Source organism: Curcuma longa, chromosome 9 (genome assembly GCF_044706935.1).
Source record: "Curcuma longa cultivar G26 ecotype Majalengka, Jawa Barat chromosome 9, ITB_CL_G26_1.1, whole genome shotgun sequence".
Classification (NCBI taxonomy): Eukaryota; Viridiplantae; Streptophyta; class Magnoliopsida; order Zingiberales; family Zingiberaceae; genus Curcuma; species Curcuma longa.
This window is the reverse complement of record NC_133869.1, coordinates 10,815,115-11,062,283: the sequence shown is the minus strand read 5'-3', so window position 1 is coordinate 11,062,283 and position 247,169 is coordinate 10,815,115. Positions and strand designations below refer to the sequence as shown.

The 247,169-nt window shown below is 36.9% G+C and overlaps 25 protein-coding genes, 2 non-coding genes and 4 pseudogenes across 37 annotated transcripts; 10 read left to right on the top strand and 21 right to left on the bottom strand.

The window, feature by feature from the left end:
• Nucleotides 1-3,151: 3,151 nt before the first annotated feature.
• Nucleotides 3,152-18,494, top strand: LOC141834671 (E3 SUMO-protein ligase SIZ1-like). Of its 7 annotated transcripts, none has more exons than XR_012602343.1 (17): nt 3,152-3,507; nt 5,582-5,662; nt 6,193-6,235; nt 6,936-7,008; nt 7,084-7,243; nt 8,389-8,519; nt 8,932-9,000; nt 10,162-10,249; nt 12,529-12,604; nt 13,795-13,868; nt 14,246-14,353; nt 14,834-14,995; nt 15,131-15,235; nt 15,316-15,396; nt 15,480-16,650; nt 17,551-17,786; nt 18,139-18,494. XR_012602343.1 is itself a non-coding variant. In XM_074722002.1 (16 exons), exons 1-16 carry the CDS (start codon nt 3,484-3,486, stop codon nt 17,682-17,684), a joined length of 2,580 nt encoding a protein of 859 aa, XP_074578103.1. In that variant the 5' UTR covers nt 3,152-3,483; the 3' UTR covers nt 17,685-18,125. The 7 variants fall into 7 exon arrangements, 4 of the variants coding, with proteins under 4 accessions (XP_074578103.1, XP_074578104.1, XP_074578105.1 ...); XR_012602341.1 differs by having other exon boundaries at nt 17,551-17,959; XR_012602342.1 differs by lacking the exon at nt 18,139-18,494 and adding an exon at nt 17,869-18,125.
• A 1,085-nt stretch (nt 18,495-19,579) lies between these two features.
• On the bottom strand, nt 19,580-28,145 carry LOC141835180 (importin subunit alpha-9-like; annotated as a pseudogene).
• Nucleotides 28,146-29,025: 880 nt separating this feature from the next.
• Nucleotides 29,026-30,946, top strand: LOC141835255 (large ribosomal subunit protein uL13w). Its single transcript, XM_074722691.1, has 4 exons — nt 29,026-29,329; nt 29,439-29,555; nt 29,636-29,723; nt 30,617-30,946. The coding sequence occupies exons 1-4, from the start codon at nt 29,058-29,060 to the stop codon at nt 30,758-30,760; spliced, it is 621 nt and encodes a 206-aa protein (XP_074578792.1). The 5' UTR covers nt 29,026-29,057; the 3' UTR covers nt 30,761-30,946.
• An 892-nt stretch (nt 30,947-31,838) lies between these two features.
• LOC141834624 (aspartic proteinase oryzasin-1-like) lies at nt 31,839-38,014 on the top strand. 2 transcript variants are annotated; one of them, XM_074721947.1, is made up of 14 exons: nt 31,839-31,931; nt 32,062-32,484; nt 32,626-32,686; nt 33,999-34,093; nt 34,181-34,293; nt 35,111-35,279; nt 35,368-35,407; nt 35,500-35,564; nt 36,832-36,945; nt 37,047-37,111; nt 37,206-37,362; nt 37,442-37,561; nt 37,647-37,735; nt 37,813-38,014. In XM_074721947.1, exons 2-14 carry the CDS (start codon nt 32,110-32,112, stop codon nt 37,895-37,897), a joined length of 1,548 nt encoding a protein of 515 aa, XP_074578048.1. In that variant the 5' UTR covers nt 31,839-31,931; nt 32,062-32,109; the 3' UTR covers nt 37,898-38,014. The 2 variants fall into 2 exon arrangements, with proteins under 2 accessions (XP_074578048.1, XP_074578049.1); XM_074721948.1 differs by having other exon boundaries at nt 31,871-31,931; nt 32,100-32,484.
• A 2,142-nt stretch (nt 38,015-40,156) lies between these two features.
• On the bottom strand, nt 40,157-40,906 carry LOC141835201 (large ribosomal subunit protein bL31c). Its single transcript, XM_074722632.1, has 2 exons — nt 40,752-40,906; nt 40,157-40,664 (listed from the first exon to the last, which is right to left on the bottom strand). The coding sequence occupies exons 1-2, from the start codon at nt 40,833-40,835 to the stop codon at nt 40,341-40,343; spliced, it is 408 nt and encodes a 135-aa protein (XP_074578733.1). The 5' UTR covers nt 40,836-40,906; the 3' UTR covers nt 40,157-40,340.
• A 1,071-nt stretch (nt 40,907-41,977) lies between these two features.
• On the bottom strand, nt 41,978-50,650 carry LOC141834972 (uncharacterized). Its single transcript, XM_074722377.1, has 8 exons — nt 50,449-50,650; nt 49,163-49,354; nt 48,897-49,019; nt 47,291-47,328; nt 47,044-47,206; nt 43,046-45,871; nt 42,874-42,959; nt 41,978-42,319 (listed from the first exon to the last, which is right to left on the bottom strand). The coding sequence occupies exons 1-8, from the start codon at nt 50,527-50,529 to the stop codon at nt 42,106-42,108; spliced, it is 3,723 nt and encodes a 1,240-aa protein (XP_074578478.1). The 5' UTR covers nt 50,530-50,650; the 3' UTR covers nt 41,978-42,105.
• A 331-nt stretch (nt 50,651-50,981) lies between these two features.
• On the bottom strand, nt 50,982-53,001 carry LOC141835283 (subtilisin-like protease 4). The gene has a single exon (XM_074722721.1). It carries the CDS (start codon nt 52,987-52,989, stop codon nt 51,031-51,033), a length of 1,959 nt encoding a protein of 652 aa, XP_074578822.1. The 5' UTR covers nt 52,990-53,001; the 3' UTR covers nt 50,982-51,030.
• Nucleotides 53,002-54,334: 1,333 nt separating this feature from the next.
• On the bottom strand, nt 54,335-56,465 carry LOC141834956 (uncharacterized). Its single transcript, XM_074722358.1, has 4 exons — nt 56,291-56,465; nt 55,338-55,412; nt 54,938-55,039; nt 54,335-54,865 (listed from the first exon to the last, which is right to left on the bottom strand). The coding sequence occupies exons 2-4, from the start codon at nt 55,404-55,406 to the stop codon at nt 54,596-54,598; spliced, it is 441 nt and encodes a 146-aa protein (XP_074578459.1). The 5' UTR covers nt 55,407-55,412; nt 56,291-56,465; the 3' UTR covers nt 54,335-54,595.
• Nucleotides 56,466-59,488: 3,023 nt separating this feature from the next.
• LOC141834666 (AT-hook motif nuclear-localized protein 11-like) lies at nt 59,489-63,599 on the bottom strand. Its single transcript, XM_074721996.1, has 6 exons — nt 63,136-63,599; nt 62,525-62,959; nt 61,829-61,896; nt 60,888-61,019; nt 60,018-60,179; nt 59,489-59,943 (listed from the first exon to the last, which is right to left on the bottom strand). Exons 2-6 carry the CDS (start codon nt 62,955-62,957, stop codon nt 59,725-59,727), a joined length of 1,014 nt encoding a protein of 337 aa, XP_074578097.1. The 5' UTR covers nt 62,958-62,959; nt 63,136-63,599; the 3' UTR covers nt 59,489-59,724.
• A 1,796-nt stretch (nt 63,600-65,395) lies between these two features.
• TRNAL-UAA (transfer RNA leucine (anticodon UAA)) lies at nt 65,396-65,478 on the top strand. The gene has a single exon. It is a non-coding gene; the product is annotated as a tRNA-Leu (tRNA).
• A 5,498-nt stretch (nt 65,479-70,976) lies between these two features.
• Nucleotides 70,977-73,119, bottom strand: LOC141834807 (membrane steroid-binding protein 1-like; annotated as a pseudogene).
• An 829-nt stretch (nt 73,120-73,948) lies between these two features.
• LOC141834681 (uncharacterized) lies at nt 73,949-108,831 on the top strand. Of its 3 annotated transcripts, none has more exons than XM_074722017.1 (51): nt 73,949-74,138; nt 74,650-74,944; nt 75,060-75,288; nt 75,383-75,722; nt 75,807-75,920; nt 75,989-76,117; nt 76,201-76,377; nt 76,464-76,655; nt 79,471-79,608; nt 79,689-79,814; nt 79,912-80,156; nt 83,127-83,230; nt 84,327-84,421; nt 84,493-84,729; nt 85,018-85,230; nt 85,409-85,493; nt 85,687-85,754; nt 85,926-86,071; nt 86,172-86,280; nt 86,358-86,504; nt 88,345-88,392; nt 88,489-88,617; nt 88,720-88,956; nt 89,048-89,200; nt 89,645-89,730; nt 89,819-89,924; nt 90,007-90,102; nt 90,347-90,499; nt 91,371-91,553; nt 91,635-91,873; nt 91,953-92,073; nt 92,150-92,272; nt 94,095-94,139; nt 94,249-94,326; nt 94,398-94,514; nt 95,038-95,164; nt 96,139-96,242; nt 96,318-96,443; nt 96,556-96,642; nt 98,224-98,370; nt 98,445-98,546; nt 98,673-98,720; nt 98,815-98,958; nt 99,051-99,112; nt 105,120-105,273; nt 105,350-105,541; nt 105,650-105,754; nt 105,926-106,057; nt 106,938-107,177; nt 108,242-108,346; nt 108,448-108,831. In XM_074722017.1, the coding sequence occupies exons 1-51, from the start codon at nt 74,043-74,045 to the stop codon at nt 108,580-108,582; spliced, it is 7,209 nt and encodes a 2,402-aa protein (XP_074578118.1). In that variant the 5' UTR covers nt 73,949-74,042; the 3' UTR covers nt 108,583-108,831. The 3 variants fall into 3 exon arrangements, with proteins under 3 accessions (XP_074578118.1, XP_074578119.1, XP_074578117.1); XM_074722018.1 differs by having other exon boundaries at nt 85,657-85,754; nt 91,953-92,016; XM_074722016.1 differs by having other exon boundaries at nt 85,657-85,754.
• A 353-nt stretch (nt 108,832-109,184) lies between these two features.
• Nucleotides 109,185-110,169, bottom strand: LOC141834333 (acyl-acyl carrier protein thioesterase TE3, chloroplastic-like). The gene is made up of 5 exons (XM_074721710.1): nt 109,955-110,169; nt 109,783-109,883; nt 109,585-109,694; nt 109,334-109,429; nt 109,185-109,232 (listed from the first exon to the last, which is right to left on the bottom strand). Exons 1-5 carry the CDS (start codon nt 110,167-110,169, stop codon nt 109,185-109,187), a joined length of 570 nt encoding a protein of 189 aa, XP_074577811.1.
• Nucleotides 110,170-129,635: 19,466 nt separating this feature from the next.
• LOC141834318 (acyl-acyl carrier protein thioesterase ATL4, chloroplastic-like) lies at nt 129,636-130,651 on the bottom strand. Its single transcript, XM_074721692.1, has 5 exons — nt 130,437-130,651; nt 130,265-130,365; nt 130,067-130,176; nt 129,864-129,959; nt 129,636-129,755 (listed from the first exon to the last, which is right to left on the bottom strand). The coding sequence occupies exons 1-5, from the start codon at nt 130,649-130,651 to the stop codon at nt 129,636-129,638; spliced, it is 642 nt and encodes a 213-aa protein (XP_074577793.1).
• A 3,566-nt stretch (nt 130,652-134,217) lies between these two features.
• Nucleotides 134,218-137,816, bottom strand: LOC141834858 (acyl-acyl carrier protein thioesterase ATL3, chloroplastic-like). Its single transcript, XM_074722239.1, has 5 exons — nt 137,548-137,816; nt 136,536-136,636; nt 135,432-135,541; nt 135,166-135,261; nt 134,218-135,082 (listed from the first exon to the last, which is right to left on the bottom strand). Exons 1-5 carry the CDS (start codon nt 137,799-137,801, stop codon nt 134,921-134,923), a joined length of 723 nt encoding a protein of 240 aa, XP_074578340.1. The 5' UTR covers nt 137,802-137,816; the 3' UTR covers nt 134,218-134,920.
• Nucleotides 137,817-139,409: 1,593 nt separating this feature from the next.
• Nucleotides 139,410-146,852, bottom strand: LOC141834989 (carotene epsilon-monooxygenase, chloroplastic). Its single transcript, XM_074722406.1, has 10 exons — nt 146,284-146,852; nt 145,354-145,650; nt 143,529-143,726; nt 142,879-142,980; nt 141,882-142,022; nt 141,705-141,812; nt 140,678-140,760; nt 140,369-140,531; nt 140,075-140,133; nt 139,410-139,644 (listed from the first exon to the last, which is right to left on the bottom strand). Exons 1-10 carry the CDS (start codon nt 146,812-146,814, stop codon nt 139,629-139,631), a joined length of 1,698 nt encoding a protein of 565 aa, XP_074578507.1. The 5' UTR covers nt 146,815-146,852; the 3' UTR covers nt 139,410-139,628.
• Nucleotides 146,853-151,896: 5,044 nt separating this feature from the next.
• Nucleotides 151,897-154,439, bottom strand: LOC141834903 (fatty acyl-CoA reductase 3-like). 2 transcript variants are annotated; one of them, XM_074722296.1, is made up of 10 exons: nt 154,321-154,439; nt 154,135-154,241; nt 153,858-154,060; nt 153,692-153,792; nt 153,404-153,605; nt 153,165-153,329; nt 152,998-153,079; nt 152,656-152,922; nt 152,254-152,384; nt 151,897-152,161 (listed from the first exon to the last, which is right to left on the bottom strand). In XM_074722296.1, the coding sequence occupies exons 1-10, from the start codon at nt 154,409-154,411 to the stop codon at nt 152,002-152,004; spliced, it is 1,509 nt and encodes a 502-aa protein (XP_074578397.1). In that variant the 5' UTR covers nt 154,412-154,439; the 3' UTR covers nt 151,897-152,001. The 2 variants fall into 2 exon arrangements, with proteins under 2 accessions (XP_074578397.1, XP_074578396.1); XM_074722295.1 differs by having other exon boundaries at nt 152,656-153,079.
• Nucleotides 154,440-160,512: 6,073 nt separating this feature from the next.
• LOC141835344 (uncharacterized) lies at nt 160,513-164,196 on the bottom strand. Its single transcript, XM_074722792.1, has 4 exons — nt 164,025-164,196; nt 162,949-163,019; nt 161,859-161,945; nt 160,513-160,758 (listed from the first exon to the last, which is right to left on the bottom strand). The coding sequence occupies exons 1-4, from the start codon at nt 164,131-164,133 to the stop codon at nt 160,732-160,734; spliced, it is 294 nt and encodes a 97-aa protein (XP_074578893.1). The 5' UTR covers nt 164,134-164,196; the 3' UTR covers nt 160,513-160,731.
• Nucleotides 164,197-165,374: 1,178 nt separating this feature from the next.
• Nucleotides 165,375-170,479, top strand: LOC141835060 (methionine aminopeptidase 2B-like). Its single transcript, XM_074722489.1, has 12 exons — nt 165,375-165,488; nt 166,251-166,344; nt 167,024-167,060; nt 167,138-167,245; nt 168,228-168,327; nt 168,450-168,595; nt 168,669-168,760; nt 168,893-168,987; nt 169,193-169,289; nt 169,363-169,506; nt 169,716-169,933; nt 170,139-170,479. Exons 1-12 carry the CDS (start codon nt 165,405-165,407, stop codon nt 170,247-170,249), a joined length of 1,326 nt encoding a protein of 441 aa, XP_074578590.1. The 5' UTR covers nt 165,375-165,404; the 3' UTR covers nt 170,250-170,479.
• A 2,709-nt stretch (nt 170,480-173,188) lies between these two features.
• On the top strand, nt 173,189-174,623 carry LOC141835390 (U-box domain-containing protein 8-like). The gene has a single exon (XM_074722849.1). It carries the CDS (start codon nt 173,287-173,289, stop codon nt 174,430-174,432), a length of 1,146 nt encoding a protein of 381 aa, XP_074578950.1. The 5' UTR covers nt 173,189-173,286; the 3' UTR covers nt 174,433-174,623.
• Nucleotides 174,624-181,072: 6,449 nt separating this feature from the next.
• Nucleotides 181,073-196,428, top strand: LOC141835127 (histone-lysine N-methyltransferase ATXR3). The gene is made up of 21 exons (XM_074722554.1): nt 181,073-181,233; nt 181,418-183,520; nt 183,755-183,811; nt 184,282-185,526; nt 187,714-188,090; nt 188,167-188,736; nt 188,859-188,959; nt 189,161-190,007; nt 190,101-190,304; nt 190,400-190,471; nt 190,973-191,083; nt 191,171-191,271; nt 192,658-192,757; nt 192,831-192,926; nt 193,268-193,435; nt 193,515-193,640; nt 193,725-193,778; nt 194,994-195,241; nt 195,325-195,433; nt 195,506-195,805; nt 195,908-196,428. The coding sequence occupies exons 2-21, from the start codon at nt 181,555-181,557 to the stop codon at nt 196,070-196,072; spliced, it is 7,017 nt and encodes a 2,338-aa protein (XP_074578655.1). The 5' UTR covers nt 181,073-181,233; nt 181,418-181,554; the 3' UTR covers nt 196,073-196,428.
• A 36-nt stretch (nt 196,429-196,464) lies between these two features.
• Nucleotides 196,465-198,266, bottom strand: LOC141835128 (pentatricopeptide repeat-containing protein At1g08070, chloroplastic-like; annotated as a pseudogene).
• A 1,630-nt stretch (nt 198,267-199,896) lies between these two features.
• On the top strand, nt 199,897-204,457 carry LOC141835129 (kinesin-like protein KIN-14H). The gene is made up of 16 exons (XM_074722555.1): nt 199,897-200,111; nt 200,195-200,339; nt 200,449-200,558; nt 200,637-200,756; nt 200,834-201,037; nt 201,596-201,805; nt 201,878-201,952; nt 202,065-202,211; nt 202,308-202,449; nt 202,568-202,677; nt 202,871-203,032; nt 203,117-203,319; nt 203,569-203,650; nt 203,732-203,836; nt 203,915-204,019; nt 204,126-204,457. Exons 1-16 carry the CDS (start codon nt 199,902-199,904, stop codon nt 204,279-204,281), a joined length of 2,286 nt encoding a protein of 761 aa, XP_074578656.1. The 5' UTR covers nt 199,897-199,901; the 3' UTR covers nt 204,282-204,457.
• Nucleotides 204,458-204,667: 210 nt separating this feature from the next.
• Nucleotides 204,668-206,575, bottom strand: LOC141835130 (peroxidase 3-like). Its single transcript, XM_074722557.1, has 4 exons — nt 206,375-206,575; nt 206,100-206,291; nt 205,819-205,981; nt 204,668-205,086 (listed from the first exon to the last, which is right to left on the bottom strand). The coding sequence occupies exons 1-4, from the start codon at nt 206,573-206,575 to the stop codon at nt 204,668-204,670; spliced, it is 975 nt and encodes a 324-aa protein (XP_074578658.1).
• Nucleotides 206,576-207,961: 1,386 nt separating this feature from the next.
• LOC141834883 (ubiquitin-ribosomal protein eL40 fusion protein) lies at nt 207,962-209,858 on the bottom strand. Its single transcript, XM_074722272.1, has 5 exons — nt 209,720-209,858; nt 209,556-209,642; nt 209,370-209,472; nt 208,266-208,332; nt 207,962-208,176 (listed from the first exon to the last, which is right to left on the bottom strand). Exons 1-5 carry the CDS (start codon nt 209,820-209,822, stop codon nt 208,150-208,152), a joined length of 387 nt encoding a protein of 128 aa, XP_074578373.1. The 5' UTR covers nt 209,823-209,858; the 3' UTR covers nt 207,962-208,149.
• On the bottom strand, nt 208,617-208,712 carry LOC141835450 (small nucleolar RNA Z266). Its single transcript, XR_012602391.1, has one exon. It is a non-coding gene; the product is annotated as a small nucleolar RNA Z266 (small nucleolar RNA).
• Nucleotides 209,859-210,428: 570 nt separating the features above from the next.
• On the bottom strand, nt 210,429-214,409 carry LOC141834684 (glutamate receptor 3.4-like). Its single transcript, XM_074722019.1, has 7 exons — nt 214,380-214,409; nt 214,005-214,293; nt 212,632-213,932; nt 212,265-212,542; nt 211,838-211,869; nt 211,345-211,751; nt 210,429-211,151 (listed from the first exon to the last, which is right to left on the bottom strand). The coding sequence occupies exons 2-7, from the start codon at nt 214,282-214,284 to the stop codon at nt 210,693-210,695; spliced, it is 2,757 nt and encodes a 918-aa protein (XP_074578120.1). The 5' UTR covers nt 214,285-214,293; nt 214,380-214,409; the 3' UTR covers nt 210,429-210,692.
• A 5,386-nt stretch (nt 214,410-219,795) lies between these two features.
• LOC141834388 (aminomethyltransferase, mitochondrial-like) lies at nt 219,796-222,951 on the bottom strand. The gene is made up of 3 exons (XM_074721742.1): nt 222,273-222,951; nt 221,212-221,330; nt 219,796-220,484 (listed from the first exon to the last, which is right to left on the bottom strand). Exons 1-3 carry the CDS (start codon nt 222,849-222,851, stop codon nt 219,941-219,943), a joined length of 1,242 nt encoding a protein of 413 aa, XP_074577843.1. The 5' UTR covers nt 222,852-222,951; the 3' UTR covers nt 219,796-219,940.
• A 2,758-nt stretch (nt 222,952-225,709) lies between these two features.
• On the bottom strand, nt 225,710-228,956 carry LOC141834389 (glycolate oxidase 3-like). Its single transcript, XM_074721744.1, has 12 exons — nt 228,847-228,956; nt 228,529-228,695; nt 227,959-228,083; nt 227,695-227,741; nt 227,395-227,472; nt 227,183-227,307; nt 226,906-226,972; nt 226,764-226,826; nt 226,590-226,659; nt 226,407-226,507; nt 226,214-226,318; nt 225,710-226,021 (listed from the first exon to the last, which is right to left on the bottom strand). The coding sequence occupies exons 2-12, from the start codon at nt 228,669-228,671 to the stop codon at nt 225,836-225,838; spliced, it is 1,110 nt and encodes a 369-aa protein (XP_074577845.1). The 5' UTR covers nt 228,672-228,695; nt 228,847-228,956; the 3' UTR covers nt 225,710-225,835.
• A 2,692-nt stretch (nt 228,957-231,648) lies between these two features.
• LOC141834881 (SART-1 family protein DOT2) lies at nt 231,649-240,824 on the bottom strand. The gene is made up of 14 exons (XM_074722269.1): nt 240,701-240,824; nt 239,201-240,350; nt 238,127-238,265; nt 237,979-238,030; nt 237,708-237,818; nt 237,521-237,617; nt 237,376-237,442; nt 237,223-237,282; nt 235,984-236,599; nt 235,468-235,829; nt 233,399-233,619; nt 232,233-232,317; nt 232,071-232,161; nt 231,649-231,866 (listed from the first exon to the last, which is right to left on the bottom strand). The coding sequence occupies exons 2-13, from the start codon at nt 240,259-240,261 to the stop codon at nt 232,081-232,083; spliced, it is 2,952 nt and encodes a 983-aa protein (XP_074578370.1). The 5' UTR covers nt 240,262-240,350; nt 240,701-240,824; the 3' UTR covers nt 231,649-231,866; nt 232,071-232,080.
• Nucleotides 240,825-242,547: 1,723 nt separating this feature from the next.
• Nucleotides 242,548-243,744, top strand: LOC141835394 (uncharacterized; annotated as a pseudogene).
• Nucleotides 243,745-247,169: the final 3,425 nt, after the last annotated feature.

Sequence of the window (247,169 nt, the reverse complement as noted above, 5' to 3'; positions counted from 1 at the left end):
AAATATCTCTATGGGATGCCCTAATATTATTTATTATTTTAATAGATGAGATACATAAAATAATTAAATATTAAATTTAAATTTAATAGAGTATATATAGAATATATAAAATTTAAATTTAATAATATTCAACCTAATTAGATAATTATTAATATAAAAATGATAAATTACAAATTTTAAGTATTTTGGATTATTTTTTAAAAAAGATTGAGAGATATTTTATATAAAATACAAATAAAATAGTTGAAATAGAGATGAACGTTGATGTTTTTTTTATCATAAAATACTTCTAAATTTTAAAATAAAATTTTATAAAATGATAATTAAACTTGCTATATTATATGGAGTTGAATATTGAACTATGATTCGAACATATGAGCAGAAAATAAAAATTGCAAAGATATAAAGATGAGAATATTAAAATAGATGTGCGAATATACAAAGATAGATAAAATAAGAACTAAAAATATTATTTAGAAAACGCGATCGGGATACGGGGATAACGCGATCGGGATTGCGGCGGAAAACATGAAGCGGGTTTTTATTCTCCTCTTAATGGATCAAGACCCGAAATCCAAAGCCCTTAATCAATCGAACCCAACCAAATGAACCGGCCCAAATAACCTCTGGTCCGAACCGGCTGAACCGAACCAACTTCTTTTTTGGTTCACTTGGTTCAGTAGACAAACGACCTCCGATTTGGTCCAAACAAGTTTCGTTTGGTTCGTCTTCACGAGACGATTCTTTTCGTATTTATTTTGAAATTTTTCGGTATCTTACATATTTTATATAAAATACAAATAAAATAGTTGAAATAGAGATGAATGTTGGTGTTTTTTATGATCATAAAATACTTTCAAATTTTAAAAGAAAATGTTATAAAATGATAATTAAACTTGCTATGTTATATGGAGTTGAATATTGAACTACGATTCGAATATATGAGCAGAAAATAAAAATTACAAAGATATAAAGATAAGAATATTAAAATAGATATGTGAATATATAAAGATATATAAGATAACAACTAAAAATATTAAAAAAAAATCGAGATTAGACTTATTACAAAAATTTAGGAAGACATATTTATGATGGTATAAATATGTACATAACGACCAATAAATACTGTAGTTAGATAATATAAAATTATGATAAATATACATATTAAATGATAAAGAGGAAGACTTACCAAAGACTTACTTAGTAATAATAAAATAATATAAATGTGATTAGAGAGGGAGCTCACTGTGAATTCGTGAATGAATTAAAGTAAATGACTTCTTGAAAATGTTTTCTCTTTGAATGCCAATAATTTTCGTGGACTATGAACTTTTTTTCGATGTTAATGATTTTTCATCATCTTGAACACAAATTTGTTTTAAAAGCTTTAATATTCCAAAAATTTTATAGCAAAATGGATTTTGATAAAAAAAATAAATAAAATCTTCTCTCCATGTATATATTGGAAGTATTTTTCTCTCTCTATTATTTATATGATTTTTTAAATCTATAAATAAATAAATAAAATAAAGGTAAAAAGGAAGAGGATATTTTTTTTATAAATTATCAAAGAGCATAACTCACTAATTATTATAATAATCTACGAAATCATAATTATTATAATATATATAATAGTTAAGATATCATAACTACTATAATTGCAACAATGCGTAGCTTGTAGTTATAGTTATGATTTCATAGCTGTTACAACTACAATAGTTGTAATATTTATGAAACTGTAACGGTTATAATATGAAAAATAATCTTAATAAAAAAGATTAAAATTTTTTGAAACCTTCGAAAAACTTTTAAATTATATTTTTTAACCTAAAACTAGATCATTATGAATTACACCCGGTAACAAATGTAGATTTCTAAATGAGTTTCGATTTGATATATTGTGCATCCCATATTTCAATCCGAGATAAAAAAATTATGATCTCTCAAAACTCATCTAATATTCATAATTATAACAATTACAAAATTATAGCTACTATAACTATGTAACAATTATAATTTTATATTTGCTATAACACACCTTGAGTTTATGAAAAATATAAAAGAGGGATAATAATAAAAATAATATAATAGAAGATAGTTGGGTAATTATATATAGGGTAAGATATTTTGATAAAAAAAATATAAGTGGACCGTTATCTCCCTAATTTAAAAAATAAAGGGAGTCCTTTCTTATCTTTGCCCAATATTTAATTCATTTTATGATATGAACTAAGGATCCATCGTATATATATATTTTTAAAACAAGATGGTTGGCCAAATACACTAGTCAAGACTTTTACAACAAATCCCTCGTGGCAACCATGTGACTACCTTTTAAAGTTAAGAATTACGTGTCCCAACCTCGTGGCGTGCTTGTCCCGGCTCGAGTCGGGGATGTTGCTCGGTCGGGCCATCTGTGAGTCGGTGAGTCGAGTATGCCAGCCACTCGGCGTATCTGGGAGTCGGCCTGGTGAGATTATTCGTCTTCTCGGCGGGCCTAACTGCCGGGCTCGTATTCTGGGCTGGTACCCGGGAACCTGGATCCGGGTCTCAGCGCTTCAGCCGACTATCAAAGTTGACTCGACTCGGTCATCTCTAGGTCGGGTCCCGACCCGTATCTGTGGGACCGTAACATATATATTTAAAACAACCAAACACACTAGAAGACTTTTACAACTAATCCCTTGTGGCAACCATGTGACTACCTTTTATTGTAAGAATTCTCTAAATTATGGGTGTAAACTGAAAACCTAAAATATGTAATATCTTAAGGTCTAAAATGAAATTACACCGGAAGCTTCTCGTCTGACGTGGCGATCCCATCGGGACCGTACGTTAAGGCCCCATTTTCCACGCTTAAATAAATAAAATAAATTGACCCACGAAAGGACAAATACGGCCCAATACATTACTATTCATACTTCCTATTCGACACCCGATCGTATACCGGCGCCCTATCCGTTGTTATCAGTTTGGCTCCATTGCCTTCTCTTATTAGGCCGCGGGTATAGTATTCCGTAGGTTGTTGTATAGTACGTCTTCTGGTGGAGACGTAAGCGTCGAGGGGACTTGTCCAGCGTAATAAACCCGATTTGAATCCGGCGCATAAGTCCGCCACCATAACAGACCCACTTCTCCACCTTCCCTTCATCGAATTCGACGGAGCTCGCCCAATCCACACGGCGGACGGCGACGAATCGCCGGCGATCTGGTACCTCCGTGCTCGCATCGATCATCCTGAATCTGTACAGATTGATCGGTTCCCTCCTATCTCCGAATTCGGTAGAAGATATTGGGCCGTGATGTCTCGCGGCTATGTTGATGCCTGGGATTCCACGTTACCGTGAATCGATCCGGTGATCCGCGAATATGGTTCCTATTTGATCGAATTTTGTGTTGTTTCCGGGTTCGGCATCGGGGAGGTTGGTCAATTGCGATAAAAGCCGAGGAGTTCCGGGAATTCGCCGTGAAGAGCTGGATTTGATGGATTCGGCGTTGAGTTGTCGAGTATCTCCCTTTCCCGTCGTTCTTTCTGAAGTTATTTGTTTTGTTTTAATTACCTTTGGGCGACAGGTGGTATCGTCGAGTGTTGGTTGTTAGATCGATAATGGGAGCAATGCTTCGTTTGCAGTCGAATTGGAGTGAATTTGGTGTTTTGGCAGAACTTCATTTTTCTAAGGACTGATAGAGAGACTTCCACTTTATCTTTTTGCTAATTCAATGATAGCGCAGTTTTTTAACGCCAAATTGTGATCATGAAAAATATTAACCACATAAGTCTCTAGAGTTTATTTTGGTTGTGATGCTAACATTCATTTTCTCTAACGATTATAGATTGAATTGCTTATTGTGTTCAATTCTGATGGAGTCCTAACTTTTCTTCTTCTTACTTTGAGCAAGTAGAAGTTGATTAACCTATCCTTAATTCTTTCGTAATCACTAGTGTTGTGACTCATTATTTCCGCATGAAAATTTTACACCTCTTACTGCTTTAAGGATGGAGTGACATCTTGAGATTCTTGCAACTGGTCTTTCTACTAGGAAATCTTAGATTAGTAGCAGTAGCTTTGGCCTAGTTTTTTCTATAACCAGCCATCCTTTTGGGTTAAATGACACTAAGCCCTTTGGAAATGGTTCCTGGTAATTCAGGTTTAAGTTCTTGGAAATGCTACATGCGAGCATCAGAACTATTGATCATTAAAAGGTTTTTTATGAAGAAATTGAACAATGATTATTTTTCCAAAGTGCTTATTCAATTTCAGTTTTTGAATCTTATTACTTTTCTGGCTAGATGATCAAATTACTGTTCCATTAACAGGAAGTGTTATTGATGCAGACACTTTCATGATTTAGACTATATTACGTTTACTATTTTATTTAGCATAATATAGATAATGGATTTGTTACATATGTCAATATTTTACAGTGATAACTATAAGGAATTTTAGTATGTCATGGATTATGAACTAGGTTACTGTTTGGTACCTGCTTGATATATTCCCATTTTATTCTCATGTTTTTACTCTCTCCTGTAAGAGTGCCAATTGTAGCATGTCTTCTAAGTTGCATCAAATGATATCATAACCACACTTGGCCTTCTACATGATGGTGCAGGAAGGCACAAGATTTGTTAAGAGAGCTATGTGTCCTAATTGTTAATATTTGTTGGTTGTGGTTGAAGGAGCTCTATTTATCTATTGCATGCCCTATACATCATATATTGAATGCCTTTTCTCCACATTTTACTTCTATGTGAATGATGCATACCCTTTCAATATTTAGACTTTTCTAGATTTAATATTTTATGCATGGCAATAAAGATACAAGGAGTCTATTAGCTTAGTAACAATTATTTCCCTCATACATATAGCAATGCCTACATAAAGGCATAATCATAAGTAGTTTAGTATGCCATGATTTATGAATCAAATTACTATTGGTATCACCTTGTGGTCCGCCCCTTATCCTCTCTTCTGTCAATTTCCTGGGATAGAGTATACACTGCAAACATTTTGTATAACATTTAAGTTTACTCACCTCAGCCACCACAATAAAAAGTATAAACAGAATTGGGTATCAAGATATTTGGGTTTATGAATATGGTTAATCCTGTCACAAGCTTATTTTTAAATAGGACTGTGAAACACCCATTTCAAAATATGCACAATAATATATGTGAGTCATGTGGCTAATACAAAGAGAGAAAAAACCAAACAGGTTCTCATCAACATGTGAACTCTCTAATGACGAGGTTAAGTTGTAGAAAATAATAATCAGGAATGCTATTGAGACCAACATAATCTCATCAAAAGAATGCGGACTGACTTAAAGTCTGATTTCCTTTATTTTACTTATTGTTCTATTATATTTAACTGAGTTTGTTTGATAAACCTAATACATCATTTCCAATGGTTCTATATGTGCATGTATAATCATGCAAATGGAACAGTATAAATTTGGGGATGTATGAGTTGAACGTGCTACTTCTTTACCTCTATGTAATTATACACTCTGAGTAGTTTGCAGTAGAATGGATGCTTTCTTGGCAGATTGTAATGCCTTTGTCATTTTATCTCATCAGGATAAGTTAACATACTTCAGAATAAAAGAGCTTAAAGATGTCCTGTCCCAACTTGGTCTGGCCAAGCATGGGAAGAAGCAGGTTAGTCAGTTTTTTCTATTATATGTATGTTTGCAACAAAGTTATTTCAATCCAAATGACAGAATTGCTGCAATTGCAATTTGGTCGCTGTTGAAATAACTACCTCACACGTCATAGTAGCAACAAAAGGGCTAGTACATGTTTTTGTTGTTCACCTATTTTGGCATGTTCACCTCTCTTCCTCACTTGACATTCTCTCTCAATCTGTTGATAATTTGTTATTTGAGAATATTTTTATTTACAGATTTCAATTTCAAGCAGAAGAATAAATTTGCATTTGAACTTTGAATGCTCTTTGTGGAATTATGTGATATTTCTCACTAAAATTGTGTACCATACTCATATTTGAACATATCATATTCAAATGGTTAGCCTGAAAATGGTTATTGGTCTATGATCAGCCATTCTGCAATTGAATTGAGTTTTTATCCAGCTTACAGTCTTTTTATCAGTAGTTTTCATTGGCTGCTCTAGATGGCTTTGCCTGATCTTTGATCTACTTATAATAGTCATGTTATCATATTATGCAGGAATTAATGAACAAAATTTTGGCTCTCCTCGGAGATGATCAAGGTATTGAATTGCTTAAATTTTAATTTGCTATTTCATCCTACCTCATTTTGGAAGCATCATTAGAGTCACTTCCTATGGTTTCACTTTAACATGTAGACCTCTTTCGAAAATAAAATGTAATTTGTCACTCTCACTTTACCTATACTTTCATGTATGCTTTGTTTCACTAAATTCATTTATTTTTTCTAGTTAGTTGACATTGATTATTCACAATTTTGTATTTATTTCCCTGTTCATCATTTCTTTTTGTTAAACCATACTTTGCAGTTTGCAACAGCCAACGAGAGTATAGTTTACTTTATCCTCTCAACATGGATTTCAAATGTTTTTTCTCTGTCTTATTATTTTTCTAGAAAAGCTTAATGCTAGCATCCTGGCTATTACTTGTACTTGTGTAGTGTTGACTGTTGAGAATTTTGAGTGGTTTAGTCCAACATCATGAGTTTAGATGCTTGATAAGATCTCATGCATTTGCTCCTTTCAATATTTAAAAATGGCTTAAAGTTTTTTTAATACATTTGTGCTTAACACAATGTGGAATGATGGGACTTCTAATTGGTTTTCCTCTATCTTGTGTTAGGTGTTTTTGCAGCTGAACCCCATATTCTCCATTTTACTTATGCACTTATTCTTCTCCATTCATTTGCAGTTTCTTTGATATACATCCTGACTAAGAGTGGATTTGATTCTTTCTGTGCAGTTCCCAAACCAGTTTGGGCGAGGAGAAATATGGGGAGAGAAGTAGTAGTTAAAATAATTGATGATACTTATAGGTGATTAGTTCTTTGCTATTCTTGCCCTTTCATCTCTACATTATAGTGAACTGTATTCTGGCATGCCTTTTGCAGAAAAATGCAAATTCCTGGAGCCATAGACTTAGCATCTAAAGTGCAAAATGGCTCGGAATTCAGTCATGCAAAATCTAAGGAAGTGTTTGATTCATATAAGCAAGAAACAAAAGTTTGCTGCCCCTGTGGGAAATCATTAATTACTGAATCAATGATTCAGGTAATGCTGCTGCTCTAATTTTTATAGGCTGTAAAACAATCTCCTAGAACATATATGATAATATAGTTTCTAGTGTTCTTACTAGGAGCATGATAAATGATTTTCATATAACCCTAGTTTACATCAAGGGCCAATCTGAAGTCTGTATCCTTTTTACGTTAGTACCACAAGAGCTCACCAAACTTATTCAACATAAACCTCCTTGGTATAGAATATTTATAGACAAGATTGTGTTAATTGATGAACACATTAATAAATTAAATTCAAAACTTGAATTATGGAGAAAAGTTTTAGAAATAACAATTTTAAGTAGAACTGCAATTGGATATATCTAAATTTAGCTTTAGTAACAATAAAAGAATTGAGTGCATAGTTAAGATTAATAAACTTTAAATTATTATAAGAATTTTAGTTATCTTGGATTTATTATTTAACAGGAGAGAGAGACAATGAAGATATCATTAATATGTTAAAAAATGGATTATTTAAATGGAGAGGAGCTATGGAGTAATGTGCCATCATGTGTCCCTTTTAGGATAAAAGAAAAAGATTTATATGGTCATGGTACAATCCTTTATGAATCAATGTGATGCATTGTAAGGAAGTAACATGTATAAAAAATTAACATTGCAAAGATGAGGATGCATGGGTGTGTAAAGGTACTAGAAAGGATAAATCTTATAAAAGAAAAATATTTATATCTGAGAGCAATTAGGTGTAGCTTATTCTTCAAAGATGGTCGTTAAATTTTATATGTAATTAGAAGAATTTAGTTGATTAAAGTGAAGGTGTAAGGGGCTTAAAAGCAAAAAAGTAGTTGTGTAATAAAGAGTAATTTCATTGATATATACTTTTCATAGTTGGAACACACACGACTTGCTGATGATGTTAATGATTGTGATGATGGTGAAGATGATATAACCTTGCATAGTGCTCATTGGAGGAATAAGATCCGTGTAACCAACCTAAAATGGTTGCCATAACACAACTTGATTATAATGTTGATGATTCTTTGTTTCTGTATCTGATATGTTTTTTTTTCCAGCGATAGCAATCTGCTTTTTTTTAATTGCTTGAATTATTGTTAATATTAGTCACACTTTCTTATTACAGAATGATTTTTTTCCCTTTTTTTTTTTTTGCAGTGCGAAGATATTCAATGTCGAATTTGGCAACATATAGGTTGTGTTATTATACCTGAAAATCCTGGGGATTGTACTCCTGCAATTCCGTCTCAATTCTATTGTGAAATATGCAGAGTAAATCGAGCGGACCCGTATGCCCTATAAACCCTTCTAGTTCTCATAAGCATGTTTTATTAAAGATATCTTACTAATTCATAAGGGATGCTCCAAAAATAGTCCCTGTTCATCTCTAACACTTTAACTTGTAATTATTGACAAACCAGTATTCACCATCCACAAGTTGCATGCTATTTCTTTAACATTTTTTTACAGACTTTAGATATGTTAGACAATTCAATGATTCTTGTCAAGCTCAGGTTTATTTTATTATTTAGCACATCTGAGTTGAAGCTTGTTTCTACCTAGTTTGAGATTCCTTGTTTTCTTCTTGCACAAAATTAGCTCAGAAAGGTTTCTGTTATAGTTTAATCTTTTTCAGTATATCCATCTTTACCGTTATTTCTAGAATAAGTTGATCAGCATAGCAGGTCTTGTGAAATGCAGATTCTGGATAACAGTGAAACATGTTTTGTTCCCAGTGAAGTTGCCTCCTTGTGGCCTAGCAGATGACAGGTAAGTGACCATCTTGTCTTTGATTTGTTGAAGTGTCATGCCTGCTTCTGATGTTGTGATTCATTGATGGTCTGGCAAAACTGTTTGCTTATAACTCAAAACTTCCTATACCTGTTCTTACTACAAAGTTGGAAGTTAGAATTAGTCTAAATTGAGCGTGTCTACTTACATTACCTAAGTTGAATCTTGAGATCTGCCTAACAATATGGAGGCAGGCAGTTGGATCTCAAGTTTTAAATAATGTAATGTCTGGCATGAAGATATCAGCTGTATCTGCCATACTAAATTCTTCATAGAATTTTATACAGAGAAAAGTCTTTAAAACTGTATTCAAGCAGTAGTAATCAAACTCCATAGTGAATATCTTTCTGGAGCATATATGCGGACCTTATGTGGTCACTCCTTTGAATTATATTACTTTTGATCTTAAAAATATAATTTAACTGATTGAACTTGAACCAAATTTGACTATTCATTAAATGATAGTTTGCCCTTACCCCATGATGAATAATAATAATATCAAATTTTTAGCTCTTAAATTGACAGAAGTTACAAAAATATGTAGCACTTATGCAAATTAACTTTTAAAATTGGTTGAAATTGGATAATCTTCTTTAGTAAGCATAAGTATCGATAAAATGCCTCATAATAATAACATTACTTGCTCTGTTCTTGTGACCACATTGTGATATATTTATTTTTATATGAATTATAAGAGAATCTGAATATTCTCAGTTGATATAGATCCACATTCTTTACAACTAAACCTGACATCAAGCCTTATCCAAGTGTATGTCATTTTCCAAATTGCAACAACTTTTTTTATTATCACATTTTTTCACTGAGAGATATCTTCCCTTCTCATTTATTGATTTGTTTCATTATGATTAAATTAAAGATAATCTAGATAGTTTTTCTAGTTAACCTAATGACGTAATTAGGTATGCATGAACCTATTGAAACTGCATTTTGGATGCAGTGCAGCATTGCATATGTTTCCTTTTTAAGTGAGTTGTGGAGTTTCTGCAAGTTCATTGATATATTGGATATTTTGTTCATTGCAGATTCTCTTCTCATTAATAACATGGCTATATGTTTTGTGCTTCAACATTTCTTTTTCTGCATCCTTAAGATGTGTTGCCTATGCTTCTGTCTTTCCAGCACCATTACAGTGCTGAATGAAGAGAGGACATTTCAGTTGCCAAGATCAGATAAGGATCTGTTACAAAGACATGATTACAGTCTCCAGGTTTACTATGATTCTCTTGTTTTCTTTTTCTTTTTAATGGATTTTGGATGAACAATTGTTGTGCATCCAGTATTGGATTAACTAAATAAAGAGTTTAATACAAGATGGTATAGCTCAGAGTCCAGTACAGTCTTCAGAAAAAAAGAGAACTAGATAAAAGGAAGATTCTCTTGTTTGCTTTTACTACAAATTATGTGTAGATGCTTCCGTGTGTTTTTCTCATTCACATCTTTTATAAAGCTACTGGCAAAGTATCTTAATTGCCATTTGGTTGTTTTTCTTGATAGCCTATGCATATTATTGCTTGTGTAATTTCATCTCTTAGTAAGGATTGAATTGTCAACTGCTGTTGAAGCTAATGGAATAATACAAATGATGAATTGGATTGCTATTCCATTTGCATCTAAAATCGTGGTCCAATACCAACCTGACTTCTGGTCAGACCCATGGACCATACTGTACCTGCATTGCTGCATTCACTTGCTTCCCATTGACATGGTATAGGAAGGATACAAGAAGAGGTACAGCAGAAGGAAGAAGAGAAATAAAAAGCTGCTGCCATCACCTACTAAAGCCACTTGTGAGAAGAACATGGACTAAGACAATCTCAGTATAATGGATTTTTAATTAAAAATCCATTAATACTCAACAACATTAACACAGTATCTTATAAACTAATTGTCCCATTAAAAAATCATTATCAAGGTCACTCTTCTTTCTGTGGTTGTCTCTACCAAAGCACAATGCATATCAATTGGTATGTTGTGTGCCACCCAATACGAGTGACCCACTCAGAACAAGATGGTATATTGACCAGTATACATAGTTTCATACCACTTCAGTTAGGAATTAGGCAGTTCACAACCAAACAAGCGAAAAATGGTGGTTCATCTATTGATGTTCTGGAGCGGGTAATTCTTGAACTTACCAAAATAGCACATGATTTTAAACATTGTATCCGTGATACTTATGATCTTTTGCTTATTCCTTTCATAGTATGCATATACATCTGAATTAAATTGTAACTCTCTCCTATGTATACACTTATCTTTCTCGGTTCAAATTGTTAATTATTTATGCTCCTTCTGTACAACTGTGGTAGAAATCTTATTGGTCATTCTCTTACTTCCTGGTTGTGTGGATCAAAAAGTGAGATGATAGGAAGAAAGGGGATGAATGGGATAAGGGAAGACCCTATGCGATGTTCGCTTGGGAGGATGAAGAGGGGATATAAAGGAACTATGGATAAGAGGGAAGGGAGGGAACGGAGAAGGGAGAGATGATCTGCTGTTTTGTTTACTTGAAAAGAAAGAATGGAATAAATGAAGGAAAGAGATTTGATGAATTCCACCATGCAATGCTTGTTGCACTCTTCAGCTTCCTAACTGGACAATACCACATGCCTCGTTGGTTCATGGCATGTGGTATATACAACCATGATGACTCCCAGGGAAACAAGCTCACCAACTACACTGCTCTCAGCCCACATGCCGATCATGAATAAAATATGTAATGAGGCGAATTGAGCTGGGAGGCATGGGGCATGGGGCATGGCAAGACTGTATTGTCAGTTCATGGCATTATCTTTAATTGTGATGATGACTGCTCCAGATCTATAGGCTAGTAGAGCATGAAATTGGGAGAGGAATAAAGTTGGCAAAATTTTCTTTTTTTATTCCGCCTAGTAAGCAACAAGAAGGAACATCCCTGTTCTCACCTTGGCTTTTTCATCCTTCCCCTTTTTAGTACATACTAATATACATATACATTATACACACACATATTGTTTGGTTGCTAATGATACAGTTGAATAGAAATCCATATTTTTATTATGGTAATCAAAGAAGGATTTTTGTGTAACTACAGCTACAATTATCTCGTCTTAATTTACATGTCAAGAGTTAAAAGGATTATAGATCAGAATAGAACAACGATTAAGCTTACGACGGTACATTCATGTTGTTGCTAAATTATTGCAAATTATAAATTGTGAAACTGAATTAACCCTTTCCTCCTTTTAATATTCTTTCTACTTCAAACTCATATTTAGGATAAGTGATTTTATCTTTATTATTTATCTTCCCCATGAGTTTTATGCCATGGTATCATAAGTGATTTTATCTTTATTATTTATCTTCCCCATGAGTTTTATGCCATGGTATCATCTACTATTGCATATGATATACAGAGCAAGTTTTCATTTGGCTGTGTTTTACTATTTTAGTGGAGCAAGATGTTAATTACTGAATATCTATCATAACAGCATGCCCTCTATGTAGGTTTGGTGTCTTCTACTCAATGATAAAGTTCTATTTAGAATGCATTGGCCCCAATCTGCTGAGTTGCAGGTCAATGGTATGGAACTACAATTCTAGTTGTTTATGATTGACATGTGACATTAACTTTCTCTCCCAGTTTTTATTAATTATGGTTATGCCATGTGTTGAATATTTCTTCAGGACTTAATTTATAAGGCCATAATTAGTGAAACAAAGGCATAGTATTTCAGATTAATAATTGCATGTGACCAAAATTTAAAATTGGAGGTATGTGAAAGTTCCAATGGCTTTCCATCACACAGTTTTTTTAGCTAGCAACTAGCAATTACTTATTCGTTTAACTTGGTTTCCCACTGATTGTTTAAATTTTGAGATGTCTTTTCTTTTTTTGTCATTATCCATAGAATATTGATATTTGTAAAACACACTTTGTATGAAGTGATGGGAGGATTCCTATAACATTCCTGAGAAAAGTTGATAGAGATAACTTTAGTGTGTATCTTGGACTTTTTTCCATGAAGCTTCACATTCTTCTTTTTTTTTTTTTAGTTTCTGTGTCTGAAAATTTTCTATTTGGTTTAAGGGCACATGAGGATCAGACAACACTTTTTCATTTTAAGCATCTAATCTTTATCCTATTAATGTTACCTTCATCATTATATCCTTTTTGATAATTGATCCAGCATATCTAAAACTTTTATTAATATCGAGATCATGACCATCCATTTTGGCATTCTCTTGATTCTATTTTGTATTACTAAAACTACATTTCATTTCATATGTTCACTTTTGCTTCTACTTAACTTAGATCCTTCAGTTTCTTAAGGTTTTCTCCAAAATTCACAACTCATTCTTATGTTAGTTGTCAAAAAAGGCCAAACCAAACACATCCTAAAAATGGTTTGGATACTTTATCAATATACATAAAACTAAACGACACTGTAACATCTATCTGGTGATCCGTCTTTATTGGGGACAGTTTGTTGTGGTTAGTTTAATGAATGCTACAAATTGCTGGCATGGATGCAGGACTGGCATCTTATGATTAGCAAGTGACCTAAGTGATCTCATGCATAACCACATCCAAAGAGAATATAATCGGCTGATAAACTTCCAGCATTCTAAGATACAATCCACTAAGGTGGAAATTAGCAATATTATGCTGCAGTTCAATGCGAAGTTATATCATTTTCAGGGAGATTATTAATTAATGGGCAAGAGATTTTGTCAATTATTTATGCATTCTTTATCTTCCTTTGTTAACAGGTGTTTCAGTCAGAGTGGTTGCTAGACCAGGCTCACAGTTATTGGGAATAAATGGCCGGGATGATGGTTCAGTGGTTAGTTCTTTGCTTCCCTTACATTGACATGACTATGCCCGCATAAACAAACCTAGGTTGTTCCATCTTGGTGGTGTTGTCAATGCATTTTACTTGAATTTTTTTTTTGATTGAAAAACATTCTCTGTGAAATCTTAGTGTGTCACTGCAATCCACTTTGATCGTTGATTTACTTTTGCCTGAGTAGTTACTATTAGCAAACATTAAATCATGAAGCTTGTAGAATAGAAGCTTTCCATAGACCAAAATAAAAGGTATATATATATATATATTAAAAGATTTTTTTTATAAATCTCCAAGTTGTGAGGGTACTTTTGTTCATTTAGCTATTCCATTTTTTCCTTTTTTGGTTATTATTATCTAATTTATGATTTCAGATCAGCACATTTAGCGTGGAAGGAGTTAACAAAATTGTTTTATCAAGGCGTGATGCTCGTGTGTTCTGCTTTGGAATCAGACTTGTCAAGAGGCTTACAGTTCAACAAGTAATGTAACTATGTTTTTATTGAATTAGCAACATGGATTTCAACTGAATTCAAATTGTTCATTGATGATAATGGACCTTTTGTACTACCTGAAGTTAGATGATTCATTGGACAAAACTTAAACCTCAAAAATTGGCTTTTCTTTCATCTTAGTTTCTATTATCTGGTTCATTTGTTTGGTAGCTACACAGGCATCGAGCCTCATCCAGATTGTTGGGAGCCTTGTGTATGCTTTCCTTGCCCCTTTCATTTCTGTTTTGGATTTGTTATATCTCCTAACAATTATCTACCTCCAGATTGCTGTATGTATAATTTAACATACAGCAAAGCTTTTTGAGTAAGATGTTATAATAGCTAAACCATGAAATAACTTTGATGGATACTTCTTTAGTTCCTATATTCTTTTGTTTCAACCTTTAGTAGAGATTAACGTTGAAATGAGTGAATATTATTTTAACCAACTTGTTTTTCACCATGTAGGTTCTTAGTCTGGTACCAAAGGAAGCAGATGGTGAGCATTTTCAGGAAGCTCTTGCTCGTGTTCGGCGCTGTGTTGGTGGTGGAGCTGATACTGAAAATGCAGACAGTGATAGTGATATCGAACTAGTAGCTGATTCTGTTACAGTGAATCTCCGTTGCCCAGTAAGTGAAAGTGTACAATTCCATACTAAAATATTGAATCAATCTTGGGTTGATGAATTTAAGTATCCTGGTTGTTGACCTCTATTCCTTCATGACCTGGATGCTAACTGAAATATTTTCTTAATATACCTTCAGATGACTGGTTCTCGGATTAGAATAGCAGGCAGGTTCAAGCCTTGTGTTCATCTAAAAGGTTTTGATCTGGAAGCTTTTGTAGAGCTTTGTCAGAGATCTCGGAAGGTTATGCTGTTCTTAGAACCTTTTCCCCTCACCTTTCTCTTTATTTTCCTTGTTTCCTCATAAAGATTTCTCTCTCACAGTGGCAATGTCCAATATGCCTTAAGAACTATGCACATGAGAACATTATTATTGATCCATATTTCAATCGCATCACTTCCATGGTAGGTCTATGAGGAACTTCAGTTTAATACAACTTTACTTTTTTTGTTGATTTATCATTCCACTTTCGTTATGGTGCTAACAGCTTCAAAATTGCGGAGAAGATGTAACTGAGGTCAATTTAAAGGCTGATGGTTCTTGGTGTGTAAAGGGTGAAGTAGAATATCGAGATCTTTCCAAATGGCATTTGCCTGATGGTACCCTCTCAGATATTGTAGATGGACAAGAAAAATCTGATTTTGGCAATCTAACACATGCAAAGCAGAAAAGTCCTTCAGAAAGGGCATTCACTCAAAATTTAGGAATAAAACTCGATGCAAATGGAGGACCTGAAGATAATGGGTTCTCATCATCTCGGAGTCCTATTCTCAGGCTTGAAAATCATAGTCAGAACATAATAAATATGAGCAGCAGTGCAACTGGAAGCTATAGAGAAGGAGAAGACCAAAGCATAAATCAAGAATTTGAGGGGCCTTTTAATTTGTCATTGAACAACAACAATGAGTTTGATTCTTTTAATATTCGTTATGGAACATACAATATTGAGGATGGACCTCCTGTACCCTTGGAACCAGATGTGATTTGCTTGAGCGACTCTGATGAAGATAACATTGCATTAATTTCTCATGAGCCTGCAAATGGAGTTCATGCAGATGATAGTGATTTGGTTCCTTTTCCAACTCATCCCAAGATTTCAGAAAGATACTCTGAGAACCCTGGTCCAGAGACAAGTGGAACATCATTCCTCGAACTATTTAACAATACTGATGATTTTGGGATGCCCATGCCCATGCCCATGTGGTCAATGCAAACTGGCCCTCCGCCAGCATCAAACTTCCAACTTTTTCGTACAGAGGTCCTAGATGCCTTGGATGATCCGCATGCTACTCTTGACTGTCCACCCTTCGATGGCTATGATTTGACACCAAGTAATGGCGAAGAAACTTCTCAAGTCTTAGATTTTTCAAATTTGCTTCCCAGTACTGCAATGCAAGAAAGCTTCATCAATAATCCCCTTGCCTTTACAAATGATGATCCTTCTCTACAAATTTTTCTTCCTAACCAGCCAATTAGTGTAGACCTTCAGGATGACATGATTATCCAAACTGATGCAACTAACGGAATGAACTCGGATGATTGGGTATCTCTTAGACTCACTGCTGGTGGTGGTCACAGTGAGTCTGCCCCTTCAAATGGATCAATAAGGAAGCCAGAGCCACCAAATGAGACTCAGATGGATCCATTAAGTGCTGCTGGTAAGCACCTTTAAGCAGAGACGCTAATTCTCATCTCATTCATGGTCACCTGTAGCTTACGGTCACATATACAAATACACCACTTTGCTATCGAGATTTTGCAATTAGTAGTCCCTATTATATCTTGGAATTAATGCAAATTAAGAATTTAATTTTTGAAGCTTTTGGATTTGTAATAGTTTATTTTTATAAGATTTCCCCTTTAGCAGAATAAGTCTTTAAACAAAGTCTCAAGTTGGTAATTGCGTTATCTAGTATTGTAGAGAAGTTTTGGTAATACTTTAATTTAATTTGGTACATTTCTTTTTATGTATATGTATAGGGTTATCACTTTCCTTGAATACTTTTATTGATTTTCTTTTGTTTTGTTTGGTCTTTAAATTTTAAAAGGGACACCAACCCTCAATTTTAATCATCTTTTTGCATGATAATATTTCCAGTTCCTGAGATTTCGTTCCTTATATGAGATTGTTCATCCCTTGCGATGCATCAAGCAGTATCAAGCATCAGCGATCTCTGAGTTAGTTTTGGTTCATTTCTTATTCACATATGAAATCAGTTTTCATATCAGTCTCAGTGCCGAAGACCTTTGCAAGAAAGCAGAGATGCTAAAATGGAAGTCATGGAACAAAGAGTCGGTTCCTCCCCCAAAGAATGGGGAACTCCTAAAAGAGACAAAAGATTTATTAGTGTGACTGCAGATTTATTAGTGTGTTTTGTTAATTACCATTGGGATTTCGAAATGCTTTCTCATTCTAATGAGTTCTATGAAGTAACTTGGCCTTCAACTTTGCTTTGCATGCCTAGACAATACCTTTTAATTCTTTTCACATTCCTGATCATCTTTGGTGTATGTTTTGCTTCTCATTTCTGCATTTGATTCTTAGTTTGTGCACACAGCCCCGTTGTTACTAAGCATAAACCACAGCGAAAGCAATAGGCCATCTCCGAGAACTCTACGGTCGGATTCTTCCCCTGGGCAACAACGGGCAGTAAGGCGTCGGTGTCTGTCAATAGACATCGATTCCGATTAGTCGTCAAGTGGCAACTCAATTTGGATTTGGAACCAAGAGGTGGCTTCATGTCAGAAGACAAGCCAATTTGCAAGGATAGCTGGATCTTCCAACTGCCCAAAGGTATCTATCTATCTTTCTTTCTTTCTTTCTATCGCATATACTGTCACAAACCAGTGATGAGGTGATCTCGAGTGTTTTCCAGTTTTCTAATATGAGCCAAAGCCACTCTTGCGCCGCGGAAAATTGTACAATTAGATTCTATAGGAAAGAAAGTCGATAATATGCCTGATTAGGTAAGATAAGTTATTGTTCATGTACTAAAATTGTTTCATTAGTTAAGTTTATACATGTTGATAGCCTAATACCCGATATTGGTGGCTGTTGAAGAGAGTATTTGTCCAGTGGTTACAGTTTGATGATTGCTTTGGATTGAGAGAATTCTGTTAATTAACTACACTCGGTGTTTATGCAGGGATGTTCTTTTGAGTTCAAGCTCTTCTGCTCAAAAATGTCGAAATCAGTCTCCTTTCCTGTCTATGGTACCAAAATATCCTCTTCACGTTCTATTAAGCTATTTCACCAAATAGACTGATGGACTATACCATAGTTTGTAGAATCGCGATCTAGATCGTATGATTCGGAAGTACCAAATCGTTCTTGGATCGCATAGGATCATTTTTTTGTGGTGGGATCGGAACAAGATCAGTGGAATCAGTGTGATCCTACATTGTAACAATTTTTGTTGACCTTTAAATTGGGTCATCTTATGATTTTTTTTTGACCTAGAAACCCCAATCCTACTAATCCTGACCGATCCAATATTATCGATCTGATTCTGATTCCACATCGATCCTATATAGGATCATGATCCTACAAACTATGAACTATACGTTTGGTGAAACAGACTTATCTTATATCAGAATTTTATGAAAATAATTTATTTTAGTTCTTGAGTTGTTTTGCCAAATAGTTGGGGAAACAACTTGGACTGAGGGTATTTTGGTGCATGGGCTGGGAGGAGGCATGCATTTTTGAATAGGAAGGTTAGAAAAGAATTACACATTTTTTGTTGGATTATGTTAAAATAACATTTTTATATTTGATTTTTTTCCAAAACAAAAAAAATATTTTGTATATATATATTTGCTCAGTTAGATAATATAAAATTAGGATAAATATGCATATTAAATTAAATGAGGACAAGATTTTCTATTAGGTAGATTGGCTTATGGTAGGCTGGATTGGTCCATCAAAAATTCATCATTTGATTGCAATTTAAGTCCTACGAGTCCATTTAATTTATTAACCCGCAGATCAATCTGGACCAGTAACAAATCAATCTATCTAGATTTGTAATTCACATGAGCCAGCTCATTCACACTTATCAGATGATAAATTGATAAAATTTCAACTATAATTATTTAAATTGTTTAACAAAGTAAGTTAATTGGCACATCTAATCTAAATTGGCGACTCTAAATTTTGAGAGAAATGGATGCATATAAGGTGCCAAGTTTTGCATTTTGCTTAATAAATTCAGTAAGAACCACTAGAAATGTGGGGATTTCGATATCGAAATAGCGTGTCACTGTCGGCTCGATATTTATCATCGTTGTTATAAATTAAGTCCCTTTAAGACAAGAAATGGTATATAAATGATAGAATTCATAAATTTGTAAAAAAAAATTCTTCTTTCCTTCTTCATTTCCATCCAAATATATAAACTATAAAATCTGCACTGAACAAAACATTACAGGTAATCTCATCATTCACCCCCAACAAAAAATGATAAATCTCAATCAGTCTCATAGACTCAATCCTGGCCATCATACCGACTACAGAAATCGAGAAACGCATACAGCGGTCAATCCAGATACCCAGCATCCTTTGACATTTCCTACAACCAAATTTAGACATATTGAAGGACCGAAGAACAAGTCAGTGAAGGTGTAGTTGTAGTTCTTACTCTTGGAGCCAATAGTCCTCCCCAAAATACTTGTATACCAAAATATTAACCGTGATCCTGATCACATCGTTCTCGTGGAACCGGAATCGTTCCATCGCATCGATACCACCCTCCTCCTCAACCAGCTTTGGGCCTTTGCCGTTCGGCATTCCCCTCATAACCTGCAAGTGTGCAGGCAGTGAATAATGAAAATGGTCATGAATGGAATGGAAGAAGTATTCCTTTCCTTGTTTGGTTCAAGAACTGGAATAGAGACATAAAATAATTATATGTTTCGATTCAAAACTATTATAAGGAATAAACAAGAAATTATTTTCACGACAACAATATACCCTATGTGAAAAATTTTGTCCAACTTGTCTAGTTCGCACGGTTTATCCAGTGCGACACGACTTGTCTAGTTCGCACGATTTGTCAGTCTGATGCAACTGACCTACCTTACCCAACTAGCCAGCTTGATATCGGCACATTGATCCACTCTCTGTTTGCCTAACCCATTTGGCTTAATCAATCCTATCAATTCACTAAGCTCGCCCTGCCCAATTTGCCCGACCGAGAGATAAGTTAGATCATGGAGACAAATTAAGAGAAAGACAAATACTAATTAGTACTTGGTGATTATAAAATAAAGAACAACTTATTCTCTTCGCTTACAATAGTCGATCGTTCGATCTTTTCTTATCGCGCTTACAATTTATGATCTCTCCGAGGACACCAGACCTTGAAGAAAATAACTTAACATGATCTAGGAAAGATGAGGCAGCAGCAAACTTCTTAAAAGTCCCTTACAGTTAGTTCATCACTCTGTTCGATCACCAGAAGAGTTAATCCTATAACATGACTCTTGATCTTTTCTAGGTTATCTAATGTTGACATTGATATGGAAATATATTGTACATGAATACCAAAAAACAATCTCGATCATCCTTTTCATGAACAAACAGCTTATTCTAGAATAACTTTAAAATTAATATTCAAGAAAACTGATGAATAAGAAGGCGGCGAAAATGAAAACATAAAAAGAATTAGTAGTAAGACTTCCTCACCAGTTCCAAAAACTGGAGCCCGAGTCTTGCACTTTGAATATCTGCAGATCGAACCAAATGCACAAAGACAGGAAGGCATCCATGCTCGATGACCGAAATCAGGTGATGCACAATTATACTCGGCTGTCCAGCATCAATCGATGAGTCAACACACAGGTTTGCGAGAGTACATGCAGCTTCCTTTCTGATACCAAATGGTGCATTTGACAGAAGATGAATCAACAAAGGTGTTGCCGCACTGGAATAGATCAACTCCTTGAGCTTGATAGTAGATCCAGCTGCTAAGTTAGATAGAACCCATGCAGCTTCCTAAATCATCAATAAGATCTTATAGGAAAGAAAGAAAAAGAGATAATACCTCGTACTAGAAATGAAAACTTTTATCAGGGTTAATTGAATTTTCGTATCCATCACAACCTTTATGTTTTAGTGTAAAATCTATTATTTGTCTATTTTCTGTCAAGCAGATGTTAACTCGATGACATGGAAAAATGTCAGATCACTCATTTGATCCACATCAGCACCAAGTCAACATTGATCCCTTTCTTTTTCGCAAAGGTAGTAGGGCACGAAGTGGTCTCCTTCTCCTGCCCTTTGCGGAAAAGAAAAAGAAATGTAAAACCATGGTCAAAGCTAATGTTTATCGAATGGGCGATTTGGTGTTCCATCATGTGAGCACCATGTCGTCCCTGGGGCATGATTGAGTTGGTTATTACGGGGCAGACTTGTTGAAGTGGACAAGGGTCGAATCTCGGTGAAGCCGAAGCAATGTCCTCCCCGTAGTGGTCAGCTATAGCTTTCCGATTTACCTCCTCATAGATGGTCGTAGGACCGACCGTGTGGGGCCATTAGGGTGGCGGATTCCATCTTTTGCTGAAATGTTAGCGCCATGTCAAAATTAAAATAAAAAAAAACATAGACGGGTGGTAGATTTTATACTAAAATATAAATGTTGAGATAGATATGAAACCACTACAAAGGTTGGTTGTGATAGATTTATCAATTAACCCATTTTATCATTGTTGCAAACCTTTTTCAGGACCCAATGTTCACTTTTCAAACATTTTATCAACCCCGATAATGCTTGATCTGGAAAAGAAATGACGATAAGTTATGTCGAGCTTCAGAATAAGGGCATCAAGCATACATTTACTCGTAAAAGGAAACTAGAAACAAACCAGTGATGTTATGTCTATGTCCAGCAATTTAGGACCTTGCCTAAACCGATTTTTTTCAAACAAACCGAACCGACCGAATCATCACCCCACTTAGTGGGATAAGACTTGGTTGTTGGTTGGTATATAAAAATACTAATAAATTAGAGATTTATATATTTATTTACATCTCCAGCTACAAGATTACCCACACTGCGAAGCACCTAAATGAATGCAATATCATGGATCATCAGGAAAATCTACATTATCAGCAACTTTAGACTTTTTAAAATGTCATCGCTGACCAGACCAGGTTAGTCTAGCAAACTTGTTTTTAATAACATCCGACGTCTAAGGAAAAGGTTGTATTCATGGGGGAAGGAGAACGAGAATGAACTAGGACACAAAATAACAACGAGAATCAACTACAAAAGCAAGTCAAGTTCATGTATATCGCACTTGAGTTATCGGGCTTTTACTCATTTCTCAACTTAGCAGAATAAAGATGTACGACAAGATGGTGCCTAGCAAGGAACATACATACTAACTATAAGAAAAGAATTTAATTTATTGCAAGATTAAATTTCACGGAATTGCATTTTACCGGAATAAGCAACCGCAAAGTCTCAGATGCAGCTAACTTTACGACTAGAAGTTGAAGAACATCACTCTTCAACATTAAATAAATAGCAGTTTTTGAAAGTGCTGACAGATAGACAACCACCCATGCTACTTCAGTCGCTAACTCGTCATCCCTGCCAATTGGCCAACAAAGTTAGCACCACCGAAAAGTGGAGATGTTAAGTAAGCATTGAGCATGTTGTAGCATCAGGTTAGAGGAATCTTAATCAAATTTGAAAGGATTTTCCCAAAACCAACAATAAAATTGCAAGTTATACAAAGGCTACTCTAAACAAAGAATAAAAAAAAATTAATTTAGGAAGGGGCCGAGCTCCAAGATTTAAAACCTCGATACAATTTTTAATAAATTTGATGGCCAAATGCCCCAAAAGAAAGATACCTATAGAATCTACATCAAAAAGTTAAAATGCAATTCACTAAGCACTTCATCCTTCTAAAAAGAGCGGTGCACGAAGCTCCCACCAATGCGGAGTCCCGGGCAGCTTTACCCTGCATTGTAAGAGGTTGTTTCCGCGACTTGAACCCGTGACTTCCATGTCACATGGTAGCAACTTAAACGTTGTGCCAAGGCTCCCCTTCTAGAATCTTAAAAAGTCAGAGTTGAAAATATTTGCATGGAGGATTACCATGCAGATGCACAAGCATTCAAGAATGATTCCAACATGATTAGTTTCTTAAGTTAAAAGTGAAATCGCTTCCAAAAGCCTAAGCTACTACGAAATGAACCAATCCATAGACTATGGTTTAATCTCCTTGTGGTAAGTCAAACCAAGGACTGAATTACAAGAAAGTGCAAACCAAGCACACAGGTTTTACATGAATTAAGCATGTGACAGTTGATTGAAGAACATATCTAAGAATAGAAGCATGGACCAGGATTTGAATACATAAATTGAGCTCTAGTATGATTGTACCAAGATAAAATTTTAACTTTAACTGTCTGCCTTAAGAGGTTAAGCTATTGTGAAAGGATCTTATGATTCTTATCTATAGATTAGAAAAGGTAACAAAATTCGCTCAAACCTAAAAGTAAGGAATACATAAAAAGCCAAGCAAAAATTTACGGTTTCCTCAGGTGCCGCACAATTGCATCCAACACTCCCTTGATTTCTATCAGTTCTGTTGCAGCATTAGGATTGGGTCCCTGTATGAAAACACAGAACAGTACAAAGCATAAAGATCAAGGAAGGTTCTGAAGAAAATTAAAAGTAAACGGCAACCTTGAGATGATACTGAAATGTGGATTAACACATCAATAAACGCCTGTAAGGGTAACTATAATACTCTCCAGGGATACACAAATAAAACTAAAAGTTCAATTTTACAAGAATCATCTTTTCTGCGAGACACTAAATTTGTTAAAATTCACTTGGAGAACAAAAAATATATATTTTTATGTGCAATTGTTAACAAAACATTTTAACCTACAAGAATTAATTGAGTGCATACCTTAATGAGATTCGATAATGCCCAAGCTGCTGTCCTTGCAGCGGAACCTTTATTAGATAACATTAAACGTGCAAGAGGAAATAAAGCGTCCTTGTGCAAGTAAAATATTCCTCAGCTCTTCTCCTTCCCCGGCAACCTTTCCCAATGCCCAAGCACACTGCTCAGCAATAAGCACTGAACGCTTCTCTACCAGATAAATAGTTAGGTGATATTAATTAGATTTTTGACATTCAAAAAAAAAATCCCCAGAGCAAGAACATAAATTGCTTTTTTCCACTGAAAAGATATATCAAAAGTCAACCTGGTTCACTAAATCATGGATTTATCTGCTACATATTAAATGTCAATGAACTTATTTTTCAGTTGTATAAATGACAACCTATAAAAGCTTATTATTATTTTGAACCTGATCCTGTACTCTCTGTTTATACATCTAATGTGGTTGAAGTACATTAATAGGAAACATGTAAAATGCAGATATATGGTGCATGTTAGCTATATTACATCATTAAACATACTGCATTTTATGGTACTGTAGTGTATAAATTTTGAAAGTGAACTTTGGAATTTTGTTTTCAATTGAATAAAAAACCAGTAAAACCATTTAAAAGAAGATCTTGTTGGTCTGTTTAGACCATAGGTTTTGTCAAATACAAGTTTGGGTATATAAGGATTTATCCATGAAAGATAAGCATTTGAATCCTCCATGGGCAAAAAAACAAAGTTCACCTAATCAATTTAGATAGCAAGATGGCTTTAAAAAGAATCTTTATAATATAGCAGAGCAGATGTGATTCATGCATATGCCATGTAGTCTGACATAAAAATGCAAGATGGCTTTACCATTTCAAGCACTTGTTCTCAATAAAGCTTGTATGCTCTGAAATCTGGTCCATGAGACAAAAGTAGACAGATTGATGCAATATGAGGATGCTCTGATACTAAAGAGGAAATAAAGAATGATCTGTTATATGAGATTCTAACTTCTTTATAAACTCAGAATAAGCCCAAATCATTAAAAAGAACACTAACCTATCTCACTAAAAATTGTAGAAAACTTCTAAAATGTCTAATTTATCTCAAAAAAGAACAACAAACATCGACAAGTTTTAAAAATTTAAAAATTATACGATTTTTAAACTCTAAAATTTTTAAAGGGATTTCTAAATTGATCCCCATTTTTCAAACTATGTCACTGCTAGACAATCACAAAGACTAAGGCTAATTTAAATAAGAAACTAGACACCATGTCACTAGGGTGTTAGTTAGAAGACATGAATTTAAACTAAGTGAGAAATGAACCAATAGCAGAAAATAAATCACAATCCATAACTTTATAGGTTTATATAGCTAGAATTGCTCAGATCAGTACGAACCAATTTAGAGCATCTCAAGTTAAACAGAAAATTGACTGAAAAAAAAACTATACTTAGACAACTATAAGATTCCAACAAACCTATAATGTGAGCAACAAGCAAAGGAAGTGCAGGCATTAATGACTTTGTTTCTTCAGGCTCCCCAGCAGCTATATTAGTATGGCACCAAGCTGCCTCAAGCAACTGTATATAGGTTAAGAAACAGTTATAATAGCTTGACTGAACATTCAGAAGGAATCAATTCAGGCAGTTGGATTGTTATGATCTGCTTTGGCATTGCCAGAGCTCAGAAGACTACATCCTCTTTCTAAACTGTTGATAACAGGTAAGTTGGTCAAGTAACTAGAATGCCCGACATACTTCGGAATTATTTTCCAGATACAAAAAAATAATAATAATAGGAATTGCTAGAAATGCAAACCTGCTCATCTGGTGATCCTAAAGCTAAACACTCCATCAGGAGAGGAATAACCCCAGCTTGGAGAGCTGCTCTAAAAGGAGGAAACTCAGATCTTGATAACAACCACCTTAGCTCACGTAGTGTCTCCTCCTTTGTTAGTGCAGCCCCTTTTCCACTGAAGTTCCAATTAAAAGTTAAAACACACAGGCCAGTAAGAAAGAAAGCTAACTTTGAGGAACACATATTCTAACTGGAGGGAAGAAAGTATGGAAGGGCTAAGGTGAGAAAAGAAACTTTCAAAAATTTGGCTGCCTAGACCTTGATCCCCCCATTCCCTCTAATTCCTGTTGAACTCATAAGTCTCTTTGCGAGATTATTTACAGATGTTAAATGACCTTTTGAGCTTATATACCTGCATTAATGTTTCTCCTTTTGTCTGCACTTGAACCAATGATCAGCAGTTGAAATTTAATATAAGTTCTCTATTTAGACAATCACTGTGAACAAATAATTCCATGACAAAATATCTAACAATCTATCACAAGTAAGATTGAATAAGTGTGATCAGAGCCTCAGCTTATTGGTTTCACCACTTCCATCTGAACACCAGAAGAAATTACATGAGTAAATTTGAACATTGTTACTTAAATTTCATCAAAAAAAGAATATGCATCACTACAAATATTAAGGCTAGACTGCATGAAATCAGAGAATGACACAAAATTTCAAAGTACCATATCAAACAATAGTCTTATAACTATCCAATATTTAAAAAAAATTGTAAAAAAAAATAATAAAACATAAAATACGCACAGAGTATGATATAAAATTTTTAAAATTTGAAAGTAAATGCTATCATGTGAGCCTACTCATTAGCAAAACTACATACTGATGTGTCAGTGCAGATTTTAGATCATCCACAGTTTGAGAAGTTTGAGCATCCAAAACTGTTTTCTCCTCATCAATGTTCATGTCACCTTCTGGTGAAAGTTTATTATCTTCAAATAATGCTTCTCGGCACAAGCGCTTTGTCCGTATTAAGGCTTCTCGCTTTTCTTTTCTCACTGCAACTGCAAGTTGCCGCCTCCGCTGTGCAGAAGTATTATGAACTGCTGTCCAAGATTTTATCATCATTAGTGCAACAAGAACTAGGATTGAAGATATTTCCATCAGATTTCTCTTATCCAGATGAAGTTGTTAATCAATAATTCAACAAGAGAAAACAAACAATTCTAACATGTCCTCATTTGGAAATTATTACCTTTTTACTTCAATTGGTCTAGACTCACAAACGTAATGCAGGTATGTGAGATTCAATAAAATAGACTGAGCAATTTTTAAATAGCACAATAGCCCATTTCATTGCATAAAGATGGCATGTACACTAGAAATTCTAACAAGTAACATGCTGAACCTTTTAGTTCCTGACTTGGTTATTTAAGTAGAAATTTCTAGTAATGTAATTTAATTTTCATTTGTCTAATCTTGCATCAGTAAAAGATTCCATTTATACATGTCGGAAAAAGTGAAAAGTACCATGTGACTTAAAAGCACTTGGTTAAAAGGACATGTGTTCAGACTTCAGAAACAAAGGAATGATGGTGTTTAACAAAGTATAAGTTGAGTTGGTTGCATAAACCATGGAATGATAAAAAATTTGTCATGCACCAGTATCAATATACTAATATAGACACTTCATTACAAAACATTAAGGATATTGAATAATGAGCAAGAAGATACTTAGAAATCCATCATAAGAGCAACTGAAAAATCAAAGTTCTGTTGTAAAGTTAGTGGGCAATGACTCGTGTTCCGGTCCTCTCTAGTACCCTAACAGATGCACATTTTTCAGGAAAAACATATTCATGCAATTGTCAAAGTTCTTCAATTAATCTATGTACTTGTTTTGAAGGATATAAATTAGTCGGTGCATTGCAAACAGTTAGTCTCCATGTAACAAGATGAGACCTTTTTATCCCCCCGCCAAATCAAGTTGAGAATCAAAAACCTGAAATGGATCTAAGTCCATAGTCCACCTTTCTTTCAATCAAGCAAATGATATCCTAAGTAGCGTAATTTGACTCCATCTTATCACAGGATAAACTATCCAAGCACTAGCTTGCATAAGTAGAAATCCGATGCATTATCTAACAGTAAAGCAGCGTCCCTGAGCCAAACAGCCTGGGCGATGGATCCATGTAGATCAGTTATTTTCTTTCTGCGATTAGGGTTTCAACTCCTCCAGAGCATGCGAAATCAGTTGCGCATTTCGACCATCCAGCGACTCAAGTGGCGGAGATAAAGAAGGAATCGAAAGAGAAGAAGAAAGTAGGGAAGTAATCGGACCTGAGGCCTTGAATGCATCTCGACGGTAGTGGGAAAATGGGTTGGAGGCATCGTCGTCGGCCATTTCTCCGGCTTCTCCGTCTGCTCCGCCGCCGCCTCTCCGCTCTTTCTCGCCCTTGCTCCATCTTACTTTTGCACTATAAATTTCACTATTTATAGGCATCAGTCTCTGAGGGAGTAATCAAACCGAGCCGAGTCAAACAGTAACAAGACTCGAGTCGAATTTGATTCATTTTTCATAAATTCGAGTTTGATTCAAACTTTAATTTTTAAAGTCGAGCTTGACTCGTAATGAAATTAAATAGTTCATGAACGGCTCGAACTCGGTTCAAAAATAGCTCGTTTAAAAGTTAAATGGACTTAGTTCGAGCTTGGCTCGTTAATATATAATATTTATAATTCTTTTGTAAAAGGTGGAATCCACCACCTTAGCGGCCCCACATGGTCGGTCCCACAACCATCTGTAAGGAGGTAAATCGAGAAACTGCAGTTGGTCACGACGCAGGAGGGTATTGCCTGGATTCACATGATATATATACACGTTCATGAGCCTTTAAATGAACATATTCGTGAGCCTTTAAATAAATATATTCGCGAGTTCACGAATCAAATACGGTTAAATTCAAACTTGGTTCAATAATATTTTTGAGCTCAAAATCAGACTCAAATTCGGCTTGTTAATTTAATCGAACGAACTCAAACTAATTTTTTTCGAACCAAGAATTAAATAGCTCGTGAACAGCTTTGGCTCGTTTACACTTGATATCTGGACAAATTTACAAATTGATCCAAACTTTTATCGAACGTTTCATCATATTCAAGGAGTTCCAAAATTGGCAAAGGCACCCATAAGTTTACTAGACGGGTCGGGCCAAACTAAACCTGATCCGAACCCATTAACAAGGGAGAGCAAAACCCTAGCTCCCGATCTCTATAAAAGGAGAGCGAGCGCGCACCATTCCGCAATTCCAAGCGTAGCCGCCGGCGAAGTGAGGGGTCGAGGAAGAGGAAGATGGTGTCTGGGTCGGGGCTGTGCACGGGGCGGGTGGTAGTCGACGCCCGCCACCACATGCTGGGGCGACTGGCGTCGATCCTGGCGAAGGAGCTGCTCAACGGGCAGCGTGTCGTCGTCGTTCGCTGCGAGGAGATCTGCCTCTCCGGCGGTCTGGTGCGCCAGAAGATGAAGTACCTCCGCTTCCTCCGCAAGCGCATGAACACCAAGCCATCCCACGGTCCCATCCACTTCCGCGCCCCATCCAAGATCCTTTGGCGCACTATCCGTGGGTAATTGATCACCTTCACTTCGCTGTTTGCTCTTGCTACTTTTTTTTGTTAATCGAGTGGGGATTTAAGAGGTCTGCTTGAAGTCCTGTTTTTTATTCTTATTTTTAAGGATGATTCCTCACAAGACCAAGCGCGGGGCTGCAGCACTGGCAAGGCTCAAGGCATATGAGGGGGTGCCGCCACCATACGACAAAACGAAGAGGAAGGTTGTTCCAGACGCCCTCAAGTAAGCACATTGTCGACAATATCTGTCAATATTTGTAAAATGTCACGTCTTGCTGATTATATGGTGGATTTTGTTCTTAGGGTATTGAGGCTTCGGCCTGGGCATAGGTACTGCTTGCTTGGCCATCTCTCATCTGAGGTTGGATGGAATCACTACGACACTATTAAGGTAGGGAATTTTCGGTCTTAAACATTTGTGTTTCATCCATAACTGAACTATTACATATATTTTACTAAATTTCTGAGCATCGTCCTGCTACTCCTTTATGTTCAATAACTCCATTATCATCATTGCCAAACTATATGTTCTCCAATTAGTTAGAATCAGATACATGAATGCTATCTTTCATTCAACTTTAACTACATATATTTAGTTAGGGTTTTCTTGAGGTCCATGTTACCTAAAATTTCTTATATTAGAGATGAGTAGGATCAAGAAGTTGAAGTATTTCATTTGCTACATCAGTAGTTAGAAATTTGGTCCTTCTAACACATGATAACTCAGATGCAATCTGAAGTTCCATCTCAAAAAAAAGTTTGAAGTTTTATGTTATATCTTTAGCTAAATCATGGCATAACCTGTCTATCATAATTTGAAACCTTTTTATTTAGCCTGGTCCAATGATATTTTGTCCCATTAGGATGTGTGTGTGTTATTTAGCCTGGCCCAATGCTTTCTTTTAGTTTGAGAATAGTCCTATGAATTTCTTGTGTCCTGAAATATTCATGCAACATTTGTATATGCCTCATTACATCCATCATGATGATTTCTTCTTCCTGTTGAAATATAGAAGATGGAGAAAAAAAGAGCCACTTAGATGAATGAATGGCAAATGCTTAAGAAAGGCTAATAGCTCACTCTGTCTTTATTAGTTCATAACTTTGTGATTAAACTAGTGTGTAAGGTTTGAAAATGCAAAGTTCAACTCATAGCTTAGAATTACACCTAACATTTCCTAGGCTTTGGTAAAATACATCTTTTCCCTATGACGGTATACAGAAATGATTGCTTGCCAGATATACAAGAATATTTCTCAGGCAAAATTTAACGTTTCCTTACAGGAATTGGAGGAGAAGAGGAAGGAAAGGGCCAAGGTGTCCTACGAAAGGCGGAAGCAGCTTCAGAAGCTCCGTGCCAAGGCGGAGAAGGCAACCGACGAGAAGCTTGGTTCTCAGCTCGACATCCTTTCTCCATTGAAGTACTGAGTTGCACTGTGCATCATCTTCACTTCAAGATCTATTCAGTCTGATAACTAGTAGCTCTTTTGCCATCTTTTGTGTTTCTTCAGACTATAGTGTCAGTGTGCTTCCCATAACTTCGCTGCAATGCAACAGTAGTTGTTTTTGAAATTTCATTAATATGATAAACTGTGATTCCTAGTCTTTCTTGAATTTGCACAAGAACCAAATAGCTTTCTTTTCCTCTTATTTTATCCATGTTGATTATTAAAAAAATATGGATTGTTGTCGTTCACTGATTTGAATTCTAGAAATATAGCTTTTTTCTCAATAGGATTTCTCATTGGTCTGGAATTGTTTATGTTTGTTCAAATTATAACAGCTTATTAAATTAAATAAGTTTAAATATATACTTATTTTGTTAATTTTTGTAAATAAACATTGTGAATTATAATTATTAAAATTAATAAATAAGCTTGTTAATGACTGCTAGTTCATTTTAGCATGTGGGGTCCACCAGTGATTTGGGCCTCGCCTCATTACAGCCCGAACCCAAATTGGTTCGGTCCGGATAAGCAGGGGCACATATGGGCCGTTCGATCTGAGGTCCAAGCACGCGTCGTCATCTCGTGGAACAAGTCGTTTGTTCCTTCCCCTCTATTTCTGCTTTCGAGGTGTTCCTTAGCGAAGTGGGCAAAGCATCTCATCCAACGACTGGAATTCATTCGACGGAAGCATCGGACGGCAGATAGCGACGCATACCACTCCTTCAATTGTTTAAATGAGAACTTTTCGCTTTGCCCCCCCTTTCTTTTATATTACCTTTACTTTAACGAATATGATATTTTTCTATTAGGGCTCTAAGTAAATAATAAACATAGTATTTGATTTATTTAATATGTACAAATTCAACTTATTAATATCCATAAATAAAGATGATAAATTATTTATAAATAATATTCCTGAATAAAATTTATAAATTAAAATTTTAAAAATATAAAGTATTTGTAATTTTCGTCAATTTATGCAGTAAAATGGAAAATTGCTGGTCCTCTACCAAAGAACGGTAGTTCGGTGAAAGCTGCGCTGTATTGAACGGCTGTTGCGCTCTTCTCCGCTTTATAAAAGGAAACCGCCGACGTTCTTCCATTGACCATCGCCTCTCTCTCTTCCATCTTCGCCTTCTCCGCCGTCGTTGGTTTGTTTCAATCTCTCCTTTCTCCTTTTTCTTTGGGTTGTTGTTCTTTTTGTAGATCGAGCAAGGCGCAACTGGTTTCTTCGTGCAAGCTTTGTGATCGATGCGCTAGCTTCTTTTGTTTTCTGTTTAGGGTTTCTGCATCGCGATCGTTGTTTCTTTTTCGGATAGGTAGCTGGTCATGGCGTCTGTGCGCGGGGGCTGCGTGATTCCCCTCTTGCTTGCGATCCTCGTGCTTCCGCTGGCCTTCCCGGCCTTCGCTGCTGCGGATCGGCTGGTCCGTGTGGGTTTGAGGAAGAAAGCTATGGACGAGAGCAGCCGCCTTGCCGCCCGACTTTTGGAGAAGGAAAGGAAGGGGTGGATGGGACGGAGGTATGGTTTAGGAGCGGGCGTTGTGAATGACGGCGAAGACGCGGACGTTGTTTCGCTCAAGAACTATATGAACGCGCAGTACTTTGGGGAGATCGGCATTGGCACCCCTGCTCAGAATTTCACCGTCATTTTTGATACGGGTAGTTCGAATCTTTGGGTTCCTTCTTCAAAATGCTACTTTTCGGTAAGCTTTCTTGCTATCTGTTTCGGAAATGAAAGATTATTAGACTTTAGTTAATAGATCTAGTATTATACAGACTAGGGTGGAATTTAAGTTTGTTTAGTTCGTAGTTTTGTAACGCTTTCTCTCAATTTTTATTTGTAGGTTTCTTGTTTTTTCCACTCGAAATACAAGTCAAGCAAATCGAGCACATACCAGAAAAATGGTTCGTCTCTGGCATGAAAGTCATTATTATTTCTGTTTCCATTGTTAATTTTTTATTTTCCAATGCCGTTCCTTTTCCACGCCAAATGTTTATTACTTCCACCATGCAACTTTAATGGTCTTTTTTGGTAGGATCTTTTTATTTTTGTCGATGGAGTTGATTCTAATGTTAATAACATTGATAAAAAGAATGCAAGTTCTTGTAGCTCACGAAAAAGGTTGCAAAAGAACTATTATTTAGGCTTTCTCAAAAAAGCATGTTTACTTCTTCTCATCTTGGATGAGAAACAGAAAGCTTTGTTAAAACCCGATCCGTGGAAAAACCTGTCAGTGGTCTACTTTTTCTGCAGTTAACAAGGTCTTTTTGGCTTTGAGGTTAACTTCTTATATTTGTCGGTATCACTTGGATGCAACTGCTAATTGTGATCTTTTGTTGTTTATCATTTTCTATAAGGAAACATTTATGACTATTTTCCTTTATGTGGAATTTCATGATTGTATCTTCCATGTGAGACTAATCGATCAGGTTCAACTTCATGGTTCCTATCCAACTATTTTACTTAGCCTTTGTGGTTAGGTTGACAAATTCTGTAGAAGATTTTTTTCCTCACTACTTCTCTTTGTGTTAGCCTTTTATTTGTATTTTCCCATAAGAGAATTTAAGTTGCAAGTATATTCTCTTTTACAAGTAAGATTCCATGTTCATGCTTGTTTGGATTACCATTTTTGATTTTTAACTAATGTGATACTTCAGTGAAACCAACTCTACTCTATGCCAATTTTAGTGATGCCTTAGTTCTATATGAAGTCCATTCCTTTAAAAGAAAAAATTGTTTTGATTAAAAAATGAACACACATGAATTGTCATGCATGTCCTGTTGCATCAACTTTTCTAGGGGCATTGTTCATTTAGTTTGTGCTATCCAATTTTTCACATCTACCATTCATTTTATATATGCTCCTACTGATCAAGTATTGGCAGATAATCACATGAGATCAGACTATCCTCTTAGATTCTTTGTTATATGGGTTACTAAAGCTTTATTTATGTCAGTGTGATCCTTCAAGAACTGGTTTCATCCATCCATGGTATCAACCTTCAGATTTTGCTTGTCTATCTTGCTGAAGCATTATTAGATTTCTGAAAGTCTTTTTACAAATAAAATCAATAAAATGTGGATCTACCAAGTGTCCTTTCCACCATATTCTTCCTTGGCTAGTGTACCTTATCATGAATGTTGAAGTTTGTGTCATGGATTCTATAGTATACCCGAAAAAAAGATTCTTACTATTTGCTGTTTTCTCTTGAGCAGGGAAGACTGCAGAAATCCATTATGGTACTGGATCAATTTCTGGTTTCTTTAGCGATGATCATGTTTCTTTAGGCGACCTAGTTGTAAAAAAGCAGGTTAAAATTGCTTCTGAACTTTTTATCTAGTGCTCTATATATTAGCTTTAAGATTTTATGGACTAATAGAATATATAATCGATTCAGGATTTCATAGAAGCCACCAGAGAACCAGGTGTCACATTCCTGGTTGCAAAATTTGATGGCATCCTTGGACTTGGATTTAAGGAAATATCGGTTGGCAATGCTGTACCTGTTTGGTAATTCATTATTATTATTCTTATTTCTTAATTGGTCATGGTTTTTCTTGTCTTGAGTAGCATTTTCTTTTTCTACTAGATATTTCATTCTCGTTCTGTTTGTTCTATATATTGCTTGAGTTTTTCCAATGAATTGGTGAAGAGGTGGGTGGGGTTAACATACTATAGTAGAAAAAAAAAGAAAAAGCCAGAAGAATGTCATAGAGAAAATCAATATCTTTGCAATACTAAGGTAATCTGTTGGCGGAGCGTTGATTTTTCTAATAATCTTAGTTTGTTGCACACAGCTATATATAGATAATGTATTTACCATTAATTTCTTTCACGAGATAGTAAATAATGATGAAAAATGTACTAGTTTTGAAAACTACCACAGTCATTCAAAATCTTACAATTCTGATATATTTGGACAAAATAATGTCAGTTTTCTTGATGTTTGTAGAGTGTAGCATGTCTGTATCTTACTGGTGCATGCATTGAAATAGCTTAAAAACCAACTGGCATGGTGACATATAATTCCTTTTTGTCTACATATAATTCAGGTTGTAAGCACACATTTATTCTGCTTGTCTACATATAATTCCTTCAGTTGTTTTAATTTCGAACACAAGTCTGCCTTCCCATATTCGTATTCAAATAAAATTAATCATTTTTTGAACTAGTAGTACATGCTGCTTTTTCAGATAGTGATTTTGTTATAATTATCATTGAGAAAATTCTTAATTAAATAGGAATTAGGAACTATTCATTAGTTGTCATTGATCATCAATCTAGTCAGTTTAATTTGGTAAGGTCTTTTTAAAAATTTTACTGGCAGGTATAATATGGTTGAGCAAGGTCTTATCAAAGATCCTATTTTCTCATTCTGGTTGAACCGAAATGATGAGGAAGGAGATGGAGGTGAAATTGTCTTTGGAGGAGTTGATCCAAATCATTACAAGGGTGATCATGTATATGTCCCAGTCACTCAGAAAGGATATTGGCAGGTTCGTGTCTTGAGTTTTTTGTCTTGACTAATCAACTACTGTTTCATATAAATGGGTTCACGACATTATACGAAAATTAAATTGGCAGTTTAACATGGGAGATGTGCTCATTGGTGGTGAATCTACTGGTATTGCATGCAGACTGATTTATTTTGTTCTCATTCTTCCATTCATGTCTTCTGTATCACAATTTAATTATCCCTCTTAATTTCTTTATCAGGCTTTTGTGGTGGAGGTTGTGCTGCAATAGCAGATTCAGGAACTTCCTTGATTGCCGGGCCAACGGTATGCATATGATACCATGACCTTTTCATCATAGTGTCCATTGATTGTTTTGATCATTCTCTATGGAAACAACAGATCATATATTAGTTACAACTCACAAGTGATAACCACTGCTTTACCAAGTTTTGCATTTTTACATGGTTAGTAGTAATACCTTGTCGATCCAATTTTTTATTAGGACCTCAATCCTTTTGGGTCTTCACACATGGATGTCAATCCTTTTGAATCCTATCTTGAATTTATTTGTCAAAATAAGATGACTTTCGTTTACCAGTGTACTTTCACCAGTGGCACATATCTTATTCCTGTATTAACGAGGTTCCTAAAGGATCCATCTCATAAACGTAGTCCCAGTTTCAGAATAACTGTAGTTCTCAAATTGGGTTTTTAGGGAGTTGTAATAGGGCTCTTGCTCAACATATTTTTGTTTTTTTTGTTAACATGGCCTATAACTAACGAGAAAGTTGTAATGGGAATATTAGAGAGAAAGTCGGAGTTGCATCTATTTAGGGAAAATATTGAGAGATGTGTTTAAGATGATACAAATATATACTTAAACGATCAATTAATGTTATAGTTAGGTGATACAATACTATGACAAATACGTATATTAAATAAGGAAGAAAAAGACCAAATAAGACTTAATTAGTAATAATAAAATAAAATAAATTTATTTAAATATAATATGATAATAAAGTAGGGGATACAGTCCAATGACGTGAGAGGATTTTATCTAGTGGGATAAGGTTTGATTGTTGTTGTATGACCTATTAACTGACACATCATTTAGCTCACTTAGATATGATTTCTAGAATATCATTATTCAGTAGAATTTTATTCTAAATATTTCAATAGTCGTCACTTTGTTTAACATCACGTCTTAGAATATTTCTTTTAGGAATTTAAAAGTATAACCTACATGTAATGTTATGTAATAATAAAATTCTTGTATTAGTTTCTCGTAAGATAATAGATTAGCCATGAACTCTTATCCTCTGATACATGCTTGCTTCTATTACAAGGATGGATAAATATATTTTCTTTCTCCCGTGCGTGTGCCTAATGTAGCTATAGTAATAATGTGATAAGATGTCTTCCCCATGAATGTGTTTTGATATATGTCTTCAAATCACTATAATGGTTAAAGAAAGTGCAGTGAAATATCAATTGATTGCAACTAATCATAATGGCAAAGTTTGTTGAAATTATGAACTACTACTGTGGCATAGCCAACAAAATTAATATCAATCCTACATTCTTTTGCCAGACGGTTATTGCAGAAATTAACCAAAAGATCGGAGCTTCCGGTGTTGTTTCCCAAGAGTGCAAGGCGGTAGTTGCTCAATATGGGCAACAAATTCTAGACATGTTAGCATCACAGGTTTGAAGCATTGAATTACCCTAAACTTTAATATTTGCTGTTGTGCGGATCAATTTTTGTCCAAAAATAGAAAAGTATGTTAATATCGGCCTATTCAACAGACACAACCGTCCAAGATTTGCTCCCAAATTGGTCTGTGCACATTTGATGGAACTCATGGAGTCAGGTGAATTCTCGTTCTCAGACATTTGTTCCTTCAGCGAATCCTCCATTGGCTCAGTCATATATTTTTTGCATTTACTTGTACCATATTTGTGCAGCATTGGCATTGAGAGTGTAGTAGACGAGAATACGGCCGCCTCAGCGGGTTTGCACAGCGACGCAAAGTGCAACGCTTGTGAGATGGCAGTGGTATGGATGCAAAATCAACTGACACAAAACCAAACAGCAGAACACATACTGAACTACATCGATCAGGTTAGATTAATCGAATCATATACCTTTCTCATTGTTTTGTTAATCAGTTCTATTTACTCATCCCTCGAGCCACACGCAGCTATGCGAGCGACTACCAAGTCCCATGGGAGAATCATCTGTAGACTGTGCTGCGATAGCATCTTTGCCAAATGTATCGTTCGTCATCGGTGACAAGGTGTTCGAACTTAAACCAGAAGAGGTACTACCATCCTAGATGTTTGCATAAAACTATTTTCAAATGTTAATACCCACGATGATCTTGGCCTGCTCGTCTCCACCTGCAGTATATTCTCAAGGTTGGCGAGGGAGCTGCAGCACAGTGCATCAGTGGATTCACTGCCTTGGATGTGCCTCCCCCACGGGGACCCCTCTGGTTAGTATCCATCTCTTTGCTTCGTAAGGTTAAGTCACTTTCGTGCCTGCCACTTCCTCTGAAACATAAATCCACAGGATACTCGGCGATATCTTCATGGGAGTCTACCATACGGTGTTCGACTACGGCCAGTCGAGAGTTGGCTTTGCTCAAGCAGCTTAAGGATACTACAGTACTATCCTCATCTCTAATTCAATCACATCAGACATTAGTGTATATATAGAACAACCATGCATGTTACTGTCTTGCTCAAATCCTTAATAAGTTGTGTTTCGTTTACTCAGTTTCTTAAATTGGTGAGTAACTAAATTCTAGAAGTGTGTTTCTCAGATTTGTGTAATTTTATGATGCTAAGATCGTATCCAGGTGAGGATGAATCAATTGAGCAAGCTCGCAGACTGACTGTGTATTGAGTGGTCTGAGCGAGTCACCTTATTGGGTGTGTCAAGAAAATTGAATGGAGTATGTATACTAGATTAAAAAAATGTATTATATAAATAAAAATCCTTAAAGATTATTTATTGTCTCTGACAGTATTATTTACAGCAAAATATTAGGTATTAGTATTTTAGTATTCTTGAAACTAATCGAGATCTTTATTACTTACGATACTCTTGCAACCTACAAATAGATTTAACGAACGAGCCATCTACTCTGGATTTCTATTTCAAAACCCCCAATTAAAAATCTATATCTTTTATTCCATTCCATCAAGGGTAGTTTGATGTACAAAGTTCATATCAATATGGAATTCTAGGAAAGTGTTGGGTCAATTGTGGCAATTTTATTTTGCATTTTTATAAGATATTGTTTTTATGATTTGAATTAAAATGACGTGGCAGAAATTTTATCTCCTGTCAAATATTATTTTAGTAAACAATGATTATGCTCACCACCTCATATATCCCTCACAATCCGTTCCTAAATTATATGAAGAAAAATAAATCACATAATCATTTTATAGCCAACTGTCAAATAAGCGGAAGGGATCATATATCAAACTGCAATTTCTTGATTTATTTTTTTATAGATAATTATGGAACCGACCGTATGGGACAAGATGATCCCTTATTTCATTGTAATAAATCTATCACTATCTGATCAACTAAGCACCCCGTCAAATATTAAATTCTAGAGAAATGTTGAGCTAATGGTAACCAATCTTATTTTATGATTTTACTGTTGTACCAAGCTCCCCTCTTAGAAATAATCATTCATTGCAAATCCATTTCATGGTAACATTACTATTCCGCCTCGATGTTGTGGGCGATCAAGCCACTAGTTAACAAATCTCCAACTCACACACTGCTACTCCTGCCGATGAAGGAATTTGAGAAGAAACTGAATGAACAGATTAGTAGGATGCCTAGGATTCCCGACAGGTCACTCCGACGTTCAAATCAACATTGGTAGAAGAAGAAGTATGTGAAGTTGCTAAATTTATGAAGGAGAGAGTTTTCATACCTGTGGAAGGGGTTTATATACTTACAAAGAATATCCATGTTAGTCTAGGAGTAAACCTCTATCGAGGCCGAGGAGATCAGTTTTGACGATTGTTGACAGGGGACCTGACAAAAGACATTTGGGGGACCAAGTCTACCAACTTTGTAACTACCTTGTGGCTCAACAGTACTGATTATTCTTATATTTTAACTATATATGCAGACACAAGGGGATCCAGGAAACCAGACTTGACAATCTCGTAATCGCCCTAACCCTTTAGCAGGACTCACACGCTTGGAGGATTTTGATAATTTCTGTGGTAGGCGAAGGCGGTAGCCGAGATGAGGCGTGGAGACCGAGCGGGCCGAGGGGTCGTTGAATCGAGAGATTCGTAGAGGATGAGTAGTGGAGGAGCAGAGTCATCCGAGAGCCGGATTGCCAAGTTGTGGAATGGTTGAGTGACCGAGAGGACCGAGATGGTCCAAGTCGGGATAGCCGAGCGGTCGAACTGATTCATGTTGAGATGGCCAAGTGACCGAGAGACCGAGATGCTCCAAGTCGGAATGGCCGAGAGATCGAGATAGTCAAGATCGAAATGACTGAAAGAGAGTGTATGATTGAGGCGGCTGAGCTCAAGATGACTGAAACCAAGAGAAATGGCTGAGAGACCGAGATGGTTCAAGTTGAAATAGGTAAAAGACCCATCTCAAGTCGGGACGACTAAGAGACCAAGATTGGTTAGTTTGGGACGACCCAGAGGTCGAGATTACTAAGATGAGATGGAAGCACTAGTCCAAAATTGACTATTGACTTTCTGATTTGATACGGCTCATATCTTGACCGTCCCTACCACATAAAACTAATCTGGATCCGCCACGTCAATTACTATTCCAACCAATCTCTAATCACTTCAAGTTCAACTGATCATTCGATTCAAAACCATCAAATTTGTTCGGTTGAAGAGAAAATCGAAGCTCATAATAGCAAGCTACAATTTGTTTTAATAGAAGCGAAATCTTTTCCACCATTTTTTGGCAAACAAGCAGAGAGGAGATCTATCAATAGTTACGATGATAATCGATCAAGAACAAGGTCAAAAGCAAGTGAAAGGCGGCAGCTTTGTTGGTCGGAGGCCACGAATTGGGGGAAAGCGAACGATGGGTCACTTCTTGCCCTTGCCCTTGCCGCCGGCCTTCTTCCTCTGGGGCAGCACGATCTCTCCGTGCTTGAGGACGGGGATCTCCATGAGGGACGACAGCTGGCCGTACTTCTTGCGGAACTTCTCCACCTGGTCGTCCTCCACCGCCAGGGCGGAGCGGTTGCCGAGGTAGAACGGGTGGTTGCCGGACCAGACGTCGACCGAGTACTCCCGCTGCGTCCCGCCCGTCGTCATCACCAGCACCCCGTTGCAGTACACCTTCGCGTCCTCGTAGAACTCCGGGTGCACCCCGCCCTTCTTCCGGCAACTCCACCGCCCACCGCCCGCCTGCGCGATTAGCCCCCCACCGAACCGCAAATCAAATCGCGGGGACGTCGACGAGAGAGAAGAGGAGGAAGAGGATTGTATTGATACCTGGGAGGGGAGGAGGAGCTTCGGGGCCGGCGTCTTCGGGGAGGAGAGCGACGGGAGGAAACGGGTGCTCAGGGACACGGCCATGTGGAGCTACTCCGATCTACTGCGGCGCCGACGGCGGTGGATTTGGCCTTGGAGCTGGAGGAGGAGGAACTTTATCCCCTCATTTTGTGTCTCTTATTATCTCGTCCGGATGGTGGGTTGGAATGGGCTGGGCTGGGCCCACTAGATGGCTTGTTAGGTGGTATTTTTTGGGTCAAAAAAATTGTGGAGAACACTTAACGAGCAAATACAAAGGGATGGATAATCATATAGATAAAAAATCACTGTAAAAAGAAAAAATCAAATTACTTTGCCTATAGTGTTGGGATACAATCAAGTCGACATCTCGATGAAACCAAGCAATACCTTTCTCCGTCGTAATCAACAATAGTTTTTCGATTTACCTCTTCACAGATGGTCATCGAGACCGACCATGTAAGACCACTGGAACGGACCGACTACCTTTTTACAAAAATGAGATACAATCAAATCTCACATTAGAAATACATGACATTAAAAATACATGAAAAATAATATGAGACCTTTTAAGTAGAGCCTAAAAATAAAATCATGAAGATGTAAGTCAAAAGTGGACAATATCATACCATTTTAGAGAATATATATGAATTCCATCAAATTTAACAGTGGTATCAGAACAAATCTGTCATGTGAGGACCCTCACAAAGGAATGATTAGAAGCTCCTAGTAAGGGATTTGTTAGGATCAAATTGTTGAGATACAATCAAAGTTTTACATTAAAAATACATGAAAAAGATCTTGAAATTATAAGATGAAGATATTTATATTACTATGAAACATTTTGAGTAAAACTCAAAAATAAAATCGTAAAAATATATGCCCAAAATGGACAAATATCATACCGAATACACTCTTGGTCACTAAAGTCATAGTCAATCGCGAGGTTGTGGTCACGATCAACGGCTCACAAACAAGCTATGAGCTTGCGAAAGACGAAGTTGAGATTTTACGATGTCATTGTATCAAAATTAAAGATTCTATGGATAGATTGTAAATCTTCTAGAGTAAAATGAGTATACATTTGTTAACTATGATGAACACTTTGCAATGGAGAAACAAGGAGACAAGACTTGCATTGTACAAATTATGGCAATTCAAGTATAATTTTTTTTTTTTTTTTGCAGTAAACAGAAAGACTATTTATTTTTCTCCCAGATACTACTCGCATTCTTGTGATAGTTTGACGAAGAAATGATCGAATTTTCCTGCCAATGAATGATAGCAAAAATATATATATATAAACTACAAGGAAAAGAATTTGAACCAGCCAGTTTCATGAGAACCACCTCTTCTCCCTCTTCACAGATTTAAGCTGCATTACTAGCTCTTCGCGCTGAGCTTCCACTTGAGCGTATTGGAGGCTAACGTGAAGGTACCGCTCTCTCATCTCCCTCAGCTCCGTCTCTAAAGATGATATTCTTTCGGAGTCGGCATTTACATTTTTGTCAGGAACGTCGGGTTGGCCAGCTTGCTTCTCTGCGACAGCCCTGTAAACGGTGAACCTAAAATTAGGAATAATCTCAATTGAAGAAGTCAAATTGTAGCTTGCCATCAAATGACTGTGGTTCCAATGGAGAATGCACAATAAGGCGAGCCGTGAAGGGCTCCGTTCATTGGGGAATAGAGTCATTCATGGATAGAACACAGACTTGAACTTGGTCCCCATTATTTTCCTCCCTAGATCCAATACCTTACTTACCCGAGGATACGAGGGAACTGAAATCCAAAAAGGGTCTTGCCCGAGCATCAGAGGGGCCATACTTCAGTCCCTCTATCTCGATGGCAAGCTGGATAAGGTGTCTGGACTGATAATAGTGTGCACTTCTGTGTTTTATTTACTCATGTAGATGATAGGAGGGAAGAGGTTAGAATGAAAGAAACTCTATAGCACATGGACAGATTTTTTTTTTTTTTTTTTGGTTGGTAAAATTTGTTTCTTTCATCCATTTAGGTAAACAAGTTGTAGGAGATAAATTGAAACGGAGACTTCAAAAAGAAACTTATCAGAGATGAGGAAATCCTTCTGAAGTTCAAATATTACCTTTTAAGTTGTATTTGGTCCATTCTATTTGCCTCCGCATCCTGAGTTTCAGCTTCAGTTGAAATCTCGGGACCATGATTAACTTCCTGGTAAATCAAAATGACTTTATAATGTCTCTCGTTAAAATTGCAAATGTAGGATGGAAGAAGAAAAATGGTTAACAACTGCTCACTTTCTCCTGCTGGAGGGATGTTCTTGGCAGCATGAGTTCCTTCTCCACTGTCTGCATTTTATTCATCAGCTCATGATTCTCCTGCTCAAGACTTTCAATCTTTCTTTCGTATTCACTATTTGTCTGTTTCAACAGATTAAGTTCGTTCTTCAACTCTGCCTCCTGAGTGCATGATGCTTCTTTTAGCGACAAATCATTTTCTAATAGCAAAATTTTTTCTTCCAAGACCATCCTGTTGTGCCTATCCTCTTCACTGTTAGATGTAGCCTTTAGCATATTAGCCACTCTCTCAGTCAAGGACTCTTTCTCTCCCTTCAGTTCTTCATATTCTTCAGATAATGACTTCAACAGACCTACCAACTTCTGCTTTTCAGAGTTGGCATCATCAAAAGAGTTTTTAAGGCCCAATATTGAATTCTGAAGATGAATTAATTTTTTCACTTGAACAGTTGATGTGGGAATCACTTCAACTGCTTGAGAAGCTTTAATATTCAATTCTCTTTCATTCTCCATATTTATATATTTCTCTTCACTGTACTTAACACTGTCAATTGCCTGATGAATGTGCCCTATATCAGCCATTAGCATTTCCTCATTCTGTTTGGAAGCATTAAGTAAATCTAGTAATCCTGCTATCTTATTCTCAGAATCTTGATGGAGATTCTGCAAGTCAGCCTCATAAAGCTTTATTTTTGAATTGGCTTCTTGAAGATTCCATTCAAGTTTAGCTTTATCAGAACGGAGGACAGACACTTCATGCACTGCGTCTGATGCCATTTTTTCTAAGTAGCCAAAATTTGAGGACTTTTGCATGGTAAGGTTAGCTATCTCTTTCTCAAGATTTTCTATTTCAATTGCTTTCTCTAATTCAATCTTATTTAACAAAATGTGTGCTTTCGCTATTCTTTCTCCATGCTCCTTGTGTTCTTCCAAAATTTGGTCGAGTTGGGACAGCAGTGATTTCTCCTTTGATTCAGTGCCTGTTTGAATCGAAGCAAGCTTCAGTTCTAATAGTTCAACTTGCTTACAGAAATCATTTCTCTTTTCATCCAATTCAACCTCGAGAAGTGTAACCTGTCGATGCAACTCTAGCTCCTGCCTCTTTAACTTTTCAGTTAGCTTGTGCAGAGAACTGCACTCTTCAGTAAGACTTTCAATGGTAGCCTGCAGTTTTGAGTTTGATCGACTTAAAAGATCAGATCCCTCTAACACTTCTGATAGGCGGTTCTCTGTCTCTTGTAGTTTCTGTTTTAGTTCTGCTTTCTTCATCTCCATTTCCGCTGTTTGATGTTTAACTTCATTCTTCAAATCAGCAGCAAGTGAGCTTGTATCTTCTAGTTCCAATCGGATAGATTCTTTCTCATTCGTTAGGTATCTTAGCTGGGCTTCTAAACCAGAGACAATTTCTGATAGCTCAACATTTTCTTGTTCTATCCGAGTTATGTACAACTCTAACTCATTTTTGTTTCTTTCGAGCTCTGCCAACCTTCTTTCAAGAGTTTTATCAGCAGAAGAATGCAATTCCATGCTACCTGTAAGCACTTCCAAATCATGCTCCACATCTTGCAAGTGTTTTATAGAATCTATACATTCTTTACGCACAGAAGCCAACTCTTCTTCCATTTGGGATTTCTCCTTTTGAATAGTGGAAATAAGATCTTCTAATACCCAGTTAGACTGTTGGAGTCTATCCATCTCTTGTTCCCTTAGCAACAATTGAGACTGAAGTTCATCTACATTAATACCGTTGGGTTTGGTTTTCTTTTCCATATTTTGAGGCTCCTTTGAAGTATCCTTGCTTAATTCCTTCAACTTAAAAATAAGATCTAGGTTTTCATCAGTAAGCTCAGTGCAATCCCTTTCTAGATCATTTATTTTAGCTTTAAGGACCTCAATTTCTCGTATTTCATCAGAATAGATTCCATTGTGCCCCTGATTCTTCATGATGTTGGATAACCTTTCCTCCAGCATAAGAATTTGATCTTCTTTCTGTGCTAGTTTTCTCTCCCATTCAACCTGATTATCTGGAGAATTTGTATTCTTGGGTTGTTCATCTTCATCTATTTGGTTTTTTCGTGACAGGTCAGCTATCTCCAACCTCTGTTTCTCTACAATCTCTTCTAATTCCTGAAGGATGGAAAGAAGCTCAATGTTTGATTCTTGTGTTTTCCTCAACTGTTGAGTTAAATCAGAATTGGCATCTTTCTGAAATTTCAGCTCATCCTCCAGCTCCTTCTGTACATAATGCATACCTTCACCCTTCACAACTCCAACATCTGAATCTTTCAACGTCAACTTCTGTAGTGCAGCTTTCAGTTGTTCAACTTCTAACCTCAAAGAATCACATTCACTATATGCAGCTGAAAGATCCCTATCCAGGTTTGTTTGATGCTTAGATTTCTCAGATATTTCCTTCTTTAAATTCTCAAGATCAAGCTTCAATTGCCTAGAATGTCTCTCCCACATCTTAACTTCATCATGGAGTTCCTCTATTTCTTCTTCAGCAGCTTCAACAAGATCTTTTGAAGCATCAGATTGCTTCAGTGATGGTGCTGTAAATCTATCATTCGACGTCCGTGAGGTCATACTATTGTGTACTGAGGAACCTGAGGACCTAGAGTTGAATGACGATGGGTTTGATCCTATAAGTTCTCGCATAGGACTTGCACCATTAGTTGCATTAATGTGGGAACCTGTTGAACCTTGCATTCCGGCACATTTCCCCCCATTCCCATTTAAGCTGTTTTTAGGGGAAGAATCTGTCCTGCCAAAGCTATCCCCTGAATCAGTACTACAATGCGACCCTGATGCTGAGAAGTAGGTATCCTATAAAATACATTGATTATGCAAAAAAAAAAAAAAACAACCAAAGAGAGAAAAAAATTCATTAACCAAAGTGAAAGTAGTAGGATAATATAACAGTAGCCTCAGTTGAAATCCATCGAGGGTCAGTCAAGATCCCATTTTTGCAGGGTGAAGAAAGGTGCTCACAAGAAGATACAGATGATATGGCAGGGAGTGAGAAACCATCACATAGGGAACAATGTACATAGAACTCAAGTGAAGAAAACTGATACACATGTAAGGAGACCAAAGTTCTAGTGTTGAAGAGCCAACTGTAAAATGTTATCTGATATGTTTCTTTTCCTTTATATATATATATATATATATAATTAGTCCATTTGCAAGACCACAGACACAGCTGAGGAAGTTGTTGGCTCTTGAAACTGAATACAGCAGTTATTCTAGCTGAATAAAATAACATATAGATGGCGGTACCACAAGAAATGAGGACCATTTTTAAACCAAGAAGTTAACCTAATTTCCTGCTATCAAGATTGGTGAGTTTCCTGAGAGAAATGATCTCACATCTAACCTCATTCATAGGGCAGCAATGGGCACTGAACAGGTCACCTTCCAGTCATATCAATGCTATTTCACTAGAAGGATGAAATTGAAAGACACTATGAGCTGTGTTGAAAATACCGTCCTCCACATATGTATTTTTTGTCAAAAAGCATGATTACTCTTGCAAGTTCTGCACTAAATGCAGTCACCAAAGAAAGATAAGTTCATAGTCCTGACTGTGATGAATTATTCGAGGAATTGGGTTAAGCCAAACTCTTTAACAAGTTTTTGGACAAGTCTACTCTAGATCTAAACTCAATTTCTAGTAAGAAACCAAATATATACAATCTGGTCAAAGTTTTTTCTTATGATGGAAGTCGAACAAATTAAATGAACATTATTTTCATAAATTGAGCCAACTATTGAAGATTTGGAGGGACAAAAGGATGGTAGAAGTTCCGTTCTTTATAATGTAGATATATCAAAGAATTCATATGAATAATAAATAATAGTAACTAGCACCTACAGACAAAGATGCATCAATCTCCTAGTATTGTCCAATGTTGCCAAATAAAAAAAAGTAAATGGAAACTTGTAGCAGAAAGCTAATGTTTGTAAGACAATAGTAACTATGTGCACGAGAAGCATACCATATCTGCAGGTTCCTCTGGATAAGTATTGCTCAATTGATTACTTGGATCCCTAACACTACTATTGAATCTATGGTCAGATCCATGTGACTTGCCATCCAAATCATCAGTATTACTTCGATGTTTGGGATATAAATCCATTTCTTTCCAAGATTGCCTGACTCTGAAGAAAATAAACAGTTAGCAATATCTATAGGAACAAAATACTTAACATAATCTGGATTTGCAAGCCAAAGAGCCATTGAACCTTAATTTTGATTTTGGGGAAGAATAATGAATCTTAACCTGCAGAAATATAGGAAAAAAGAACAGTATTGTCATTGTCAATAATTCACAGACAAACAAACATTGTGGCTTCAGACATCACAGCTGGGTACATGTTGTGTGGTTTGAAGAAGGGAAGAAAGGAAAATAAGTGGTCAATAAAAAAATCAGAAACACAAAGTGGGTGCAACCGTTTGAGCATACAAATGACATCTATTAGTTCCAGACAACTAAAATACTGCTATAAATATATATAGCACTCCTTTTTCTGAAAAATAACAAGAGTGCTATAAACAACTAAAATAGTGCAATAAATATATATAGCACTCCTTTTCTGAAAAATAACAACAGTGCTATAAACAAACACATGAACAAGTTTCTTGTCGTTTGAGTGAAAAATAAGACTAATGTTATAGTTAGTTGGAAGGTCAAAATATCAAATAATAGGCATTAATCAATTTTTCTCATAGTATGAGTTTATGGAGTGGACCTGAAAGCTCTTGGAGTTTTTAAGTGCTCATGCATCATAAAGATATAATATCTCATTGCACACATTTACTCTAAAAGGTGCATCACATGCACTTTATAGCATCCTTCTTGAGATCAGCTAAACTCTCACTTTAGAAGAAACAGACAGGCAACAAAATAAAATTAGTAGACCACCAAGCTTAAGATCCATAGGTGACTTAAAACGACACATACTAGTGCATGTGTAAATAGAATTATTACAAGCATTATGTCATTTAGAAAAAGGAGTCTCAATACTTCTTGATTCTTCATGTTTATTTAGTTCAGTTTGTTTTAAGGTTCATTCATTGCACGAGCTAAGATTAGTAGCAATTGCAAGATTGGGTTGTGTTCAGTGATATTTGAATGTTCCCCAAAGGTATAAGGTGGTTGCTGATTAGGAATTGTCTTTGGCATAATTTGAAAGTTCTTGGAAAGGTAAGTAAATGAAACGAGGGGTACAAGTATTATCTCTAGGTTATCGGACTAGCATCACTTATGGATCTTTCATTCTTGTATTAATCTTATGATCAATATTTTTGTCCATTTATATTGTTTTACAATAACTAAATTGTATATTTTTTCCATTTTATTATTTTATTTGCTACTTTTTAGAATGCATTTGATTTTAGGTGCAATGCTTTAAGAATGTACATTGTTTTGGATGATTTCTGAAATAGCATGAAGTAGCTCTTAAGAATATAAAATAATAGTGAGGAGTTGAACTTTAAAGAAAGATCAGTTCCTGTAACAATATTATTTACACAGAACTTTGACAAGTGAACTACTCAGTTAATGCTTAAACCAACAAATATTGGAGATCAACATACATCCAGTTCTTAAGTTTTGCCTTGGATCTGACAGTTGAGTAGCCAAAAATCAGTCAACCACCCTCAGCATAGTATGATATCAGCACATTTGTCAATTCATTCAAAAGTGTTGTTATGTTTCCATGATACAAAACAGTAAATTTTCAATAAAGTTTAGGATCTATGAATGTTCTTGCATTCTCAAGGGAAACAAAAATTCTGCAGTGTTTGTAACATAATAAGATCATATAATTTAGGCTTAGTAGCTTTTACCTGTAAAGTAGTGCCAGCATCACACTTCTTTAAGGGAAGGAAGAGAAGACCAGAATCTTCTTTGCCCATATAGTCTGCTAGTCTTAAGATAACCTCGCCAAGAATAGCAGGTCGAGAAGAAGCCTGCACAAGAAGTTAATCTATCTGAGTTTTTAAACTTGACCACTTAAGGCAGAGTGCAGAATTCAATAGAGATCTTAAAATCATTTGCACATATTGACAAAACAAACTGTGTAGAGAAACACTATAAAAGTAGCAAGTCAGACCAGGGAAACAACGATCTTAAATTGGCATTTTTCAAGATCTTGGGATGCATCTTCTTGAGAAACCCATAGAGTCTCTGCATCAGTCCACTGACAATTCCCACTTCTTACGGTAGCTTTGCCAGTTTTAGCAAGAACTTTCCCAGACTCCATTGAAACTATGGAGAACACGAGTCGGTCCCATCCTCTAGGTACCTGTATGATTAAAATGCAACAATATAAATGATTTTCACAAATCTAAAATGGTATTGATAATAAATGAACATATATACAGATTTTTCTTCCAATTAGTAAGCATCTTAATGGAAATTCCCACAGCTTATATAATGAAGGATAGATTAAAAAAAAAGAGTATAGATGAGGAAGACTTGCATATTAGAACTAACATCTTTGTGCAATTACTTAATTATTCCAGTTCAAAATATTGCTGGTTTCATGATATAGATGCTCAAGTTTCTTAAACTTTAAGACAAAAAGTATACCTTCACACAGAATGATGGCAATATCATTGTTTTCTCAGTAACCTGATTTTTTGTTTGCATAATTAAGAATATAATTGAGTTTAGCTAATTAGGTTTTAAAAAGTACTATATGGACACAATGAAAGAGAAAAACGAATGGTCAAGAAGAAAATCAAAAGAGTTCAAATGTTAAAACTAGCAGAAATCAACTTCAATTGCCTACTAATAAATCCGCTTATCCACTAGCCTTTTTGAATAAAAGGACACGGGCAACTCAAAGTTTGAACATTGAAGTACTCAATACTAACTACTGCTAGTCTATTCATATAACAGGAAACAGTAATTACACAAGATGATCCTTCAACTATTGTCCAAGACTCATCTAGGTTCCTAGACTTTTGTTTCAATTGAATCCCTACACTTACGATGATCTACCGTACACTAGTCCATCCCTCTAGTACACTTAACATAGGAAACCGGTACACTTAATTATCTCGTTAGCATGAAAAAACCCACATAACTAACGAAGTGACTATTGACTAGGATGATTATACTGACATGGGTATTTGGAGAACAGACCTACACTCGCTGTACGTGCATATGCATTACTTTCATGATCAAACCAATTTGAACTGTGGATGAGAGTTCAAGGACGTTTTTGTAAGAAAATTTAAAGAAACAAGATCTGAGCTAACTTTCAAGAGCAAGGCAGCGCCTTCCCAATTTGATTACTTTAGTCGAATCAGTTGTGTTTATTTACGGGTTTCTCTAGTAGCATTAAGCAAAGATGGTGCCGATCAAGAACCGAGAGGTGGACAGGAAGAGGACCTTGATAGCCTGCAGGCTGGAGAACTTGAACTGGGCCTTCTCCTCGAGTCGGTCGGACCTGTGGCGATGCAGCTTGAACATCTCCCTCCGCCTTCTCTTTACGTATTCCACCTCAAGATCGCACCCAACAATGCCCTCCGACCGATCAAGGAAGAGATCTAGATCGGGGAAGGAAGCAGGGGCAGATCGCGCTAGCCCGCTCGCGTCGCGTGGTGGAGGATCTGGCCGGCGAGAACCTCTTCTACCTCCATAACCGAACATTCGCTGCCATAACTCGATTGAATTAACTAATTGCGGAAGTCTCGAAGCTAATGACTCCTGCTGCTCCGCGGATCCGCTCCAAGAACGCTTCTATTTGGCTTCGTGTCTTGCTACGGATCAACGCTGAGAGATAAACGTCCAGCGGAACAACGGTGGGACCGGCGGTTGGCTGGCCGCGTTGGCAGCTTCTAATTGGAATTTTAAATTAAATTAATTTTTGAATTTTCTTTAATGATTGACACAATTGGAAATGGAAATTCTTTATTGGTCAACAAAATATAAATTTTCTAAAAAAGGAAACACACATAGATAATCGATGGATCACTGCAGGAAGATGGAGATTGGGCTCCTCACCACACGCCTCGCCGGAGAAACCCACCTGAGTTGCCCCTCGATCACCGGCGGCGTCCGTGCGCCCTGGCGGCCGCGTCGCCGGAAGCTGATCTTGAAGCTCTTCTTCTCATTCAACCGCTCGAACGTCAAGCTTCTCGGCGCCACATGCGCCGATACGAGATTGGGCACCTCCACCTTCGCGTAGTACGTCGCCGGGGACTCGCCGACGTTGGTCACCGTCCTCGTGAAACTCACAGTCCTTTTCTGGTTCGCTGGCAATCGGACGGTGATGGAGGGATAGTTCAGGTCTCCTTCTCGGATGCTTTTGATCGACGAGCAGTTGATTTTTCGGTTGACGATGGCTTGAATGTCGGAGTCGGCGTAGCCGAGGCCGCAGAGGTAGGGATAGTAGTCCTCCGGCGAGGTGTCGTAGACGAGCCCCGGGTCGAGGACCTTCAGCGGTTTGACGTGGCCGGCGCCGAGGGCGAAGAGATCGGCCGGGCGGTTGGTCTCGTCGGAGATGGGTTTGTTGGTGTTGTCCTTCACGTAGGCGGTGGTCATTATGGCGGATTTGATGGCGGCGGGCGACCAATCGGGGTGGGCTTTCTTGATCAGGGCGGCGACGCCGGAGAGGTGCGGGCAGGACATGGAGGTGCCAGAGATGACGTTGAATTTTTCCGTGTTCCAGGCGGCGAGGACGTTGACTCCGGGGCCGGTGATGTCGGGCTTGAGGATTCCCGGCGTGATTTGGCTGGGCCCGCGCGAGGAGAAGGCGGTGATCGCCGGCGAGCGGGGCACGTGCGTGACGGCGCCGTCGAACACGATGGCGGCCGTCGGGCGGGCAGTGGAGTTGATGTAGGCCTTGATCTTAAGTCCGTCGGCGTACGGAATGTGAGACGCCGGGACGGCGTGGAGGCTGGCGTAAGTGCTGTAGCCGCTTTCCAGATCGTTGGCCAGCACCATGCCGGCGCCGCCCGCTTGCTTGACGACTTGCCCCCTTGGGATGGTGGGGCTACCGCCGCGGTCGCAGAACACGATCTTCCCCTTCACGTCGACGCGGTCCAGGGAACCGTCGAGGCAAAAGCTGGCGTTGCCGCCGAGAAACACGAGAGGGTGCTTCTTCTTCGGCGAGAAGCTCCGCGGCTGGTACAAGCTCTGGCCGCGGAACTGGCGGCCGTCGCCGAGCTTGACGGTGGCCGAAAACGAGCGGTCCATGGTGCTCGCCGCCACCGTGAGCAACCAGGGCGCGTCGTTGGATACGGTGGAAGGGGATGGTCCTGAGTTGCCAGCAGCGCAGCTGACGAAGATTCCTCTGCTCATGGCGTGGAACCCTCCGATGGAGATCGGTTCCTCGTAGAAGGGAGTAGGGTCGCCGCCGAGAGAGAGGGAGAGCACGTCGACGCCGTCCTCCACCGCGGCGTCCATGCCGGCGAGTATGTCGTACGCCTGACACCCGTCATCCGTGCACACCTTGTACATGGCGACGTGAGCGCGCGGCGCCACCCCGGCGGCGAGGCCCCTGGCGAGCCCGTACGCGTGGGCTCGCTTCACGAACGCGCCGCCGGCGGTGCTCGCTGTGTGAGTGCCGTGGCCGTCGTTATCGATCGGCGAGTCCGTCGACCGGCGCCGGGACCGGTCGTAATTGACGAAGGACCGAGCGCCGATGAGCTTGTTGTTGCAGAACTGCTTCGTCAACGACGCGTTGCCGAAGTCGCACCGGCCCTTCCACTTGGCAGGCGGCGGCGGAATGCCGCGGTCATCAAACGATGGATGGCCGGGGGTGACGCCGGTGTCTAGGAGGCCGATGATGACGCCTTTGCCCATGTCGGTGATATTCCACACGCTGTGGGTGCGGTGGCGCAGCCCCAGGAACCGCGGCGTGTGGGTGATCAACGGACGGTAAACAGAGCTCCGAATGGCGCGCACGAACCAATCCACCTTCGACATGGCCGCCACCTCCCGCTCCGTCAACATCGCCGAGAAGCCAGTCATAACATTCCGGTAGGAGTGTATGACCCTCGACGCCGCATCATCTTCTTCGATCTCCAAAGTCCCGGCGACGCTCTTCAAAAGGGAAGAGTAGTGGCCGGAATCATGCTCGGAAACCAGCGGTGGGGCATCAACGTAAACGATGTAGGCTTTGAGCTCTTCGTCGGAGGCGGCGGCGCCGCCGCCGGCGAGGAGAAATGATACACAGAGGAAGAAGAAAAGAATCGTCATTAATGCAGCTATTCGATATTCTTTACAAAAGAATTTATACAAGAGATGATTTAATAATTATGGAATTTTTATGGAATTTGGCAACAAAAAAAGCTTTAATTTGCAATAATGATTTGCCAATTCAATACATTTGAATTAATTTTGGAATATGGAAGGGCAAAAATTTACATTTATAATTGTATAAACTAAAAAGGTTTTTTATAAAAAAAATCTTATATTTATAATTGCTAATTAACTATTTTTAGGTAGTTTACTTATTTTTGATAATATAAGCTTATATTAGTACTAAATAATTGTGTAATGATACCATTTGCATTCATGGAAAAGTGGGGAAAGGCCAAAAAAGAAAGATTTGCATCTTAAATATATATCAAGCAATTTTGCACTTTATATTTATAGCTTAGAAAGGAAAAGGAAATAAAAGAAATTGTTTTTAATTAAAAAAATATAAGTATAAATAATTATATACTAGAATAATAGTAATCTACCTATTTAACATTTTTATCTTTAAAAAAATCTCACATTTAATACACTGTATTTCAAAGAAAAAACATACATATAATGAAATGTGCAAAAACATAAATCGAAATTTAAATTTATGAAGACAAAATAATACCTTAGTGGTAACCTTCATAAGGGAATGAATTCAGTTATCTTGTCATCTTTTTTCTAAATGAAGTAGTTTGTTTGATCTACAAGAGTAACTATTCCTTAATCATTCATTCTTTAATGCATTCATTTTGTTGTTTTGCAGGATAAGCTACTTAGACAGTATGATGAACATAATTACCTTAAGACTGATCAAGCAAACTGACCGAATCAATCGGGCAACGATAGACCGATAAGTCAAATGGGTTCGAAAGAGTTGCACGGTGCAACCGAGCCAAATGAGTCGAAAGAGCCACACAAATCAACCTAGACAAGCAAATTCAAGGGGTCAAGTGAGTCAGGCAGTTGAAAGAGTTGCACAAACCAAGAGGCTCGAAATGAACTAAAGATCAGAGTGGTCATAGAGGATTTTAACAACTTAGATCAATAAGAAAACCTATAGTGATGTTAACAACTTTCTCACTGACAAAACAAAATAAACATTTGATCACTCAGAGAACTATGTATGTTTAAGAAAGAGTGCATCAAAATTAGAGGTGGAATCAAACTGGATGCTTTAGAAGGAAATCGAAACTAGTATCGCTTATATGCATATTTTGGGCATCCTAAGTGAAATAGCCTTACATAGAGGTCGTAGAGTGGCGATATTCATGTAGCTGGCCGCAAATAGTTGGTACGAATAAAATATGATCTGATGATAATGATGACTGGTATCGAGCATTCTTCAACTCCGTTGTCGTCGTCTTTTATGTATCTTCTTGATGAGACGCTTTACGCAAGTCTTACTGTCCCAACTGGACTTCACAAGCCTCTGGTACCGACGAATCACTCTCCTCGCAATCAAGGTTCCTTTCTTTTTCCTCTGCCTTGGCGCTGCGGGTGGTGAAGTTAGGGTTGCAGGTTGATTAGGAGACTCAGTTGGCACATCCCATGATATATGTTGTGACCAGCTTCTATGCAAGGCATTATATCCATCCATCCTTCTCATTAGTTCCTATCAAACAAATAAATATATTGAGCCACCAGGAATGGTTCAGTCTCGGCACATAAAAGAGATGAAACCCACCACCACCCTCTCCTCCATCGCAGAAAGCCGGGTCCTCATATTATCCTCTAGATAGCGCACTGAGTGTTCAAGGGCCTCCAACCGTCGTGAAAGGTTGTTAAACTGCAAGCATGAGGATAAGAATGGGCATACAAAGTTTACAATGGGAAAGCCATATTAACACTGCATTCAAAAATTTAAACATTGATGTAAGAATCGTTACTGATTCTAAGCCTTCAATTGATTTTGTTAAGGGAACTAATGATCTTGTTCAGCCCGTAAGTAAGATGTACTAATCACTAACTCAGTACTTAGAAAGAGTGTGGAGTGTTTGTGGTTGGTGATGAGAACTGTTGTAACTTTTTGGATGGTTTAATGCATTAGTTCAATAAATTGTTGCAAAAAGAAAAAATAACAGCACCTCTGAAGCTGAAACTTCACTCGGTTGCATCGTTTCCTCTGGCCTTGAGCTTGCATTAGCATCCTCCATGATTACCTTTTAAAAGATAAAGGATTAGAATTATCACAGAGGAAGGAGGATTAGAAAAGAGCACAATTCAACCAAACAAGACGGAATTATCATCTAAATTTTGTGCTTTCACCTAGATCATTTTCAATCCTAAGTTTCAAGCTAATTGTCTAGACACATAGCTGATAATTAGAAAATCTAGTTCACATCGAATGCAAATACACAAACTAAACAAAGCACAAACAAACAACATTGTAGTCTTTCCTTTGGGAAAAACAATAACAATTCTCACAGCCAAAATTACAAGCTGATAAAGCCAAGGAGACTATGAAGAAAAGGCATCAGAGTGAGACATGAAGACATAGAAATCAACAAAATCATTGAAAATGTCTCACAAGATCACTATGATGCAAGAAAAAATCAATACTTCTGCTACAGAAATAACTCTGATTCCAACAGATAATCACGACGAAAATCTGTAGAAATGCGGAGATGGGAAATCACACCTTCCACCGCACGTCAATTATCATGGACGTCGGCTACGTTACAGAAGGAAACCAAATCCTCAAATCTACACTGACGCAACTCAAATAGGGGGGAAGGAAAAACTCGACCTAGAGCCATAAATCATAATCCACTTTAAAAGCAACAAAAAGGCAGACTCGGGGGCGTCCAAATCCACGGACACAGAAGATCGAGAAACTCTTTCCATTTTCTCAAACTAGGGTTTCGAGCCAAAACACGGCAGGAAATCTACCATCGGAGCAAGAAAGCATTTTTCTACTTTAAAACCCCGGCGCAGACGAAACGAAACCACAGAAAGCAAGCGACGGCTGTGAAATATGCAGGAAGCTCATGATTTCGCTTGTCTGCGAGAAGGAAACACCGATCGGAGGAGAAATCACCGAGTGAGGAGGCAGAGATCGAAGCTCGGCGGCGGCGATCGCGTGCGGAGGAGGTGGAATCGCGCCGGCGTCGAGGAAGGATCGAGGGCGGGCTCTGGAGTGAAAGGTCGACGAGGGTTCGTTTCTCTCCCTTCTCTCGTCGGCCTCCGCGGAGAATGGGAATGAGTTGTAGGTCACAAGCACACATGGCCAGTGGGAGCCACTTGATATTGCCGACGTCGATAAATATATATATAATTTATAAGAATAAACAATAAATAGCTGTTAATATACGAAAAATGTTAGACGACCATAAAAAAATGTGTAAAAAATATTTTTTATTAAAAGTTAACTTATTTTTTTATTTAAAAAATATTTTATTAAATTTAGTATAATATAAATTAAATTTATTTTCACTTAATTGAAATTATTATAGAACATTAATGTTATAATAACTGCTTGATATAACAACGAAATAAAAAATATAAAATAGAGTGCCCTATTAATATTTTTCTAAAATAAATCATTCTTTAAAAATAAAATAAAATATATCTTTTAATTTTTTTCTCAATTAATTTGGACATTTTATTGAACTATGTAAAAAAGTTCCAATATTATTGAAATCACATATCATATTTTTAAAATATCTATCCTCTTTCTCTATAAGTCAATTAATTAATTTTATTTGAAATTAATTAATAAATTAAAAAACTCTAAACCATTCCAAATCAAAATCAATATATTTTTAAAAATTTTCTCTCGAATCTAAATTAATAGCATAAATTGAAATTAATAAATTAAATTGAGAGTGCATCTTCAAATATTTACTCTTTCAATTCAAAATTTTATAGTTCTAAATTTAGGTTATCAAATTCAAATGTGAGAGCATAGATATATTAAGAAAGTTTTCAGAAGTACGTTGATTTTGATTTTAAATTATTCAGAATTTTTTAGGCTTGAAATTAACTGATAGACCTACGTTATTAAAAAATTTTAAAATTTAATATTTTTCGAAGAGAATCTTAAAAAGTCATTAGTAGGGTTGGTTAGTGAATATCTTCCTAAGCCTTATAATACATTTGTGATAAATTTTATCGAATCTTTATAAATTTAAAATTTTACTCCTCTAAATTTAGACTATCAAATTTAAATTCAATGATTTCGAATAGTACTCTCACTTAAAAGTAATTTTCACTTTTAATATTTTTCTATCAAAACTTCTCTCATTCCTTTTATAGAGCATAATGATGTGAATGGAACTTCAATAAGTTCTAATCCTTCTCAATCCAAGAGGTGTAATGTCAAATAGCTGGATTCAAATGTCAAATAGCTCTAAATTATTTATACTGATCCTCATAAAAATTAAGGTCCATCAATCAATCAATCAGTTTTAAGTAAAATTGAATGATAAACCTATAAAAAAATATTTCAGAAGTATAATACGTGATTTAAGTATTATAAAAATTAAATAGGTAATACTAATGCTTCATTAAATTGCTAAATTAATTTTGTCCATTTTTTACACAAATAATTTTCTTATAAAAATATTCTTTAAAAAATTAATTAATTCAATATCAATTATAACAATATCAAAACATCTATTAGGCTACGTTTGGTACGACGTAATGTAATCACGCTTGTAATGTAATCAAGTTTGTAATGTAATGTAATGTAATCTTGATTACATTACTATGTTTGGTTGAAGGAATGCATGTAATCTTTGATTACAAGAATGATTACATTACAGTGTTTGATGTACATTATTTTCAGTAAGGAATCTAATTTTTATTATTATAAAATACCAATAATACCCTCCTAATTTTTAAAATAAAATAAAAATAAATGTAATAATAAAGATTATTTTTATTATCTTTAAAATAAATTATTTTATTAATAATTAATAATTATTAATTATTAATAATTACTAATTAAAATAAATTATTAATTATTAATAATTACTAATTAAAATAAATTATTAATTATTAATAATTAATAATTACTAATTAAAATTAATTAATAATTTTTAATAATTAATAATTTATTATTAACTATTAATTTTTAAAATTAATTATTAATAATTAATTAATTATTTTTATTTTTAAAATAATTAATTAGTTTAAATAATAATTAATTAAAATTATAAAATAAAAATTATTAAAATAATTAATAAATATTTTATTAATTAATAATAATAATAAATAATTTTTATTTAAATTATTAATAATTATTATTAATAATTATTATTATTTTAATTATTTTATTAATTATAATTATTAATACTTATTTTAATAATTAATAATTATTATTTTATTATTATTAATAATTTTATTATTTTATTAATTATAATTATTAATACTTATTTGAATAATTAATAATAATTATTTTATTAATACTTTTATTAATTATTTTAATTAATTTTATTAATAATTAATTATTAATTAAAATTATAAAATAAAAATTATTAAAATAATTAATAAATATTTTATTAATTAATAATAATAGTAAATAATTTTTATTTAAATTATTAATAATAATTATTAATAATTTTATTATTTTAATTATTTTATTAATTATAATTATTAATACTTATTTTAATAATTAATAATTATTATTTTATTAATACTTTTATTAATTATTTTAATTAAGTTTATTAATTATTAATTATTAATTATAATTAATAAATTATTGATTTTTTAAAATTATTAATTTTATTAATAAAGTGGAAGGGTATATTTGGTACGATAAAAATAGAATCTGTAATGTAATCGGATTACATACTATTTCCTTTGTAATCCAGATTACATATCTTGGCTCCTCTTTTGTAATCCAATTACATTACATTACAAGCCTAATTACATTACCAAACAAAGTAAATCATCTTGTAATGTAATCCTGATTACATTACAAGCCTGATTACCCCTTACCAAACATGCCCTTAAAATTTTGGAAACTATCAGATTATCATTTTACTCTTAACATAATATCGTTAACAATTTCAAATTTCTAATAAAACAAGAATACACGTTAATGGGCCTCCAAGCTATAATGTGATGACCTTCTTAGACAATGAGAATTCAAATTTCACTAGAACACATTATATCGAAAGAGTTTGAAAAACTTATGACGCTGAACCGTCCGTCAAAACTCATCTACGCTTCCTTCCTGATTTACCCTAATGACAGTAGTGATGATGTTAGTCTTCTAGGTGCAAAACCTTCCTTCAACATAAATAAGGAACATCTAAACTAACAATGCAACTCGATACAAGGAACCCTATATAGCCAGTTCTTCAATACAACTCCAAAGGCAAAACAATCATTCGATTTGCGATCGCTCGCTCGAACTGAAGACATGATGTTAGCAAGCCCTACATATCTCTTTACATGTTGAAATGAACTTCTAAGTCATTGTTTGACGATAAATATGAACACTTCGTCACCGATGATCACGATAATCTACCCTCGAGTCAAGTTGATATCAATGTGAGCATTCACATTCATCAAATCCAATTGCCTTGACCCAGGCCACCCCCCGATGATCGGAGAAGCTGTGAGGTTTCGGTTAGGAAGACTAGCATACGATGTAGTTTGCTCGACATCATGATTTGTTTCACCGCTAGCCTTTGCTTTGTTTTTCTCCTTAGGTTCTCTGTAAATGAAGCTTCCTATGATTACCTGCAGAAGGGAAAAGTTATACATCATGTGCCGAAAGAAAAGTGTATGAGTCAAGTTTTTATCGAAGAAAAGACCTGAACGGGGGTGGCAGCTATAAGTACTCCGGCGACACCCCCACCGATGACTCGACCATCGGTATTTGATAGAGAGATGCTCAATCCTCCAGTTCTGCTCCGTGATCCACCATTGTTGGTCATCATGTATGAACCAGACAAACAGAGTATCTCAAATCGGCCCTGATCATGTTCAAACCATCGCGTAAATTTTGCTTCGGTAACAAAGTGTCCAAGTAATATACAGGCAATATAAGCTATAAAACATCCTGTTTTGAGGTGAACATAATAATCATCAATTGGTTTGACAATCGATAAAGATCATCAACTTGGGATAGAATTTAGCAAAGATGAGATTGAAATGCCAAGTTTTTTTGGTTCGATCTTAGTTCTCGCATTAACAAATCGAAAGTAGTGAATTCGGAGGAAAGGTAACACACAGGACATGCTTATGCAGTTTATAATGAACTTACCTTGTTTATGGTACGATAACCTACTTCAAAAGCCTATTTTAAAGACGAGATACTGGATCTACCTCAGCTGATAGCTCCGGAGCAAGAAGTTTTTGAAAGGAAAAGTTACACCGACACATGAAGTATATAGTCTTTCATGTCAAAACGATCTTTGGTCCTTAACAAACCATGAGTGTACTATAGCTATATGTAGTTTTCAGACACTACTAAGTAAGGACTTTGGTTACGTTTGATAAGGTTGTCGGTATCATCCCGTCTTCATCAGCCGTGCGGTTTGGAATACCATATAATTTCATTATTTCTACTTTGAACCAAAAACAAAGTACATATTTGAAAAAGACATGTCAAATACATATTTTAGTTTGAATCACAGTAGGGAAAGTAGCTAAAAGACCCATAAGAGAATATTTTTTCGAACCTCGTAAGTGACTGTGCCACCAGAAGTTGCAAACTGCCGAAGGGTCACAGTGGAGACAGCACCATTTGCTGAGAGGACGCAGACAGCCCTCGGTCCCTGCTGTGAAAATGACATGATCTTCGTTGCAATGTCCTGCATAGTGTAACATCCAGTAAGTTGGCACGGAGAAGAGTTTCACCCAAACCAAGCCATCTTTATAATGCCGTAACATACGAGTTTTTCCTTAACATAAGTAGTGAGACACCTATACTAGAAGCGATACATTTGTACCGAAAGTGCTTGATTTTCATGCATTCAAATGTCTCCGGATAAGTTTCATATTTCAGAATTGATCTTCAATGCTAGTTTTCAAAAGGATGTGGTTTGCTCGTGAAAAGCTGAATTGAGTCAGTGAAAAAGAGAACATTCACAGTCCTCCTATATGGTCAAAGTAATATGTCGAAAATAAGGTAGTATGCTGTCTATAGCGTCGAAGATGCACAAATTGTAACATATACGATAGGTGATTCCTCGAAAGAAACCAAATTCTGAATTCCATACCTCACCGACTGCAATTGTTACAAGGCAGTATGTCGTTTATGGCATCAAAGAAGTGCAAAAACAACATATAACTTCACAGAAAAACCTAAATTCCAAATTATATACCTCTTCAACTGTGAATGTTATAAGGCAGTAGATCGTTTATGGATGATAGAGCGCGGCCTATTCCAAATCCTAGACCTTTCCAACGGTGATAGTAATGGCATGCGGCATATAATGCATTGTTCAAGTGAAAAAGAGAACATTCACGGTTACCTTTCGTAGCATTTCAAATTAGAAACAACAAGTGGCATTGTTAAGGGGGGAAAAACTAGTATGTCATTTATAACATCATAGATGTGCAAATAACAACATATACTATAGGTGACTCCTCGAAAGAAACTGAATTCCAAACTCTATACCTCTCCAACTGCGATCGTTATGACATGTGGAGTAAACCTCATTCCAGCTGAACCAGCAACCCATTCACCTGTTGCAAGCCAAGTATATAACTCCTCAGATGGATGACATTGCAGGAAATTCCAACAAAATAAATTTACCAAATGAATGAAACTAAAGCACAAGTGAATAACACAGCGAGAGAACAAATCGAACATGTATACTATTAGTGAAGAACAAGCTTGTGTTCTAAACATAATCAAATAGTAATTTCGATTCCCAGCCGTAGTTTAGTGAAACAACTACTAAAATAATGAGCCTTTCAAGCCCTTTAAATAAATTAAGTAGCTACTCTTCCACTTTGCGAAAAGTTGTCTATGCTTCAACTTTCTTTTTTTCTTTTGTTTTTTGGGTAATCTAAAGGTGTAAGAGTTTCAACCGACTAATCGTGGAGGCAAACAACAATCTGCCCCCTAATTCGCCTAATGAGTAAATCCAGAGAATAACTTATGCACACTTAGAAGTCGACCTCCAAGATATTCATCCTATTTAGAATTCGAACTCTGGTCATCTTATTGTTTGTCTAAGTGTTTTACCACCGCACCACACCGATGGAGGCACACCTCGAGTTTCTTTGATCATGAATCTCATAAACATCAAGACAAACTGAAGTAAGTTTTCTATCATTTAGGAATGGCAAGTTTGGATTTTTAGCCCACCAAGTGAGGCTAGCTGCTGCTTCCTCCCGGTGCCTGCCGGCCGCCCTCTCCCTCGCTTCTGCGCCGGAGTACCAGCCCCAGGAGCCGACCCAGACTCGGTCCCGGCGGTGCCAGAGGGGGCAGACAACGAACTAGGCGAGAGCGCCAATGCTACGGCCCCATCCGGTCCATACTTCCTCGGCCGTCCTCTCTTCCTCTTCACTGGTTCCACCAGGTTGACACCTTCGCCGAGCCCACTGCCACCGTGGGCTGAGGCCGCGGGCGGCGAGTCCACCTGAAACGCCCCCGAACCAACGCCGGCGGATTGGATGCTCAGACTTTGCGCCGCCAGGTGCAACCCAGGCTGCGAAGCGGCGATCGAGCCAGGAATTCCTCTATGAGCAATGTAGTACGGCACCACGCCGGGCATCGCCATGGCGTCTCTCCCATCCATAGCTGAACCAGAAAAAGAGAGGAAAAAAAAAGGAAGCTTTTACAGAACACCACGGAGACCAAATCTACTGGTTCTAATCGACCTAGCAAGCAGCAACAAAGGCGAGCCGTAAACTGGAACCCTTCTTCAATGCCATGTCGCCCTCGTCCGGATTACTAAAAACAAGGAAAAACTTTACCTTTCTCAAACTTTGTGAATCCTCTTTAACAGCCTGAGGGGGGAAAGCATCCAAATTTGCTTTTTTGTGGCCAATGGCAAGAACCAGCCCAGCTAAACGCCGCAAGAGATCGGTGAAAGCTTCAGACTCCAGCAGTACCCGAAATGCCTTATCTTCGTGTCTTCGCCTTCCCTCGCTCTCTCCCTCCAACTTCTTTCTCTCTCTCTGCGCTCCAAACGCAAAAGGGTGGCAGTCGATGGCGCGAAGCAGTGGGCGCAGTGGCCACAGATGGCAGAGCTCGACTCAGTCATAAATGAGGCGATCAAAATCACAAATCACAGCGAAGCTCCGTTGAAACGAGGAGCCGAAAGACGAAGACGAAGAAAAAGTCGCCATTTTTATCATCCTTGCTCACTGATCTGGTTCGATTTCTTCACTTCGACTGCTTCTCCAAGGGAGCAGTGGGAGAGGGAGACAACACGGCACGGTGGCCACAGCGATGATCAGATAATTACAAAACTTCTTTTCCTGCAAAAACAATTAATAAATAAATAAATAAAATGATAGGAAAAAATGTATATTAATATTTATCTAAAAAAAGAATCATTGGTTGTCATCGTCTTTCCTGTCTGATTTGATACAGCTGATATCCGACGTACGGAAACGCAATAATAGAGCTGGCTACGACTGCGCGTGGTCATCTGCCACGTCACCCAAATGATTTGGGCTAAAATTGGCATCCCAAATTTTAGTAATCGTTAAATGGATAAATTGGATTTTAGAATTTGGATAGTATTAATTTTATATTTAAGTAGATGTCATGAAATTTATTTTATTCATATGTTTATTTTTTTTTTTAAAGGTAGAATCTGTTACCCCAGTAGCTCTATACGGTAGGTTTCATGATCATTTGTGAGGAGGTAAATCAAAAAATTACAATTGATCATGACGGATAAAGATATTGCTCGACTTCGTTGAAATTCTAACTCTTACCTTCTTCTACAAGTTTAGGGACATATGTTTGTATTCATTTTATATCTAATGGGTTCATGAGTTCTCATTTATTTTATAATTTAAAAGTATAATATTATTCAAGTTTTCATTCTCAATTAATAAAAATAATATATTGTAATACTAGCAAGTAGTTGTTATATAGGAGCCTTTTAACTTGGATGAATTAGATGGTCGAATCGGATTGGAACAATAATATTATAAAAAAAATTAATTTTAATGAAAATTATAAATTTGAATTTGAATAATTCAATCAATTCAGTCGATCCGATCTAATTTAATAAACTAATTAAATAAATATTTAAAATATATAATAATAATATTTTAATCTAAATACGTAATAACACTTTATATTTAATAAATTTAAATATTTAATTTTAAAGTTTAATTGTTTAAATTGTACTTTAAAATTGTAATTCGGATCCATCAGCATTCATTCTTACCTAACATGATATTTTTTGAATCAACTCGAATCGAATTGATGAGTCGAGTTCACTTTTAACATCTCTCCTGTTACATATTATAGTATATAATAAATATCTTTTGATTATTATACATTGTAGTAGTTACCTAATAAAGAATTTGGACCGCTCGAATAATTTAAAGATATGCTATTCATTAAAGTCTCATTTTTATTCAATATATTGATAATTAATCAATAATGAGTTTTAAAAAATAAAATAAATAACAAGTGTGCCTTGTGTGTTTTTTTTAATATTTCATTCTAAATTTTTTCCTTTAATTATCTCTCTTTATTTGTCATAGTTGAACACCTAACAATTCAAAACGTCTATATTATAAGACTTGGTCATAATACTAACTAACAACATCACTAATGGGTTCTTAATTTTTTACTTATTCAAAAATATCAAACTTTTTAAATTTTCGAATAATGTAGGTCTTTAAAACTGACTGATAGACTTACAAATTTTCAAATAACTTCAAATCAAAATTTATTTTTAAAATTTTCCTTAATATATTTATGCTTTCAAATCTATATTTAATAGTGTAATTTAAAAACAATGAATTTTTGAATTGGTAAAATAAAAATTTACAAATATAATCTCAATTTAATCTACATCTATTAATTAAAGTTATTATATTTAGATCCGAGAACATAAATATATTAAGAAAGATTTCTCCTTTTCTATTAATAGGGTTGGCGGGCAATGAAGGCAATGTGACATCGAGCGATGGACACATAATGGTAATGAGGTGAGAATCATGTTATTTATTATATTTACACTGACTCGGCAATTAGTGCAATATAGCTGGTTTGCCCGAGTGGTTAAGGGGGAAGACTTAAGATCTTCTGCACATAAGTGCGCATGGGTTCGAACCCCATAGCCAGCAATTTTTTTATTACTTTTGGTTTTTTTTATATTTCTACTATTTTGAAAATAAATACATATCAGAAAGCTATAAATATCTCTCTATGTATAAAATCTTAGGCAAATTCCTTCCCAAATTCAATGAGATTATAATTAATATAAATTTTGTTGGCTAAATTCATAAGTCTGCAAACCTAATCATGTCATATTACTACTCGTATGTAGATATTGTCGGAAAATATATCAGATTATTTCCTCTCCGATTGGCAATTACTAAGTCGATAATGCAAGGACTCCGGTGAAAATCTTTGACAACGACGATATGATAAAAAAAACTAAAAGGACCAAAAGGATTAGAAGGGGTGTCAAAATGGATCTAGACGAGACTCTTTGACATTCAAATCAAATTCTAAAAATAAAAATAGTAATTTTTCATTCCTTCTCGATATTATCACTATTATCTTATATAGGAAGTGAAAAACAATCAAAATTTTTAAAAAATATATCTCTTTTTTCTTCCCTAAAGGACAAGGCACATCCTTTTGTAATCGGTATTATTATAATCGCCATATCGTATCCGAGCACGGAAGCGATTTAATCAAAGCCCAATCTCGAGTCTGATTTGTGGGATTTGACTAATGTGATTATTCAGATTGACTCAAGTGAAACTCGATCAGAGTCAATTCCCAAATTCAACCATGAGTTGACTAACTCGATCCTAATATATTGATAAGTCCTGAGCTATCATGTGACCTCTGTTGTTCCTATATAATATGATTCATTGGAACATAAAATGATCCATAATATTTATTTAAAAATTTTAAAATTCATAACTTAATAATTATTTTGTTAGGTGGGTCCCATAAAAAATTATAACTTAATTAATGTTTTGTTTGGGAGAAAGTGAGGGAAGGAAAGGGATGAGTAAATAAGGGGAAGAAGAATTTTATCTTTATTTAGGATGGAGTGAGTTAAGGAGGAGAAGGGGAGAGAATGATAAGTTTTATTTTTACATGCTCATGAATCATTATAATTTCTTATACTCTGATTTGGAGTGTAAGGAAGGAAAAATAAAACTCAAAAATATTTTATTTTAATTTTATCTTTATTTTAAAATATTAATTTTCAAATCAACTTATCTGTTTAGATATCTCGTCTTTGCGTCGTCGCTCTTCATACAACACACGTCATCACCGTCTAATGTTCAATCGCTTGCACTTTACGATGTCGATGTTGGCCCTTGCTGCCAATCTCTTCGAGGACAAAATTCAAGAGGATAGAAACAGGTAACCCTAATATTCTTCTTCTCCTTTAAGGACAGAAACTTATCCAAAGAGCATGCGTTGTTTATTTTAGGACTTTTCATACCCTAACTTCTAATATAGTACTGATAAAATTTTACAGTTTTTCATCCGTCCTCTACATGCGTTGTCTTTTTTAAGAAGTGAGAATATTTTTGTAACTTTATATATTTAACCTTCATTCCCCTTTTTTTCCTTCCAAATAAAGTAACACATGTTACGTTAATGAACCTTCCATCCCTTCCAAATAAAGAGAACATAAATACTTTACATCCTCTTCCTTTCTCTTCCCTTCTCTTATTTTCCCATTTGTTAATGAATCTTCTCTCACTCCATCCAAACAAAGCATAAGTTTCCTCTGCCTTCCTCCACACATCCATTGAGGTAAAAGGTCATACATTGATCTCAGGCGTCCCACATAATTAATCCCATAACTATCTATAGAGAGGTTGAAGTTGAAAACTTATTGGATTGATTTCGAGATGTATCATTTTTATTATATGTTATGTTGTTTGTGTATACGTGGATTTATGAATGAGTTGTGGATGTGTGAGTTGTGGATATATATGGTTTCTTGTAAATTGGATAGAGCCTTGGTGAATTCACATTGGTTGATGACATATTTTGATACTTATGCGGAGTTCACGACTCCTGCATGCCTCTCAGATCACTCTTGTGACATCATGCACACTCTAGCGAAAGACTGGCCCTCCAATTGATCTTTAAGTTTCTCAATATGTGGTCGTTGCATGAGAATTTCAAAAGGATTGTGGAGGACTCTTGGGCAGCCCCGGCTATGGGGAACGCTCATTTGTGCTCAAGTTGAAATTGAATCAGTTGAAGAGCCGATTAAGAGAGTTAAGCAAGGAAAAGTTTGGCCACATTTCGGAAAAGGCAAGAAGGGCAAACACAGACTTAGAAATGGTACAAAAAGTATTCTAGAGAGTGTGGTTGCTCCCATAGACTATGGATGTATACAAAAGCAAGTCATTCTTCTTGTGGAGGCAGAAAATCAATTTTATCAACAAAGGACGAAGAATATTTACCTAAGGAGCTTGGACAAGTGCACTAAATTTTTTCATGATGTGGTGAAGAGAAATAACAAGAGGAACGTTATTATTACACTCACGAAACAAAATGGGGATCTAACAACAAGCATCAGTAAAGTGACAGAGGAGTTTGTGGACTTCTTTCATGATCTACTTGGGCAAACAGTAACATGCAACCCTAGAGACAATGATGATTTTCTGAAGAAACTAACTAATACCCAATTTGAGGGTTTGATTAGGTCGATGGGGGTGGAGGAGATCAAGGCAGCCCTATACAACATTGGAAATGGTAAGGCGTCGGATCCGAATGGTTATGGGTAGAAGTTCTTTATCTTATCATGGGATGTTGTCTGTCTGGGATTTATTGCAGCAGTCCAAGAGTTCTTCCAAGGGGGAAAGTGTTAAAATAGTGGAATCACTCATTAATCTTTTTGGTACTAAAGGTGGTGTTAGTGTTAGCCCTAAAGCTAATCATGAGATGATTGACCAGGGAACTTTTTATATCATATTTTATTAATAAAGGTAAAATTTTAGTTATTATATTACTTCATGTGTTGTGCAAAATGAATAAGTATAATAATGTTCTTGGGTAATAGGTTCTAATCTATATTATATCAATTAGTTGAATTTATAGTAAGATGTCGTAGAGAACACTACTCTTAACTATTCTTAGTCAAACATTAATATACAAGGACAATATTAATGCGTTAAGACTAGCGTATATGTCAATTGATGACTTGATCTCACAAGTCATGGATATGAGATATCACATTGACACATGAGTATATATTGGATAATATATACTGAATTAATCCGTCATGAGAAAGTTTCATGGATCGTTATATGAGTGTCATAAACTTTCTCATAGTGACTATTGGTATGAATAATCCTTAGACCTGAAGTCACTATGGTTCCCTACATAAGGAGTTGTATACTTTGGAATCGTTAAACGTTACCTGTAACAGGGTGGACTATAAAGTCAATCATTGGGTATACAATGAATTATACGGAGGGATATGAGTGATATAGATGAGATTTATCTCTCCCATATGACGGGAGTGATATCTGTGGATCCCCTGATCGAGTAAGGACTACTAGAACGCATGATCATGCTCAAATGAATCGATATGAGATATTGAACTCATTTACTTAAGTGAGTTGATCGGAGATTAAGAAACACAAAGATTGATAAGAAGATGACACAGTTTATGCCTTATTGATCAATCTCGATATCGATAATAGAAGAACAAAGTCATATATTATAATAGATATGGAAAGGTTAGGTCGGATTTCGACTTTCTTGTCACTTGGGTAGCAACGATGCATTGCTAGATGTTGCTCATTGTTTATGTGTCTATAGCGGTTTAAATACATTGTCAACGTTACTAACCTATTGGGTCACACACAAAGAACACAATGTTTCGGAGATAAGTTAATTTTAGTTTAACTAGAATGTGATATGAAATTGGATTAATTGAGTTAAACTTAAATGAATCCAATTGGATTATAAGATTAAGTCTAATTTAAGTTAGACTCATTTAGATTAGACTCAACTACTTAATAATGGATAATGTTCATTAAATGTTTAATGAAACATTATTAAAGAGGAAGGCCAAGAGATATTTTATTCATTAGATGAATAGAAGATGAAAAGTCAAAAAGAATATCAAAAAAATTTTGTATTCATTGTGATTTATGAACATTAAGAGGAAGAGAAGCTCAAGGGATAAAGATCCTTTGTATTCATTAGATGAATACAAAAAGACTTTTTGCAAATTTGAAATTAAAAGAGTGTTTATCATCCTTCTTCTTTCTCCTCTCCTTCTTCTTGGTCAAAACACACAAGGTATGTTTTTAATTTTCTTGTCTTGTAAACTATTCTAAGTTACTAACACAATTAAGATGGTTCATCTCCGAGATCGAGATTGTGTTTATATGAATACTATTAAAGGCACGACCATTCTGATCATGTAGAGATCTAATAAATCAAGGACTAATGAGATACACTAAAGACACGCAATAAAAATATAGTTCATAGTTAGAACTTTATCTGAAATTTTTACATGAATCATTTAAAAAGTTATTTTTTATTACATATATTATTATTATTTTTGTATAACAGATTCCAACACATGCACTCTTCTTCAGCCCGGACTTATCTCAGCAGGGAGCCCTTCCCATTATAGATGTTTAATAGAATGATTTTTGTTTAAAAAATAAAGAAAAAGAATGCTCTATCTACTCATATGGCATTAAAGTGTCAGCCCTTTCCATCAACGGAGAAAGAAGTGATATTTAACATGATTTGTCATTAGCGAGGCAATATTTGATTCTCGGTAGGTGTAAATATTACTTCGGATTATATCCTGTCACTATCTAGGAATGTATTGAATAAGTTCTAGTGATTTATTCCTCTTTCAAGAGTGTGAGATAGAAAGAATTAATTATGATGAAACAATATGGTTGAAATAGATAAAAATTGAATTTCGATAAAGTCGAAATAATATCCTCTTTTATCGTGATCAACTTCGACAGTATGAAATTATTAAAATGATGAATTTTATTTTTTTACTGAAGAGAGAGACTACTTCAACTTTTGCCATAAAAAAAATAGCTCTCTGATTCATTGTCGACAGTCGATCCCTATAAGATCTTTTTAATGCTGAAACAGATACTCTACTTACGAAGGGAAAATCTCAATGTTTTTTCTCACAGTTAGATACTTTAATCAAGATCGCCCAGCATAATTTTTTCTAAATTCAACATCAAATAACGCCCCAACAAAAAGATCGAACCATAACCTTTCACGTGCATCCGAATGTCTCTGAGGGAGAGAGATCGGATGATGAGTTTGAGCGCTGCATGCGCCCTGGCGTGAAAGGAAAGGGACAAATAAATGCAGGGCAACAGCGACAAAGAGAAGTCATTGCCTGGACTCACTGATAATTAATAACAAACACAGGAAAGGACCATTTAGTTACTTGTATCTGAAAGGTTTAGTGACGTGCATACCTGTAGCTCATCTAACTCCGCAAATCAAAGTTTTTTTTTTCTTTTATTTGTTTAGCTCAGTGTTGGCCGTAGCAAATATCCAGGCTTCTCCAGGGCAGTGCAAGGTGCCCTCTTTGATCTGCCAGAGCAAAACAGAGCCACAACGTTCAAAGACCATGTAACAGAGGAAAACACAAACGACGTTTATTTGCAAATGCGAGTCGACAAGGGAAAGGAACTGCCTAGATGTATGGAATCAACTATCAAGCACCACGCTTGCTCTCTTAAAAACATGCCAGTTTCTGTAATAAGAAGAACTGCTTGGCTAAGAAATACGGTAACGACGATGAACCGAGTCACTCTTTTGTGTCCTTGCTGCAACCAACTTCTTTCGACTATGCCTTACCGACGTCTGGAGAATTCTCGTTTGCTTCTGCTGGTTGCTCGACGGCTCCATGGTTATGAGCTGATTTCACATCCTTCTTTGTTGGCTTGGTCTTGATCATCGCCGGTGTTATCATCATCGTTGGTTTTGGCATGGAGCTCTCGACTCCCAGCAGTTTCGGCGGTAGATTCATCCTCCAGGGTGCTGTTTTCTGTTACTTCAGAAGGACCACAGCCTGAGGAATCAGTCACAAGGACTGTCTTCTTGACTGACCCAACTTTTGCATATTTACTCATGAACTTATATTCCCAATCCTGCAAGGCCTCGAGCTCGCAAGGGCCGAGGCCAGAGAGATCGCCGGTTAGATCTTTTGGTTCGAAAGACATTTTTGCCAATGCTCGGCTTGCATCTTTGCCTGCAAACAAAGCATAAGGTCCACCAGGTCCATAGAAAATCCTGAAGAAGAGAACATAAAAGTAATCAAAATTTTCTTCTAAAGGTGTTAGTTCATGCAAAACATGCAACAAAGAAAATCCAAATGTAATTTTCTACCATCTGAAGGAACAGTTCATGAGAAAGTAAAGTTGAATATCATGCCAATGGCAGAGTTTATCTTTAGATCAGCCATATAGACAACTTGGGTAATTAATAGAACAGTAAGCACTTGTAGTCATTACAAAGAAATACCACATAGACACAACTTGAATAATTAGTGAGAACGGTAGTAAGAACTTGCCAATCATATTATGGAAGTAAATACCAGTGTCTATTAGCCTCTAAGTGGAGATCACAGTATTCACAAAGAAATATTTGTGACAAGCTACATATTTACAAACATAATTGTCAATGCCATGCACTTGTTAGCCTATAGAACTGAATTAAAGCATTTCATTGAAGTACGAAAGAATATCAAATGAATCAGGTAAATCATTTCCCAGTGTTCTTGACAGCTAAAAACTAACAAGATGAGTAACTTTTGGGTGGAAGAATCATTCATCTTTTTGCATAACAAATACGAGAAGATATATTTTTCATGTAATTACTTCCATAACAAAAGTTCCCAATTTTAGGAACCACATAAAGATGCAGGGAGATTGCATAGTTAATCTAGAGGGGGCTAACTGTGCAATCCACCTGTGGTTTACCTCAAAAAATGGAATGTATTCTGCTAATTGGTCTAATATACCATGAAATGACTCGGTGCAATGGAAAATCCACATAATGAGGACGAATATGGGAGTAGAAGATCCTCGTCGAAGATTGTTTTGTTCAGATTGTCCACTTCAGTGCACAATTAAAACCTCTTGCTGAAGATCTAAATCGATTGAATGATACTCCCTGTGATTTGTGCCAAAAGTTCCTAACGAGACAAACACACTGAAATCGCCATTGCTTTGATTCCTTTCCAGTGTTTACCATAGGCACAGCAGGAGTAAACATGATCATATACATTTAGGATTCAAATTTTACATCAACCATTTGATCCAACATCGAGTGATGAAATTAATAGTTATGCAGATATAACTTACAAAGCATCGGGCAACCGTCCAGATCGAAACATAATCCACCAAAATCTGATCAAACACACCCACAAATCGAGAAAGCGACGAACCTGCTCTGGGTGACGTCATAGATCTGGCCCTTGATGGCCATGAGGAGCGGCTTCTTGGGATCGGATCCGTCGTAGTCGCGGAGCTCCTCCTCGGTCATCTCCCCGAGCTGGAGGAGCGGCGGCAGGGTCTCCTCTCCCCGCTTCCTCGACGGAGGCGGCTGCGGCCGCGCCAGGAACCCCGCCACCAAGTGGTAAAGCGCCCAGGCTATCGCCAGCGCCGTGAAGAACATCGTCGGCGACAGGCCTGTGTACGCCTCGATCGCCTTCGTCGCCGTCTCCCAAGCCTCCGCCATCGCCATCTGCTCTCTCTCTCTCGGAGCGGATATCCCGATGCGAAGTTAGAAAGGGAGAAGCAAAACGTGAACTGTATTTATAGAGGAAAGGATGTGGTCCCTTAACTCCACTGTTGGATGCATCCATTTAGTCGGTTTTTCACCGTTGAAAACAAACATAATTTAATTCTTATAATAATAATTATTAGGGATGTAAAAATAATATAATAATAATAATAATATAAAAAATTAAAAAATTACCTTCAATAGATTAATCTAATAAACTAAAAAAAAAAAACTCAAATAGTTAGCTTATTAGTAAGATAATATTTTGATACATTTTTGAAATATATGGTGGTGTAATTTGATAAAATTAAGTACTCCTTTGAAATATTATATTTTCAAGGTGGAATATTTTTGATTAAAACTACTAAAAAATGATATAATTTTTAATCATAATATAACTTTCTCAAATCTGTTCTATAAAAAATATCGTAAATATTAAAATATGAGTAAGATGTTATTTTAATATTTTAAAAAAAGATGAATATTAACATTATTATTTGGCTTATTTATATCATTATATAATGGTATAAAAAGTATTTAAGATTATTATTTAATAAAATACATATTTAAAATTAAAAATGTTTAATTTTACTTTTTCCCTTAAATTATCACTCAAAATTAATCAAGGCATTTTTTAACAGTAAATGCAAGGGCTATTTTAATATTAACAAACTATTGTGGCGTGATGAAAAAATAGTGTAACTTTGGGGTGTCTTTTAGAAAATGACCTTCTATTGAGTTTAATGATATCCATATCCTATGACTTTAAATATGGTCGTCTCTAGCCAAAGCCTCTTCCTCGTGTTTGTTCCAAAACCGATTCCCCCTCTCTCTCTGGCTTCTTCCGTTAGCTTGGAAACCCTAGCGCTGCCGGCCATCCTCCGCTTCCACCGTTGCCGTCACTGCCGCGATGCTTTCCTCCTCCGTCATCGCCGGCCAGATCCGGTTCCTGCTGCAGAGCGTGAACGATTTCAACTTCGACTCCACCCGCCGGGAACTCTTCCAGGTAACCGGACCCGTATCTTGCTCATTTGTCTCATTGTTTTCTCGATTATATGAACGTCGTAGACAGCGAGTAGCGACTGCCTCGCGTGGGCGAGGGTTCATTCTATATGCATGGCGAACTGATCGGCGTCACAGGGATTAGGCTTTGGTGTGTTTTCGATTATTCGTGCTGTTTCGCACTCGACTGGGGGAGGGTGTAACTCGAAAACCCTAATATTGTTCGCACTGTTAAAATGAAACTTCTTGATTCCGGCTTCGCAGATGTGCATTCTTTGTACCCGGCAAATAAAACTATGCCGGTTAATTCTTTGGTTTTTTTTCTGGACATTAAGGTCCCGATGGAAGATTTGAAATGGAATACCATGCTAGAGTCTTGTATGTATATATTTGCTGCTCTTTATTCTTATCAATCCTGGACGCTGTTATCTACTAAAAAAGAATATTGAAAATGTTTTTGCTGACGAACTCAGATGATCTCTTATGTCATGTATCCTTATCAATTTTTTTTCCAGCTCGTGGAGTGTGGAAGTGAAGTCAGCACCTTCTTGCTTCAGACGTGTTTGGATCAAATTTTAGTTAAAGATGGAGATATTCCTCCATTGAAAAAAGATTTGGTTTCTGCTGTTGTGAGATATTTGCTAGACAAACCACATTTCAGTACAAACCTTTCTGGAGCTTTGAGTAGCATTTCGATAAATGAAAGTTTCCTTGAAGATATTTCAAACACATTGGGTATGTCAGTGGCTGAGAAAATAGGCGTTGGGCTTGGTTTATTGGACTCTAATAATCCAGATTTAAAGATGAGAGGTTAGCTTGTTTACTCGGATCTAACAATACTACCTTTTCTTTTTCTCTCATATATTTCAAAAGTGTATTTTCTCAATTTTCTATTTCGTGATTGAACTTCATCTTTGATTGTTAGGTCAAAATTTTTGCATTGCTCAAATTGAGGAATTATGTGCAAATCCTTCCTCCACTTTGCACACTGAGCAAATTCATGATATTGTCATGTTTCTCTACCGAACTGAAGGCCTTTCAAAGCACATGGATTCTTTTACTAGAATTCTATCTCTTCTTCAACTGAAAGGGAGATCTTTTTTCTTGTCAGCCCCGTTGCTGACAAATGAGAGCAAGGTCGTCAACAATTTCAGGTTGTTTGAATGGATCTAGTGAAAATTGTAAGTTTGAGCATCCTGAGCAATTCAAATTTAAAGTTTTTCATCCATACTTTCTGTTATATCACAGGCATTTGGAGCTATTCTCTGGATGTTTTGACAATGATTTTGATGCTGCATTAGCTGAAATTGAAAAGGAGATTAGCATGGCTGACATAGTGGCAGAATTGGGCTATGGATGCACAATTGATATTTCTCATTGTAAAGAGATACTATCTCAATTCCAACCACTCAATGAAGAGACAATTTCAAAGTTAATAGGGATAATTGCCTGCAATCATTCCAATCTTGAAGATCCTCTAAATGTTACTGCAACTTTCTGTTCAGCTCTTGGTAGCTGCTTAGCTAGTGATTCTTCACTGTTGAACACATGGAATGTTAATGTTCTTGTTGAAACAATTAAGGAACTTGTGAGTTTAATTTTTGTATAGTGCTGCGAAGGTAAAAATTTATCATATATAAGAAACATTTTCTTAATCCTAACTTGTATGCAGGCTCCAAAGACAAATTGGGCACTTGTCTTGGAAAAACTTGATCACGAGGGCTTTGTGATTCCAGATGAAACTGCATTTTCACTTTTAATGTCCATATATAAAAGTGCATGTCAGGTACTCTATGCTTGCGGATGTAAAATAAACTTTTCACTAGCACGCTAAAGGTTAAGTTCATTTGCTAGGATCCTTTCCCACTCCATGCTATTTGTGGCTCTGCGTGGAAGAATGCTGAAGGCCAGCTTTCTTTTTTGAGATATGCTGTGTCAGCTCCTCCTGAAGTTTTCACGTTTGAACACTGTTCAAGGCAGCTGGTATTTGCTATTGCTATTGTTGTTCTGTATTTGCATATTCATTAGTTACTTCATGCAAAACTGTTGTTCTGATATTTTTTCAGATAAATTCTGATCTAGAGCATCTCAAGAATGGAAATCAGGCTTGGTTTTGTCTAGATCTGTTGGAGATTTTATGCCAGCTTGCCGAAAGTGGCCATGCTAGTTTGGTCAGGGTCATATTAGATTATCCTCTTAGTCAGTATCCTGAGGTTTTACTTATTGGAGTTGCTCACATTAGTGTATGATATCCTTTCACTTCCTGAGTTTCTGTGAAGGTGTTTTTGACTGAATAATGAAATTGGTTATTTTTTATTGTTCCAAACAGACTTCTTACAATCTCATCCAGTATGAAGTATCTTCTACATTATTTCATGTGATTCTAAAAGATCCCTCAAAAAGCAGCACACTTGCTCATCTATGGAACATAAATCCCAACCTAGTTCTTCGAGGATTCATAGAAAGCTCGACTGATCCCAAGATTTTATTTAGGATTGTGGATCTATGTGATGATCTGAAGGTAATTGCTGTTGATTTAGCAATATTATATTGTTCCAGCCATGATATTTACCTTTTGTATTGTGCAATTTTCTTAGCTTTTGCAAGCAAGGTATTAAATATTATCCTGAAACATTTTTTTTCCATAAGATATACAGCTACTGACTATGTGAGGTGGGACTTTAACATGTCATTCTTATTATCTTGTTCTATAGAATTTTAATTTGATCTCGCTCAAATATCTTCATTTTCATTGACCAATGGAGCATTGTTTATTGTTCTTACGGACAATCTCATCTAATATGAAGTATCTTCTACATTATTTTATGTGATTCTAAAAGATCCCTCAAGAAGCTGCACGCTTGCTCATATATGGTACATAAATCCCAACCTAGTTCTTCGAGGATTCATAGAAAACTTGTCTGACCAATGGAGTGGTTTGCTTCTGCAATTGCTGGCAATAGATCAGTACTTTTTGTCCACCATAATTTTATCTTTTATGAGTGCACCAAACATATAGAGACATATTAGCACTCTATCTGTCAATGATGATTGTGATTTCTCATGTATTTACTAAATAACAATTTGTCAGGAGTGTAACTTGCCTTGCCTGTACTTTTATTTTCATGTTGCTATTTGCCTGTTAATTTAATAAGATGATTTATCTTACATTTTACTTTTTCTCTTCTGCGAAGAGGGACTCTATTCAATAAAAGGGCAAACAATTATCTTCTCTACTACGACGGGAATAGAAGTCATGTTTAAACTTCAACTTAAATTGATTAACAATGCTTTTAAAATATTGAAACAACTAGAACCCAGTCAAATTGGTTGGTGTTTTATTATTATACTCTTGTTTTATGCTACCTGCTAAATGATGCATATTGTTTGGGGTTAATAATCCAAGTAATTTCCAAAAAATAGAGAAATTACCTATATTTTTAGGATTTCGGTGTATCTTCTCTATTATTAGATGCTTTCTCTTCTGTTTTTGTTCCTGCATTTTTTTTGAATTATGATTTTATCCAATTTCAGTTTGTCTGATCCAATTAGTCAACTGTTATCATTATTCCAATTCCAGTTTTCATATAAGTATCAATATTCATTGGATTTGATTTCTAATTATATTCCTTATGGTACAGAAGAATGCTAAACCTTTATTATCCTCACGTAATTGCTAATGTAGATATTGTATGAATAATAATTGGAAACTTTTTAATAAGTATGTAAGATTCATAAATAACTCATAAGCTTCCAGAAAAAACTGCTTCAATTGATGCCATGCAATTTTTTAAAAAAGGTTTTATATTTTATTTAGATAAGCCTATGAATATGTAACCTTTTTGTATGCCAAACATCTAAAACAAAAGTAGCCCGGTGCATGAATCTCTCGCTAATGCGGGGTCCTGGGAAATGGTCGAGCCATATTGAGTTTATTGTATGTAATCTTATCTTGCATTACAAGAGGTTGTTTCCGTGACTCGAATCCACGGCAGCAACTTTACCATTGTGTCAAGGCTATATGCCAAACATCTGATTCTAACTATTTGTTTAGTGAAACATTATCCATAATGTTGCATGGTTACTATTTGAAAGTTCCTGCAACCTGAATTAGTCTTTGATATATGATTTACCATTTGCATCTTAGAAGGTTGGTGTATAGGAGGCTTGCCTTGGTTGTTAATGCAGATGCATTGCATTTTCTAGGCAACATTGTTGACATGGGGTGGTTCAATAATAGGTTCATATGCTAGGATGATACTGCATTTATTTCTTTTGTCATATAGCTTAATTGAAGAACTGGTAGGTTCAATAATTGAGTCATATGCTAGCAAATACAATATTCATTGCCCTTGCGCACAACTTTGATGGGTCTAACAGCTGATCCTTAGTAATTTTAAAATACATTAGATGATGTCATGAAAGATGGGATGATTTTGGGAATTGAAAAATATTGAAATAAAATATGTGATGTTCTTAAATATGGTAATTTAATTGCCAATTTGAGCCAGACGTAAAATTCTCAGGTTAAGATTCACTTGCTTGTTCTGCAATTTCATATTATTGTCAGTATATGAACATAATGTGCCATGAGTCTTTTTATGGACGTTCCTATTGGAGATCATTGATGAGACATGTAGGTCCCAGCTGGATTTCAGACTGTGGATCCAGTGACTGAGAATTCTGATACTTGGATTTCTTTGTAGGACTGTAAATATGAAGTGTGTTACTGAAAGTAGTCTCCTTGAACCTGCTTGCTTTTCTGATAGCATCACCTTTAAAAATGACATTAACAGAAGAATCTCAATTTGGATGGAAATGAGGCAATATGATCAATAATGCTTGAGTCTGATTTGATTAGGACAGTCTCTAGCAGCCAGTAAGAGAGGTAATGGAAGAGTTGAATTGAGGAATGTGTAAGGTGTTTATGGGATAGAGCAAGACGATTAAATAATCTCCTTTTTTTTTATGATGGGCATGGTCCGTTGCCTACTGTGATTCAGGCTGCAAAATCCTTATCCATGCTTGACAAAAGTCAACTGCAGCTGAAGGAAATAGGTTGAGATAGGTTTATCCGTCCATAATTGCACATACAACATTCCACTTTGGTAAGCTTTAAATCTCGCATTAGTAATCTGCAATAGGATGGCCTATTCTTAATCTGTGAACTGCTAATTGCTAAAGGCCTTAACAAATCCACAATCTTTTTGTATCACTATTCGTGTACTTTATATCGAGCAAGTAAACATTTCATTTGTATTAGTTGTTGTCGTTGATGGATGTGTAGCTCTCATTTAGACGTGCTTAATTACATGCCCAACTTTTTTTTGTTGCAGATTTTATCATTGGTTCTAGCGGCAACTCCTTTTCCATTTAGCATTAGATTGGCTGCTGTTGCTTCGAGGAAAGATCACATTAATCTTGAGAATTGGTTGAATGAATATTTGACTGCATATAAAGATGCTTTCTTTGAGGTAATGTTATGATAATATAAATATACTTTGAATAATTAGTTCCATTGGTTTTCTTGTTTCAAGAAGTTCTATGACCCCAGGATTGTCTGAGGTTTCTAAAAGAAGCACTCGGTGATGCAACAGCTGATATCCCAGATGTCTCTCTTCCACAGTCTCAATCAACTATTTTGAATGAGTATCGTGAAACATGTTCAATATTCTTCAAGGTCATTTCATAGTTCCTGTTTCTATTACTGTTGATGCATATAATACATTTCATGACATTGCATAACAACATCACAAATATAAAATTCAAATGTTCAGGTTCTCCAGGCACATTCGGGACAGTTTATTTCTAACCAGCATTTTGAGGAAATAAAGAAACTGCATATATCATCTAATCCAAGGATTCCAACTGTTGAACCATTGGTTCCAACAGTTTCAGAGGGTGTTTCAGATGATATAGATGCAGAGGTGAATACCTATTTCCATCAGATGTTCTCTGGACAGTTGACCATTGATGCTATGATTCAGATGCTTGCACATTTCAAAGAATCTTCTGATCCAAGGTCTGTTAAGTTAGTGATTCTTAGTTGAATTTCCATGTAATTCAGGAGCATTCCTTTTCCATTCTACTTCTCTGCATTGTCAAACTGAGCGATTGTTTAAATTTTGAGTATTGGTCAAATATCATGATTTATTATGGTTACGTTTCTGTTCTATAGTCAGAACTTTGAATATGGACTTTATGGGTAACATCTCATGACCTGGTTCATCTAGCAGTTGGACTCAATATGTATCTTTGTGCTTCTAGTTTGCCTATTTGCCATCAATTGCAGGTGACTACTTAGACGTGGACTCTTTCAACAAGATGATACCATTTGAACAAACTCCACTCTCTGACATCTTGCTTGTGATGATACACTCTCTCTTGACATTCCTGCTTATTGGCATGTTATGCTTTGTTGTTCAAGGGGGTAGGTTGCAAATTTGAACTTAAAACCATGTTGAAATTGCAGGGTATGAAAAAGGGTAATACAGTAAGCAAAAACATTTAATTAGAGGATAGCTAATTAGGTAAGCAAGATATGATAAAATAGCTCTGCCATCTTATCTATTTTTGAATAACTCATTATGCATAGGTTTGCTCTAATACTACCTACCGCAACTTGAGATGAGGAAACCAACAAATTTGTTAGAACCAGCCACTAGGTTATAATGCTGGTACTACCTACCACAACTTGAGACATGGAAATTAACCCATTTAATTTGTTACAACCAGCAACTAAGTTAAAATGCTTAAACCTTAGTTAGCAATGTTAGAACCAACCAGGGATTAAAATTTCGAGCCATATCGCGCGATACAGACGAAATTTTTTGTTCCGTCGCGGTACCAGCACCGGCACCGCGGTTCCGGCCGAGAAACGCTGCCGGAGACGTCGCCCGGGCGCGGCGACGCCACCGGAGGCGTCACCGGGGCCCGGCGACGCCACCGGTGGTGGCGTGCGGGCCGCGCGCGACGTGTGATTTTTAGGTTTTTTTTTAATTTTTTAACTTAGGGTTTAATTAAGTTTTAATAATCAACTTCTAGCTATAGTTCGGGATAATTTAAATAGACTTTAATAAAATTCACAAAATTAACTTATTATTTTTAAAAAATATTTTATTTTTTATTTTTAAATATTTAGATTAAATTTTTTATTTTAGTTAATATATTTTATATTTTAAAAATACCGACACTGTACCGGCATGGTACGATACGGTACCGAAACTGTATCGTTCCGGTCCGGGACCAAAACCTCGGCACGGCTCGATATTATAAACCTTGGAACCAACTACTAAGTTAGAATGCTTAAACTGAAGTAAGATGGCTCATCTAATTTATAAACGTTTTTTACCCATTATTCCTGATGTGAGACTTGGATGTTGGCAGTGGAACATATCATATGCTTATACAATGAATCTGTGTAAAAAATTTCCATGAACATGCCCATTAATATCGTTCATGTGTTGCTAGTTTTATGTGTATTTAGCAATGTTTGTTTTCAATTTGGAAATGATAAATTCAAATTTTAGTTAAGAAGTTCAGCAATTGTTTTTGAGGAGTTGAAACATGCTCAAAGTACTATATGCCTATGATTAGTGATTTTAACACACTTGTGTTATCTTGTCTACATGAACTAATGCTTTTCAAGAAAGAAATGCTTATGTTGATGCCAAATCAAAAGGATGTAGCTAGAGGTGTCGATACACCTTGGCTGTGCCTAGGCCTGTTTCAACCCTTTTTTTTGTGTCAAGCTATGTGCAGCTTGTCCACTAATGGTGTAGTTATGGCTAAGACGATGACCCTGTGTGGATTAGTTAGGACTATATATAGTAAATAATAATAAAACAATAATAATAATAATAATAATAATAATAATAATAATAATAATAATAATAATAATAATAATAATAATGATAATAATAATAAATTAGAGAGGTTAGTAGAGAAATTAACGACATTAAGAGAATGAGGATTGGGAATGGGAATTTTGAGATTAAGAGAATGATAGTTTGGTGAAATATTTGGATGAGGGGCGGGGTCAGTGGCATTTATAAGAAAATTCTAGAATTATTTTGTAATTATATGCTTATTGGACCAAAATACCCTTAAACTAATTCTTTTTTGAATGCTGGGTGTGTTTTGGTGAAACTACCCATTCAAAGGGCGTTCAACCATTAAAATAGGCAGGTCAGGCACATTGGGATGAGCCTGGCATGTGGACTTTGCTAAGTTCAACATTATTTGGCCCAGTCACGTGCTATGCCGGTGGTCCAGACAGGTGTCGTGCTCAGCACAAGCCCACAAGCCGAGAAACTCTGCCCCAGTCTGGCTCATGGGGAAAGTCAGGCCCAGTCTGGCATGGCCCAACTCTCACAGTCTGGCCCATGTAATGCCTCTAGATGTGTCATTGTTTATGAAGTCACTGTGCTTCACATTTTCCATTTTATCAGTAGTGAGGAGTTGAAATATGCTCGAAGGATTATGCTAAAAAGTAGTTATTCTAATACATTTGGGTACTCAATTTTTTCAAGAAAGAAATGCTTACTTTTGATGTCCAACCAAAAGGTTGCAACACCGTTTATCTATTTACTGTGCTTCACATTTTTCATTTTAAGTAGTAGTGATTATTTTGGCTTGTCCATATTATTTCTTTTCTGTGTCTGAACCTCCATCTTGAGCAATTGTTCTGAGAGCTTCTGGTATGTCCTAGGATATACAAAAATATAATACTTGGAAACTCGACTATTGCTTGTCATTTATCTACATTTTTAATATATATATGGGAAGTTGATCATGCTACATCCATTCCTTGAAAATTCAAATCCTTCTATTGTATTGATTCCTTTTGCCACAATTCACAAAAAAACTCATAGAAGTTCCAAGTAGTTCCTTGTTTTATATTTTTGCTAATAGTTACACTATTGAGGAAGCTATGCCTTTTGCTTCTCTTTTATTTGTTAATTGTAGAGTTTTTTTGTTCAATTAATTTCAGGGAGCAGAAGATCTTCGAGTGTATCATTCATAATCTATTTGAAGAGTACAAGTTCTTCCCCAAGTATCCCGAGAGGCAACTAAAGATAGTTGCAGTGCTCTTTGGTGAGAGTCTTAATTTGATGCTAGTTATTTATCAATCTGTTAAATGTCCTTTTCTTTTTGTGTTTTTGTTTGTTCTTCTTACCTTGTCTACATTTTCTTTCCTTTTAGGTTGTGTTTCTCAAAAGAAGCTGAGTCATTATTTATCTATATTATGCCCTTTTCCTTTTAATATCTTTTGTTTTTCTGCTGTTTATCTGCTCTACCTTTTATTTCCTTTTAGATGTACGCTCAAATTAGAAATTGTTTTTGTTAAATTTTGCTTTCTTAGTTTTGTTTTTTCTCATGAATTTCCTTTTGAAGGAATACCATAAAAACATATTTTGTATTTCTGTTCATAGTGCTTTATTTTTGTACGTTATTTTTCCTTCTTGTGTTGATTGAATATTGTTGTCTATAAAGGGTATTTGACACACATCTCTCTTCACGTGTGCTCTCTTTAGTTAGAATCTTTTTGTATTTACTAGAGTTGTTTCTGATGTAACTTATTGTGCTAATTTAACTTTTTTGATGAAAATGCAAAATTAAACCTTGCAATGTTTTGACAAACATATTAGTTGGTATTTCAACATACATGAAGTGAGAAAGGTCGGGCTATGATGAAGACACTATTTGAAATTGAAACTGATCCTGGGCTTCATTGCAAATCATGTAACCATTATTTTAGTAAATTATTCAGGTTAGTCTCTTTAGTAGATTTTACGGGTAGAATCTTATCTCGTCTAGTCCCTATGTAAGGTCATGTTACATAATTATGCCCATAAAGTTTAAAAGTTACCATTTCCCTTGGAGATTGCATTCTTGTTGTTTTGATGCAAAACTCAAGACCTATCACAACTCAATTTGGGTATTTCTCCACCAAAACCGGCTGCAGCTTATGCTAAAAATTTTGTGGCCTAATACAAATCCAGCTTGACACTTCAACAACCAACATGTTGTCAAAACTAACTTCGATGTGTTCTCCAATAATCGTTGCCTTAAAATTTTGCAGTAAGATTTTGTATCTGGTTGTCATTTTCATCCTAATTTTAATTGTCAAATATTTTTTTTATTTTATTTTTCTCTTAAAACATTTTTTTGATTATTCCTGTTTGCATAGGTTCTCTAATAAAGCACGAATTGGTGACACATCTTGCGCTTGGTAGTGCTTTACGTGGGGTTATCCATGCATTGCGTAAATCTGTTGATTCTAAAGTTTGTATATATCTTCTTCCTCCTTTATATTTTCTAAGTCTAGATGATAACTATAGTTCTGTTTGATCCAGATGTTTATGTTTGGTTCCAATGCAATAGAGCAGTTTACAGATCGTCTAGTTGAGTGGCCGTCCTATTGCAATCACATATTACAGATATCTCATTTGCGTGGTACACATGCTGAATTGGTTTCATTCATTGAACGAGCACTCACGAAAATTTCCTCTAGCCAGTCAGAGTCAAATAGTGGTAACCCAATTAGCATTGATCTGCAAAGCTCCGGAGCACCTTCTACTGAAACCATGGAGGTATGTATTGGTAAAGTCCGTTATATAAATTGTGTGCCTATCAATTCTTTCACATCTTCATAAAAGCTTAGATTGGATTTTTATATAATTTTCTGCTGATTTAGTTCTTAGAACTCTAGATAGATTTTGGATGCTTTTGAGAATTCCCGATTTTGAATTTTGAGTATTTGTTACTCGCTTTGGTTTTGTACACCACCATCTCATTCTTACATTCACTTTCAGATGGGATAATATTAGACCTCCATTTACTTGAGTAAAATGGCTTTCAATTGTTGTTTTTTAACACAGGCATCTGAGTCATCATGGCAAATGATGGGTTCAGCTTCTACCCACCTAGGCCAACAGTTTTCCTCTTTGCAGTTGCAGCAGAGGCATCAGGGTTTTCTTGGTGAAAGGAGCAAAGTTTCTGCCATGTATGCCACCCATACAAAGCCTCCTTTATCACATGCTGGGCAATCTTCATTTCTTTCTGGATCTGCAGAATCATTTGCTAACCAGAAGGTGTTTGTTTAATTTATGTGATAATGATATTGAAGTTAAAACTTTCTTTACTAAATTCATTGAAACATTAGTGAAAGCTCATGGCTGACTTCTGTTATCATTAATGTTGATTTTTTGCTTTCATGAATGTTCTCTAGTACTTATCAATCCGGTGACAAATATTTTACGTCATTTGCAGATCACATCTCATCATTCTGTTGCCACAGCAGCTTTGGCGACATCATCCCCAAATTTCCTTCGTTCTCGGGGTGCTACAGCTTCTGGTAAGATAAAAAAAAGTAGATTTAAAATTACTTTTTTTAGTTCCTTTGTTACCATGTGGAATATGCACTGCAAGCTTGAGGTGCTTTATGTCTATTTCTAATTTTTATTTTCTAATACTTTTTGGTATATCGTTGTGGAGCATGATTGATATTATTTTTATAGGCATGCTTAGGCAACCTTCTTACAACACAGGTTTTGGGGCTGCATTAAATATTGAAACACTTGTTGCCGCAGCTGAGAGGAGAGACACACCAATCGAGGTTACTCTCATATCCTTGGATGTTTGATTCCATTAATTTTGAACTGTGTTGTCCTCAATGTGGAGAATCCTGTACTCCAGCTTATGATCATTGGGGCTTTGCTATTTCTTGGTTTGTGATCTTGAATCTCAATGGCCATTTATAATTACTGGGTAAATGCCTTTGGTTTAGATTCCTCCATCAGAAATCCAAGACAAGATATTGTTCATGATCAACAACATTTCAACTTCAAACATGGAAGCAAAAGCTAAAGAGTTCAGTGAGGTTCTCAATGAGCAATATTATCCTTGGTTTGCACAGTATATGGTGATGAAAAGGTTGATATCGATGTTCTCTGATGTGGTCTTCATATCTATTCCATTACTTTGATTTTGATATGAAGTTTACCTGTATTCCCATTAATGGTCTCTCTTGTAGGGCAAGCATTGAACCAAATTTTCACGACTTGTACCTAAAATTCCTGGACAAAGTTAACTCAAAAGCCTTAAATAAGGAGATAGTGAAAGCTACCTATGAGAACTGCAAGGTTGGCCTTATTGCTCATCTCAAATTGTTTTACTAATGCTAATTTATCTTCCTTTTTCTGACCTCTTCTTTGTTTAGGTGTTGCTAAGATCTGATCTTATTAAATCCAGTTCTGAAGAACGATCACTTCTTAAAAATCTTGGTAGTTGGCTTGGGAAATTTACCATTGGTAGGAATCAAGCATTGCGTGCAAAAGAAATTGATCCCAAAGCTTTGATTATAGAGGTATTCCCATTTACAGTTTTAAGTTTGCTATACTATTGGTAATATTAATTTAACTAAATCCATCTTTGGTGGATTTTTGATATTACAAGAGAGATTAAGATTCTCTTTACTGTGGAAAGAATCTCCTTCCAGATTCCACAGAAAGGCATAGCACCCGTGATGGGATTGACCTTCACCTTCATTTTCCTGGGCAGAAACTGAAAGGGGTTCAAAACCCCTTCTGCAAATTCTTGTTTGGCTCCAAACGCTCCACCCAAAATTGGGTAAAAATGCACAAAAATGCATCACTATCCTTCTTCCTTACTTTCACACCTTCGATTACCTTGCGGGTGGAGGGCAAGTGAGTGATGGTGCTGGCATTGGGTGATTGAGTGGGCGAGTGGTGGTGCAGACCATGAGCAATTGGCTGGTGAGTGATTGAATGAGTGATGGTGCAGGCAGTGAGCGATCACATGGAGCAATTGGGTGGCAGTGACCTGTGATGGTGCTGGCATTGGGTGATTGAGTGGGCGAGTGGTGGTGCATACCATGAGCAATTGGCTGGTGAGTGATTGAATGAGTGATGGTGCAGGCAGTGAGCGATCACATGGAGCAATTGGGTGGCAGTGACCTGTGAATGACAATCCAGGCCATGGTCCAAGTCAACTTATCTACATGGTCTCTCTCACGGAATTAGTATTGCTGCCACTCTGGAGCAAACTGGACATGATAAATCAGTTAAGATAAAACTATGTTAATTGCTAAATTAATGTAATAAATATCAAATACTTAGTATGGTTTGGGATAAATGCAAGAAACATAGCAATTATTTCTGTACTACTTTTAATAAAGCTGAGTAGTGCAATTGTCTAAGCTAGCAAGGCTACTACCTCTAACTTTATTATTCTAATTTTAAATTGCCAAGCGAACACTGGACAAAGTTATTTTTCATATTTTAGTGATCATTGTTGTTGCCTTATTCCACTGCTAGTGGTAATAAAAGGCAAGTTTATGATGTTCCATGTAAATTAATGGTCATTGCAAATATACTATTAGCAGTTTACTCATGATGGCTGTTGATTCTGTTTTGATCAGTCTAGTTTTTGTTATTATACCACCTGCTTGAAGCCATCTTGCCAAGCTACCCTAAAGTGGCCTTAGCTGGGAGTTTCATTTTATTTTATTTTACTTTGTTGATAGTGAAGTGAATACTGGTCCGAGTGATGGGGGAAGTGTATCATAAGACATAATATTGGTCTAGTAGTGGATTTTTCTAGGTCGCATAATCTTCTTATTGAAGTGGATTCACCTAGGCTACATTTAAGTTAGTTTTCTCTCTTCACACTTGTTTTGGCTTTCTTCTTGTTTGGAGAATTTTTACTAGTTAATGTTTTATTTTATTTTATTGTTTTTGTACTAGTGTATATGTGACAGGTAAATCGAGAGATTAATCTAATTTTTAGCTTGTTGTCTCTTGGTATGTTGGGCAAAATTTAATAAACAAATTAACATTTGATGTCAAGCTAAATTTTTTGTTTATATTCCTTGAAGTTGTTTGATAGCTCAATAGCAATGTATTAAAGAGTTAATTCACACTGGGGATTTGTTGTATTCACTGGGACTTGTCATCTAAAGTTGTTAGAGAGTGTAGGCCTGTTATACAATGACCATCACTGAAATCATTATCCATTATGTATTATTTTCATCATTTCTTGAAAAAAATTACCAATTGTCTTGTTATTATTTTACTTTAGCAGGCAGCACTTTTTTTGCTTTTTATAAAACTGAGGTTTTTTTTTAATTTTATTTTTCCTTGGTTATCTTAAATTCCTCACTGAAAATAAATTGATTCTTTTGCTAGGCTTATGAGAAAGGTCTGATGATTGCTGTAATCCCATTTACCTCAAAGGTAGTTTCCTTTTAGGTTTTAGTTGCTTAGCAAATTGTTCTCTCTCTCTCTCTCTCTATTATTTGGGGCATGTAATATATTTGTAATCTATTTTAGATTTTGGAGCCATGCCATTCCAGTTTAGCTTATCAACCTCCCAACCCTTGGACTATGGGGATTCTAAGTTTGCTTAGTGAGATCTATAATCTTCCAAACCTCAAAATGAACCTGAAATTTGATATAGAGGTAATAACCACTTTTGTTTTTGCTGTCTAGCTTTACTTTAGGAGCTATGTAAGAGATTTTTAGGCTTATGGAGCTATTCTCAACCTTGTTCTTGTGTTGCAGGTTTTGTTTAAGAATCTTAGTGTAGATATGAAAGAAGTTAAACCAACAACTCTTTTGATAGACAAGATTCGTGAAGTAGAGGGTAATCCAGATTTTTCGAATAAGGACATAACTGCAGCTCATCCACCACTTGTCGAAATTAATTCAGGATTATTGCCTCCATCAAGTCATGTAGAATTGCAAACTGAAGTCAAAAGTTCGTCTGATCCTGGAAGCCATCCAAATGCAATGGCTCAAGTAATTAGTCATTTTTCCCTTTCCTCATTGATGATTTTTCTATATTTTTCTCCTAACCTTTTTTTACTTTTGTGCTGTTATTATGGTGCAGTATACTTCTGCACCGCATATCACTTCAGGTTCCATTTTGGAAGAAGACAAAATTGGAATTGTAAACGGACCCGAACTAGTTTCATCCGTTCAGGGATTGACTCAAGTTACACCATCCCCATCACCTTCTCCTTCACCTTTTTCTCTTAATGAGGTTATTATTTTCATCCATTTTCGGCTTAAAACAAAAATTTGAGACACCGATTATTGTAACTGTTAGAAATGTGGTTCAGAAATGTTCTTATGTCAAACTGTAACACTTGTTCTTACTTGATGGTCTAATGTAATATATTCAGGACTTGATAGGGTTCTCCATCTAGTATGTTTCATACAAAAGTGAATATTCATTTTTGAAGTGGGAACATTAATACTTAATTAGCAAACCATGTTACTTGTATAATTATTTGAGATTGCATGGATAATTAACCTTTTTATTTACATAAAATTTTGTTCATAGTTGATTCTGAAAACAACTGTTTAAGTTGATTTAGAAATTTAAGTCATGAGTCAGTTCTTGTATTAATCAATTACTTGTGACATATTGTTATATTACAATTTATGCATCATATGCTTATATGTAATTGATTTGTCTTTGCAGCTTTTGACAATAATTCCAAATTCTGAGTCATATATTAATATTAATCCAAAGCTTAGTTCTATGGGGTCAAACATGCAGTTCCACAGGTATTTGCTTCTATTTGTTTAATTATCATTTTAATAATCCATTCACATTTATGATATTACGCCTTGTAATAATTTTTTGTTATATCAGAATAATTCAACTGGCAATGGATAGGGCCATACGAGAAATTGTATCTCCTGTTATTCAACGAAGTGTTACAATTGCTAGTAGGACAACGAAGGAACTTGTTTTGAAGGTTACTGTTTTTCTTCAGTAAATTTAATGCTCTAAGCATTTTTCTCTCACACTTTTGCAATTCCATGTTCTTGTTCTTCTAGGATTATTCCATGGAAACTGATGATGGTGTCATATCTCGTTCTGCCCATCTAATGGTTGGAACTCTAGCTGGAAGCTTGGCTCATGTGACATGCAAGGTTCCTATTTTTTTATTGTTAGGTTTATGAATCTTACATCTCCAGAGCATGTTTTCTACCTAGCTTTCTTTTCTTGATTGCATTTGTATATTGTCTTGGAGGATTGATTTGATTTGTAGGATACACTGATAGATTTGTAGTGTTGCTCAGGGTTGTCTATATGTCTGGTTTCTAGAATTTGATATTATGTGTGCCTAATTTTTGCATAAATATTAATTGGGTTTTATAATTGTTGGATCACCAGGAACCTCTTCGTGTAGCCCTTTCAAGCAATTTAAGAGGTCTTCTTCAAGTTTTGAATGTGGCAAATGATCATGTTGAGCAAATAGTTCAGATCCTCACAACTGATCATCTTGATCTTGGTTGCGCTGTAATTGAGAATGTAGCATCAGAGAAGGTACACAATTGCTCTTCTTCCTTTTTATATAGATATTATGTCATTTTTTAGATGTGCAGTGCACCTGTTTTTTCTGCACATCTTCATTTCTGTATTCATCCTAGTTATTATATCCCAGTAATGTACGGAAATGTTTATCACCTGTGATACTGTAATTCCCTTTAGTTTGACTAAATGCATTTCTGTTAAGTAATAGCCGAAAACAAAATTTGGGCCTAAACATATTTTGACTTTATTAGTATAATCTCTCAAAACTAAATGAAGGTGGATGAACTGCAGTGGAGCTTTCAGTCATTTGATAATTTTCTGTAATTAATCTTGGCTGAAAATTGACTAGAGCTCAATACCTGCCATCCTAGGCTAATTTTACATGATTATTTAGGTTAAACAAACTCTGGTTTTCAGAATAGATTTTGTGATTGAAGTATTGGATATAGGCACAATTTTATGTCTGAATAAATTAGTAGAATACTGAATCTGTTGAGTTAGACTTGTAGTTTTTCATCAACTAAACTCTTTGTTTCTGCAAATTTCTATTGGTTCTCTTATCAGGCGGAACACCATTTCTTAATATGGTCTTTTCACTTGATATAAATTATGAATGGTGGGATATTGGCATCTTAATCTGCAAATGGATCTTTATATTGCCAGATTTAAGATGTTAAAATATATTAATTGTATCTTTGTTGTAGAAGCATGACTACTAAGGTGAATATTAACCATACTTATTTGACCTAAATATTTATGAGATGCGTAAAGGTTTTTTAGCTATGATTTTGCTGTTGTTTCCTAATAATCACCGTGTTATTATGTCTTCTTACAAGCTACATCTATTAGAACATCTTTTTGCTATGGAATTGTCTTTTGTTAGGCTGTTGAATTGATTGATGGAGAGATGGCCCCTGCATTTGCTGCCATGAGGAAACAGAGGGAAGCATCTGGATCTGCATATTTTGATACTGTTTCTTATGCACAAGGGCCACTTTCACGAATCCCAGAGGCACTTCGTCCAAAACCTGGCCGCCTTTCCATTGCACAACAGCGAGTCTATGATGTAAAAAAACAAAACCCCTAATGTTTGCGTGGTTAATAGTTTTTTTCTCGGCTTCTAAATTTTCCCCCCATTTCCTTGTAGGATTTTATCAAGAATATTTGGCAAAATCAATCTGGTCAGAATTCAACTGCTTCGTCTCTTGGCCTTTCTGGTGTAGGCAGTTCTGTGGGTAATTCTTCTCTGTCACGTGTGTATGGTGCAAGTTCTGGTAGCATTAGTCCCAATGTCTATGTCACTTCACAAGTAGCTCCTGTCAGCATGACACAACCCTTGGACCTTACCTTGGAAGAGTCAGATCGTGGTTTGGCACAACTTCCTAGGTATATTAAATAGTGTTTTATTTTACAGTTAGTAAGCCGACCGTCAAATTGTTGTGATAACTCTTTAATTTTCTTGTAGTGTCTCCCTAACTTATGGTGCTGATGATAATCTCACGCAACATGGGGGTGAAGTTAGTTCTATGGTAGCTTCTGTTACTTCTGCTGATCTACACATGGTTGATCCAGCAGTGGCAACCAAAGTCGGTGTTCAAACCTATTTTAGTATTTCTCTGAATTTAAATACACTCATTGTATGTTCTTTTCTTTTTGTATCAGGATTCAACAAATGTCTCAGCACCATCTCCTTCACCTGGTATGGACCATCTAGGAGCTGTTTTACCTGAATCATTGCTGAGCACTGGGGAGGCTTTGGAGAAATACCTGCAAGTTGCTCAAAAGGTTCATTTGATTTTACCCATGGTCATATACTAATGCAGTATGTCTATTGAAAATGATTCTCTCAAAATGTTCGTTAATTACGTACAGGTTGAGTGATCTACTAGATTCCATTTAATATTTGATGTAGTACAGCAAATGAACAAGAAAACAAACCTAACAAAGGCAAACTTTGGGATAAATAAAGACGTTGAAAGTTGTTATTAGTTCCTAGATTAAAATTATACAACTTTGGACGACATCCTTTACAGATTCAATTCCCAGTAGACATGAAAACAAATATTTTAACAACAATAACGACCAAGCCTTTATCCCACTAAGTGGGATTGGCTAGAAATAAATATTTTAAATAGAGAAAATATGGTAGACTTTGATTGGGATTATAATTGTTTCCTAATTATTAACAAAAGAGACAATAAAAATTGACTCTAAATTTTCAAATGATTTGTTCTGGAACTCAACTAAAATCTTCCTGACCAGAGGGAAGGTCCTTTTCAAATGACTCCTACAATTTGAGACTAAATGACTCCTACATGGATTCCCAAAGCTTTGCTGTGTACTACCTGACATTTTCACCACTGTGCTTAAAAGAGTACTTTTCTTGTCAGTAGTAGTAGTGACAGAGAGATCGTAAAGTTATGGTCAACTAAGAATGTCATGTGCGACTAATGGGAAAATCTTCTTGTCCTTTTATGAACCCATCCCTATAAGAGCTGAATAACTTTAGGTAACTGGAAGAAAATTTTGATTTACCTAGATTACTGTGTAGGGGCTTGAATTCAGGCTACGATTTTGGCTTGAATAATAAAAAGGGATTGTGTGGAAACTACGTTCATGTAGCTCTACTTGTTGATCACTATTTTACATGACTTGCTTCCACATTTTGCATGTGTAGAAGAAGCTAGTGTGTTTTCACATATCACGTGGTGTCCTTAGTCTTGTGGTGCTTGTCAAAAAGACTTAATTTCTTCGTTACTACTCAAAGCCCAAAAGTTTGGTACTTCATCCTTATGATTAGGGTCTTGTCCAAAACAAACATGGATATAAATTTTCTGAATAGAAAAAAGAGTAAACTCTAATTGGGATTATAATTATTTTCTGTTTATTACCAAAAATGAAACACCATTTGACTCAAAATTTTCAAACAATAAAATCATATTTGAAATTTGTTGCACACTGCCAATCTCAAGTTTTTCTTTAATTTTATTCCTATCTGCTTTAATGTTTCATTGGAAATTTTTCTACAGTGTGGAACTATGTTTTCCAAGTGATTATAGTGAATGTCACAGTTCACACTTTTAGGATAACCTCTAATAAGATTTCGAATCATGTTTTTTTAATGAAATCAATCATTTAGCACAAATGTTTTTTTTCATATTTAAATGGAAATGGACAATTGGAAATTTCAATTTTCCAATATAAAACCTTTCTTGTATGCTTGTTTTTTTCATATTTAAATGGAAAGGCAAACTTTGTTATGTTACTGGTGTGAAGACTGATACTTAGGGTTTGTTGATTGGCCATTAACCTGTATTAATGTAAGATGCTAAATAGATAATTACTTTGCAATTTTATATCTATCTTAATTTTCCTTTTCTTTTGGTAAATGATTGAAAAAGATTTCCTAAACAAATGCCGGCTTAGTTTCTCTTTAACCTTGGCTTCAGATTTGCTTTTTACCCTTGAACTTGCTCTAGAATTTTAGCATTGTCAACTTTTTTATTGTCATCATCATGTTTGAGTTAGAGCTTATTCAAGACTTTTCCAAAGCTTCAATTAATAATTTTTTTCCATTATGATTTATTTTACTCACACATCCTTTCAGTTGGAAGCGATGATTGCTGCAGATGCTGGAGACACGGAAATTCAAGTTAGTTTTGGCTCTATTCTTTGTCATCTCCACATGTTAATTCTTTTTTTTTTCCCTTCCTACATAATTTTTCACTATATGCAACAATTTATTTCATGATTGTATATAGGGAGTGGTTGCTGAAGTGCCAGAAATCATCTTGAAATGTGAAATTAGAGATGAAGCCTCATTAGCTATAGCCCAAAAGGTTCATTTATTGCACGCAAGTAGTTTGCAAGAATTTATAGTATAGTAACATTTCATATCATGATAATTCAGGTTTTCAAGAGCTTGTATGAAAATGCATCAAACACTCTCCATATTGCTTCCCATCTAGCAATTCTAGCAGCCATACGAGATGTTTGCAAACTTGTTGTCAAAGAATTGACAAGCTGGGTACGTGGCTACTGTTCTCTCTGTTGGAGGATTTAATCATTTCTAATTTCAAGATCAATTTGATTCTTAATTAGCCTTATCTTATTTGATATTGGGTTTTGAACATAGTATTATTATGATATTTCATCTACCATTTACTGTTACATGCATTGCTTTTTATGCATAATCAATGGCACTTTTTTTTTTTGGTAAGCTAGAAGGACCTTTTATGCAAAACTTTAATTTCCAAGTTTTCTTAATTGCTATGGTGCTGTTTGTGTTGTCATGGATCTTGGGATCTAACAGTGTGATTCATATGATTTGATACAATAACAGTATCTTTAAAGATTGTTCTGGTATCTAGTTTCTTTCATTGAAATATTGTATTAATACTGCTGCCAATTTGACAATATAGTTAATTATTTACTAAGGCGGCTGCCATATTCTCTTTTATTTTCTCATTTATATTCGATTGGAATCGAATAATTTAAAATTTGGAGTACTATTGCACTTAGCTTTCATCACTATAAATTTTTTTTTCCAGGTAATTTACTCTGATGAGGAACGGAAATTCAACAAAGAGATAACTGTGGGACTTATTCGTTCTGAGTTGCTCAACCTTGCTGAGTACGATGTACATTTGGCTAAACTTATAGGCGGGGGAAAGAATAGTATGTCAAATAAAAAACTAGTATTTCATTTTGATGTTGGATAACTTCTTTGCTACTGGTGATGCCTATGACTGAGCACTGAATTTTGTTGTGATATGTTCATAATGGACGAGTTTGTTTTATGGTACTCCAAGGAGATTTTTGTTGTCTCATGAATTGGGGTCATAAATTGAATCATGCTTCTTGAGTCTAATTAAAAGAAACAAAATTTTTAAGTACCTTCTCAAGCTCTTGGTGCTGCCAATTCTATTACTGCATATATATATATATATATATTGTTATTGCTTTGATCTCTCTCTCTCTCTCTCTCTCTGTTTCCCTAAATTTTTTTGCATAAAGTCTTGTCATCATCTCCCCTTATCCCACCTTTTTATTTACTCACTGACTTTTTTGAACAGCTGACTCTGATTTTTTTTTCTCATTTCTGTAATTCTTTTTTATTCCTTTGTGTCCATCAGGAAAGCTTATTACATGCTATTATAGCCGATGCATAATTTTTTGTCTTTCTTTTTTCATTCTCATCCATTTATTTTAAGTGATGTGCTGGATTCCTAATTGTTTTTTGAACATATTCATACAATACGTTTGAATTTGAGTGAAACTAAGAAAGTAAGTTTCATAATCTTTCTGATTTATATATTTTTTCTCTCAACTTTATAGTTTTTATAGGAATTCAAATGCAACTTGTTGTCACTTCTTACAGTTTTAGCACAGAGGATAATGCATATCTTTTGAATCTTTCAACTTAAAGGACCCATTTAAAAAGTTATTTCTTTTTAATTTTGCATTTAGTTATCTGGGTATTTATCAGCTTACTCATTATTCGGAATGAAACACAAACTTGGTGGATTGGAAAATTTGTCTTCCTTTCTCAGTCAAGTGCCTAGTTAGTGCCTTTGGCAATTTGATACTGGCTTCTCAAAGCCTCTTATTACTTTGAATGCTGGGGACTAAAGCATTTTGTTCATTCACAGAGCCTGCAACTGAGTTTGCCATATCCCTTGTGCAAACTTTGGCTTTTCAGGAATCTGGTGTGAGCATGTCAGAGCTATATAGTCTCATTGAAGCTTTGTCAAAGGTTTTATTTTTCTTCTGACCATTTTCCCCAACAATTATTTAGGAACTTCTCATTATATTATTTACGCATTTGCAGTTGGCTATGAAGCCTGGGTCACTAGAATCATTGCAACAATTAGTTGAGATTGCTAAGAGTAATGTTATTTCTCCTTCTTTATCTTTGAACAAAGAAGAGAAGATCAGGCAATTCAAGGATAAGAAGGTATTTCTCCATGAATTAAGACATCAAGTGTGGTTCTGATGCTCTCATTTTGAGCAGTGTATTAATTTGCATCATATGCAGCATTCAACATCCTGAGCGTTTGTTTTAGCAGGGTCTTTCTGGAGTTTCCTTGACAAACAGGGAGGAGCTTGATTCTAATGACCCATCACCTGCTGATCCTGCTGGTTTCTATGAGCAGGTATTCAATCATATTCTTGTTTCATTTTTATGCTTACAGTATTGTGTTTTTGTTAGATTGAATCTTTCTGGTTAGCTAGTGAAGATTAAAGTTAAATGCCCTCCAGAGGGTGCTTCTTATGTTCATAGACCTTGGCCGTTTACCGGTTGACTTGCATGATCACAATAATTACATATGCATCTATCAGTTTCCTTTTTCCTCTGTCCCATCTATGTCGATTGCCCTTTTCTTGCTTCTTCTTTGACCCTGTGTATACTTGATCTCTTATTCTCTCTCAGATTTCTCTTACAGTAAAGCGACATGATATGTTTGGCAGCATTTGCAATGATTTTGTCTCTTTCACCTTGCTTCTTTATCTATTCCATCTCTCTTTGGCAGCATCCTTGCTTCTTTCATTGCCCAGCTTATCCACTGAGTTTAGTTAAAATTGTTTCAGTTGATGCACCTTATAATTTTTGGATCTGGCAGCACTGTTTTCATTATCTTGCCAGTTAATTTCTAAATATGCTCCTATTTAATTTTTGACTCATTGTTTATTGTCTTGATGCTTACATGTTTTCTTTAGTCAGGGACACACTAATTAGATATTTAAATCTCTAGCCGTATCAGGTTTTATACATTGAGATCATTCTTACAAATAAATCTTGGTGGTGATACCTAGAATTTTTTTCTTCTTCTGCTGCAATACACCGACATTTGAGTGATTGGAGGCTTGATTATTGGAGGCACAAAGTTCAATAGGCAAACTGGTTTGATGCTGGTGATGTAAAGTTCAATATGATGAGACAGAGATAAAACAAGATTAACATTTTGGAAAGAGATTGATGGATTATTATCCTAAGCACTTATAACTTGCATGCTATTTTAGTTATAGAAATTATGACAAGAACATAATCTCATGGTTTGAATTTCATTTTGTTTGAAGCTATTTCATGATGAGAAAATTCTCAGTAAAATTGAATACGAAACATTGTTAAGTCAAAGACTAAGTAAATATAAGTTTGTTGGCATCAATTACAAACTCAGTTAAGCTAGTATTACCTTTGTTTTGTAATCTCTATACAAGCTTCAACAACAAATTTAACAGCAATTGACAATAATATTTACTGAATATTTATCAAAAGATTGTAGCAATTTGGTAGGATTGACAATAACATGAAACCATGAAAGTTCAAAATTATAACCTTATTGAAACAAATTATAGGGAGATATATATATTTTTTAAGAGAGTTCTGGGTGTGGGTGATTAATGAGCAAAAGATTGTGCCTAGAAGAAAATATAAACTAATTATTCCTCAAACCTAAGCCATTATGATCAGATTAGAGCTGATCCATTTTGTGTTTTAATATCAGTCAGCATTGCAGTATAGTTCTGTCACGGGAACAAAATCTGCACCCGAACAGACATTTAAAGTTTTTATATTAATTCTTTAAGAATTCATATGGATACTTTGGTCCAAACTGTACTAATTTTTTATATTATCAATTCTAGGTACTACTTGTTAGATTTATCATTTTTGTCTCTGGATGCTTCCGTTATAGTATCTTGTTGTTTCTGAAATTCTTTTGAATACATTGCAGATTGCTACCTACTTTGCTGATTGGTGCCGGATTTGTGAACTACCCACAACAAATGAATCAACCTACAGTCATTATGTTTCCCAGCTGCAACAGAATGGTTTGCTAAAGGGTGATGATATCACAGACCGTTTTTTCCTTGTGTTCACGGTAGTACAAGTATTTCCATCAGTTGTCTTCTAGCATATGTTGTTTTCCTTGCTAATTGCCACAACATATTTCAGGAATTAGCTGTCACTTATTGTAAAGTTGTGCATGAACAAACACAGCTGCTATCTTTTTTCTCAATTGATTCATATGCAAAGTTTGTGGTTCTTGTGTTAAAGGTATGTTCACTTGCTGGTAAATTGTTGTCTCATTTGCTTCTGCTTCAGCATGTTTAATCATGCAATTGCTTTTCTTATACTAGTATTGTATGGAAAATGATGATTTTTTTTTTTTTCAAAATTTAGTACTGTTCTATGGATCCGGGATCAACTAAATCTCTTCTGCTTCCAAAGGTTAATTTCAACACTTCAGTTTATCTTGCTCTTTGTTCCACGTTTAACAAGGTGTTTATGTTAACTAGTTTGTCAAAACTTATTTTGTGGACAGATTTTATCTGTTACTGTAAGAACCATCCAAAAGGATGCAGAAGAGAAAAAAATTTCCTTCAACCCAAGACCATATTTCAGATTGTTTATCAGTTGGCTTTTGGATCTAATTACCCCCGACACAGTTGATAGTGTTAACTTTCAGGTTCATGCTTTTATGTTAATGTACTTTCAACTTTTTATTTTGAGTTTGTCGCCCTACATCTTGGTTTATCTCATATAGAGGTATAACTGCAGGTGTTGACATCTTTTGCAAATGCTTTCCATGCATTGCAGCCCTTAAAAGTTCCTGGTTGGAGGTGTGTTACTTATTATTTCTTATCATTAATCAAATATTTGGAAATGTAATTCTCTAGCCCTTGATAGTTCAACATCACCAAACATTTGGATGCAAGAATCAATGTGTTATCACCTCAGCTTCATGCTCAATCTAATGGCAATTGCTAGGGAATCTAGACACCCTTGATCTGGTCTGATATTAAGCTAGAGATACTTCTCTTACTAGATTGGTGGTAGAGCATGCATATAGATGCAAATGCAAGATTTTGGTGGTGGCTTATATTGCATATTGTTGAATGAAAAATACCAAAAGAAATCTTATTCCTCTCAATACACCACCCTTTACATAAGAGGTCTATTTATATACAAACTAGGAATTTTTATAAGGAAAGTTAAGGAAACTATAATTAAACTAATTAGCAACTACCTAATTAAGAATATATATTAACTAATATAATCAAATAATATATTAACTAATATGACCAGATAATACTCTCCCTCAAGTTCGAGCATAAATATTAATCAAGCCCATCTTGTTACAAAGATAATCAACTCGAACCCCATTTAATGCTTTTGTAAAGATGCCCCTAAGTTACTCTCTAGTTTTTATGTATCTTGTAGTGATCAAGCCTTGTTGAATTTTTTCACGAACAAAATGACAATCAATTTCAATGTGCTTAATTTGCTTATGAAACACAGGATTTGATGCAATGTAAATAGCGGCTTGATTATCACATCATAGTTTTGCTGGTACTGAAATTTTAAGTCCTGCTTCAGTTAATAGCTAATATATCCACATTATCTCACATACAGACTGTGTCATATCCCTATATTTTGATTCTGCACTGGATCGTGATACAACATTTTACTTTTTACTTTTCCATGAAATTAAATTTTCTCCAACAAAAATACAATAACTTGAAGTTGATCTTCTATCCATTTTAGAACCTACCCAATCTGCATCTGAAAAACCTTCAATATGAGTGTACCTATGATTTTTATATACGATACTCCGTCCGGGTGCTCCCTTCAAATAACATAAAATCTGCTCTAACGTTGTCCAATGATTAACTGTTGGAGATGCCATAAACTGTCTAACAACACTAACCGAATATGCAATATCTGGACGAGTCACAGTAAGATAAACTTCCCAACCAACCTTCGATATCTCTTAGGATTTTCAAATAGTTCTCCATCTTCTGTAAGGTGCATGTTTTGAGTTATTGGAGTACTACAAGGCTTTGTCTCTAATTTGCCCGTCTCGTCGAGAATATATTTTTTTTGAGATAGAAATATACCTTTCTTGCTTCTTATAACTTCAATGCCTAAGAAATACTTTAGCACCCGTAAGTCTTTTATATGAAACTGAGTAAGAATGAAAGACTTTCCCTTAGTATCACTTCCAGTGATAACAATATCATCCATATACACAACCAACAGAATGACACCAACTTTTGACCGCATGTAGAATACATAATGATCAGACGTGCATTTCACCATACCAAATTTTTCAATAACTTGACTAAACTTCCAAACCAAGGATGAGGGCTCTGTTTCAAACCATACAAAGATTTTCTAAGGCAACACACTCGCCCTATCTCCTCCTGAGCAATAAAACCAGGAGGTTGCTTCATATACATCTCCTCCTGAAGATCACCATAAAGAAAAATATTTTTGATATCAAGTTGATGTAAAGGCCAATGATGAGTAGCAGCCAGTGAAATAAATAATCGAACCAATGTCAATTTTGTAACAGGAGAAAAAGTATTAGAATAATTCATACCATATATCTGAGCATAGCCCTTAGCAACAAGACGGGCTTTTAGTCTAGCAACTGATCCATCCGGATTGACTTTAACTGTGAATATCCATTTGCATTCAATAGCCTGTTTGCTTAAAGGTAGATCAAACAAGTCCCAAATGTCATTATCATCCAAAGCTTTCATTTCCTCTATCATTGTCTCTTTCCAACCAGGATGAGATATGACCTCATGGACAGTTTTAGGAATAGAAATAGAATCAAGTGAAGCAATAAAAGAGCAAGAAGAAAACGTCAAGCCGTTATAGGAAACAAAAGAAGAAATAGGATAAGTGCACAGACGTTTACCTTTACGTAACGCAATAAGAAGATCATCACTCGGAGGTGGATCTGATGACGAAGTAGTAGATGTAGGACATAATCAAGAGGTTGACGCCTGGAGTATACTTGAATAATAGGAGGTTTGTCAGGAGCCGATTCTGAAATATGTGCGGATGGTGTGATAGAATTTACCAATAAATCATCTTCCTTTTGAGAAGTCGGGCTAAGTGAGGATGAGAAATAAGGTTTGTCTTCCATGAATGTGACATCAATCGAGACAAGATATTTATTAATACTGGGACAATAACACTTATAACCTTTTTTAAGACGAGAATAACTAAGAAAGATACACTTCAAAGATTTGGGATCTAATTTAGTGACATGTGGACAAACACCCCGAACAAAACAAGTGCTACCAAATATCCTAGGATTAACAGGAAACGACTTTTTTGGAAACAGAACTTTGTAAGAGATCTCACCATGAAGAACAGATGATGACATACAGTTAATAAGAAAACATGTTGTAGAAACTACATTTGTCCAAAAAGATTTGGGAACATTCATTTGAAATAAAAGGGCCCTTGCAGTCTCAAGAAGATATCTGTTCTGACGCTCAGCCACAACATTTTGGGATGGAGTATCAACACATGAGGGATGGATTAACAGGAAATGACTTATTTGGAAATAGAACTTTGTAAGGGATCTCACCATGAAGAACAGATGATGACATGCGGTTAATAAGAAAACATGTTGTAGAAACTATATTTGCCCAAAAAGATTTGAGAATATTCATTTGAAATAAAAGGGCCTTTGCAGTCTCAAGAAGATGTCTGTTCTTACGCTCAGCTATAATATTTTGGGATGGAGTATCAACACATGAGGTTTCATGAAGCATACCATTCTGAGTCATGTAAGAGTGAAATAGACTAGACGTATATTCTCTAGCATTATCACTTCGTAAAGTACGGATGAACATATTGAATTGAGTTTTAATCTCGGCACAAAATGCACAAAATAGAGAAAATAATTCAGAATGATTTTTTATTAAATATAACCAGGTTACACGAGAATAATCATTCACAAAAGTGACAAAATACCTAAAATCAGATTTAGACAAAATAAGACAAGGATCCTAAATATCAGAGTGAACTAACTCAAAAGGACTAAAAGTGCGTTTTTTTATTCTTGGACTCGAACTAAGACGGTGATGCTTTGCAAACTGACATAACTCACAATTTAAAGAAGACACCCTACTATATTATGGACAAAGCTGCTTAAGCAAAGGAAGAGATGGATGACCTAATCTACAATGAGCCTCGAAAGGAGAAGTTACACTCGAGCAAGCAAGGGATCTTGGGACAAATGGATCAAGAATGTAGAGACCTCCAAACTCATGTCCTTTACTAATAATCTTCTTCGTCAAAAGATCCCGAAATAAACAATGATTGGGAAAAAATGAGAGGTAACAGTTAAGATTACGAGTTAATTGACTAACATAGAGTAAATTAAAAGATAAATTAGGTAAATGTAAGACAGAGGATAAAGAAAGCAAAGGAGTAGGATTGATAGTGTCAGACCGACAACACAAGTAGACCCATTAGCTAAAGTAACAATCATAGTGTTAGATTGGAGTGAAAAAGTAGAAAAAGACTAGAATTACCTGCCATATGATCCGTGACCCTAGAGTCAATGACCCATTTAGAGGATGAGGAAGCAAGGCATGTGCTGTGGTTACTTGAATCAACAATGCAGTGACAGAGGAAGATGCAGATTTGAGTGATTCCTGATATTGAGAGAACTTGACAAATTCATCTGCAGAGATAAGAATTGATTTCTCAGGGATATCATTAGTGGATGCAATATGAGCCAAGTGTTTTTGCTGATTTTTATATTGAAGCTTTCTGCACTCGAATTTTATATGGCCCGGCTTACGACAATAGTTGCATATAGTACCATTAGAATTTGACATTCGAGTTTCAATGTCTTGTGAGCCTTCTCTTTTGTTTCCATTGTAAATAGTTGATTTTTTAGGCACATAATTAATATTGCGACTCACCAAAGCACTACTAAGTGGAATAGGAGTAGTATTTTCTGTACAGAGAATGCCACTGAATATATCTTGTAAGGAGACTTCAGAACCAAAGAGAATTTGTGATTTGGCAGATTCAAAGTCAAGAGATAAGCCAGCAAGGAAGCTCATGATCACCATCTGCTCTCTTTGGCGTTGTTGAACCTTCACATCAGGGCTAAAGGGCAGCAACATATTAAGTTCCTCATATGTCTTCTTGAATGTCATAAAATAATTAGCCAGTGGTTGATCTTGCTTTTCTACACGGTAAAAAGCTTTACAAACCTCATACATACAGGAGATATTCCCTTTTCCAGAATACAAAAATTTTAGATAATTCATCAATTCTTTAACAAATTCACAGTGATTAATTAAACTAATTACCTCACTATCAATATAATTTTGCATTTGAAGAAATAAGCGAGCATCCTCTCTCAGCCATGTTTGCCTCGAATCATCTTGAGGAGGGTCATCAGTAAAATGTCCATCTTTGTCAATACTTCATAGGTAAAGGCGAACAGTTTTACTCCAATCCAAATAGTTTAAACTATTTAACTTATAATCTATGATTTTAGACATCACAGGCACAACTTCCGTCATATAGAAGGTTTATTTTCAATTATATTTTTATCCTAAAGAAAATCAAATAAAAGAAGAATCTGAAGTGCAGACAAATCCACGTGCGAAAGAAATACCAAACTAATATAGCGCCGAGATTAATACCAGATTCATCAAAGATTGGGAGGTTAGACAGCAGACCTGACCGATTCTCCACCGAACACCACTGTCGACTCCATCGATTGGGAGGTTGCACGTCATTCCTGTGCCAAGAGGACACAATGCGGCCAAGGAAAGAATAGGAGTCGCAGAGGGAGCGAGACGGGAGGTCACCAGGCCACCAGAGAGGAGCTCGTGCTAGGGTTCGGCGACGTCTGTACTCGCGTTTCTGATCCGCATTCGCGTCATTTCATCGATACAGGAAATGAGAGGGAAAGCGGAAGGAAAAGAAGAATCCATAGCTAGTGCGGCGCCCGTATGGCAATGGCAGTCGCGCAGACGGAATGGACGACGGCGACGGTGAACTGTGCTGATAACATCGGTGAACGATCTCTGGCCTCCCAAATCGCGCGCGTCGTTCGTCGGAGGAGAGGGTAAATCCTAAGTCGAGTGCCCCCCCTTTTTCTTTCCATGTGAAGCTGTCGGATTTCTTTTGGTCTGTTGTCGGTCGCCGGAAGGGATAAATGCAACCTCCAACTCTAGCAGAGCCTCGATCCGATCCCGAATCACGTCAAAGCCAACGGACGTGATTCATTCACACGAACGAAGCGTCGGAAGGAGAGGAAGGGAAAAAAATGGGGAGAGGAAAACCTAACGCTCTGATACCATGTTGAATGAAAAATACCAAAAGAAATCTTATTCCTCTCAATACACCACCCTTTACATAAGAGGTCTATTTATATACAAACTAGGAATCTTTCTAAGGAAATAATCCAACTAAGGAAATTATAATTAGACTACTTGACAACTATTAACTAATATAACCAGATAATATATTAACTAATATAATCAGATAATACGTATATAATATTAAATTTGATACCCATACTCCATTGAATTGCTTTTGGAAATAATGTTGATGCAACAAGTTGCAAAAGACAGATATACATCAATTTAGACTTATGCATAGTATTTTTTTCTGAAATATTCTTATTTTGTTACTTTTGAATCCATTTTATCTTATTAGTAAATGGAAATGTTTGAAAGTCTCTTTTTTTTCATCCACGTATGCAATTCCCATCCTTTACATAAATTGAGCTGGTCAAATTAATAATTCAATTATTTAATCATTATATTCCTCCTCTGATGCATGCACTTTTAGCTTTGCATGGCTTGAGTTGGTGAGTCACAGAAGCTTCATGCCAAAATTGCTCACGTGCAATGGTCCCAAGGGCTGGCCATTCTTCCAGCGCTTGCTTGTTGATCTCCTCAAGTTCATGGAGCCATATTTAAGAAACGTTGAACTTTCAGAACCGGTTTGTTTGTTTGTTTTCTTTATTTATGTTTGAAAGCAACAACATAACTCATATCATTGTGTTGGTATTATTGCAGGTGCAACTTTTATATAAAGGGACTCTTAGAGTGCTTCTTGTTCTGCTCCATGATTTTCCTGACTTTCTCTGTGATTATCACTTTAGTTTCTGTGATGTGATTCCTTCAAGTTGCATCCAAATGCGAAATGTCATTCTAAGCGCTTTCCCACGAAATATGCGGCTTCCTGATCCATCAACTCCCAACTTAAAGGTGGTTGTTATATGAAATGTTGCCATCATTTTTGCAAATACCTTGGTCCACAGCGGGAGAGAATAAAGAAATTGCATAACCTGCATGCCTTTTGTTTTGTTTCTGCAGATCGATCTGCTTCCAGAAATTAGCCAACCCCCTCGTATTCTCTCTGATGTAGATAGTATTTTAAAAGCAAAACAAATCAAAGCTGATATTGATGAGCACCTTAAGGTAGTGGGTTAAACTGGTTTATTCTTATGCTAATTACTAAATTATGATCTATGTTCTTCATAACGTCATTATAGTTGTTCCTTTTTTAACATACTAGTTTGTGACATTGATAAGTTGGTGTGTTAGTAGAGAGTATGATTGGTCTTCCCTCCTATTCATGTAATGCTGCAGACATCTGAAGTATCCTCGTTCATAAGCCAACTGATTCCGAAATTGCTTCTTTCTCAAAGTGAAGCAAACCTGGCTGGGACTCGTTATGATGTACCTTTGATCAACTCACTTGTTCTTTACATAGGGATGCAGGTAACTGTTTCTTTGCATACTTGTAGTTCAAGTAATACTTGACGCCTAGGGTATTTGTGCCATTATTTAATTCTTGAAAATATATCATAAATTATCTTCTCCCCTGCAAATCTGTCTCTTCCATTGGTTGGATTTGCTTTCAATGGTTTCCAAGTATGTATCCATGTGTGATAAAGTTGGAGATAATATTAGTTTAAATAAAACATTATAGTTTAAACAACATGTACTCTAGTTAACTATCTTATCCGAGCCATTTCTGTTATTGATAAAATCAGGGAGTATTAATAAATTTAAGGACTTATGTGTAAACTACATATATGCAAGTAGTAAAAAACACTTTATCTTGGTTCTTTCTGTCTAATCTTGCTAAAAATTCTTTTTTTAAAAATATGGATCCTATAAATTACTTTAGCTGTCTTTTCAACATGTGTTAATAATGTATATTAGGAGAATATACATGGTTAAATTACCTCGTTTTATGAAGGCTTTTGTACTTGGATCTTAATAAGCTGAATCGGGTGTCTAATAATTTTTATTGACAACATCTAAATTGCAATCCTCTACGCAGTATATCAATCTACTAAATGATCCTTCGCCTTCTCATTTTATTGATGTATTATATTTGCTTAAACTGAACACACTATGTTAGGCATCTTCATCTGTAGTTTATTCCTATAAGTTAATTACTCATCCCATGTGATTCTTATCAAAATTTGGTGTGCAGAAGAAGGATCAGTTTGTAAAGAAAACTCTTGGTCACGAGTTATTTTGTGTGTTTAATTTGTACTTGTGCTCCTTTTAAATTTCGATGGGTCGGACTGTGTGTGCATGTTTTGCTTTATCTTTATGAATATCTTTTTTTTTTTAATTTGTGGTGCAGGCTACACAATTACTGCAGAACAAGTCTACTGCATCCGTCCAACAAGTGAATCACAATGGTCCATTGGATCTTTACCTAGTTAACACGCCTAGGGAAATCTTTCAGAGTTTAGTAAATAACCTGGACTCAGAAGGACGTTACCTCTTACTAAATGCAATCGCTAATCAACTGCGATACCCTAACAACCACACACATTACTTTTCTTTTGTCCTGCTGTACTTATTCGCGGAGTCTAAACAGGTTAGGCTTTTGCTATTTTATTTTCTTTTCTTCTTAATAGTTTAATGGACTTCTATTACTCTTATTGTTTCATATGTTTACTTGATAAACCATTTCTTTGTTTCTTGTTAACTTCTGATGAAATTAGCATTTCAAATAGGACTACCAGTAAAGATTAAGGGATTTGATTACTTCATTAAGAGAAAAGGAAGGAAGGAATTGTTCCTTTTGCATCCTAAGTAGTGACTGATTGAAATCTGGCACCATTTTCTTACTTCCTTTCCATCAAGCAAAAAAAGAGAGCTGCATTACCTTTTTATTATTTTCCCTCCTTTCCTCTTACCCCTCTCACCTCTTATTCTTCCCTCGGTGTAAGCGACCTCTAATATTGTAAAGCAGATTAAGCATTCTCAAGGTGTACAGAATATGAGCACTAGAAAAAGCCATATAGTGACTTCCAAATAACACTTTAAAATTTCATGTTTATTGATACCTCGGAAAAGTTCAATACACAACATTTCATGCAAAATTTAGCCAATGATAGCCTTTCTAACACTTCTACCAGTAAAAGCCTAAGTAGTAGGCAGATAGCAAAATTTTGAGGCGAACAGAGGATAAGAGAATGTCGAAACTACAAAAGCATTAACACCACTAGGGACAGTTCAAACACTTCAATGCGACTTGAAAAAGAAAATTGTGTTGCTATTGTGATAACACAAACATGTGGGAAGGGGGATTTTAAATTTCTCTATTTTGTCAGAGATCCATTGTACCTAAGTCGAGTAGTAACAATGTTTTTTAAAGCATTATAATCATCATCATCAACAACCCGTGATGTTTCACGTACCAAAACAAGAAAGTACTAGCTATGATAAATCTTAAATGTTAGTAATTACTTGAAAAAATGTTTTAGTTAGATTCCACTATCTTACAGCTTATTACCAATTCACCACTATCACACAAGATCAATCTACTTTTTATGAACCAGGTAGTACCTTAATATTCCTTATTGCTGTAATGCTTTTCGAAGCACTTTTTGATAGGCTTTACCTAGGTATGATAGCTCTTTCCCCATATAATTGCAGAACAGCAGCATACAGGAGCAGATAACTCAAGTGCTGTTGGAGCGAATGATTGTTAATCGTCCCCATCCCTGGGGCTTACTCATCACTTTCATCGAACTGATCAGGGTATTTATTATTTTTTTACAGTTCGATTCTGTTAGGTTACCCTCGTAGCAATCTCAGCACGTATATATATACTAATTCTTGCCTATATGCAATACATTCAGAACCAGCGCTATGACTTTTGGAATTGTTCATTCACAAGATGCACTCCAGAGATTGAAAAGTTGTTTGAATCCGTGTCAAGGACCTGTGTCGGCCCCAAAGCTATGAATGATTCAATGGTATCGGGTAGTATCTGAGATGGCGGTCATTGATCTACATTTAAAATTGTTCATATGAATTAGATAGCCATGGAGACTTGACGAAACATCCAAGAAATATCACCAACAATATGGGTTTCTGGTTCATTATGAGATTCATTTGTATAGCTTCTTGTACCCTCCTCCCCCTTCTATTACCTAATATTAGTACAAAATTTTCCAACATTTTGATATCAATTTTGACACAACGATAAAGTTGTATGATTTGGAGATCTCGGAAATGATCTCTGGCAATGAGCAGGATTGGATTGTGTATAAAAGATTTTTTTCTCGGGATTTTATATTGACAGATGTTGTGTATCCGATTTTTTTTATTTTGATATCCTTGTGTAGAATAATAAAATCAAAACTATTGTTTGAGGCCCATATAAATAATAATATTTATGGTCGAAATTTGAATTACTGATAATAAAATGTGGATCAAGTCCCTGGACTAGAGCACCATAATAAGCAAGCATACTGTGGCTAAGTACAAAACACGTACAAGCATTTGCCACTTATCGTATCGTTACTTCGAAGTCTCCATCGAGAAAAACTTTAGAAACTTTGATGAAATCTGGCTCGGCACACGAATCGGTCTATTACTTTTGTTGAGGCAAACAAGTAGTCGTAACTCCTTTCACTATCAGCTGAAAAATGATCGATCGATCAATCAAACACAAAAGAACTATCAAAAAACTAATGCAAATAGCTGCAAAAGCTTACAAAATTAAATTGGTTCATCGCGTACCTCAAGATCTGGCAATTTATAGATGGATTGCTCCGTCAGCATTCGTGTAGTCGATATCCCTGTGAGCTTCACTCTCACAACAAATTTATCATGGCTCTGATATCGCTCAGGGAAAAAAAATCTTTTATTAATCAATCTACATGTCAATTTATTTATTTATTTATTTATAATAATTTAGAATAGTCTTTCTCTTGTTTCGTTTATCTACTAAATTCATAGCATAATTTGTACGAAAATAGTTATGCACATACTCTTAATGGAGCGATGTACTTGAGGTTCATCTCAGTTATTGCGAAAGAATTCCCAGTTCGAGCTACTGCATCTGCATTGATTCCTAGGGATCCCAGCAACTCGTGTTGAGCTGCCCCAACACGAATCGATACATACGTACATACATATATACATACATATATATGTTATGATGAGCTTCGTTAAGTTAGGAAATTTACCGTGTTGGCAATAGTTGGCATACACCGTATTGTTAACGTATCCAAATTGATCGAGTTCGTAGTCTCTGACTTTGAGCTCGACCTCAAAATATTTGTCCGTGCTACGAACAAATAGATAAAGTTAAAGATGATGATGTTAAATTATGAACATATATACACATATCGATCAAACCTCAAGTCAGGGATGGAAGCGAATGCCTTGGTGCTCTTCCGAATGTTTCTCTTCGTCAAACAAGAAACCATCATAGAAGGCTTGTTTTTCGATATTAGACATTGTCCGTGCGAAGAAGTAGAAGCTCTCGGGGGGAGGCAGTTAATCGAGGATGAGGATGAATGCGGAAGGAAAGAGTTCTTGAGGCCGTGGAGTAGGAGGAAATGTGCCGCCATCGATGATCGATGTGCTACAAATTCTTAGTGGGTGCTACAATTATTTTGCTTTGCTTTAATTTGGATGGTTTGTTTTTTATATACAAGTTCTCGTATCGTGAATCATTACTTTGAATTACACGGCGGAGATCCCTAACAACTTACTAATTGTTTTTTTTTTTAATTTTTAATTTCTTCTAATTTTTGGAAAGAATGATTTGAGCCGAAGGCTATTAATTGTCGGGACAATTGGAGAGCTCTCGGACAGTGATTGAGATTATTTGTAAATATTCAAACTATATGACTTTAAATATATAGAAATTTTCTATAAAAAAACTCTAAAATATATATGTGTTTAAGCTATATATATATATATATATATATATATATATAGCCGGAGACCGGCCGGGGAAGGACCGCCGGCGCCGGGCGGTCCTTCCCCGGCCGGTCTCCGGCCGGAATTTGGCCGGATTCCGGCCGCGATTTGGCCGGAAACGGCGCCAGTCACTGTGGTCTCGGTTTCCGGCCAAATTCGCTGCCGTCCGGCCATCTCCGGCCGCCGGACCAGGCCCGATCGACACGCCGACGAGTGGCGCGTCGATCGGGCCTGGTCCGGCGGTCGGAGATGGCCGGACGGCGATGAAATCGCGGCGGCAGTGGGCGTGGGTAGGAGAAGGTGCGGACGGGATCGCGTAGGGACGGTGCGCGGCTGATCAATTTCGTATATATATATATATATAATTTCTATCCTGCGCTCCGCTTCATCCGCTCCTCGTCCGCTCCTACTGACGTGGATTCCTTTTCTCGCTTCGTCCGCTTCTCCTTCGCCACGCAGCAAAAAAAAAAAGCCCAAATATTTCTCCCGCCACTGACAAAACAGACGTAAAACCCTAACCCAAGCACCCGAACCTCTTCTTGCGATTCCGCTTCCCCCTCGCACTCTTCTTCCTCACTTCTCCCTCTGGTCTTCTCCCCTCTGCTTGCCACGCACTCTTCTCTCCGCCGCGCCCTCTGCTCGCCGCCAGTCACGCACTCTTCTCCCTTTGCTCGGCGCCGCGCCCTTTGCTCTAGAAGGTTTTCTCGCTCGGGTTAGTTCGCCTCGCCCTCTGTTCAATCTATTCCAAATTTTTGGTTAACTGCAGTATGCTGTATTCCCTTTGCTTCTTCTTTTTTTTTGAAAGTGATCCATTTTTGAATCGAAAGTGATCCCTTTGCCTCTGTTCAATCTATTCCAGAAGGTTTTTTTTTGCAGTATGCTGTGTTCAATCTATTAAAACTGAAAGTAATCCATTTTTGAATTAACCTGGTCAATTGTTCTTTACATGCAGTTCCTTAGCCATCCTGTAATTTCTGATCTTGTAACTGAGAAAGATCAAAAGGTATGATCTTTACACTCAGTGCTATTGGTCATGAACATATTTGAGCTCGGTATAACTTTCGTTTTGCTGGAAATAACCACACCATGTTCTTTTATTACCTGACATTCACTTTAGGTAAACATGGAAGATTGTGTTTTTTAATAACTTATTTTACTATCCTGAGCACCGCTTCTTGCGCACCCCTGAGCACCGGCTGACGTGGCTTTTCCACGTGGAAATTCCTTCGCCGCGTCGTCCGCACATGAGAAAAGCTCCTCCGCTGCGAAGCCTCGATCCGCACCCAAAACTCCCGCAGCTAGGGTTCTCTCCGCGCGCCTCTCCTCCGCCGCTGCTCGCCGAATCTCCCCTCTTCGATTCTCTCCGCGCGCCTCTCCTCCACCGTTGCTCCCGCCTCTCCTCCGCGCTGCTCGCCGAATCTGCTCCCCAAAACTCTCCTCTTCGCAGCGGCGCTAGGGTTTCTCTCCGCGCGCCTCTCCTCCGCCGCTGCTCGCCGAAGCTGCTCCCGCCTCTCCTCGCGCTGCTCGCCGAAGCTGCTCCCGACCCTCTTCTTCCTCGACAAAGCCGAAGCTTCCGGCCTCTTCTTCCTCGACGAAGCTCGCCGTCACTGTTCGAAGAGACCAACGCTGCTCGAGAAGCCCTCTTCTGCCGAAGCTCCCGACGAAGCTCACAGTGCATCCGGCCCTCTTCTGCCGAAGCTCCGACGAAGCTCACAGTGCGTTGGCTTTTCCACGTCAGTGACTTTAGCGAAGAAATTCCACATCCCGCGCGTGAGCGCCTGCCTCGCTTCCGATTCTTTTCTGCCGAAGATATTCCACATCCCTGTCAGTCGAAGCTTTTCTGTCGAAGGTCCAAGGCGAGATTAGGGTTTCCTCTGCCACTCCCCTGCTTCCGATCCTTTTCTGCCGAAGCTCCAACCTCGGCTAGGGTTTCCATTACACAAGTGAAGAGGCCAAGAGACTCTCTCCCAAGAAGAAGCTGCCAGTGATGCAGCCATCAAGCTTGGCTCGAAGAAATCCTGATACGATGCTGTTGCTGGTACAGATGCCAATTAGAACAAGCATGAAGACGACGACACTGCCGGTGTTGCTTAGAATTGCTGACTTGTGCTCACTTAGAGGAAAACCTACCAGTTTTTGTTAGATAGCTTGGTCACTAGTTTTCTCTCTGCTATTGATGTAGAGGTGAAATGGATTAAATCAATCACCACTTTCTTTGTTCTTGAACCTAAATGAATGGAATGGATTGGAATGCTCATCTTTTTTCCAGCTTGCTGATTTGTTTGATATGTTACGACCATGCAATCTTCAGTCAACTTCATGAGGTAGAGTTGAATCTTTGTAATAAGAGGTAATGCAAAAATGTTTGGAGATTTTGTAAATTTCATAACTGAAAAGAAATCAAGAAATTGAGGTTTGAGAAGAAGATGCATATCAAATTCAAGCAGCTGCTTCTGATTGAACGATATCTACAAAGAAAAAAGAGGCGTTTTGGGGAGGAGCATATCCAAAAAAGAGGTGTTTGTTTGCACAATATTAGCAGTGATGATATTTTCTGCTTGTAAGAATTCTCAATGAAGTCTAACTAATTCATAGCTTATTTTTTTTGAGTCTCTAGTTTTTCTTGCAATTCTCATGAATCTATGAATGTTGAATTTACAAAAAGAATTGATCAACATTTGACGATACTGATTCACCTCAGGTGATCCACATCAATATTAGCCAATTTTGCCAACAATGAGTATGCATAAAGGCATGGCAATTGACCAATCTTGCTGAAAATTTTAAACATAATTTAGATGGCACAGTTAAGATATCGACTAGTGCTAACACCCCTAATGACAAAACAATTCTTGTTAATATGAAAACCTTAAATAAAGTTTGTACGCCACATCCACAGAAATTACAAGAAACATTTATACAGTGCACACCGCAAGAAATGCAGCTCTAGTTCTTAACAGCAAATTGTGAAGAGTTGTTGTTACAGAGGATTGTTACAAGGGATTTACAAGTCAATTGATTCACTGAGTCTCGTGCATATTGACCTTCCTCCTACCCATCAACCCGAAAGAAATGCAGCAGCTTTAGAACTTAACCAAATGAAGTCCAGTGGAGCATTTTTGAAGGTCTTCTGTTCTTCTTCTTCTTTGGATTAGCCAACATCTCTACCTCGTATAGAAGGATCCAGTGTTGAAGTCCAGTGGATGAAACGCCTGCAGTACAAAGGATGTCATTTAACAAAACCCAGATTCGAAGAACAACTGGGAAAAGAAAGATCAAATGTTGACGATAAATTACTCACTCCATTAGTGTTCCTACTGCTACAAGTTAAATTACCATCAAAATAGTGACGTTAACTTCTTTGGGAAATGCACAGGATTAAAAAACTGTCAGTGAATCAATTGTGAGAAGAGGAAAATTTAAGGTTAGTTCGATTGATATGCACTCAATTATTTTGTACCACAGAATAAGGTTAAACTATTTGTTTTCAGGCAATTTCCGGAAACTGAAAACTTGTTGCTTCAGAAGTTTCATTCAGGTAAGTGCTGTGGAACCTTCCTATCATAGTCAAAGTTAGGTAGAAACTTCTAGTAATAAACCTGAACAAGTATCACTAATTTCTGCAAGCTTTTTCTAATTACCATTACCTGGAAAACCCCTTCTAGTCATTCCTGAATCAAGAGCACAGCAATCTTATATATACTTGATCCCAGAAATGCCCATCTGTTTTAATTTCAACCATAGAGGCAAAACGAAAAAAAAAATACAAAAGCAATATAATTTCTAACCCATGCTAATAACTTGATGCATGAAGTTTGTCTCTTTACCCAAAGTATTGCTTTATTTATTATGGTTGAACTTCAACTGAGTCGATTATGTTAGTGAACTTCAACTGAGTTGATTATGTTATCAAAAAATCGGTTGAACCTATTAATTGCACATGAATATCTAGTATGTTATTTTATTAGTTTTCTCATTGAATTGCTTGCAGAATTCTGTAAAAGAATTATTTGCTGAGTTAGGCTAGTCGGTAGATTATAGGAAGCTGATACAGAAGATTGAATTCAAGTGTATCTGTTGTTCAATTATTTGCTGAGCATAAACAAGCAAAATAAGCTGTAATACCTTAGCAAGCTGCAAGAGGGAGAAAATAAGCTTCGGCGAGCAGCGCGAGGAGAGGCGGGAGCAGCTTCGGCGAGCAGCGGCGGAGGAGAGGTGCGCGGAGAGAAACAGCGCCGCTGCGAAGAGGAGAGTTTTGGGGAGCAGATTCGGCGAGTAGCGCGGAGGAGAGGCGGGAGCAACGGTGGAGGAGAGGCGCGCGGAGAGAATCGAAGAGGGGAGATTCGGCGAGCAGCGGCGGAGGAGAGGCGCGCGGAGAGAACCCTAGCTGCGGGAGTTTTGGGTGCGGATCGAGGCTTCGCAGCGGAGGAGCTTTTCTCATGTGCGGACGACGCGGCGAAGGAATTTCCACGTGGAAAAGCCACGTCAGCCGGTGCTCAGGGGTGCGCAAGAAGCGGTGCTCAGGATAGACTCTCTGTATATATATATATATATATATAGGGAATTGATATCCCGCGCGACGCTTCTGCGCGACTCATCCGCGATTCTGAGCTGGCATCGCGCGGTTCCTGCCGACGTGGCTGGCAGCGTGGCGAAGCGAAAATCGGAACGAAATTTATTCGCGCCTAAAGAGCGACGCGGGAAACCCTAAAGAGCGTGGCAGAAAACCCTAAAAGAAAACCTCTCGACCGCCTTTGCGTCGCTCCTCTCGCCGCTCTGCTCGCTCTGCCCGCCGGACGCGTCCGGCGACTCGCCGCGTCTTTCTCACCGTCGCGTGGCAAGCGAATCGCGCTGTCAAAAAACTCGCCGAGGTTAGGTTTTCCGCCTCCATCGTTGCCTCCATGCCCGTCCCTGTCCCTCACCGATCCCACGCTCGCCTCTCTGCCCGTCGCCCCACGCTCGCCTCTCTGCTCGTCGCCCGTTGTCCGTCGCCGCTGGCTAACCCTAAAACCCCTTGCTCGCCTCTCTGCTGTGTCGCCGTCGCCGAGGTTAGGCTTTCCGCCTCCGCCGTCGCCTCTCTGCGGCTTTGCTCTCGCAGTCGTCGGTCTCGTCCAACTCCGAGGGGATGCTCTGTTCGCGCTGCGGGAGAGTCTTTCGTCCTGACAACGTGCTTCAGAGTTGGGATCCGATTGTGAATCCCTGCACTTGGTTCCATATCACTTGCAACCAGGACAATCGCTTCTTAGCTTTTGATTTGTCTTAATTTTTGAAGGAATGTCTTTGGATTTGATTAGTCAATCTCAGTGTTATTCTTTCATTTATTTTTGAAGGATATAACTGGTTGTTTGTGGTATAAAATTGGAGACTGAAAAGCTTTTGAATAGGGAATTATAATCTCTAGGTATGCTAATTGTATGGAATATTTGTTTTCTTTATCATCATTCATTCCCATTTCATTTACCAATATTAGTTTATGCCATTTTAGAATTGTCTATTGACACTACCCATTATTTTTTAATTTATTAGATTAAATGAAGCAGTTATGCATTTTGGAGAAAGCATCAAAGAGATCATTAATGAAGAATTTGGTGATGGCATGTAAGTGAATCTGAAGCCTATCTTGTGTTATATTGTTGATACTGTTTCCTTTGTGACTTGAATGACCTTGAATGGCCTTATGTAGATTGTGTACAATTAACGCATTCCTACTTGAGGGACTACTGACCTTGAATAAATCTCCTAATATTAAATCAGGCCCAAGGTTAACTATGTGGTTTGCATTGTCTGCCAAGTAATTGGGTTGAATTCAAAAAACTGGTTGTAAAGAAAACTTGTTATCAGGCTTGGTGAGAGGATCAATAATTGTGTACTACTGAGGTCTTGAGCCATTAATTAACTGGTATTATCATTTTCTATCGTTGGATGTATCTCATTACTCAGCAAACAAGTAAAACCAGCTGGCTACAAGTAGCCATATTGCTAAAAGTTTGAAATGCTTAAGCAAACTTATCCTGGAAGTCTATGCTTATAAAACCAACACAAATGACCTACCATATCTGTTATAGAAATAATTATCAACTGCAAATGCTGAGGAAGATTCACAGTCAATCCTAGGATTCTAGCAGATTTGTGTACACTAATTTGCCTATTGCATGCCAGCTTTGAGGCAAGTTATTGCCTCTTCACACCTACTGAGACTTGTGAAATCTTACTATAATATAAAATTACATATGACTTCTTGCATTGGCTTCATGATGGTTCACCTCTCTTCTGATTCTTTTCCTTCAAGCTATTTTCTCCTCTTTCTTCCTCTCTCCTAGGGAACTGATATTTTAATGGCTGGTTTTACATTTCAGTATGTCGGCTATAGATTTCTACTGTTTGGTTAACAAAGTAAAGGGCGTTGACGGAAAAGATTGAGTGGTTGTTACTTTTGATGGCAAGTATCTGCCTTATTCTGAGCAGGTTAGTTGCTTACTTTGTTTTCAAAGCTTGCATTTGCATTTTTTTATGCTACTGTGCCTGTGAAGTGCAGACGAATATAATCCTCTCGTTTTGAGGAAGCATAGCTGGTTACATCTTTTTTCTGTGTGTTCTAATATACCAGGAATGCTATCGTCTCTAACTGGTTATCTAACTTCTAAGAACCACACAAATTTCAAAGTTAATGTCCTTAAATCTAGTCGTAGTTTATATAGATGCATTCATCACAAGCTCACTGGAAAAAAATTAATTTGTGGAGAATAACTTTATTTCAATGTTTGCTATTCATCTATTTATTCTAGCTGATGTTTGCCTCTTTCATTGTAACAGAAGTCTGAGCATATGGTTTCCAAATTGAAACAGTGATGGGGTTTGTTGGGTTCTTCGTCAAGCTGATTTTTATTCCGATCAACAACATCATCGTTGGTTCTGGTTAGGTAATTAATTGGACCGGTTCTCACTTATTTGAATTCAAAAATGTTGATTTTTGAAGCAGTTTATTAGAATCGATGATGTTCAAATATTTCTTCAGAATCAATGCTTGATTATTCTGGTTCTTTTGTTTGTCTCGTTACTATGGATCCAACACTTGCTTCGTTAATTTGATCCAAAAGCGTTTCTTTTCTTTTCTGTTTGAAACATATTGCTTTTACCAAATCTGATGAGGATGCTTGCCGGTTGATGAAACAATTTATGGAAGTTGAGATAACAATGTGGCCAGTGGTGTAAGGCAAAAGAAAAGTTTCCTACGAGGAAGTTGAGATAACAATTTATGGAAGTTAATTTCCATGTTTCCTACAAGGAAGAAGACAATGAAATAAGATGTTGGAAAGATTTCCCATTATGGACAGAGTTCAGAATTCTTTGCTCGTGTTTAGAATTTTCCTTGCTTTTTTTTAAAAAAGTTTTTCCCATTGTCCTGTAAGTTCACACACACACACACAAAAATTTAAAGTTGGTAGAAAATGAATAAATTTGTTTTTTAAGTGATCTAATTGCCTCTTTGTTCTCTGTTACATAATCAACTTCCTGCTTTTGGTTACTTGCTGCACTATCCTGCTCTGCAATTCAGTTTTTCATAGTTTCTCTTGTTTTCCCAAGTTGTAAGTTGCAGTTTGCATGGACATTTGTACTTGCAGGGGTTTCAACGGTTGAAGAAGCTCTGCCCAACAGCAAGACAACTCCCTGCAGTACCATCAGGATCTAATCGATCTATAACAATAGATGTTTCTACATCAGCTGGTCATGTAACAAACACAAGCCCTCTTCAAGCCAGGCTTCTCGTGGATTGGTGCTATCAGAATCCTCCAAATTCATGAGTCTTTACTCATCACTTAACATCTCAAAATTGAAGCTGAAACTGAAACACAAGCCTTCTTCAAGCCAAGCACGATTGATTTTGATTATTCTCAACCACAAAATTGTATTCTGTGTTGGGTTGGGTCAAAAACTATCATCTGCTAATATTCCCATTTACTTTTATTCTTTTATGTGACTTAGCAGTCCCCATGACACATCTGTACCAGTGTAATTTTGTTAATAAAGTCGTTGAAGATTGTTGATAAATCAAGGATTTTGATAGCATGATTGATTTTCGTTTCCAAAAAGCTAATGAATGCATCAGCGTTTAAAGACTCCGATGGATACCCCAATAAAAATATTGTAGTGTATTGATATTGAAGTCCAAATTTAGCTGATGATCCGAAGAGCATGATCCATTTTGATACATATGCGTGTTGTGAATAATACGTGTAGAGAAAATCTGTAATGAATATGAGACACAGATATCTAGATAACCATCTAGATGAGTATGAATCAGACAAGAATAGTATGAAACAAGGAAATTGCATATATGTGCTGTTCATGGAGAACCATTAATGTATCTATGAAATAGAACCTAATACCTATCACTGCCCATCGGCTTGAGAAGTCCTATACCAGTGGCACCTGAAAGTATCCATTCCAATTTGGAATTATTGAACATGCTCATTGTAGCAAGAAAAAGTAGTGTCACTCTAATTAAGAAGAAAACACGCAGAGGTTGTCATTGTTCTTAGCAGACCACAACAACCATTCCAACTTGGAATTATTGAACATGCTCATTGTAGCAAGAAAAAGTAGTGTCACTCTAATTAAGAAGAAAACACGCGGAAGTTGCCATTGTTCTTAGCAGACCACAACATAAAATTCCATAATGTAACATGTTACAGTAATGATGCACGGCAACTACCAATACATGGTTCAAACAAGTGTTCGAGAGCTTGCGAAAAGAAAAGGCTGGCATTTTATCACATCATGATCCATCTTGAGACTGAGGTTGCAACTTACGCGACCAGGATCTGTCTTTAGCCATAGGTGGTAGCTGCAGATTAGACACAGAAAAGCAAGTTGAATTAGATCGAGTATTGTAAAATGGAAGTGGCAGTTTAGCTATTCTTTCATTAGTTATGATTTATAGTTTATAATAGAAGTACAAAATGATGATGTGTAAATTGTCTTTGTATAATTAAAATAAATTCTATTCGAAATTCCATAATAAGATAAAATCAAATAGACAACACAAATTCCCTTTGGAAATCCAAAATAATTAAGAAAAAATAAGAGTTTTGAGGGAAAAAAAGAGTATAAACTTTTCTTTGAAAGAAATAGATGCATGCCTCTATAACTCAACTCCTCCTTGATTAAAAAGGAAAATTATTAAATGCATGTAATGTGATAATAAATAACATACATCATTTTTACGATTTTTTAGTAATTGTACTCATAATTTTTATGCACTTTGGATTAACTTTTAAATATAATTTTGAAAAATTATAATTTGGTTGCATGTTATTATTAATTGCCTGATCATCTTCGTAAGGGAAATCTATTTTATGAAACTGAAATTTCTAAAGAAGTTAGAATAATAATAATACAGAATTGAAATATTTGAACGCAAGAAAAAAAACCAAGAATATTTAGAATCAAATGCACATGTCGAGAAGCTTTATCATGTATGGCAAACAAATCATGGCACAAAATCATAAGCTCAATAGAAATGATTCCTAAAATCCTCAAAGCAAGCAAAATGAACAGAGTAGCAAACACAAGAAGGCAATCCCATCATTGAACATCTTCTAGGTTCGATTAGGAAAATTGCCACTTATTTTGCCCACCGCATGAAACAGTATGTAACAACGTGGGCATCACAAAACTTGGGGAAACCAGAAACTCACACAGTAGCAGAGACAAGCAAGGGTTGATCTAGCATCACCTAGTAAGGCTCCACCGGCGCCCTAAACTTTAAACCGGCATAAATTGCTGCATCGCCAAGCTCCTCTTCGATCCTAAGAAGCTGCGGGCAGCAAGATCAGGAACGCGTCAAATTATTTCATGTCAGGTGCTATATCATGAGTAAATACTATTCGCGATTAGAAGATCTAAGATTTCTACTAACAATTGACATGCTGGATGTCTTTTGTTGAATGTGTAAACTGACACTGGATTAATTAGGGCAGGAAGAAAGATAACTGAAATTGGATGGGATATCGAAAATCACTTGCCTGGTTGTACTTGGCAAGGCGTTCTGATCGGCATGGAGCTCCTGTTTTGGGGCGGGAAGGCGATTTTGGGGATTTAGTGTTAGCAAACCCTAAAACCTAGATGAAGGCGACGGGACGTGGCGACGGCGGCGATCGGGATGGGGAGGCGACGCAGGCGACGAGCTCTCTCAGGACGAGAGGCGACGGCGTCGTCAGCCCTCTCGTAGAGCTGCGAGATCGGCGGCGATGGGGGGCGACCAGAGGAAGAGGCGAGCAGAGGGCGCGACGGCGAGCAGAGGGAGAAGAGAGCAGAGCGCGGCGGCGATGGGGGGCGACGAGAGGGAGAGGCGAACAAAGGGTGCGACGGCGAGCAGAGGGAGAAGAGAGCAGAGCGCGGCGGCGGACAGTGGGAGAAGGGAGCACGGCGATTAGAGGAGAAGAGAGCAGCGACCGGCGCAGAGCAAAGTAGAGGGAGGAGGAGGAGGATCGCGATGGTTCTGGGGGAGGCGGCAACGAAAGGGGGAGGCGCGATTTTTGTATTTCGGCCAGCTTGCCACGGCGGACGCGATGACGCGGCGAGAAATTCCCAGCCACCTCAGCGTCGCGCAGGAGTCGCGCAGAGGGCGTCGCGCAGCACATCACTTCTGTATATATATATATATATATACAATAGTGCTATTATGGGCGCCTGGTTTGAGCGGCCTGTGCGCGCCCGCTGACGTGGACGCGACAGCTTGGCGAGTTGGGAGAGCGGGGCAACGAAGCCGCGGCGGGATTTTGGTTTCTCGAAATCCAAAACCAAAATACAGAACTCGAAATCGCGATCTAGGTTTTCCTCCTCCGAACCGAAGCTCCCGTCGCGTGCCGCTCCTCGACCCACTCTTCTTCCTCTCCTCTTCGCCTGCCCTAAACCCATCGCCGACCCTCTCTTCTTCCTCTCCTCTTCGCCTGCCCTACTCGCGAGCCGAAGGTCCTGACCGTCTCTGCTCCGTGAGCGCGGCGAAGGCCCCCTCCTCCTCCTCGAACGGCACCGACGGCGCAGCAGCTCCTGCCTCACCTTCCTAGAACGCTGTAAATATATACTTTTCCCTATGCATTACAAAGCACATTGGTTCTTGCTCGTGTATACTCCAAGCGAAAAATCTTTCACGCTGAAAAATTCTATTAGTAGCCCTATTTATAAAGGTGCAGCGAAGAAATTTGTAAGTTGGATAAAAAAAATAAGTTACTTTTATGTTTTAAAAATTTGTACACATCTTTTATGATTGATTTGATAAATATGTTTGTTTGAATTGGTTGTGCAGGTAAAATTTTTATCCAGATATCTTTGGAATGTGGAACAGTGTGATATTGGCATAGGTGAAGTAATTGCTGTAAAGAGTCGGCAACAAGGAAATGATTTGAATTGTGGTGTTTATGTTTGTCTATGGGGTGAATGTTTTGCCCGAGATAATCCAACATTTTGGAAACAAGAATGGGATACATCAATCGAAGGGTATAGAGCTCGGATTGCTTCGGCCATTTTGTCTGATAAACGAGGCTTGTTTAAAGGATTGAAATGATTTATCATACAAAATCAGTGTTTCGATGATTTGGTATAACAGTTGTTAAGTTTTGGTGATGATGGAGATATAATTATGTTTTAAATTGATATCATGATATTATGAATGTGTTCTTTGGTGGGATGATAATTTCATGTTTGATGTATGAATTGGCCTTTAAGTGTTAGATTTATGGTATTAGTCTTGCCCTTTTCTTCTTGTATTTTTGTAGTGATGGTATGTTACTCGTGCCTGAAGATCATTACGAAATTATAGCGTGTCTTAATCAATCAGACGATTGATTAAAGCTCCATATAATCGATCGGTTGATCGATTAAATGTCGTAGCATGTCTTAATCGATCAGTAATCGATCGTCCGATCGATTAAATGTCGCAACATGATTCCTCAGAAAGCTTGTAATCGATCAAGGGATCGATTAACGCTCAACTCAGAAAGCCATGTAATCGATCAAGTGATCGATTACACTTGTACATAATCGATCAAGCAATCGATTATGGTGGGTTAATCGATCCATCCACCGATTACATTGAAGTGATCCACCGATTACACTGAAGTGATTCGACTAAATACTAATAAGTACCAAAAAATGGTCGGTTAAGTACTGAAAATAGTCTCTTGTTTATGAAAATGGCTGGCCAAGTACCGAAAATGACTAGTCAAATACCGAAAATGGCTGGCCAAGTACCAAAAATGGTTGGCTAAGTACCAAAAATGATCGGTTAAGTACTAAAATGGCTAAGTACCAAAAATGGTCGGCTAAGTACAAAAAATAGCTGACTAAGTACCAAATATGATCGACTAAGTACCAAAAATGATCGACTAAGTACCAAAAATGATCGGCTAAGTATCAAAAATGGTCGGGTAAGTACCAAAAATGGTCGGCTAAGTACCGAAAATGGTCTCTTATTTATGAAATAGGTTGAGAATATAATTTTGGTCATAATTTGTCTACAAGGCTTTGTCCATAATTTGCCCGTCTCATTCAATAGGTCGAGAATATATTTTTTCTGAGATAGAAATATACTTTTCTTGCTTCTTATAATTTCAACGCCTAAAAAATACTTTAGCACCCCTAAGTCTTTTGTATGAAATTGAGTAAGAATGAAAGACTTTCCCATAGTATCACTTCCAGTGATAACAATATTATCTATATACACAACCAACAGAATGACACCAACTTTTGACCGCATGTAGAATACAGAATGATCAGACATGCTTTTCACCATGCTAAATTTTTCAATAACTTGACTAAACTTTCCAAACCAAGCACGAGGGCTCTGTTTCAAACCATACAAAGATTATCTAAGATGACACACTCGCCCTAGCTCCCCCTGAGCAATAAAACCAGGAGGTTGCTCCATATACACCTCCTCCTGAAGATCACCATAAAGAAAAACATTCTTGCTATCAAGTTGATGTAAAGGCCAATGATGAGTAGCAGCCAGTGAAATAAATAATCGAATTGATGTGAACTTTGCAACAGGAGAAAAAGTATCCGAATAATCCATACTATATATTTGAGCATAGCCCTTAGCAACAAGACTGACTTTTAGTCTAGCAACTGATCCATCCGGGTTGACTTTAATTGTGAATATCCATTTGCATTCAATAGCCTGTTTGCCAAAATGTAGATCAACCAAGTCCCAAGTGTCATTATCATCCAAAGCTTTCATTTCCTCTATCATTCTCTTTCCAATCAGGATGAGATATGGCCTCACGGGCAGTTTTAGGAATAGAAATAGAATCAAGTGAAGTAATAAAAGAGCAAGAAGAAGACGTCAAGCCGTTATAGGAAACAAAAGAAGAAATATGATAAGTGCACAGACGTTTACCTTTACGTAATGCAATAGGAAGATTATCACTCGGAGGTGGATCTGATGACGAAGTAGTAGGTGCAGGACATAATCAAGAGGTTGACGCCTGGAGTATACTTGAATAATAGGAGGCTTGTCAGCAGCCGATTCTAAAACATGTGCGGATGGTGTGATAGAATATACCAATAAATCATCTTCCTTTTGAGAAGTCGGGCTAAGTGAGGATGAGAAATAAGGTGTGTCTTCCATGAATGTGACATCAATCGAGACAAGATATTTATTAATACTGGGACAATAACACCTATAACTTTTTTGAAGACGAGAATAACTAAGAAAGATACACTTCAAAGACTTGAGATTTAATTTAGTAGCATGTGGATAAACATCCCGAACAAAACAAGTGCTACAAAATATCCTAGGATTAATAGAAAATGACTTATTTGAAAACAGAACTTTGTAAGAGATCTCACCATGAAGAACAGATGATGACATGCGGTTAATAAGAAAACATGTTGTAGAAACTACATTTGCCCAAAAAGATTTGGGAACATTCATTTGAAATAAAAGAGTCCTTGCAGTCTCAAGAAGATGTCTGTTCTTACGCTCAACCACAATATTTTGGGATGGAGTATCAACACATGAGGTTTCATGAAACATATCCTTCTGACTCATGTAAGAGTGAAATAGATTAGACATATATTCCCTAGTATTATCACTTCGTAAAGTACGGATGGACATATTGAATTGAGTTTTAATCTCGACACAAAATACACAATAGAGAAAATAATTTAGAATAATTTTTTATTAAATTTAACCAGGTTACACGAGAATAATCATTTACAAAAGTGACAAAATACCTAAAATCAGATTTAGACAAAATAATACAAGGATCTCAAATATCAGAGTAAACTAACTGAAAAGGACTAAAAGCGCGTTTATTTATTCTTAAACTCGAACTAAGACGGTGATGCTTTGCAAACTGACATGACTCACAATTTAAAGAAGACACCCTACTATATTATGGGCAAAGCTTCTTAAGCAAAGAAAGAGATGGATGACCTAATCTACAATGAGCCTCGAAAGGAGAAGTTACACTCGAGCAAGCAAGGGATCTTGGGACAGATGGGTCTGTAGGGTCTAAAGGATGATACTTTCCATCCTTTTAAACCCATGATCTTTCCCATGTGTTTTAGATGTGGGACTATGTTTGCACCTTTGCAACCCAACAATCCCCCCCTCAAACAAAGGACCACAGACCCCCTTTCAAACGGAAAGTCTCCGTTTGATGTCTGAATCTTCGACCCACCAGGACTTCCTGCCCCTCGGTCCACCCTGACCTACTAGGACTTCCTGCCCAGCCGCAACCAGGACTTCCTGCCCCTCGGTCCACCCGACCTACTAGGACTTCCTGCCCAGCCGCAACCAGGACTTCATGCCCCTCGGTCTACCCGACCTACTAGGACTTCCTGCCCGGTGTCTGGTCCTCTTGATTCAAACACGGGAGTCCCTACTTCCTTTGTTTTTAAGGTTCAACCCACATGGTTAGATCCGGATCATGGCTCATCCGGCGGTTAGTCCGGTGAAGAGCGGCCTGGCTCTGATACCAATTGTAGGGTCTAAAGGATGTTCGTATCTCCACAATGGCATGAAAGATTGTAGAGACCTCCCAACTCATGTCCTTTACCAATAATCTTCTTCGTCAAAAGATTCTGAAATAAATAATGATCGGAAAAAAATGAGATGTAACAGTTAAGATTACGAGTTAATTGACTAACAGAGAGCAAATTAAAAGATAAATTAGGTCAATGTAAGACAGAGGATAAAGAAAGTAAAGGAGTAGGATTGATAGTGCCAGACCCACGAACACAAGGAGACCCATTAGCTAAAGTAACAATCGTAGTGTTAGATTGGAGTGAAAAAGTAGAAAAAAGACTAGAATTACTTGTCATATGATCCGTGACCTCAAAATCAATGACCCATTTAGAGGATGAGAAAGCAAGACATGTGTTGTGGTTATCTGAATCAACAATGCAGTGATAGAGGAAGATGCAGATTTGAGTGATTCCTGATATTGAGAGTTCAGAGTAGTGATTGAGTTGTTCCAGGTTGTCTGCTGCGAAAGTCTGGATTGCCTTAGGACATACTTGGGAGACAAGAGTCGCAGAGCCTCAAAAGTGGACTCCAAAAATACACCTATACAATGTTCCCGGGCCCGCACTAGAGGGGACTACCAGAAGTGCAACAACTCGTGAAGTTCCGAAAGAAGAAGTCAGCATCCTGTGAAAATTCATTTGTAGAGATAAGAACTGATTTCTCAGGGATATCATTAGTCGATGCAATATGAGCCAAGTGTTTTTGCTGATTTTTATATTGAAGCTTTCTGCACTCGAATTTTGTATGGTCTGGCTTACGACAATAGTTGCATATAATATCATTAGAATTTGGCATTCGAGTTTCAATGTTTTGTGAGCCTCCTCTTTTGTTTCCATTGTAAATAGTTGATTTTTTAGACACATAATTAGTATTGCGACTCACCAAAGCACCACTAAGTAGACCCGACCACGGGCCGGGTCCAGCCCGGACCCGGACCGGGTCAACGGGCCGGTTGGCCCGTTGACCCGGTTAGTCGGGCCGAACCGGAACCGGCCCGGTAGGATGCCGGGCCAGTTACGGTTCAAGCCGTTTGGAACCGGCGGACCGCCGGTTAACCGGCGGTTCATTGGGTTTTTTTTTTATTTTATGATTTTTTTTCATTTATATATATTATCAATACATTTTTATATAAAATATATTTATTTTTATTTAATTAAATTATAATTTAACATGTCGTTGCTAAGGATCGAACCAAGACATCTCGGGACACAAGCGCATATACTCACCACTATTCTACAACACCTTTTGTTCATAAAATTAATATAATTTTATATATACTATATTTATATTTATTTAATTCAATTTTAATACGCTTCTCACCAGTCAAAGACGGGACGAATTGTATGTGCCAATGACTTTTATACATAATTTCAATACGATATTATATATAATATAGTTATATATTTATTTCAAATATATTATAATACGCGATTGGTGGAGATTGAACTGAGAGTTCCGCATGAGAAATGGATACAGAGACCACTATACTACAACATCTTTAGTAAACTTATTCAATAAATTTATTTATATATTTATTTCAAAATTATATTTACATGCCGTTAGTGAGGATCAAACCAGAGTCTCCCGCATGAGAGAAAGGAATACGCACCACTAAACTACATCGACTTTTCTCTCTTTTTTCAATATTTCTTTTATATATATTTTAAATTTTTAATATAATAATCTCGAACCGTCGTGAATCGTGAACCGTAACCGTCTTGGGCGGTTAAGGTTAAGGGTCGACCTGCCATGAACCGTCGAACCGGCGGTTCCGAACCGTCGAACCGGCGGTTCTGAACCGTGGTCGGGTCTACCACTAAGTGGAATAGGAGTATTATTTTCTGTATAGAGAATGCGACTAAATATATCTTGTAAGGAGACCTCAGAACCAGAGAGTATTTGTGATTTGGCAGATTCAAAGTCAGGAGATAAGCCAGCAAGAAAGCTCATGATCACCATCTGCTCTCTTTGGCGTTGCTGAATCTTCACATCAGGGCTAAAGGGTAGCAACATATTAAGCTCCTCATATGTCTTCTTGAATGTCATAAAATAATTAGCAAGTGGTTGATCTTGCTTTTCCACACGGTAAAAAGCTTTGCAAACCTTATACATACGGGAGATATTCCCTTTTCCAGAATACAAAAATTCTAGATAATCCATTGTTAAAACTATCTTAACCTCAAAGAAAACATGTACAAGGTTTATATAGCCAACATAACCCTAAAATCATAAGAAAAAAAAAAGACCTATCTACCCCTGCTTCTCACAACACTCCCCCTCAAGTTGAACATATATATCAAACATGTTCAACTTGCTAAGAACAAAATTAAACATAGCTTGGGGTAGAACCTTCGTAAACATATCAGCAAGTTGGTCCTCAGATTTGACATAAGGCAAACATAGCTCTCCGGAATCAAGTCTCTCCCGAATAAAGTGTTGATCAATCTCGATATGTTTAGTTCGGTCATGTTGTACTGGATTATTTGCAATATTGATTGCAGCCTTGTTGTCACAATAGAGCCTGAGGGGTAATTCTGCTTTTAATCCCATGTCTTCCAACAAAAAATACAACCACAACATTTCTGCAAGACCATGTGTCATGGCTCGATATTTTGTTTCAGTACTAGACCGTGCACAAATATTTTGTTTCTTTCTTCTCCAAGTTACTAGGTTTCCTCCCAAAAAAGTGCAATAGCCAGAAGTAGATCGTCTATCATCTCGAGAACCAGCTCAATCTGCATCAGAATAACATTCCATCTTCAGATTACCACCTCCTTTGAACAACAAGCTTTTTCTTGGACATGACTTCAAGTACCTTAAAATCCTGTCAACAGTTTTCATATGAACAGTTTTAGGAGCATGCATGTACTGGCTCATCACACTAACAACATAGGTAATGTCAGATCTAGTCATAGACAAATATAGTAATTTTTCAACCAACCTTTGATATGTTCTCTTTTCCAGACTTGTAAGATCTTCCCCATTAGAACTAGTAAGATCAAGATTTACTTATATAGGAGTAGATGCTGGTCGACAACTCAACTTCTCTATCTCTTTGAGTAAATCTAACACATACTTTCTCTGACATATATAAATTTCTTCTTGAGATCGAACAACTTCAATACTAAGGAAGTACCTCAATAGTCCAAGATCTTTAATTTCAAATTCTGATATTAACTTGGGCTTAAGAGTCTGGATTTCAGCTTCGTCATCACCTGTAACTATCATATCATCAACATAAACCAAGAGAATGGTAGTTCTGCCTTCTTTCCTTTTAACAAAAAGTGTATGATCAACATTTCCTTGTTTAAAGTCAAACAATATCATGACTTTGCAAAATCTATCAAACCATGCTCTAAGAGATTATTTAAGCTCATACAAAGCTTTTCTTTGCCTGCAAACTTTTTCTTTTGTTTCGATTCCAGGAGGTGGCAACATGTAGACTTCTTCATGAAGATCACCATTCAAAAAAGCATTTTTAACATCTAGCTGAAATAGAAGTCAATCATATTGAGCAGCAAGAGAAAGAATTACTCTGATCGAATTCAATTTTGCAACTAGAGCAAAAGTCTCCAAGTAATCCACCTCATATGTTTGAGTGAATCCCTTGACAACAAGTCTGGCTTTATATTTGACCACTTCACCCTCTGAATTATACTTGATAGCATAGACCCATTTAGAACCAACCAAGTTCTTTTTCTTTAGAGGATCAACTAATAGTTGTACAAAATTTTCCAACATTTGGATATCAATTTTGACACAATCTCCGGCAAAGCAGGATTGGATTGTGTATAAAAGATTTTTTTCTCGGGATTTTATATTGACAGATGTTGTGTATCCGACTTTTTTATTTTGATATCCTTGTGTATAATAATAAAATCAAAAATACTATTAAAGGCCCATGTAAATAATATTTATGGTCGAAATTTGAATTACTGATAATAAAATGTGGATGAAGATCAAACATTGAACCATCAGATGAAATGAAACTATTAAGTCCCTGGACTGGAGCACCATAATAAGCATACTGTGGCTAAGTACAAAACACGTACAAGCATTTGATGCTCATCGGTATCGCTACTTCGAAGGCTCCATCGAGAAAAACTTTAGCAACTTTGATGAAATCTGGTTCGGCACACGAATCGGTCTATTACTTTTGTTGAGGCAAACACTAGTCGTAACTCCTTTCACTATCAGCTGAAAAATGATCGATCGATCGATCAATCAAACACAAAAGAATTATAAAAAAAAAACCAATACTAATTGCTGCAAAAGCTTACAAAATTAAATTGGTTCATCGCGTACCTCAAGATCTGGCAATTTATAGATGGATTGCTCCGTCAGCATTCGTGTAGTCGATATCCCTGTGAGCTTCACTCTCACAACAAATTTATCATGGCTCTGATATCGCTCAGAAAAAAAAATCTTTTATTAATCAATCTCTTCTCTTGTTTCATTTATCTAATAAATTCATAGCATAATTTGTACGAAAATAGTTATGCACATACTCTTAATGGAGCGATGTACTTGAGGTTCATCTCAGTTATTGCGAAAGAATTCCCAGTTCGAGCTACTGCATCTGCATTGATTCCTAGGGATCCCAGCAACTCGTGTTGAGCTGCCCCAACACGAATCGATACATACGTACATACATATATGCATACATATATATGTTATGATGAGCTTCGTTAAGTTAGGAAATTTACCGTGTTGACAGTAGTCGGCATACACCGTATTGTTAACGTATCCAAATTGATCGAGTTCGTAGTCTCTGACTTTGAGCTCGACCTCAAAATATTTGTCCGTGCTACGAATAAATAGATAAAGTTAAAGATGATGATGTTAAATTATGAACATATATACACATATCGATCAAACCTCAAGGCAGGGATGGAAGCGAATGCCTTGGTGCTCTTCCAAACGTTTCTCTTCATCGAACAAGAAACCATCATAGAAGGCTTGTTTTTCGATATTAGACATTGTCTGTGCGAAGAAGTAGAAGCTCTCGGGGGGAGGCAGTTAATCGAAGATGAGGAGGAATGCAGAAGGAAAGAGTTCTTGAGGCCGTGGAGTAGGAGGAAATGTGCCGCCATCGATGATCGATGTGCTACAAATTCTTTGTTGGTGCTACAATTGTTTTGCTTTGCTTTAATTTGGATGGTTTGTTTTTTATATACAAGTTCTCGTATCGTGAATCATTAATTTGAATCACACGGCGGAGATCCCTAACAGCTTACTAATTGTTTTTTTTTTATTTTTAATTTCTTCTATTTTTTGGATTGAATGATTTGAGTCGAAGGCTATCAATTCTGGGGGACAATAATGGAGAGCTCTCGGACAGTGATTGAGATTATTTGTAAATATTCAAACTATATGTGCTTAAATATATAGAAATTTAAAAAAAAAACTCTAAAATATATGTGTTTAAGCTATATATATATATATATATATATATATATATATATATATATATATATATATATATATATATATATATATATATATTTTAAATATCTAAGGATTAAGTTCTAATTTCAGTGAATTAACGGGCCTAAGAATGTTAAACTTGATGTGCCATTTGCTACGAGTGTTTTTTGATTTACTCTAATGGTCGGTGAAAAATTTTCATAGAAATGAACCCATCATCTCCAAAATTAATCGATGTAAATTGAATATCTAATATCAATTTAAAAAACATAGACTTTGCACGTTATAATCGATTCCTTCATGAGTGAGTTGTATCGAGCACCCCTGTAAATTGGATTGGGTCTCAAACAAAACCTAATTTTACACTTTTAGGGTTGATGAGCACTTGTTTAGGTTGGATAGTAATTTATATGTGTGAAACCGTTCTAGAGGAGTCGTTAATGACGATTTTACCTTTTGCTATCAAAAATAACTTGTATGTAAAAAAGAGACCGAACACAAATATTAATTGGGTTAGACGGACTAAACATAGAATCAAAAGGATATACTTTATCATATTTTTCATTTTAAAAATATTCTTATTTTAACACTATTATAATAGTTAAAATCAAAACTCATACAATAATATTAAATTAATTTTGGTAAATTTAAATAATTTTAATTAAATTAATAAAATAGAGAGTAATTAGATAGTGTCGTAATTTGGATTTAAAAAAACTAAAATGATTTATTTTAATAAGTTAACATAAAAAATGAATTTATTTGGTGGCATAGTTTGTTTGGTTTTAAGCACGTCTTTCATTTTGTTCTTGATAATCTAAATATTAAATTCTTACAACTCAATTTTTTTGGAAGCGATCGATATGATCTAATATCATTAAATGAATTCTAATGGATGATCTAAATATCATAAAATTTTTAAATTCTTAAATATAATATATGAGATTTAAATACTCATTAATTGAAAAAGTCTATTTCATCTTTTATCATTGCACTGTAGCTGCAATGGCATGTGTCCTCCTTATTGTTAGAGGTCGATGACTTCGAAGGTTACCAAGTGCATTAATTAATTTCTAAATAAATGTACGATGTGTCTTGGAAGACGACATTGCATTTTCCATGATAAACCCACAAATATAAATTATTTTTCAAAGACTTTTCTAAAGCTTGGAGACAAGAAAAAGAAAGCTATTACTCATTGCGATTGCGAGTGGATTCCGATAATTTGGACTCGGAGTTAGACAGATCATGAGTGGTTCCTCACCGTGTCACAATTCACATGAAAGTGAGGGACTATAGATATGGATGACAATTTCCTCCAAATCCGATGAAAAATCTGATATCCGACTTGAATGACAGAGAATATGAAAGAATTTTTAAATCCAATTAAGTAATTGAATATAAAATTTTTTAAATTTGAGCAGGAAAGTGGATCTGATAAAATCCTATCATAACCAACCCAAATATCCAATTAAATTATTTATTTATATATCTATATATATAGGTCATTAATTAAAAAAATAAATTAATAAATTTGATCTTTTTCTTTTCAACTTCTCTTGCTTTTGTTGAATAATAATAATTAGATTGAATAAATAAAATTATTAATATAAAAGATATTAATTGTAAGGTGTAAAAGAAGCATATATATGTAGATAAATATCTGATCCTCTCATGGATTGTGTGTTAACTGTAAGATGTAAAAGGAGCTAAACAAATATGTGCTATTCTGAAATCTCTGTTATGTGATAAATTACTAACATATAGTTCGGTCTTCACAATGTAATGTGTTTCACGATGTTGTCGAAGTTCCAATGATAGTGAGGCAAGGCTTTGAACTCATAAAGGAGCTCGCTATAGATATCGAGTTATAGGTCGTAACAACCTAAGCGCAAATATAAGCCGTCAACAAACTCAATTTCAAATGTGTTATGAAGCTCCTCCATTAGCTTCAATGCTAGTTCAAGAGGCAAGGCTTCAAATTCATAAAGGAGCTCGCTATAGATATCGAGTTATAGGTCGTAACAACCTAAGCACAAATATAAGCCATCAACAAACTCAATTTCAAATGTGTTGTGGAGCTCCTCCGTCAGTTTCAGTGCTAGTTCAAGAGGCAAGGCTTCAAATTCACAAAGGAACTCGCTATAGATATCGAGTTATAGATCGTAACAACCTAAACACAAATATAAGCCATCAACAAACTCAATTTCAAATGTGTTGTGGAGCTCCTCCGTCAGTTTCAGTGCTAGTTCAAGAGGCAAGGCTTCAAATTCATAAAGGAGGTCGCTATAGATATTGAGTTATAGGTCGTAGCAACCTAAGCACAAATGTAAGCCATCAACAAACTCAATTTCAAATGTGTTGTGGAGCTCCTCCGTCGGTTTCAATGCTAGTTCAAGAGGCAAGGCTTCAAATTCATAAAGGAGCTCGCAATAGATATTGAGTTATAAGTCCTAACAACTTAAGTGCAAATATAAGCCGTCAACAAACTCAATTTCAAATGTATTGTGGAGCTCCTCTGTTGGTTTCAATGCTGGTCAAGAGGCAAGGCTTCGAACTCATAAAGGAGCTCGCTATAGATATCGAGTTATAGGTCGTAACAACCTAAGCGCAAATATAAGCCGTCAACAAACTCAATTTCAAATGTATTGTGGAGCTCCTCTGTTGGTTTCAATGCTAGGTCAAGAGGCAAGGCTTCAAATTCATATAGGAGCTCGCTATAGATGTCGAGTTATAGGTCGTAACAACCTAAGCACAAATATAAGCCATCAACAAACTCAATTTCAAATGTGTTGTGGAGCTCGTCCATCAGTTTCAGTGCTAGTTCGAGAGGCAAGGCATCAAATTCATAAAGGAGCTCGCTATAGATATCGAGTTATAGGTCGTAACAACCTAAGCACAAATATAAGCCATCAACAAACTCAATTTCAAATGTGTTGTGGAGCTCCTCTGTAGGTTGCAGTGCTAGTTCGAGAGGCAAGACATCAAATTCATAAACGAGCTCGCTATAGATATCGAGTTATAGGTTGTAACAACCTAAACACAAATATAAGCCGTCAACAAACTCAATTTCAAATGTGTTGTGGAGCTCCTCTGTCGGTTTCAGTGCTAGTTCGAGAGGCAAGGTATCAAATTCATAAAGGAGCTCGCTATAGATATCGAGTTATAGGTCGTAACAACCTAAACACAAATATAAGCCGTCAACAAACTCAATTTCAAATGTGTTATGAAGCTCCTCCATTAGTTTCAATGCTAGTTCAAGAGGCAAGACTTCAAATTCATAAAGGAGCTCGCTATAGATATCGAGTAATAGGTCGTAACAACCTAAACACAAATATAAGCCATCAACAAACTCAATTTCAAATGTGTTGTGGAGCTCCTCCATTAGTTTCAGTGCTAGTTCAAGAGGCAAGGCTTCAAATTCATAAAGGAGCTCGCTATAGATATTGAGTTATAGGTCGTAACAACCTAAGCACAAATGTAAGCCATCAACAAACTCAATTTCAAATGTGTTGTGGAGCTCCTCCATTAGTTTCAGTGCTAGTTCAAGAGGCAAGGCTTCAAATTCATAAAGGAGCTCGCTATAGATATCGAGTTATAGGTTGTAACAACCTAAGCACAAATATAAGCCATCAACAAACTCAATTTCAAATGTGTTGTGGAGCTCCTCTGTCGGTTTCAATGCTAGTTCGAGAGGCAAGGCATCAAATTCATAAAGTAGCTCACTATAGATATCGAGTTATAGGTCGTAGCAACCTAAACACAAATATAAGCCGTCAACAAACTCAATTTCAAATGTGTTGTGGAGCTCCTCTGTCGGTTTCAATGCTAGTTCAAGAGGCAAGGCTTCAAATTCATATAGGAGCTCGTTATAGATATCGAGTAATAGGTCGTAACAACCTAAACACAAATATAAGCCATCAACAAACTCAATTTCAAATGTGTTGTGGAGCTCCTCTGTCGGTTTCAATGCTAGTTCGATGCTGAATCACTTTGAAGAAAAACTGTAGTAGTTTCGAAGATAACTCGCTTGGCACGCGAGTAGGGCGATTCTTTTCATTGAGGCAAACAACAGTTGCAGAAGCTTCCAGAATAGGCTGAAAAGAAATCAATGTGGCGCCAAATAATTTGAATTTTTTGCATGGTGGTGAGACATAGAAACTTTGTATTTGTCACTTACCTCCATATCCGGAAGCTTATAGATGAAGTGTTCGATATAAATTCGAGCTGCTGAGATCCCGGCAAGTTTCACCCTCACGACAAATTTTTCTCGACTCTGTCAATACAAGAAATGATGTTTGATAGCGATAATGATGATCCAGTGTCAAAAGAATGAGTAAGAAAGACACTAGAGATATGAAAGTTCTTCAACTGATGCTTCTCATGGATAAGTTTCAGAAACACTTGATGAATAGTAGTTCGATGGAGTGAAAGGGAGAAACATACACGTAGTGGAGAAATGTACTTGAGATGCAGATCAGAAAGAGCAAATGAGTTTCCGGTGCGAGCAACTGCATCTGGACTAACTCCGATAGTCTCAAGTAATTCATGGCGCCCTGGTCATTCGAGAAACCAGAAACTTGTCAGACAAATGGAAGAACGACTTGTGAACAAGGAAATCTCTCAAAGTCTAACAATGCAGCGTGAGGTTGGAGCAAAGAAAAAAAAACTTATAGCATGTAGTTGTTATCTTTTAAAACATACGATTCACGTAAGGACATTGACATTTGTCAAGCATTTTCTAAGTTTTCAACCGCCACTGTTAGAAAGAAAGGGAGCCTTGACGCAACGGTAAAGTTGTCGCCATGTGACATGGGTTTGAGTCACAGAAATAGCTTCTTGCAATGTAGGATAAGGTTGTGTACCCGTATTGATGGGAACTTTATGCACCAGACTGTCCTTTACTGTCAGTAACTAAAAAAAATCACACTGGATAGCAAAATGGATTTACTGTAAAGAGGACAAGGATGATCATGTTCCTCATAGTCTTGGAAACATTTTTCAATAGAAATAAAGTGGTAGGTCACTACCTATACGATAACTCCTATCGGTGTCCAGCCGTTATTCCAAATTTACTCGATGGTATAAACCACAATAAAAGGAAACAAGGACTTCGTTTGAGTGTGATGAAATTAAACATCAAATATCAGTCATCAGTCTAGAAAAATGTCTTCCAAAACTGAAACTTTACTGCTCATTTCCATTCAAGCAATACATAGATAAGGTGCATAACAAATACGACTCGCAAAACAATTACTAAATGACCCATAACTAACTCAGCTACACCATAACTCCCAAAATCTGAATGACTTTAAGGGGGTTCATTTGTTTCACACAAAATAAAAAACATTTTCCAAATTTTCCAATGTTTGGTGAGGTGAAAAATACTGATCAATGGTAAAAAAATTTCTTGCTCAACAAAAATATGACAATCTTTGGTAGGTTGTCAGTTGATTGTTCTCTTCGAAGTTAATCCCACTTGGGCCATAGGGTAACAAACTACCGATAGATGCAATATGTTCTACAAAAATTTAAGAGAGAAAGCCTTACCATGCTGACAATATCTCGCATAGACGGCATTGTTGACTACCCCAAACTGATCCAGTTCATAATCTCTGACAGTGAGCTCAACTTCAAAAAATTTATCATGCCTGTATAGAAAGTGAGCAGGATGAGGATCAACTGAAAAAATTAGGAAATATTTATGCTATTGTAGACATGTTTCTCCAGCAAAATACAACTCAGTTATGATGAATCCATCTATATTTTGTAGAAATGCCCAACTATACGAATCCATCTATATTTTGTATGTCAGTGCTTAGAAAATGCATCCAATACTTTTCAGCAAAAGAATTATTATGATATGCTGCTACCAAAAGACTCTGTTTTAGCGAGTTTTATCGTGTCGAAATGCTTAATATAATTGATGTAAACCGAAAGCTTAATCACCCTGTTATGGACCAGCCCACCTCCTGAAAGATCATTGCGGGGAGGACTCGACCTCAGTGGAGGGGAATTGGCCTCTACAAGAGGATGCAGCAATCTGCACTTCCAAAGGGAAGAGATCCAATATCCACCGACAACCGTGATAAACATGGACCTTAGTTAGAATCTATCCTTTACAAATGGGCATCATGTGGCACAATGGGGATTAGCAGGAACAAAGTTTTGTCTGTTTTTTGGTCTCTAAATCCCTCTGATCTGCCACTCTTATCTCTTCTCCCCTTCTCCCATCCAGTGCCTACCTACCTCTCCCTTCATTGCCAGCCACGCATCCCTGTGCCACCGGAAGCCACGCCAACCTTAGAGAAGCATCAGAGAACTGCAGAACGAGGCTAAAGGTACACCTGCCACTTGCTCTCTACGATCACTCCACATCGTAATCTTCGTCGTCAGTACCATAGGACAGAAGAGCTGTTCCTCCGCTGATCAGACAGACGCACCCCCCAAATTTACCAATTTTCTTACTTAGGTTCCATCGATCCGCTGAAATCTCGTCAAAGATGCGGCATTTCCCTCAAATTCGAATTAGGGCGAGGAAGAAAAAAAAAAATCAAAGAACCTGATTTCACGGTCGACGCAAAGGGCCTTGGCGCTCCTCGCCGAGAAGTGGCGGATGCTCCGTCCCTCGCGGCGGACTAAGATAGTGCAACTCCCCTCACTGCCTCCGCGCGGCTCAAGAAAAGTAGGAATCGAGGATCTGGTTGCACGGAGGCTGGCGCCGGAGATCTTGCCGAGCTCGCCGCGGGAGGGGGAGAAGGCGAAGGGGACGCGGGCGATCGGTACGAGGAGGCCCTGCGCGTGGAGCAGCATCATCGTCCCCCTGGTTGGGCGTGGCCGCCAAGCGCATAGGTAATTTATTTCATGATCATTTTCCCATTGGCCCCCCGAATTTATCTTCATTTTCACTCACCCACTCAAAATTAAAGTAATTGCTTTCTCACGCAAAGTTTTCGACTCAGTATCAGTCCAACAAATCGTGGGCAAGTTATTAATATTTTATAATCAAGGATGAAAATATATTTTTTTTGTTTTAAAAACTCTCATGTTAATGGCGTCAATATAAAATAATATATAAAACGATAATATTTATTATATATTTAGAAAGTAATTTATATAATTTGTTTAAAAGTTGTGTAAATTAAAATTTTTAAAATTGAATAATAAAGTAAAAGAAATCTTAATAAACTTTGGAAAGTAAAGTGTTTTTTTTATTTATTACAAGTGACATTTGACTTAAAACCTACAAAAAAAAATTGTAAAGCATTTGTTTGGTGAAAATGAGAATTATTTTTTTAATTTTCTTTATTTTTTTATAAATAATTAAGATGTCTAAACATCATTCGATTACATTCACCTAGTAAATTTAAAATACAACTTATACAATTTTTTCATTCTTTTTGAAAACAATTTATAAAATCTAGCATAGAGTAACTAACTTTTACTACATAAATAATATGGTTGCTAGAACTATTTGTTAACCAATTTATTTAAAATATGTTAACTACTGACATAGCGGAAGACAAGTACTAATATCAAAAATAATTTTTTAAAATATATTAATTTTAAAAAATATCAAGAATTAAAAAAGTAAACACATCATTTCCAAAGAAAGAGATTCAATCAAAACAACTAAATAGATGTTTAAATAGATAAAAACCTTAATTTGCAAAAGATAGACATTTAAACCCTAACTCAAAATTTACTAAAATAATAAAAAAATATTTGAAACCTCCAAAAAAATCCTAAATGATATTTTTTGAGCTTTTCAGTTTCACCCAGTAATAAATATAGATATTTGAATAGAATTTGACATGTAGAATATCTCATTTTGATATCTGAATAAAAAATTATAACTTCTGAAAGCTTATTTTATTGTTTCCGCAACAGATACTAACATGACGCTAAAGAAGCAACATCAAACAAAAATGATAACCTATGATTGGGGCAAAAGATGAAATCACCTGACCACCACTTTAGAGCAGCTCCACACACTCTAAAAGAGAGTAAATCACGGAGGAAGAGCTATGCCCTAGTACAGTGGCCCTTTGCATGAGAATGATCAATATTTTCGCATCGATTGAGAATTGACCCCAAAATCTATTGGGAGTAACAATAGATTGATTGTAATGCCAACATTAGACGAGACAAAAGAAAGGGTAAACGAAAAAGGTCTCCTCTACTCTTGATTGATGAAGATAAATTTGCCCTCTTTTATCTTCCACTACTGTGCCTTCATCTTTCTCCTCCCCAACCTGTTATAGTAAACATAACCTAAGACTCTATTTACCTAGAAGGCATAAAAGGGTAGGGGGAGGGGAAAAAATAAGAGAGAAGAATGTTAATTTCTTATATTGATTTTCATCAATATAAAAGGAGAGAAGAATGCTAATCTAGTGGAGGTTGACTTTGATCAAGGCAACTTAAGTCAACTTGTATGAAGTTGAAAGAAAAGAAAACACTAATAAGCTTGAAAACTGGGATTAGGAATGGCCTTCACTTGATTAATCTAAAATATAAATTACATTGATCTCTTTTGCTCCCTCCTCTCTATGTATCCATAGTCGGAAGGGGTGGCATCGAAGACAATTTAGAAATGAATACCTTTGGCTAACTCTTCGCGTAAAACCGAAACCGAAGCAATTAACTTGATGATACACTGCAAAGGAAGAGAAACGAGTTAGGCTATGAAGGCTATTTTTAAACAGCCAAATAATGATTTCATTATCCTAATGCCTAATGCCTGAAGAAATGTAGCACTTTTTTCAGTTCAGACAAGTTTTTCCTTTGAACTACTACCGTTTGGTTTACATTTTTATGTTCCCTTTGAGAGAACCATCATCGAGAATGTCTCCTGTATGCAATTCATTTAATTTCTTTCGGCGATTTGGTTAGGTTTTCGATATGATCACTCAATTGCATTTCATGAAGTTAATAAGGCCTTAGTTTGGTTTGAACTCATTCTAAGAGGTCGACAATGTTGAGTGATAACTCTACAAAAACTAAAACTTTAGCCAAATATGAAGGAAATCACATCTAACAGAGAAGACAATAACAATGTCGAGCGGGTAAAGAGACATGTCAGTTACCTCAAGGATGGAACAGGATTATGCTGTGTTTTCCTCGGACTTAGCGTTATATACAACCCCTGCACATAAATAAAGGTTGCTCAGCATTTTTAAATTTAGCCTACTAACGAGAAACCAAATCGAAACTGAGACATAGCAACAAGTATGATCCAACATGATACAACTTATTGTCGAATGAACTTCTACTTGGATAGATCTCATTTCCTAATGTACATTGTTAACTCAATTCCTACTGGGCACATGAAATCATACGTACAACAAAGTTCTCATGATAAATTCATTCTAGTAACTCACATTAGTTGTATGAATGGTTGCTCCGGTTGTCATGCTTATCTTTTGATCAGCGACAAGTTCAAACTCCATGTGCTGCAGGAAGATAGCAAAAGCAACAATTGCTTCGAGCAAAGCAAATTGATCACCAATACACTTTCGAGGTCCTCCGCTAAAAGGAATGAATCTAGAAAACAAAAAACAGCATGATGCAAACATCAAATGCCTGAAAAGATTCTTTAAGCAAGAACCTGTTGAAGAGAATATAGCTCAGCGGGGCTATTTAGTAGGATTTGTGGATGACATAACATGTGCTATGAACTAATTGTAAACCTGAAATCTGTATTTGTCTCATTTGGAACAGGCCCTTCTAAGCTGAATCTTTCAGGAAAAAATTCTTCCGCTCTCTCCCAAACCTAACAGACAAATGCAGTTTAGAAAAGCTGGTAATTACTTTATACCAATTGATGTAAAGAGAAAAGACAGTTTTACTGAGACAACTAAACACACATAAATTATGATGATGATAAGTGGAAAGCAGCGCCAAATGAAGCAATTTCTCTAAAAGCTTCTGTTGTACTAAATCTCAAAGGATTCCCTGCCTTCAGAGAAAGATGCTAACCATTTACTAGAAAATTAAGTAAACCTAATAATTTGGGTGCTCTTAGCACCAAGGATGTCTTAGGGGTTGTTTCCATCTCTAAAGCTATCTCTACGCGTGTAGCCAGAAAGGAAGTGCAGATCTGACTAGAATCAGAACAAAATCCAAAAAGTTAAAATCACAATTCAGTTTTCTTTTTGTTGCAATTTAGGACCTAGCTTATACATCCCACTGTCAGCATAACACATGTAACAAGTATGTTAGGGCAGACAGTTTATGCTACTTTTGTCATAATCTTGTTTTCCTGTCATTTTTGCTAACATCAAATAAAGCAATACAATATTGGTTAAAAGAACCTAAAATATATTTTGCATGATGTATGATATTTTTCCTAAAAGGTAAATTTCTAACATAAGAATATTCAAAATTGATCTCTCTGATTAACATGTTGAATGTATCATCATCATACATGCATCGTAAGTGCCAATAGACTTTAGTTGTGATTTTATGTTTAGGGTTGTCATATTAATATATTATCATTGTGCTACGTATGATATTGTCACTTGTCAGTCCTAGCATTGCCATTAATAGCACAATGATGCCAGGTCAAGTGAGGAAGCCATCGTCAACAAAATTTTAAAATCACCTTATTGGTAGAATCAAAGATGAACAGGAATGGATGCAGAAGAACAAGGAAGCACAAGAGCTTGATGTTACTAAATATCTCAACTAGATAAAATATCAGAATATCATGCAAACCTTTGGTGACCGATGTATATTATACACAGATATCATTATATCTTGACCAGCATTAATCTTGTAATCCCCAGGAAGTACATCGTCAGATTGAGCACGCCTTATCAATACCTACATGAGTAATAATTTTGGCCAAGAGATGATAAAGGCAGAATATGGACCAAAAGCAGATATACATACTGGAGGATGGGGGTAAAGTCTCAAAGATTCATGTATGCATCTGGTCAAGTACTTCAACTCTTTGACATCTTCATATCTAGGAGGTCTTCCTTGTAAAACTTCATCAACTTCATGTCTTGCCCTCTTGAGAGACGATGGATCCTTCAATTATTCAAAGCTGAAGAGTCAACATATCTGGAAGAAAAATATAATCAACTTAATTGGACTAGTGGAAATACATAATCTAAACCAAAATAATATTGTTTTAAAAAAACTAAATTCATGAAGTCCAAGAGTAGTATCTGTGAACCTATCAAATTAGATCGTACTGATAAATGTTGCAAGAGAGCTACACAGGCCATTAGAATATAAGCTGCCCACAAAGAAATGTGTTGAGCAAATCTAAAGTTACAAATGCTTAAGCCAACATCCTCCTAATTTTATTTGAATGGGTTAGTTGTGTTGCCTAGCTTCCTCATGTTATTTAACTATCCCTTCAGGAACAAACAAGCATTTAACTGGAACAATAAACAACTAAAGCAGCGACATGATTCCAGTTCGGCTTGTAACAACAGAACAATTTGAGTTAGGGTTTATAGGACATAAGCCATATAGTATGATGTATCTCACTGAACTAAGGTCAGTATCTAAGCAGGGGTATCAAAAGTGCATATTTTTTTAATTAACCTTTTGGACATCAACAGATCCATAAGTCTGAATCACTTAGGTAATAATCTTCCTGATAGGCCTAATCGTTCTCAAAATTCTTCCACTTTTGTTTGAGAATATAATTTATTCAAGCAGTATGAAGATTGAAAAAGGAACATATTAGGCATGTAGTGTAAGCTATGTCAGGCATGAGCTATGCAAACTATGAATGGCATACCAATAATTTAGTTCTGTCAATATTAGACGTATATTAAACCACAATGGCCGGCTTTAGCAACTGATCACATGAAACTTCAGATGCACCATGCAGATACTAGTAGCACAGATATGTAAGGAACTTCAAATTTACCTTACTCAAAAGATAGATTGTCCATGTCAAAACTGAACCAGTTGTTTCATGACCAGCAACTAACATGGACAAAAGGTCATCACGAAGTTGTATGCTTGTAACCTGAAATTCAAGGAAATATAACAAGAACAAATGTGAGACTTTGGTTGTATATAACTAAATTAAGATGGTAAATTACAACATATAAAATAACATCTTAATAGTTGCAAAGCTAGAATCATAATTTAAGTTCATGAGCATCTCGATACAAGTTCAAGGGTTAAAATCACATGTTCAAAGCAAAGACCATTAATCACAATGGATGATTCTATTTAGTATCAGTAAACTGCACGGCAAAGCAGAAGATGATCAATTAATAAGGATTCAAGTCAAAACCTTGTCAAATTCATACTGGGTTTGACCTTTTTCCTCAGAGGTAGTAATCCTGAAATTAAAAAACTTGAAGTATATTTCATCTCTATTTTTGTATTCTTGAATCATTCTTATAAATTGTTCAAAAGATACAACAGTGGCAGGAGTAAGGTATTATTTTAAAATTTTCCTCTTTGATTCATTTAGTGAGAGAAAATTTTCAAATAAAAAGACTACAATACCATATGAAGCATCAAATTTCATAATAACAGAGAACAAAATCTGCATGAATTGAAAACCTCTTCGCGGCTGGCTAATAGAAAACGCAAGATGCTAGGATCGGTCTCATTGACATACTCTTCCCCTTCAACCTGTTCACATTCAGCTTCTACAATCTCTTTGCATTTGATAATAAGTTCTTCAACAGTGTTGCGTATTATAGAGACTGCTTTCTCTGCTTTTATCTGCCTGGGAATTATCTTGCAGAGAAAAGGGAACTGCAACATGAACCAGATGATAAATTTTGAAAATTATTAATATTCCTAATCAAAGAAGAAGATTTTCTACAGAAGTGGAGCATACAGGAGCATGAGAAAGTAACAATGAAAGTCTTGGATTTTCAAATAAGGTAAAAGTCGATCATAAAGGCCTCCTCATAAACCGACATAAGCACCAAATAGGACCTATGTCTCACAAACAAAAATAAGCTTCTATAAAAATTTAGAAAAAACTATAATAATCATGTGCAAATTTTTATGTAATTCTATGATACCTATTTCATAAACTACCAACCCTCTCATAACCACTACTAATTCCTCATAGCCATATCAATCCTCCTTACTCTTCATTTAAATCAAACTATAGTTTGTTGTTACTGAGATGCCATTGAATTTCAAGTTCCTTAGACAAGCAAGTGCATCAGCTCACAGATTTCTGTAGCTCAATCCCGTTCCTGTTTTAAATCCTCAATTTGCTCATTCAAGCTGAATATGCAGCATGGTTCCGCAAACATGGAAACCGCATAAGCGGCTGAGTTCATTAATGAGTCTAAATAGAATGACTAAGTCAAATCTAGTAATAAAAGATATTCATGAAAAACAACCTCCAACAATAAAATAAATATATAATCATAGAAGAGAGTCATCAGTATGAAGATGAGAATTTAATAATAAGAATAAATATTACATTTGTTGATTTAGGGATCAGTACCTGAAAATCATTTTGTGTAAATAGTAAAAAAATGTACATGTTAAACACTTGTAGCTGTAAGCATTAAACACTCTAGAATTGGATTATTATGTAAAATTTCTTTTACGAATATATCTTGCAACAATTCATTATGTTGTGTGGTAGCTGTTAAAGTTTCTTCTATATAGATGGCTTATCTTAATTTGTTTGGTATGTAATGTGATAAACGTACACTTAGATATCTAATATACATATTGTTACACAACATTATCACAGAGGTTTCAAATATTATCTATGATGAACTACAAACAAGCTTACATAATGCACATATGCTGTTGATGTCTTGGCAGCATGTTGTCAGCATGCAATAATGGTTACCCATGTGTTATGAGAATTATGTCACCAATTACATAATCTTACCTCATTATTAAACTCTCAAATTAAGTTATTGCAATCATTATGCTAAATACAGTCCTCTATACCATTTCTTGCACTTCCCACCTTGAACTCTACTTCAATTTGTCTAAACATGAATTTTATCCAGCATCTTAGAAAATATTCAAGTCATCTAATTACAAAGAACTTGAATAACTAGCCTTTTACAACGTGGTAGGATCAGCTTGGTTAATCTAGGGTATTTCAATTCCTACAAAGTGAACACGATAAATTACAATGTTCTATGTTCAGACAAGGCAATCTGGTTCTGGTTTCACAACTACATCATTCGCCATATAGTAGAAATATAAGAGAAAAACATGGAATCCCATCTTATGTAGGAAAGTGTAACTAATTTAAAACAACCATCAAAAGCAGTTAAGTTTTGCTTAACAATTAGAAAAATACTGCAAGAGAAAAGGATTTTGGTTGTCTTAAATTTACTGCTTCATATGGCAAAATAGGTTTGTATGGCCTACAAGAGGTTATGAAATAACTTGCCTTCCAATATGGCAAAATGTCAGTGGAACGAGCCTCAGCTTCTTTGAGTGCCGTATAAACTGCCTCAATAACCGGGCTATCAGATGCAAGTGAGTCAAAATTGTAGTTGAACAAAGACAAGCCTATAACATCCAAGGTTAATTGAGAAAACTTCTCTTCCATGTTCACTGCTGTACCATCCATGGCATGGATTTGAAGCTTCTCCACTAGTCTTTGGGCACACCTACAGAAAACTTTATCAACCATTACAGAGAGATACTTCTTGTGTAGAGATGGGGTGACTGCACGACGTCTTACCTGCAACATTATTTGGTAGATATAAAGAGTGTAAAAAAGAAAGTCATAACAACATGCAAGAAGCCTAAAGAAAAAACTAGTAAACAAATTGATATTGCCAATAGCGCTCATCAACAGACCAATTACAATCAGTTATGGGTTCAAATAGCAAAAAAGAAAATGTACTTGTTTCAAAGAAATTAAATTTACTAAAAAAACAGGTCCAAAGATTTGGGATTACCAATTCTCTTTGGTTTGAGTCGGGTTGAAAGCATGAACAATACCTAACGGAGGTTTTTCATCAATAGGATCGACTCTTAAAAGAATATATAATTTTAAAAAAAAAAAGCTAAGGTGTGACACTGCTCTATGGTGTAAGACTTCACTATGTTAACATAACGTCAACTATGAAAATACAAGTACAATCATCATAAAAGCGAGTAATAATAAAAGCAAATCAACATGGAACCAAACCGAAGAAGAAAGCCAACCGCAGCGGATAATATCTATGCTGAATGAAATTCAAATGCACCACCACCTTTTGCGATTCCATGGCCATCTTCATTTCCTATTTTTGGCCTTCCTCTTTTTTCCCTCAGTCTTAATTCATTCACAGGACAGTAATAATCTAAGGAAAGAGACGAGATTACCAACCGTCCAAAGGTCACCTTCGGCGATGGCAACCCCAGATCCAAAGAGGAATTCAGAAACCTCGGAGACGAGCCCCTTTGAGTACTTGCCGTAGTTGCGTAGAACGTGCTTGGCGATGGCAGGGTCGCTGACGACGACGAAGTTGCGAGGGCCAGCTGCGAGGCGATAGATGGGCCCGTACTCGAGCATCCACTTGAATAGGGGGAGGAAAAGGGCGCCTCCGAGGAGGTCGGACACGTCGTCCAGCTTGGCGTCGGCGAACGGGATCCGGGAGCCGCCACCGCTGCCGCCGCCGCCGTAAAGGGAGCGGGAGAGGGAGGTCAACCAGTCGGGGCTAACCCAAGACCCGTTGCTGCCTCCGGCACCGTTAGGGTTGTCCTGGGGAGAGCATGCGGAGACGAGAAGGGGCTTTCTTCTGACGGGGTGAAGCCGGAGGCGGTGGGGACGGAGCTGGCGGCGGGATCTGCAGAATGAGGGGGCTTGAGGAGGGAGGAGAGATGGAAGTCGAAGGGAAGAGGAGGCGGTGGAAGCCATGGAATGGAAGTCGCCTGTCGCCTTCTCAGAGAAGAGAGAAGGGAGGAGGAGTTGGGATTAGATGATGAGGCAACGATGGCCGATGGCTCGAGGGCTCGACGGGGACGGTAAAAGTTGGCCTCGTTGATTTTTAAAAATTTTATTTTTATATGAAAATTGTTTAAATTTATTTATAAAAATTTTTATCAGGTTCAATCTATATTTTTTATTTTAAATATAATTTAAATATATTTAATATTTTATTAAATCTGTTCTATTCAGTTGAAGTTTGCTTTTAGATCGTATATATAGACTTCTTAAGTCTATACATTTTATTCTCTTAACCTTTAATAATGTAATTTTCTGATTATATCATATAAAATTTTTTCGTTAAGTTTATCGTTAAAGGAAGTTATTTTTACGTTCATATGATATAATTCTAAATCAAAATTTAGTATTATAGTTAAAATAACATAAATTGACATAAAATTCACAATAAAAAAAATATCTATTCAAAACTAAATGGATCTTTGGATATGTATCTGACGGCTAATGACAAAAGAGAGATCTGATGATTACAACTCTTCAGATGTGATGGATAGGATTAAAAATCGATCTGAAGAGTTACAATCCTCCAGATTGAACGGCTTAGATCGATCCTATCCAAAAATTACAGTCGTTTATCAAAGAGTATTTTACCTCTCGGATATTGGAAAAATCATCGATCTATTCATCATCTCGGAATTGTTGCTATTCTGAGACCCACACACTCCAGATCCATATAAATAAGCCCATCATTTGAAGCCCCACACACTTATTTGTAAAATTTCATTACAAGCCCATCATTCACAGCCATTACCGACCGACACAATCTAGGCGGCGAAAGGGTCAATGTACATCCGGCACAACACAAGTGATAAGGCACGAGTGATATAAATAAAAGCATCCCAAGTTACTTAATTCCAATTAAGATATTTGTCCAACGTAATTAATTTTTAAATTTTTATGGAGTATTATTTTCAAAATTAATTAATTCGAATAGTTAGATATTTAAATTATTTTTTAAAAAAATATTCATTATAACAAGCAAGTAACTATGTTGCCCTGATGCAGTGGTTAAATATTTAAAAAATAATAATAAGAAGATGATAATTCAAATTCGAAATGAAACGAATATTTTAGAGATAAATTTCTAAATATATGTAAATCTGAACACTTCTTTTTATTGTTATCGTTGTTAGTTAGTTAAAAAGCTTAATATCATGAATTTATCTATTTATTTTTTAAAAAAATTATATATTATAAAAATTTTATTCATTCATATTATTTATTAATATTTCATAATCTTTGTCATGAATATTAAAGAACTAAGTATAAATATATTCTTCTGCAACTCTGAATATTCTTCTGAAAAGGTGGAATCCGTCATCTTAACGGTCCCACATAAGCTGTGAGGAAGTAAATCAGTCACGACGCAGGAGGGTATTACCTAGTTTCGTCATGATTCAAACTCTTGTCCTCTTCTACAACTCTATTGTATATCGTAACAAACTCAATTATGTCCCGATGGCTAACTCTGAATATTCAAACTTTGAATGAATGGTTCTCAAAAAGTCCCCACTTCGAAGATAATTATTGCACCGTAGGACAAAATTATTAGATTTGATGACAGAGTCAAAAATTATAATTTACCATAGGCGACAGTTGATCAGATGAAAAAAATTATAACCTAAATTATTAAAATTTTCTCTTTCTCTTGATCTTATCATCGAGTCCCGAGTTAAAGTTCAAGTAAGTTATGATGGAATAGAGTTGTAAAAGAGGGTAAGGGGTCGAATCCCGACGAAGCCGAGATAATACCCTTCTCCGTCGTGGTTAACTGTAACTTCTCGATTTACCTCCTTACAGATGATCGTGAAACCGATCGTATGGGACCACTGAGGTAACAGATTCCACCTTGTTACAGAAATGAGTTAACACGTGCAGGCCCGGCTTAATGCATAGGCCATTAAGGCCTATGCCTAGGCCCCAATTTTATTGGGCCCCATTATTATTTTTTTAAAAAAATATTTTAATGAAATTATTTTTATATCAATTGAACAACGCGTTCGTTTCATGAGACCGTGGTGCTTCGATTTTCGCAAGTCATGTCACACTTGTATGACTACATGAGAATTTGATATCGCTTTGTGCACTTGATGCACTACTCACGCCTGCATGCCTGCATGCATGAAAAGTTGCTGCATGCATGAGAATTGGTGCATGGCTAAATTAATGCATCATTCTAAAAATAACGATAAGACTAATTAATTTTATATTAATTATAATCATTATATTATTATAAAAATATAAAATTCTATTTATATGTCAATACAAGCAATTTCTTTTTCTTTCATCTCATTTTATATTTTCATTATCTAAAAAGTTAACAGATCAATACTGTGTACTCTGTAATTTTCTTTCTTCATTGGCGATTTTTTAAAAGGCATCTTTCTCCTTAAGGCTCAGTCATCCTTCACTCGGAAATATTTTTTTTTCACTCTTTTTTCTTCTAATCTTCTTCGAAATAGTTTTTTTATTCTGTATAAATTATAAATTATAGATACAATGAATAGAATTTTTTTCTCATTTTTTATGCAAGCAAATTATTACCATCACAAATCTTAAAATGTTTAATTTTATTTTTATTTTTTTATGAAGATAATTTTAATTTTTTATATGACGTAGAAAACTTAAAATTACTTATGATAATGTTTTTAAAATAAAATATTTAAATCTTAAAAAAATTTTAACATACAACATGTTATTTGATATTGATGATTTAGATTTATTTTTAGAATTAAAAGTTTTAAAAGAAATAATAAATCTAAAATTAAAAACTACAATTGAATTGTATTAAACCTTATAAAAAAACTAAATTCTTTTTATAATGTATGGATAGCTTATAGAATATTATTAACTATATTTGTTAATGTAGTTTCAACAGAAATTTTTTTTCAAAATTAAAATTAATAAAGTCTTATGTTCAACAATGTCTCAAAAAAAATTAAATAATCTAACAATTTTATCTATTGAAAAAAATTTATTAAAAAAACTTAAATATAAAAATTTTAATTAATAATTTTACATCTAAAAAATTAGAAAATTAAATTTTATATAAAAATTTTTTAATTAATAACTAGAAAATTAAATTTTATATAAAAATTTATTTTTAAATTAATATTTTATTTTAAATTTTTTTTTTTTTAAATTGTTGTTGTCAGTCTCAAATCTCAATGAACGAAGAAGGATGAAAGAAAATTTTATATTTAAAAAAATATATTAAATATTTTTAAAAAAATTTAACTTAGGGTCTCATGGAACATTGAAACGGCCCTGAACACGTGTCTCCGTCTTTGACGACACCGACAATATGAGATGTCGGTCAAAACCTACAATACCTTTGTGGCTACGTACCCAGTGGCTTATGGAAATAACCTACCTAACTAGTTTCCTCTCATGGACGTTGCATGGCTGCATGCCTTTGTGTCTGTGAGCAGGTACACCCTCTCTGCATTTACTTTCTTGGACGCTCAACAATTTCTCCACAAATTTATTACTTCTCAAAATTACATAATAATTATTACAAATATTATTATTATTATTACAAATAATGTACATAAAATATAAAATAAATCAAATATATAAATAAAAAGAAGGCATATTTTTATAGCACATAACGACAGTCTTTCACTAGAGTTTCATATACCAAACTATTTTTTATTTATTTATATTTTTAAATCAAAAAGTTAGTTTGATCTAGTGATTTAGAATTCATCAATCTATTATTTTAAGTAAACAATCTCTAATTCATCTCAAAAAATTAATTAATCGGTATTATTTTTGTAATGTAAATAGAGCGTTAGTTGGTTGAGTTTGGCGATGATGAAAACCTAGTAAACAAGGAAGGCTTGGTGACAACAAGTGTCGTCATGCTTAGAGACACATTTGTACTGCAATATGGTTTGACCAGGGGCGAGGTGATGGGTCCCATTGCGGTCCAGCTGAGCTAATTAATAACAACAACAATCACCACCAACTTTCGGTTAACATGTGCCATTATGACTAGCTCATCGGTCGCGCTCGATTGAATCTAGATCTAGCTAGACACGCCGGTCATTGTTAGGTAAATAATTAATTTGGCGGGCACGGTCTCATAATTAATTCGCTCTCATCCCCTCTTTCAATTTTTTAAGTACAAGAGATGAGATCTAGAGTATAGAAATGAGGAGCGGATGTGAGACAATTAATGATACGAACCATCATACACCTTTTGTCTCTCGATATAAAATTTCTGACTCCGTCCTTGATTGAAGTGCTCGCGGCTAATGGAACAATATCACTCTCATCTGCACGGGGATCGTGATTGATGCGCTCATTTAAGGAGGTTTGAACTTACTCCTTTAAAGTGCAAGAGGAAAGCGAAAGCTTGATTGAGTCCTAATCTTTTTGTGTTTGGGTTCCTAACTAATGTGAAAAAATAGAGTAAATTTTCAGATGTTATAATTTTTAACTCAGGTATCCGAATGAGATGCCATCTATGATAAATCAGATCTCTTTCAGATATCTATATTTATTATATAGTAGAAATTCATATTGATCAAATTTTAGTATATTTTTCGAAGACTCTAAATTATTATTATTATTATTATTATTATTAATTTTTTATTTTTAAAATTAAGGATAAAATATATTTAAATGTCTATTTAATTATTTTGAGATAATTTTAATTGATTAATAGTATTTCTACTATATTTTTTTAGAAATGATGAATTTGCTTTCTCTAATTAATCTCTGATATTTTTCGATAGAATTAATAGATTTTAAAATATTATTTTCGATATTGATGTATGAATCAATAGATTCAATTATAGTTTCTGCTACGTCACCAATTTACCAAAACTTATGGATCGATGTTATAACCACTCATGGTGTCTTAATTAAACAAAGAAGCTACATAATCGATCTTATCAAGTCATTCAACATAAGTTATAAGACGGTTCCGATCATTGTTGAAGCAAAAAAATTGTTTCACGAAGAATTCTTTTTCACATTACCATTTTGAACACTAAACATCGATCATCATCAACATTCATTAGCATTAATCTTTATTGCATAAAAATAATACAGCTTGCATAAAAATAATACAGAATTAATGATGGTTGACCATCACTTGCATGAGTACTTCATGACGCCAGGGACATGAATGGCGTAGAAATAGAACTCCCAGTCAACGTGCTTAGGGTCAAAGTCAAACATGTTGACCTCGCCGCCGTCATCTCCCGATGCCATGCTCCTCCTCAGCTCTTCTAAGTTCTTGTCGTCGAACCTTCAAAACCAAAAGCATCGAATAGGTTAATCGATTGATTGCCTTTTTTTTTATATCGATATATTTTATCGGTTCGATTTGTATCGCCTTACCGGCCTTTGAAGAAGACATATGGTTCATAGAGGTCGACTAGATGCATCCCGAATGTATAGATCCGGTTGAGTTTCTTGTATTCACTTGCAAAGATTGATCCACCGGAGAGGAGACTCACAAGGTGCATCAACTAAGTAAATAAATATAAAAAAGACTTAAATTAGCTTCTAATAAATAATTTCTGAAAAAATATTATATTTATTTATTTATTTTTGTCAATTTAACATTAGTCAAAAACTACTATAACCTAATTAAAATTATTTTAATATTAATTAAAACCACTTTAATATTTGTCAAACCTACTAAAATAATTTTAATATTTATCAATTAAAATTAAAATCTAAAAAATATTTTTACTATATATAGATATATATATATATATATATATATATTAAAGTGACCTCGAGAGGGAGCTTGTATCTGAGAGCCATGAAGGTACGGAACAAGAACATGTTCCTGAACACCAGCATCCTCGTCGTCTTCTTCGTCTTGCCGCTCTTCGTCACGCGAGGGTTCTCCCGGAAGTAGCGGTACCCGCACTGCTCTATCATCGAGAACGCCACCGGGTTCCTCACCGACGACCCGACGTGGTAGATGAACTCGCCCCCCTCCGTCGCGTGAGCCGCCATCGCCGCCGCCATCGCGTTCACCACCATGTCTCCGGGTATCTGCACATCCGCACTCAACCTGTTCGACGATATGCCAATACCAAAAAACACAGACAAAGCTGAAGGACTACTGACCACGTCGCTGATTAGGTCCAGGTCTCCGAACAGGCACGGGAGCTTCCCCTTGGCGTACCCAATGATCAGGCTGTCCACGCTCCTGCTCCGTGTCAGAAACAAAAAGCTTGAGGCGGAAGGAATTAATGGCAGCTGGTTAGTTTTTGGTTACTGTGGCTTGATTTTACCTTGTTCCCTCGATCCAGCCAGGCAGGGGCTCTCTGAGAGTGCTCAGTATGATGGTCGGGCGCAGGATGACCAGAGGCAGCTCGGCCGGCCGCAGATGCCCGAGGACCATCTCGCCCATGGCCTTGGTGAAGACATAGGTGTTTGGCCACCCAAACAGCTTGGCTCTTCATTCATTCAATTGGTTCATCATCAACAACAACAACAATCAAATCTTAATCTGGCAGAAGTGATACATTACCTTTTCAAGCCTAATTCCTTCATTGCTAGCTTTTGAGCTGCTTCAGTGACATTGGGATCAGCTTGCAGCTCCATCTTCCTCCTCTCCGCCAACTCGATTTCTGCTTCAATGTCGAGATAATGAGAGCTGCCTCCTCTGAGAGTCTCCCCCATGCCGAATCTCTTCTCCAGTATGAGCCCACTTTGCTCTCCCACTACATAAGCTGGCTCGATCGATCGATCGGAAAATCAGTTAGACACCATTAAGAATTCAGTTCGATCGATCGGTCGAGTCGACAACGTAACGTACCGGTGGAAACATGAAGAAGCATTTCCAGTCTCCTGCACCGTTTTGCGAATTCCAGCACATGCTTAGCTCCGAGCACGTTTATCCTCAAAGAGACATCGTATCTGTTCGATAAGACAAGATTATTGTTCATTGATCAAGCTTGTGATCGTGGTGATCACGTACCTACCTGTCGTAAAAGTTTGTGGTCGCGGCAACGTTGACGACGATCTGGACTTCGTTGCACAGTTTCTCTTGGAGATCAGGGTCTTGAATCCCCAAGTTTTCATGGGTGATATCGCCGGCGACAGCGCACAGCTTGCTCGCCGCGAACGCCTGGAACCCTTCGCCGTGCTTCTCCTTCAAGATCCTGAACAAATCCTTGTCGAGTATCTGGAACAAAACAAAGACAAAGAAAGTCTCCTCCTCCGATCGTCGGCGGTGCTTAACAATTCGATAAATCCTACCTCATTCTGCAAGCGCTGCCCGGCGGTCGACATCGCATCGGCCGCTCGGATGAGCAGGAAGAGCCTCTTCACCTCCGGCTGGACCCTCAGCAGCTTCTCCACGAAGACTGCATGCATCATCAGCAAGAAACAATCAGCTACCACATCGAATGAGCATGCATGAGATCGAAGCTAATGATTACGTACTCTTCGCCAAAAAGCCGGTGGATCCAGTGATGAGGATGCTCTTGCCCTTCAGGAACTCCAGAATTCTAGTGCTGTCCATCACCATCATCATCGGTCGTCGTCGTCGATCTAGCTCACAGTTTCTTCGCTTCAGGAAGAGAATCACATACAGTGGCCTCTTCAGCTGGTTCATATATATATACACACAAGCCGAGCTCAAGAAGAACGAAAGGGAAAAAAATATTAATTTTCATTTTTAAAAATTATTAAAACAATACTTATTTATAATTTTCTTTACAAAACATGAGTCTCACTGTGGACTCATGCATGTACAATGATGAATTGTAAAGAAAGTGAGATATTTTTTATAATGATGAAAAAGAAATTAATCTTTTATATTTACTAATTGAGAAAGAAAAGAGTACAAGAAACAATAAGAGTAAATTAATCATGGATGGTGCTAGGTGATGCTAAGTTAAGACAAACTTTGGTTACTAAATTGCATTTACTCATCGTCGTCATCATCGTCATCTTAAACTTTCAACTTTCATGAGAGACAGGAGAAAATGATTTAGGTCATCCATCTGCAACTCACTTTCACCTAATTATATTAGTCTATGATCTTGCCTCGAATCGATGAAGAACACCTCGATTGCTTCTTAATTGATTCTCCCCATCAGACTTTTTTTATAAAAGAATCATTAATTGAGGTAGTGCACAAACACCATAGCCATTAATCTTCTTCTTTTTTTGTTTTTTTTGTTTTGTTTTTTGAATTGGTTGGGCAATACTATCTCAAATGATTTGAAAGGAAAATAAATCACGAGGAATTTCACCCTGAGCCAATAGTTCATTATAGAGGGGGTGAGGCAATCAACGAAGTATTTCGTAATTATTTTTTTGAAATGGTGAATTATGAATTTCAGTTGAAATAACATAACATGGGGGTTAGTTTACCTACTTTGGTTGGCAGATTCAATTGTATCTTATAGTGATAGGTTGCCATTGCTTTGACAAGGGGCATTTCATCTGATTTATCGAAGCCAATGTCGACCGACAGCTTTAGTTAGATATCGATCCAATTTTATCTGTATTATAAGAGATTATTTTTACCACTCAAATTCGTAATTTTCAAATTACACGGCAGATATTTGACTGTTATGTCAGCTCAATTTTTTTAATAAAATAAAAATTAAAAAGGTTAAAAGGATGATTTTTTTTTTACAAAAATAAAAATAAAATAATAGCCATTCCTACTAAAATAAATTGATTCAACTTTGAAAAAAAATAATCCCAGTTAGCCTCATTGACTATTTCTGGGGTGATCGAAGTCCCATTTCCCATCGACCACCAATAAATCGGGAAGCGCACACAGCGACCAATCCAGATGCCCAGTATCCTTTGATTACACTACCCATTTGGAGGAAAATTTCTACAAATATATTGTAACTAGGGATCAAACTGCGGGTAACGACCTGAATGTCTTACTGCTGCGACACCATTGCCCCCGGGACAATCCAACTTTGATAAAGATAAAATATTAGGTGCAAATTAAAAAGGACATCTCTTATTATTATTTTGCACTTTAAAGCATCTCAGCCTATTTTTGTTAGATTCTAAAAATACTTTTATTTATATCAATTATGTTGTTGGAATTAATAGTTGCTACAGCGTAAATAAATTGATTAGACTTAATAATAATTATTACACAGAGAATAACTTAGTCAAAGTATTTAAATTTATTAAAATTATTTTTAGCCCCATTGACTATCTTTGAGGGTGACCAATCCAGTCCCATGAAAATTTTTCACCGGCCACCAGGGTAAATTGAGAAGTGCACGCAGCGGCCAGTCCAGACGCCCAACATCCTTTAATTGCGTTCCTCATTTGGAGAAAAATTTCTGCAAATACGTCGTAACTGGGGATCGAATCGCAAGTGTCTGAATGACAACTTGAATATCCTACCGCGATACTATTGTCCCGGAGATAACTACTTTGAATTATAGTAGTTATGAACAATAATTATTACAATAATATTGACTCCATTTTTATTGGAATCCAAATGAATTTATCTAATTAAAATAATTCTTACTAAATTAATTTAAAAAACATTTTGATATAGCAGGGTAAAACTATGTGATAACTGCAATGATAACGTTGAAATAAAAGCATTTCCGAAATAGAAATAAAAAGGACTTCTTTTTAATAAAATAATAATAAAAAACACTCTTTTAAGTTTTATATAAAAATTTAGATAAAATATGCTAGAATAATAATACTTCTAAGATGAGAAATATATCGGAGGTGGCCTCGTAAAAATTTATTTATATACATTTAATACCTACATAATTAATTAAATAAATAAGTTTGGATAATTTATCAGGGGCGGCTCAAGCTCACAGAGGGCCCTAGGCGAATTTTTTTTTTTAAATGATTGTTATTATTTTAAAAAATTTTCTCTCATCCTTTTTTATTCGGACTTGAGACCGACAATGATGGGTTTAAAAATTTTTTAAAATAAATTAAAATTTTAATTTTAAAAATAAATTTTTTATATAAAATTAATTTTTCTTACTTTTTTAATGCAAAATTATTAATTAAATTTTCATATTCAAGTTTTATTATTAATAACAAATTTATCTTTTTTTCATACGTTTTGTATGTCCAGAATCATATTTTTTAGTAGACATATTTATATTTAAATAATAATAGAAATTGAAAGATAAATATTTATTCTAATAATGAACTATCTACTAACAATTAATAATAGAACAGAAATAAATATTTATTTACTCTAATAATGAACTATCTACTAACAATTAATAATAGAACAGAAATAAATATTTACTTTAATAATGAACTATCTACTAACAATTAAAAATAAACAGAAATAATTTACCTTGGTAGTCCGTCAAACGATCCACTGCCCTCGAACGATTCGTCAAAAGACTCGTAGAACAGCTGGATCAAACACAAAAAATTACTATCTAAAAGCTAAAATCTCAACAACAATAATATTGAAAAAAGTAAAAGAAACTACCGGATCGGCTTGATTGTTTGAGTAAATAGCAATCAGACGAACTGTAAACAGCAATCCGAAGAAGACGACCACAGACCACTCGACCAGAGGGGCGAGGCCCTCTCGATTTCGCCGACGAGGAAGACGGTCGAAGATTGAAGAAGAGGGCCACTGGCCAGAGGGCTGAAGGGCGAGCGACGGCCGGCGAGCCTCGCAGTTTCGCCGGCGAGGAAGACGGCCAGAGGGGCAAGCTTGAAGCCTCGCGGAGTCGCGGTTTCACCGGCGAGGAACGGAGGAAGACGGCCAGAGGGGCGAGGCGGCGAGCCTCGCGGTTTCGCCGGCGAGGAAGACGGCCAGAGGGGCGAGCGGCGAGCCTCGAGGTTTCGCCGGCGTCGGCGAGGAAAACCGTCGAAGAAGACTAGAAGAGGGCTCGTCGAACGGACCGGACGGAGGTGCTCCGTGCTGTCTTGCGCCTCAAGGGCCCTCGCGTCGAAGAAGAGGTTTCGCCGGCGTCGGCGAGGAAAACCCTCAGGGGAGATCGCGTCGGCAGACGACAGGAGATGAAGAGTCGAACGACTGTCGCGAGATCGGCGTTGAGAGAACGGGAGAACTCGTCGAACGAGGAGAAGGAGAACGCGTCGAATCGAGGAGAGGGGAGATAAAGGGGATATCGGTATCGGGACGCGGCAAAATTTGATCGGATTTTAACCATTTATTATTTATTATCCCTAAATAATTTAAATTTTTTTGGGCCCCTTTTAATCCTGGGCCTAGGCATAGGCCTTATCCGCCTATGCCTAAAGCCGGGCCTGTAATTTATTAAACTGAATGAATAAGAGCTTGTTAATGTTCATGAACAACAAAAATTATGACCTATTAATATTTACGAAATTATAATCATCAATAAAACTATTATCAACTAGAATAACCAATCAAACAAAATTAAATTGAGAAATCGATTAGACGATAACATTAACATTTAAATAACAATTTTAAATGATAAATTTATTTTAAACTTGATTTGACTCGATTACTTTATCAAACAAATTTTAACAACATAAAATTTAACTCAACTTAAGTACTCATTTACTGTTCTAATTTTTGTAATCTAGGAACTAATCCGACTTTATGAAAAATTTTATAGGCCATCAAAGTAAATCCAAAAAGTATAAATATCCAACATTATGAATAATTCGAGCACCACAATTGTACGAGATGTTTTATGCAACTGTATGAGATATTTTATATGACCCTCAGGCTATAATTGAGTTGATTACGACGGAACAGAGTTATTAAAGTGAACAAAGATCGAATCTCAACGAAACTCAAATAATACCCGGCTCTATCATGATTAATTATAATTTTTTGATTTATCTTATCATAGATACATATGATCGTAAATAAATTTTACTTTTACATACAAATCTATCTTATCGCTTATCATTACACCGTACCCTAGGCCCAATGTTATCATGCATGATTCAAGACAGACCTTTTTGACTTGCAACCTAGAGGACCGACCCTCCCTGGCTGTCTGTTTGGTCTGCTAGAGAAAGAAGAAAAGGAAAGGTTTAATTGCGAGAGACAAAAGGCCATACCGCTTTAATATCTTACATTCATAAGCAGTCCACAAGTTGTTGTGCAATAATTAAAAGCACAACGAGTATTATTCATCTTTCTTTAATCCTCTTAAATTTAAAATTAAAAGCACAACAAATTTGGTTAGTCCTTTCTTAGTTACCACGATCTAGGGCTTGAACCACGTGGTCGACACTTTGACATCGCCGTCGGCGTGGTGTCGTGTCGTCAAACCACGTTGGTCCTGGCAATTTGGGTATGTTGGTTGTGACCATTTCGACAATGATGTGAAACTAAAAGTATGGAAATATTTAATTCAAGATATGGGTAGTTGGTTCCTTTTATTATCATACCATTTAAATCGAAATCGAATAAATCTAAATACGGATAAACCTCCATCTCTATAAAAAAAAAATAAAATCTGTCACTCCAACAGTCCCACACTTCTGCAAAAGGTGGATCCGCCACCTTAGTGGCCCCACACGGTTGGTCCCACGACCATCTGTGAGGAGTTAAATCGAGAAAGTACAGTTGGTTACGACGCAGGAGGGTATTGCCTGGCTTCGCCAGGATTTGAACCCTTGCCCTCTTCTGCAAGTCTACTGCGTCGTAACCAACTCACCTATGCCCCGGGGGCTCCAACAGTCCCACACGATCGGCCACGAATACACCCCCATGAACTTTGACAATCTTGTTGATCTTTTCACCTACTCTAGCTCCCTCAAATAGTCCTATTTTTTCTCCACAACGATAAAGAGCTAAAAGATCCACTAATTCCTGTTTCAAAGATGAAGAATTTTGGATGCAGATCTATGAAGACAAGATGTTGTGCTAGTAAGAACGTTGAAAATTCATATTTTTTTTTATCTAATAGAACCGATCAAACTTTCTTATAAAAAATGAACAAACCAAACCGAATCGATAAAAGACCGATTAAATTGATCAAAAACTGAAATAACTAAATTTTTTATTAAATCTAAACTCTCAAAAGAGAGGAGAATCAAGAATTAGGAAATTACAAATTTTAAAATCTTAATTTCAATTCAAACATAACCGAATTAGATTTAATTAATTTAGCCAAATTTAAATTTTTAAAATCAAAATAGAACCAAACTTTTAACTTCAATGTTGTTTGATTAATTTAATTTAACTGAATTTTTATTGACTCCAACCTTTGATTTTGATGAAATATGGCCTAAGATGCATCGCTTAGACAACTTGGTTAAAGAGAGAGATTTATAGGACTCGCTAAAATTAATAAATAAAAAAAGAAGAAATGTATTTATAATATAATCCAACAGTATATTTCATGCACCAAGAAAACTCTTATAAAACATTTTTATAATAAGAAAATCTTGGAGAAATATTTAGAAAAATCCTATAAATATTTTTTAAAAAAATCCCAAATTCAATTTAAGAAATCATAAACTTTTTTTAAAAAATTTAAAATTTGACATTAACAGGGTATTTTTGAAAAATACTATTAAAATTAAAATATTTCCCCTAAAAACTAAATCATAAAATTTTGAGTTTATGGTGAGAAAAATCATTAATGTTTTTTTTATTAATTTTTAATAAACACATCCCCACAATTAATAGATCAAACAATTGCACACTGAAAAGAAGAAGATGAAGATGTTTGTCATTGCCATTGGAAGCAAATGATCTCAAAAATCTTCGAAAACTCGTTCTAAAGAACATAAAAGAAAAATAATAAGCGCGAAAGACTTCGAAGAATTACAAACGCAGCGAAATTTGAAGTTGCAATTGGTCTTTCGAGTGGCTTATTGGCATTCAAATAGACAAGGAAACATGATATACCTTTGGAGGTTCGTCTACTGTCCAGACTTCTCTTCCACCACCTGCACAAAAACAAGAAAAGAAAAATATTATTTCAGTATGAGATCGATTCGTCGTAAGCTTTACATCGGTGTGAAACTTCACGGATTGAGAGTTATAGCAAGTTAAATGTATCGCATTCGAGACTAATCTTCCCCCTTCCCTTCCTTCCATGGAAAACAAACCGCAGACAGGCAAGCTGCAAGGGTCCTAAGCAAGGAATTCTATGCACATAAGCAGCAGATGGTTGATAGAGGTGGAAGATGCCAGGGATGATAATAGATGTGGTGCTTATAGACTTTTGCAAGGAACAGTGGGATGATGCTCTGAAAGTGACAGAAGATGGATTGAAACTTCGCGGATTGAGAGTTATAGCAAGTTAAATGTATCGCATTTGACACTAATTTTCCCCCTTCCCTTCCTTCCATGGAAAACAAACCGCAGACCGGCAAGCTGCAAGGGTCCTAAGCAAGGGATTCTATGGACATAAGCAGCAGATGGTCAATAGAGGTGGAAGATGCCAGGGATGATAATAGATGTGGTGCTTATAGAATTTTGCAAGGAACAGTTGGATGATGTTCTGAAAGTGACAGAAGATGGATTGAAACTTCGCGGATTGAGAGTTATAGCAAGTTAAATGTATCGCATTCGACACTAATCTTCCCCCTTCCCTTCCTTCCATGGAAAACAAACCCCAGACCGGCAAGCTGCAAGGGTCCTAAGCAAGGGATTCTATGGACATAAGCAGCAGATGGTGGATAGAGGTGGAAGATGCCAGTGATGATAATAGATGTGGTGCTTATAGATTTTGCAAGGAACAGTTGGATGATGTTCTGAAAGTGACAGAAGATGGATCGATAACCGGGATAATTTGGTCCTAGCATTCCTACTGCTTCCTCTTGTGACCAAATAACTGATCTTATGACTTACTTTCCTCCCTCATCTCCTTTCATCTGAAATACTCACAGCCTTAAGCCTTACAGTTCCACATAACCGTGATCATACGAATGACATCTTCTTAAAGAAAATAACTGAATAAACCTTTGAAATCGAAGAACTTTTGATTTTTGTGGTAATTAGGGATATAAGAAGACTCGTATGTATGCGAAACTTATGTTAATACCTCTTGCTTGATTTCCTTCTTTCCACTAAAAGCCTTGTATCCACCATAGAAGAGCAAACCCCAACCAGACAGACAGATAATTACCATCTGCGATAAGATAAATTATGATGTTACTTCATAGCACGTATCAGGACAAACGAAAGTAAAATGCTTGGCCTACTTGAATTTGATGTCTAAAAACTAGATGTGCTAGGGAAACAAACTTAAATATTTTATTTCCCAAGACCAATCCATGTAATATGATCTTAAAGCATGGACAATCAAGTCGTCTCAAATACCATTTCATATTTCAGATGAAAGAGAAAGACAAGTGATTCTGTTCGAAGCATGCCTGTATTCCATATCACACAACAAAAAGTTGGGATTGAGGGATGATGCCAAATGAAGATAATCAAAAGAACAACTCAAACTCTAGCAAGATAGCTCCTGAATTAATATTACTGACTATTACGAGATACAATACTGAGAAGATTGAAGCATAAAACAAAATTTGAGATAGGGATATGAAGCCAAAACCCCAAGAATTTCCATTAAGGTAATCACTTTGCAAATCCACTTAAAATAGGTGAAAATAAAAACTTGATCACTAGCAAGATACACCTCCTGCATTTAACACTACCACCAGATATATGATAATCCAACTTATATACTCATTATGACGAAGCATTTTGTTTTCAAGCACAAATCTTAGTCTAAGATTATTATAAACACACATATATTCTGTTATCAAGCAAATTCAAGTGTAAACTGAAACTGGTAAGTCATAAAACAGAACATCTAAACTCAATTTCACATGATTCCAAGACTCTTTCCTTATCTAAAAAGTTGTCATAACCTAGAAAACGATCGATTTAAGCTAAAAAAAAAAGTTGAACTCATGGAAAAGAACAAATTTTTATTAAATTTTGTGTTCCAGATACATCAGATCTGGCTTTCCAAGTCACAATAAATAAATAACTAGTTTTATTAGTCTGATTCATCTAGAAGCCAGTGATAAAGTCTTTAAAATTTCTCTTTTCTTAAGATAAACAGATTTAACTATTTAGTTCGATTTGAGTTTTGAATAGTAGTAAAAGTAGTTGAAACTTACATGTTCTTCCTTCCACTTAGAAGGGCTGAGTGGATCTTCCCAAAAGTTAACCTTTGGAGGCCCATGATGATCTACAGAGATTGAGGTTGAATATTAAAGAAGTCTATACAGCTATATCTTAGAATGACTGTAGTTAAAAGTATGAAATAAAAATAATCACCTTCAAAACAAATTCAGAAAACAAAATTAAGAATAAAGTCAAAATCAAAACTCAGCATTAATTAAGAAAGCAGCAGGTTTGAATGCAAGTCCACCTTGAAACATGCCCATTACAAGTTGATTTATTAGTATTTATAAAAGAGTTAAGCCTTGTTTTTTGTTTGTCGTTTTGAGAAGAACAAAAGTAACTTTGATACTCAAGGCAGTAGGCAAATCAAGAATACTGAATACAGATTCTTGTAGCTAAGATCTTAAAAAAAATATATCTACCATAAAATTGAATTCACTGTATAATCTAATGATCTGTGGGCCTATTTTGAATCAGAAATTAGACTTAATTACCATGAACTCTATTGATCATCATCGCTATGTATTCTCTTTTGGACTGCCTTATATTAAAATTTCATTTTGCAGTTATCCAACTGTCTTCGAGTCATGATATAATCGTGTTCTTGCTTCCATTCTTCCCTCATGTTTCTTACTTCCATCAAAATCGAATTTTATTATCTAAGATAAGAAAGCAAACAACCAAATCAAACTCCAACTCGGAGGTCAAACCCTAACTTTGGTAACAGAGAACCATTGGCATTTGGCAATCATGCCAACCAGAGATAGTCAAAAGGTCTTTTCGAGAAACAACTTCCTAAAACAAAACTATTGATGGGAAATCAAAATATTGCGATCAAACCCTTTGAGTCACAGCCCAAGAGCAAATCGCACATTAAGGATCTGAATTTAGTACCTAGAGAATCCCATAAAAACCACAAATCGACGAACACGATAAAATTTTGTCTAAGAAATCGTGATGGAGAAGCTCGACAAAATATTTTCCAGTAACTGGCGCAGCAGGTAGTCGGCCAGTGACGAATCCAAAATGCCAGCGCACTAGAGAGGAACGAAGGGTATAGTAGACCAACCTCCGCCTCCGGCTAAGCCCCTGCGCGGAACGAGCCTCGCCGCCTGCGTGGCCGGCGACGAACGGGAGATGGAGAAAGCCGCTGCCTTGATCGCCGCCCGTGCCGCCATTAGTGCGTCGATCGGTGTCCCTTTCGTTCCCCGAGAGTTACCAAACAAAATCTAGGGTTACTGTCCTTCGCACCACATCAAATTATTATTATTGCTATTTCTTATACAAATTGTTTAACCGAAATAATATTTTTTAAAAAATAAATTTAAATTTTAAAAATTAATATATTAAACTTTAATATATATATACTTTAATAAAATCATCTAAACCCGGTTCAGGTTGATTTTTTTCCAGCTGGGCCGGTTCGGTCCGACCTAGATTTTGCTCCGAACCGACATCCGGTCCGATAAGAAGGGACCGGGTCCGCACCGTCTTGTTGTTCTCGATCCAACGGTGACGCTCAGTGCTTGAAATCCCTAGCTCGCGAAGGAAGCCTCCTGCTGCGAAGTCCGAAGTGGTGTTACCCATTTCACGCGTCTCGCTCCTCGCGTCGCCGACGATCGGGAAAGAGGCGCCGCCGTCCTGCCGACCGAGTCCCTGAACTTAGCTCGCCCCTGCTCTGACGGAGGTGATCAAGAGACGCCGGGAAGGTACGGAGGTGATCAGGTACTTGTAAACGTCGAGGTGTTTTTTTGTCCCCTTTTGCTGACTGCAAAGTTGATTTATGGAGGAAAGTTTAAATTTCTGACATAAAATTCACCTTGGATTCGTTTCTTCGGTTCCGATCGTGAATCGCCTATCGGACTGAGCGAATTATGAGCTCGGGGTTGACCTGAGCCAATCGGCGCACTTTCAGTTTGATGCCTGAAAGGGTCGTCTTCGCCTTCGAGTTGCTTGAATCATGGGGATAGTGCGCTTGTTCTGGTTTGCGAATGTTTGATGAGCGAAGAGCAGCAAATATGCGTGCTTATTTTCGCTTAGGTGATGGAATTAAGAAAAACTTCTGAGTAAATGTTGGACGATCATGGTTATCAAATTTCGCAATGCTTCTTGTAGTTTGAAACTTTGAATATCACTATGACTTCACTTTTCTGCTGCTGATGTCAAGTACAATTTTTTTTCTTTCATCCTGGATCTACATTTTTTTTTCTGTAATACAAGACACGCAGAATACAGAGAGGAATCCTAGTTGCCGACAGAAATATAAACATAGATGTTGACCATATGATTGCAAGTTTTTTTCCTTTGTTTTGAGAGTGCAACTTGTTTCTCATTTGAGATTTATGTTCATGTATTGAAGAAAATTGTTTAAAAATTTCACTAATATATAAATTTCTTCTTTCACTTTTTGCTCAGATTTGGCAATTCAAGGGAAGTGAAGGAGGATAAAATGGGTGGTAATAATAATGAAGTAGTTACGGAAGCAGCTCGCGATATGGAAAAGTTGGATATCGCTGATTATGAAGTCTCACAAGTTAGCCCTTCTGCAATTATATAACAAAGTGATCTTATGAAACACAACTTTGATGTTCTTTAATTGTTAGTTTGTGTGACTATTTTTAACTCTTCTCTTATGCATGAGTTATCAAACTTGGAACTGTGGAACTATTGTTTCTGAAAAGGCTATTGCACAATTTCTTTGAATATGTTGGATACTGGAAATTTTAACTATAGTTGTTGACAATTCAGGGTTTTGAACTGATGAGAAGGTGAAAAACATAAGCTGTAAAGCTTCTTGTTGCTCATCTACTTATCTTTTCCCCCCATTTATTTGGTAAGTTTTGCTCACTTAGCTACTTGAGGGACTTCGAGAGATTGCCTATTAGTAAAAGCCACCTGATCTCCCATTGTTGGGAGAGGATGATGTGCTAAGTTAAGCGATGCCAATATAATCTCTTCTTTTACATGGATATTGAGAAGGAAAGGTGCATAACACCAACACAACTTTACTATTTGAATGGGACAATTAGAAACCAACCACATCCCAATCTGGATACTGATGGGGTCTAATAAGACTGCTTTGACTCCGTGGTCTATTCCTCACAATGGATTATATCTTTTAAAATGATGTCTTTAAATTTCTTTGCTATGTGATTTTGATCAGAAATGTTGTGACATTGAAATACCAAAGCTTTCTATGTTTTAGTTACTTTTGATGTTTGTCTTTCTACCATTCTCTTACTTTGTAATTTGTATACATGGAAGTGATGTTAAAATCTGAAAGTTTGAATTACAGGTAAATGCAACTACAGAAAAACAAGATGCCAAGCTATTGGACAGCAACGGTAAAGTGATCATGTCTCAGACTACAGAAAATGATGACTCTGCAGGTATCATGCAATATTCTTGGGTTTGATCATGGTAGGTGTTGACTGTTGAGATGCCTGCTGTTGCTTTTCTTGGATTCGTGTGGCACCCTGTACTCTGTCTAGCATGAATTGTAATGCTATTGGCAATCAATCAATCATCTCTGCTGTTTATAGATGTCCCAACCCATTGGACCTGATGACACATATTTCCTTGAAACATAACTCACTCAGGATTAATTATCTTCTATACTAGTGTTCTCTTGGTAGGATTTATATGCCAAATTGAATAAGAGTAGCATTAGATAAATTTAACTTCAAGTTCTTCTACTAGCAGCCATTATGCAGCATGAGACTGGCTGTCTTGAAACATAGTGCTATTATCTTAACATTATATTAGAGTCTCCAGTTAATTCTGATTGTACCTGTACCTATGAGAACTGAGTATACAGAAATATTTGCCTCTTGTTTATAATGTCAGTGTTGTTTCTGAATTTATTAATCAAATATGGACTACTTGTATGCAAATATTTGGCTGTGGATTTCCTTAGTCTTTTCTGTTATGGTTGTTGCTGGTTAATCTTTATAGCTAAGCTGCTTTGACTTGATTCTCGGACATAGTTTCTAAATACGTATGTCAAGCTTTGCATTGTTTGAATATTTTCCTTTGGTTTAAATCCTCTCTGGTGTTTCTTGGAATCAGAATCTGCAAAGAAAAAGAAGAAGAAAAGCAAAGCAAAGTGAGTGCTGTCTAGCCACTGAAGTTTGCAATTATTTGTTTCATTTTGATTTTCCGAAATTGTTTTGTGCTTGTCAGGAAAAAGAAGGAACCACTTCAACAGACTAATCCACCTTCAATTCCTGTTGATGAACTTTTCCCTTCAGGGGAATTCCCTGAGGGTGAAATCCAACAATACAAGGACGAGTAAGTTTACTTTTCCAGCCTAGTTGCACATGGAGCAAAAGTGAATTTAATGAGCAGGCAAAATCTTCACATAGTTAACTATCCTGTTACGTTAGATTTGATGATTTCTTTGGTTAGATATATTTTCAAAATTAAGGATATCTTAAATTATTTTCTTATTAAGAAAAGATGTTAGCAAGAATCTGCATGAACTATGGCTTTCACCATACAAAATGTGAGGGATGGGCATTTAATCTCCTGATCATGATGCTTTTTATGACGTCTAAATCATGAGAGTTTGGATCAAGCAATTGGTTATTGTCAGCTGTTTCTGTAACAGAATTATCTTGAGTTGGTCTTGTTCCTGAACCATGGTTCCATTGCTGGACATTGTTTGATACATTTCCCCATATTTTATTTTACTTTCTGTGGATTTAATTTGAAGTTACACATAAAGTATGTTTCTTTTTTTATCTGATCATTACTCAGAAGTATTTATCTCTTTAGTCTTTTTTTTTCTTTTCAGTTTTCAAAGTTTTCTTTAGTTGTTAGTTTACCTGTATCAGTTGGAATACAGTTTGAATCAAGATTATGTCTTTCTTCTCCAAAAATAGATAAAGCAACTTGTAGGAACCAACTAGCTTTGTTGGTAAGGTCCTTGCAAGTTGTTGCCAAGGTTTTGCATCTGGACCCCACCTGCAGGGACTTCCCTTTTCATTAAAAGAAAAAGATTTTGCAAATTGTTTGTGCCAAGTGTAATTACACACATACACACACACACACACACACACACACACACACACACATATGAATTTACAAGTACAAATAATTGAAAAATGCATTAGAACATTATCATGCTGAGTGGACAGATGATTATCCTTCCAGTATGTATACTTCATTTATTCATATCATATTTCCTAAACTTTAATATTATGGAACTGTAACCAGTAATTGATTAATAAGCTTCCACAATGCATAAATAATCGAGTGAGTTGTTTTCTAGTAACCTCTGGAGGACAACATCTGAAGAGAAAAGAGAGCTCGAGCGCCTTGAGAAGCCAATGTATAATTCAGTTCGTCGAGCAGCAGAAGTTCATAGACAGGTAAAGTTTCAAGCATGCTTCTGGCATTAAGAAGATGCCAAGTGTAAATTATAATTGATCTTCTTAAATAGGAACCCAAATTAGATCTTGGTCTTTACCATATACATGATTTTGGTGTTCAGGTTCGGAAATACATGAGGAGTATTTTGAAGCCTGGCATGTTAATGACTGATCTATGTGAAACCTTAGAAAATATGGTTAGGAAATTAATCAAAGAAGATGGCCTCCAAGCAGGAATTGCCTTTCCAACAGGATGCTCCCTGAACTGGTAAGATTCTCATTCTCATTTGCCTTTGTTTTGTTGTTTTATCATCTAGCATATTGTCTTTTCTTTTTTCTAGGGTTGCAGCTCATTGGACCCCAAATTCTGGTGACAAAACTGTACTCCAGTACGATGATGTCATGAAATTAGATTTTGGAACACACATTGATGGTGATGCTAGTTGTTTTATTTATTTATTTTTCTTAATCCTGTTTGTCTACATCTTCACTACATATTCATTTCTGATATATAGATGTTTCTGAAGATCCTATCACTAACTACATTGATTTGGTGATATCTCAGGGCGCATAGTTGATTGTGCTTTTACAGTAGCATTTAATCCCATGTTTAATCCACTACTTGAAGCATCTAGAGAAGCTACAAATGCTGGAGTTAAGGTAACTCATAAAAGTTTCAGATGCCTGTTCCAATAAGATTTCAGTGTTCTACTGCTCAGGCACTAGTGTTTTGGGTTGAATCTTTCACTAAACTTACTTAAAATATTTACTCGATTATTTTTCAATAATCAAGTAAACTATTTCATGATAATTCGTTGTTTCTTCTTTTTATTAGATGATGGTATGCTTATTCTCACATATGTAGGAAGCTGGAATAGATGTGCGATTATGTGATGTTGGTGCTGCAATCCAAGAGGTCATGGAATCATATGAGGTTGAAATCAATGGCAAAGTGTTTCAAGGTATTCGATAATACTCTGATACGGAAGCCTTAGCGCTCTCAATCTGTACTTATTTTGGTTTTCTTTCCTGCAGTTAAAAGTGTTCGGAACTTGAATGGGCACAGCATTGGGCCATACCAAATTCATGCTGGAAAGTCTGTTCCAATTGTCAAGGGAGGAGAGCAAACAAAGATGGAGGAAGGTGAATTTTTTGCAATCGAAACTTTCGCTTCAACAGGTAAATCATCAAATCTGCAATCTTTTGACTCACTTGTTATAATATTATCTGTTCATCAAATTATTGTGGAGGAGAGGAAGTAGGTGAGAAATTAAATAGAGTGAAAAGAAATGAAATGGCATATATTATCGTAGTTCCATTTTATTTCTTCTTTATTACTTTTTGTATTTTTTTAGATGCTTAAACTTCATTTTCCTCCATTTCTGTAGGAAAAGGCTATGTCAGAGAGGATTTGGAGTGCAGCCATTACATGAAAAACTTTGATGTGGGACACATTCCGCTGAGGTTGCCTCGAGCAAAGCAGCTTCTCGTTACAATTAACAAAAACTTCTCAACACTGGCCTTCTGCCGGCGCTACTTGGACCGTCTCGGAGAAACCAAGTATCTTATGGCACTGAAGAATCTGTGCGATACCGGTATTGTGCAGGTACAAGTTCTATCAGCAGTTTTTCAAGAATTTGATTGTTATACTATTTTGTGCAAACACTCTTGTGCCAGAATCTACTACTTTGGTTGATTCTATTTATTTAGCTATTTTCCCGCGTTACCGAATACGATCTGCCCTTCGCCTCCTTTCACGAACTTCTTGATGCTATTGATCAATTTCTTTCTCCCTGAAAAATTTTCTGCAGCCATATCCTCCTCTTTGCGACACGAAGGGAAGCTATGTGTCACAGTTTGAGCACACAATCTTGCTTCGGCCGACATGTAAAGAAGTCATCTCGCGGGGCGACGACTACTGAGCAATCCTAGAATCCAGCTATTGCCATGCTCTTCTGAAATTTCTCGTTCTAAGAAGTCTAGTCTCAACTTTATATTCTATATCGTAACCAATACTTGTTTGTGGAGTGCCAACTCATGTCATATTAGTCGTTTAGCTTCGTTCGTACTGGATGGAACTGAGAAAGTGTTATACTTGTCTTGTGCTTCATACATCATCGATTCATACCGACCGACAGGTTTGTGCTTGTTTTGCACATTGAATCTCATTTCATGAACTGTCTGTGTGGATGACATGAACACCAAAATATACCGACAGGTTAAACAGAGAATTGAGGTTAATTATTTTATTTTATTTATTTTTGATAAATATAAAAGTTCAGTATTATTATTAAAAACTGAGTGCATTTTGTTTTGTTTTGTGTTTTTGTTATATTGATGAATAAAAAACGTAGCAAATAATCCCCCCAGACTCCCTTATCCAAGTGATAGAGCTTGCTCCAGTCCCATCTAATCATCAAGCTATCAACCTCAATGGCAATGATTTGTTCCCACTTTTCTTGCTCCTCAATTTCCTTTAATAACAATAATATCATTATCGTATAGCTTTTGTGAGTGATTGATTTGTTATATATTTGTCGGTAATAATTATAATGAATGGGAGCTGGAGATTATGGTGTGTTAATTAGATATTTATGTTTCCGGGATATAGTTGAGTTGATTATAATGAAATAGAATTGTTGAAGTGGGTAAGGGTTGAATCTCGACTAAGTTGAGATAATGTCCTCCTCCGTCGTGATCAATTGCAATTTTTCGATTTACCTCTTCATAGATGGTAGTGTGCCCAACCGTATAGGGTTATTAGGATGATGGATTAACCTTTTACTGAAGTTAATTAGATATTTATGGATCAATGTTTAATTATGACATGTTGTAGATATTTCTTTAGTGGGAAAAGAACATTGGAACGTTGATTGCAGAGTGATACGTCATTCACACTTTTTGATTTATGTTGATGATTGATAGAAAACTTATTTGAGGCTAGATTGATTATATTCAAGATTAGTCGATTTAAAGAATTAGATACTTTAATTATTAAAAAATTTAATAATGATGAAGGAGAGCTTTGTAATAATAAAATTATTATCATATGATTTAAGGGTCATGGATTGAAATCATGAAAATAATTTCTTACAATATAAGACAAAATTGTGTATAATTTAGAGCACCATGGATCAACCTCAATTAGGCACATGTGTGAGCACTTAATTTGGCGTCTTTGAGGGATCCACAATTTGAGGACTTGATTAGGAGCTGCATAATCCTATAGTGATGGATATGTGGAGATCGTCTATCCATATACTACCATAAAGCGCTTTCGATTTTTTTGATGAATGAACTAGGAGGGAAGGGTAGTCCACCTCCAGAATTAGTCAGGTTTGTAAGGATCTGGACATCTATATTACAAAAAAAATAATTTAATTATTTTTCAGGATCCCACTTTGATGGAAACTTTGTGCATCGTACTATTTAGAGGTGTAAATGAACCGAATTAAATTGAATAGTATGAACATATTAATATTTAAATTCAAACTTGAAAAATATATGTAATATTCAAATGGGAACTCGAAAATATATATGATTATGGTTCGAGCTGGATTCAAAATGAAATTCGAGTTTAAATTTGACTCGAGTTGTTTGAACCTTGATTCGAGTAGAATTGAATGATAACTCTTGAGCATATTTATATTAAAATTATGAAAAAATAAATAGAATTCGCTTCAAGTTCGGTTTAGAATGATTTATGAATAATCAGATAAAATATTATAAATTTAAATTTAATTAAAAAAATTATCCAACATATTTGATGATTGATATTTGAGTTTGAGTTTGATTTGAATTCTATAATTTAAAATACCAATTATATATATATATATATATATGAGTAATAATTAGAATGATTATTCAACTATTGAATATGTCGGTACCTTCCCACTCCCATGCTGACCATCAAATTCTTTTAAAAAACGTGCGCATTGCTTTAATTTTTTTATTCTTTTTATTTATAAAACATACTTAAATATAATTCTAAAATCTCAAAAATTATATTTTAAATGACATATAATTTTAGATAAAAATAAAAAAACCCTTAATTATTATTATCATCAAAAAATAACAACACTTTATCATAATTTTAATCTTAAAAATATTTTTATTTTAACTTTATTATAGCAATTATATAGCATAATTATTATAAAGTATTAAAATAAATTATTTTCTAATTTATTTTAATTTAAAATATTTTTTAAATATTAAATTATTATTTAAAATTAATGAAAATTATTTTAATATGATAAAAATCTACTCTGCAACCATGTTAATATTAATGTAGAGTGTTCTAATACCCAAATGATATTACAATTAATATGAATAAATATTATAATACTTGTACACATGCCAACATTTAATTCTTTGAACCTGTTAAATAATAATAATATGATTTATAAATAATAAATATTAATATTAAAATAAATATGAATATAGATTAATAAAACAATATAATATAATAAATATATGAGATATAGATCTTATATATATTTTAAAAGAAATAATGTATATTAACATTCAAATTAAACGGAACCCTTAACAACTCTATAACAATTATTTAAGTTTATGATGAGAAAACTTAACTAATTTTTTTACTATATTATAACAACGTTAAAATAAAAATATTAGTAAAATAAAAAAGCTATTTTAATTTTAATTTTAAAAACGTTTTTTTACAAAATTTATAATTAAAGCACTTTTAATTTGTCCTTAATAATTTTAATATTTATTGCGGGCATAACGGATTCTGAGCAGGGGCAATTTGGTAAATACAGAGTTATCTCTCTCTCTGTTCTCTCTGTTCTTGAGCTCTTCCCTTCCTTTCCTTTCCAGGCCACTCCATTCCCTTCTTCAACGTCTCCAACTCCATTATCGTCCAATCTACTCGAGTTCAACTCGAAATCCATCGATTCTGCTTCGAAAAAGCGTTTTTTGATCGGTTTTTCGTGTTTCATGGAGGGAGAAATGGAGGTGGCGGAGTTGCCGGCGGACTTCCGGTGCCCAATCTCGCTGGAGGTGATGACCGACCCGGTGATCCTCTCCTCCGGCCATACCTTCGACCGCTCCTCAATCCAGCGCTGGCTTGACTCCGGTAACCTCACCTGCCCAGTCACCAACCTCCCCCTCCCTCCCTCCCCGTCCCTCATCCCCAACCACGCTCTCCGCCGCCTCATCTCCTCCTTCCTCGCTCGCCGACCTCCTCCCTCCGCTGACGCCGACGCCGACGACGCCTTCGACGATTACCAGCACAACGAAAGTCGCCGCCTTTTTACCCGCCTCTCCTTCCCCTCCGACGCCGCCTCCCTATCCGGCGTCCTCCGCCTCGCCCAGCGAGGCGGCTCCGCCGCCCGAAGCCTCATCCTAGACTCCGGCGTCGTCGCCTGCGTCCTCCTCCCTCACGTCGCCGCGTCCGACCGCCCCGACCTCCAGGACCTCGCCCTCCGCGTGCTCCTCCACCTTTCCCTCGAAGGCGACGACGCTCGTCTAGGCCTCGTTGCCGAGGGCGCCATCGACCCAGTAGTCGCCGCCCTCGTCTCCTCCTCCTCCGCCTCCCTCGCCGCTACCCTCCTCACTAGCCTCGCCGTCGTCGAGGTCAACAAGGCCACCATCGGCGCCCACCCCCTCGCGATCCCCCGCCTCGCCGCGCTCCTCCGCGACGGAGGCGCGCGGGAGCGCCGCGAGTCCGCCACGGCCCTGTACGAGCTCTGCAAGTTCGCGGACAACCGGCGAAGGACCTCCATCGCCGGCACCGTGCCGCCGCTCCTGCTCCTCGCCAGAGAGGGCTCCGAGAGGGCGGTCCGCCTGCTGTCTCTCCTCTCCAGGTGCCGCGAAGGCAAGGACGAGATGATCAACACCGCCGGGTTCGCCGCCGCCATGACCGAGGCGATAAGAACGGGCACCGTGTTCACCATCGAGCACGCCCTGTCGGTGCTTAATTTGGTCTCCTCAGAGAGTAAAGCCGTCGCCCTGGAAGCCATTAAAGAAGGCATTTTGGACCTTTGCTCTGCTTTCTCCTGCGACCTCAACCAGAAGACGAGGAAGAACGCCAAGCAGCTGATCTTCACACTGCAAAATGCGCGGTTTCAAGGCTTCCCATGACTTCAATTCCTCATGCCTCATACAAGAAGCAAGCATAGGTTAGCAGAGCTCTCTCTTGTCGCTAGATTTCCTTCTTGCTAGAACACATTGGAGAAATCTTAGGAATAATTAGGCTGTTTATAGTGAAAATCTTGTAGTTTTCAGGAATCTTTTATGTTTCAATGAGATGATTTACTCTTAGCAACACAGTTCAGTGGTAGTGCCTGCATTACTGCCTTTCTTTGAGGTATATCTACTGTCAAAATGCTAAATTGTAGGATCTTACAATCTTACAATCCAGTTTAGCATCTATTTCAGTGATTCGATAGCTGCACGATTGATAGAGCAAGGTCGAGGAAGATTGTTATGTCAAAATATTAAGTTGTAGAAAACTGAATCTGAATTACATGCTCCTTTTGAGGTATCTCTACTGTCTAAATACGAAATTGTAGGATCTTATGATCTTTAATCTACGATCTTACGATCCAGTTTAGCATCTATTTGAGTGATTCGATGGATGCACGATTGATAGAGCAAGGCCGAGGAAGGTTGTTATGTCAAAATACTAAATTGTAGAAAATTGAACCTTAGTTACATGCTCCTTTTGAAAAATCTCTACTGTCTAAATACTAAATTGTAGGATCTTATTATCTTGCATTCTTACATAAAGCATCCATTTGAGTGATTTTATTTGAGTAAGATTTTTATAGATGCAAAGATATGAAAGTTATGTCAAAATACTAAGTTGTAGAAAACTAAACCTTAGTTACATGCTCCTTTTGAGGTATCTCTACTGTCAAAATACTAAATTGTAGGATCTTTTTATAATCTCGTTTAACATCTACAATAACTATACGATTGATAGAGCAAGGTCGAGGAAGGTTGTTATGTCAAAATACTAAGTTGTAGAAAACTGAACCTTAGTTACATGCTCCTTTTGAGGTATCTCTATTGTCAAAATACTAAATTGTAGGATCTTATTATGATCTCATTTAACATTTATGATAGCTACACGATTGATAGAGCAAGGCCGAGGAACGCTGTTATGTCAAAATACTAAGTTGTAGAAAACTGAACCTTAGTTACATGCTCCTTTTGAGGTATCTCTACTATCAAAATACTAAATTGTAGGATCTTATTATGATCTCGTTTAACATCTACGATAGCTACACGATTGATAGAGCAAGGTCGAGGAAGGTTGTTATGTCAAAATACTAAGTTGTAGAAAACTGAACCTTAGTTACATGCTCCTTTTGAGGTATCTCTACTGTCAAAATACTAAATTGTAGGATTTTATTACGATCTCGTTTAACATCTACGATAGCTACACGATTGATAGAGCAAGGCCGAGGAAGGTTGTTATGTCAAAATACTAAGTTGTAGAAAACTGAACCTTAGTTACATGTTCCTTTTGAGGTATCTCTATTATCAAAATACTAAATTATAGGATCTTATTATGATCTAGTTTAACATCTACCATAGCTACACGATTGATAGAGCAAGGCCGAGGAAGGTTGTTATGCCAAAATACTAAGTTGAAGAAAACTGAATCTTAGTTACATGCTCCTTTTGAGGTATCTCTACTATCAAAATACTAAATTGTAGGATCTTATTACGATCTCTTTTAACATCTACAATAGCTACATGATTGATAGAGCAAGGCCGAGGAAGGTTGTTATGTCAAAATACTAAGTTGTAAAAAATTGAACCTTAGTTACATGCTCCTTTTGAGGTATCTCTATTGTCAAAATACTAAATTGTAGGATTTTATTACGATCTCGTTTAACATCTACGATAGCTATATAATTGATAGAGCAAGGCCGAGGAAGGCTGTTATGTCAAAATACTACGTTGTAGAAAACTGAACCTTAGTTACATGCTCCTTTTGAGGTATCTCTACTATCAAAATACTAAATTGTAGGATCTTATTATGATCTCGTTTAACATCTACAATAGCTACACGATTGATCGAGCAAGTCCAAGGAAGGTTGTTAAGTGCAACTACGAAACTTAGCACAAACTTACCAGCTTACGCTCCAGTTTAACATCGTAGCGAGGATGATTCATTGGCACAAACTTAGCAACTACGAAACTGAACCTAAGATGCATGCTCCTGCTGAAGGATCTCTAAGTGGAGCAAGACCGAGGAAGCTTGTTATGTCGTTGATCAAACAGGGACACGAACTTGGTCACTAGAAAGCTGAATCTGAAACAAATAATTGAGCCATTTTGATATCATTGAAGGACTATTTCGAAGGCTGGACCGGAGATGGACCCGACTGGACCAGGATACTAGACAGAAATGAAGGTTGGACCACTTATCACTGTAGATCGAATCGTTCTGTTTTAATTGATGTTGGAATTGGATGGATCACAAAGTTGCAAATAGTTTTTCATCAGAAGTCTTCATTTCTGCAGACCGGTAACAATCGTATCAAAAATGAGCTGGTTCTTGCGAGTGAACTTGGGTTAACAATTATTTGATGCACCATTTCCGAACCATCCAGTTTTCTCGGAACACTTTGATACAACCATGAATGTGGTTTGAAGTTTTGTCGACTCACAAGCAGGTGGGAGGTTGTTGCTGTTGGATCCGTCACGAGTCTTGAACATGATCTAGGGCGGATTCGACTCGCATACTCCGGTTGGATCCAACCGAGACTCTGAGACTTTGGTTCGGAACAAAATTTTAAACTTGAGTTGAATTTAGATCATAATTTTGTCGATCATCCATAAAAATTTACATTTTGTATAGATTTTAAAATTTTTATTATTTGATCTTTAACTATATTATCATATTAGAAAAATTAACAATATGAATAACTAAACAGTAAAGTGATAAAAGTTTTAAAGTGATAAATGTTCTTAAACCATGAAAAAAAATATTTATTTTTGGCCATCACCTCAATTTTCTTATATTTTGTTATTGGTCCTCGCTTGATAGAAGCTTAGAAGTTTTCCTAGTACTTTTCTTCTATAAAAAGGTAGAATCCGTTATTCGAGTGGTTTTACACGGTATGCTCCACAACCATATGTGAGGAGGTAAATTGAAAAATTATAATTAATCAGGATGAAAAAAAAGTATTGTCTTAGTGAAGTTTCGCATACTATGCAACATCATGAATGTGTGCAACGATCAAATCATAAAAGTTGGATACTCAATAAAAAAAAAAAAGAACGCAACAAACGAAAAAGTGAAAGTGCATAAGTAAATGGTAAGGAGAATTTATGATTTAAATTTTGAACCTTTAATAAAGATTCCTATAGTTTTTAAAAAATAATATAGATATTTTTTGTTTATGGAATATCATTTTTAGTCATATTTAAATATGAGATCATTTTTGTAAATCAAGAAGTACATGTGAATTTTGACGGATGATTCAGTATCATAAGTTTTTCAAACCCTAAGTATGTGCTCAGGGTGAGATTTGAACCGTTGTTGTTTAGGGAGTCTATCCCACCTCTTATTATTGCACCATAGCCTCGAGGATAATATCATTTTTAGATAATTTTTTTTATTGTTAATCCAGGTATCTAATTTTTTGAATCAATTAATTTTAGAGATGACTGATCTAGTTGTTAGAACCCTAGTGGTTTGAACCACGATTATTTTGATGTGTTGTCAAACTAGGTTAAGTCAAATCTTGCTTGTGTCATTAAGTTGTGCGTCTAAGTGTGCAGGAACTTAGTAGAACATATAGATACCCGATAGCTCAATGGTAGAGTACGGTGAGGAACCAGAAATGATGAAGAGCATCGAAGATGGCGAATCTTGGTAGAAGATGTAGCAAACGAGAAGGATGACATTGAAAAAGAGCTGACAGGCTTGCTGCATCTGAGTGATGATGAGTTATGGAAGAGTACTCTGGCATATGAGACATGAAGCAGGGAGGAAGACTTTGTCCTAGTGGATCGGTCTACTAATGGCACATCAACGAGTGGATGACTTTGTTAATCTGCCATGTCAGCAAACAATTGTTACAACAGATAAAGGTTATTCGCCACATTAGCAAACGACTGTTATATCAAATCAGATTTAATCTACCATGTCATCCCGATTGGTAGATCGATCTGCTCAATCAATTTACTGAACGTGCCACATTGGCACTTTGAACAATGACTATAAAAGAGATGAGAAGTTCAGTTGGAAATGTAGCACACTCAATTTCATTATTTTTCAGTTCTGTTTACTTTCTCGTGCTTAATCGTTATAAGAGACTTCTCCATCTCTAGGTCATTTCCAATGAAGGAAAAGAGAGTGGAGATGAGGAAGCTACTTGGTAAGGAAAATGAAGAAACAAGTACAACGGATCACAACATAGCTCTACAAGCCAAGCAGGGTGAGTCAGATTTGGAATTATCGATGGATGGAGATGAGGAAGCTTACTTGGTAAGGAAAATGAAGAAATTTTAAAATCAAATAACTTTGACAGGAAACAAACCACGAAACTACTAAGAAGAAAGCAGAAAAGGAAAGTAAGATGTTTCAACTATAATGAGGAAGGTCGTATCAAAGAAAATTACCCCAAGTTAAAAAAAAGTTCAAAGAGAAGGCCAAAGACAAGGAACCTATAAAATTCAAGCACAAGAATTTAAAGGTAACTTGTGACGAATACTCAGAAGATTTAGGATCAAAACAAAGCGCGGGACTTGCATTCATGGTAATTCACGATGAAGAAGAGTTTGTCTCATCCGAAGAGAGCAATAGTACAGGGGAGCCTCAACCGATGAATCAGAAACGATAACTCAGGTACATAATTTGTCCTCTGATTAATTTTATAATGCAATTACAATGCTTTCTAGGTCATTGTGTAACTTAAGGAATAAATGCATGAAATTAAAACGAACTAATCTCAAGTTAGAAAATAAATTATCTAGTACATACCCCAAAAGAAGAATTTGAAAAATTAACAAATAAAAATTTAAGACTAAGAGGCCAACCAGATTCCTCAAAATCATTATTAGAAAATTTTTCTCTTGGTTCAAATAATTTGAACAAAAGAAAAAAAAATTGGAAGAGAAGACTTAAGATTTAGAGAATCAAAATATAATTATGAAAATTTTAAGAGCTCAATTAGAAAAGTATCAAAGTATTTAATTCGGTAAAAATATTTGATAAATCTAATAGGTATGAATTTATTTTGAATCTCTGAATATATATTAATCATTTAGAAAGATTTAAAAATAGTCAACTAAGAAAAAATAATTATTTTTTTAATATGGTTGACTCAATATGCATAAGTAAATATATTTTTTTAGTATATTATGTACAAATTTTTTATAAAAATAAGATATGTTTTCTATCATTATCTAAAATTTTAGATTTTTTAAACGTTTTAAAATTTTTTAATAATTATTCAAAGAAAATTATATTTAAAAAATTAATTAAAATAAAATTTTGATTAAAATATTATGCTCTATGTGTCTGTTAAAATTTAAATTTTTCTATGATTCGAGTAATTTTTACCAAATTTTTATAACTCATTTTTTTTGTTGTTATAAAAAAAAAAAATAGCGAAGAATGAAAAAGTAAGACTAGGATTAAATATTGAATATTGCAATTAGGGTTAAATATTGAATATTATAATTTCTTATTTCTTATTTTTTTATCCTACTAAACTTGTTTTCCTTAACTTTAAAGTAATCCCCTTTCTTTTATGGTGCGTTTGTTTTTATTTAATTAGTGTGTTTTGTTAAGTTGTTAGGGCATTCACTTTCATTTTTGTTATAACATCCTCCACCTCATTAAAATGTTCACTAAATATTCATTATAATAAGGGGTATTTCTATAATAATATTCCTTTTCACTCATATTCTTTTTAACATTAACATTCATTATTTATAAGTTCTACCATCCACTCAGTCATCTTAAAATTATATATATTAAATAAATATATTTTAAAAATATTATTATTACAAAATTTTAACTATTTTATTTAATTTTTAATTTTAAAATTTATATATTTTTCAATAAAAATTAAAACTAATCATTAATAGCCGTTAAAACTAACCGTTTAATAAATATAATTTTAAAAAATAAAAAAATATAAAAAAATTGCATGTGGAGTGGGACAACTTGGCTGTCCCACCCCACTACCACATGAACGCGTTCATGTGGAGGAGTGTTATAATACCCCTCCACATTAGTCATTAACACCCAGGGGTGTTATAACAATTCATTAACAGAGCATTGGAGATGTTCTTAGTAAAAGAAATAGATTGTTTTTTAATCGTTATTCATTCCTTTCCTCTAGCGATCTAAATCGCTTCCACCATACTAGTATCAATCCTACGATAATTTTTCATCCGCTATCAAGATAAATCTAAGATGCGAATGATACATCACTTCAAGACAACGATTTCAAAATTATTTTTCCACTAAAAAAATTAATTATGAAAATTGATGTTGATGGAGAAAATTAAATTCTAACAAAATTCCACAAAATGACCGAACCCGGTTTGGGCCGAGCCAGCCACGACTCGGCCGGGCCAAGTCACCCCGATATTTCGAATGATTTTATACGAGTATACGCGGTAGGGTTACCGCATACCGGTATCCAACTTCCGGGTTTTGTATATGAAGGTTATCAAGGCGGAGCAAGATAAATAAACGCATCGTAATGCTCTCGTCTTCTCCCCCTTCGCGAGGGAGCGTGTGCGACAAAGCGAGAGCGGCCGAGCCAACGTGGTAGAGGCGAAGTAGGGCGCCGGAAGCCACCGCAAGCGGAAGCTCCGGGGGAAGGGAGGGCGAGCACCCCGATTCGGCCTCACCTCCTCCTCAGATCCCCGGATCGACGACTCCGTCCTATCGATCTCCTGCCGGTGAGCTCCCTCGCGGTTCTTCTCCCCGGAAAACTTTCTTTCTTCTTGAATTGTAGGGTCTTGAGGCGCGGAATTTAGGTACGGGTTCCGGCCTGTTGGAATTCATGCATTGTTTTCGGTCTTGGCGCTCGATTAGTGCCTGACCTGATGTGGCTGAAAAGATTTGGTTTTTGTTCTGAGTTAGGGTTTCGATCTTGGAGCACGGGAGCAGACAGTGCTGAGTTGGAGATGAGCGTCGAGAGCCCCGGAGCAGTCCGAGGGTAGGGTTTTGGCTACGCGGGTCTGGCTCTGGACCCCCATCTAGGGTTCCGGGGGAGTTCCATGGGAGAGGGAGGAGTCGCGTGTGCACCCTCGCAGCGTATCATGGATCGCTTCCCGATTCCGGAGTCACTCTGTGGGGGCAAATACGTGCTTTCTTCGAATTCCTTTAGGGCGGAGAAGAGCTCGAGGAATGGCGAGAGGAAAGATGACGTCGAGAGGAAAAGTGAGTTTGGTGGTGAAAAAGAACTGAAGCTGGATAAGAAGGTGAAGAAGGTGGAGTTGGAGAAAGAAGAGCTTGTGCTGGAGAGGCATCGGAAAGGGGAGTTGGAGGAAGGGGAGTTCCTTAATGGAGAATTGGAAAAGGAGGAGCTCCGAAATGGCGAAGTGGAGAAGGGGGAGTTTGTTCCTAGGAAATCACGGAAAAGTGAAGTTGAGGTGGGAGAAAGACGAAAGAGAGATGAGGCAGCAAGAGAAGTTATTTCAGATCGACGGAGTAAAGCAGAGCTGGAAAGAGGGGAGTTTGTTCCGGATAAATGGAAGAGAACAGCAGAACTGGAGAAGACACAGACTCAGTCCAGCAGAGGAAGGAAGTTGGACAAGGACAAAAATGATGTACCAGAGAGATTGCGGAAGCATGCCCGGGATTTTTCCCCGGAGAACAGTCACTGGAGAAGTGATAGACACACAAGTGATGCTGACTCCAGGAAGCGATCATCATCCAGATGGGATGGCAGTGCCTCTGACAAGGATGCTAGGAAATCATCAGGCGAGGTTAAGCATGATAGGCACCATTCTAATTTGCCTGATCATTCAGGATCAAGGACTAGTCGGAAGTCTGAAGAAGTTAGCCGTTCTGCTAATTCTGAGAGATGCCATAGAACTGAATCCTCCTCTGCATTTAAGGTCTTATCTTCCAGCAAGTATTCATCTTCTAGATTCACAGATCCATCTTTTCCTTCTGGAGGTACCCATGATCGCCAATGCCCCAGTCCAGGCCATTCTGAGAAGTCACCAAAAGAGCGCAGCAGCCACTCTAATAGCAGGGACCTTAGTCCTCGACGCACCAACCGGTCCCCACATGAGAAGAGTCGCCACTTTGATCATAGGGATCGTACTCCAAGTCGTTCAAATAGATCTCCACGTCTACGAGTTCGTCACCAGGACCACAGAGACCGAACTCCAGTGCACTCAGCGCGGTCACCAAATCCACATGATACCCGGCATTCTGCAGATCACCGAGAATTAAGCAGGAAAAATAAAGTCAGTGAAAAGCATCAATCCAGCAGAAATGATGATAAAGTAGGAGGAAAGGATCATGGTGACAAAGATATTACTAATGGCAAGTCAAATAAGAGTCATGCAGAGAGAAGTAGTGTTGATAAACTCAGCAAGGAAAAGCTGTTACATAATTCAAATAGGCAGTCTAGTGAAATTCCACCTCTGCCGCCTCTGCCTCTGCCTCCTCCTCCTCCTCCTCCACCTGCTCTTCCTCCACCACCACCATCTGCACCAGGAGGTTTTGAAGATCCATCATCAATGGAAGAGGATATGGATATATCAGACACTCCACCACGTGACCCCATCTCATCTGATATTGACGCGTGGAAATGGTTTTATCTTGATCATTTTGGCACTGAACAAGGGCCCTCAAAATTGGTTGATCTCAAACAGCTAGTGGATGACGGAGTCCTCCTTTCTGATCATCTGATAAAACATGCTGACAGTGATAGATGGGTTACTGTTGAGAATGCAGTTTCCCCCTTGGCACCGTTGAACATTCCCTCCATTGTTTCTGATGTGGTAACCCAGATGGTAAATCCTCCAGAAGCCCCAGGGAATTTGTTAGTGGATGCTGCAGTTCTTTATCAGGAAACATCCAGTTCTATGCCTCTGCAACAGGAACTTCTTACAGATGAACCTTCAATTTTACCAGAATTTATCCAAGATTATCATATAGATGAGAGGGTGAAAATGTTGTTGGATGGATACAGTATTATAGATGGAAAGGAGCTTGAGATTATTGGAGGTAATTTTATTATTCTGTTTTTTATTTCATTTTCAAAACCTTTATTTATAAATGCGAGGTTAGGCCTGTCTTTGCAATGCCTATGCAGATTCTACTTATTTAAAACAAGAAAAATTTATAACAGATTCAAGCTGATCAAATATCTTTTTTTTATGAGTGGTGATAAAATACTATTTTATGTTAGAGGTTGATCCTAATTTTGTTTCTGTCTTGTGAAATTTCACAATCTTGCAGAAGCTCTGAATGCGTCATTTGAGCATGTGGACTGGGAGAACTGGGGTCAATCTGAAGGTATTATATATTCCTACGTTCACATCTATTATGACAAAATATAAACAATGAAGAACCACTCTTTCAATATGCTGTTGTTTGAACATGCAAGAATTGACTTGTGCTTCTCTAGTCATTTCCAATATAAGCTTGTGTCTGGTCATCTTCCCCTCCCTCTCTGGTTTTTAATTACATTACTGGGTACTAAAATCTTCAATCTGCTACTTCTTCCATGGTCCTTCAAAACAAATACTAAGTAGAATGACATGAATCTTTGTCATATACAAACAAGGAGAGCTGATGTTGGAAGATGGGAAAATGTTCTCTTATTTTGTTGAAGTTTTTTATTGTTAGCAGAATATATTGTACTTTACACTTTTGACTCTGAATTTCTTGGAAGACTAGTGACTTCCAAATTGCATTAAGTAGACTGTCTCTTCATGTTTGATTTATTCATTTAATTTTTTTTATTATCTATGCGTGGCTTGTAGGTTTCTCAAGATTCAAGGCTCAAACGCCATTCACATATCTAAGAAATGAAGTTGCTAGAGATCAAGAAAACTTCTCAATAGAAGCTACTGAAATCAGGCCAGTTTTTGCATCTTCAGAGATGGATCATTTTGTTCCTGGTGGTAGCCATAATGATTGGTTTGCTGGGAGGTGGTCTTGCAAAGGTGGTGACTGGAAGAGGAATGATGAGGTTAATCTTGAGAGATCTTACAGACGGAAACTTGTCATCAATGAAGGTTATCCTCTTTGTCAGATGCGAAAGTCTGGGATTGAGGATCCTCGTCGGCAAAGGAAGGAAGATCTTTATTATCCTTCCCGGAGTAAAAGGCTTGATCTGCCAATTTGGGGTTGTTCATCAGTAGATGATAATAGTGATAACAACAATGATCAAAGTAAAAATGCAGTTAGTAGCAGATCAGTCCAAACTAAACCTTTGCCTCCTAGGGGTACGAAGGGTATAATTCTTCCTGTCGTCCGGATAAATACTTGTGTTGTAAAGGATCATGTTTCTTCAGAACCTTCTGGAAAGGTTAAAAGCATTGAACTGCACCCTTCAAGATCATCACGATCACACTCTAGTAGCGAAAGGAATTCTCTTCGTGAAGGTTCCTCTCGGTCAAAGAAGTCGCATGAACATGACCTACAAATTCTGCAACGATGCCAGACCGTGCTCACTGTTCCCAAGGATCGGATTTGTACTGTCGATGATTTATCTATTGATGTGGGTGATTGGTTCTATCTAGATGGTGCGGGCTGTGAACATGGACCTTTCTCATATTTGGAATTGCAAGAGTTAGTTGGCAAAGGTACCATATTGGAGCATAGCAGTGTCTTTAGGAAGAATGACAATAGTTGGCTTCCAATTACTAAAAAACTTAAGTTTTCCGAAACTATAAATACTGAAGATGGGGCAGGCACATCCACTGAAAAAGGTTGTTCTACTCTTGATCAGTCATTGGTAAACAGTGCTAGTAGCGCTTCTCGTTCACTTCATAGCTCGCACCCTCAGTTTGTTGGGTTTACACGTGGTAAGCTGCATGAACTTGTCATGAGGTCATATAAGAACCGGGAGTTTGCTGCTGCTATCAATGAGGTTTTGGATCCATGGATAATTGCAAAGCAACCAAAGAAGGAAATGGATAAACATTTTCCATTTAACTCATCTATCACAAAAAGCTCTACTGTTTTAGCTCATGATTTGTCAAGGGATACTATCTGGAAATCAGGTTTGTTTCTCATTAATGCTTGGGATGGTATGCTCATCCTCTGTTCTCTATTCTGTACAATTCCCCATACATCTGAGCATGTATTGAATTCCCATTGGCTGTTAAGACATTAGGTACTTTATATGCATGCACACACTATCACCAATATACATGTGTTATAAATTGACCAATGATAAAAAGTTGAATACCATATTGATAGGATTGATCAGGAAATCAGTTGCTAAAATTAGTTGAAAATTTATAATCATAACGTGAATACAATAATATAGATTGGTAAGTAATCCAAACTTGCATAATATCATCCAATGCTTTATGATGACGAATAAATATTAGCCATAATTAAAGTTGGTGATAAAGCTATCTTTGATTCCATAATTTTTATATGTTTAATATTATATCGTATATCTTTTTGTTTAGCGCTAGGAATGAACATTCTAGTGATCTCAGCTCATAGAAGCACATAAAAACATTATCTTTTGAATTGCATTACTTTTTTTTAAACATATTTATTATTCGAATACTTATTCAGCAATTAGTACTATTAAATATATAATTTTAAAATTTTATAAATTTTCTTTGAGTATTTAAATTCTGGATATATGATATTTTGTAACATTTTCTTTATTATTTTAATAAACTGATTATTCAGAGAATTTATTATGTATAGAGACGTTATTTTTATTTTGTATTAACTAAAACCTAATAATCTGAGTAGTGAAAATATTTGTATTAGGTGTATTTGTTAAGTAATGTGGATTGTATATATTAAAATACTCTATAATCCCTTTTTCACTTACTCTTGCCTAGCTACTTCTAGTGTTTCGTGACAGCCAAAGCCAACATATACACTAAATACTATATACTACTTTACAATATTACCTGCTTGATGTTTTCTTCACCAGCTGTGTTTCTTCTCCGTTTCCCATCAACAAGGTAGGCTTCATAATGACTAATTCACTCTTCCTCTGTGACATTGTTGGTTGAGACTTCTCCACCTTCAATATATGAGGTTCCAATGTCGAAGCTCACCCTTGCTCCACAACAACATTGGCGGAGTTCTATTTGCTTTTGAATGCAAGTATACAAACTCCTGTAATATTCGACAAAGATTTGAATTTCCATTGGTCCAATCTAATGGCATAATGCAATCCATGTAGTAGCAAATTTTGCTTGATTCAAGAAACTTTCACAAGTTGGTCCAATTTCTTGTCAGTTCCATCTTATTCACATTGGCTAAGCCTCTGGCAGATTCAAGCATTTCTAACTGCCGAACCTTATGAAATACCACTGTTGCCGACTTCCTTGTACCATTTCTCCTTCCCTCATTTGGTTCTCAATACTTTCTATGAGTAAAGTCTAATTAATTAGTAGTTCATACCTTAATCCTAAAATTACAAAATACACTTGTTCGCCTCACCAATCAAGTGCTTGCACATTCCTTAGCTTTTTATCCTCGATCTTTGTTGGAGCTACACTGTTAAATTCTGCCACGCCTGCATTTAGCTCTATCAATTATCAATCTAAATGGCAAATTTTCGTCATTTCTGCAATTCGTGCATGCTCCCTTCAACTTTCTCAGAGTATCTGCTGTCACCAAGCCTTCAAAAAGAAAAATAACTAACAAAAAAAAACATCAACGACAAATTTTACATTCTTGTACTTCAAATAGAATCTGTTAAATATGAGGTACTTCTGGCCATTTCTAACTTTATTCTAGCATGCCTCAGAAACTTGTCTGATTCATTGGTAGATCTAGGAATACCTTGTGCAGATCCTGATTTGGACTAGTTCTTTCCGCAACTATGCTGTAAACATGGACTTGTAAAACACATGATGATCCACCTCTTAGTTGCATCGATTCTTTTATGGCTGTGCATTTTCTTTGTTTTTTATAAATTGGGTGGTCAATATTTTTGCTTTACAATGATTTGATGGGTGTGTTATTTCCATACGAGAGAACTAATCATGATTTACCTCATATGGTATACCCAGTGGTAGTTTACTCGTTCCTTCATATGGTACTGGTCTCTGGTTTTACTTGTTCCTGCATATAGTATTGATCTCTGGTTTTCCTTGTTCCTACATATGGTATCGGTCTCTGTTTTTATTGTTCCTTGAATAGAATCCAATGGCAGGATAAGATCCTTAGCTCCTGATTTTTTTTACTTATCCTATGCTCTTATGCAGAGGATGTATTGTATCGTGATGGAAAAAGAGCTCGATTGCTCATTGGAGATAGTGATGAGGACTCAGAAATGGGGGAGGCTGTAATTCCCAGTGAGAAACTTGACTGCTCTTTTGAGGAGTTATGTGGTGAACGTGTTGTCTTTGCGGATCTTGTTACTACTTCACAGGCAGAGAATGAAAACTGGGGCTTGTTGAATGGGCGCATTCTTGCTAGGATCTTTCACTTCCTAAAGAGTGATATGAAGTCTCTTGTCTACTCTGCTTCAACATGTAAACATTGGAATACATTGGTAAATATTTACAGAAATATTTGCAAACATGTTGACTTGTCCTCTGTTGGACCAAAGTGCACAGATGATATCTTCCACTTGCTTATGGTATGTTTACTTACAGTTTATTTAAACTAACCTGGTTTATGTAATTGGTAAATACTAATTTTAGATGGCCTCACAGGGTGGTTATGACAGGAAAAACCTTACGTCCATCAGCTTAATGGGCTGTGTCAATGTTACTGACAGTGCTGTTGAAGAGGTCCTCCAGTTGTTTCCACACATATCTTTTGTTGACATCAGTGGATGCTGTCAGTTTAAAGAACTAAAAATTAAGTATCCAAACATTATGTGGATAAGAACATCAGGTTCAGCTAAAAGTAAAAATCTTGAGGAATCTTACTCAAAAACAAGAAGCCTAAGGCAGATAACAGAAACTAATTACTCATTGTCAAGAAAGTACCAGTTGTTGGATGGTTATCTGGATGATTCTGATCTAGGAAATTTTGGCATTAGTGATTCTAATTCCTTCAACAGAAACAATATTTCAGGCCTTCAGTTCAAGCAAGGTTTTTTCAAGCGGCCCAAGTTACTTGATGCTAGAAGGTCTTCAGAACTTCTATCTAGGGATGCACAGATGAGACGCTGGTTGCATAGAAAATCTGAGAATAGCTATAAAAAGATAGAGGAATTTATTGCCAATAGTTTGAGGAGCATCATAAGAGGGAACAAGTCTGAAATCCTTATGCCCAAAGTATTTCCTAGATTCTTGCATTTTATTTTATTTTTCTTTCTTTTTGATACCTGCAATAAACATATTTTGCCTGGATATGGATTATGTTTCTGCAACATATTAGTGTTTGATTTCTGTTTCAGATTTCAAAAATTGAAGATAGGATGAGAAGTGGCTATTATGTTCGACATGGCTTGAGCTCTATCAAGGATGATATTAGTCGGATGTGCCGCGATGTGTTTAAGTAAGACAATAGAATTTTCTTTTCACCAGTTGTGAAGCATTAAATCTTTTTATGGCCTTCTTATTATGTCAATCTTGGTAGCTATAAATTAGCTGTTTCAGATTAAGTCTGCTTAGTTTATCCTATTACTTAAAAACATTGTGTATATAGAATTTTGTAGTCCCACAGTAGATTTTAACTGAATAATGAACATTTCCATAGATCAAATAGACGGAATGATGGAGACATGAAAAAGATTATCATTTCGTTCCTTCAATTGATAAAGAAGTTGGACAACCCAAGGTTGATCAGTGAAAGAGATGAGATGGGAAAGGCAAGCAAAGACAATTCTGATGCAGGAGCATATATAACTGAAAAATACAAAAAGAAACAAAGCAGAACTTTGGGTGAAAAGAAAGCCACAAATAAGAGTACATTTTATGGCGATGGAGGAACAGATAATAGATCTTCTGCATTTGACCGTGAAATTAAGAGGAGTCTCTCCAAACTAAAGCAGAGAACAATGGATTCTGAAAGTGAAACATCAGAAGAGCATGAAAATGATTTCTCTGATGAAGATGAAAGGGTTGAAGATGAAAGTACTGCTTCTGATACAGAAAGTGACATGGAAGTTCATTCAGGAAATTCAACATGGGAGTCAAGAGGAGATGAGTTCTGCAAATTGGAGTCCATTGAGTTAGTGGCAATAGATGACCGGGAATGGGGTGCTCGCATGACTAAAGCTGGTCTTGTTCCTCCTGTTACCAGAAAGTATGAGATCATTGACAAATATCTTCTTGTAGCAGATGAGGAGGAAGTACAAAGAAAAATGCAAGTTGCATTACCTGATGATTATTCTGAGAAACTATTAGCCCAAAAGAATGGTATTGAGGAGTCAGATATGCAAATTCCTGAGGTTAAGGAATATAAACCCAGGAAGTCTCTTGGAGTTGAAGTCATAGAGCAAGAAGTATATGGAATAGATCCTTATACACATAACCTCCTCTTGGATTCTATGCCAGATGAACCAGAATGGGTTCTTACAGATAGACATAAATTTATAGAAGAGGTCTGGTGAATGTATATGGTTTACATTTAAAGTCTTCTTTCCTTTATATTGTTGCTTTATTGAATTGTTAATGCCACGTGCACTTTCTGCCAGTCTCTTCTCCGGACATTAAATAAGCAAGTCAGACAATTCACCGGTGCTGGTAACACTCCAATGGTTTATCCTTTGCGACCTGTTTTAGAAGAAATGCAAATGAATGCAGAGGAAGGAGGTGATAGACGAACACTGAAAATGAGCCAGGCCATCCTAAAGGCTATAAGGAGCCGCCCTGATGATAATTATGTTGCTTATAGAAAGGTATTTCTTCCAAATCAGCTGCACGATACTAGGTGGGAATGTGTTCGATGTGGTTGCCATTTTTCTAATCTTGGCATTTTGATTTGTTCTATCAGGGCCTTGGGGTTGTCTGTAATAAGAAGGAAGGATTTGAGCAAGATGATTTTGTTGTTGAGTTCTTAGGAGAGGTACTACTTTTCTAATTTTCTTCTTTTACATAGTAGTATAATTTTGTAAGTTATATTATAAAATTAGTGTGGTGAATGTCTGTAGATCACTTTTAAGTGTTCACAATTATCCATATTCTGTATGAGAAAGGATCATGTAGCATGGTCATGATTATCTGGGTCACTTGGTTTAGTTTCACATGTTGTACACAAATGGTAAAAGACTTGGTATGTTTAAATAATTCAAATCTGTACTTGTCTTAAGATAATATAACAATGTTCTACATAAGGCAACTCTTTTATTTTGGTGACTACAAATAAACCTTCCTTTCACAATGCTATAGAGAAAATGATCGTGCAGAGAAATGAGAATTTTGGAACTAAATCATAGCAATAGGATATTGTAATACAATGTACCTTGTTACTGTGTTTCTACTCAAATATGAATTGTTGGGCAGCACTGGCAGTTTGTACTTGAATCTCGCTGTTCAAGCTGAGTTATTTGATTTTGTTTAAATTCAGGTTTATCCAGCCTGGAAATGGTATGAAAAACAAGATGGTATACGGTCCTTGCAGAAAAATAGTCAAGAACCAGCACCTGAATTTTACAACATATATCTGGAGAGACCGAAGGTGGTATTTGCTTAACATGCATTTTCAAGCTAAATACTAGCTTGTCACATTTCATTCAAATAGCTAATTTCTATTTTTATATAATAGGGTGATCGTGATGGGTATGATCTTGTTATTGTTGATGCTATGCACAAAGCAAATTATGCAAGCAGAATTTGTCACTCATGCCGACCTAATTGTGAAGCAAAGTAAGCCATATCTTCTATGGACCTTCCTCCAGCTGCCTATTTATGTTTAAAAAAGTACTATTATTAATTATCAGCATGGTTAGCTGCTTACAAAACTGCATTCCATATGGGGTAGTAGGCTAGGCTAGCATGTAAAATTTCAGACTATTTGTTTGCTAAAGTCCAAATTTACTAGCTAAATGAGGGACTGATTTGGCATTCGAAAGTGAAATGTGTTCTTATGTCAGTATGGGCTGTGCACATGCAGTACAAATGACACAATAAAAAATAGGATTGTTTTTAGGTTATTTTTTGTCGATATGGTTAGACTGGTATGATATGTGACATGCTATGCACCACTCTGACAGATCATGAAGATCAGAATTGAGCCTGTACTTTTAAATGTTGGTGGTATTTGTAGATTGTTTTTTAAATTGCATTTGAATTTTTGTTATCCTTGGAAAATCAAGGGTTTCTAGTGGACTCCATAGTTTCGGTGAAAAAAATTAGTAAAATTGCTTCTTTCTTAGATAAAAAGGGAGTTGGTTATGATCATGTGGACTTGTTCTGACACTTCCTTCTTTTATTCTTGTGGTTTGCAACCTTCACGAAATCAGTCATATATCCCATTATGTGGGCTAGCTGTATGGATCTTTTCTTGCCATTTTGCTTTGTATAAAGCCTTTCATTAATAGAAAGGTCATTTGGTTTTTTTAATGTGTAGAACTCCAAAATCATGGGTGCCAAGTCTTACTATTCTCACATTCCATGTTACCACACTCTTCACTCCAAGCCTCCACATCTCATGTACAATCACTCAAAGTTTTAGAATTCAGCACAACACACTGAATGATGTGCAATCTTCTCATTAATAGCAACCTTTATATTAATATCAAGGACAACCTTTAGAATTATGCAAGATGTCCCATGTCTGGATTTTTACCTTTCTTCATCTAACTTTGATAATACCCCTTTTGACTTGTATAACGGTTGGCCTGATGTAAATATCTTCTTTATAGGAGTTTGTTAAGATGCTCATGCACTTGTTGGCATTAGCATGCAGGGAATTTCTCCTTTGCATTTTTTCATGTTAAAAAGAAAAAAAAGGATTAGTCTATGTAATTATTTATAGGAGATCATTTTCACTGGTCATTACAGACAAACTTTTAACTGATCTTACAATTTTCTCCATTGTGATTAAGATCCATGTGTAGCCTTCTTTCTGTGGGCTATGAATGAAGTAACTAGGATTAATTGTTCAAACAAATCTTAACAGGATTACTTCGTTTTTTTAATTTTTTTTTTCAACTTAATTTTTATTATGTGGTGGATGTGATATCTATTCTGAAATCTTGCACTGGCGTTGTCTCAAAATGTCTGTTTTAACTGTTTATTATTGTGAGACAGAGTTACAGCTGTTGATGGTCAATACCAGATTGGTATTTATTCTCTAGGACCAATTGGTTATGGTGAAGAAATCACCTTTGATTACAACTCTGTGACAGAGGTGTGCATCATGCCAAAGAAACATTTTGTCCTATTAAAGTATCTCAACTATTTAACACTTTCATTTGTTGCAGAGCAAGGAAGAATATGAATCCTCGGTTTGTTTGTGTGGTAGTCAAGTTTGCAGAGGCAGCTATCTGAATCTTTCAGGAGAAGGAGCATTTGAGAAGGTAATGCTGAAAATGTGCAATGATCCAGTTATGCCATTGATCAGATTTGAGGTGTCAATTGGCCATGCTTGGGCCAACGGGGTTCTTCTGCTATTGCCCGCATGCCACATATATATTTTTTTATAGATTTTCTAAAATGCATTTATCCCTTCAATTCATGCCAATGATCTATTGAGAGCGTTCGCTCATTTTGGATCTATGTTTTTATGGTGGGATTTAGATTGCAGTTATACCATGGGATTGCTACATGACATTCCATGTCTATGCAGTGATACGTCTATAAACTGGTTTTGATGGTTTGCTATCTTTTGTTTGTTCAACTGATTTGCTGTATGCATCAGGTTTTGAAGGATTGCCATGGACTGTTAGACCGTCATAAGCTAATGCTAGAGGCTTGTGATTCCAATTTTGTCTCCCAAGATGATTGTGATGACCTAGCAACGGCTGGTCTGGGACCTTGTTTGCTTGATGGATTACCTAATTGGCTTATTGCCTACTCAGCTCATCTGGTTGTATTTCTGTCTCACATATTTCTTTCCTATGTATATTGGCTTATTAGCTGACAATTGCTGTTCCAAATCATTGAAGGTGAGGTTTATCAACTTTGAGAGGAAAAAACTTCCGGATGAAATTTTAAAGCATAACCTAGAGGAAAAGAGGAAATTTTTTTCAGATATATGTCTTGAGGTTGAGAAGAATGATGCTGAGATACAGGTACATGCCAAAATCGAAGTTCTGTTCTACTGTTTATTCTGTCTGATTTCCTTCTGAGTGCTAACCCTTTCTTTGAATATATAGGCTGAGGGTGTATATAATGCAAGGCTTCAGAATATTGCACTCACTCTTAATAAGGTATTCTTCTTTGTTTTCTTTCATTGGTAAAATGCCACCTTTTCGTCCTATATTCATGTATATGTGTGTTCCATTGGTTGTTAATAAATCATTCCACGAGCTTAACCTACGGCCAAAGTGGTTACTTCCTTCCAAGATAAATTTTTAGGCTGTCTATTGTTGGAGGGGTTGAGAATGAGAGAGGAGGAAGGGACAGTGGGAGGAATCCTCTAAGGGGACGTAAAGGACATTCTTTCTCCTTGTTCTCTTTGAGGTATGAATGAGAAGGGCAAAGAAAAAGTCTATCTGAACCCTCATCTTCCTTGCCAAGTTCCTTGTTTTCATCCTATTGCCATTTCACCGGAACCTCCAACAGGCCCCTTTTCCCTTTTGGCAACCTTTCCACTTCCCAATCTAACAAGAGCATGTCAACCACCACCACCATCATCCCCAAGCACTGCATGCTTAGAATTTTGCTTTTCTTGGCAATAATGGGGCTGGTCGTGATCCCATCAATGAATTGGATTGTCAACTTGATGGAGAGCCAATACTAAATTTGACAAGATAGGCTTAGCTATTGTGCTGCACCGACGAATAGAGCAAAACGTGATCACACACAAAAAAGGGGCTTCCGACTGACTTGCACAGGGCTCTCCCATTTATCTCCTTCAAAAGAAATCATCAAATTTATCTTTTCCCTCATCTTTCTCTCCTATACCTCTTCTCTCTTTCCCTCAAAGGAAACATGTTGGTAGAGCAAATTCCAATTTATAGAAACATGGGACCAAATTTATACATCAATATGTGATTTGGGACAATGATTTTGTATTTTCTTCAATGATACTTTAATCTTTTCTGCGGACGAATGCCTAAGCAAATTATTGCTGGTTGATTAGAACTAATTCTATTAAATGCTGTTTCTATCTAAAATTTAATGCGGCTTCACGCATGACCTAGCCATTTTGGAAAACCCTTGGAACCTTTTGATCTTAGATTAGAGATCTTTGTTACAGTGTTGCTTGCTAGTTTTAGCTCTTAAGAAGTTCTATTTTAGTATGATCGTAGCATTTTGAAACTGATCTATGGTAGTGTCATTTCTACACATCAGAATCTAAGAACTCATAGGTGCCATCTTTCAGAGATTGCAACTCTTATCTCAGCTGTTAGTCTTCATGTTTTTTTTTTTTACCTCTCAAAGTGTTCTACAACACATTTGATCATTGTGGGGCTATGCAGGTAAAGTATGTTATGAGGTGTGCATTTAAGGATGCAAAGAAAGCTCCACCTCCGATTGAAAAGCTCTCGGCCGAAGGCATGGTTTCAGCCCTTTGGAAAGGGGAGGGTTCCTTGGTCGAGGACTTGCTACATTCCATGGCACCTCATGTAGAGCCAAACGTGCTTAGCGACCTAAAATCCAAGATTCAAGCCCATGATCCATCTGGTTCCGAAAACATCGAGAACGCAATCCGCAAGTCTTTATTATGGCAAGTCTTCCTGCACGATCAAATATTGTTTTCCTGATAACTTTGCCACACCTATTTCGTATTGAAGTACTTTCTTTTACCAGGTTGAGGGATGAGTTGCGAAATCTTCCATGTAGCAAGAAGTGTCGGCATGATGCTGCTGCAGACTTGATTCATATATATGCTTACACAAAGGTGTTCTTTAAGATCCGGGTAAGTAATCTACAAATGCTTCTACACATAATTAGAAAGGGCCATGTTTGACATTTAGAGGCACGAATGCAGGACTACAAGTCTGTTACATCTCCCCCAGTCTACATCAGCCCTCTGGATTTGGGTCCCAAATATGCCGATAAAATGGGGTCAGGTTTCCAGGAATTCTGCAAGACCTACGGCGAGAATTACTGCCTGGGCCAGTTGATCTATTGGTACAGCCAGATGAATGCTGACCCAGAGTGTCGACTAGCGAGAGCTCGCAAAGGTTGCTTGTTCCTGCCTGATATCTCTTCCTACTACACAAAGACCCAAAAGCCTTTGCGAGAACATTACAGCCTACGAACTGTGCGGTTTATGATGTCGCGGATGGTGAGTGCATTCCCTAGCACTGGTACTACATTTTCTCTGTTAAACTCCACAAGTTCTTCATCAAATAGTCTGACTATGAAAACTCCGTGATGGCGGTAACAGGAGAAAGAGCCACAAAGGCCATGGCCGAAAGATCGAATATGGCTTTTCAAGAGCAACCCTAAATTTTTTGGCAGTCCGATGCTGGATGCCGTCCTCAATAAGTGTCCCTTGGACAAGGAGATGATGCATTGGCTCAAGACCAGGCCGGCAGTGTTTCAAGGCTGACAGACCAAGCGTGCAGCAACAACATGCCAACACCATATCCCCCTCCATTCCTGGTGCGTCCATTGACCAAATTCTTTTGTTCTCTCTCACATAGAGCCCCCATCTTTTAGCCGTGGAGAGTTTGCCCTTTTGTTTGAAGCAGCATTTCCCCACATGTACAGCTTCACCAGCTTGTAATTTGTATTGATTATTTAGGATAGCTCATCATTGATCCAATGTAGAAAAAAAAAATCTCTTTTAAAAAAAAAAACCTCTTCCCTTTGCTAGTTTCTGGAGCTGCTGTGCTGACACATTGTACAGATATTGATGATATGTAGCATGCAATCACCATATGGCAAGTTCTTGTGCCTTGTTTCTTTCTGTAGTGACAGCTACTCTTTTGGCTTCAATACTAATGAGTGTTCCTTTTTTTACATTTTGTAGCCTCATTTACTATCTCTTAGGAAGCATTGCCCTGGATAGATCACACAGAACTGCATATACTTCCTCCTTGCAAGGATGTGAAGCATCTCCATTGACAAACTCATGAACACAACCATCCACCTCCACTGCACTCCTCCCAATCTCCTTCTCCATTCCTCTGCAGCTCATCAATCTCCTTACCAGTGATGCCTCATTCCACTTCCCCTCTGCTGCATATATGTTCGAAATCAGCACGTACACTCCCCCGTCGTCCGCCCTGACCTTCCTCAGCTGCTCGACTGCGGCCTCTGCTAGCTCAGTGCACCGATGGACTCGACAGGCTGCGAGAAGTGAACCCCAAATGCTTGCGGTTGGCTCCGTCGGCATCGTCTCGATCACTCGTCTAGCTTCGCGCAGCAGCCCTGCCTTGCCAAGGAGGTCCACCATGCAACCGTAATGCTCAGCCTTTGGCTCGATACTGAAATCGCTCCTCATCCTCTCAAAGATGCACCGTCCCTCGTCGACCAAACCAGCATGAGCACAAGCTGTTAGGGCAGCGACGAAAGTCAGGTCATCCATTGGAGGCCCTTCTTTCTCCATCTGGTGGAAAAGCTCGAGAGCTTCAGCTCCAAAACCATGGATGCCAAGTCCTACCATGCACACGTTCCATGTCACCACGCTCCTCTTAGGCATTCGGTCGAACATCAACCGGGCATGCTGCAAGTCCCCGCATCTCATGTACATGTCGACCAGCGCTGTCTCCGTGACAACGTCCAGCAATCGACTGTTCTTCTTCAGGTAGGAGTGTATCCATCGACCTTGATCAAGCGCACCCAACTGCGAACATGCGGAAATGACACCGACTGCGCAGACTTGATCAGCTCTGAACTCCCTCGACGAGCATCCGCTGGAAGAGATCCAAAGCTTGTTTTGGGTATCCACATCGCACGTAGCCATGGATAAGAATGCTCCAAGACACCACATTTCTTTGTGGCATTTCGTCGAACAGCTTTCTGGCAGGGCCTATCATGCCCACTCCCATATACCCATCGATCATGGAATTCCAGCAGGCTTTGTCTTTGTTGGGCATTTCATCGAACAGCTCTCGAGCGCGGCCGACATCCCCTGCCTTCTTCCCGTATCCGTCGATCAAGATCGTCCAGGAGAACGCATCCCTCTCCGGCATCGCGTCGAACAGCTTCCGAGCCTCCAATGTGTCCCCGCGATCCACATATCCAGCCATCAGAGAGTTCCACGACACCAAATCCTTGAACCGAGATCCATCGAACAGCTTACGAGCGGAGGCAATCTCTCCGCTCTTGCAGTAAAAGTTGATCAATCCGTTCGCCACGAAGGAGTCTTCGGCGAATCCTTCCTTGAGAGCGCTCCCGTGAACGGATCCCCCTTCGTCGATTCCGGGCACCGAGGCGCAGGCCTTGAGGACGAAGGGGTACGTGTAATGGTCGGCCAAGACGCGATTTTGACGCATCCGGGCGAAGGACAGAAGGGCCTTGATCGGGGTGGAGGATCGGGCATGGAAGCGGATGATGTTGTTCCAGGCGAAGGCGTTGGGGCGGGGAATATGGGAGAAGACGAGCTCGGCGTAGGAGGGCGGGATGCGGGGGGGAGAGGCGCTGCCGGGGAGCTCGCAGACGGCGTAAAGGAGGCGACTTGCTACCGAAGGACGGTGGAAGAGGGACGCGGCGACCAGCTGCGCGTGGATCTGGAGGAGTTGGGAGGCTGCGGCGGCTTTGTGAAGCAGGGAGAGGAGGTTGGAGAAGGATGCGGCCATGGCGCAGGGAAAGAGGATGCGGATTTTTTTAAAATACTCCTTACAAGTTTAGCATTCTCAAAATGCTCCTTTAGTAAAATATTAATAATTTGAGGATCATATAGTAAGAGTATCGAACCATTGAAAACAATCATTTCAAACTTTGCTTTTTACCCAAAAACCCGTTTTGTTTTTAAAATTTAAATATAACCAAATAAGTTTCACTCGAAAAAAAATAAAACATATATATAATTTGATAAATTAATTCAGTATTTTTATTTTTTTTTTAATTTAGAGTTTTAAAATTTAGAAATAAGATATATATATATATATATATATATTCATTTAATCTAAATATTATACATTAAATTTTGAATCCTAAATATTATAGCTTAAATTTTTTAAAAAAATTAAAAATTATACTTAAGTGTGTACGGGATGTGTAACATAAAATGTGCTATATATATATTATATAATTTGTATGACATCTTAGCATTGAATTATAATAAAATTATTTATTTTCAATAGATAAAAAGGAAAAAATGATAGGTATAATGGAGGTCTTAAGTAACCTTTAATAATAATTAAAATAAGAGTATTCATTTGATTTTTTTCAATTTTAAATAATATTTTCATTTTTACCTGATAATTTATATTTAGAGGAAATATTATTTTTCAGAGATAAATATTTGACTTGAAGAATTCAAAGAGATAAATATTCAATAACCAAAAAATGAAAGAAGGATTTTAAATATATAATTTTTAAAACTAATTAAGTTACAATATTTACTTATTTAATTATATATTAAATTTGTGAGCTGTCGCTCTCAACAGCAAATGTGTGCCAATAATTTATGAAATTTATTAAATACTAATAACCAAATTTATTATTATTATTCAATAACAAAGTCAAAGTTTATCATCTTAAATTTTTATAAATATGAAAATTAATCTTTTTCTTTTCTTTTATTTTTATTATTGGTCAACTAGTTGAAAAATAATTATAAGGACAAGTTTGCACGATTTATACTTCGAAGATTATACGCGCAAAATTGAAATTCGATATTTTAAAATTATATATAATTTTCAGGAAGAAAAAATAAAAATAAAAAATGCTACAAAGAATAGTTCTTAAGAATGGAGGGCGCGCGATCGCGACCGTCCATTTTGTCTTTAATATTCGTGGTGCATCACAGGTCCCCGCTTCGAGTTCAAAAAATTCGAAGCCAATCTCGATCGATCGCCGTCGAGGAGGAGCAGGAAGAAGACGGCGAGTTCCTCGGCGACATCGGCAAGAAAAAGGTACGATTTTTTTGGTCCTCGATCCTTCTTCCCCTTCCTCCTGCCTTTCCAGTCGTCGAAGTGACGGCTCGCGACTCTCCTCCCTCTTGCCTTTCGTTCCACTCCATCCTGCAGCCACCCCACCTCACCCGATAGCTCCACCTCCCACCTTAAAAAAAGTCCTGCCTTTACCTTTTTTTCGGAAGATCCGACTCCTTTCCGCTCGTATCCATGCCCTCCTGTGGGTAATCTATGGAATGCCCTCGGACAATGTGAGATCCTTCCTGTTTGGTAGATCCCTGCTGCGCTTCAGGGTTGTTTTCTAGGGATTTAGCTCGATCCACAGAGAGAGTAGTATCGGGGCGTCTTGGAGAAATGGTGGGCTCTGCGGGCAAGGGTCTGGCGGCGCGGCAGGTGCTGTCGTGCGTCAGTGACTCTCCCAACTCTGGCGGAGTGTGCGAGCTGGCGGCCGCTGCGCCGAGCTCAGATGCTGGAAGCACGGATGGTGTCGTGTTCGGGTCGAGGGAGGACGTGGAGAGACTTCTGGCCGAGAAGATGAAGGGCAAGAACAAGCACGACTACAAGGTGATAACTTTCCTTGTTGAGGTTTTCAGTTGATTTTCTACTGCTTTTGCATAATTTTTTTGTTTATCTCGGCGATTCCTCAGGGAAAGAGCGAGAAGATGATGGAATATATCAAAAAGCTTCGGATTTGCATCAGAAGGTACATGGAGCTGGAAGATGGGTACACTGAGGAGCAGGAGAAGCTTAGAAATTCGTTGGAGATTGAAGAGAAAAGGCATGATGAGATTGGTATTTACCGTTTTTAATCTTTAACTTGAATGAGATCAAACAAAATTTCATTTTGATTTGGTTATGTGAAGTGTTATCGATGGTTCAATTAATATCTCATTTTTCATAGAGTTCCAGATGAGGTCTAAAATTGAAGACTTAGATGCAACCACATGGGAGCTTCAAGGCCAAAATTTATTTTTGCAAGAGCAGGTCAAGAAGGAGGAATCTGATAAATTGGTGAGAACCTTGAATACTCTCATGCCTACTAGCTGATTGATGTTCTTGTGCCTAACAAGATCTAAAAAACTTGCACAGGCTGCTATCGAATCTCATGAGAATGAAAGGCACACAAGAATTGAAGTTGAGAATTCCCTAGAAACTCTAGCTGCAGAGTTTGAAACAGTTTCTCAAGAGAAGGAATGTATGAGTGACCAGGTACGTGTTATATTTCATTTCAATAATTCTTTTGGTGATCTTTATTAACATTTCTCTCTTGTATATTATTTTTCCAGTTAAAAATATTACAAGAAACTAATAGAAGATTACAAGAGTACAATACCAGTTTACAGCATTACAACAGTAATCTTCAGAACGAGGCCAACAAAAATGGTGAAACAATCTCAAGGCTTCAGAAGGAAAAAAGTGCTCTAATGGAAAGCCTGGCTAGTACAAGGGACCATACCAACTCCCTGAAAAATCAGTTGGATGTGTCCAGGGTTTGTTGTCTACCTAATATACACTTTATTACGTTAGATGTCCTTGCTTACTGTCTCAATATATTGCCTTCTTTCCTTTAACAACACTTTTCTAATTACATGAGCTACTAGTGTAGTGGTTAAAGTAGTAGCTTGCTTGTCAAGTCTTTTATCTTCTGATTATTGGATCCAAAGGATGCAACAACTCATCTTTATCACATCCTTCCACAGCTAATCATTTGGCATGAGTTCTCTAATCTGATTATGGACTATCTTAGTATCTTATGCCTTATTGTGGAAACAATTTCTCCTTTGCATACACCTTCCGCTTAGTATTAACAACTTTTCAACAACTTCAAGGAATGAGTAAATTTTCAAAAATAACAAATTTGAGGTGATACTTTAGCAAACTTCATTTGAGCATTATTTTGTACAAGTACAATCACTAACATTTCACATTCATGCTTGTTTATAGTCACAAAAATGTGCTTGCTTTTGGTTCTATAGCTGTTGGGGTAGTTGTAGGTTGACAGCATTGCCCATCTTTGTAATAATTTGTCTGTTTGTTTTTTGCCTCAGTCATCTCAGCAAGACGCCATTAAACAGAATGAAGAGTTAAAGAAGGATGTCAACTTCCTCAGAACTGAACTGCAGCTAGTACGTGATGAGCGTGATCATTTATTACCACAAGTGAAAAACTTGACGATAGAAGTTGATAATTACAAGGAATTCGCTGGCAAATCATCCAAAGATTTGGATAGTATATCCACAAAGATTATTGCATTGGAGGTTTGTTTTCAAATGAGGCAATCTCATCACGAAACCTGCTTCTTTTACAGATTGGCTCTTTATTACTTACAGGAAACATGTGCTTCGCAAAGAGAACAAATACTATTGTTGCAGCATCAGCTTGCCGCTTCCCGTGATATGCTTAAGGTCAGTGACTCTTAATACTATATATATATACATATAGCCAATAACTCCAGATTGTATACCATCAAACTCCATGTAGTTTGAATTAGTTTCTGACATTTTGCTGCTTTTATAGAGAGCTGACTTGGCGACCATTGAGACAATGACAGAATATGAAGATCAGAAGAGAATTATAAAGGATTTGCAAGATCGTCTTGCAGATGCAGAATGCCAGATAGTTGATGCTGAAAAATTGCGAAAAAAGTTGCATAACACCATATTGGTATTGATGTCACTTCACTATGTGTATTCATTGTCAAAAATAATCTAATTGATCATGAACTTCTTGTAACACTTCATGAGAACCTCATTACAACAGGAACTTAAAGGAAATATTCGAGTGTTCTGTAGAGTTCGCCCTCTTTTACCTCCTACTTGCTCAAATGGCACAGATGGAGCTGTTGTTTCTTATCCAACATCCCTTGAGTTTCTTGGGCGTGGTATTGACTTGGCACAAAATGGTATGTCAATGTGTGTTTTCTTTCCACAGGATTCTTACACTGACAGAGAGAGTGTTCTATAATATGCAATGTCCACTCTAATACAAGATATTTTCTCGACCAATGCAATGACGAACAGCCCAGGTGTACTCCTTTGCTTTTGACCAAGTGTTCAATCATGAAGCTTCACAAGAAGATGTATTTGTAGAAATCTCACAGCTGGTTCAAAGTGCACTAGATGGCTATAAGGTGCTTTATTTGATCTTCGAACTTTATTGCTTCTAGAATCATTGTGATACAAAGTTTGGTTTATCTAAAGCACTTCAATTTGGTCCTCTTTTTTTTTTTTTTTACTTTTTAGAGATGCTTCTCTTGTTTCTTGTCACAAAGAATTTTTGTATGATGATTTCATGTTTTTAGAAAGATAGCATTGTCCTTTTAGGTTTGCATATTTGCATATGGGCAAACTGGTTCTGGGAAAACCTACACCATGATGGGGAATCCTGAATGTGCTGATCAGAGTGGCCTTATACCAAGGTCACTGGAGCAAATATTCCAAAGTAGTCAATCGTTAATGTGTCAGGGTTGGAAATACAAAATGCAAGTAAGTTTATGGTTCCTATTTGTCCTAATGCTTGCTCAGTTCATCTTCTTAGCTTGATTTACTTCAGAATTTTCTATTTCATAGGCATCTACTCTTGAAATATACAACGAGACGATTCGTGATTTACTATCACCAATTCGCGGTAGTAGTCTAGAAGCAAATGGTAGCAAGCAATACACGATCAAGCATGATTTAAATGGCAATACAGTTGTATCAGATCTTACTATAGTAGATGTTTGCAGCATGGAAGAAGTCTCATTCCTCCTACAACAAGCTGCGCAGAGCAGGTAAAGTTAGGATCGTCTTAAAACTAGTTCGTTTATCTTTTGCATGGTTTTCTTTTGCGTAAATTCAATCATCCATTGGACTTCCTGTATTGCTTATTCTGGCTTGCTTGAACACATGCATTTCATGTATTTATAGACTCCACGCAAAAAACCTTAAACATGACTAAATATTATCACCTAGTTTCTTTGAAAATAGTGATTGCTAAAGTGAAATTCAAGCCTGAGAAATTCAGTGAATTCTGTGAGTAGGTCTGTCGGCAGGACCCAAATGAATGATCAATCTTCAAGAAGCCACTTTGTCTTCACTTTAAGGATCTTTGGTGTTAATGAGGTTGGAGATCTTAACTATAAGCTCCATAAGAGGTTAGTTTTGTTTTGAACTCTGAAGCTAAGCGATAATTATCGACTTCAGAATACAGAACAGCAGGTTCAAGGGGTGCTTAACTTAATTGATCTTGCGGGAAGTGAGCGGCTAGCTAAAAGTGGCTCTACCGGGGATCGCCTCAAGGAAACTCAGGTAGATATATATCTTCATGCTGACTGAATTATAGAGAGTAACTTGAATGCTTACTTGCCTTTTATCTCATTGTTTCAGGCCATCAACAAAAGTTTATCAGCCTTAAGTGATGTAATATATGCAATTGCGAAGAAAGATGACCATGTACCTTTCAGGAACTCTAAGCTAACTTACCTTCTACAGGTAAGTATCATTATACATTTTCGACCGAACAATCTTATCTGCTTTGAGGTCAAGTTACTTCAATTGGATAAGCTGTTTGCCTGATCAACACTTTGTTCATTGATAGCCATGCCTCGGTGGGGATTCAAAGACTTTAATGTTCGTCAACATTTCACCAGAGGCATCATCAGCTGGTGAATCTCTTTGCTCACTTCGCTTTGCTGCCAGGGTCAACTCGTGTGAGATTGGCATTCCTCGACGCCAAACACTTACATACTCATGACTGGGTGTTCAAGCAGACTAGCAAGAAATGTTCAATGCCTGCTAACTGCTGTTACTGTCGTTACACGATACGCAATTCAACTTCTAACATTGTTTTTATGCTCACTTGTATAGTTTGAAACCAGACTTACATATTGGAGTTGAATCTGTAATTTGTGATCAGATAATCTTTTCATCTTGCTGAAAGTATTTGCCATAGTTGATTGTGTGTGACATTCTGCCAGTTGACTTTTATGCTTGTTTATGTTCTAGTTAGAAGATAATCTGTATGATGTTATGAAGTTGACTTTTGTGAAGAATGAAATTGTTTGTTCTAGACTTGTTCATTCCATGGAAGATTGTGATGAGCAAATTACTTATTCAATCTTGTTTCACAGCATTGATTTCTTAAGAACTGTTTATGATGGCACAATTCTTTCTGATCTCACCTGAAGAACTGGTCTTCACTCGGATGCTGCCCATCCTCTCCATTGACAATGCAAATTGGCTGAAGAACCTCTCTGGGGGGCCTTCCGCGAGACTCGTAACGGCTTCTCGGGTTGCCTTATTAGTCATCAGAGCTGCATCTGATCCAAGAAGGCCTCTTCGCTTCAGCACATTCCGGTAGTACCCTACATCAAATGTTCTGAAACTTCCTGGATCCATTTCGATGATTGTTGTGTTGCCATTCGATAACTTGCACTTGTTCTGCTTCAGGTTTGCGGCATAGAGGCTGTCCATGGAAGGATCTTGGTCTCCTTTGCCGGAGAAGTTGTAAAGCCGGTCGTGGATCGATTGGCAATGAGCAATTCCGATCGTGTGGGCTCCTGAAGTACCAGCAAAATGACTTGTAAGTTCAATTGTTCAATGTGCTTTGTTTTTCAGCAAGAGAAAGATACAAACTTTTCCTACATTTTGATTGTTCCATGTGTGTGTGTTTTCAGCAAGTCAAAGATTCAACTAAGCGGTACAAGCCAATAATTACTTTGTCAAAATTTTGCATAGGACTATAAATGAACCGAACGTTTATGAACAAGCTTGGTGTTTGACTTGGTAAGAGCCTGTTTATATTCGTTCAATACATACAAGATTAAACACATATGTGTTCAACTTGTTAATGTTCGTAAACAATGTTTGTGAACAACGTTCACAAACAATGTTCGTGAATCAAATTCATCAATAAAACTTTTATCAACATGCTAAATAAATAAACTTTCAAAATGAATAAATAAATTTATATTATCAAGCTCAATAATCAATGAAATAAGTTTAAAATATAAAAGTTTCAAACAATCAAACAAGCTTAAATTGAGAACTTGATAACATCTAAATGAATCAAGCTCAAGCCAAGTTTGAACCAAGCTCAAGCTTAAATAATCATTTCAACGGCTTGGTTCATTTTAGGCTTAATTTGGTTTGGCTTGGTTACCTTATCAAACAAGCATGAACACTATAAAACTTGGCTCAGCTTGGCTTGTTTTGTTGCACTTAAACATTGAGGTAATTTGTCAATTTTAAACTGAAAGAATGTCTCACATATTTGTCATGTTGTAACTCACCAGATAATAGAACAAGGTCTGTAACATCTAGTCCTTTCTTGTTAAAAGAATTCAGCAATGTGCTGAAATTAGATGTGGGAGATGGAATCTCCGACGATGCTTCTGACAACTTTGATACTCGACCATCGCGTCGGCCAGTAGGGACTCTCCAAAATGGTCCTCCCTATCGTCAAATAAGTCATCTGATTAAACCATTTCTTATTTCTATGAAAACTTGTTGCATTCTTTTTTTTTTCATTCAAAGTTTCAATATGATGTATCACATAGACAGACAGACTTACTATAATTCCAACCGCATCTCGAGCAGCCAATGCAAGAATGTCGGCACACGAAACGACTCCCGGGCATTCTTCTTCGACCGAGCTCTTCAATCTATCAATGAAGTCGAATCCACGAAGTGTTTCGTTCGGGATAGCTGCCTTCTCCGCTTGGTTCCTTCTGGTTGAATTGATGAGTATCGAACCATCACACCCCTATAAAAGCAATCAAAACACGATGATCATCGAAAGCAAAACAACAACTTATCGAAAGAGGTGAGTCGATACACGATACACACCCTAACAAAGCAGTCATGGAAGTGCATTCTAAGAAGAGAGGCAGCCAAAGAGGGTGCATTGGAGATGTGCTCCCTAACAAAGTCTTGGATCATCATCTCAGCTCGCGGGCAACTATCGGCATAGAAATCGATCTCTAAATCGGCTTGCACACAGCTCAGGAGGCCCAAAATTATCGGTATCGCAGAGACCGAAAATCTCATGTTCCTTGTTGTTGCAGATGCAAAACAAAACTGTCATAGGATGGCACTGGTTTTTGCTGCTGCAGCATCAAATCTAATGGCCTCCAAGTTATACCAAACTCTAAACTTTGAGGAAACTTCATACTCTTTAATAAGCTAAAAGAAAAAGAGCATATGTTCTATCTTTCTAAAGGCCATGAAATTATGCAAGAATCTTTGGATTGAGATTAAAATGGATAGTATGCAGTGATCATTTCTAATCATTGCTTAAAAATGTTGTTTCACAAAGTTGGAGAGAAAATTGGTATTATTTTTCTTCTTTTACAAAGGTTAATTGGGTTGTGTGTGCGCATGGAAAAGTATCTGATCCTCTTTTTCTTCTCAAAGAGAGTAAAGTAGGAATAAATGAATGCATGGGGTTTCTTTTCATTGGAATAAAAGTAAATTCCTTTCTTAGAACTTGTCCAATCCTCAATATTTCATTGTTTAGTAGTAAAATATGTATTTTCAGAGCATAGTTGAGTTGGTTACTACGGAACAGACTTATTGAAGTGGACAAGGATCAAATTTTAACGAAGTCGAGAAAATGCCTCCTCCGTAATGGCCAACTATAATTTTTTGATTTACTTTCTCACAAATGATCATAAGATAAATCGTGTGAGATCATTAAAGTGACAGATTCCACACTGTAGTAAAATACATAGAAGAAGAGATTTGAGAATTTCAATCTAAGTATTAATGAATATTTTAAAAGTTGATTTTTAAATATATATATATATATAAATTGTACTTTAAATTTATAATCATGAAGAAACTTATTATTTTCTTTTCAATGAGGTAGATTGATACTTTAATTATATGGAAGTTTAATTATATTATATGGAAGGTAAAACCTAAATACTTTGATTATATTATATGGAAGTTTAATTATTTAAATTAATTATAATAATTTTTTATCATCAATTTTATTTCTCAAAATATAAAAATAAAAAAATAGAAAATAAAAATAATATTTTTTTTATTTATGTTGTCAAAAGAACATTCCTCTTTTAAAAATTATCAAAATAATACCCCATCATAATTTAATAATTTGTATTTTTACAATTAAACTGACCAAAAACCAGAAAAATATTTTAAATATAACATAAAAGGTGAGGGTGTAGATAGAAAAAGAGTTTGTAGAGATTGATATTCTTTAATTGGTTTTCATACCACTCACTTCAAACAAGACTAATTTTTATTTAAAAAAAAGCTAATAATAAACATCCACTTTATTCTTTCAATTTTCAAACTCTATTTTCAAGAACAAAAATCTAAAACTAGACAATTTTCAATTACAAACAAAGTTAGTATCTGATCTGTGACCAACTTGACATGAATTGTAAGCCACTCAGGAACTTATGATCAAATAGCAACACTCGAACATAAATTATCATTACTGAAGCAGTCAAATCTCATTTATTTGTGGAAACATCCAACAAGTCGCCAAAGATCCAAAATATTGCTACTAGTCTACTACAGAACAGTCAAAATCCAATATATTGCAGGTCTTCTTCTAAAGCCTCTTGGATCCAAATAAAAATCAACCAAGTAGTTTACTTGATCTTCTTCTTGGGCCTCAACTGCAAATTGAGAAACAGCAGGAAATAGCTTAAATATCAAGGCATTTTGATCGACAAATTAATAAAAATAACAGAAACATAAATATTGCCTGATTGCTGTGGCCACACTTCTTTTTCCGGCAATTGACTGCCCTTGGATGCAGACGTGCATAACACCTGATGAGATGATGAGATGGTTTGGTTACCAACAGTGGTCTTATAAACAAAAGATTTAAGGGTAGAGATAGTACAACCCACAATTAAATGAATAGAGCATAATGAGAAATATATATGACATCAAACATAAATTTATGTAGTTTCATGTAGTGACTGAACAAAGAAACTTGCAGAGTATCGATTCAAATAAAATCCATACTGTAATCAGCAAATTACAGTACTTCAAGGAATCACCAAATTGAGGAAAACATGAGAAGTTTTTAAAATTTCACAGTTGGTATGGCATTTGGCAGGTCAGAATATTAATATGCCTCAAAAGTTCAGCTCATTAGAAAAAGAGTTCCTTAGCACATCTAATTGATTCATCACCCCTGCCAATTAGCACTGTTCAGTTTCGATATTTTCCATATAGAACATACAATTGAGGTAAATCAAGTGAAAAAAAAAACATATTTTAAACTTGCTTTTGTTTGCGATCAGATCCTACAAGCTATGTCTTCAATTTGACCAAACTGAACGATCTTTGCCAATTTACTCGGCCTGTTCTTTCTTAGAAAGAATAAACTTTTCATAGAAATGGGTCGATATAAACTCATATGTAGATGGTTTCTCTTTTATAAACATGTAATGTATGGATAGATCTTCAACATTTGATAGAAACGTTATCAAAATATCTTCTAAAAAGAACTATAGAGTACACATATATAGGGCTCTAACAAGTGCATTTACTACAAAATGCATGTAAAGGATTAGGGCTTAATGTTTTGCATGTTACACCCGCGAAAATCAACTGCGAATAAATTCAAGGCAGCTGACAAAGTAAAGGAGTGTCAATCTTCGGCCCTATGGCAGCCTCTACTGCACGATAAGGATTGGAGGATTTAAATCATAGTTCCATCCAAAACAACATTAATCAGCATTCAACGAACCAATATGGAATCACACAGGCTCATAAACACAATCAAGAGAAACAAAGCACGAAAAAGAAATATCAAACATTTAAACAAAACAATAAAATGAGGAAATTGCAAGCTTACTTTCTGCAGATCATCTTCTCTTGGTTGTACTTCCTAGCAAGTGCCATGAGAGAAGGCTCAATGATTCCACCTCTCAGTCTCAGTACAAGATGCAGTGTAGACTCTAAAACCCAGAAAACAACCCATGTAACTCGTCGTATTACGAAAAAAGTATGCAAATCCAAGTAAAGATCATAAAAAGCGAACCTTTCTGGATGTTGTAATCAGCGAGGGTCCGCCCGTCCTCGAGCTGCTTACCAGCAAAGATCAGCCTCTGCTGGTCCGGCGGGATCCCTAGAATCACGATAAAATGAGAAACAACTATCGAAATGGATCAACTAAGTCAAGCAGACGGATCCAGAGACGAACACCTTCCTTGTCTTGGATCTTGGCCTTGACATTGTCGATGGTGTCGCTGCTCTCGACCTCTAGAGTGATGGTCTTGCCCGTGAGGGTCTTCACGAAGATCTGCATCGCGCCGGCTTTCCTCGATCGCCTTCTTTCTTCGACGCCACCACCAAAACCCTAACCTTCGAGCCTTTATATAGTGTTCTTAGTTGGGCTCACTGACTAAAATACCCTTTAAAGGCCTGATAGAGTCCGATTCAATTGGGCCGCCGGCCCAAAAACTAAACGGGTACGGATTCAAGTTAAAAAATATCCAAACCCGTTCTTTTATTCACTTCTTTTGTGTTCTTCCTCGGTGAGTCCTGAACTTTCTCAACCTCAAATCCCTCGTTCTGGATCGTTTCCGACGCGCGCGGTGATCGTCGAGGTAGAAATCTGCAGTCTTTTGCTCTTCCATAGGTTTTAATTTGATTACTTTCCTAGTGAGATCGATTAGATAGTAGCAGAAGAAGGATTCCAAATCCTCTTACTTCAGAAGTATTTGCAATTTTTTTTTTGTTTCATTCTGATTGATTGAGGAATTTAAAATGAAAAAGACAAACATCTTTTTTTTTTCAGTTATTTCATCTGCTTGATCCACATTTCCCATTCGTCGGTAGTTCTTGTGCGATCGGCCACTTAGGGCACCCGAGCCGTCACCCTCAACAAATAAAGTTACTAACTTTCTATTTGAATCATCCATTGGAAGCTTGAAAATTCATCCAGTGAGCGAATTGGCTACAGAAATCTTTAATATCAGTTACAGTTTATTATTTTGACATGACATACTTTCCCCCAAAACATGAGAGATTGTTGAACATAGAGCGCTCACATTCTGCAAATGCTTGAATTTCCTTTTGCAGATACCTTATTCTTTTCTAAGAATATAGCTTTTTTGTTGGACAACTGGCTACTACAAATAGAAAGCTTAAGAACTCTTGATCGGATTGCCGGCTTTTATGCAGATGAGGATGAATGACCATCATCTGAAGGAAATGAACCTTTAGGCTGTTTATCACTCTGATTCTTCTTGATCACTATCTCAAGCTCTTCTTCCTTCATATCGGCAAACTGAATCAAATGTTTAATGCTCTTTAACCTGCCGAGATCTCGATGGCTTGCTGGACTTGTCTCTTCTTTGATAATTTCAACTTCTGTGCTTCTGTACCTGGCATACTGGTAGCACAATTTTATGCAGAATAGAACAAGGGCAAGACCACAAACGATACCACATATGAGGAAGAGACCCCAGAAACTACTGAGACTTAGACGGTTCGCTTCTATGTCAGCACCTCCATAAGCACATCTGCCACGCAATAACCATTTATCATGGATTCGCTGGAGTTCACCATCTTCAGACAATGATAGAATTGCAGTAGATAAATCAACTGCAAGAGGAGAGTCCCTTTGGAAAGCCTATTAAGCAGGAAGTGTGTTACCATATTAAAATTGACAAGATATATCAGCAGATAGAAAAGACAATGCAATTGAGATGCTATTTTGTAGATAGTATCTCAAAGAAAAGAAAAGATGAATTAGAAATTTCTATGAATGATTCATTTTGATGTTAAAGGTAGCAATGCATGCATTATTCAATCGAGGAACTTACAAATCCCCATCCATTTTTTGTGAATTCTTGGCCCACTATCCTGAACTGGCAGTAGGTGGACAAGAACACCTCAACGTATGGAACCTCATCGACTATGGCTGCAACACCTCCACCCTTTGGTCCAAGCTCGAGCGCCCTAGCATATTGTTCAGGGGAGTTCAAAGGTACAAGCCTGGACTCAGCAATATTGAGCTCTTCTATCATATAGTTTCTTGAAAACTTTCCTTCCTGGTAGCCGATAGGTTCAGAGCTCGAGAGCAAGCTATCAAGCCCTGTGATCCCTGATGAAAGCTGTTGAACAGTGAGGATGGATGTCAAGCTTGCTGTGTAGCTTGAAGTGATGATCAGGACTACAAACATCCACACTATCAGCACAAAGCGGCCCAGCGTACTAACTGTGTTCTCTCCTGAACAATTTCCAGACATAAAATGAACTAAATCATAAAGATGGATGAATCAATTGTGTGGGCTATCGAATGGAAAGATCACTTACTGTGGGCAAAAAACATTGTTGAGAAGCTAAACCTGCAAGTGTACAGGTCAGTATCAGATGACTCATATACCATGCAATTACCTTAAAGAAAATAGCTAACAGAACTTTATATGAAACAATGAAACATGCTTTTTACAAATGGACTGTGCTCTATGTTAGATCTTTCAAAAGTTCTTTTACTGAGTAGCTGATAAATTTTATCATATACATGGTCAGTCAGCAGACATATTGAATAGCAATATAAAAACATGACAATAATTGAACTCTTATGTGGTGAACTTATGATAGATGACCTCCAACTAGCTAATTATGTATATATATATATATATATATATAAACGGCTCAAACAGATAGTGTATCACTAAAAGTGTCAATTTTTCGAACTAATGTTGTTGCATTAGATGTGTAGCAAATTAGTGACACTTACCAGAACATTGTTGCTATCTGTCTTCTAGGTTTCCCTCGGAACTCAGGGTTGATTCGATGTTCAAGAATCCAAACAACAACCCCTACAACAAAGAAGAAAGCTCCTGTGGCACACCACATTTCAACTGTGAATGGCTTCATGAAAGCCCAAGCACTCGAGCTCTCCTCCCTAACCCGGGTAACTATTACAAGTCCTGATTCAGCATATGGCTGTGTGAAATCCACAAGTCTTGTCCTGTTCCTCACAATGGCCAGATCCCCCACCACAGCATCAAGTTCCTAAAAATAGAGTGTGTTCAGCAACCATGCCGCTGATGGATCATAACAAAAGGGAAGTTACAAGATTAAAAACTATAAGAAACTCTCACATTTCTAGCAACCATTCTGACAAGCTCGTCGTAGTTTGGATTCTTGGAGCCATCTCCGATGAGGATGAACTTGGATGGAACCGGGTAAGGCAGCCGTTTAATCGCGGCATTAAATACTTCAATGCAGAGCCCACTTAGATTGTCAGGGTCTGAATTGTTAGTAATGAACTGCTTGAAGCTAACTTTGTTGGGCACACCAATTCTCAAAGACTTGCCATTGTTGGGGAACACCCACCCACGGGGCTGCGCTGTGATCTGGCCGGGCCACACCACGGCATAGAGTTTCTGCGTGCCATCATTGGAGAAATTCTGTGGTTGCTTGTACAGAATCTCAGGAGCAACAACTGATAGCCTAGAGTAGTTTGACCAATACCCGATCAACCGTGACCCTGTTCCTCCTACATTAAGGATGTCATAAGCTGGTTCAACCAAGTTGCGGTCCGAGTCAAACTCGATCCGACCGATCAAGCCGGTAAAGTTGGTGACCAGCAGCTGCCGAAGCAACTGCTCACCGCCGGTGAAGACTTTGAGCGTCGAAAGGCGAAGAGTGCTTCCCTTTGCATCTTGCAAGCGAGGGTCATCTGTAAAATTGATTGTTCCACCTGAATTCAGAAATTGATCAATGGCTCGAGCTGTTAACCAGATCGAGTCATAAGCATATCGACCATAACTGATAAGAAATCTCTTCCTTGGATCAGGTTGTATTGTGTGCTGGCGGAGCATGATGACTCCTTCCACAAGGCTCAGTGTGCTGGAATCAACGTCACTAATTGAGTCCAAGTTAGAAGAAAGCCAATCTGTAGCAATCCATACATAGCCAGCAGCCATCATGCCAAGGTCCTTTGCAAGGGAGAACACATTTAGACCAGAGTCTGGGTTGACATGGACCACATAGACCCGAGACTCCATCATGTTGACCTGGACCAGGAGGTTGTTGATCACAGTGGAGTCCGCATGTGGTGGGAAGCCAGCCTTGTACCCGATCTTGGATCGCTTTTTGGCAAGCGCATCGCCGAGGGCAGTGATGCCGCCGCGGCCATAGTCATCATCGACAAAGATGGCTGTCACCTCACGCCACCCGAAGTGTTCAACAAGGTCGGCAATGGCGTTCATCTGGAAGGCATCACTGTGGGTGGCACGGATGAAGTATGGGTACTCTAGGGGGGAGAGGGTTGGGTCGGTGGCGGCAAACGACACCAACGGGATGTGGAGCTCATTGACAACATGGGAGATGACATGACCGATGCCAGAGGACTGTGGCCCAACGACCGCGATCACATGCTTCTCCATCAGTTGCAAGGCTGCAAGGAGATTCAATTGAATAAGAAAACCAATTGTGAAGCTAAAAACACAGCTATTCATCATTAGTTCACCTTCCATTGTGCCGACAAAGCCACTGCAATTAGTATCTTGTGGGATGACATTGAGTTTGATCCCTGCAAGGATTGTTGAGTCCCTATTGACATCCTCCACAGCTTGCTTAATTGCAGCCATTGCAGCTCTTCCAATGATGGAATTGAAAGTGAGCAGAGCACCAATGTTGACCTCACTTGGCTTGGAACCAGCAGCAGCAGCAGCAGTCTGTGCCATTGTTCCATTTAACCCAAGCATGAAGTAGAACCAAGCAACCAGCAGTGGTGGAGCCAAGCCCATACTACCTTGCTGCACAAAGTTCAATGCAAATAATAAGGTACGATTGGTAATGAGAGAAAAAAAAAAAGAGAGAACTTTATTAGAGGCCATGAAACCTGGTTTGATTGGAAGAGAGTGAAGGTTGTGAGACCAAAGGCTGAAGTAAAGAATTCAATGCCTGCTTGCCCTGTTATATGCTGCACTGCTTCAGAGAATCAGAATCACCTTTATAAGCTTGGCAAAGAAGGAAAGAAGTTGTCTGAGCTTCAAGAAGAAGATTTTTTTCTTCTTTGTTATTATGTTTGAGCTTCAAGAAGAAGAAGTTGCTTGTGCCAGGGCAAAATTATTGGCAACAGTTACTGTGTTTTTGTTGTTACTGTTGTTGGGATGAATTGGTGATCAGAATTGGTCTGCGAAGGAAAACTCGTACGAGAATGGGCTCGATGGAATCCAACATGAATGCATCAGTGCAAGTTAGAAGTGAAAGATGGTTGATTAAATGAACTACTGTCAGTTTATCGCTACCGATAAACTTCAGAGTGTTTGTGGTGATAGAGTACCACATATATGTTGGTGACTTTGAAAGGTTGGTTCTTGGGGTTGTTAAGGTAACAAAGTGATACTGATGTTATTCATTTGTTGTACCTAGAGGAGGGTTTTGGGAAAAGCATAAAAAAACTCTACAATTCGATACATGTTTGCTTATTCTTTTGCACGATTATTGGTTACTTTAGTGTTCACTTGTCAACAATAATCACGAGTGCACTCAAACTATGTAGTAGTTAGTTGATTGTTCATGGTCACTAGTTGAGTTCCACATTCTTAGTGCACTCATATCAAGCTACATATCAAGTCTTGACTAGTTAGGACTCGCCGATAGAGGCTAGTTTCGAGAATCATCTTTAACTCCACAATGCGGTTATGCTCACAAAGTTACTCGTCTAATTTTGAGAAACAAAATATAGCCGAAACACGCGAGAAGTGTGGAACAAAAATAGAGAATATTTATACTTGTTGGGGAATTTATAGTTATTTTCAAGTATATATTCTCATTTAATGGGTGTCAAAAGAGAAGAAGAAGAAGAAGAATAACATGCCATTGGATTAGACAAGAAAGCGATCACCATTTTGCTAAGTGATGCATGTTTAATGGACAAGAGAAGATTTGCGTGTTTCAATTTCAACTCCATGCTAATTTAACAAGAAATAAAATTAAATATGAAATTTAAATGAAACTAAATGGAGGTCCAAATAGATTGTTTGAGGGTAGAGGTGAAATTAAAAATTCTAAACTAATAAAACTATTATACAAATTTAATTTTGTGTACCGAAATTTTCATATATTAAACTTTATTAAATTTGTATTATTTGTATAGGTTTTTAAATTTACTATCATTTTTCATTCTTAAAATATAAATTTATCCAACTATTTAAATTAAAATTTTAAAATATGTATTCTAAATTCAAAGGAATAAAAGAGATATTTTAATGATTTTACAGATTTAGAATAACTATATATTTTTTTAAAAAATTCAGAGAGAGAGAGAGAGAAAAGATATTTCGACTATAATATATAGTACAAAACATGTGTGACATGCTTTTTTTTTTTGTTATCATATTTTTGTTTCTTTTGCCTTTGAAGATTCTCACAGCACAAGGAATTAAATAACAAAAATTTAAATAGAATCTAATTCTAATTATTGATGTTGAAAATCTTTTGCCTTTGAAGATTCTCACAGCACAAGGAATTAAATAACAAAAATTTAAATAGAATCTAATTCTAGTTCTTGATGTTGAAAATCACACACGCGCATATATATAAATGGTAGTTTGAGGTGCCTTTCGTAATAAACAAAGTGAGATGCCCCCACCAAGTTGACTCAATCCCAAGGTTGCACAAGAGCTAGTGTCAAAAATGAACCCGATGAATCGATTCAAAAATTATTGAATTAAAATTGAAGATTTTTGGATTTAGATCCGATTTGGGTTAATGATTTTGAATTGGATTGGATTCCGTTCAAATTGACAATAATGAAACATTATCAAATTTTATTTTAAAAATTAAAATATTTTAACATAATATTAATGCGATAATAATAAAATATTAAGATAAAAATAAAAAATTATCAAAGAAAATAACAACAAAAAAAAAATCAGAGTTATTCATGTTGGTAAGATTTGCGAATTCAAATTCAAATTGAAGATTTTCGAATTAAGATTTTTTACATATCCTTATTTCTACCTGATCCCAACCTACAAAATTGACACCCCTAACTAAAACCCTATCATACAATAGCTTCTTCAAAGACTAAATTACGAAGAAAGCACTTTGAAACATAATAGCTACACTAAGACATCTTTACCTTGCCATCAACGTAAATAAGGATGCGAGTGCAATTGGCCAATACACAAATCAGATAATAGAGAAAATGACACGAATCCATATGAAAATAGATCAAATAAATAATTGAATAGTTATTCATATGAACTGGAGGTCCACATAATTGAATTGATTATGATTTGATAGATTTATTGAAGTGGACAAAGATTGAATCTCGATAAATCAAGTCAATGTCCTCTCCCATCGTAATCAACTGTAGCTTCTCGATTTATCTCCTCATAAATGATTATGGAACCAATCGTGTAAGACCGTTGGGATAACGGATTTCATAAATGGAGACCTATAAAAAGGACCAAGAACTATTAGTGGTGCTTTTCGGTAAAAAATAAAATAGAAACTAAGGGTGGATTTTGATAAATTGCCTTAAACTTATTATTTTTAATTAATTAAAGAAACACCATCCATGTGTTGGCGTTCCCTGTCCCGTAAGCTGCAGCGGATCGCTCTCTTTCCCATGGAAGTTGCAGCAAGCCGCCTCCCCGAGATCCTTCCTCCCAAGGCCCCGGAGCCGCCTCCCGACTCCGATCTCCGCCCTCCCCGGAAGCCCCACCCCCGCCACTAGATCCACGGCCCTTTATTTCAGAAAGGGCGGCTTCACTTCCGGCGGAAGGAGGGTTCTACTTCATCTAAGAAAGGATGATTTACGAATTGCAGAGTGAAGTACCTGAGAACCATGCTGATTGCAAACAACTAGCCCATCCGTTCTTTCAACTGCTACTTTCATCTCTGCAACACCAACCTGCATATATATCCATAAGCAAGAAAATCATTTCAGTTCATCAAATTTATGACAGAGATTTCCACAAGAAAAATTCAGATGAAAAATACAATTTAACTCATTTGTCATTTTTGAGGGATCTTCCAAATTAAGAACACATGAACGATAGAGCAATTTAAGGTGCTATAAAGAAATAACTTGTTTTCTATCATAGTGCAGTTATGGTCTAACAAGCAAGGACTATATCTTTAACAGTATGAATCATAAGGAACTGGAACATGATATATTACATGTGGTTCCTTATCGAATACTTCAAACATATATATGGAGCATTTACTTCAAGGTTTACGATAGAATCAACATTGCATATTGTCAAGATATGTTTTAAAACATTTTATAGAATACTAATCAGTCAAGTTTCAAGGCAAGTGTTAACTACAACAGATTGCAATAGTAAAAAATTTAGGTTCTAATCTTATGTTCATCGCATACTAAACAGCACAGTGCATGATCATAACAATCGACTACATGTACCTTCCAAATAATATTGTTTTTTGCCAATGAAATGGGAATGCAGCTAGGAGAATGAACAGACTAAACCTGATCAAGCACTGAAAGCAAAATGATCCAGGACATGGCCCTGGTTAACCAGATGCTTTGCAAGATTATCATAAAACTTGATGGCTTTGTGGACATGGGGAGCAGCTTCTTTATCAAGGTCTTTATGTGAATGCACTGGCTCTGATAGGTCTTTTGACACAATCTGCAAGTGATATATATATGCTACAAGTTCTAGTTAACAGAGATTCCAACCATACATTAGAAATTTGAAAGAAAAAATATATATATCAGAAAGGATCAAAATAGCATGCCTAAACATTTATCTAGCACGTTGCAGTCATATTTCATCAAACAAAAGAATTACAATCATGTGCAGATGAAACTAAGGGGAAAAAACTGCAAAACACAATTCACACAGGCCACAGCAAACAAGTGGTTATCTCTCCATGAAATGTAATTAATCGATAACAGATGTACATTAGGAAAAGCACCTGAACCTAATAGAACTGTGACAGATGTTAGTCGATTTTCAGTTCTAGACCACAAAACAATTTGATTCCAGACAACAATAGCCGCGGATTACACTCAATAAGTATATAAGCAATCGTATAAACATGAAGGACTCCAGTTATAAGAACATATTACAGCATCACCATTGTTGTCATCATCATCAGCATCACCATTGTTGTCACAATTTGATCTCTGGGTTACTCCATCTTAACAAAATAAGATACATCACTTGTGCCAAAAAGGACAAAGCATATCTAATTTAAATATTCCAACATCAAGGGAGTAAAAAGGACTATGAAAGGAAGCCAGGAATATTACCATTCCAGGGCCAACTGTACACGGACCCCCAACTCCGGGCACCAGTACCAGCAACACATGTTCCCCAGTAAGCCAGCTGCGACGGTAAGTGCAACTCCAGTGCAACGCAGGGGCCGATCACCTGCCTCCCCAGACCAGCGATCTAACTGCAGCTCATCTAGCAACTGAAATGAAACAAAAATCGGAAAGAAGAGAATATCAGCAGAAGATTAGACATCAAACAATGCCCATCACACTCGGATGCAGGAAGCAAGAATCTATTGACGAATGTTGAAGGGTGGTGCAACCCATTAGCCTGGTATCCTTTAGAATATCCTGGCGCCCCAGAAGCAACAGAGCCATGTCGAACACCAGCAGACGAAAGCCCCAACTGTTTCAAGACCTGCTCTTTCGTGAAGTCCTCCGTCCCGTGGAACACGTAGACCTTCGTCAAATCAGCAAAGCCTAGTTCGTGGAGGTGGACCTGGGTGCCGAAGGTGATCGGCCTCGCGACGCATGGCGGACTTGAGTCACTTGACGAAACCAAGCTCCTCCTCTATGACGCAGGTGTCAAGAACGAATAAGAACACGGGAGGCGGCGGCATGGATGGGAGGGGGAGCGTACTCGATCGTGGTGCACTGGGGGTAAAGCTCCGCCGGGTAGTCGGTATCGCTGATGCCGGAGTAGTGGGGAGGGAACTGGTTGCCGGAGAAGCAGAGAGGGCAGATCCAGATCTTGGCGCCGACATCGACCCTCCGGCGACGGAGAGGGCGATCGAGCGAGTCACGCGTGGAGGAGAAGATGAACACAATGGGCTCCTTTAATCGAGTCGAATTGGGCCGGCCCATTATAAAATTTAAACCCGATTACGGTCCATTAAAGGAAAATTTTAATTTACTACCAAAATTTTGTTTCCAGTTCACGTCGCCTTCCATAGTTTTCAAATTCTCAAATTGACACCCTCAGAGCTTAAAATGCTTCCAGTTCACGTCGCCTTCCATAGCATTGAGCTAAAGCCTCAAGGAATCAAATCAGTATGCGATACGATAAAAATGGAGGGAGTTAGCAGAGCAAATGCTTGTTTATAACTTGGGAGGGAGGAGTTCTTACATCAGAAACTTCAGTTTGCAGTTGTCGCATGGTCATGGCGAACAACGGATTGAAAACGAGCAAGCTCAATGATGATCAATCATGGTTTATAGTATTTCGTCGCCACGAACGGCATCTTGGTAATGACAGCATCGTTGGACTTGCCGCGAATGATGATCTTGAGTTCAGTTCCCGGCTTGTGGAGGCCTGACTTGACGTACCCCATGGCGATGTTCTTCTTCAGGCAGGGACTGAAGCCGCCACTCGTCACCTCTCCGACCTTCTCGCCGTCGCTGCTCAAGATCTCACTGTGGCTTCGCGGGGGCGGGCCTGTCGAGAAGAAACCGACACGCCGGACTGGCGGTCCTTCCTCGAGCTGCTTCAGAATCACGTCGGCGCCCAGGAAGCCACCTTCTTTTCTTCTTCGTTTGCCGATCGCCCACGAGAGGCCGGCCTCCACAGGCGTGGTGTGCTGCTCCATGTCGTTCCCGTAAAGACAGAGGCCAGCTTCGAGGCGAAGACTGTCACGGGCACCTAATCCCGTCGGCCGTACTTTCCCTTCAGATTTCTCCAGGATGGCTTTGGCGAGATCTACGGCATTCTCCGATGGAACAGAGATCTCGAAACCGTCCTCGCCTGTGTAACTGAAAATTTCAGGAAGATGAGATCACGCAGTGTCAAACTTAGAAAGCTCAAGATACAAACTTAGAAATAATTATGGAGATGTAAGAGCTTAAGCTACAAGCAAAATACGAAAGATTCATAGAATAATTCACTGTTCGACGAGTAATCTTGAAAAGCAATACAAGTGTTGTATCGTAGATCAGAATTTTATCAGATTCCTTTACTTTGACAAAATGATGATACAGCAAAGCAAGCATTGCTCTACAGCTTAAGATTTCTTACAAGGATTAGATCACTGAATGCGCAAAATCAACTTTATCAGTAACAAAGACTACTGGCAAATGATCATCTAACACTTCCCTTGAACAGAGAGGTGCATATGTTTCACCTTGCATCAGCAGTTTAAAGTAAATTTCGATCTTTGTAAACAGCCAAGGAATATGGTTGTTGCACTCACTCACAGGTGGGTGATGATGATGTAGGAAAGAAGATCCAATTACTTTCTTTTCCTCGAAACACATGGTTCGATGCCTCGACTTAAAGATCATTTAGTTATCTCTCTTAGAAAAATCAGACTCTGATCTACTTGTTTGGCAGTCAGGGCATTCCTAATGACCTTGACAAGCATTCTTGCTGAGTTCTTTTGTTGCACTATTATTATGATAGAACACCATGTATAAACAAAATAAAGGTAACATTTTCGGTACACAGAAGGTTAATACTTTAAAACCTGAAGAGAAAATGTACCCGGTTCTTGTGAGGAAACAATGGGATCCATGGATGTCCAATATGTGGAAGTCACTGAAATAGATTTTGCTGAGATCCACCTTTGTCAACAACTGAAGAACTGGTGCAGCAAGAGGGCCCTAAGTTTGTCCAAGAAACAGTGAAAGCCAATTTGGAGTTAGCGAGACGAGGAAATTGACCGAAAAACAGTATGCTTAGAATACTTAATATGACAGTTATGTTAGCAAGTGGTTTCGTAAGGATATAGATAACATATGCTTAGAATATGAGCAAAAAACAAAAAGAAATGGAATGTTGACAGTTATGTTTAATACTTAATATGAAAGCAAGAAGAGAAATGAAATCATACTTATAATATGAGCAAGTGAAGGCATTAAAGATCAACAAACACATATCGTTCTTGAAGTTGATGCCCCACCTCATAATAAAGTTGACAACAAAACAATGTCATATCTATCACAATGTTTTAATTTTCTGAATTCTTTATGGTACACTGGCCATTTGATTGTAGTAGGTAGGTCACAAATTTGATGGACAAATGAATGTGATATCAGATTGCAACAATATGCTTGCTTCAATGAGCATTCGACAATCTTCTCCTTCTTCCTAATTGGGAGTTCAAGAATGGCATTTCGCATGCGCTATTTCATCAACCAAAGGTAGAATGAAACCCTGAAATCTAAAGTAATTTGATTGTGTTTAATGCTCACATTGCATATGATGCCCATGCAATGTACAGAACTGAAACACCAACCATCACACAACTGATCGACCTCTCTACATTTGATTAAAAGCTTGCACAAAGGTGAATTCAGATGATTGCCAACCTCGAAATGACAATATGACATAGATCACTGTTTCATGATGAAGAATGAGTAAAATGCTGACCAAGAACATCCCCTTTGATGAACTAGATGAAAACACAAGTAATAGAATCTCAGAGAAAGGGAAATCGTTAAATGTATGGACTGATTTCTGTAAGAATCTAAATCAATCACAGAAGGAAGAAATTATCATCAGATTTATGGCCTTAAAATCGACCTGGAGCAGATCTCGAATACCTGGAGGGCAAGCAGCGACCTTTCGTCGTGAATGTGCCAATCGACCACCCCTCCCTTCTTCTTGAAAGCGTCCATATGGGCGCCGATGTGCGCCAGGTCCTTGTCCCTGCATCCGGCGTTCACCACCAGGTAGATGTGGTCGTCCTGCACCTTCGTCACCACGGAGTCATCGATGGCGCCGCCGCGCTCGTTGGTGAAGACGGTGAGCGAGCCGGTGCCGGGGCGCATCCCGGCGATGTCCGCCACGACGAGGGTCTCAAGGAAGGGGATGGCGTCGCGGCCGCGGAGGCTGAGGCCGCACATATGGGAGACGTCGAACAAGCTCCCGGCGGCGCGGCAGTTGAGGGTGGAGTCCATGATGGAGTCCTTGTACTGGAGAGGCATGCTCCACCCGGCGAAAGGCACCATCTTTCCGCCGTTCTCGACGTGGAAATCGTACAGCGCCGTCTTCTTGAGTTCCGCCGGCTCGGCGGCCGGGGCGGTGGCGAAAGTGCGGGCTTTGAGGGCGGATCCTGGCTTCGACTGGGCGATGCGCCGGGAGAGGCATTGCCCGAGCTGCCACAGGCCGCCTCCTCTCATCTCGGACTCGGATTGGGTCGGATTGGAAGGGGAAAGCGGGGATCTGACAGAAAGGAAGCTTGACGGAGGGATCGGAGGAGAGATTGGAGAGAGATTTATATGTAGAGGAGGAGATAGAAAGAGAGATGGATTGGGTGGAGGAGGATTCCTCGATCCATTGCGGTGCGGAGGCAAGGGATGGGTCGTGAGTGGCCGCCATTGATCACTCTGTGTCTGTTCTTCAGCTCTGTTTTTTTTTGTTTTCATTATCCAAAAGAAATGTTTTAAAAACAATTTATCTGGAAAATAATGCAAAAGGAGCAAATTGAATATTGTAAATATATTTATTTATCATTTAAAATTTAATATTGTAAATATATTTCATTCGAAAGGTCTAATGATTTCATAGTGATCATTAAGTTAAATTAGGGTGGTAATTGTTGGATCCATGTAGATCGGTAAGAGGGGTGTAAATTATCCTGGTAAATAAAATTGAATTTCTTACAAATTTTACAATGATAAATATTAGTTTTAACAATTAAATAAATTTAACATAAATTAAATAAAATAAACCTGATAAAAGGCGAATACAATATAAATAGATGGTTGTAAGTCAAGGCGATTGAAGTTTATTATCAAAAACTCCTTGTAAGCGGAGAAACCTCTTACAGATGTTTGTAGTGCAAGACGGAAGCTAAGAAAAAATATTACAATTGAAGTGTTATTTTTTTCTTTTAACTTCTAAGCCTATTTATAACCTACGCAAACTAATCTTGACCGTTTAATCGTAGATAGGATTTGATATTGATCTTTGATTTTTTGATAAAGGATAAATATTATCCTTTTAAAAAAATAAACATTTATTAATGTTTGAATCATCCTTGATTAAGAATAATCTCTATCCTTAATTTGACTGATGATTAAAAATTGAAACGCACATTGAAGCCACATCAAATTTTGACTTAGTCAAAGTCAACAGAGTTAGCTTTTTTTAGAAACATCGTTTGGGTGATTTCTGATCAATCAAAATTGGGCTCACTCGAATCCGACTCTGGCCTTTCGCCTCTCGAGCGTCCTTCCTTCGGACTTCTCATTCCTCGGACGTTGAGCACGTCCGTCTTGCTCCACCGGTGTACTTTTCCGTAGCTTCCGCGTCCCTCAGATGCATTGAACCCGTCGACTCATTCTCCCATGTCAATCCTACCCGTTAATCTAAATCCGACCGATAAGAAACCCACAGTGCTCCCTTAAATCGCGATCTCGCGATCTCCGCCTCCTTCTCAACTGCTGTGTCTTCCACTCGACTTCCTCTGCTCCTAAGCTCCTACACATTGAGATAAAGGAATCAAACTACAATAGGACCTAATCTAACTGATTGATCACATCAAAATCAATCGGGCACTAACAGTAAGCTTTAGAAAAAATTGTATTCTAAAATGTTGTTGTTCACATGTCTTAGCTTGGTTTATTTTATTCTGTACCGGTGTTTGTGATCGACCTGAGACTTTACCTCATTGTGGTTATTGGAGCATAGGACATGGACTGGTAGTTGGATAGGTGGTGCATTTAATTTATTAAATAAATATAAATGCAATCGAGAGTAATTAGTTAAAATTATTTTAATATTAATTAATACTGTTCCAATATTATCCCTGGTACTATGGTGTAACGGTTAAGTCTTCCAATTGATAATCTGTCATCTAAGTTTCGAACCTTAGTTGCGATGCGCTATAGAGAATTTTCCCTTTAGTGGAAAGCATGTCTAAGAACGTTAGTTATTGGAATGTAGGAGTGTAATCGAATCGACCTGAATCAAACAGTAAGATGCTTGAACTTGGCTCGAGTTCGATTCAAGCTTCAAACTCAACCTTGGCTCGTAATGAAATTAAATAGTTCGTGAACAATTCGAGCTCAGTTCAAAAATAACTCGTTTAAAAGTTAAATGAGTTTAGTTTGAGTTCAATTCAAAAATAACTTGTTTAAAAATTAAATGAGTTTAGTTCAAACTCAGCTTGTTAATATATAATATTTATAATTCATGTAATATAAAAATATATATATATAATATGATAAACTAGCCTCTTAACGAACATGTTTGTGAGCCTTTAAACAAATATGTTCACGAACTCATGAATCAAATACTGTTAAGTTTGAGCTTAGTTCGTTAATCTAATCGAACGAATTTTTTTTTCGAACTCGAGACTCAAATAACTCACGAGCAGCTTGACTCGTTTACATCCCTATCTAAATGGACCTCTGCAAACACTTCTTGATTTACTTTGGTGGCCGATGAAAAATTTTCATATGATCAAATCAATTACCTCTAGAATTAATGTTCATGAATAGAGATTATGAAATATTCATGAATAATATTTATGAATAAAATTTGTGAACTATATTTATCAAATAAAATTTATTGATATGGTAAATATAAATAAATAAATTTAAAAATATAAAAGTTTAAATTAAAAAGTCAGTAACATCTAAACAAAAATAAGTTTCAATAACCATTTTAACAGTTTAATTTATTTTAAACTCTATTTGATTCAATTATCTTATTAAATAAGTTTGAACATAATAAAATTTAATTCAATTTGGCTCATTTATAACAATAAGAAGCAATTTTGCCCAAAAATATTTGAAAAAGTTTTGGTCAAAACCTCTCATGTTGTAGCAATTTTAATCAAAACTATTGCCACCATATTAAATCAGTCACATAACAAAATAAAGTTTCTTTTGACAATAACAAAAATAAGGAGTTTCTTTTGACTTTTGACATAAGTTTTAATGGTATTTGTATAAGCTTTTTAAGTTTCGCAGTGGTATATTTGTAATATTAAAATTTAAAGTGGTAGGTATGCAAAATAGTATGTCTTTATTGTTGAACACAATCAATTCAAAAGTGTCTTAGATTTTCCCTCCACAAACCAACTTCTTCCAGTTGAAGTCTACACCATCACTCAAATGCATTAACAGGAGGATTATTTTGATGAAGTTGGTTTGATCTACAACTTCGAGAGATTTCGGTTCGAATACGACTCGGTCACGACATGATTCCGAGTGATTTGCTCGAGGGAGGTGCAGCCACTCAAGGCCATGGTGAGCTCGAGCTCATCTCGGAGCATTTGGAGCACCTTCCTAACACCAGCCTCTCCGTCGGCTGCCAATGCAAAAACCACTGGCCTTCCGATCTGCGATCAACAAGGGAGTTAACTAAGTAGAGGGGAAAGCATTCGTAATCCTTTTATCTTCATGAAAATGGCTAAATTTATCGATAGATGCAACAAACCATTCTTCTTGATCCTCTATTCTTTTAAAATTGGCTAAAGTTAGCGCGGTAGGAAACATGAAGAATGGTTATCGGTATGCAAGAATACACTTACGAATACTCCGGAAGCTCCCAAGGCTAAGGCCTTGAAGATGTCGGTGCCTCTACGAATACCCCCATCCAAGAACACTGGGACTTTCCCTTGTGCTGCTTTGACAACCTGGTTTAGTCGAAGCTAATCGATCAATTTACGATAAGTAGACATCTTTTGAAATTCAAGATTGTGACTACTAAACATGTTTATGTACCTCTTCCAAACAATTAATGGTTGCTGGGACATAATCAAGCTGACGAGCACCATGGTTAGACACAACGATACCAGCAACTCCAGCTTGAACGGCCAATTGAGCTGCGATTGCCCGAAACAATAGACATGATCATGTCAAAATTCTTAGTCGAAGAAACAAAACATCGAGTTACTGATTGCTTACTGTCTTCTGCAGTCATGACTCCTTTCACTATAATTGGGAGGCTTGTAATTGTCTGCAACCACTTCACATCCTGCACAAACAGTTGTTATAGGTAGCAATAAGATGTTGTAACTTTCTTTGTTATGCTAATCGCGTGTCAGCCAGTATCTTTGCGAGTGCTTAGAATCGACACACCTTCCACGATAGGGAACGATCGATTTGGCTGCCAACGTATGATGCTAGCCCAGAATCACTAGTCTAAAACAGACCACAGATTGTTTGTAAGCAGCATGATAGGAAAAAGATTCACAAAAGCACTTGCACCACTGTGGCCTACCCCATCCATCTTTTCAAGGGCCAGCTCCTCGAAGTTCTTGAGCATCAGAGAAGGCGGTAAAGTGAACCTGAATTGAACCGAGAATCAGGGTTTTAGATTAAGAATCGAAATATGAAGCATACTCATCAGTATCAAATACAGTAATGGGCACTGCCATGGTGAAATTAGGAGATGTTACATGTGTAGTTATGCACCATAGTTTTCGAATGAATCGGGTTAATGGAGTCGAATACGAGGTAGAACTTTACTTGGAACAAAGATGAAGAGAATATAAGACCTGTTCTTAATGTCAGCTTCTCTTCTTCCAAGTCTTGGTGTATCCACTGTGAGTACAATTGCCTTGAAGCCTGCCTTCTCAGCTCTTCCGACGATCTGCCTCACTACATTTCTGTCCTTGTAGACCTACCAACAGATTCAAATACGAAGGATGCGATCGATATCAGGAAGCAAGGGTAATGCCAGAAACAAGACTTGAATGTTCATAATTACATAGAGTTGGAAGAAGCGAACTCCGGGCCCTGTTGAGTTAACTTCTTCAACACTGGAAGTCGACCATGAGGATAATATCTACAACACAGAACAAGCAGAAGGATTGTTAGGAAATTGATTTATTACGAATAACAAACTAGGAGAAGTGATAAGACATTGAATTGGCTATAACCAGTAAACAGAGTTGATAGTAATTCACTTGTCTCAAATGTGAGATTTTTACTATTATGTATTATGTTACCACCGATGACAAAAGAACGATAAACTGCGACTCAAGAAATTCTTGTATGTATAACAAACCATTATAGTGTTGGCTGCTGATGCTGCTCTAGCTGTTGCAAGTTCCCCTGTTTGATCATTACAAGATACACAAAAACTAAAATAAGTATTGGCAAAATTCGGCAACTCTATCAGTATATCCTCCTACATAAGTGAGTGAATTACTAAAGCATGAAGAGAACATTGTTCAAACATGAAAGCTAACTGAGCTCGATCGAACACGAAGAGCGCAAGTAGCCCCAAAATACAATCTACTAGTACTATTCACAAATGCTAGGGAGAAACCTTCAGGATGTGCCATCTTCTGCATAGCTGTGGGAGCAATCATGATCGGCATTGAAATCTTGAAACCCAAGACTGTTGTGGACATATCAATGTTTGATACATCAACCAGAATACGGGGTCGAAAACTAGAAAGAAAAGAAAAACATTGCAAAAACTATCAGATTTAGATCCAATAACTGCATTTATCAGATATGGGTGTGCAGAGTATCAAAACTAGAGAATTGACAATGATAAGGCATGTAATACATGAGACCAGCTTTCCATTCTATTTAGTAGAAAAGATCATTCGAGTACCCGACAACACAATTTCCTGAATCAGATGAGGTTTCTCAATCATTGGTCACTGTATTGTGTTCCTTCAATTGAGTTTGGAGAATGACATGTATTAGCAAGTAGACTTTCCTTCAATTGAAGTTAAAATAGCAAGCAACTCCCTCAGTACCAGGAAATGGTCAGAGTCTACTAACGAAACAGCATAAGACCAACAATATCACTATGATCAGCCATGGATACTCTCAGGATCTAATACTAAAAGGACAATAAATTGTATGCTAACACAAATATACTCACAGAATCCTCGAGAATGCGCTACGATTCTCCCTTAGTGTCCACTGGTCTTCAGCTCCTGATGCATAGTAATCATATATCATCTTTGGTAACTTCTGCTTGGCAATTTGCTCATACTCAGAAACATTGGTGATCTCCATGCACATGCCAAACGCCTAGTCAATCTGTCTCTGAATCAAAAGAAGAAAAAATCATTCATATAAAAGGGAGAGCAAATAGAAATCCCTCTTTCAGTAATTATATCAAGCAAGTATCTAAGAGATGGACTCAAGACTACTCATAATAAGAGCAACAAAAGGAAAATGGAATATCCTTCATCACCTGAACACGGATCTTGGAGATCTCAACAATATTCAAGCATATAATATACAGCAGAAAGCTTAATTATGCTGAATGAGAGGGAGAAAAAACAAGAGGAATCTTGGGGAAAAACAAGGCCTCCACTGGATTATTGGAGAAAAAGCTGCACATTACGTACTGTAGCCTGTGAGATACATAATTCTAAACACTGAAGACAAAGGAATCCACGTAAGGTTCACGTGGTTAAGCATTATCGCAAACAGTGGATGGACATGAACACCCTCTGTCTTCTATATGATCCATAATCGATCAAACATGCATCAAGATGTTGAAAATTCATAATTTCTTCTCAGCGAAAACGACGAAGAATTGATGGTTTCTGGCGTGGACTAGTATAAACACGCATCGTTGGCGTTTTCTAAGAAGAAAAAAACGAATTTGGGGAGGAAAGTGGAGAGGGAATAGCAGGTAGGCGAGCGATGAGCACCTTGTTGGTTCCTCGTTGGGCTTGAATTAGGAGGGCGGCCGGCGGTGCAAGTAGCCGGGAGAGAGGTGAAGGCGAGGGCGGCGATGAGCAGAGAGAGAGAGAGGAGTTTCTATTTCACGTATATTTTATTTAATGTTTATCATTATTTTATACTTAATTATTACCATTATTAAACTATAAATGATGACGTGACGTACGCCTCCGCCTGCGCATCGCCGTCGCGCTCCTCTTCCGCCGCTACTACTCCACCGGGCTCCGGCTCTATCCTGGCGGCGTCGGCGGCGAGGGGTACTCGTGGTGGCCGGTGCCGCAGGCGAGGTCGCCGGAGTCGGCGTGGGCGGCGTGGCGACCAATGATGTAATTAGACTCTGCATTTAAATTTTGTTTTTAATTTAATATATTAAATTAAAAATTATTAAGTTGTATTGGCCTCCAGCCCAATGCAGCCCACAAAGCGTCGACGGGTATATATGGACTCTGCTGCTGCTGTTCCTCGCAGGCGGCCGCCGGCGCCGGCATCAAGTGTAATCTGACATTAACAAGATACAGATGATGGAATATCTTTTTATGGAAATTACAAATTATAGGTGATAGGATTTACTATTCAAATAGTCATTTCAAAATATTATCTATTAAAATTTATTATTAAATTTATTATTAATTTAGATAAGGTTATTAGATTTATTAATAATTATTTTTAATAGGTTATTAGATTTATTATATTGATATGATATTATTTTAGGATTACATATAGAGTCATTATGTAATCTTTTAAAATGAATAAATCAAACTATTTTGATTAATTAATTATATTGATTATTAGAGGTCGATCCTTTCAAAGTGATAGTTTATCCTCGTTCTTATTTCTTTTCTTTGATTTTTCACAAGATAAAATACGGGTTCCTATCAACTTGGTATCAAAGCCAAGTTCTTTTTCTTCGCCGTCATCAAGTATCAATTTCTTCCACACCTCAAGTACACATCCACTAACAAGTGCATGGTCTTAAAGAGAAGAAAATCCACTTTGACATGACGATTAGAGGAGCTCAATCCGACAACAAATGGGCTATAGAATTTGAAGTCAAGTACAAGGCGCGGATAGATAAATTGGAAAAAACTATAGCATCTTTGGTCACAATAGTACATGAATTGAAGGACCGTAACATTAGCTCCAACTCAAGCACTTCAATTAAAGAAGAAATAAATCAACAATTTCAACAACAACAGCAACAACAACAATAAAATAGTTATAAAGACAATCTGCACGAGGAGTTAAACTTTGATAATGATAAGAAGAATTCATCCATCATTGGCTGATGAGTTAAACTTTGATAATGATAAGGAGAATCTATCCATCATTGTCACACTCGTGATTGAAATTATTGGATCTACACCAATCTCTACTTCCATCATTTCAGTGAACGAAGCGATAATACTTTGTCATCTTCAACAACAGCCGATAAATCATGTAAAATTTCTATAAATATGTTATATTTCAATTGATGCACAATAAAAGACTATTTTATACAAATCATCAAAAGAAAAGAAAAAGAAAAAGATCAACCTTGAGGACAAAGTTATTTTGAAGGACGGTGGAATGCGCTAAACTTATTTAAATAATCCCTTCAAAATATTGAATATATTATTAGATTTATTATTAATTTAAATAAAGTCATTAATTTATTAATAATTATCTTTTGAATAGATTATTAAATTTATTAATAATTTTTATATTGATTTGGTATTGTCGTAACGTTATATATAGAATCATTATATAATTCTTTGAGAAAAACAATGAAATAAATTATTTTAATTAATTAATTCTATTGATTATTGAAAGTCGAACCCCTCGAAATGATCATCTATCCCCTTTCATCTATCTTTTTTTTTAAATTTTTTGATACAGATGATGGAATATCTTTTTATGGAAATTGCAAATTCTTTCAAATTGTACAGAGAAAATTGCAAATGTTAGAGAAGAAATTGAGAGGACGTTCTATGTTTTGTGATGCTTTAGAGTTGCTTTTTAAGGATGGATATCGTCAAAGGATTCTCTTTGGAGACAAACAAATTTAGCTATTTTTAAAGTGTGTTCTTAGTCTTCTTCTGAAGATTCAACCTTTAAAACGGAAGGTGATGAACCATATGGGATCACAATGATCGTTCATCTACCACTTACATTCAATGAGTAGTCAAGATATCGAGAAAGATTGTGATAATGAACTTTTTCAGTTGTTAATATTGTTAATACAACACACGAAAAAGAAGTAGCATAGGCCAATATCTCATTTGTGTATGTGCATAGCTGAAATATGTAGATACAACTTGTTTTCTTAAGTTGCTTTGAACAGAAACCCTTGAATAAAATCACTAGACTTTGAGATCAAAAAGGACCGATTGTGCTTGAATTGATTTGAATGTGAACATTGGCTTACGAGTTATTTGAATGTGGACTCTCCTCCTTCATGCTTTATCGGTCCAAGCTTTCTCTCCATCATCTTTTTGTGTACTCAAAATCACTCTCTTTAGCCACAGTTCCTGGTAGAAGATGATTCTGCAAGAATTAACCAGATGAAATCAATTGTATAAGATTAGAGAACTGGGGAAGATAGAGATAGATCCAAAATAAGATTAAAAAAAAGAAGCAAGCAAGTATTCAATCTAGTTATTGCTATCTTTACATCTTTGACTGAACATTTTCAATGAAACAAATGAGTCATGGATTCTGGTGATCAAGAACTTGAAAATATATACTGACCTCATACGCGTCAACTCTTCGGGTTTTTGGGTGGCGGTGGCCCCATGCTGCCCATTTCAGGTTTCCGTTTGATTCCGAGGAAGTGTTCAACCTGTGAACCAATTCATCAGGAAAAAAGAGTTGGACAAATCTGATGTCAAATGTTATTTTTCATAAGAGTACCTTTTTGTCACCAAGCATGGGCGTCAAACTCCCCAGATGATCTTTCTCAACAGTAGCAAAACCACTTCTGGGGTCACTGGTTTGCCTGCATTTGCAGAAAGCATGTGATGCCACTTTACAGATTGTGTTTCTAGAAAGGAAAGATTAGCACAGAGCAACACATGAAGCACTGGATCAAATTTAGGCTTGGTTGTGCAGATTAATTGTATCATTTGCTAAGACGATCGTTATCATCAACTTGCACATTTTGGGCCTGGGGTTCATACCTATCATAACAACACGTTGATGGACAGGTACTAATTGAAACCAGTTTCCGCTTGCAGATGGATATTAATAGAATGAAACCAGTAGTAGTCTAATAGAATGACAATTCGGGATGAGATTCAGATAAAGATTGTTGGGATCCAAATCTTACCTAGACACTGACATATTCCAAGAATCAGATTGTAAAATCAGAGCTACAACTCTAAATGTCTATGTTAAATTATATAAAACGTTTATAAATTTTAATATGAACTAACTTCCAATATCTAGTATTATTATGAGCATTTCAAAATCTGCATCAATCTAAAATAGCATAGGGCATAATTAAAATTATCTATACAGCAAATATAGCAAACTTAAGATTAACAGAACATATTAGTTATGATGTCAAATTTATATGAATGATGAGTAACATTTATGAGATGGATGATAGGATTGTCTGCTTGGATGTTATATAATGCAGAGGTCTATTAGAAGGTATTTTTGTATGAAAATTAAGTCCAACATTTTGTGAATGTCAAATTTTAAAATACATGCATAAACACAGGTATATTGCATTGAGAATACAGTCTTAATTGGTAGGATCAAGATCTTATCAAGGGTGAGAAATCATGTGATAGTAGATTGAGATTTCAACTCAATTAAAATCTGATTTGTGATTTGGATTGTTTACTATTCCAATTTGGATCATAGGGTGGTAAGATTCTAATGTCTGAATTGCAATTTTAACAACCATGCTTCAGGCCTACAATAGCATGGTGCTAATGAATTGGTTCTCTAACTGGAAAAGGGTTCGTCATGCACATGGATATGAAGAACCAAAAAATTATAGCAATAACAGTAGCATATCGGAAATTCTTTGGGATCAATGAGATACTAATTTGGAAGACTATCAAGCATACCCTGGTTTAACATGCCCACTTAGCACCAAATAAGGTGTCTTAAGTTGGGCTTGAGCTTCCCTCATTTTTTCCACTGCAAGCAATGGAGTGTCTGAAGCTTTCATCTGCTTAGTCTTCAAATCCTCGTGATATTGCTTCATTCGCTTCTCCTGCTTCATCTTTCCTGGACCTTTGCCATGAAATTTATGAGAAAGCATTCGAAATGCTTCCTTAGGTGTCATCTGCATCGCATTACCAAATATTTGTTATTAGAAAAAAATCAAGAAATACAAAAATTAAGTTGCTAAGCATGACAGGATGCATTAGCAATCAAAATAGAGTATGCAACTGAATCTGTTACCACATAACCAAAAGAACCCACTCATTACAAGTGAACCAATTCTTCAAACATACCCTTCTGGCTACATAATCATTAGACTAAGAAACATGTTAACATCTCTAGCAAGATTGTGAAATCAAGGTTCATATCGTGAATCATTTATGAAGTTTCAATTCATGAACAGCAAGGATCATATAAAATTATATAATATGTTAAGCAGAATTTTACTTTATTTGGAATAGTTAAGATATCTTAGAATATGCAATAGAGTATGATATCCCATTTGATAACACAATAACATCATTTTAAAAACCATCTAACCCTTTTGGCAAGGGACTGCTTCACTTAGGTGGTAAGCAGCCTGTTGTAAATGAACATTTTAAAAGGTGGCCTAGGGGGCCAAGGTGGACTGCTTAGGCTGCCCAGATGGATTGCTTGGATGGTCCATGCGGATTTGGGGTAAAAAATACAATTAATAAGGTTTGTATTGAAGCACATAGAATCAAATCGAAGTGAACCATTGAGGCTCTTTTCAATTTTGATTCATAAGCAAGCATGCATCGTTTTATGTGTGAATCATTGTATATGATATGAAAACAATTATGAAAAATAAAAGGATTGTATTGAAGCACATAGAATCAAATTGAAGTGAACCATAGAGGTTCTTTCCAATTTTAATTCATAAGCAAGAATGCATCGTTTTATTTGTGAATCAGTATGTGATATGAAACAAAATTGTGAATCATACAATTTTCGACAACTAGGATTTTTAGTCACAAGTATTGCTTATGTTAGCTACAAAAAAAAGAAGTCCATCTCAACAAGACTTCTCTTGTAAAATGTATCATCCCATCCAATCATGCTTGTCCCATCTATTTGAAGTTTACTGGATAAATTTTATTCCTTCATTCCATGCAAGACAATATCACTAGTAATCCTCAAATTATTTATGTTTTATTGCATTCATCTACCCTTTACTTCTACAATTAATTCAACTTTTCTCACTATAAACTATGTTGGTCATTTTTAGATATGTTCATTTCATCTATTAAAGTAACACCTAAATGCTCTCAATTATTAGTATTTTATTGTATCATTTCTAGTAAATCCATACATCCATCCTAAAATTCTAACTTCAGCAACATTGACTTTTTGTACATTTGTTTACCAACCACCCAACAGGCTGATTTATACTGGAGAGTTATACCATAGTCATGCAAAAAATTTCTTTTAGCCTAAGGGAGGCATGATAGTCACAAGAGACTCCAAAGGTTGTTCTCCATTCAGACCACCAATTTGTTATTTTATTATTCATCCATGTCTCCTTTTTCTTGAATAATAGTTCTTATACGTTCAATTTTTAACCATAAGAATTTCATGACCATCATACTTAACTTTTTCATCAACTCTTTTCTTGTTATAGAAATTACATTTCATATTCAATTTTTATTCTACTTATATTATTAAATTAGTTTCTAAAGTTTTATTTCACAATTCAAGCTTTAAATTTAATCTAATTGCACACTCGTCAAGATTTGAATTCTCTTGTAAAATACATATCAAATAAAAGCAAATCTAATAAAGGTGAGTTAAAAACAAATAACCACGCCATTTGACCAAAAAAATTTTGGAAGCATGCTAAATTATGTAGGTATCTAAGACCAATGAGTCCCTAAGACAATTGGACAAATTGCATGTCTTTTTATGCTAGAAAATTGACGATAAAAGGAAATCATAAGAATGAACTTACTATACGGCCAAATTCATCAGTCCTCTCAATTCGGATTTCCTTTGTCCCTTCATTGTCATAAATCCCAACAAGTTTACTTTTCTTTTTGTCCATAGTTCTGCCACCCCAATCTATGGTCTCCTTAAGTGCACCTCGTTCCTTAAGTAACTTCAGTGCACCTGATAAACCTTTTCCTACAGCAACCTCATGAATGATCTCATCTGGAGAAGCATCATCCTTATTTTCATTATCAGAAACTTCAGCGTTTGTGGTTTCTTCCACTTTGGTCCATCCAACATCATCACCTTTTGTTTCAGTATCGAGAGAGATGGGAGAATCATCATCATCCATAAAAACATCTTCTGATTCAGGTTTCTGGGCTCCTGATTATGCAGAACAAAGAAGAATAAATAGAGACAAACAGGGAAAAGAAGACTAGGTGGGGAATAAAGGTCCAGTTCAGCAAAAGAACCATTTCATTCATTCATGCATTTATTCTGATAAAAATCAAAGATGAAAGATTAGGATAGCAAATACCTTGTGTAAGTTGAAGACCAAGTACAAACTCTTCAACTTCTGTAATTACAACTTTTTCTTCTTGTGGTTCTCCTGTGTATTGGCTCTGAGAATGTTCTTGTTCTTTACTAGAGGTAGCTAAAAGAGCAACAGCCTGAAGACCAGAAGCAGCAGTTTCATCCTGTTTTCTATGAGCAAGTTTTCTTGCTTGGTCAAGAGATTTTTGCAGATCTTCATATTCTTCACCAAAAACAATATCCTCATCCTCTGTAGACTTGAATGTTAAGGTTTGCTCATGGCGCAAAATTTTTGAAGCCTCTTCTGCTTTCTCGTATGCTGCCTGGTATGCTCTGTTTCTTGCTTCAGCTTCAATTTTCTCCTTTTCCTCCTTTGCAGCCTGCCTTCTAGAGTCAGTCCTCGAACCACGATCACTGACTCCTAATCCAGCAGAAATAGCCTCTGCTTCCATGGCATCCAAATCTAACTTTTCTTTTTTTCTCAGAGATTTCTTTTTCCTTGGCTTCTTAAACTGAAGCAATTCTTCAGGAGTATAATAGTCTGATGTAATTTTTGCTGAAGATCTTAGATCTTCAAAGCTTTTCTGGAAAGAGCCACCACCTTCGATCCTCTTGCGTAGCTGAAAACAATAAAAATGAAGAAGATTGTCAAAAAGGCAAACTGATTCTATCAATGTTGCAGAATTACAAATTGAATTTGATAGACAGTTTTAAGTGCATCAGTTGATGCCTAATAATGCAAGAAGAAAATAAATCATCATAATAGGCAACACTTGAAAAAAATGAAATTGAAGATAATTCCAAATTAGCACTTCAGTAATAAAAGGAAACAAATGCAAGAATAAAGTTTTTAACTGCAATAATTAGAGATTTGATTTGTTTGTTATTTGTTAATTATTATTTTCTATTTAGACAATAAATAAAAAAATAATTGTAATCCCTACTAAATTATCATTTTTTTCCTTATTTAACATATTTATTATTGAATCAAGTTTATAAAAGGAGTACAGAGTTTAGTTTAATCATCTCGAATTAATTAAATTTCTACTTTTCTTCTATGTCTGAGAGTTTACTCCTCTCGGTGAGTATTGTGTTTGTTCATCTGTTGTGCTACATCACCTGGCAAAAAAGAGTATATCCATTCCGACAAAAGAAAATGAAGACTTCATGTGGAAGGACAATGTGGAGGAAAAACTTATAGTGCTAAAAAAAATAGTAATCTTAAAATGGGAAAATAGCACACCTCTGCGAGCTTCTTCTCAGCTTCACCAGTAAAGCGCCCACCTTCATCCAATGATATTCCCTTAAAATAAAGGAAATGAAGAATAAGTAAATCAATACTAAGTAAATACCACCCAGATTTTAAATATATACAAGCTTCAACTAAATAAGATACCTCATCTTCCATGGGCTCATCATATTGTGGAAGAATTGCTCTTTGAGGTCCCGATTGATCGCTAAACCTACAATTGTAGGTGAATGTTATGAAGGAAATCAGAATTAAAAAGAAATTCCAGAATTAGCAAGCACCAAACACTCACTTATCATCATATAGTCCAGTTCTCTTTTTGGAAGCATTGTAGGCCGCATCTCTCATTTTCTGCTCCCCAATCTCCACATTCTCAAGCATATCAATCTCTATTGTAGTGTAGGTAAATTAATAAAAACATGTATGGAATAACAGTTCAAAAGAGCTAAAGCCTCAACAGTAGAAAAATAAACTCGTACCATCATTGACATCGCCATCCCTAAGAATATCTTGATCTTTGAGTGTTAAAACAACTGCCCCACCCTCAATTACTTTATCAAGCCCATGAAGAATTTTAACGCCTGCTAGATCTGTAGCAGATGTACCAAGCATTAACACAGTCAATAATTTACTAGTCTTTTATCAGATTCAAATTGACAGATGTAAGCCAAGTACTATGTTAGATCTAGATACTCCATAAATAATGTGTCTTGAAAAAAGTGTAACATGTCCAGGGTTAAGGAACAATACTTTGTGTGTTTCCAGCTGGTTCCTCCTCATCACTCTCAGCTAGGAGATTATCCTAAGAAAAATCAAGATTGCAATATGTAACTACATTAGAAATAAAAAAAAAATTAAAAAAAAATCAGTGGGAATCCTCAAGGATTGAGATTCAAACCTGCTCCTCAAAAACTTTTGAAAGACGTAGAGCTTCCTTTTCAGCATTCTTCTTCTCCTCAAGCTTCCTACTCTTGCTCACCCATGCTAGTATATCAGAATCATCATCAGATTTTTTCTTCACTCTTTCTTCTTTCATCCTGAATGGACAACGCTGATATTAGATGTGTACTGATATTATATGTGTGCATGTTCAGAAGCTCTTCAAATGAAATGAGAATTACGTATAAGGAATTAGCAGAAAATAATTGTTTCCTCTACCACCAAAAAATGTCATAATTTGAGAAACTCCTATGGGAACATTCAATTACAAAAATAAATTTAAGCTAAATAAATAGGCCTCAAGATGAGAGGAATGAAAAATTTTGCAACTACTTTTGTCAGTTCTCATACTTGTAATAAAAATCTTCTGTGCAATTGAAATAATTTCCCTAGTTTTGACTGACTGGAAATAGAGACTGGTTGACCATATTTGGAGCTAACCAGCTGAACTAACTGCCTAAATTCAATATTAACAAGAAAAAGAAAGGAAAACATAGACAAGGAACTTACAGCTTAGTCCAAGCATCAAGAAAACTCATACTAAACAAGACAATGAAGTCATACATATCAGCTTGAGTGAAAATTTAAAATTAAGAATATGATGACTCAATCATGATCCAGTAATGAAAAAATTGCTCTACTTCTGTTTGTTAAATGTAAACTTTCAGCAAAAAAAAGTGTCAACGAGGTCCCTTGGTTTACAGCACATTAAAAAACTAGGAGTATGTGCCACTTGACTATAGAAAAAACATTAGCTCAAACTATAACAAGTAAAATGTGCCCGACAATGCCTATGTATCAGTTCAAATAAACAAGCTGGCCTGAAAAAAGGATGTAGACTGTGGCCAACTTTTAGAATTTCATAAGTCTAAGCATAAATATACATTCTTAAGGATGAGACTATTGTAGAATAAAATTGTGTTTGCTATCATGAAATTGATTAGTGAAATAATAGGAAAAAGAGATGGAAGGCAACCAAATACAGTGTGGACTAGAACAAATCCTTAAGAGATGGTGAGCAGGGGGTGCTTACCTTGTTATCCTCGTCTCAAGAACTGAGGTTGATGGAAATTCTGCCGGCTTTTCAGTTTGTTGGTTCTTGTGTTTGGACATTTCATGGGTGTCTATCTCATTCCAAGATGCTTCTTCTTCCCTTGTATCAAGCCTATCAATCTCAACATTAGATTGTATTCTATCATCCTTCTCACTTTCTTTAGCTCCAGCTGCCCAATTTTCTTTATCCTTTGTTCTTGATTTAACTCGATCAGACTCCACAATTCTATCAATTTCCTTCTCTCTCAACTTTTCCTTACTCTTGTCTCTTTCTTTTTCCCATTCTCTATCCCTATCTTTTTCTCGATCTTTAGTTTTCTCTCTTTCTTTGTCCTTCATTCGGTCACGGTCCTTCTCTTTTTCCCTGTTTTTATTATCCTTTCCCTTCTCAATATTTATCTCTTTTCTTCTTTCCCTTTCTGATTCTCTATCACGAGTTTTACTCCTGTCATGATCACGGTCCTTCACCAGATCATGATCTCGCACCATCTCCCTTTCCTTCTCAATCTCACTGTCATTCTCTCGTTCTCTTCCTCTACTTTTTCCATGATCCCGACTTCTCTCATATTCCCGATCAGTACTTCGCTCCCTCTCTCTACCAAGGTCCTTTCCTCTATCCTTCTCCCTGTATTTATCACGGTTATGTTCTTCCTCGCGAACCCTATCTCTGCTCCTCTCTTTGTCTCGATCCTTGTCAAGCTCTCTGTGTTTCCCATATTGTGATCTTTCTTCTTTCCTTCTGTCCCTACTGCTCTCTGATCTATCCCTATCCCTTGCATCATATCTATCAGAATCTCTGGCAGTGTAATCTTCACTCACTCTTTCTTTGGACCTTTCCCTTCCCTTACTTCCATGATCCCTATCTTCTCGTTTTGCTTTACTTCCGTCTTTGCTTCTGCGCTTTTCTGACTCTCTGGACTTCTCCTTGCTAGCATTGTTGGTCTCTGCATCATCATTCAATCCACCTGCATCATCTCTGAGTGTTGCTCTATCATCTTCATTCCGTTCCAAGCTAATTTCACCCATCTCCAAATCAATCATCCTTAGCACTCACAAGTCAAGAAGATCAAGAGCTGTCCAACAGTCCAAGAGTATTGTCTCGCCCAGAAGTCAAAACGCCATCATCAATGCTGTAAAATGAAACAGATAGCTCTAAAAATCAGAGAACAAAACTAATCCGATTGGTATTCAAAAAAAAAGGGTAGGAGTGGGTGGGAAAACAAAAGAAAAACACAGCACAAATGGCACAAGGACTCGAAGCTTAACAAACAAAGTAAAATTCGACGGAGCCAGAGCACCAAACCCTAGAGTGTACAACGCGAACTAAAAACCCCTAATTTCACGAATTCGAGATCAAGTAGGAGAAAATTCAATTTGATGAACAAGAAGTATAACGGAGATACAACCGAATTCAAAAGCAATTAGTCGAGAACATGAAAAATGGAACAAGAAAATGTAAGTGCGAGCCGGAGAAATCAACCAGAGCTCACTGGCGCTTTAGTTTCGCGGAAGTGTTGATTGCGCGAGACGTGGAAATCGGCGGCGATATCGCCTGAACCTGGCGACAGCAGCAGCGATCTCGTCGACGGCGACTAGGTTTTCGCAAAGTGTGGGCTCGAGAGGACCTAAGACAAAGAGGGTCACGAGGGGGCGTTTATGCCATTACCTTAATATTCAAGAGTTTGTTGATATTTTCAGAGGAAAATTCTAACCCTCTCCCCCCCCCAATTTATTTTATTTTTTAAAATGCCCTAAAACTTTTGGGATTGTTAAAAACCTCTACTATTTTCAAACTTTTGCAATTAGGCTCCACTTCGAACCATCAATCAAACATTCGACTCTACCTTAATCCAACTTGTTTCACTTCGAGCAAGTTCTATCAAACTAAATTGTCATTCAAGTGTCAATTTTAATGCTTAATTATAGCTGTCAATTTGGATTAGATCAGTCGAGTTGTCCTGTCCCGTCAAACAATTTAAGCGGGGTTGGGTTAAAATTTTATCAACCCATTTTAAGATGGTTCAAATGGATTAACCCACCTAGGCTCACGACCCGTATAGTTGGCCCGCAAACTTGGATTGGTTGAAAAAGTTTATTTATTTATTTCAAAATTTAAAATTAAAGTAGAAAACTCAATCAATTAGTCGGCTTGATCCATCTAAATTACAATTCAAATTTAAAATTTTCAACTTAATCAATTTAAAATGTATCCAAATTTAAAAATTTTTAATATTTTTTTTTTTGATAAACCGTGGGTTAGCCCGTCTAACTCCGTAACCCGCCTTAGATTAGGTTGGATTGGAGATTTCTCAACCTGTCAAGTTAGTAGGTTGACCTGCCCCGCTTCGTCATATGATGAATTTTTAGTGGGTTGATCCGCTCCAACCATAAATTGACCCGTTTGATAGCTCTATTCTTAATCATCATAGAACCAATAAAAATAGATATCAATGTTAAGTCTATATATTTAGTATAGTCGAAATGTGCATCCTATTTGTCAAACCAAGCATTGTATTCAATGTAAGATGGATGATGATATAAGATATCCTTGTTTATCGAGATCCAAATAAAACGGTTAGATTGCTATTCCATCTTGCTAAAAATAGGATTGCAAACGAATGAATTTGAGAACAAATTTGTATTCAACTTGGTAAGTTATTTAATACATACAAAATCAATTAAATAAACAAGCTTGAACAACTCGTTAAACTAAATAAACAAACTTGAACATATATATTTCATATTCATGAATAATATTCATAAATAATATTTATCAACATGCTAAATAAATAAATAAATTTGAATTATCAAATTTAATAATCAATAAAAAAAGTAAAAAAATTTTTGCATTAATAACTCGATAAAATCTAAATGAATCAAATTCAAACTCATAAAAAATAAATTGAATTAAGATTGAATAATCATTTTAACGACTTAATTTATTTTAGACTGATAAATTTTATCAAACAGCAAACAAGTTGAAAAGATGACTAACTATCTTGGCGAATCATGGCGAAGTTATTCAAAACTGTAATTTTTCATAACCTCCTCACAATACCCGACAATCGTATGAGACCGTTGCAGAAGAAGATAAACTATAATTCGATGGTTCAAGAACCTCATTCGATCACAATTGCTAAACTATTTTTTTTGGATTAAAAAAATAATAAAATTAAATTAAATGGGTTGAAATGTCAAATGAACGTTTTACATAGTAGAGAAGAGAAAGGACTTGCTATAAATTAATGAAACCTTGATCCACTCAAACACACACATCGCCTTCATCGCATGTCTTCTTCTCCCGCTGCTATTTCTCTCCTTCCGTTCATGGCTTCCGCTCTTGTAAACAGCGTCGCCCTCTCACCACCGCCGCCGGCGGCGGCGGAGCGGCGACGACGACGGAGACGCATTCCTGGCTATTTGGTCCTAGGATCTCCTTCAGCCACGATGCCGCCGCCGACCCTTCCGCCGCCACGGCCCCAGCTGATCAGGACTGCCCCGACGCCTCGCCCGAGGACTTCGAGTTCCGCCTCCAAGACGACCCCGTCGCCATGCTCCCTGCCGACGAGCTCTTCTCCGAGGGCAAGTTGGTTCCTCTCCAGCTCGCCGCTCCGAGATGGGCGGAGGCGGAGCCCCGCTCGGCCGTGGAGGTCGGTTCGCCGGATCCGCTCCCGAAAGCAGAGATGGATCCGTACGCGTTCTCTCCCCGTGCGCCACGGTGCGCCGCTCGCTGGCGCGAGCTTCTCGGCCTCAAGCGAGCGCGCGCGGCGAAGTCCGCCGGCGTCCAAGTGGTGCATGGCGCGCCGGTTGACGCCGCCGTTCCGAGGAGCGGTATCCCTAGGTCCGTCATCAAGCATTTGCTCCTCCACCGGCAACCCAAGAACGCCTCCATCGACGATTCGATGAGTCTCCCCCTCCTCCGCGACTCGGATCACGATTCGGCGCCGGTCGCCTCCCGTCTCTCCCACTCTTCCTCTTCTTCCTCCTCGGGCCCCGACCACGAGGACCTCGCCAGGCTCTCCATCGACTCGGACAAGCCCGGCCCCATCCCGCCTCGGGTCCGCCTCGCGCGACGGCGCCCCGCCATGCTGGCGTCTTCAAAGGACACCCTAGGCCCTAATCGGCGGACTGCTGATCCGGCGGCGCAACCGCCACGGGGAGTCTCGGTGGACAGCCCGCGGATGAGCCCGTCGGGCAAGATCGTGTTCCAAGGCCTGGAGCGAAGCTCGAGCAGCCCGGGGAGCTTCACTGGAGGCCCGAGGCCGCGACCGCGGGGCGTCGATAGATCTTATTCCGCCAACGTCCGAGTAGCGCCGGTGCTAAACGTCCTCCCCGTCGGCTCGCTCCGGGGCTCGGGCAAGACCGTCTCCGTCTTCGGCCTTGCCCACTTATTCTCGCCGCAGCAGAAGAAAGACCGCCACGGCTCCGCATCGAAACGGGCGGAATTGGCCCGCCCAGCCTGCCGCCACCGGCGTCAGGATCGGGACCGCCATGCTTCCCCAAAACTAAACTAGCACACAATCAAATCCCAAAAAAGGAAGAAGAAAAAAAGTTCCAAATTTCTTTTGTTCCCAAAGACGAATAATCATGTTACTCTTTGATCTTTCCGATCCACTCCGTCCTTCTTCTCCGGCGATCGGGGTACATTAGCGCGCGAAGGAATCGACGAGTCGAATCTCTGCCCCTTTTGGCTTCTTCCCTACCAATCCGGATCAGAGGCACAGCTTAGCCTGTGGTCCTCCATGACCGTGCTGCTGCACAGCAGCCATGTGATGTGCCTTCACTTCCATTATCAATCAAGCAAATTTTTTTCCTCAATTTCTTCCATATTTTTCATCGCGGTTTAAACAATCTTATCCATCTAATCTTCATCTTTCCAAAATTCATTTTTTAGCAGGAAAAGGAGGCCGTCTCAGAGCCTGACACAGAGCAGCAGCAGCAGCAGCACTCCCACAGAGCTCGGCGGCCGGCGACGTGATACTGGATCAGCAGGCAAAGGTTCCCCTTTTCTCCGACGCATAGCATCTTCTTCATCGCCACTCTCGTCCGATGATAAAAAAAAAACACAATCTTGCAGAACCGCATCCAGTTCTTCCAACAAAGAACGGAGCTTTGCGAGCTGGAAGGAGTAGAAAATCAGCCATGTGATCGTTGGTTGTACTTGGATGATCTTTGTCGATTGATTTGATGCTTCGGAGCACTGTGCCCTCTCTGCTAATCAGCAGTCGAGTCGAGACAGCCATTAAACTACTCTTCCCTTCCTCAAGCTCTCCTACTGTGTCAGAGATCCAGTCGATCGAGCTGGCATTTCCTTCCTATTCCAGAACAGCAACGAACAAGCTGAGCCATGTGAGGTGGGACTGCGAGCTGTTCAGAGATCACCAGGCTAATAATCACTGATCCATGCAGATGAACATGGCTATCTGAAACAAGTTGTATGATGATCCATGGCGAGAAACTCTCGTGGTATCTGATTACTTTTCTATGTCTAGTTGGATCCCATCCCACACTGCTGTCTCCTGCTACTTGAATTCATCTCTGACATCGCACAAGGCTGCAGGACAGAGTGCAATGTGAGGGCAGACACATCTTCACAGAGAAAGCTGGGAGCGCTGGAGGAAGAACAGAGAACAAGAGTAGAGAGAGTTCTTTACTTCTTTTCACTCCCTTTGAGTTCCAGCGAGGTTAATAATCCAAAATGTATTATTTCCCAGCTGTGATCGGTCTTCTCTACCGATCGCTCTCAATTCTGAGTAATCCCTGAGTACAACAGCATCGCACTGAGCATGTTAGCATTCATGAACACTGAAAGAGCCTAATATCTATGAGGACTAAGTAGGGCCCACATCTCCGAAATACATCCCTCTCGGGCTCTAGAAACACATCTCAGTTACTCGGTCAAATTGGTACTCGGCTTCAGCTTTGGGTGATCAATCCATGTGAAGATTCTTTTCAACGGTTGTTGCCTCTTGGTCCCTTAACTTTCTCCACAAATGGATAGTGGGTGAATACTTGACGGTGGACGTGGAGATTCCCTCAATGATCGTCCCCAACCGCCTTTTGGAAGGAGAGTAAGCGGACTCGCGCTACCTAGGGGGCATTCTTGAAAATGCATACTCCCAAATTGATTCTCTAAGGATGCCCACTTGATGATTCCTTTTCAATGGCTATATAACAATCAATGAGGATAAACAAAAAGTATGATTTTTCTTTTTGTGCATCAAAGCAACTCTTCTCCATTCATTATTTTCTCTATCTTTTCTCTCTTGCGCTTTCGCGAGTTTCCTTGATCACACCTCATTTCTAACTTGAGTGTTAGAGTTGTCATACCAGTAGAATTGATCAACCCTGATCTCCATTCCTTCGCAAGCCCTTGGAGTTGGACCCCGCTAGCAGTTCGCTATGATCTTGACCTAAAGAGTGTTTGGAAAAGGAGGAGCTCGAGCAAACAAAAAGAACCCCATTAATTTTCTTTCTTTAAATCTACATTCTATCTACAAATCATTGTTCACAGGAAGGAAGGTTCACTGAAGTCAATTGCACTAACCAAACTCTCTTCTTGGGATCATGTTACTTAGAATGTTTCTCAAAGTTTCAAAAAATATGGTAGATGTGTAAATGGTCGAGATGAAATGGTAAGAATTTGAAATTTTTGGAGGGAATTTCGATAATTTTGTAACTTTAGGAGACATTTTGAAACAAAGGTAAACAAATTTAACTATATCATTATCTTTTTTTATGAAAGTAAAAATATATATCATCAAAAAAATAGCACAGGTATATAAGGGAGGCCAATGACACTATCTCATGTTATGTTTGACGAAATATCAGATTTGAGTAAGTGTCATGGTCAATCAGGTAAGTGTTCTCATGTGTACCAACAATATCAGTGTATCTCACTCACTATCTAACATGCAGGTACCTCTGCTCATGCAACCGTCATGCCTATGTCCACACATCACAGCGAAGTCGATGTCACAGCATCCACCACCTCATCATCCGTCCTCCTCAGTAGCCAGCACCGAATCAGCAAGCAGCACCTCTACACTCAACTGTAGCTCAGCATCTGCCTCCAGCGTCAGATGTCAGCTCCAACATCCTCTACCAGCTCTCCGCAGCCACTGGCTCCACCATCTCCACCAATATCTTCAAGCTCGCCCACCTCCAGAATGAAACTGCACATTTTTAGCAAGTGGTCAGCTGTCAACGGATTTGATGTGTCTTTATCGTAGCCATGTCAACGGACTAGATGAGCCAATGCTGATGGACTCATACACCCTTTAAGGCTTTTTGACAAAGTTCCAGTCCTCAACTGATTTAATGTGTCTTTATCGTAGCCGTTACTACGAACTAGATGAGCCATTCTGGTGGACTCATTCACCCTCTGAGGCTTTTTGAAAAAGCCTCAACCATCAACGGATTTGGAGTGTCTTTACCACGAGCCGTTTGTTGTAGACTAGATGGATCATATATGGTGGATCCATTCACCCAAAACTTATAATGGTTTTTTTTTTACAATGTAGTGAATGTATGTATGATGTCATGTTTGTAATACTATGCTCTAATGAGTAAATAATACATAATACAATATGCATGTCCATATGTATGCATGCTAGCATGAATGGTACGTCTCTCTACCTCCATGTTTCTATCTACCATCTAAATGTGGGTGAGGTTAGAAAGAGGAGTATGTACACAAACTGTCCACCCAAATGCAATAATTCTATGTTTCTATCCCTGACTCAGCACCCTGCCTCAGCTCTCGATCCGTGTAGACACCCAGGGTCCAATATACGTTCGTTTGTACTCACCTGAATAGCGTCTCCTCATTCAGTCGTCTCCCCTCATGTACCAAAGCATTTCTAGCTCTCCACAAGTGGTGCACTAGGGTTGCCATGGCCACGTGGCACGTAGTGGAAGCAATAGAGGTCCTCCTGTACAACCGTCTG

What these genes read in the sequence shown, in the direction of transcription:
- LOC141834671 (XM_074722002.1), top strand. Translation starts at nt 3,484, where the DNA reads ATGGATTCGGCGTTGAGTTGTCGA. An exon ending in TCTCCTCGGAGATGATCAAG is followed by an intron (nt 6,236 to 6,935) that starts GTATTGAATTGC and finishes CTTTCTGTGCAG; the next exon opens with TTCCCAAACCAGTTTGGGCG. An exon ending in AGAGTAAATCGAGCGGACCC is followed by an intron (nt 8,520 to 8,931) that starts GTATGCCCTATA and finishes TGTGAAATGCAG; the next exon opens with ATTCTGGATAACAGTGAAAC.
- LOC141835255 (XM_074722691.1), top strand. Translation starts at nt 29,058, where the DNA reads ATGGTGTCTGGGTCGGGGCTGTGCACGGGGCGGGTGGTAGTCGACGCC. An exon ending in CTTTGGCGCACTATCCGTGG is followed by an intron (nt 29,330 to 29,438) that starts GTAATTGATCAC and finishes CTTATTTTTAAG; the next exon opens with GATGATTCCTCACAAGACCA. An exon ending in ATCACTACGACACTATTAAG is followed by an intron (nt 29,724 to 30,616) that starts GTAGGGAATTTT and finishes GTTTCCTTACAG; the next exon opens with GAATTGGAGGAGAAGAGGAA.
- LOC141834624 (XM_074721947.1), top strand. Translation starts at nt 32,110, where the DNA reads ATGGCGTCTGTGCGCGGGGGCTGCGTGATTCCCCTCTTGCTTGCGATC. An exon ending in GAGCACATACCAGAAAAATG is followed by an intron (nt 32,687 to 33,998) that starts GTTCGTCTCTGG and finishes TCTCTTGAGCAG; the next exon opens with GGAAGACTGCAGAAATCCAT. An exon ending in ACCTAGTTGTAAAAAAGCAG is followed by an intron (nt 34,094 to 34,180) that starts GTTAAAATTGCT and finishes TAATCGATTCAG; the next exon opens with GATTTCATAGAAGCCACCAG.
- LOC141835201 (XM_074722632.1), bottom strand. Translation starts at nt 40,835, where the DNA reads ATGGCCGTGTCCCTGAGCACCCGTTTCCTCCCGTCGCTCTCCTCCCCG. An exon ending in AGCTCCTCCTCCCCTCCCAG is followed by an intron (nt 40,665 to 40,751) that starts GTATCAATACAA and finishes CTAATCGCGCAG; the next exon opens with GCGGGCGGTGGGCGGTGGAG.
- LOC141834972 (XM_074722377.1), bottom strand. Translation starts at nt 50,529, where the DNA reads ATGTTCAAGCTGCATCGCCACAGGTCCGACCGACTCGAGGAGAAGGCC. An exon ending in TCCCCAAAATCAAAATTAAG is followed by an intron (nt 47,207 to 47,290) that starts GTTCAATGGCTC and finishes TATTTTCTTCAG; the next exon opens with AGTCAGGCAATCTTGGAAAG. An exon ending in CAGAGGAACCTGCAGATATG is followed by an intron (nt 45,872 to 47,043) that starts GTATGCTTCTCG and finishes TGTATTTTATAG; the next exon opens with GATACCTACTTCTCAGCATC.
- LOC141835283 (XM_074722721.1), bottom strand. Translation starts at nt 52,989, where the DNA reads ATGTCGAAGGTGGATTGGTTCGTGCGCGCCATTCGGAGCTCTGTTTAC.
- LOC141834956 (XM_074722358.1), bottom strand. Translation starts at nt 55,406, where the DNA reads ATGGAGGATGCTAATGCAAGCTCAAGGCCAGAGGAAACGATGCAACCG. An exon ending in GTGAAGTTTCAGCTTCAGAG is followed by an intron (nt 55,040 to 55,337) that starts GTGCTGTTATTT and finishes TCATGCTTGCAG; the next exon opens with TTTAACAACCTTTCACGACG. An exon ending in CGATGGAGGAGAGGGTGGTG is followed by an intron (nt 54,866 to 54,937) that starts GTGGGTTTCATC and finishes TTTGTTTGATAG; the next exon opens with GAACTAATGAGAAGGATGGA.
- LOC141834666 (XM_074721996.1), bottom strand. Translation starts at nt 62,957, where the DNA reads ATGGATGGGAGAGACGCCATGGCGATGCCCGGCGTGGTGCCGTACTAC. An exon ending in TAACGATCGCAGTTGGAGAG is followed by an intron (nt 61,020 to 61,828) that starts GTATAGAGTTTG and finishes TACACTATGCAG; the next exon opens with GACATTGCAACGAAGATCAT. An exon ending in TAGCTGCCACCCCCGTTCAG is followed by an intron (nt 59,944 to 60,017) that starts GTCTTTTCTTCG and finishes TCCCTTCTGCAG; the next exon opens with GTAATCATAGGAAGCTTCAT.
- LOC141834681 (XM_074722016.1), top strand. Translation starts at nt 74,043, where the DNA reads ATGCTTTCCTCCTCCGTCATCGCCGGCCAGATCCGGTTCCTGCTGCAG. An exon ending in CACCTTTTTCTCTTAATGAG is followed by an intron (nt 89,201 to 89,644) that starts GTTATTATTTTC and finishes TTGTCTTTGCAG; the next exon opens with CTTTTGACAATAATTCCAAA. An exon ending in TTGTGGTTCTTGTGTTAAAG is followed by an intron (nt 98,547 to 98,672) that starts GTATGTTCACTT and finishes TTCAAAATTTAG; the next exon opens with TACTGTTCTATGGATCCGGG.
- LOC141834333 (XM_074721710.1), bottom strand. Translation starts at nt 110,169, where the DNA reads ATGGCGGCACATTTCCTCCTACTCCACGGCCTCAAGAACTCTTTCCTT. An exon ending in GCTTCCATCCCTGACTTGAG is followed by an intron (nt 109,884 to 109,954) that starts GTTTGATCGATA and finishes ATTTGTTCGTAG; the next exon opens with CACGGACAAATATTTTGAGG. An exon ending in ATAAATTGCCAGATCTTGAG is followed by an intron (nt 109,233 to 109,333) that starts GTACGCGATGAA and finishes ATCATTTTTCAG; the next exon opens with CTGATAGTGAAAGGAGTTAC.
- LOC141834318 (XM_074721692.1), bottom strand. Translation starts at nt 130,651, where the DNA reads ATGGCGGCACATTTCCTCCTACTCCACGGCCTCAAGAACTCTTTCCTT. An exon ending in TGCCGACTACTGTCAACACG is followed by an intron (nt 130,177 to 130,264) that starts GTAAATTTCCTA and finishes GTGTTGGGGCAG; the next exon opens with CTCAACACGAGTTGCTGGGA. An exon ending in ATAAATTGCCAGATCTTGAG is followed by an intron (nt 129,756 to 129,863) that starts GTACGCGATGAA and finishes ATCATTTTTCAG; the next exon opens with CTGATAGTGAAAGGAGTTAC.
- LOC141834858 (XM_074722239.1), bottom strand. Translation starts at nt 137,801, where the DNA reads ATGATGCTGCTCCACGCGCAGGGCCTCCTCGTACCGATCGCCCGCGTC. An exon ending in AGTACATTTCTCCACTACGT is followed by an intron (nt 135,262 to 135,431) that starts GTATGTTTCTCC and finishes TTGTATTGACAG; the next exon opens with AGTCGAGAAAAATTTGTCGT. An exon ending in ATAAGCTTCCGGATATGGAG is followed by an intron (nt 135,083 to 135,165) that starts GTAAGTGACAAA and finishes ATTTCTTTTCAG; the next exon opens with CCTATTCTGGAAGCTTCTGC.
- LOC141834989 (XM_074722406.1), bottom strand. Translation starts at nt 146,814, where the DNA reads ATGGCTTCCACCGCCTCCTCTTCCCTTCGACTTCCATCTCTCCTCCCT. An exon ending in GACTTTACCCCCATCCTCCA is followed by an intron (nt 141,813 to 141,881) that starts GTATGTATATCT and finishes TTACTCATGTAG; the next exon opens with GTATTGATAAGGCGTGCTCA. An exon ending in CAACCATTCATACAACTAAT is followed by an intron (nt 140,134 to 140,368) that starts GTGAGTTACTAG and finishes ATTTATGTGCAG; the next exon opens with GGGTTGTATATAACGCTAAG.
- LOC141834903 (XM_074722295.1), bottom strand. Translation starts at nt 154,411, where the DNA reads ATGATGATGGTGATGGACAGCACTAGAATTCTGGAGTTCCTGAAGGGC. An exon ending in CACCGGCTTTTTGGCGAAGA is followed by an intron (nt 154,242 to 154,320) that starts GTACGTAATCAT and finishes TGATGCATGCAG; the next exon opens with TCTTCGTGGAGAAGCTGCTG. An exon ending in GATACAAGCTCCCTCTCGAG is followed by an intron (nt 152,385 to 152,655) that starts GTCACTTTAATA and finishes TTATTTACTTAG; the next exon opens with TTGATGCACCTTGTGAGTCT.
- LOC141835344 (XM_074722792.1), bottom strand. Translation starts at nt 164,133, where the DNA reads ATGGCGGCACGGGCGGCGATCAAGGCAGCGGCTTTCTCCATCTCCCGT. An exon ending in CTAAGTGGAAGGAAGAACAT is followed by an intron (nt 161,946 to 162,948) that starts GTAAGTTTCAAC and finishes ATCTTATCGCAG; the next exon opens with ATGGTAATTATCTGTCTGTC. An exon ending in AGAAGGAAATCAAGCAAGAG is followed by an intron (nt 160,759 to 161,858) that starts GTATTAACATAA and finishes GTTTTTGTGCAG; the next exon opens with GTGGTGGAAGAGAAGTCTGG.
- LOC141835060 (XM_074722489.1), top strand. Translation starts at nt 165,405, where the DNA reads ATGGGTGGTAATAATAATGAAGTAGTTACGGAAGCAGCTCGCGATATG. An exon ending in CAGCAGAAGTTCATAGACAG is followed by an intron (nt 168,328 to 168,449) that starts GTAAAGTTTCAA and finishes TTTGGTGTTCAG; the next exon opens with GTTCGGAAATACATGAGGAG. An exon ending in TTTTGGAACACACATTGATG is followed by an intron (nt 168,761 to 168,892) that starts GTGATGCTAGTT and finishes GTGATATCTCAG; the next exon opens with GGCGCATAGTTGATTGTGCT.
- LOC141835390 (XM_074722849.1), top strand. Translation starts at nt 173,287, where the DNA reads ATGGAGGGAGAAATGGAGGTGGCGGAGTTGCCGGCGGACTTCCGGTGC.
- LOC141835127 (XM_074722554.1), top strand. Translation starts at nt 181,555, where the DNA reads ATGGGAGAGGGAGGAGTCGCGTGTGCACCCTCGCAGCGTATCATGGAT. An exon ending in CTGAAATCCTTATGCCCAAA is followed by an intron (nt 188,737 to 188,858) that starts GTATTTCCTAGA and finishes TTTCTGTTTCAG; the next exon opens with ATTTCAAAAATTGAAGATAG. An exon ending in ATTATGTTGCTTATAGAAAG is followed by an intron (nt 190,305 to 190,399) that starts GTATTTCTTCCA and finishes TTGTTCTATCAG; the next exon opens with GGCCTTGGGGTTGTCTGTAA.
- LOC141835129 (XM_074722555.1), top strand. Translation starts at nt 199,902, where the DNA reads ATGGTGGGCTCTGCGGGCAAGGGTCTGGCGGCGCGGCAGGTGCTGTCG. An exon ending in GAAAAGGCATGATGAGATTG is followed by an intron (nt 200,340 to 200,448) that starts GTATTTACCGTT and finishes CATTTTTCATAG; the next exon opens with AGTTCCAGATGAGGTCTAAA. An exon ending in GTGCACTAGATGGCTATAAG is followed by an intron (nt 202,678 to 202,870) that starts GTGCTTTATTTG and finishes TTGTCCTTTTAG; the next exon opens with GTTTGCATATTTGCATATGG.
- LOC141835130 (XM_074722557.1), bottom strand. Translation starts at nt 206,575, where the DNA reads ATGAGATTTTCGGTCTCTGCGATACCGATAATTTTGGGCCTCCTGAGC. An exon ending in TCCATGACTGCTTTGTTAGG is followed by an intron (nt 206,292 to 206,374) that starts GTGTGTATCGTG and finishes TTGCTTTTATAG; the next exon opens with GGGTGTGATGGTTCGATACT. An exon ending in AGACCTTGTTCTATTATCTG is followed by an intron (nt 205,087 to 205,818) that starts GTGAGTTACAAC and finishes CTGGTACTTCAG; the next exon opens with GAGCCCACACGATCGGAATT.
- LOC141834883 (XM_074722272.1), bottom strand. Translation starts at nt 209,822, where the DNA reads ATGCAGATCTTCGTGAAGACCCTCACGGGCAAGACCATCACTCTAGAG. An exon ending in TGATTACAACATCCAGAAAG is followed by an intron (nt 209,473 to 209,555) that starts GTTCGCTTTTTA and finishes TCTGGGTTTTAG; the next exon opens with AGTCTACACTGCATCTTGTA. An exon ending in AGTGTGGCCACAGCAATCAG is followed by an intron (nt 208,177 to 208,265) that starts GCAATATTTATG and finishes CTCAATTTGCAG; the next exon opens with TTGAGGCCCAAGAAGAAGAT.
- LOC141834684 (XM_074722019.1), bottom strand. Translation starts at nt 214,284, where the DNA reads ATGGGCTTGGCTCCACCACTGCTGGTTGCTTGGTTCTACTTCATGCTT. An exon ending in AACAATGTTTTTTGCCCACA is followed by an intron (nt 211,752 to 211,837) that starts GTAAGTGATCTT and finishes GAAATTGTTCAG; the next exon opens with GAGAGAACACAGTTAGTACG. An exon ending in CAAAAAATGGATGGGGATTT is followed by an intron (nt 211,152 to 211,344) that starts GTAAGTTCCTCG and finishes CCTGCTTAATAG; the next exon opens with GCTTTCCAAAGGGACTCTCC.
- LOC141834388 (XM_074721742.1), bottom strand. Translation starts at nt 222,851, where the DNA reads ATGAGAGGAGGCGGCCTGTGGCAGCTCGGGCAATGCCTCTCCCGGCGC. An exon ending in GGTCGCTGCTTGCCCTCCAG is followed by an intron (nt 221,331 to 222,272) that starts GTATTCGAGATC and finishes GGACAAACTTAG; the next exon opens with GGCCCTCTTGCTGCACCAGT. An exon ending in TGTTTCCTCACAAGAACCGG is followed by an intron (nt 220,485 to 221,211) that starts GTACATTTTCTC and finishes TGAAATTTTCAG; the next exon opens with TTACACAGGCGAGGACGGTT.
- LOC141834389 (XM_074721744.1), bottom strand. Translation starts at nt 228,671, where the DNA reads ATGTGCATGGAGATCACCAATGTTTCTGAGTATGAGCAAATTGCCAAG. An exon ending in GAAGCTGACATTAAGAACAG is followed by an intron (nt 226,973 to 227,182) that starts GTCTTATATTCT and finishes GGTTCAATTCAG; the next exon opens with GTTCACTTTACCGCCTTCTC. An exon ending in CCATTAATTGTTTGGAAGAG is followed by an intron (nt 226,319 to 226,406) that starts GTACATAAACAT and finishes CGACTAAACCAG; the next exon opens with GTTGTCAAAGCAGCACAAGG.
- LOC141834881 (XM_074722269.1), bottom strand. Translation starts at nt 240,261, where the DNA reads ATGATTGATTTGGAGATGGGTGAAATTAGCTTGGAACGGAATGAAGAT. An exon ending in GGATGGCGATGTCAATGATG is followed by an intron (nt 237,618 to 237,707) that starts GTACGAGTTTAT and finishes ACACTACAATAG; the next exon opens with AGATTGATATGCTTGAGAAT. An exon ending in ATGAGCCCATGGAAGATGAG is followed by an intron (nt 237,283 to 237,375) that starts GTATCTTATTTA and finishes CTTTATTTTAAG; the next exon opens with GGAATATCATTGGATGAAGG.